The sequence below is a fragment of the Anomaloglossus baeobatrachus genome, chromosome 1 (assembly GCF_048569485.1).
Source record: "Anomaloglossus baeobatrachus isolate aAnoBae1 chromosome 1, aAnoBae1.hap1, whole genome shotgun sequence".
NCBI classification, from domain to species: domain Eukaryota; kingdom Metazoa; phylum Chordata; class Amphibia; order Anura; family Aromobatidae; genus Anomaloglossus; species Anomaloglossus baeobatrachus.
Window position 1 is genome coordinate 925930153 of NC_134353.1, and position 288358 is coordinate 926218510.

A 288358-nucleotide genomic window follows, 5' to 3' on the forward strand; every position below is an offset into this window, starting at 1 on the left:
TTTGCTAGGATTAGGGAAATAAAGGATAAAAACAAAGGTGGGGAGATCCCAACGAGGCGGCGTAGTGAATTAGGGGTATAAATAGGGGAAGCCATTAGCGTAGGGCAGCCATTTAAGGCAGCCTACGATTAAACACCCAGCCACCCTCCCTTTTAGTGCGGTGCCACTACATGGTGAGGAGGTCTGAGCTTGGCTACGTATGGGCTTTCATTTATTCGTAGAGGTATATATGTTTTGGTTACAATCAGAACTGAGATTTAGGTTGGGGTGTACTTTTGACCTATTAGTTTCTTTCATTCCTGTCACAGCGGCGGCAGGTGGAGTGGAGGGTCCTCCAAGTTGGGAATGTGATCTCACGGTGGTTAGATGGGGGGGAGCTCAAAAGGCTCTGGGCTCCCCAGGTGGATTCAATGGAATGGAAGACGGCAGAACGCCACACAGGTGGTGAAGGGGGAGCCCGTGCGTGGGGGTGCGGTAAAAAATCAGACAGCTGGTTTTGCAGCCAGTGCCTCTGAGCAGGAGTATAATCGGCTAGGGGTCATGCCACCTTGTACAGTAAGTCTATGCTGGGCCGTGCCCGCAATAAAAGAATTGTTGGGGGCTTCGAGGACCATTCCCCTCTTATTAGTGGTATCATTTTGGTTATATGTTGTATGTTTAAATAAAAGGCTGCTGTGGCCAATTCATTCCGTCCTGTGGCGTGGTCTCTTTATTTTAGTTTAGTATGTAAGCTATGGGCCTAGAGGGGAGGATGAATAGGACGGGGAAGGCAAGGACTTAAATCGGGGTTAGGAATGACTCGTCAATACCCATTGTCATGTGCGCTCTACTGTTTTCGGAAGTCCAGGAAAAGGAATGGAGAGAGACACGTATTCGTTGCCCCCTCCTCATCTCCGACCCAAACTCCGGCCGTTTGCCGGCTCCAGCGCAGGGAGGGGCCCGCATCTTGGAGACGCTTATGGCACATCTTGTCAGTACGCCTGGTTCTCACCTGGGATCTATTATAGAAGGGGCTGTCAGGGCATATAATTTTGATGACCTAACATCAGTATGGCAATGGTGGGCGTGTCGGACCCCCACTCATGTGATGATATTGATGATCTGTCCTGAGATTAAGGGGTACTTTGCACACTACGACATCGCAAGCCGATGCTGCGATGCCGAGTGCGATAGTCCCCGCCCCCGTCGCAGATGCGATATCATGGTGATAGCTAGCGTAGCGAACATTATCGCTACGGCAGCTTCACATGCACTCACCTGTCCTGCGACGTCGCTCTGGCCGGCGATCCGCCTCCTTATTAAGGGGGCGGGTCGTGCGGCGTCATAGCGACGTCACACGACAGGCGGCCAATAGCAGCGGAGGGGCGGAGATGAGCAGGATGTAAACATCCCGCCCACCTCCTTCCTTCCGCATTGCCGGCCGGGACGCAGGTAGCAGATGTTCCTCGCTCCTGCGACTTCACACACAGCGATGTGTGCTGCCGCAGGAACGAGGAACAACATCGGACCGTCGCAGCAAGGTAATTATGGTTTTCGCCGACGCTACACCGATGATACGATTACGACGCTTTTGCGCTCGTTAATCGTATCTTCTAGGCTTTACACACTACGATGTCGAGAGCGACGCCGGAAGTGCGTCACTTTCGACATGACCCCTCCGACATCGCACCTGCGATGTCGTAGTTTGCAGAGTACCCCTAAGTCGGCAATATCAGACGCCTGGACAATAGTGTTAAAGGGAATCTGTCAGCAGATTTGTGCTATATAATCTGAGCGCGGCACAATGTAGGGGCTGGGACCCCGATTCCGGCGATGAGTCACTTACTGGGCTGTTTGCTGTCATTCTGATACAATCCCTGGTTTCTCTGCTGCAGACTGACCTAGCAGTGCTCAGAATGCTGAGCCATGTATAACCCTGTCCACAATACTGATTGGCAGCTTCTGTGTACACTGCATATTATTAACAGAAAGCCGCTAATCAGTGGCGGGGGTGGAGTTACACAGAACAGCAGGACAAGAAGGTACGAGACACCAAGTCCTGTAATGATGCTTTCAAGCTGATTAAACACTAATTTTATTGAAAAAGAAACACACAGCCCAGTAAGTGACACATCACCGGATCAGGGTCTCAGCCCCTACGCCGTGCTGCTCTCAAATTACATAGCAAAAACATGGTGACCAATTCCCTCTAATATTAGTGGGGGTGGGGTGGGGGGGTCAGAATGTATTTAGGTGGTATCAGGTATAATTTTATTACAGGGGACCTGAATAGATGTAGTCAGTCCTGGTCATATAAGCTACACAAAGGGAAAGCTCACTTCTATCTTTCCGGCGAAGGTCTCCCCTAGATTGACATCTCTGACAACAGTGTGATAGATAGAACTCTGTCGGTGCAAAAGTCACGGCTTCTAGAAGGACGTGGTGCATTTTTACCACTTAAACGTGTACACGCGCAGTCTCTTTTTCCTAGGGTGAGGGCCAAAGATGGTGTGAATTGATTGCCCGGACCCAGATGCGAGTCCTGAGTCCGAGAACTTTGGGTCAATGTAGTAGACGGTGATCCCCAAATGTTCCCTAATTTACAAAACCCTCCGCCGGGCTTCAATCTACCAAGGAAAACATGGGTCACTCTAAATCGTATCAGAACAAACTTTGGCGTCTGTGCGGATTTTATGTAGAAGTGGGGAAAATATCACTCTCCCACCTGTGACTGTGGAGCAGATGGTCAAACTATCCAGCACATTGTTGAGGACTGGAGCGCCCCCTGAGATCCTACCATGGCGACAAGAAGGATTTCTAGATTGGAAATCATGAGAACGCTATTGCATACATAGAAAATCTTCATATTCAACTTTGATTTTTATCCTTTTGATATTTTTCAATCACTGTCTATTGTCTGGTGTTTATTTTTAGATGATGGGAAGGTAGACATTCATACCATTAAATAAATCCTTATCTCTCCTGATGATTAGTTGTTGTTGCAGCGACTCCTACAGTACGAGCCGCCGGAAGATACCCTCACATCAGCTCTCTGCAGCCTGTCTACAGTACCTTCTCTAGCTCGCCTCTGCATTTTCCAGCCAGCCAATCAGAGCTCTCGCTCACCGATATATGCAAATCAGCTGCTGCTGGCAAAAAACAACAGCCAACCGCTTTTTAACCATTTTATCCTAAATATTCAGCAGGGGCGGACCATTCTGGCAGCAGGGGTGGCTTCACTTTCTCACCAGGTTTCATTTTTTTTTTTCATCTCCATAAGGTAAAAGGCTCGGACAATATGGGCACATAAATAGCCATCGCAACATTCTAGTTACTTGGGTGCGGAGCGCAGGCAACGGCACTGGGAGGAGTGGGAGGCACAGGCAGATGTCCCCCACTCCAAGAAACCCACTGAACCGGCGGAACAGAGAGCGAGCACCACATATGCTCCTCTCTACCCATCATAGCCACTGACAGGACACACCAAGTGTGCCCACCGCACCCCCCTTTTTACACATCCTTGATAACTAACCCCTTTTTACACATCCTTGATAACTCACAGCTCACTGACCAGCCCCCGCCGCACCCATGGGGCTGCTCTGGGTTACAATGCTACCACCATTGTGGAGGACACATCCTCAACCATTTCAGGCTTCTTACAAATATTAGCTTACAAATACAAAACTTACAAAATAAATAGCTTTCATTTTCATTTCTTTGGGGGAGTGGGGTCTTTCTATTCAATTCGGGGTCAGCAGATCCCACCTCGGGGTGTTGTTACAGTCTTGTGTCCCGTAATAAAGTGCACATCGGTCGGGGTCCGGCGGGAAGGCTCCCGATGTCCCGGGCACTGCTCACCACTACATTAACACGGAAAAGGGTCAGACATCTCTGTGTCACTAGAGTTCAGTAAGGCCGGACTTCGGCCCCACAGCCTAGGGGGAGGCTGCCCTGGCAGGGTTGGACGGGAATGAAAGTGTTAAATAATGCTGGGCTTGGGGGTTTTTCAAGTATAGGGGAATTTTCAAATAATGTGGGGTTTAGGGGGCTTTGCTAGGATTAGGGAAATAAAGGATAAAAACAAAGGCGGGGAGATCCCAACGAGGCGGCGTAGTGAATTAGGGGTATAAATAGGGGAAGCCATTAGCGTAGGGCAGCCATTTAAGGCAGCCTACGATTAAACACCCAGCCACCCTCCCTTTTAGTGCGGTGCCACTACATGGTGAGGAGGTCTGAGCTTGGCTACGTATGGGCTTTCATTTATTCGTAGAGGTATATATGTTTTGGTTACAATCAGAACTGAGATTTAGGTTGGGGTGTACTTTTGACCTATTAGTTTCTTTAATTCCTGTCACAGCGGCGGCAGGTGGAGTGGAGGGTCCTCCAAGTTGGGAATGTGATCTCACGGTGGTTAGATGGGGGGGAGCTCAAAAGGCTCTGGGCTCCCCAGGTGGATTCAATGGAATGGAAGACGGCAGAACGCCACACAGGTGGTGAAGGGGGAGCCCGTGCGTGGGGGTGCGGTAAAAAATCAGACAGCTGGTTTTGCAGCCAGTGCCTCTGAGCAGGAGTATAATCGGCTAGGGGTCATGCCACCTTGTACAGTAAGTCTATGCTGGGCCGTGCCCGCAATAAAAGAATTGTTGGGGGCTTCGAGGACCATTCCCCTCTTATTAGTGGTATCATTTTGGTTATATGTTGTATGTTTAAATAAAAGGCTGCTGTGGCCAATTCATTCCGTCCTGTGGCGTGGTCTCTTTATTTTAGTTTAGTATGTAAGCTATGGGCCTAGAGGGGAGGATGAATAGGACGGGGAAGGCAAGGACTTAAATCGGGGTTAGGAATGACTCGTCAATACCCATTGTCATGTGCGCTCTACTGTTTTCGGAAGTCCAGGAAAAGGAATGGAGAGAGACACGTATTCGTTGCCCCCTCCTCATCTCCGACCCAAACTCCGGCCGTTTGCCGGCTCCAGCGCAGGGAGGGGCCCGCATCTTGGAGACGCTTATGGCACATCTTGTCAGTACGCCTGGTTCTCACCTGGGATCTATTATAGAAGGGGCTGTCAGGGCATATAATTTTGATGACCTAACATCAGTATGGCAATGGTGGGCGTGTCGGACCCCCACTCATGTGATGATATTGATGATCTGTCCTGAGATTAAGGGGTACTTTGCACACTACGACATCGCAAGCCGATGCTGCGATGCCGAGTGCGATAGTCCCCGCCCCCGTCGCAGATGCGATATCATGGTGATAGCTAGCGTAGCGAACATTATCGCTACGGCAGCTTCACATGCACTCACCTGTCCTGCGACGTCGCTCTGGCCGGCGATCCGCCTCCTTATTAAGGGGGCGGGTCGTGCGGCGTCATAGCGACGTCACACGACAGGCGGCCAATAGCAGCGGAGGGGCGGAGATGAGCAGGATGTAAACATCCCGCCCACCTCCTTCCTTCCGCATTGCCGGCCGGGACGCAGGTAGCAGATGTTCCTCGCTCCTGCGACTTCACACACAGCGATGTGTGCTGCCGCAGGAACGAGGAACAACATCGGACCGTCGCAGCAAGGTAATTATGGTTTTCGCCGACGCTACACCGATGATACGATTACGACGCTTTTGCGCTCGTTAATCGTATCTTCTAGGCTTTACACACTACGATGTCGAGAGCGACGCCGGAAGTGCGTCACTTTCGACATGACCCCTCCGACATCGCACCTGCGATGTCGTAGTTTGCAGAGTACCCCTAAGTCGGCAATATCAGACGCCTGGACAATAGTGTTAAAGGGAATCTGTCAGCAGATTTGTGCTATATAATCTGAGCGCGGCACAATGTAGGGGCTGGGACCCCGATTCCGGCGATGAGTCACTTACTGGGCTGTTTGCTGTCATTCTGATACAATCCCTGGTTTCTCTGCTGCAGACTGACCTAGCAGTGCTCAGAATGCTGAGCCATGTATAACCCTGTCCACAATACTGATTGGCAGCTTCTGTGTACACTGCATATTATTAACAGAAAGCCGCTAATCAGTGGCGGGGGTGGAGTTACACAGAACAGCAGGACAAGAAGGTACGAGACACCAAGTCCTGTAATGATGCTTTCAAGCTGATTAAACACTAATTTTATTGAAAAAGAAACACACAGCCCAGTAAGTGACACATCACCGGATCAGGGTCTCAGCCCCTACGCCGTGCTGCTCTCAAATTACATAGCAAAAACATGGTGACCAATTCCCTCTAATATTAGTGGGGGTGGGGTGGGGGGGTCAGAATGTATTTAGGTGGTATCAGGTATAATTTTATTACAGGGGACCTGAATAGATGTAGTCAGTCCTGGTCATATAAGCTACACAAAGGGAAAGCTCACTTCTATCTTTCCGGCGAAGGTCTCCCCTAGATTGACATCTCTGACAACAGTGTGATAGATAGAACTCTGTCGGTGCAAAAGTCACGGCTTCTAGAAGGACGTGGTGCATTTTTACCACTTAAACGTGTACACGCGCAGTCTCTTTTTCCTAGGGTGAGGGCCAAAGATGGTGTGAATTGATTGCCCGGACCCAGATGCGAGTCCTGAGTCCGAGAACTTTGGGTCAATGTAGTAGACGGTGATCCCCAAATGTTCCCTAATTTACAAAACCCTCCGCCGGGCTTCAATCTACCAAGGAAAACATGGGTCACTCTAAATCGTATCAGAACAAACTTTGGCGTCTGTGCGGATTTTATGTAGAAGTGGGGAAAATATCACTCTCCCACCTGTGACTGTGGAGCAGATGGTCAAACTATCCAGCACATTGTTGAGGACTGGAGCGCCCCCTGAGATCCTACCATGGCGACAAGAAGGATTTCTAGATTGGAAATCATGAGAACGCTATTGCATACATAGAAAATCTTCATATTCAACTTTGATTTTTATCCTTTTGATATTTTTCAATCACTGTCTATTGTCTGGTGTTTATTTTTAGATGATGGGAAGGTAGACATTCATACCATTAAATAAATCCTTATCTCTCCTGATGATTAGTTGTTGTTGCAGCGACTCCTACAGTACGAGCCGCCGGAAGATACCCTCACATCAGCTCTCTGCAGCCTGTCTACAGTACCTTCTCTAGCTCGCCTCTGCATTTTCCAGCCAGCCAATCAGAGCTCTCGCTCACCGATATATGCAAATCAGCTGCTGCTGGCAAAAAACAACAGCCAACCGCTTTTTAACCATTTTATCCTAAATATTCAGCAGGGGCGGACCATTCTGGCAGCAGGGGTGGCTTCACTTTCTCCCCAGGTTTCATTTTTTTTTTTCATCTCCATAAGGTAAAAGGCTCGGACAATATGGGCACATAAATAGCCATCGCAACATTCTAGTTACTTGGGTGCGGAGCGCAGGCAACGGCACTGGGAGGAGTGGGAGGCACAGGCAGATGTCCCCCACTCCAAGAAACCCACTGAACCGGCGGAACAGAGAGCGAGCACCACATATGCTCCTCTCTACCCATCATAGCCACTGACAGGACACACCAAGTGTGCCCACCGCACCCCCCTTTTTACACATCCTTGATAACTAACCCCTTTTTACACATCCTTGATAACTCACAGCTCACTGACCAGCCCCCGCCGCACCCATGGGGCTGCTCTGGGTTACAATGCTACCACCATTGTGGAGGACACATCCTCAACCATTTCAGGCTTCTTACAAATATTAGCTTACAAATACAAAACTTACAAAATAAATAGCTTTCATTTTCATTTCTTTGGGGGAGTGGGGTCTTTCTATTCAATTCGGGGTCAGCAGATCCCACCTCGGGGTGTTGTTACAGTCTTGTGTCCCGTAATAAAGTGCACATCGGTCGGGGTCCGGCGGGAAGGCTCCCGATGTCCCGGGCACTGCTCACCACTACATTAACACGGAAAAGGGTCAGACATCTCTGTGTCACTAGAGTTCAGTAAGGCCGGACTTCGGCCCCACAGCCTAGGGGGAGGCTGCCCTGGCAGGGTTGGACGGGAATGAAAGTGTTAAATAATGCTGGGCTTGGGGGTTTTTCAAGTATAGGGGAATTTTCAAATAATGTGGGGTTTAGGGGGCTTTGCTAGGATTAGGGAAATAAAGGATAAAAACAAAGGCGGGGAGATCCCAACGAGGCGGCGTAGTGAATTAGGGGTATAAATAGGGGAAGCCATTACCGTAGGGCAGCCATTTAAGGCAGCCTACGATTAAACACCCAGCCACCCTCCCTTTTAGTGCGGTTCCACTACATGGTGAGGAGGTCTGAGCTTGGCTACGTATGGGCTTTCATTTATTCGTAGAGGTATATATGTTTTGGTTACAATCAGAACTGAGATTTAGGTTGGGGTGTACTTTTGACCTATTAGTTTCTTTAATTCCTGTCACAGCGGCGGCAGGTGGAGTGGAGGGTCCTCCAAGTTGGGAATGTGATCTCACGGTGGTTAGATGGGGGGGAGCTCAAAAGGCTCTGGGCTCCCCAGGTGGATTCAATGGAATGGAAGACGGCAGAACGCCACACAGGTGGTGAAGGGGGAGCCCGTGCGTGGGGGTGCGGTAAAAAATCAGACAGCTGGTTTTGCAGCCAGTGCCTCTGAGCAGGAGTATAATCGGCTAGGGGTCATGCCACCTTGTACAGTAAGTCTATGCTGGGCCGTGCCCGCAATAAAAGAATTGTTGGGGGCTTCGAGGACCATTCCCCTCTTATTAGTGGTATCATTTTGGTTATATGTTGTATGTTTAAATAAAAGGCTGCTGTGGCCAATTCATTCCGTCCTGTGGCGTGGTCTCTTTATTTTAGTTTAGTATGTAAGCTATGGGCCTAGAGGGGAGGATGAATAGGACGGGGAAGGCAAGGACTTAAATCGGGGTTAGGAATGACTCGTCAATACCCATTGTCATGTGCGCTCTACTGTTTTCGGAAGTCCAGGAAAAGGAATGCAGAGAGACACGTATTCGTTGCCCCCTCCTCATCTCCGACCCAAACTCCGGCCGTTTGCCGGCTCCAGCGCAGGGAGGGCCCCGCATCTTGGAGACGCTTATGGCACATCTTGTCAGTACGCCTGGTTCTCACCTGGGATCTATTATAGAAGGGGCTGTCAGGGCATATAATTTTGATGACCTAACATCAGTATGGCAATGGTGGGCGTGTCGGACCCCCACTCATGTGATGATATTGATGATCTGTCCTGAGATTAAGGGGTACTTTGCACACTACGACATCGCAAGCCGATGCTGCGATGCCGAGTGCGATAGTCCCCGCCCCCGTCGCAGATGCGATATCATGGTGATAGCTAGCGTAGCGAACATTATCGCTACGGCAGCTTCACATGCACTCACCTGTCCTGCGACGTCGCTCTGGCCGGCGATCCGCCTCCTTATTAAGGGGGCGGGTCGTGCGGCGTCATAGCGACGTCACACGACAGGCGGCCAATAGCAGCGGAGGGGCGGAGATGAGCAGGATGTAAACATCCCGCCCACCTCCTTCCTTCCGCATTGCCGGCCGGGACGCAGGTAGCAGATGTTCCTCGCTCCTGCGACTTCACACACAGCGATGTGTGCTGCCGCAGGAACGAGGAACAACATCGGACCGTCGCAGCAAGGTAATTATGGTTTTCGCCGACGCTACACCGATGATACGATTACGACGCTTTTGCGCTCGTTAATCGTATCTTCTAGGCTTTACACACTACGATGTCGAGAGCGACGCCGGAAGTGCGTCACTTTCGACATGACCCCTCCGACATCGCACCTGCGATGTCGTAGTTTGCAGAGTACCCCTAAGTCGGCAATATCAGACGCCTGGACAATAGTGTTAAAGGGAATCTGTCAGCAGATTTGTGCTATATAATCTGAGCGCGGCACAATGTAGGGGCTGGGACCCCGATTCCGGCGATGAGTCACTTACTGGGCTGTTTGCTGTCATTCTGATACAATCCCTGGTTTCTCTGCTGCAGACTGACCTAGCAGTGCTCAGAATGCTGAGCCATGTATAACCCTGTCCACAATACTGATTGGCAGCTTCTGTGTACACTGCATATTATTAACAGAAAGCCGCTAATCAGTGGCGGGGGTGGAGTTACACAGAACAGCAGGACAAGAAGGTACGAGACACCAAGTCCTGTAATGATGCTTTCAAGCTGATTAAACACTAATTTTATTGAAAAAGAAACACACAGCCCAGTAAGTGACACATCACCGGATCAGGGTCTCAGCCCCTACGCCGTGCTGCTCTCAAATTACATAGCAAAAACATGGTGACCAATTCCCTCTAATATTAGTGGGGGTGGGGTGGGGGGGTCAGAATGTATTTAGGTGGTATCAGGTATAATTTTATTACAGGGGACCTGAATAGATGTAGTCAGTCCTGGTCATATAAGCTACACAAAGGGAAAGCTCACTTCTATCTTTCCGGCGAAGGTCTCCCCTAGATTGACATCTCTGACAACAGTGTGATAGATAGAACTCTGTCGGTGCAAAAGTCACGGCTTCTAGAAGGACGTGGTGCGTTTTTACCACTTAAACGTGTACACGCGCAGTCTCTTTTTCCTTGGGTGAGGGCCAAAGATGGTGTGAATTGATTGCCCGGACCCAGATGCGAGTCCTGAGTCCGAGAACTTTGGGTCAATGTAGTAGACGGTGATCCCCAAATGTTCCCTAATTTACAAAACCCTCCGCCGGGCTTCAATCTACCAAGGAAAACATGGGTCACTCTAAATCGTATCAGAACAAACTTTGGCGTCTGTGCGGATTTTATGTAGAAGTGGGGAAAATATCACTCTCCCACCTGTGACTGTGGAGCAGATGGTCAAACTATCCAGCACATTGTTGAGGACTGGAGCGCCCCCTGAGATCCTACCATGGCGACAAGAAGGATTTCTAGATTGGAAATCATGAGAACGCTATTGCATACATAGAAAATCTTCATATTCAACTTTGATTTTTATCCTTTTGATATTTTTCAATCACTGTCTATTGTCTGGTGTTTATTTTTAGATGATGGGAAGGTAGACATTCACACCATTAAATAAATCCTTATCTCTCCTGATGATTAGTTGTTGTTGCAGCGACTCCTACAGTACGAGCCGCCGGAAGATACCCTCACATCAGCTCTCTGCAGCCTGTCTACAGTACCTTCTCTAGCTCGCCTCTGCATTTTCCAGCCAGCCAATCAGAGCTCTCGCTCACCGATATATGCAAATCAGCTGCTGCTGGCAAAAAACAACAGCCAACCGCTTTTTAACCATTTTATCCTAAATATTCAGCAGGGGCGGACCATTCTGGCAGCAGGGGTGGCTTCACTTTCTCACCAGGTTTCATTTTTTTTTTTCATCTCCATAAGGTAAAAGGCTCGGACAATATGGGCACATAAATAGCCATCGCAACATTCTAGTTACTTGGGTGCGGAGCGCAGGCAACGGCACTGGGAGGAGTGGGAGGCACAGGCAGATGTCCCCCACTCCAAGAAACCCACTGAACCGGCGGAACAGAGAGCGAGCACCACATATGCTCCTCTCTACCCATCATAGCCACTGACAGGACACACCAAGTGTGCCCACCGCACCCCCCTTTTTACACATCCTTGATAACTAACCCCTTTTTACACATCCTTGATAACTCACAGCTCACTGACCAGCCCCCGCCGCACCCATGGGGCTGCTCTGGGTTACAATGCTACCACCATTGTGGAGGACACATCCTCAACCATTTCAGGCTTCTTACAAATATTAGCTTACAAATACAAAACTTACAAAATAAATAGCTTTCATTTTCATTTCTTTGGGGGAGTGGGGTCTTTCTATTCAATTCGGGGTCAGCAGATCCCACCTCGGGGTGTTGTTACAGTCTTGTGTCCCGTAATAAAGTGCACATCGGTCGGGGTCCGGCGGGAAGGCTCCCGATGTCCCGGGCACTGCTCACCACTACATTAACACGGAAAAGGGTCAGACATCTCTGTGTCACTAGAGTTCAGTAAGGCCGGACTTCGGCCCCACAGCCTAGGGGGAGGCTGCCCTGGCAGGGTTGGACGGGAATGAAAGTGTTAAATAATGCTGGGCTTGGGGGTTTTTCAAGTATAGGGGAATTTTCAAATAATGTGGGGTTTAGGGGGCTTTGCTAGGATTAGGGAAATAAAGGATAAAAACAAAGGCGGGGAGATCCCAACGAGGCGGCGTAGTGAATTAGGGGTATAAATAGGGGAAGCCATTAGCGTAGGGCAGCCATTTAAGGCAGCCTACGATTAAACACCCAGCCACCCTCCCTTTTAGTGCGGTGCCACTACATGGTGAGGAGGTCTGAGCTTGGCTACGTATGGGCTTTCATTTATTCGTAGAGGTATATATGTTTTGGTTACAATCAGAACTGAGATTTAGGTTGGGGTGTACTTTTGACCTATTAGTTTCTTTCATTCTTGTCACAGCGGCGGCAGGTGGAGTGGAGGGTCCTCCAAGTTGGGAATGTGATCTCACGGTGGTTAGATGGGGGGGAGCTCAAAAGGCTCTGGGCTCCCCAGGTGGATTCAATGGAATGGAAGACGGCAGAACGCCACACAGGTGGTGAAGGGGGAGCCCGTGCGTGGGGGTGCGGTAAAAAATCAGACAGCTGGTTTTGCAGCCAGTGCCTCTGAGCAGGAGTATAATCGGCTAGGGGTCATGCCACCTTGTACAGTAAGTCTATGCTGGGCCGTGCCCGCAATAAAAGAATTGTTGGGGGCTTCGAGGACCATTCCCCTCTTATTAGTGGTATCATTTTGGTTATATGTTGTATGTTTAAATAAAAGGCTGCTGTGGCCAATTCATTCCGTCCTGTGGCGTGGTCTCTTTATTTTAGTTTAGTATGTAAGCTATGGGCCTAGAGGGGAGGATGAATAGGACGGGGAAGGCAAGGACTTAAATCGGGGTTAGGAATGACTCGTCAATACCCATTGTCATGTGCGCTCTACTGTTTTCGGAAGTCCAGGAAAAGGAATGGAGAGAGACACGTATTCGTTGCCCCCTCCTCATCTCCGACCCAAACTCCGGCCGTTTGCCGGCTCCAGCGCAGGGAGGGGCCCGCATCTTGGAGACGCTTATGGCACATCTTGTCAGTACGCCTGGTTCTCACCTGGGATCTATTATAGAAGGGGCTGTCAGGGCATATAATTTTGATGACCTAACATCAGTATGGCAATGGTGGGCGTGTCGGACCCCCACTCATGTGATGATATTGATGATCTGTCCTGAGATTAAGGGGTACTTTGCACACTACGACATCGCAAGCCGATGCTGCGATGCCGAGTGCGATAGTCCCCGCCCCCGTCGCAGATGCGATATCATGGTGATAGCTAGCGTAGCGAACATTATCGCTACGGCAGCTTCACATGCACTCACCTGTCCTGCGACGTCGCTCTGGCCGGCGATCCGCCTCCTTATTAAGGGGGCGGGTCGTGCGGCGTCATAGCGACGTCACACGACAGGCGGCCAATAGCAGCGGAGGGGCGGAGATGAGCAGGATGTAAACATCCCGCCCACCTCCTTCCTTCCGCATTGCCGGCCGGGACGCAGGTAGCAGATGTTCCTCGCTCCTGCGACTTCACACACAGCGATGTGTGCTGCCGCAGGAACGAGGAACAACATCGGACCGTCGCAGCAAGGTAATTATGGTTTTCGCCGACGCTACACCGATGATACGATTACGACGCTTTTGCGCTCGTTAATCGTATCTTCTAGGCTTTACACACTACGATGTCGAGAGCGACGCCGGAAGTGCGTCACTTTCGACATGACCCCTCCGACATCGCACCTGCGATGTCGTAGTTTGCAGAGTACCCCTAAGTCGGCAATATCAGACGCCTGGACAATAGTGTTAAAGGGAATCTGTCAGCAGATTTGTGCTATATAATCTGAGCGCGGCACAATGTAGGGGCTGGGACCCCGATTCCGGCGATGAGTCACTTACTGGGCTGTTTGCTGTCATTCTGATACAATCCCTGGTTTCTCTGCTGCAGACTGACCTAGCAGTGCTCAGAATGCTGAGCCATGTATAACCCTGTCCACAATACTGATTGGCAGCTTCTGTGTACACTGCATATTATTAACAGAAAGCCGCTAATCAGTGGCGGGGGTGGAGTTACACAGAACAGCAGGACAAGAAGGTACGAGACACCAAGTCCTGTAATGATGCTTTCAAGCTGATTAAACACTAATTTTATTGAAAAAGAAACACACAGCCCAGTAAGTGACACATCACCGGATCAGGGTCTCAGCCCCTACGCCGTGCTGCTCTCAAATTACATAGCAAAAACATGGTGACCAATTCCCTCTAATATTAGTGGGGGTGGGGGGGGTGGGGGGTCAGAATGTATTTAGGTGGTATCAGGTATAATTTTATTACAGGGGACCTGAATAGATGTAGTCAGTCCTGGTCATATAAGCTACACAAAGGGAAAGCTCACTTCTATCTTTCCGGCGAAGGTCTCCCCTAGATTGACATCTCTGACAACAGTGTGATAGATAGAACTCTGTCGGTGCAAAAGTCACGGCTTCTAGAAGGACGTGGTGCGTTTTTACCACTTAAACGTGTACACGCGCAGTCTCTTTTTCCTAGGGTGAGGGCCAAAGATGGTGTGAATTGATTGCCCGGACCCAGATGCGAGTCCTGAGTCCGAGAACTTTGGGTCAATGTAGTAGACGGTGATCCCCAAATGTTCCCTAATTTACAAAACCCTCCGCCGGGCTTCAATCTACCAAGGAAAACATGGGTCACTCTAAATCGTATCAGAACAAACTTTGGCGTCTGTGCGGATTTTATGTAGAAGTGGGGAAAATATCACTCTCCCACCTGTGACTGTGGAGCAGATGGTCAAACTATCCAGCACATTGTTGAGGACTGGAGCGCCCCCTGAGATCCTACCATGGCGACAAGAAGGATTTCTAGATTGGAAATCATGAGAACGCTATTGCATACATAGAAAATCTTCATATTCAACTTTGATTTTTATCCTTTTGATATTTTTCAATCACTGTCTATTGTCTGGTGTTTATTTTTAGATGATGGGAAGGTAGACATTCATACCATTAAATAAATCCTTATCTCTCCTGATGATTAGTTGTTGTTGCAGCGACTCCTACAGTACGAGCCGCCGGAAGATACCCTCACATCAGCTCTCTGCAGCCTGTCTACAGTACCTTCTCTAGCTCGCCTCTGCATTTTCCAGCCAGCCAATCAGAGCTCTCGCTCACCGATATATGCAAATCAGCTGCTGCTGGCAAAAAACAACAGCCAACCGCTTTTTAACCATTTTATCCTAAATATTCAGCAGGGGCGGACCATTCTGGCAGCAGGGGTGGCTTCACTTTCTCACCAGGTTTCATTTTTTTTTTTCATCTCCATAAGGTAAAAGGCTCGGACAATATGGGCACATAAATAGCCATCGCAACATTCTAGTTACTTGGGTGCGGAGCGCAGGCAACGGCACTGGGAGGAGTGGGAGGCACAGGCAGATGTCCCCCACTCCAAGAAACCCACTGAACCGGCGGAACAGAGAGCGAGCACCACATATGCTCCTCTCTACCCATCATAGCCACTGACAGGACACACCAAGTGTGCCCACCGCACCCCCCTTTTTACACATCCTTGATAACTAACCCCTTTTTACACATCCTTGATAACTCACAGCTCACTGACCAGCCCCCGCCGCACCCATGGGGCTGCTCTGGGTTACAATGCTACCACCATTGTGGAGGACACATCCTCAACCATTTCAGGCTTCTTACAAATATTAGCTTACAAATACAAAACTTACAAAATAAATAGCTTTCATTTTCATTTCTTTGGGGGAGTGGGGTCTTTCTATTCAATTCGGGGTCAGCAGATCCCACCTCGGGGTGTTGTTACAGTCTTGTGTCCCGTAATAAAGTGCACATCGGTCGGGGTCCGGCGGGAAGGCTCCCGATGTCCCGGGCACTGCTCACCACTACATTAACACGGAAAAGGGTCAGACATCTCTGTGTCACTAGAGTTCAGTAAGGCCGGACTTCGGCCCCACAGCCTAGGGGGAGGCTGCCCTGGCAGGGTTGGACGGGAATGAAAGTGTTAAATAATGCTGGGCTTGGGGGTTTTTCAAGTATAGGGGAATTTTCAAATAATGTGGGGTTTAGGGGGCTTTGCTAGGATTAGGGAAATAAAGGATAAAAACAAAGGCGGGGAGATCCCAACGAGGCGGCGTAGTGAATTAGGGGTATAAATAGGGGAAGCCATTAGCGTAGGGCAGCCATTTAAGGCAGCCTACGATTAAACACCCAGCCACCCTCCCTTTTAGTGCGGTGCCACTACATGGTGAGGAGGTCTGAGCTTGGCTACGTATGGGCTTTCATTTATTCGTAGAGGTATATATGTTTTGGTTACAATCAGAACTGAGATTTAGGTTGGGGTGTACTTTTGACCTATTAGTTTCTTTCATTCTTGTCACAGCGGCGGCAGGTGGAGTGGAGGGTCCTCCAAGTTGGGAATGTGATCTCACGGTGGTTAGATGGGGGGGAGCTCAAAAGGCTCTGGGCTCCCCAGGTGGATTCAATGGAATGGAAGACGGCAGAACGCCACACAGGTGGTGAAGGGGGAGCCCGTGCGTGGGGGTGCGGTAAAAAATCAGACAGCTGGTTTTGCAGCCAGTGCCTCTGAGCAGGAGTATAATCGGCTAGGGGTCATGCCACCTTGTACAGTAAGTCTATGCTGGGCCGTGCCCGCAATAAAAGAATTGTTGGGGGCTTCGAGGACCATTCCCCTCTTATTAGTGGTATCATTTTGGTTATATGTTGTATGTTTAAATAAAAGGCTGCTGTGGCCAATTCATTCCGTCCTGTGGCGTGGTCTCTTTATTTTAGTTTAGTATGTAAGCTATGGGCCTAGAGGGGAGGATGAATAGGACGGGGAAGGCAAGGACTTAAATCGGGGTTAGGAATGACTCGTCAATACCCATTGTCATGTGCGCTCTACTGTTTTCGGAAGTCCAGGAAAAGGAATGGAGAGAGACACGTATTCGTTGCCCCCTCCTCATCTCCGACCCAAACTCCGGCCGTTTGCCGGCTCCAGCGCAGGGAGGGGCCCGCATCTTGGAGACGCTTATGGCACATCTTGTCAGTACGCCTGGTTCTCACCTGGGATCTATTATAGAAGGGGCTGTCAGGGCATATAATTTTGATGACCTAACATCAGTATGGCAATGGTGGGCGTGTCGGACCCCCACTCATGTGATGATATTGATGATCTGTCCTGAGATTAAGGGGTACTTTGCACACTACGACATCGCAAGCCGATGCTGCGATGCCGAGTGCGATAGTCCCCGCCCCCGTCGCAGATGCGATATCATGGTGATAGCTAGCGTAGCGAACATTATCGCTACGGCAGCTTCACATGCACTCACCTGTCCTGCGACGTCGCTCTGGCCGGCGATCCGCCTCCTTATTAAGGGGGCGGGTCGTGCGGCGTCATAGCGACGTCACACGACAGGCGGCCAATAGCAGCGGAGGGGCGGAGATGAGCAGGATGTAAACATCCCGCCCACCTCCTTCCTTCCGCATTGCCGGCCGGGACGCAGGTAGCAGATGTTCCTCGCTCCTGCGACTTCACACACAGCGATGTGTGCTGCCGCAGGAACGAGGAACAACATCGGACCGTCGCAGCAAGGTAATTATGGTTTTCGCCGACGCTACACCGATGATACGATTACGACGCTTTTGCGCTCGTTAATCGTATCTTCTAGGCTTTACACACTACGATGTCGAGAGCGACGCCGGAAGTGCGTCACTTTCGACATGACCCCTCCGACATCGCACCTGCGATGTCGTAGTTTGCAGAGTACCCCTAAGTCGGCAATATCAGACGCCTGGACAATAGTGTTAAAGGGAATCTGTCAGCAGATTTGTGCTATATAATCTGAGCGCGGCACAATGTAGGGGCTGGGACCCCGATTCCGGCGATGAGTCACTTACTGGGCTGTTTGCTGTCATTCTGATACAATCCCTGGTTTCTCTGCTGCAGACTGACCTAGCAGTGCTCAGAATGCTGAGCCATGTATAACCCTGTCCACAATACTGATTGGCAGCTTCTGTGTACACTGCATATTATTAACAGAAAGCCGCTAATCAGTGGCGGGGGTGGAGTTACACAGAACAGCAGGACAAGAAGGTACGAGACACCAAGTCCTGTAATGATGCTTTCAAGCTGATTAAACACTAATTTTATTGAAAAAGAAACACACAGCCCAGTAAGTGACACATCACCGGATCAGGGTCTCAGCCCCTACGCCGTGCTGCTCTCAAATTACATAGCAAAAACATGGTGACCAATTCCCTCTAATATTAGTGGGGGTGGGGGGGGTGGGGGGTCAGAATGTATTTAGGTGGTATCAGGTATAATTTTATTACAGGGGACCTGAATAGATGTAGTCAGTCCTGGTCATATAAGCTACACAAAGGGAAAGCTCACTTCTATCTTTCCGGCGAAGGTCTCCCCTAGATTGACATCTCTGACAACAGTGTGATAGATAGAACTCTGTCGGTGCAAAAGTCACGGCTTCTAGAAGGACGTGGTGCGTTTTTACCACTTAAACGTGTACACGCGCAGTCTCTTTTTCCTAGGGTGAGGGCCAAAGATGGTGTGAATTGATTGCCCGGACCCAGATGCGAGTCCTGAGTCCGAGAACTTTGGGTCAATGTAGTAGACGGTGATCCCCAAATGTTCCCTAATTTACAAAACCCTCCGCCGGGCTTCAATCTACCAAGGAAAACATGGGTCACTCTAAATCGTATCAGAACAAACTTTGGCGTCTGTGCGGATTTTATGTAGAAGTGGGGAAAATATCACTCTCCCACCTGTGACTGTGGAGCAGATGGTCAAACTATCCAGCACATTGTGGAGGACTGGAGCGCCCCCTGAGATCCTACCATGGCGACAAGAAGGATTTCTAGATTGGAAATCATGAGAACGCTATTGCATACATAGAAAATCTTCATATTCAACTTTGATTTTTATCCTTTTGATATTTTTCAATCACTGTCTATTGTCTGGTGTTTATTTTTAGATGATGGGAAGGTAGACATTCATACCATTAAATAAATCCTTATCTCTCCTGATGATTAGTTGTTGTTGCAGCGACTCCTACAGTACGAGCCGCCGGAAGATACCCTCACATCAGCTCTCTGCAGCCTGTCTACAGTACCTTCTCTAGCTCGCCTCTGCATTTTCCAGCCAGCCAATCAGAGCTCTCGCTCACCGATATATGCAAATCAGCTGCTGCTGGCAAAAAACAACAGCCAACCGCTTTATAACCATTTTATCCTAAATATTCAGCAGGGGCGGACCATTCTGGCAGCAGGGGTGGCTTCACTTTCTCACCAGGTTTCATTTTTTTTTTTCATCTCCATAAGGTAAAAGGCTCGGACAATATGGGCACATAAATAGCCATCGCAACATTCTAGTTACTTGGGTGCGGAGCGCAGGCAACGGCACTGGGAGGAGTGGGAGGCACAGGCAGATGTCCCCCACTCCAAGAAACCCACTGAACCGGCGGAACAGAGAGCGAGCACCACATATGCTCCTCTCTACCCATCATAGCCACTGACAGGACACACCAAGTGTGCCCACCGCACCCCCCTTTTTACACATCCTTGATAACTAACCCCTTTTTACACATCCTTGATAACTCACAGCTCACTGACCAGCCCCCGCCGCACCCATGGGGCTGCTCTGGGTTACAATGCTACCACCATTGTGGAGGACACATCCTCAACCATTTCAGGCTTCTTACAAATATTAGCTTACAAATACAAAACTTACAAAATAAATAGCTTTCATTTTCATTTCTTTGGGGGAGTGGGGTCTTTCTATTCAATTCGGGGTCAGCAGATCCCACCTCGGGGTGTTGTTACAGTCTTGTGTCCCATAATAAAGTGCACATCAGTCGGGGTCCCGATGTCCCGGGCACTGCTCACCACTACATTAACACGGAAAAGGGTCAGACATCTCTGTGTCACTAGAGTTCAGTAAGGCCGGACTTCGGCCCCACAGCCTAGGGGGAGGCTGCCCTGGCAGGGTTGGACGGGAATGAAAGTGTTAAATAATGCTGGGCTTGGGGGTTTTTCAAGTATAGGGGAATTTTCAAATAATGTGGGGTTTAGGGGGCTTTGCTAGGATTAGGGAAATAAAGGATAAAAACAAAGGCGGGGAGATCCCAACGAGGCGGCGTAGTGAATTAGGGGTATAAATAGGGGAAGCCATTAGCGTAGGGCAGCCATTTAAGGCAGCCTACGATTAAACACCCAGCCACCCTCCCTTTTAGTGCGGTGCCACTACATGGTGAGGAGGTCTGAGCTTGGCTACGTATGGGCTTTCATTTATTCGTAGAGGTATATATGTTTTGGTTACAATCAGAACTGAGATTTAGGTTGGGGTGTACTTTTGACCTATTAGTTTCTTTCATTCTTGTCACAGCGGCGGCAGGTGGAGTGGAGGGTCCTCCAAGTTGGGAATGTGATCTCACGGTGGTTAGATGGGGGGGAGCTCAAAAGGCTCTGGGCTCCCCAGGTGGATTCAATGGAATGGAAGACGGCAGAACGCCACACAGGTGGTGAAGGGGGAGCCCGTGCGTGGGGGTGCGGTAAAAAATCAGACAGCTGGTTTTGCAGCCAGTGCCTCTGAGCAGGAGTATAATCGGCTAGGGGTCATGCCACCTTGTACAGTAAGTCTATGCTGGGCCGTGCCCGCAATAAAAGAATTGTTGGGGGCTTCGAGGACCATTCCCCTCTTATTAGTGGTATCATTTTGGTTATATGTTGTATGTTTAAATAAAAGGCTGCTGTGGCCAATTCATTCCGTCCTGTGGCGTGGTCTCTTTATTTTAGTTTAGTATGTAAGCTATGGGCCTAGAGGGGAGGATGAATAGGACGGGGAAGGCAAGGACTTAAATCGGGGTTAGGAATGACTCGTCAATACCCATTGTCATGTGCGCTCTACTGTTTTCGGAAGTCCAGGAAAAGGAATGGAGAGAGACACGTATTCGTTGCCCCCTCCTCATCTCCGACCCAAACTCCGGCCGTTTGCCGGCTCCAGCGCAGGGAGGGGCCCGCATCTTGGAGACGCTTATGGCACATCTTGTCAGTACGCCTGGTTCTCACCTGGGATCTATTATAGAAGGGGCTGTCAGGGCATATAATTTTGATGACCTAACATCAGTATGGCAATGGTGGGCGTGTCGGACCCCCACTCATGTGATGATATTGATGATCTGTCCTGAGATTAAGGGGTACTTTGCACACTACGACATCGCAAGCCGATGCTGCGATGCCGAGTGCGATAGTCCCCGCCCCCGTCGCAGATGCGATATCATGGTGATAGCTAGCGTAGCGAACATTATCGCTACGGCAGCTTCACATGCACTCACCTGTCCTGCGACGTCGCTCTGGCCGGCGATCCGCCTCCTTATTAAGGGGGCGGGTCGTGCGGCGTCATAGCGACGTCACACGACAGGCGGCCAATAGCAGCGGAGGGGCGGAGATGAGCAGGATGTAAACATCCCGCCCACCTCCTTCCTTCCGCATTGCCGGCCGGGACGCAGGTAGCAGATGTTCCTCGCTCCTGCGACTTCACACACAGCGATGTGTGCTGCCGCAGGAACGAGGAACAACATCGGACCGTCGCAGCAAGGTAATTATGGTTTTCGCCGACGCTACACCGATGATACGATTACGACGCTTTTGCGCTCGTTAATCGTATCTTCTAGGCTTTACACACTACGATGTCGAGAGCGACGCCGGAAGTGCGTCACTTTCGACATGACCCCTCCGACATCGCACCTGCGATGTCGTAGTTTGCAGAGTACCCCTAAGTCGGCAATATCAGACGCCTGGACAATAGTGTTAAAGGGAATCTGTCAGCAGATTTGTGCTATATAATCTGAGCGCGGCACAATGTAGGGGCTGGGACCCCGATTCCGGCGATGAGTCACTTACTGGGCTGTTTGCTGTCATTCTGATACAATCCCTGGTTTCTCTGCTGCAGACTGACCTAGCAGTGCTCAGAATGCTGAGCCATGTATAACCCTGTCCACAATACTGATTGGCAGCTTCTGTGTACACTGCATATTATTAACAGAAAGCCGCTAATCAGTGGCGGGGGTGGAGTTACACAGAACAGCAGGACAAGAAGGTACGAGACACCAAGTCCTGTAATGATGCTTTCAAGCTGATTAAACACTAATTTTATTGAAAAAGAAACACACAGCCCAGTAAGTGACACATCACCGGATCAGGGTCTCAGCCCCTACGCCGTGCTGCTCTCAAATTACATAGCAAAAACATGGTGACCAATTCCCTCTAATATTAGTGGGGGTGGGGGGGGTGGGGGGTCAGAATGTATTTAGGTGGTATCAGGTATAATTTTATTACAGGGGACCTGAATAGATGTAGTCAGTCCTGGTCATATAAGCTACACAAAGGGAAAGCTCACTTCTATCTTTCCGGCGAAGGTCTCCCCTAGATTGACATCTCTGACAACAGTGTGATAGATAGAACTCTGTCGGTGCAAAAGTCACGGCTTCTAGAAGGACGTGGTGCGTTTTTACCACTTAAACGTGTACACGCGCAGTCTCTTTTTCCTAGGGTGAGGGCCAAAGATGGTGTGAATTGATTGCCCGGACCCAGATGCGAGTCCTGAGTCCGAGAACTTTGGGTCAATGTAGTAGACGGTGATCCCCAAATGTTCCCTAATTTACAAAACCCTCCGCCGGGCTTCAATCTACCAAGGAAAACATGGGTCACTCTAAATCGTATCAGAACAAACTTTGGCGTCTGTGCGGATTTTATGTAGAAGTGGGGAAAATATCACTCTCCCACCTGTGACTGTGGAGCAGATGGTCAAACTATCCAGCACATTGTGGAGGACTGGAGCGCCCCCTGAGATCCTACCATGGCGACAAGAAGGATTTCTAGATTGGAAATCATGAGAACGCTATTGCATACATAGAAAATCTTCATATTCAACTTTGATTTTTATCCTTTTGATATTTTTCAATCACTGTCTATTGTCTGGTGTTTATTTTTAGATGATGGGAAGGTAGACATTCACACCATTAAATAAATCCTTATCTCTCCTGATGATTAGTTGTTGTTGCAGCGACTCCTACAGTACGAGCCGCCGGAAGATACCCTCACATCAGCTCTCTGCAGCCTGTCTACAGTACCTTCTCTAGCTCGCCTCTGCATTTTCCAGCCAGCCAATCAGAGCTCTCGCTCACCGATATATGCAAATCAGCTGCTGCTGGCAAAAAACAACAGCCAACCGCTTTTTAACCATTTTATCCTAAATATTCAGCAGGGGCGGACCATTCTGGCAGCAGGGGTGGCTTCACTTTCTCACCAGGTTTCATTTTTTTTTTTCATCTCCATAAGGTAAAAGGCTCGGACAATATGGGCACATAAATAGCCATCGCAACATTCTAGTTACTTGGGTGCGGAGCGCAGGCAACGGCACTGGGAGGAGTGGGAGGCACAGGCAGATGTCCCCCACTCCAAGAAACCCACTGAACCGGCGGAACAGAGAGCGAGCACCACATATGCTCCTCTCTACCCATCATAGCCACTGACAGGACACACCAAGTGTGCCCACCGCACCCCCCTTTTTACACATCCTTGATAACTAACCCCTTTTTACACATCCTTGATAACTCACAGCTCACTGACCAGCCCCCGCCGCACCCATGGGGCTGCTCTGGGTTACAATGCTACCACCATTGTGGAGGACACATCCTCAACCATTTCAGGCTTCTTACAAATATTAGCTTACAAATACAAAACTTACAAAATAAATAGCTTTCATTTTCATTTCTTTGGGGGAGTGGGGTCTTTCTATTCAATTCGGGGTCAGCAGATCCCACCTCGGGGTGTTGTTACAGTCTTGTGTCCCGTAATAAAGTGCACATCGGTCGGGGTCCGGCGGGAAGGCTCCCGATGTCCCGGGCACTGCTCACCACTACATTAACACGGAAAAGGGTCAGACATCTCTGTGTCACTAGAGTTCAGTAAGGCCGGACTTCGGCCCCACAGCCTAGGGGGAGGCTGCCCTGGCAGGGTTGGACGGGAATGAAAGTGTTAAATAATGCTGGGCTTGGGGGTTTTTCAAGTATAGGGGAATTTTCAAATAATGTGGGGTTTAGGGGGCTTTGCTAGGATTAGGGAAATAAAGGATAAAAACAAAGGCGGGGAGATCCCAACGAGGCGGCGTAGTGAATTAGGGGTATAAATAGGGGAAGCCATTACCGTAGGGCAGCCATTTAAGGCAGCCTACGATTAAACACCCAGCCACCCTCCCTTTTAGTGCGGTTCCACTACATGGTGAGGAGGTCTGAGCTTGGCTACGTATGGGCTTTCATTTATTCGTAGAGGTATATATGTTTTGGTTACAATCAGAACTGAGATTTAGGTTGGGGTGTACTTTTGACCTATTAGTTTCTTTAATTCCTGTCACAGCGGCGGCAGGTGGAGTGGAGGGTCCTCCAAGTTGGGAATGTGATCTCACGGTGGTTAGATGGGGGGGAGCTCAAAAGGCTCTGGGCTCCCCAGGTGGATTCAATGGAATGGAAGACGGCAGAACGCCACACAGGTGGTGAAGGGGGAGCCCGTGCGTGGGGGTGCGGTAAAAAATCAGACAGCTGGTTTTGCAGCCAGTGCCTCTGAGCAGGAGTATAATCGGCTAGGGGTCATGCCACCTTGTACAGTAAGTCTATGCTGGGCCGTGCCCGCAATAAAAGAATTGTTGGGGGCTTCGAGGACCATTCCCCTCTTATTAGTGGTATCATTTTGGTTATATGTTGTATGTTTAAATAAAAGGCTGCTGTGGCCAATTCATTCCGTCCTGTGGCGTGGTCTCTTTATTTTAGTTTAGTATGTAAGCTATGGGCCTAGAGGGGAGGATGAATAGGACGGGGAAGGCAAGGACTTAAATCGGGGTTAGGAATGACTCGTCAATACCCATTGTCATGTGCGCTCTACTGTTTTCGGAAGTCCAGGAAAAGGAATGCAGAGAGACACGTATTCGTTGCCCCCTCCTCATCTCCGACCCAAACTCCGGCCGTTTGCCGGCTCCAGCGCAGGGAGGGCCCCGCATCTTGGAGACGCTTATGGCACATCTTGTCAGTACGCCTGGTTCTCACCTGGGATCTATTATAGAAGGGGCTGTCAGGGCATATAATTTTGATGACCTAACATCAGTATGGCAATGGTGGGCGTGTCGGACCCCCACTCATGTGATGATATTGATGATCTGTCCTGAGATTAAGGGGTACTTTGCACACTACGACATCGCAAGCCGATGCTGCGATGCCGAGTGCGATAGTCCCCGCCCCCGTCGCAGATGCGATATCATGGTGATAGCTAGCGTAGCGAACATTATCGCTACGGCAGCTTCACATGCACTCACCTGTCCTGCGACGTCGCTCTGGCCGGCGATCCGCCTCCTTATTAAGGGGGCGGGTCGTGCGGCGTCATAGCGACGTCACACGACAGGCGGCCAATAGCAGCGGAGGGGCGGAGATGAGCAGGATGTAAACATCCCGCCCACCTCCTTCCTTCCGCATTGCCGGCCGGGACGCAGGTAGCAGATGTTCCTCGCTCCTGCGACTTCACACACAGCGATGTGTGCTGCCGCAGGAACGAGGAACAACATCGGACCGTCGCAGCAAGGTAATTATGGTTTTCGCCGACGCTACACCGATGATACGATTACGACGCTTTTGCGCTCGTTAATCGTATCTTCTAGGCTTTACACACTACGATGTCGAGAGCGACGCCGGAAGTGCGTCACTTTCGACATGACCCCTCCGACATCGCACCTGCGATGTCGTAGTTTGCAGAGTACCCCTAAGTCGGCAATATCAGACGCCTGGACAATAGTGTTAAAGGGAATCTGTCAGCAGATTTGTGCTATATAATCTGAGCGCGGCACAATGTAGGGGCTGGGACCCCGATTCCGGCGATGAGTCACTTACTGGGCTGTTTGCTGTCATTCTGATACAATCCCTGGTTTCTCTGCTGCAGACTGACCTAGCAGTGCTCAGAATGCTGAGCCATGTATAACCCTGTCCACAATACTGATTGGCAGCTTCTGTGTACACTGCATATTATTAACAGAAAGCCGCTAATCAGTGGCGGGGGTGGAGTTACACAGAACAGCAGGACAAGAAGGTACGAGACACCAAGTCCTGTAATGATGCTTTCAAGCTGATTAAACACTAATTTTATTGAAAAAGAAACACACAGCCCAGTAAGTGACACATCACCGGATCAGGGTCTCAGCCCCTACGCCGTGCTGCTCTCAAATTACATAGCAAAAACATGGTGACCAATTCCCTCTAATATTAGTGGGGGTGGGGTGGGGGGGTCAGAATGTATTTAGGTGGTATCAGGTATAATTTTATTACAGGGGACCTGAATAGATGTAGTCAGTCCTGGTCATATAAGCTACACAAAGGGAAAGCTCACTTCTATCTTTCCGGCGAAGGTCTCCCCTAGATTGACATCTCTGACAACAGTGTGATAGATAGAACTCTGTCGGTGCAAAAGTCACGGCTTCTAGAAGGACGTGGTGCATTTTTACCACTTAAACGTGTACACGCGCAGTCTCTTTTTCCTAGGGTGAGGGCCAAAGATGGTGTGAATTGATTGCCCGGACCCAGATGCGAGTCCTGAGTCCGAGAACTTTGGGTCAATGTAGTAGACGGTGATCCCCAAATGTTCCCTAATTTACAAAACCCTCCGCCGGGCTTCAATCTACCAAGGAAAACATGGGTCACTCTAAATCGTATCAGAACAAACTTTGGCGTCTGTGCGGATTTTATGTAGAAGTGGGGAAAATATCACTCTCCCACCTGTGACTGTGGAGCAGATGGTCAAACTATCCAGCACATTGTTGAGGACTGGAGCGCCCCCTGAGATCCTACCATGGCGACAAGATGGATTTCTAGATTGGAAATCATGAGAACGCTATTGCATACATAGAAAATCTTCATATTCAACTTTGATTTTTATCCTTTTGATATTTTTCAATCACTGTCTATTGTCTGGTGTTTATTTTTAGATGATGGGAAGGTAGACATTCATACCATTAAATAAATCCTTATCTCTCCTGATGATTAGTTGTTGTTGCAGCGACTCCTACAGTACGAGCCGCCGGAAGATACCCTCACATCAGCTCTCTGCAGCCTGTCTACAGTACCTTCTCTAGCTCGCCTCTGCATTTTCCAGCCAGCCAATCAGAGCTCTCGCTCACCGATATATGCAAATCAGCTGCTGCTGGCAAAAAACAACAGCCAACCGCTTTTTAACCATTTTATCCTAAATATTCAGCAGGGGCGGACCATTCTGGCAGCAGGGGTGGCTTCACTTTCTCCCCAGGTTTCATTTTTTTTTTTCATCTCCATAAGGTAAAAGGCTCGGACAATATGGGCACATAAATAGCCATCGCAACATTCTAGTTACTTGGGTGCGGAGCGCAGGCAACGGCACTGGGAGGAGTGGGAGGCACAGGCAGATGTCCCCCACTCCAAGAAACCCACTGAACCGGCGGAACAGAGAGCGAGCACCACATATGCTCCTCTCTACCCATCATAGCCACTGACAGGACACACCAAGTGTGCCCACCGCACCCCCCTTTTTACACATCCTTGATAACTAACCCCTTTTTACACATCCTTGATAACTCACAGCTCACTGACCAGCCCCCGCCGCACCCATGGGGCTGCTCTGGGTTACAATGCTACCACCATTGTGGAGGACACATCCTCAACCATTTCAGGCTTCTTACAAATATTAGCTTACAAATACAAAACTTACAAAATAAATAGCTTTCATTTTCATTTCTTTGGGGGAGTGGGGTCTTTCTATTCAATTCGGGGTCAGCAGATCCCACCTCGGGGTGTTGTTACAGTCTTGTGTCCCGTAATAAAGTGCACATCGGTCGGGGTCCGGCGGGAAGGCTCCCGATGTCCCGGGCACTGCTCACCACTACATTAACACGGAAAAGGGTCAGACATCTCTGTGTCACTAGAGTTCAGTAAGGCCGGACTTCGGCCCCACAGCCTAGGGGGAGGCTGCCCTGGCAGGGTTGGACGGGAATGAAAGTGTTAAATAATGCTGGGCTTGGGGGTTTTTCAAGTATAGGGGAATTTTCAAATAATGTGGGGTTTAGGGGGCTTTGCTAGGATTAGGGAAATAAAGGATAAAAACAAAGGCGGGGAGATCCCAACGAGGCGGCGTAGTGAATTAGGGGTATAAATAGGGGAAGCCATTAGCGTAGGGCAGCCATTTAAGGCAGCCTACGATTAAACACCCAGCCACCCTCCCTTTTAGTGCGGTGCCACTACATGGTGAGGAGGTCTGAGCTTGGCTACGTATGGGCTTTCATTTATTCGTAGAGGTATATATGTTTTGGTTACAATCAGAACTGAGATTTAGGTTGGGGTGTACTTTTGACCTATTAGTTTCTTTCATTCTTGTCACAGCGGCGGCAGGTGGAGTGGAGGGTCCTCCAAGTTGGGAATGTGATCTCACGGTGGTTAGATGGGGGGGAGCTCAAAAGGCTCTGGGCTCCCCAGGTGGATTCAATGGAATGGAAGACGGCAGAACGCCACACAGGTGGTGAAGGGGGAGCCCGTGCGTGGGGGTGCGGTAAAAAATCAGACAGCTGGTTTTGCAGCCAGTGCCTCTGAGCAGGAGTATAATCGGCTAGGGGTCATGCCACCTTGTACAGTAAGTCTATGCTGGGCCGTGCCCGCAATAAAAGAATTGTTGGGGGCTTCGAGGACCATTCCCCTCTTATTAGTGGTATCATTTTGGTTATATGTTGTATGTTTAAATAAAAGGCTGCTGTGGCCAATTCATTCCGTCCTGTGGCGTGGTCTCTTTATTTTAGTTTAGTATGTAAGCTATGGGCCTAGAGGGGAGGATGAATAGGACGGGGAAGGCAAGGACTTAAATCGGGGTTAGGAATGACTCGTCAATACCCATTGTCATGTGCGCTCTACTGTTTTCGGAAGTCCAGGAAAAGGAATGCAGAGAGACACGTATTCGTTGCCCCCTCCTCATCTCCGACCCAAACTCCGGCCGTTTGCCGGCTCCAGCGCAGGGAGGGCCCCGCATCTTGGAGACGCTTATGGCACATCTTGTCAGTACGCCTGGTTCTCACCTGGGATCTATTATAGAAGGGGCTGTCAGGGCATATAATTTTGATGACCTAACATCAGTATGGCAATGGTGGGCGTGTCGGACCCCCACTCATGTGATGATATTGATGATCTGTCCTGAGATTAAGGGGTACTTTGCACACTACGACATCGCAAGCCGATGCTGCGATGCCGAGTGCGATAGTCCCCGCCCCCGTCGCAGATGCGATATCATGGTGATAGCTAGCGTAGCGAACATTATCGCTACGGCAGCTTCACATGCACTCACCTGTCCTGCGACGTCGCTCTGGCCGGCGATCCGCCTCCTTATTAAGGGGGCGGGTCGTGCGGCGTCATAGCGACGTCACACGACAGGCGGCCAATAGCAGCGGAGGGGCGGAGATGAGCAGGATGTAAACATCCCGCCCACCTCCTTCCTTCCGCATTGCCGGCCGGGACGCAGGTAGCAGATGTTCCTCGCTCCTGCGACTTCACACACAGCGATGTGTGCTGCCGCAGGAACGAGGAACAACATCGGACCGTCGCAGCAAGGTAATTATGGTTTTCGCCGACGCTACACCGATGATACGATTACGACGCTTTTGCGCTCGTTAATCGTATCTTCTAGGCTTTACACACTACGATGTCGAGAGCGACGCCGGAAGTGCGTCACTTTCGACATGACCCCTCCGACATCGCACCTGCGATGTCGTAGTTTGCAGAGTACCCCTAAGTCGGCAATATCAGACGCCTGGACAATAGTGTTAAAGGGAATCTGTCAGCAGATTTGTGCTATATAATCTGAGCGCGGCACAATGTAGGGGCTGGGACCCCGATTCCGGCGATGAGTCACTTACTGGGCTGTTTGCTGTCATTCTGATACAATCCCTGGTTTCTCTGCTGCAGACTGACCTAGCAGTGCTCAGAATGCTGAGCCATGTATAACCCTGTCCACAATACTGATTGGCAGCTTCTGTGTACACTGCATATTATTAACAGAAAGCCGCTAATCAGTGGCGGGGGTGGAGTTACACAGAACAGCAGGACAAGAAGGTACGAGACACCAAGTCCTGTAATGATGCTTTCAAGCTGATTAAACACTAATTTTATTGAAAAAGAAACACACAGCCCAGTAAGTGACACATCACCGGATCAGGGTCTCAGCCCCTACGCCGTGCTGCTCTCAAATTACATAGCAAAAACATGGTGACCAATTCCCTCTAATATTAGTGGGGGTGGGGTGGGGGGGTCAGAATGTATTTAGGTGGTATCAGGTATAATTTTATTACAGGGGACCTGAATAGATGTAGTCAGTCCTGGTCATATAAGCTACACAAAGGGAAAGCTCACTTCTATCTTTCCGGCGAAGGTCTCCCCTAGATTGACATCTCTGACAACAGTGTGATAGATAGAACTCTGTCGGTGCAAAAGTCACGGCTTCTAGAAGGACGTGGTGCGTTTTTACCACTTAAACGTGTACACGCGCAGTCTCTTTTTCCTTGGGTGAGGGCTAAAGATGGTGTGAATTGATTGCCCGGACCCAGATGCGAGTCCTGAGTCCGAGAACTTTGGGTCAATGTAGTAGACGGTGATCCCCAAATGTTCCCTAATTTACAAAACCCTCCGCCGGGCTTCAATCTACCAAGGAAAACATGGGTCACTCTAAATCGTATCAGAACAAACTTTGGCGTCTGTGCGGATTTTATGTAGAAGTGGGGAAAATATCACTCTCCCACCTGTGACTGTGGAGCAGATGGTCAAACTATCCAGCACATTGTTGAGGACTGGAGCGCCCCCTGAGATCCTACCATGGCGACAAGAAGGATTTCTAGATTGGAAATCATGAGAACGCTATTGCATACATAGAAAATCTTCATATTCAACTTTGATTTTTATCCTTTTGATATTTTTCAATCACTGTCTATTGTCTGGTGTTTATTTTTAGATGATGGGAAGGTAGACATTCACACCATTAAATAAATCCTTATCTCTCCTGATGATTAGTTGTTGTTGCAGCGACTCCTACAGTACGAGCCGCCGGAAGATACCCTCACATCAGCTCTCTGCAGCCTGTCTACAGTACCTTCTCTAGCTCGCCTCTGCATTTTCCAGCCAGCCAATCAGAGCTCTCGCTCACCGATATATGCAAATCAGCTGCTGCTGGCAAAAAACAACAGCCAACCGCTTTTTAACCATTTTATCCTAAATATTCAGCAGGGGCGGACCATTCTGGCAGCAGGGGTGGCTTCACTTTCTCACCAGGTTTCATTTTTTTTTTTCATCTCCATAAGGTAAAAGGCTCGGACAATATGGGCACATAAATAGCCATCGCAACATTCTAGTTACTTGGGTGCGGAGCGCAGGCAACGGCACTGGGAGGAGTGGGAGGCACAGGCAGATGTCCCCCACTCCAAGAAACCCACTGAACCGGCGGAACAGAGAGCGAGCACCACATATGCTCCTCTCTACCCATCATAGCCACTGACAGGACACACCAAGTGTGCCCACCGCACCCCCCTTTTTACACATCCTTGATAACTAACCCCTTTTTACACATCCTTGATAACTCACAGCTCACTGACCAGCCCCCGCCGCACCCATGGGGCTGCTCTGGGTTACAATGCTACCACCATTGTGGAGGACACATCCTCAACCATTTCAGGCTTCTTACAAATATTAGCTTACAAATACAAAACTTACAAAATAAATAGCTTTCATTTTCATTTCTTTGGGGGAGTGGGGTCTTTCTATTCAATTCGGGGTCAGCAGATCCCACCTCGGGGTGTTGTTACAGTCTTGTGTCCCGTAATAAAGTGCACATCGGTCGGGGTCCGGCGGGAAGGCTCCCGATGTCCCGGGCACTGCTCACCACTACATTAACACGGAAAAGGGTCAGACATCTCTGTGTCACTAGAGTTCAGTAAGGCCGGACTTCGGCCCCACAGCCTAGGGGGAGGCTGCCCTGGCAGGGTTGGACGGGAATGAAAGTGTTAAATAATGCTGGGCTTGGGGGTTTTTCAAGTATAGGGGAATTTTCAAATAATGTGGGGTTTAGGGGGCTTTGCTAGGATTAGGGAAATAAAGGATAAAAACAAAGGCGGGGAGATCCCAACGAGGCGGCGTAGTGAATTAGGGGTATAAATAGGGGAAGCCATTAGCGTAGGGCAGCCATTTAAGGCAGCCTACGATTAAACACCCAGCCACCCTCCCTTTTAGTGCGGTGCCACTACATGGTGAGGAGGTCTGAGCTTGGCTACGTATGGGCTTTCATTTATTCGTAGAGGTATATATGTTTTGGTTACAATCAGAACTGAGATTTAGGTTGGGGTGTACTTTTGACCTATTAGTTTCTTTCATTCTTGTCACAGCGGCGGCAGGTGGAGTGGAGGGTCCTCCAAGTTGGGAATGTGATCTCACGGTGGTTAGATGGGGGGGAGCTCAAAAGGCTCTGGGCTCCCCAGGTGGATTCAATGGAATGGAAGACGGCAGAACGCCACACAGGTGGTGAAGGGGGAGCCCGTGCGTGGGGGTGCGGTAAAAAATCAGACAGCTGGTTTTGCAGCCAGTGCCTCTGAGCAGGAGTATAATCGGCTAGGGGTCATGCCACCTTGTACAGTAAGTCTATGCTGGGCCGTGCCCGCAATAAAAGAATTGTTGGGGGCTTCGAGGACCATTCCCCTCTTATTAGTGGTATCATTTTGGTTATATGTTGTATGTTTAAATAAAAGGCTGCTGTGGCCAATTCATTCCGTCCTGTGGCGTGGTCTCTTTATTTTAGTTTAGTATGTAAGCTATGGGCCTAGAGGGGAGGATGAATAGGACGGGGAAGGCAAGGACTTAAATCGGGGTTAGGAATGACTCGTCAATACCCATTGTCATGTGCGCTCTACTGTTTTCGGAAGTCCAGGAAAAGGAATGGAGAGAGACACGTATTCGTTGCCCCCTCCTCATCTCCGACCCAAACTCCGGCCGTTTGCCGGCTCCAGCGCAGGGAGGGGCCCGCATCTTGGAGACGCTTATGGCACATCTTGTCAGTACGCCTGGTTCTCACCTGGGATCTATTATAGAAGGGGCTGTCAGGGCATATAATTTTGATGACCTAACATCAGTATGGCAATGGTGGGCGTGTCGGACCCCCACTCATGTGATGATATTGATGATCTGTCCTGAGATTAAGGGGTACTTTGCACACTACGACATCGCAAGCCGATGCTGCGATGCCGAGTGCGATAGTCCCCGCCCCCGTCGCAGATGCGATATCATGGTGATAGCTAGCGTAGCGAACATTATCGCTACGGCAGCTTCACATGCACTCACCTGTCCTGCGACGTCGCTCTGGCCGGCGATCCGCCTCCTTATTAAGGGGGCGGGTCGTGCGGCGTCATAGCGACGTCACACGACAGGCGGCCAATAGCAGCGGAGGGGCGGAGATGAGCAGGATGTAAACATCCCGCCCACCTCCTTCCTTCCGCATTGCCGGCCGGGACGCAGGTAGCAGATGTTCCTCGCTCCTGCGACTTCACACACAGCGATGTGTGCTGCCGCAGGAACGAGGAACAACATCGGACCGTCGCAGCAAGGTAATTATGGTTTTCGCCGACGCTACACCGATGATACGATTACGACGCTTTTGCGCTCGTTAATCGTATCTTCTAGGCTTTACACACTACGATGTCGAGAGCGACGCCGGAAGTGCGTCACTTTCGACATGACCCCTCCGACATCGCACCTGCGATGTCGTAGTTTGCAGAGTACCCCTAAGTCGGCAATATCAGACGCCTGGACAATAGTGTTAAAGGGAATCTGTCAGCAGATTTGTGCTATATAATCTGAGCGCGGCACAATGTAGGGGCTGGGACCCCGATTCCGGCGATGAGTCACTTACTGGGCTGTTTGCTGTCATTCTGATACAATCCCTGGTTTCTCTGCTGCAGACTGACCTAGCAGTGCTCAGAATGCTGAGCCATGTATAACCCTGTCCACAATACTGATTGGCAGCTTCTGTGTACACTGCATATTATTAACAGAAAGCCGCTAATCAGTGGCGGGGGTGGAGTTACACAGAACAGCAGGACAAGAAGGTACGAGACACCAAGTCCTGTAATGATGCTTTCAAGCTGATTAAACACTAATTTTATTGAAAAAGAAACACACAGCCCAGTAAGTGACACATCACCGGATCAGGGTCTCAGCCCCTACGCCGTGCTGCTCTCAAATTACATAGCAAAAACATGGTGACCAATTCCCTCTAATATTAGTGGGGGTGGGGGGGGTGGGGGGTCAGAATGTATTTAGGTGGTATCAGGTATAATTTTATTACAGGGGACCTGAATAGATGTAGTCAGTCCTGGTCATATAAGCTACACAAAGGGAAAGCTCACTTCTATCTTTCCGGCGAAGGTCTCCCCTAGATTGACATCTCTGACAACAGTGTGATAGATAGAACTCTGTCGGTGCAAAAGTCACGGCTTCTAGAAGGACGTGGTGCGTTTTTACCACTTAAACGTGTACACGCGCAGTCTCTTTTTCCTAGGGTGAGGGCCAAAGATGGTGTGAATTGATTGCCCGGACCCAGATGCGAGTCCTGAGTCCGAGAACTTTGGGTCAATGTAGTAGACGGTGATCCCCAAATGTTCCCTAATTTACAAAACCCTCCGCCGGGCTTCAATCTACCAAGGAAAACATGGGTCACTCTAAATCGTATCAGAACAAACTTTGGCGTCTGTGCGGATTTTATGTAGAAGTGGGGAAAATATCACTCTCCCACCTGTGACTGTGGAGCAGATGGTCAAACTATCCAGCACATTGTTGAGGACTGGAGCGCCCCCTGAGATCCTACCATGGCGACAAGAAGGATTTCTAGATTGGAAATCATGAGAACGCTATTGCATACATAGAAAATCTTCATATTCAACTTTGATTTTTATCCTTTTGATATTTTTCAATCACTGTCTATTGTCTGGTGTTTATTTTTAGATGATGGGAAGGTAGACATTCATACCATTAAATAAATCCTTATCTCTCCTGATGATTAGTTGTTGTTGCAGCGACTCCTACAGTACGAGCCGCCGGAAGATACCCTCACATCAGCTCTCTGCAGCCTGTCTACAGTACCTTCTCTAGCTCGCCTCTGCATTTTCCAGCCAGCCAATCAGAGCTCTCGCTCACCGATATATGCAAATCAGCTGCTGCTGGCAAAAAACAACAGCCAACCGCTTTTTAACCATTTTATCCTAAATATTCAGCAGGGGCGGACCATTCTGGCAGCAGGGGTGGCTTCACTTTCTCACCAGGTTTCATTTTTTTTTTTCATCTCCATAAGGTAAAAGGCTCGGACAATATGGGCACATAAATAGCCATCGCAACATTCTAGTTACTTGGGTGCGGAGCGCAGGCAACGGCACTGGGAGGAGTGGGAGGCACAGGCAGATGTCCCCCACTCCAAGAAACCCACTGAACCGGCGGAACAGAGAGCGAGCACCACATATGCTCCTCTCTACCCATCATAGCCACTGACAGGACACACCAAGTGTGCCCACCGCACCCCCCTTTTTACACATCCTTGATAACTAACCCCTTTTTACACATCCTTGATAACTCACAGCTCACTGACCAGCCCCCGCCGCACCCATGGGGCTGCTCTGGGTTACAATGCTACCACCATTGTGGAGGACACATCCTCAACCATTTCAGGCTTCTTACAAATATTAGCTTACAAATACAAAACTTACAAAATAAATAGCTTTCATTTTCATTTCTTTGGGGGAGTGGGGTCTTTCTATTCAATTCGGGGTCAGCAGATCCCACCTCGGGGTGTTGTTACAGTCTTGTGTCCCGTAATAAAGTGCACATCGGTCGGGGTCCGGCGGGAAGGCTCCCGATGTCCCGGGCACTGCTCACCACTACATTAACACGGAAAAGGGTCAGACATCTCTGTGTCACTAGAGTTCAGTAAGGCCGGACTTCGGCCCCACAGCCTAGGGGGAGGCTGCCCTGGCAGGGTTGGACGGGAATGAAAGTGTTAAATAATGCTGGGCTTGGGGGTTTTTCAAGTATAGGGGAATTTTCAAATAATGTGGGGTTTAGGGGGCTTTGCTAGGATTAGGGAAATAAAGGATAAAAACAAAGGCGGGGAGATCCCAACGAGGCGGCGTAGTGAATTAGGGGTATAAATAGGGGAAGCCATTAGCGTAGGGCAGCCATTTAAGGCAGCCTACGATTAAACACCCAGCCACCCTCCCTTTTAGTGCGGTGCCACTACATGGTGAGGAGGTCTGAGCTTGGCTACGTATGGGCTTTCATTTATTCGTAGAGGTATATATGTTTTGGTTACAATCAGAACTGAGATTTAGGTTGGGGTGTACTTTTGACCTATTAGTTTCTTTCATTCTTGTCACAGCGGCGGCAGGTGGAGTGGAGGGTCCTCCAAGTTGGGAATGTGATCTCACGGTGGTTAGATGGGGGGGAGCTCAAAAGGCTCTGGGCTCCCCAGGTGGATTCAATGGAATGGAAGACGGCAGAACGCCACACAGGTGGTGAAGGGGGAGCCCGTGCGTGGGGGTGCGGTAAAAAATCAGACAGCTGGTTTTGCAGCCAGTGCCTCTGAGCAGGAGTATAATCGGCTAGGGGTCATGCCACCTTGTACAGTAAGTCTATGCTGGGCCGTGCCCGCAATAAAAGAATTGTTGGGGGCTTCGAGGACCATTCCCCTCTTATTAGTGGTATCATTTTGGTTATATGTTGTATGTTTAAATAAAAGGCTGCTGTGGCCAATTCATTCCGTCCTGTGGCGTGGTCTCTTTATTTTAGTTTAGTATGTAAGCTATGGGCCTAGAGGGGAGGATGAATAGGACGGGGAAGGCAAGGACTTAAATCGGGGTTAGGAATGACTCGTCAATACCCATTGTCATGTGCGCTCTACTGTTTTCGGAAGTCCAGGAAAAGGAATGGAGAGAGACACGTATTCGTTGCCCCCTCCTCATCTCCGACCCAAACTCCGGCCGTTTGCCGGCTCCAGCGCAGGGAGGGGCCCGCATCTTGGAGACGCTTATGGCACATCTTGTCAGTACGCCTGGTTCTCACCTGGGATCTATTATAGAAGGGGCTGTCAGGGCATATAATTTTGATGACCTAACATCAGTATGGCAATGGTGGGCGTGTCGGACCCCCACTCATGTGATGATATTGATGATCTGTCCTGAGATTAAGGGGTACTTTGCACACTACGACATCGCAAGCCGATGCTGCGATGCCGAGTGCGATAGTCCCCGCCCCCGTCGCAGATGCGATATCATGGTGATAGCTAGCGTAGCGAACATTATCGCTACGGCAGCTTCACATGCACTCACCTGTCCTGCGACGTCGCTCTGGCCGGCGATCCGCCTCCTTATTAAGGGGGCGGGTCGTGCGGCGTCATAGCGACGTCACACGACAGGCGGCCAATAGCAGCGGAGGGGCGGAGATGAGCAGGATGTAAACATCCCGCCCACCTCCTTCCTTCCGCATTGCCGGCCGGGACGCAGGTAGCAGATGTTCCTCGCTCCTGCGACTTCACACACAGCGATGTGTGCTGCCGCAGGAACGAGGAACAACATCGGACCGTCGCAGCAAGGTAATTATGGTTTTCGCCGACGCTACACCGATGATACGATTACGACGCTTTTGCGCTCGTTAATCGTATCTTCTAGGCTTTACACACTACGATGTCGAGAGCGACGCCGGAAGTGCGTCACTTTCGACATGACCCCTCCGACATCGCACCTGCGATGTCGTAGTTTGCAGAGTACCCCTAAGTCGGCAATATCAGACGCCTGGACAATAGTGTTAAAGGGAATCTGTCAGCAGATTTGTGCTATATAATCTGAGCGCGGCACAATGTAGGGGCTGGGACCCCGATTCCGGCGATGAGTCACTTACTGGGCTGTTTGCTGTCATTCTGATACAATCCCTGGTTTCTCTGCTGCAGACTGACCTAGCAGTGCTCAGAATGCTGAGCCATGTATAACCCTGTCCACAATACTGATTGGCAGCTTCTGTGTACACTGCATATTATTAACAGAAAGCCGCTAATCAGTGGCGGGGGTGGAGTTACACAGAACAGCAGGACAAGAAGGTACGAGACACCAAGTCCTGTAATGATGCTTTCAAGCTGATTAAACACTAATTTTATTGAAAAAGAAACACACAGCCCAGTAAGTGACACATCACCGGATCAGGGTCTCAGCCCCTACGCCGTGCTGCTCTCAAATTACATAGCAAAAACATGGTGACCAATTCCCTCTAATATTAGTGGGGGTGGGGGGGGTGGGGGGTCAGAATGTATTTAGGTGGTATCAGGTATAATTTTATTACAGGGGACCTGAATAGATGTAGTCAGTCCTGGTCATATAAGCTACACAAAGGGAAAGCTCACTTCTATCTTTCCGGCGAAGGTCTCCCCTAGATTGACATCTCTGACAACAGTGTGATAGATAGAACTCTGTCGGTGCAAAAGTCACGGCTTCTAGAAGGACGTGGTGCGTTTTTACCACTTAAACGTGTACACGCGCAGTCTCTTTTTCCTAGGGTGAGGGCCAAAGATGGTGTGAATTGATTGCCCGGACCCAGATGCGAGTCCTGAGTCCGAGAACTTTGGGTCAATGTAGTAGACGGTGATCCCCAAATGTTCCCTAATTTACAAAACCCTCCGCCGGGCTTCAATCTACCAAGGAAAACATGGGTCACTCTAAATCGTATCAGAACAAACTTTGGCGTCTGTGCGGATTTTATGTAGAAGTGGGGAAAATATCACTCTCCCACCTGTGACTGTGGAGCAGATGGTCAAACTATCCAGCACATTGTGGAGGACTGGAGCGCCCCCTGAGATCCTACCATGGCGACAAGAAGGATTTCTAGATTGGAAATCATGAGAACGCTATTGCATACATAGAAAATCTTCATATTCAACTTTGATTTTTATCCTTTTGATATTTTTCAATCACTGTCTATTGTCTGGTGTTTATTTTTAGATGATGGGAAGGTAGACATTCATACCATTAAATAAATCCTTATCTCTCCTGATGATTAGTTGTTGTTGCAGCGACTCCTACAGTACGAGCCGCCGGAAGATACCCTCACATCAGCTCTCTGCAGCCTGTCTACAGTACCTTCTCTAGCTCGCCTCTGCATTTTCCAGCCAGCCAATCAGAGCTCTCGCTCACCGATATATGCAAATCAGCTGCTGCTGGCAAAAAACAACAGCCAACCGCTTTTTAACCATTTTATCCTAAATATTCAGCAGGGGCGGACCATTCTGGCAGCAGGGGTGGCTTCACTTTCTCACCAGGTTTCATTTTTTTTTTTCATCTCCATAAGGTAAAAGGCTCGGACAATATGGGCACATAAATAGCCATCGCAACATTCTAGTTACTTGGGTGCGGAGCGCAGGCAACGGCACTGGGAGGAGTGGGAGGCACAGGCAGATGTCCCCCACTCCAAGAAACCCACTGAACCGGCGGAACAGAGAGCGAGCACCACATATGCTCCTCTCTACCCATCATAGCCACTGACAGGACACACCAAGTGTGCCCACCGCACCCCCCTTTTTACACATCCTTGATAACTAACCCCTTTTTACACATCCTTGATAACTCACAGCTCACTGACCAGCCCCCGCCGCACCCATGGGGCTGCTCTGGGTTACAATGCTACCACCATTGTGGAGGACACATCCTCAACCATTTCAGGCTTCTTACAAATATTAGCTTACAAATACAAAACTTACAAAATAAATAGCTTTCATTTTCATTTCTTTGGGGGAGTGGGGTCTTTCTATTCAATTCGGGGTCAGCAGATCCCACCTCGGGGTGTTGTTACAGTCTTGTGTCCCATAATAAAGTGCACATCAGTCGGGGTCCCGATGTCCCGGGCACTGCTCACCACTACATTAACACGGAAAAGGGTCAGACATCTCTGTGTCACTAGAGTTCAGTAAGGCCGGACTTCGGCCCCACAGCCTAGGGGGAGGCTGCCCTGGCAGGGTTGGACGGGAATGAAAGTGTTAAATAATGCTGGGCTTGGGGGTTTTTCAAGTATAGGGGAATTTTCAAATAATGTGGGGTTTAGGGGGCTTTGCTAGGATTAGGGAAATAAAGGATAAAAACAAAGGCGGGGAGATCCCAACGAGGCGGCGTAGTGAATTAGGGGTATAAATAGGGGAAGCCATTAGCGTAGGGCAGCCATTTAAGGCAGCCTACGATTAAACACCCAGCCACCCTCCCTTTTAGTGCGGTGCCACTACATGGTGAGGAGGTCTGAGCTTGGCTACGTATGGGCTTTCATTTATTCGTAGAGGTATATATGTTTTGGTTACAATCAGAACTGAGATTTAGGTTGGGGTGTACTTTTGACCTATTAGTTTCTTTCATTCTTGTCACAGCGGCGGCAGGTGGAGTGGAGGGTCCTCCAAGTTGGGAATGTGATCTCACGGTGGTTAGATGGGGGGGAGCTCAAAAGGCTCTGGGCTCCCCAGGTGGATTCAATGGAATGGAAGACGGCAGAACGCCACACAGGTGGTGAAGGGGGAGCCCGTGCGTGGGGGTGCGGTAAAAAATCAGACAGCTGGTTTTGCAGCCAGTGCCTCTGAGCAGGAGTATAATCGGCTAGGGGTCATGCCACCTTGTACAGTAAGTCTATGCTGGGCCGTGCCCGCAATAAAAGAATTGTTGGGGGCTTCGAGGACCATTCCCCTCTTATTAGTGGTATCATTTTGGTTATATGTTGTATGTTTAAATAAAAGGCTGCTGTGGCCAATTCATTCCGTCCTGTGGCGTGGTCTCTTTATTTTAGTTTAGTATGTAAGCTATGGGCCTAGAGGGGAGGATGAATAGGACGGGGAAGGCAAGGACTTAAATCGGGGTTAGGAATGACTCGTCAATACCCATTGTCATGTGCGCTCTACTGTTTTCGGAAGTCCAGGAAAAGGAATGGAGAGAGACACGTATTCGTTGCCCCCTCCTCATCTCCGACCCAAACTCCGGCCGTTTGCCGGCTCCAGCGCAGGGAGGGGCCCGCATCTTGGAGACGCTTATGGCACATCTTGTCAGTACGCCTGGTTCTCACCTGGGATCTATTATAGAAGGGGCTGTCAGGGCATATAATTTTGATGACCTAACATCAGTATGGCAATGGTGGGCGTGTCGGACCCCCACTCATGTGATGATATTGATGATCTGTCCTGAGATTAAGGGGTACTTTGCACACTACGACATCGCAAGCCGATGCTGCGATGCCGAGTGCGATAGTCCCCGCCCCCGTCGCAGATGCGATATCATGGTGATAGCTAGCGTAGCGAACATTATCGCTACGGCAGCTTCACATGCACTCACCTGTCCTGCGACGTCGCTCTGGCCGGCGATCCGCCTCCTTATTAAGGGGGCGGGTCGTGCGGCGTCATAGCGACGTCACACGACAGGCGGCCAATAGCAGCGGAGGGGCGGAGATGAGCAGGATGTAAACATCCCGCCCACCTCCTTCCTTCCGCATTGCCGGCCGGGACGCAGGTAGCAGATGTTCCTCGCTCCTGCGACTTCACACACAGCGATGTGTGCTGCCGCAGGAACGAGGAACAACATCGGACCGTCGCAGCAAGGTAATTATGGTTTTCGCCGACGCTACACCGATGATACGATTACGACGCTTTTGCGCTCGTTAATCGTATCTTCTAGGCTTTACACACTACGATGTCGAGAGCGACGCCGGAAGTGCGTCACTTTCGACATGACCCCTCCGACATCGCACCTGCGATGTCGTAGTTTGCAGAGTACCCCTAAGTCGGCAATATCAGACGCCTGGACAATAGTGTTAAAGGGAATCTGTCAGCAGATTTGTGCTATATAATCTGAGCGCGGCACAATGTAGGGGCTGGGACCCCGATTCCGGCGATGAGTCACTTACTGGGCTGTTTGCTGTCATTCTGATACAATCCCTGGTTTCTCTGCTGCAGACTGACCTAGCAGTGCTCAGAATGCTGAGCCATGTATAACCCTGTCCACAATACTGATTGGCAGCTTCTGTGTACACTGCATATTATTAACAGAAAGCCGCTAATCAGTGGCGGGGGTGGAGTTACACAGAACAGCAGGACAAGAAGGTACGAGACACCAAGTCCTGTAATGATGCTTTCAAGCTGATTAAACACTAATTTTATTGAAAAAGAAACACACAGCCCAGTAAGTGACACATCACCGGATCAGGGTCTCAGCCCCTACGCCGTGCTGCTCTCAAATTACATAGCAAAAACATGGTGACCAATTCCCTCTAATATTAGTGGGGGTGGGGGGGGTGGGGGGTCAGAATGTATTTAGGTGGTATCAGGTATAATTTTATTACAGGGGACCTGAATAGATGTAGTCAGTCCTGGTCATATAAGCTACACAAAGGGAAAGCTCACTTCTATCTTTCCGGCGAAGGTCTCCCCTAGATTGACATCTCTGACAACAGTGTGATAGATAGAACTCTGTCGGTGCAAAAGTCACGGCTTCTAGAAGGACGTGGTGCGTTTTTACCACTTAAACGTGTACACGCGCAGTCTCTTTTTCCTAGGGTGAGGGCCAAAGATGGTGTGAATTGATTGCCCGGACCCAGATGCGAGTCCTGAGTCCGAGAACTTTGGGTCAATGTAGTAGACGGTGATCCCCAAATGTTCCCTAATTTACAAAACCCTCCGCCGGGCTTCAATCTACCAAGGAAAACATGGGTCACTCTAAATCGTATCAGAACAAACTTTGGCGTCTGTGCGGATTTTATGTAGAAGTGGGGAAAATATCACTCTCCCACCTGTGACTGTGGAGCAGATGGTCAAACTATCCAGCACATTGTGGAGGACTGGAGCGCCCCCTGAGATCCTACCATGGCGACAAGAAGGATTTCTAGATTGGAAATCATGAGAACGCTATTGCATACATAGAAAATCTTCATATTCAACTTTGATTTTTATCCTTTTGATATTTTTCAATCACTGTCTATTGTCTGGTGTTTATTTTTAGATGATGGGAAGGTAGACATTCACACCATTAAATAAATCCTTATCTCTCCTGATGATTAGTTGTTGTTGCAGCGACTCCTACAGTACGAGCCGCCGGAAGATACCCTCACATCAGCTCTCTGCAGCCTGTCTACAGTACCTTCTCTAGCTCGCCTCTGCATTTTCCAGCCAGCCAATCAGAGCTCTCGCTCACCGATATATGCAAATCAGCTGCTGCTGGCAAAAAACAACAGCCAACCGCTTTTTAACCATTTTATCCTAAATATTCAGCAGGGGCGGACCATTCTGGCAGCAGGGGTGGCTTCACTTTCTCACCAGGTTTCATTTTTTTTTTTCATCTCCATAAGGTAAAAGGCTCGGACAATATGGGCACATAAATAGCCATCGCAACATTCTAGTTACTTGGGTGCGGAGCGCAGGCAACGGCACTGGGAGGAGTGGGAGGCACAGGCAGATGTCCCCCACTCCAAGAAACCCACTGAACCGGCGGAACAGAGAGCGAGCACCACATATGCTCCTCTCTACCCATCATAGCCACTGACAGGACACACCAAGTGTGCCCACCGCACCCCCCTTTTTACACATCCTTGATAACTAACCCCTTTTTACACATCCTTGATAACTCACAGCTCACTGACCAGCCCCCGCCGCACCCATGGGGCTGCTCTGGGTTACAATGCTACCACCATTGTGGAGGACACATCCTCAACCATTTCAGGCTTCTTACAAATATTAGCTTACAAATACAAAACTTACAAAATAAATAGCTTTCATTTTCATTTCTTTGGGGGAGTGGGGTCTTTCTATTCAATTCGGGGTCAGCAGATCCCACCTCGGGGTGTTGTTACAGTCTTGTGTCCCGTAATAAAGTGCACATCGGTCGGGGTCCGGCGGGAAGGCTCCCGATGTCCCGGGCACTGCTCACCACTACATTAACACGGAAAAGGGTCAGACATCTCTGTGTCACTAGAGTTCAGTAAGGCCGGACTTCGGCCCCACAGCCTAGGGGGAGGCTGCCCTGGCAGGGTTGGACGGGAATGAAAGTGTTAAATAATGCTGGGCTTGGGGGTTTTTCAAGTATAGGGGAATTTTCAAATAATGTGGGGTTTAGGGGGCTTTGCTAGGATTAGGGAAATAAAGGATAAAAACAAAGGCGGGGAGATCCCAACGAGGCGGCGTAGTGAATTAGGGGTATAAATAGGGGAAGCCATTAGCGTAGGGCAGCCATTTAAGGCAGCCTACGATTAAACACCCAGCCACCCTCCCTTTTAGTGCGGTGCCACTACATGGTGAGGAGGTCTGAGCTTGGCTACGTATGGGCTTTCATTTATTCGTAGAGGTATATATGTTTTGGTTACAATCAGAACTGAGATTTAGGTTGGGGTGTACTTTTGACCTATTAGTTTCTTTAATTCCTGTCACAGCGGCGGCAGGTGGAGTGGAGGGTCCTCCAAGTTGGGAATGTGATCTCACGGTGGTTAGATGGGGGGGAGCTCAAAAGGCTCTGGGCTCCCCAGGTGGATTCAATGGAATGGAAGACGGCAGAACGCCACACAGGTGGTGAAGGGGGAGCCCGTGCGTGGGGGTGCGGTAAAAAATCAGACAGCTGGTTTTGCAGCCAGTGCCTCTGAGCAGGAGTATAATCGGCTAGGGGTCATGCCACCTTGTACAGTAAGTCTATGCTGGGCCGTGCCCGCAATAAAAGAATTGTTGGGGGCTTCGAGGACCATTCCCCTCTTATTAGTGGTATCATTTTGGTTATATGTTGTATGTTTAAATAAAAGGCTGCTGTGGCCAATTCATTCCGTCCTGTGGCGTGGTCTCTTTATTTTAGTTTAGTATGTAAGCTATGGGCCTAGAGGGGAGGATGAATAGGACGGGGAAGGCAAGGACTTAAATCGGGGTTAGGAATGACTCGTCAATACCCATTGTCATGTGCGCTCTACTGTTTTCGGAAGTCCAGGAAAAGGAATGGAGAGAGACACGTATTCGTTGCCCCCTCCTCATCTCCGACCCAAACTCCGGCCGTTTGCCGGCTCCAGCGCAGGGAGGGCCCCGCATCTTGGAGACGCTTATGGCACATCTTGTCAGTACGCCTGGTTCTCACCTGGGATCTATTATAGAAGGGGCTGTCAGGGCATATAATTTTGATGACCTAACATCAGTATGGCAATGGTGGGCGTGTCGGACCCCCACTCATGTGATGATATTGATGATCTGTCCTGAGATTAAGGGGTACTTTGCACACTACGACATCGCAAGCCGATGCTGCGATGCCGAGTGCGATAGTCCCCGCCCCCGTCGCAGATGCGATATCATGGTGATAGCTAGCGTAGCGAACATTATCGCTACGGCAGCTTCACATGCACTCACCTGTCCTGCGACGTCGCTCTGGCCGGCGATCCGCCTCCTTATTAAGGGGGCGGGTCGTGCGGCGTCATAGCGACGTCACACGACAGGCGGCCAATAGCAGCGGAGGGGCGGAGATGAGCAGGATGTAAACATCCCGCCCACCTCCTTCCTTCCGCATTGCCGGCCGGGACGCAGGTAGCAGATGTTCCTCGCTCCTGCGACTTCACACACAGCGATGTGTGCTGCCGCAGGAACGAGGAACAACATCGGACCGTCGCAGCAAGGTAATTATGGTTTTCGCCGACGCTACACCGATGATACGATTACGACGCTTTTGCGCTCGTTAATCGTATCTTCTAGGCTTTACACACTACGATGTCGAGAGCGACGCCGGAAGTGCGTCACTTTCGACATGACCCCTCCGACATCGCACCTGCGATGTCGTAGTTTGCAGAGTACCCCTAAGTCGGCAATATCAGACGCCTGGACAATAGTGTTAAAGGGAATCTGTCAGCAGATTTGTGCTATATAATCTGAGCGCGGCACAATGTAGGGGCTGGGACCCCGATTCCGGCGATGAGTCACTTACTGGGCTGTTTGCTGTCATTCTGATACAATCCCTGGTTTCTCTGCTGCAGACTGACCTAGCAGTGCTCAGAATGCTGAGCCATGTATAACCCTGTCCACAATACTGATTGGCAGCTTCTGTGTACACTGCATATTATTAACAGAAAGCCGCTAATCAGTGGCGGGGGTGGAGTTACACAGAACAGCAGGACAAGAAGGTACGAGACACCAAGTCCTGTAATGATGCTTTCAAGCTGATTAAACACTAATTTTATTGAAAAAGAAACACACAGCCCAGTAAGTGACACATCACCGGATCAGGGTCTCAGCCCCTACGCCGTGCTGCTCTCAAATTACATAGCAAAAACATGGTGACCAATTCCCTCTAATATTAGTGGGGGTGGGGGGGGGTGGGGGGTCAGAATGTATTTAGGTGGTATCAGGTATAATTTTATTACAGGGGACCTGAATAGATGTAGTCAGTCCTGGTCATATAAGCTACACAAAGGGAAAGCTCACTTCTATCTTTCCGGCGAAGGTCTCCCCTAGATTGACATCTCTGACAACAGTGTGATAGATAGAACTCTGTCGGTGCAAAAGTCACGGCTTCTAGAAGGACGTGGTGCGTTTTTACCACTTAAACGTGTACACGCGCAGTCTCTTTTTCCTAGGGTGAGGGCCAAAGATGGTGTGAATTGATTGCCCGGACCCAGATGCCAGTCCTGAGTCCGAGAACTTTGGGTCAATGTAGTAGACGGTGATCCCCAAATGTTCCCTAATTTACAAAACCCTCCGCCGGGCTTCAATCTACCAAGGAAAACATGGGTCACTCTAAATCGTATCAGAACAAACTTTGGCGTCTGTGCGGATTTTATGTAGAAGTGGGGAAAATATCACTCTCCCACCTGTGACTGTGGAGCAGATGGTCAAACTATCCAGCACATTGTGGAGGACTGGAGCGCCCCCTGAGATCCTACCATGGCGACAAGAAGGATTTCTAGATTGGAAATCATGAGAACGCTATTGCATACATAGAAAATCTTCATATTCAACTTTGATTTTTATCCTTTTGATATTTTTCAATCACTGTCTATTGTCTGGTGTTTATTTTTAGATGATGGGAAGGTAGACATTCATACCATTAAATAAATCCTTATCTCTCCTGATGATTAGTTGTTGTTGCAGCGACTCCTACAGTACGAGCCGCCGGAAGATACCCTCACATCAGCTCTCTGCAGCCTGTCTACAGTACCTTCTCTAGCTCGCCTCTGCATTTTCCAGCCAGCCAATCAGAGCTCTCGCTCACCGATATATGCAAATCAGCTGCTGCTGGCAAAAAACAACAGCCAACCGCTTTTTAACCATTTTATCCTAAATATTCAGCAGGGGCGGACCATTCTGGCAGCAGGGGTGGCTTCACTTTCTCACCAGGTTTCATTTTTTTTTTTCATCTCCATAAGGTAAAAGGCTCGGACAATATGGGCACATAAATAGCCATCGCAACATTCTAGTTACTTGGGTGCGGAGCGCAGGCAACGGCACTGGGAGGAGTGGGAGGCACAGGCAGATGTCCCCCACTCCAAGAAACCCACTGAACCGGCGGAACAGAGAGCGAGCACCACATATGCTCCTCTCTACCCATCATAGCCACTGACAGGACACACCAAGTGTGCCCACCGCACCCCCCTTTTTACACATCCTTGATAACTAACCCCTTTTTACACATCCTTGATAACTCACAGCTCACTGACCAGCCCCCGCCGCACCCATGGGGCTGCTCTGGGTTACAATGCTACCACCATTGTGGAGGACACATCCTCAACCATTTCAGGCTTCTTACAAATATTAGCTTACAAATACAAAACTTACAAAATAAATAGCTTTCATTTTCATTTCTTTGGGGGAGTGGGGTCTTTCTATTCAATTCGGGGTCAGCAGATCCCACCTCGGGGTGTTGTTACAGTCTTGTGTCCCGTAATAAAGTGCACATCGGTCGGGGTCCGGCGGGAAGGCTCCCGATGTCCCGGGCACTGCTCACCACTACATTAACACGGAAAAGGGTCAGACATCTCTGTGTCACTAGAGTTCAGTAAGGCCGGACTTCGGCCCCACAGCCTAGGGGGAGGCTGCCCTGGCAGGGTTGGACGGGAATGAAAGTGTTAAATAATGCTGGGCTTGGGGGTTTTTCAAGTATAGGGGAATTTTCAAATAATGTGGGGTTTAGGGGGCTTTGCTAGGATTAGGGAAATAAAGGATAAAAACAAAGGCGGGGAGATCCCAACGAGGCGGCGTAGTGAATTAGGGGTATAAATAGGGGAAGCCATTAGCGTAGGGCAGCCATTTAAGGCAGCCTACGATTAAACACCCAGCCACCCTCCCTTTTAGTGCGGTGCCACTACATGGTGAGGAGGTCTGAGCTTGGCTACGTATGGGCTTTCATTTATTCGTAGAGGTATATATGTTTTGGTTACAATCAGAACTGAGATTTAGGTTGGGGTGTACTTTTGACCTATTAGTTTCTTTCATTCTTGTCACAGCGGCGGCAGGTGGAGTGGAGGGTCCTCCAAGTTGGGAATGTGATCTCACGGTGGTTAGATGGGGGGGAGCTCAAAAGGCTCTGGGCTCCCCAGGTGGATTCAATGGAATGGAAGACGGCAGAACGCCACACAGGTGGTGAAGGGGGAGCCCGTGCGTGGGGGTGCGGTAAAAAATCAGACAGCTGGTTTTGCAGCCAGTGCCTCTGAGCAGGAGTATAATCGGCTAGGGGTCATGCCACCTTGTACAGTAAGTCTATGCTGGGCCGTGCCCGCAATAAAAGAATTGTTGGGGGCTTCGAGGACCATTCCCCTCTTATTAGTGGTATCATTTTGGTTATATGTTGTATGTTTAAATAAAAGGCTGCTGTGGCCAATTCATTCCGTCCTGTGGCGTGGTCTCTTTATTTTAGTTTAGTATGTAAGCTATGGGCCTAGAGGGGAGGATGAATAGGACGGGGAAGGCAAGGACTTAAATCGGGGTTAGGAATGACTCGTCAATACCCATTGTCATGTGCGCTCTACTGTTTTCGGAAGTCCAGGAAAAGGAATGGAGAGAGACACGTATTCGTTGCCCCCTCCTCATCTCCGACCCAAACTCCGGCCGTTTGCCGGCTCCAGCGCAGGGAGGGGCCCGCATCTTGGAGACGCTTATGGCACATCTTGTCAGTACGCCTGGTTCTCACCTGGGATCTATTATAGAAGGGGCTGTCAGGGCATATAATTTTGATGACCTAACATCAGTATGGCAATGGTGGGCGTGTCGGACCCCCACTCATGTGATGATATTGATGATCTGTCCTGAGATTAAGGGGTACTTTGCACACTACGACATCGCAAGCCGATGCTGCGATGCCGAGTGCGATAGTCCCCGCCCCCGTCGCAGATGCGATATCATGGTGATAGCTAGCGTAGCGAACATTATCGCTACGGCAGCTTCACATGCACTCACCTGTCCTGCGACGTCGCTCTGGCCGGCGATCCGCCTCCTTATTAAGGGGGCGGGTCGTGCGGCGTCATAGCGACGTCACACGACAGGCGGCCAATAGCAGCGGAGGGGCGGAGATGAGCAGGATGTAAACATCCCGCCCACCTCCTTCCTTCCGCATTGCCGGCCGGGACGCAGGTAGCAGATGTTCCTCGCTCCTGCGACTTCACACACAGCGATGTGTGCTGCCGCAGGAACGAGGAACAACATCGGACCGTCGCAGCAAGGTAATTATGGTTTTCGCCGACGCTACACCGATGATACGATTACGACGCTTTTGCGCTCGTTAATCGTATCTTCTAGGCTTTACACACTACGATGTCGAGAGCGACGCCGGAAGTGCGTCACTTTCGACATGACCCCTCCGACATCGCACCTGCGATGTCGTAGTTTGCAGAGTACCCCTAAGTCGGCAATATCAGACGCCTGGACAATAGTGTTAAAGGGAATCTGTCAGCAGATTTGTGCTATATAATCTGAGCGCGGCACAATGTAGGGGCTGGGACCCCGATTCCGGCGATGAGTCACTTACTGGGCTGTTTGCTGTCATTCTGATACAATCCCTGGTTTCTCTGCTGCAGACTGACCTAGCAGTGCTCAGAATGCTGAGCCATGTATAACCCTGTCCACAATACTGATTGGCAGCTTCTGTGTACACTGCATATTATTAACAGAAAGCCGCTAATCAGTGGCGGGGGTGGAGTTACACAGAACAGCAGGACAAGAAGGTACGAGACACCAAGTCCTGTAATGATGCTTTCAAGCTGATTAAACACTAATTTTGTTGAAAAAGAAACACACAGCCCAGTAAGTGACACATCACCGGATCAGGGTCTCAGCCCCTACGCCGTGCTGCTCTCAAATTACATAGCAAAAACATGGTGACCAATTCCCTCTAATATTAGTGGGGGTGGGGGGGGTGGGGGGTCAGAATGTATTTAGGTGGTATCAGGTATAATTTTATTACAGGGGACCTGAATAGATGTAGTCAGTCCTGGTCATATAAGCTACACAAAGGGAAAGCTCACTTCTATCTTTCCGGCGAAGGTCTCCCCTAGATTGACATCTCTGACAACAGTGTGATAGATAGAACTCTGTCGGTGCAAAAGTCACGGCTTCTAGAAGGACGTGGTGCGTTTTTACCACTTAAACGTGTACACGCGCAGTCTCTTTTTCCTAGGGTGAGGGCCAAAGATGGTGTGAATTGATTGCCCGGACCCAGATGCGAGTCCTGAGTCCGAGAACTTTGGGTCAATGTAGTAGACGGTGATCCCCAAATGTTCCCTAATTTACAAAACCCTCCGCCGGGCTTCAATCTACCAAGGAAAACATGGGTCACTCTAAATCGTATCAGAACAAACTTTGGCGTCTGTGCGGATTTTATGTAGAAGTGGGGAAAATATCACTCTCCCACCTGTGACTGTGGAGCAGATGGTCAAACTATCCAGCACATTGTGGAGGACTGGAGCGCCCCCTGAGATCCTACCATGGCGACAAGAAGGATTTCTAGATTGGAAATCATGAGAACGCTATTGCATACATAGAAAATCTTCATATTCAACTTTGATTTTTATCCTTTTGATATTTTTCAATCACTGTCTATTGTCTGGTGTTTATTTTTAGATGATGGGAAGGTAGACATTCATACCATTAAATAAATCCTTATCTCTCCTGATGATTAGTTGTTGTTGCAGCGACTCCTACAGTACGAGCCGCCGGAAGATACCCTCACATCAGCTCTCTGCAGCCTGTCTACAGTACCTTCTCTAGCTCGCCTCTGCATTTTCCAGCCAGCCAATCAGAGCTCTCGCTCACCGATATATGCAAATCAGCTGCTGCTGGCAAAAAACAACAGCCAACCGCTTTTTAACCATTTTATCCTAAATATTCAGCAGGGGCGGACCATTCTGGCAGCAGGGGTGGCTTCACTTTCTCACCAGGTTTCATTTTTTTTTTTCATCTCCATAAGGTAAAAGGCTCGGACAATATGGGCACATAAATAGCCATCGCAACATTCTAGTTACTTGGGTGCGGAGCGCAGGCAACGGCACTGGGAGGAGTGGGAGGCACAGGCAGATGTCCCCCACTCCAAGAAACCCACTGAACCGGCGGAACAGAGAGCGAGCACCACATATGCTCCTCTCTACCCATCATAGCCACTGACAGGACACACCAAGTGTGCCCACCGCACCCCCCTTTTTACACATCCTTGATAACTAACCCCTTTTTACACATCCTTGATAACTCACAGCTCACTGACCAGCCCCCGCCGCACCCATGGGGCTGCTCTGGGTTACAATGCTACCACCATTGTGGAGGACACATCCTCAACCATTTCAGGCTTCTTACAAATATTAGCTTACAAATACAAAACTTACAAAATAAATAGCTTTCATTTTCATTTCTTTGGGGGAGTGGGGTCTTTCTATTCAATTCGGGGTCAGCAGATCCCACCTCGGGGTGTTGTTACAGTCTTGTGTCCCGTAATAAAGTGCACATCGGTCGGGGTCCGGCGGGAAGGCTCCCGATGTCCCGGGCACTGCTCACCGCTACATTAACACGGAAAAGGGTCAGACATCTCTGTGTCACTAGAGTTCAGTAAGGCCGGACTTCGGCCCCACAGCCTAGGGGGAGGCTGCCCTGGCAGGGTTGGACGGGAATGAAAGTGTTAAATAATGCTGGGCTTGGGGGTTTTTCAAGTATAGGGGAATTTTCAAATAATGTGGGGTTTAGGGGGCTTTGCTAGGATTAGGGAAATAAAGGATAAAAACAAAGGCGGGGAGATCCCAACGAGGCGGCGTAGTGAATTAGGGGTATAAATAGGGGAAGCCATTAGCGTAGGGCAGCCATTTAAGGCAGCCTACGATTAAACACCCAGCCACCCTCCCTTTTAGTGCGGTGCCACTACATGGTGAGGAGGTCTGAGCTTGGCTACGTATGGGCTTTCATTTATTCGTAGAGGTATATATGTTTTGGTTACAATCAGAACTGAGATTTAGGTTGGGGTGTACTTTTGACCTATTAGTTTCTTTCATTCTTGTCACAGCGGCGGCAGGTGGAGTGGAGGGTCCTCCAAGTTGGGAATGTGATCTCACGGTGGTTAGATGGGGGGGAGCTCAAAAGGCTCTGGGCTCCCCAGGTGGATTCAATGGAATGGAAGACGGCAGAACGCCACACAGGTGGTGAAGGGGGAGCCCGTGCGTGGGGGTGCGGTAAAAAATCAGACAGCTGGTTTTGCAGCCAGTGCCTCTGAGCAGGAGTATAATCGGCTAGGGGTCATGCCACCTTGTACAGTAAGTCTATGCTGGGCCGTGCCCGCAATAAAAGAATTGTTGGGGGCTTCGAGGACCATTCCCCTCTTATTAGTGGTATCATTTTGGTTATATGTTGTATGTTTAAATAAAAGGCTGCTGTGGCCAATTCATTCCGTCCTGTGGCGTGGTCTCTTTATTTTAGTTTAGTATGTAAGCTATGGGCCTAGAGGGGAGGATGAATAGGACGGGGAAGGCAAGGACTTAAATCGGGGTTAGGAATGACTCGTCAATACCCATTGTCATGTGCGCTCTACTGTTTTCGGAAGTCCAGGAAAAGGAATGGAGAGAGACACGTATTCGTTGCCCCCTCCTCATCTCCGACCCAAACTCCGGCCGTTTGCCGGCTCCAGCGCAGGGAGGGGCCCGCATCTTGGAGACGCTTATGGCACATCTTGTCAGTACGCCTGGTTCTCACCTGGGATCTATTATAGAAGGGGCTGTCAGGGCATATAATTTTGATGACCTAACATCAGTATGGCAATGGTGGGCGTGTCGGACCCCCACTCATGTGATGATATTGATGATCTGTCCTGAGATTAAGGGGTACTTTGCACACTACGACATCGCAAGCCGATGCTGCGATGCCGAGTGCGATAGTCCCCGCCCCCGTCGCAGATGCGATATCATGGTGATAGCTAGCGTAGCGAACATTATCGCTACGGCAGCTTCACATGCACTCACCTGTCCTGCGACGTCGCTCTGGCCGGCGATCCGCCTCCTTATTAAGGGGGCGGGTCGTGCGGCGTCATAGCGACGTCACACGACAGGCGGCCAATAGCAGCGGAGGGGCGGAGATGAGCAGGATGTAAACATCCCGCCCACCTCCTTCCTTCCGCATTGCCGGCCGGGACGCAGGTAGCAGATGTTCCTCGCTCCTGCGACTTCACACACAGCGATGTGTGCTGCCGCAGGAACGAGGAACAACATCGGACCGTCGCAGCAAGGTAATTATGGTTTTCGCCGACGCTACACCGATGATACGATTACGACGCTTTTGCGCTCGTTAATCGTATCTTCTAGGCTTTACACACTACGATGTCGAGAGCGACGCCGGAAGTGCGTCACTTTCGACATGACCCCTCCGACATCGCACCTGCGATGTCGTAGTTTGCAGAGTACCCCTAAGTCGGCAATATCAGACGCCTGGACAATAGTGTTAAAGGGAATCTGTCAGCAGATTTGTGCTATATAATCTGAGCGCGGCACAATGTAGGGGCTGGGACCCCGATTCCGGCGATGAGTCACTTACTGGGCTGTTTGCTGTCATTCTGATACAATCCCTGGTTTCTCTGCTGCAGACTGACCTAGCAGTGCTCAGAATGCTGAGCCATGTATAACCCTGTCCACAATACTGATTGGCAGCTTCTGTGTACACTGCATATTATTAACAGAAAGCCGCTAATCAGTGGCGGGGGTGGAGTTACACAGAACAGCAGGACAAGAAGGTACGAGACACCAAGTCCTGTAATGATGCTTTCAAGCTGATTAAACACTAATTTTGTTGAAAAAGAAACACACAGCCCAGTAAGTGACACATCACCGGATCAGGGTCTCAGCCCCTACGCCGTGCTGCTCTCAAATTACATAGCAAAAACATGGTGACCAATTCCCTCTAATATTAGTGGGGGTGGGGGGGGTGGGGGGTCAGAATGTATTTAGGTGGTATCAGGTATAATTTTATTACAGGGGACCTGAATAGATGTAGTCAGTCCTGGTCATATAAGCTACACAAAGGGAAAGCTCACTTCTATCTTTCCGGCGAAGGTCTCCCCTAGATTGACATCTCTGACAACAGTGTGATAGATAGAACTCTGTCGGTGCAAAAGTCACGGCTTCTAGAAGGACGTGGTGCGTTTTTACCACTTAAACGTGTACACGCGCAGTCTCTTTTTCCTAGGGTGAGGGCCAAAGATGGTGTGAATTGATTGCCCGGACCCAGATGCGAGTCCTGAGTCCGAGAACTTTGGGTCAATGTAGTAGACGGTGATCCCCAAATGTTCCCTAATTTACAAAACCCTCCGCCGGGCTTCAATCTACCAAGGAAAACATGGGTCACTCTAAATCGTATCAGAACAAACTTTGGCGTCTGTGCGGATTTTATGTAGAAGTGGGGAAAATATCACTCTCCCACCTGTGACTGTGGAGCAGATGGTCAAACTATCCAGCACATTGTGGAGGACTGGAGCGCCCCCTGAGATCCTACCATGGCGACAAGAAGGATTTCTAGATTGGAAATCATGAGAACGCTATTGCATACATAGAAAATCTTCATATTCAACTTTGATTTTTATCCTTTTGATATTTTTCAATCACTGTCTATTGTCTGGTGTTTATTTTTAGATGATGGGAAGGTAGACATTCATACCATTAAATAAATCCTTATCTCTCCTGATGATTAGTTGTTGTTGCAGCGACTCCTACAGTACGAGCCGCCGGAAGATACCCTCACATCAGCTCTCTGCAGCCTGTCTACAGTACCTTCTCTAGCTCGCCTCTGCATTTTCCAGCCAGCCAATCAGAGCTCTCGCTCACCGATATATGCAAATCAGCTGCTGCTGGCAAAAAACAACAGCCAACCGCTTTTTAACCATTTTATCCTAAATATTCAGCAGGGGCGGACCATTCTGGCAGCAGGGGTGGCTTCACTTTCTCACCAGGTTTCATTTTTTTTTTTCATCTCCATAAGGTAAAAGGCTCGGACAATATGGGCACATAAATAGCCATCGCAACATTCTAGTTACTTGGGTGCGGAGCGCAGGCAACGGCACTGGGAGGAGTGGGAGGCACAGGCAGATGTCCCCCACTCCAAGAAACCCACTGAACCGGCGGAACAGAGAGCGAGCACCACATATGCTCCTCTCTACCCATCATAGCCACTGACAGGACACACCAAGTGTGCCCACCGCACCCCCCTTTTTACACATCCTTGATAACTAACCCCTTTTTACACATCCTTGATAACTCACAGCTCACTGACCAGCCCCCGCCGCACCCATGGGGCTGCTCTGGGTTACAATGCTACCACCATTGTGGAGGACACATCCTCAACCATTTCAGGCTTCTTACAAATATTAGCTTACAAATACAAAACTTACAAAATAAATAGCTTTCATTTTCATTTCTTTGGGGGAGTGGGGTCTTTCTATTCAATTCGGGGTCAGCAGATCCCACCTCGGGGTGTTGTTACAGTCTTGTGTCCCGTAATAAAGTGCACATCGGTCGGGGTCCGGCGGGAAGGCTCCCGATGTCCCGGGCACTGCTCACCGCTACATTAACACGGAAAAGGGTCAGACATCTCTGTGTCACTAGAGTTCAGTAAGGCCGGACTTCGGCCCCACAGCCTAGGGGGAGGCTGCCCTGGCAGGGTTGGACGGGAATGAAAGTGTTAAATAATGCTGGGCTTGGGGGTTTTTCAAGTATAGGGGAATTTTCAAATAATGTGGGGTTTAGGGGGCTTTGCTAGGATTAGGGAAATAAAGGATAAAAACAAAGGCGGGGAGATCCCAACGAGGCGGCGTAGTGAATTAGGGGTATAAATAGGGGAAGCCATTAGCGTAGGGCAGCCATTTAAGGCAGCCTACGATTAAACACCCAGCCACCCTCCCTTTTAGTGCGGTGCCACTACATGGTGAGGAGGTCTGAGCTTGGCTACGTATGGGCTTTCATTTATTCGTAGAGGTATATATGTTTTGGTTACAATCAGAACTGAGATTTAGGTTGGGGTGTACTTTTGACCTATTAGTTTCTTTCATTCTTGTCACAGCGGCGGCAGGTGGAGTGGAGGGTCCTCCAAGTTGGGAATGTGATCTCACGGTGGTTAGATGGGGGGGAGCTCAAAAGGCTCTGGGCTCCCCAGGTGGATTCAATGGAATGGAAGACGGCAGAACGCCACACAGGTGGTGAAGGGGGAGCCCGTGCGTGGGGGTGCGGTAAAAAATCAGACAGCTGGTTTTGCAGCCAGTGCCTCTGAGCAGGAGTATAATCGGCTAGGGGTCATGCCACCTTGTACAGTAAGTCTATGCTGGGCCGTGCCCGCAATAAAAGAATTGTTGGGGGCTTCGAGGACCATTCCCCTCTTATTAGTGGTATCATTTTGGTTATATGTTGTATGTTTAAATAAAAGGCTGCTGTGGCCAATTCATTCCGTCCTGTGGCGTGGTCTCTTTATTTTAGTTTAGTATGTAAGCTATGGGCCTAGAGGGGAGGATGAATAGGACGGGGAAGGCAAGGACTTAAATCGGGGTTAGGAATGACTCGTCAATACCCATTGTCATGTGCGCTCTACTGTTTTCGGAAGTCCAGGAAAAGGAATGGAGAGAGACACGTATTCGTTGCCCCCTCCTCATCTCCGACCCAAACTCCGGCCGTTTGCCGGCTCCAGCGCAGGGAGGGGCCCGCATCTTGGAGACGCTTATGGCACATCTTGTCAGTACGCCTGGTTCTCACCTGGGATCTATTATAGAAGGGGCTGTCAGGGCATATAATTTTGATGACCTAACATCAGTATGGCAATGGTGGGCGTGTCGGACCCCCACTCATGTGATGATATTGATGATCTGTCCTGAGATTAAGGGGTACTTTGCACACTACGACATCGCAAGCCGATGCTGCGATGCCGAGTGCGATAGTCCCCGCCCCCGTCGCAGATGCGATATCATGGTGATAGCTAGCGTAGCGAACATTATCGCTACGGCAGCTTCACATGCACTCACCTGTCCTGCGACGTCGCTCTGGCCGGCGATCCGCCTCCTTATTAAGGGGGCGGGTCGTGCGGCGTCATAGCGACGTCACACGACAGGCGGCCAATAGCAGCGGAGGGGCGGAGATGAGCAGGATGTAAACATCCCGCCCACCTCCTTCCTTCCGCATTGCCGGCCGGGACGCAGGTAGCAGATGTTCCTCGCTCCTGCGACTTCACACACAGCGATGTGTGCTGCCGCAGGAACGAGGAACAACATCGGACCGTCGCAGCAAGGTAATTATGGTTTTCGCCGACGCTACACCGATGATACGATTACGACGCTTTTGCGCTCGTTAATCGTATCTTCTAGGCTTTACACACTACGATGTCGAGAGCGACGCCGGAAGTGCGTCACTTTCGACATGACCCCTCCGACATCGCACCTGCGATGTCGTAGTTTGCAGAGTACCCCTAAGTCGGCAATATCAGACGCCTGGACAATAGTGTTAAAGGGAATCTGTCAGCAGATTTGTGCTATATAATCTGAGCGCGGCACAATGTAGGGGCTGGGACCCCGATTCCGGCGATGAGTCACTTACTGGGCTGTTTGCTGTCATTCTGATACAATCCCTGGTTTCTCTGCTGCAGACTGACCTAGCAGTGCTCAGAATGCTGAGCCATGTATAACCCTGTCCACAATACTGATTGGCAGCTTCTGTGTACACTGCATATTATTAACAGAAAGCCGCTAATCAGTGGCGGGGGTGGAGTTACACAGAACAGCAGGACAAGAAGGTACGAGACACCAAGTCCTGTAATGATGCTTTCAAGCTGATTAAACACTAATTTTATTGAAAAAGAAACACACAGCCCAGTAAGTGACACATCACCGGATCAGGGTCTCAGCCCCTACGCCGTGCTGCTCTCAAATTACATAGCAAAAACATGGTGACCAATTCCCTCTAATATTAGTGGGGGTGGGGGGGGTGGGGGGTCAGAATGTATTTAGGTGGTATCAGGTATAATTTTATTACAGGGGACCTGAATAGATGTAGTCAGTCCTGGTCATATAAGCTACACAAAGGGAAAGCTCACTTCTATCTTTCCGGCGAAGGTCTCCCCTAGATTGACATCTCTGACAACAGTGTGATAGATAGAACTCTGTCGGTGCAAAAGTCACGGCTTCTAGAAGGACGTGGTGCGTTTTTACCACTTAAACGTGTACACGCGCAGTCTCTTTTTCCTAGGGTGAGGGCCAAAGATGGTGTGAATTGATTGCCCGGACCCAGATGCGAGTCCTGAGTCCGAGAACTTTGGGTCAATGTAGTAGACGGTGATCCCCAAATGTTCCCTAATTTACAAAACCCTCCGCCGGGCTTCAATCTACCAAGGAAAACATGGGTCACTCTAAATCGTATCAGAACAAACTTTGGCGTCTGTGCGGATTTTATGTAGAAGTGGGGAAAATATCACTCTCCCACCTGTGACTGTGGAGCAGATGGTCAAACTATCCAGCACATTGTGGAGGACTGGAGCGCCCCCTGAGATCCTACCATGGCGACAAGAAGGATTTCTAGATTGGAAATCATGAGAACGCTATTGCATACATAGAAAATCTTCATATTCAACTTTGATTTTTATCCTTTTGATATTTTTCAATCACTGTCTATTGTCTGGTGTTTATTTTTAGATGATGGGAAGGTAGACATTCATACCATTAAATAAATCCTTATCTCTCCTGATGATTAGTTGTTGTTGCAGCGACTCCTACAGTACGAGCCGCCGGAAGATACCCTCACATCAGCTCTCTGCAGCCTGTCTACAGTACCTTCTCTAGCTCGCCTCTGCATTTTCCAGCCAGCCAATCAGAGCTCTCGCTCACCGATATATGCAAATCAGCTGCTGCTGGCAAAAAACAACAGCCAACCGCTTTTTAACCATTTTATCCTAAATATTCAGCAGGGGCGGACCATTCTGGCAGCAGGGGTGGCTTCACTTTCTCACCAGGTTTCATTTTTTTTTTTCATCTCCATAAGGTAAAAGGCTCGGACAATATGGGCACATAAATAGCCATCGCAACATTCTAGTTACTTGGGTGCGGAGCGCAGGCAACGGCACTGGGAGGAGTGGGAGGCACAGGCAGATGTCCCCCACTCCAAGAAACCCACTGAACCGGCGGAACAGAGAGCGAGCACCACATATGCTCCTCTCTACCCATCATAGCCACTGACAGGACACACCAAGTGTGCCCACCGCACCCCCCTTTTTACACATCCTTGATAACTAACCCCTTTTTACACATCCTTGATAACTCACAGCTCACTGACCAGCCCCCGCCGCACCCATGGGGCTGCTCTGGGTTACAATGCTACCACCATTGTGGAGGACACATCCTCAACCATTTCAGGCTTCTTACAAATATTAGCTTACAAATACAAAACTTACAAAATAAATAGCTTTCATTTTCATTTCTTTGGGGGAGTGGGGTCTTTCTATTCAATTCGGGGTCAGCAGATCCCACCTCGGGGTGTTGTTACAGTCTTGTGTCCCGTAATAAAGTGCACATCGGTCGGGGTCCGGCGGGAAGGCTCCCGATGTCCCGGGCACTGCTCACCGCTACATTAACACGGAAAAGGGTCAGACATCTCTGTGTCACTAGAGTTCAGTAAGGCCGGACTTCGGCCCCACAGCCTAGGGGGAGGCTGCCCTGGCAGGGTTGGACGGGAATGAAAGTGTTAAATAATGCTGGGCTTGGGGGTTTTTCAAGTATAGGGGAATTTTCAAATAATGTGGGGTTTAGGGGGCTTTGCTAGGATTAGGGAAATAAAGGATAAAAACAAAGGCGGGGAGATCCCAACGAGGCGGCGTAGTGAATTAGGGGTATAAATAGGGGAAGCCATTAGCGTAGGGCAGCCATTTAAGGCAGCCTACGATTAAACACCCAGCCACCCTCCCTTTTAGTGCGGTGCCACTACATGGTGAGGAGGTCTGAGCTTGGCTACGTATGGGCTTTCATTTATTCGTAGAGGTATATATGTTTTGGTTACAATCAGAACTGAGATTTAGGTTGGGGTGTACTTTTGACCTATTAGTTTCTTTCATTCTTGTCACAGCGGCGGCAGGTGGAGTGGAGGGTCCTCCAAGTTGGGAATGTGATCTCACGGTGGTTAGATGGGGGGGAGCTCAAAAGGCTCTGGGCTCCCCAGGTGGATTCAATGGAATGGAAGACGGCAGAACGCCACACAGGTGGTGAAGGGGGAGCCCGTGCGTGGGGGTGCGGTAAAAAATCAGACAGCTGGTTTTGCAGCCAGTGCCTCTGAGCAGGAGTATAATTGGCTAGGGGTCATGCCACCTTGTACAGTAAGTCTATGCTGGGCCGTGCCCGCAATAAAAGAATTGTTGGGGGCTTCGAGGACCATTCCCCTCTTATTAGTGGTATCATTTTGGTTATATGTTGTATGTTTAAATAAAAGGCTGCTGTGGCCAATTCATTCCGTCCTGTGGCGTGGTCTCTTTATTTTAGTTTAGTATGTAAGCTATGGGCCTAGAGGGGAGGATGAATAGGACGGGGAAGGCAAGGACTTAAATCGGGGTTAGGAATGACTCGTCAATACCCATTGTCATGTGCGCTCTACTGTTTTCGGAAGTCCAGGAAAAGGAATGGAGAGAGACACGTATTCGTTGCCCCCTCCTCATCTCCGACCCAAACTCCGGCCGTTTGCCGGCTCCAGCGCAGGGAGGGGCCCGCATCTTGGAGACGCTTATGGCACATCTTGTCAGTACGCCTGGTTCTCACCTGGGATCTATTATAGAAGGGGCTGTCAGGGCATATAATTTTGATGACCTAACATCAGTATGGCAATGGTGGGCGTGTCGGACCCCCACTCATGTGATGATATTGATGATCTGTCCTGAGATTAAGGGGTACTTTGCACACTACGACATCGCAAGCCGATGCTGCGATGCCGAGTGCGATAGTCCCCGCCCCCGTCGCAGATGCGATATCATGGTGATAGCTAGCGTAGCGAACATTATCGCTACGGCAGCTTCACATGCACTCACCTGTCCTGCGACGTCGCTCTGGCCGGCGATCCGCCTCCTTATTAAGGGGGCGGGTCGTGCGGCGTCATAGCGACGTCACACGACAGGCGGCCAATAGCAGCGGAGGGGCGGAGATGAGCAGGATGTAAACATCCCGCCCACCTCCTTCCTTCCGCATTGCCGGCCGGGACGCAGGTAGCAGATGTTCCTCGCTCCTGCGACTTCACACACAGCGATGTGTGCTGCCGCAGGAACGAGGAACAACATCGGACCGTCGCAGCAAGGTAATTATGGTTTTCGCCGACGCTACACCGATGATACGATTACGACGCTTTTGCGCTCGTTAATCGTATCTTCTAGGCTTTACACACTACGATGTCGAGAGCGACGCCGGAAGTGCGTCACTTTCGACATGACCCCTCCGACATCGCACCTGCGATGTCGTAGTTTGCAGAGTACCCCTAAGTCGGCAATATCAGACGCCTGGACAATAGTGTTAAAGGGAATCTGTCAGCAGATTTGTGCTATATAATCTGAGCGCGGCACAATGTAGGGGCTGGGACCCCGATTCCGGCGATGAGTCACTTACTGGGCTGTTTGCTGTCATTCTGATACAATCCCTGGTTTCTCTGCTGCAGACTGACCTAGCAGTGCTCAGAATGCTGAGCCATGTATAACCCTGTCCACAATACTGATTGGCAGCTTCTGTGTACACTGCATATTATTAACAGAAAGCCGCTAATCAGTGGCGGGGGTGGAGTTACACAGAACAGCAGGACAAGAAGGTACGAGACACCAAGTCCTGTAATGATGCTTTCAAGCTGATTAAACACTAATTTTATTGAAAAAGAAACACACAGCCCAGTAAGTGACACATCACCGGATCAGGGTCTCAGCCCCTACGCCGTGCTGCTCTCAAATTACATAGCAAAAACATGGTGACCAATTCCCTCTAATATTAGTGGGGGTGGGGGGGGTGGGGGGTCAGAATGTATTTAGGTGGTATCAGGTATAATTTTATTACAGGGGACCTGAATAGATGTAGTCAGTCCTGGTCATATAAGCTACACAAAGGGAAAGCTCACTTCTATCTTTCCGGCGAAGGTCTCCCCTAGATTGACATCTCTGACAACAGTGTGATAGATAGAACTCTGTCGGTGCAAAAGTCACGGCTTCTAGAAGGACGTGGTGCGTTTTTACCACTTAAACGTGTACACGCGCAGTCTCTTTTTCCTAGGGTGAGGGCCAAAGATGGTGTGAATTGATTGCCCGGACCCAGATGCGAGTCCTGAGTCCGAGAACTTTGGGTCAATGTAGTAGACGGTGATCCCCAAATGTTCCCTAATTTACAAAACCCTCCGCCGGGCTTCAATCTACCAAGGAAAACATGGGTCACTCTAAATCGTATCAGAACAAACTTTGGCGTCTGTGCGGATTTTATGTAGAAGTGGGGAAAATATCACTCTCCCACCTGTGACTGTGGAGCAGATGGTCAAACTATCCAGCACATTGTGGAGGACTGGAGCGCCCCCTGAGATCCTACCATGGCGACAAGAAGGATTTCTAGATTGGAAATCATGAGAACGCTATTGCATACATAGAAAATCTTCATATTCAACTTTGATTTTTATCCTTTTGATATTTTTCAATCACTGTCTATTGTCTGGTGTTTATTTTTAGATGATGGGAAGGTAGACATTCATACCATTAAATAAATCCTTATCTCTCCTGATGATTAGTTGTTGTTGCAGCGACTCCTACAGTACGAGCCGCCGGAAGATACCCTCACATCAGCTCTCTGCAGCCTGTCTACAGTACCTTCTCTAGCTCGCCTCTGCATTTTCCAGCCAGCCAATCAGAGCTCTCGCTCACCGATATATGCAAATCAGCTGCTGCTGGCAAAAAACAACAGCCAACCGCTTTTTAACCATTTTATCCTAAATATTCAGCAGGGGCGGACCATTCTGGCAGCAGGGGTGGCTTCACTTTCTCACCAGGTTTCATTTTTTTTTTTCATCTCCATAAGGTAAAAGGCTCGGACAATATGGGCACATAAATAGCCATCGCAACATTCTAGTTACTTGGGTGCGGAGCGCAGGCAACGGCACTGGGAGGAGTGGGAGGCACAGGCAGATGTCCCCCACTCCAAGAAACCCACTGAACCGGCGGAACAGAGAGCGAGCACCACATATGCTCCTCTCTACCCATCATAGCCACTGACAGGACACACCAAGTGTGCCCACCGCACCCCCCTTTTTACACATCCTTGATAACTAACCCCTTTTTACACATCCTTGATAACTCACAGCTCACTGACCAGCCCCCGCCGCACCCATGGGGCTGCTCTGGGTTACAATGCTACCACCATTGTGGAGGACACATCCTCAACCATTTCAGGCTTCTTACAAATATTAGCTTACAAATACAAAACTTACAAAATAAATAGCTTTCATTTTCATTTCTTTGGGGGAGTGGGGTCTTTCTATTCAATTCGGGGTCAGCAGATCCCACCTCGGGGTGTTGTTACAGTCTTGTGTCCCGTAATAAAGTGCACATCGGTCGGGGTCCGGCGGGAAGGCTCCCGATGTCCCGGGCACTGCTCACCGCTACATTAACACGGAAAAGGGTCAGACATCTCTGTGTCACTAGAGTTCAGTAAGGCCGGACTTCGGCCCCACAGCCTAGGGGGAGGCTGCCCTGGCAGGGTTGGACGGGAATGAAAGTGTTAAATAATGCTGGGCTTGGGGGTTTTTCAAGTATAGGGGAATTTTCAAATAATGTGGGGTTTAGGGGGCTTTGCTAGGATTAGGGAAATAAAGGATAAAAACAAAGGCGGGGAGATCCCAACGAGGCGGCGTAGTGAATTAGGGGTATAAATAGGGGAAGCCATTAGCGTAGGGCAGCCATTTAAGGCAGCCTACGATTAAACACCCAGCCACCCTCCCTTTTAGTGCGGTGCCACTACATGGTGAGGAGGTCTGAGCTTGGCTACGTATGGGCTTTCATTTATTCGTAGAGGTATATATGTTTTGGTTACAATCAGAACTGAGATTTAGGTTGGGGTGTACTTTTGACCTATTAGTTTCTTTCATTCTTGTCACAGCGGCGGCAGGTGGAGTGGAGGGTCCTCCAAGTTGGGAATGTGATCTCACGGTGGTTAGATGGGGGGGAGCTCAAAAGGCTCTGGGCTCCCCAGGTGGATTCAATGGAATGGAAGACGGCAGAACGCCACACAGGTGGTGAAGGGGGAGCCCGTGCGTGGGGGTGCGGTAAAAAATCAGACAGCTGGTTTTGCAGCCAGTGCCTCTGAGCAGGAGTATAATTGGCTAGGGGTCATGCCACCTTGTACAGTAAGTCTATGCTGGGCCGTGCCCGCAATAAAAGAATTGTTGGGGGCTTCGAGGACCATTCCCCTCTTATTAGTGGTATCATTTTGGTTATATGTTGTATGTTTAAATAAAAGGCTGCTGTGGCCAATTCATTCCGTCCTGTGGCGTGGTCTCTTTATTTTAGTTTAGTATGTAAGCTATGGGCCTAGAGGGGAGGATGAATAGGACGGGGAAGGCAAGGACTTAAATCGGGGTTAGGAATGACTCGTCAATACCCATTGTCATGTGCGCTCTACTGTTTTCGGAAGTCCAGGAAAAGGAATGGAGAGAGACACGTATTCGTTGCCCCCTCCTCATCTCCGACCCAAACTCCGGCCGTTTGCCGGCTCCAGCGCAGGGAGGGGCCCGCATCTTGGAGACGCTTATGGCACATCTTGTCAGTACGCCTGGTTCTCACCTGGGATCTATTATAGAAGGGGCTGTCAGGGCATATAATTTTGATGACCTAACATCAGTATGGCAATGGTGGGCGTGTCGGACCCCCACTCATGTGATGATATTGATGATCTGTCCTGAGATTAAGGGGTACTTTGCACACTACGACATCGCAAGCCGATGCTGCGATGCCGAGTGCGATAGTCCCCGCCCCCGTCGCAGATGCGATATCATGGTGATAGCTAGCGTAGCGAACATTATCGCTACGGCAGCTTCACATGCACTCACCTGTCCTGCGACGTCGCTCTGGCCGGCGATCCGCCTCCTTATTAAGGGGGCGGGTCGTGCGGCGTCATAGCGACGTCACACGACAGGCGGCCAATAGCAGCGGAGGGGCGGAGATGAGCAGGATGTAAACATCCCGCCCACCTCCTTCCTTCCGCATTGCCGGCCGGGACGCAGGTAGCAGATGTTCCTCGCTCCTGCGACTTCACACACAGCGATGTGTGCTGCCGCAGGAACGAGGAACAACATCGGACCGTCGCAGCAAGGTAATTATGGTTTTCGCCGACGCTACACCGATGATACGATTACGACGCTTTTGCGCTCGTTAATCGTATCTTCTAGGCTTTACACACTACGATGTCGAGAGCGACGCCGGAAGTGCGTCACTTTCGACATGACCCCTCCGACATCGCACCTGCGATGTCGTAGTTTGCAGAGTACCCCTAAGTCGGCAATATCAGACGCCTGGACAATAGTGTTAAAGGGAATCTGTCAGCAGATTTGTGCTATATAATCTGAGCGCGGCACAATGTAGGGGCTGGGACCCCGATTCCGGCGATGAGTCACTTACTGGGCTGTTTGCTGTCATTCTGATACAATCCCTGGTTTCTCTGCTGCAGACTGACCTAGCAGTGCTCAGAATGCTGAGCCATGTATAACCCTGTCCACAATACTGATTGGCAGCTTCTGTGTACACTGCATATTATTAACAGAAAGCCGCTAATCAGTGGCGGGGGTGGAGTTACACAGAACAGCAGGACAAGAAGGTACGAGACACCAAGTCCTGTAATGATGCTTTCAAGCTGATTAAACACTAATTTTATTGAAAAAGAAACACACAGCCCAGTAAGTGACACATCACCGGATCAGGGTCTCAGCCCCTACGCCGTGCTGCTCTCAAATTACATAGCAAAAACATGGTGACCAATTCCCTCTAATATTAGTGGGGGTGGGGGGGGTGGGGGGTCAGAATGTATTTAGGTGGTATCAGGTATAATTTTATTACAGGGGACCTGAATAGATGTAGTCAGTCCTGGTCATATAAGCTACACAAAGGGAAAGCTCACTTCTATCTTTCCGGCGAAGGTCTCCCCTAGATTGACATCTCTGACAACAGTGTGATAGATAGAACTCTGTCGGTGCAAAAGTCACGGCTTCTAGAAGGACGTGGTGCGTTTTTACCACTTAAACGTGTACACGCGCAGTCTCTTTTTCCTAGGGTGAGGGCCAAAGATGGTGTGAATTGATTGCCCGGACCCAGATGCGAGTCCTGAGTCCGAGAACTTTGGGTCAATGTAGTAGACGGTGATCCCCAAATGTTCCCTAATTTACAAAACCCTCCGCCGGGCTTCAATCTACCAAGGAAAACATGGGTCACTCTAAATCGTATCAGAACAAACTTTGGCGTCTGTGCGGATTTTATGTAGAAGTGGGGAAAATATCACTCTCCCACCTGTGACTGTGGAGCAGATGGTCAAACTATCCAGCACATTGTGGAGGACTGGAGCGCCCCCTGAGATCCTACCATGGCGACAAGAAGGATTTCTAGATTGGAAATCATGAGAACGCTATTGCATACATAGAAAATCTTCATATTCAACTTTGATTTTTATCCTTTTGATATTTTTCAATCACTGTCTATTGTCTGGTGTTTATTTTTAGATGATGGGAAGGTAGACATTCATACCATTAAATAAATCCTTATCTCTCCTGATGATTAGTTGTTGTTGCAGCGACTCCTACAGTACGAGCCGCCGGAAGATACCCTCACATCAGCTCTCTGCAGCCTGTCTACAGTACCTTCTCTAGCTCGCCTCTGCATTTTCCAGCCAGCCAATCAGAGCTCTCGCTCACCGATATATGCAAATCAGCTGCTGCTGGCAAAAAACAACAGCCAACCGCTTTTTAACCATTTTATCCTAAATATTCAGCAGGGGCGGACCATTCTGGCAGCAGGGGTGGCTTCACTTTCTCACCAGGTTTCATTTTTTTTTTTCATCTCCATAAGGTAAAAGGCTCGGACAATATGGGCACATAAATAGCCATCGCAACATTCTAGTTACTTGGGTGCGGAGCGCAGGCAACGGCACTGGGAGGAGTGGGAGGCACAGGCAGATGTCCCCCACTCCAAGAAACCCACTGAACCGGCGGAACAGAGAGCGAGCACCACATATGCTCCTCTCTACCCATCATAGCCACTGACAGGACACACCAAGTGTGCCCACCGCACCCCCCTTTTTACACATCCTTGATAACTAACCCCTTTTTACACATCCTTGATAACTCACAGCTCACTGACCAGCCCCCGCCGCACCCATGGGGCTGCTCTGGGTTACAATGCTACCACCATTGTGGAGGACACATCCTCAACCATTTCAGGCTTCTTACAAATATTAGCTTACAAATACAAAACTTACAAAATAAATAGCTTTCATTTTCATTTCTTTGGGGGAGTGGGGTCTTTCTATTCAATTCGGGGTCAGCAGATCCCACCTCGGGGTGTTGTTACAGTCTTGTGTCCCGTAATAAAGTGCACATCGGTCGGGGTCCGGCGGGAAGGCTCCCGATGTCCCGGGCACTGCTCACCGCTACATTAACACGGAAAAGGGTCAGACATCTCTGTGTCACTAGAGTTCAGTAAGGCCGGACTTCGGCCCCACAGCCTAGGGGGAGGCTGCCCTGGCAGGGTTGGACGGGAATGAAAGTGTTAAATAATGCTGGGCTTGGGGGTTTTTCAAGTATAGGGGAATTTTCAAATAATGTGGGGTTTAGGGGGCTTTGCTAGGATTAGGGAAATAAAGGATAAAAACAAAGGCGGGGAGATCCCAACGAGGCGGCGTAGTGAATTAGGGGTATAAATAGGGGAAGCCATTAGCGTAGGGCAGCCATTTAAGGCAGCCTACGATTAAACACCCAGCCACCCTCCCTTTTAGTGCGGTGCCACTACATGGTGAGGAGGTCTGAGCTTGGCTACGTATGGGCTTTCATTTATTCGTAGAGGTATATATGTTTTGGTTACAATCAGAACTGAGATTTAGGTTGGGGTGTACTTTTGACCTATTAGTTTCTTTCATTCTTGTCACAGCGGCGGCAGGTGGAGTGGAGGGTCCTCCAAGTTGGGAATGTGATCTCACGGTGGTTAGATGGGGGGGAGCTCAAAAGGCTCTGGGCTCCCCAGGTGGATTCAATGGAATGGAAGACGGCAGAACGCCACACAGGTGGTGAAGGGGGAGCCCGTGCGTGGGGGTGCGGTAAAAAATCAGACAGCTGGTTTTGCAGCCAGTGCCTCTGAGCAGGAGTATAATTGGCTAGGGGTCATGCCACCTTGTACAGTAAGTCTATGCTGGGCCGTGCCCGCAATAAAAGAATTGTTGGGGGCTTCGAGGACCATTCCCCTCTTATTAGTGGTATCATTTTGGTTATATGTTGTATGTTTAAATAAAAGGCTGCTGTGGCCAATTCATTCCGTCCTGTGGCGTGGTCTCTTTATTTTAGTTTAGTATGTAAGCTATGGGCCTAGAGGGGAGGATGAATAGGACGGGGAAGGCAAGGACTTAAATCGGGGTTAGGAATGACTCGTCAATACCCATTGTCATGTGCGCTCTACTGTTTTCGGAAGTCCAGGAAAAGGAATGGAGAGAGACACGTATTCGTTGCCCCCTCCTCATCTCCGACCCAAACTCCGGCCGTTTGCCGGCTCCAGCGCAGGGAGGGGCCCGCATCTTGGAGACGCTTATGGCACATCTTGTCAGTACGCCTGGTTCTCACCTGGGATCTATTATAGAAGGGGCTGTCAGGGCATATAATTTTGATGACCTAACATCAGTATGGCAATGGTGGGCGTGTCGGACCCCCACTCATGTGATGATATTGATGATCTGTCCTGAGATTAAGGGGTACTTTGCACACTACGACATCGCAAGCCGATGCTGCGATGCCGAGTGCGATAGTCCCCGCCCCCGTCGCAGATGCGATATCATGGTGATAGCTAGCGTAGCGAACATTATCGCTACGGCAGCTTCACATGCACTCACCTGTCCTGCGACGTCGCTCTGGCCGGCGATCCGCCTCCTTATTAAGGGGGCGGGTCGTGCGGCGTCATAGCGACGTCACACGACAGGCGGCCAATAGCAGCGGAGGGGCGGAGATGAGCAGGATGTAAACATCCCGCCCACCTCCTTCCTTCCGCATTGCCGGCCGGGACGCAGGTAGCAGATGTTCCTCGCTCCTGCGACTTCACACACAGCGATGTGTGCTGCCGCAGGAACGAGGAACAACATCGGACCGTCGCAGCAAGGTAATTATGGTTTTCGCCGACGCTACACCGATGATACGATTACGACGCTTTTGCGCTCGTTAATCGTATCTTCTAGGCTTTACACACTACGATGTCGAGAGCGACGCCGGAAGTGCGTCACTTTCGACATGACCCCTCCGACATCGCACCTGCGATGTCGTAGTTTGCAGAGTACCCCTAAGTCGGCAATATCAGACGCCTGGACAATAGTGTTAAAGGGAATCTGTCAGCAGATTTGTGCTATATAATCTGAGCGCGGCACAATGTAGGGGCTGGGACCCCGATTCCGGCGATGAGTCACTTACTGGGCTGTTTGCTGTCATTCTGATACAATCCCTGGTTTCTCTGCTGCAGACTGACCTAGCAGTGCTCAGAATGCTGAGCCATGTATAACCCTGTCCACAATACTGATTGGCAGCTTCTGTGTACACTGCATATTATTAACAGAAAGCCGCTAATCAGTGGCGGGGGTGGAGTTACACAGAACAGCAGGACAAGAAGGTACGAGACACCAAGTCCTGTAATGATGCTTTCAAGCTGATTAAACACTAATTTTATTGAAAAAGAAACACACAGCCCAGTAAGTGACACATCACCGGATCAGGGTCTCAGCCCCTACGCCGTGCTGCTCTCAAATTACATAGCAAAAACATGGTGACCAATTCCCTCTAATATTAGTGGGGGTGGGGTGGGGGGGTCAGAATGTATTTAGGTGGTATCAGGTATAATTTTATTACAGGGGACCTGAATAGATGTAGTCAGTCCTGGTCATATAAGCTACACAAAGGGAAAGCTCACTTCTATCTTTCCGGCGAAGGTCTCCCCTAGATTGACATCTCTGACAACAGTGTGATAGATAGAACTCTGTCGGTGCAAAAGTCACGGCTTCTAGAAGGACGTGGTGCGTTTTTACCACTTAAACGTGTACACGCGCAGTCTCTTTTTCCTTGGGTGAGGGCCAAAGATGGTGTGAATTGATTGCCCGGACCCAGATGCGAGTCCTGAGTCCGAGAACTTTGGGTCAATGTAGTAGACGGTGATCCCCAAATGTTCCCTAATTTACAAAACCCTCCGCCGGGCTTCAATCTACCAAGGAAAACATGGGTCACTCTAAATCGTATCAGAACAAACTTTGGCGTCTGTGCGGATTTTATGTAGAAGTGGGGAAAATATCACTCTCCCACCTGTGACTGTGGAGCAGATGGTCAAACTATCCAGCACATTGTTGAGGACTGGAGCGCCCCCTGAGATCCTACCATGGCGACAAGAAGGATTTCTAGATTGGAAATCATGAGAACGCTATTGCATACATAGAAAATCTTCATATTCAACTTTGATTTTTATCCTTTTGATATTTTTCAATCACTGTCTATTGTCTGGTGTTTATTTTTAGATGATGGGAAGGTAGACATTCATACCATTAAATAAATCCTTATCTCTCCTGATGATTAGTTGTTGTTGCAGCGACTCCTACAGTACGAGCCGCCGGAAGATACCCTCACATCAGCTCTCTGCAGCCTGTCTACAGTACCTTCTCTAGCTCGCCTCTGCATTTTCCAGCCAGCCAATCAGAGCTCTCGCTCACCGATATATGCAAATCAGCTGCTGCTGGCAAAAAACAACAGCCAACCGCTTTTTAACCATTTTATCCTAAATATTCAGCAGGGGCGGACCATTCTGGCAGCAGGGGTGGCTTCACTTTCTCACCAGGTTTCATTTTTTTTTTTCATCTCCATAAGGTAAAAGGCTCGGACAATATGGGCACATAAATAGCCATCGCAACATTCTAGTTACTTGGGTGCGGAGCGCAGGCAACGGCACTGGGAGGAGTGGGAGGCACAGGCAGATGTCCCCCACTCCAAGAAACCCACTGAACCGGCGGAACAGAGAGCGAGCACCACATATGCTCCTCTCTACCCATCATAGCCACTGACAGGACACACCAAGTGTGCCCACCGCACCCCCCTTTTTACACATCCTTGATAACTAACCCCTTTTTACACATCCTTGATAACTCACAGCTCACTGACCAGCCCCCGCCGCACCCATGGGGCTGCTCTGGGTTACAATGCTACCACCATTGTGGAGGACACATCCTCAACCATTTCAGGCTTCTTACAAATATTAGCTTACAAATACAAAACTTACAAAATAAATAGCTTTCATTTTCATTTCTTTGGGGGAGTGGGGTCTTTCTATTCAATTCGGGGTCAGCAGATCCCACCTCGGGGTGTTGTTACAGTCTTGTGTCCCGTAATAAAGTGCACATCGGTCGGGGTCCGGCGGGAAGGCTCCCGATGTCCCGGGCACTGCTCACCACTACATTAACACGGAAAAGGGTCAGACATCTCTGTGTCACTAGAGTTCAGTAAGGCCGGACTTCGGCCCCACAGCCTAGGGGGAGGCTGCCCTGGCAGGGTTGGACGGGAATGAAAGTGTTAAATAATGCTGGGCTTGGGGGTTTTTCAAGTATAGGGGAATTTTCAAATAATGTGGGGTTTAGGGGGCTTTGCTAGGATTAGGGAAATAAAGGATAAAAACAAAGGCGGGGAGATCCCAACGAGGCGGCGTAGTGAATTAGGGGTATAAATAGGGGAAGCCATTAGCGTAGGGCAGCCATTTAAGGCAGCCTACGATTAAACACCCAGCCACCCTCCCTTTTAGTGCGGTGCCACTACATGGTGAGGAGGTCTGAGCTTGGCTACGTATGGGCTTTCATTTATTCGTAGAGGTATATATGTTTTGGTTACAATCAGAACTGAGATTTAGGTTGGGGTGTACTTTTGACCTATTAGTTTCTTTCATTCTTGTCACAGCGGCGGCAGGTGGAGTGGAGGGTCCTCCAAGTTGGGAATGTGATCTCACGGTGGTTAGATGGGGGGGAGCTCAAAAGGCTCTGGGCTCCCCAGGTGGATTCAATGGAATGGAAGACGGCAGAACGCCACACAGGTGGTGAAGGGGGAGCCCGTGCGTGGGGGTGCGGTAAAAAATCAGACAGCTGGTTTTGCAGCCAGTGCCTCTGAGCAGGAGTATAATCGGCTAGGGGTCATGCCACCTTGTACAGTAAGTCTATGCTGGGCCGTGCCCGCAATAAAAGAATTGTTGGGGGCTTCGAGGACCATTCCCCTCTTATTAGTGGTATCATTTTGGTTATATGTTGTATGTTTAAATAAAAGGCTGCTGTGGCCAATTCATTCCGTCCTGTGGCGTGGTCTCTTTATTTTAGTTTAGTATGTAAGCTATGGGCCTAGAGGGGAGGATGAATAGGACGGGGAAGGCAAGGACTTAAATCGGGGTTAGGAATGACTCGTCAATACCCATTGTCATGTGCGCTCTACTGTTTTCGGAAGTCCAGGAAAAGGAATGGAGAGAGACACGTATTCGTTGCCCCCTCCTCATCTCCGACCCAAACTCCGGCCGTTTGCCGGCTCCAGCGCAGGGAGGGGCCCGCATCTTGGAGACGCTTATGGCACATCTTGTCAGTACGCCTGGTTCTCACCTGGGATCTATTATAGAAGGGGCTGTCAGGGCATATAATTTTGATGACCTAACATCAGTATGGCAATGGTGGGCGTGTCGGACCCCCACTCATGTGATGATATTGATGATCTGTCCTGAGATTAAGGGGTACTTTGCACACTACGACATCGCAAGCCGATGCTGCGATGCCGAGTGCGATAGTCCCCGCCCCCGTCGCAGATGCGATATCATGGTGATAGCTAGCGTAGCGAACATTATCGCTACGGCAGCTTCACATGCACTCACCTGTCCTGCGACGTCGCTCTGGCCGGCGATCCGCCTCCTTATTAAGGGGGCGGGTCGTGCGGCGTCATAGCGACGTCACACGACAGGCGGCCAATAGCAGCGGAGGGGCGGAGATGAGCAGGATGTAAACATCCCGCCCACCTCCTTCCTTCCGCATTGCCGGCCGGGACGCAGGTAGCAGATGTTCCTCGCTCCTGCGACTTCACACACAGCGATGTGTGCTGCCGCAGGAACGAGGAACAACATCGGACCGTCGCAGCAAGGTAATTATGGTTTTCGCCGACGCTACACCGATGATACGATTACGACGCTTTTGCGCTCGTTAATCGTATCTTCTAGGCTTTACACACTACGATGTCGAGAGCGACGCCGGAAGTGCGTCACTTTCGACATGACCCCTCCGACATCGCACCTGCGATGTCGTAGTTTGCAGAGTACCCCTAAGTCGGCAATATCAGACGCCTGGACAATAGTGTTAAAGGGAATCTGTCAGCAGATTTGTGCTATATAATCTGAGCGCGGCACAATGTAGGGGCTGGGACCCCGATTCCGGCGATGAGTCACTTACTGGGCTGTTTGCTGTCATTCTGATACAATCCCTGGTTTCTCTGCTGCAGACTGACCTAGCAGTGCTCAGAATGCTGAGCCATGTATAACCCTGTCCACAATACTGATTGGCAGCTTCTGTGTACACTGCATATTATTAACAGAAAGCCGCTAATCAGTGGCGGGGGTGGAGTTACACAGAACAGCAGGACAAGAAGGTACGAGACACCAAGTCCTGTAATGATGCTTTCAAGCTGATTAAACACTAATTTTATTGAAAAAGAAACACACAGCCCAGTAAGTGACACATCACCGGATCAGGGTCTCAGCCCCTACGCCGTGCTGCTCTCAAATTACATAGCAAAAACATGGTGACCAATTCCCTCTAATATTAGTGGGGGTGGGGTGGGGGGGTCAGAATGTATTTAGGTGGTATCAGGTATAATTTTATTACAGGGGACCTGAATAGATGTAGTCAGTCCTGGTCATATAAGCTACACAAAGGGAAAGCTCACTTCTATCTTTCCGGCGAAGGTCTCCCCTAGATTGACATCTCTGACAACAGTGTGATAGATAGAACTCTGTCGGTGCAAAAGTCACGGCTTCTAGAAGGACGTGGTGCGTTTTTACCACTTAAACGTGTACACGCGCAGTCTCTTTTTCCTAGGGTGAGGGCCAAAGATGGTGTGAATTGATTGCCCGGACCCAGATGCGAGTCCTGAGTCCGAGAACTTTGGGTCAATGTAGTAGACGGTGATCCCCAAATGTTCCCTAATTTACAAAACCCTCCGCCGGGCTTCAATCTACCGAGGAAAACATGGGTCACTCTAAATCGTATCAGAACAAACTTTGGCGTCTGTGCGGATTTTATGTAGAAGTGGGGAAAATATCACTCTCCCACCTGTGACTGTGGAGCAGATGGTCAAACTATCCAGCACATTGTTGAGGACTGGAGCGCCCCCTGAGATCCTACCATGGCGACAAGAAGGATTTCTAGATTGGAAATCATGAGAACGCTATTGCATACATAGAAAATCTTCATATTCAACTTTGATTTTTATCCTTTTGATATTTTTCAATCACTGTCTATTGTCTGGTGTTTATTTTTAGATGATGGGAAGGTAGACATTCATACCATTAAATAAATCCTTATCTCTCCTGATGATTAGTTGTTGTTGCAGCGACTCCTACAGTACGAGCCGCCGGAAGATACCCTCACATCAGCTCTCTGCAGCCTGTCTACAGTACCTTCTCTAGCTCGCCTCTGCATTTTCCAGCCAGCCAATCAGAGCTCTCGCTCACCGATATATGCAAATCAGCTGCTGCTGGCAAAAAACAACAGCCAACCGCTTTTTAACCATTTTATCCTAAATATTCAGCAGGGGCGGACCATTCTGGCAGCAGGGGTGGCTTCACTTTCTCACCAGGTTTCATTTTTTTTTTTCATCTCCATAAGGTAAAAGGCTCGGACAATATGGGCACATAAATAGCCATCGCAACATTCTAGTTACTTGGGTGCGGAGCGCAGGCAACGGCACTGGGAGGAGTGGGAGGCACAGGCAGATGTCCCCCACTCCAAGAAACCCACTGAACCGGCGGAACAGAGAGCGAGCACCACATATGCTCCTCTCTACCCATCATAGCCACTGACAGGACACACCAAGTGTGCCCACCGCACCCCCCTTTTTACACATCCTTGATAACTAACCCCTTTTTACACATCCTTGATAACTCACAGCTCACTGACCAGCCCCCGCCGCACCCATGGGGCTGCTCTGGGTTACAATGCTACCACCATTGTGGAGGACACATCCTCAACCATTTCAGGCTTCTTACAAATATTAGCTTACAAATACAAAACTTACAAAATAAATAGCTTTCATTTTCATTTCTTTGGGGGAGTGGGGTCTTTCTATTCAATTCGGGGTCAGCAGATCCCACCTCGGGGTGTTGTTACAGTCTTGTGTCCCGTAATAAAGTGCACATCGGTCGGGGTCCGGCGGGAAGGCTCCCGATGTCCCGGGCACTGCTCACCACTACATTAACACGGAAAAGGGTCAGACATCTCTGTGTCACTAGAGTTCAGTAAGGCCGGACTTCGGCCCCACAGCCTAGGGGGAGGCTGCCCTGGCAGGGTTGGACGGGAATGAAAGTGTTAAATAATGCTGGGCTTGGGGGTTTTTCAAGTATAGGGGAATTTTCAAATAATGTGGGGTTTAGGGGGCTTTGCTAGGATTAGGGAAATAAAGGATAAAAACAAAGGCGGGGAGATCCCAACGAGGCGGCGTAGTGAATTAGGGGTATAAATAGGGGAAGCCATTAGCGTAGGGCAGCCATTTAAGGCAGCCTACGATTAAACACCCAGCCACCCTCCCTTTTAGTGCGGTGCCACTACATGGTGAGGAGGTCTGAGCTTGGCTACGTATGGGCTTTCATTTATTCGTAGAGGTATATATGTTTTGGTTACAATCAGAACTGAGATTTAGGTTGGGGTGTACTTTTGACCTATTAGTTTCTTTAATTCCTGTCACAGCGGCGGCAGGTGGAGTGGAGGGTCCTCCAAGTTGGGAATGTGATCTCACGGTGGTTAGATGGGGGGGAGCTCAAAAGGCTCTGGGCTCCCCAGGTGGATTCAATGGAATGGAAGACGGCAGAACGCCACACAGGTGGTGAAGGGGGAGCCCGTGCGTGGGGGTGCGGTAAAAAATCAGACAGCTGGTTTTGCAGCCAGTGCCTCTGAGCAGGAGTATAATCGGCTAGGGGTCATGCCACCTTGTACAGTAAGTCTATGCTGGGCCGTGCCCGCAATAAAAGAATTGTTGGGGGCTTCGAGGACCATTCCCCTCTTATTAGTGGTATCATTTTGGTTATATGTTGTATGTTTAAATAAAAGGCTGCTGTGGCCAATTCATTCCGTCCTGTGGCGTGGTCTCTTTATTTTAGTTTAGTATGTAAGCTATGGGCCTAGAGGGGAGGATGAATAGGACGGGGAAGGCAAGGACTTAAATCGGGGTTAGGAATGACTCGTCAATACCCATTGTCATGTGCGCTCTACTGTTTTCGGAAGTCCAGGAAAAGGAATGGAGAGAGACACGTATTCGTTGCCCCCTCCTCATCTCCGACCCAAACTCCGGCCGTTTGCCGGCTCCAGCGCAGGGAGGGGCCCGCATCTTGGAGACGCTTATGGCACATCTTGTCAGTACGCCTGGTTCTCACCTGGGATCTATTATAGAAGGGGCTGTCAGGGCATATAATTTTGATGACCTAACATCAGTATGGCAATGGTGGGCGTGTCGGACCCCCACTCATGTGATGATATTGATGATCTGTCCTGAGATTAAGGGGTACTTTGCACACTACGACATCGCAAGCCGATGCTGCGATGCCGAGTGCGATAGTCCCCGCCCCCGTCGCAGATGCGATATCATGGTGATAGCTAGCGTAGCGAACATTATCGCTACGGCAGCTTCACATGCACTCACCTGTCCTGCGACGTCGCTCTGGCCGGCGATCCGCCTCCTTATTAAGGGGGCGGGTCGTGCGGCGTCATAGCGACGTCACACGACAGGCGGCCAATAGCAGCGGAGGGGCGGAGATGAGCAGGATGTAAACATCCCGCCCACCTCCTTCCTTCCGCATTGCCGGCCGGGACGCAGGTAGCAGATGTTCCTCGCTCCTGCGACTTCACACACAGCGATGTGTGCTGCCGCAGGAACGAGGAACAACATCGGACCGTCGCAGCAAGGTAATTATGGTTTTCGCCGACGCTACACCGATGATACGATTACGACGCTTTTGCGCTCGTTAATCGTATCTTCTAGGCTTTACACACTACGATGTCGAGAGCGACGCCGGAAGTGCGTCACTTTCGACATGACCCCTCCGACATCGCACCTGCGATGTCGTAGTTTGCAGAGTACCCCTAAGTCGGCAATATCAGACGCCTGGACAATAGTGTTAAAGGGAATCTGTCAGCAGATTTGTGCTATATAATCTGAGCGCGGCACAATGTAGGGGCTGGGACCCCGATTCCGGCGATGAGTCACTTACTGGGCTGTTTGCTGTCATTCTGATACAATCCCTGGTTTCTCTGCTGCAGACTGACCTAGCAGTGCTCAGAATGCTGAGCCATGTATAACCCTGTCCACAATACTGATTGGCAGCTTCTGTGTACACTGCATATTATTAACAGAAAGCCGCTAATCAGTGGCGGGGGTGGAGTTACACAGAACAGCAGGACAAGAAGGTACGAGACACCAAGTCCTGTAATGATGCTTTCAAGCTGATTAAACACTAATTTTATTGAAAAAGAAACACACAGCCCAGTAAGTGACACATCACCGGATCAGGGTCTCAGCCCCTACGCCGTGCTGCTCTCAAATTACATAGCAAAAACATGGTGACCAATTCCCTCTAATATTAGTGGGGGTGGGGGGGGTGGGGGGTCAGAATGTATTTAGGTGGTATCAGGTATAATTTTATTACAGGGGACCTGAATAGATGTAGTCAGTCCTGGTCATATAAGCTACACAAAGGGAAAGCTCACTTCTATCTTTCCGGCGAAGGTCTCCCCTAGATTGACATCTCTGACAACAGTGTGATAGATAGAACTCTGTCGGTGCAAAAGTCACGGCTTCTAGAAGGACGTGGTGCGTTTTTACCACTTAAACGTGTACACGCGCAGTCTCTTTTTCCTAGGGTGAGGGCCAAAGATGGTGTGAATTGATTGCCCGGACCCAGATGCGAGTCCTGAGTCCGAGAACTTTGGGTCAATGTAGTAGACGGTGATCCCCAAATGTTCCCTAATTTACAAAACCCTCCGCCGGGCTTCAATCTACCGAGGAAAACATGGGTCACTCTAAATCGTATCAGAACAAACTTTGGCGTCTGTGCGGATTTTATGTAGAAGTGGGGAAAATATCACTCTCCCACCTGTGACTGTGGAGCAGATGGTCAAACTATCCAGCACATTGTGGAGGACTGGAGCGCCCCCTGAGATCCTACCATGGCGACAAGAAGGATTTCTAGATTGGAAATCATGAGAACGCTATTGCATACATAGAAAATCTTCATATTCAACTTTGATTTTTATCCTTTTGATATTTTTCAATCACTGTCTATTGTCTGGTGTTTATTTTTAGATGATGGGAAGGTAGACATTCATACCATTAAATAAATCCTTATCTCTCCTGATGATTAGTTGTTGTTGCAGCGACTCCTACAGTACGAGCCGCCGGAAGATACCCTCACATCAGCTCTCTGCAGCCTGTCTACAGTACCTTCTCTAGCTCGCCTCTGCATTTTCCAGCCAGCCAATCAGAGCTTTCGCTCACCGATATATGCAAATCAGCTGCTGCTGGCAAAAAACAACAGCCAACCGCTTTTTAACCATTTTATCCTAAATATTCAGCAGGGGCGGACCATTCTGGCAGCAGGGGTGGCTTCACTTTCTCACCAGGTTTCATTTTTTTTTTTCATCTCCATAAGGTAAAAGGCTCGGACAATATGGGCACATAAATAGCCATCGCAACATTCTAGTTACTTGGGTGCGGAGCGCAGGCAACGGCACTGGGAGGAGTGGGAGGCACAGGCAGATGTCCCCCACTCCAAGAAACCCACTGAACCGGCGGAACAGAGAGCGAGCACCACATATGCTCCTCTCTACCCATCATAGCCACTGACAGGACACACCAAGTGTGCCCACCGCACCCCCCTTTTTACACATCCTTGATAACTAACCCCTTTTTACACATCCTTGATAACTCACAGCTCACTGACCAGCCCCCGCCGCACCCATGGGGCTGCTCTGGGTTACAATGCTACCACCATTGTGGAGGACACATCCTCAACCATTTCAGGCTTCTTACAAATATTAGCTTACAAATACAAAACTTACAAAATAAATAGCTTTCATTTTCATTTCTTTGGGGGAGTGGGGTCTTTCTATTCAATTCGGGGTCAGCAGATCCCACCTCGGGGTGTTGTTACAGTCTTGTGTCCCGTAATAAAGTGCACATCGGTCGGGGTCCGGCGGGAAGGCTCCCGATGTCCCGGGCACTGCTCACCACTACATTAACACGGAAAAGGGTCAGACATCTCTGTGTCACTAGAGTTCAGTAAGGCCGGACTTCGGCCCCACAGCCTAGGGGGAGGCTGCCCTGGCAGGGTTGGACGGGAATGAAAGTGTTAAATAATGCTGGGCTTGGGGGTTTTTCAAGTATAGGGGAATTTTCAAATAATGTGGGGTTTAGGGGGCTTTGCTAGGATTAGGGAAATAAAGGATAAAAACAAAGGCGGGGAGATCCCAACGAGGCGGCGTAGTGAATTAGGGGTATAAATAGGGGAAGCCATTAGCGTAGGGCAGCCATTTAAGGCAGCCTACGATTAAACACCCAGCCACCCTCCCTTTTAGTGCGGTGCCACTACATGGTGAGGAGGTCTGAGCTTGGCTACGTATGGGCTTTCATTTATTCGTAGAGGTATATATGTTTTGGTTACAATCAGAACTGAGATTTAGGTTGGGGTGTACTTTTGACCTATTAGTTTCTTTAATTCCTGTCACAGCGGCGGCAGGTGGAGTGGAGGGTCCTCCAAGTTGGGAATGTGATCTCACGGTGGTTAGATGGGGGGGAGCTCAAAAGGCTCTGGGCTCCCCAGGTGGATTCAATGGAATGGAAGACGGCAGAACGCCACACAGGTGGTGAAGGGGGAGCCCGTGCGTGGGGGTGCGGTAAAAAATCAGACAGCTGGTTTTGCAGCCAGTGCCTCTGAGCAGGAGTATAATCGGCTAGGGGTCATGCCACCTTGTACAGTAAGTCTATGCTGGGCCGTGCCCGCAATAAAAGAATTGTTGGGGGCTTCGAGGACCATTCCCCTCTTATTAGTGGTATCATTTTGGTTATATGTTGTATGTTTAAATAAAAGGCTGCTGTGGCCAATTCATTCCGTCCTGTGGCGTGGTCTCTTTATTTTAGTTTAGTATGTAAGCTATGGGCCTAGAGGGGAGGATGAATAGGACGGGGAAGGCAAGGACTTAAATCGGGGTTAGGAATGACTCGTCAATACCCATTGTCATGTGCGCTCTACTGTTTTCGGAAGTCCAGGAAAAGGAATGGAGAGAGACACGTATTCGTTGCCCCCTCCTCATCTCCGACCCAAACTCCGGCCGTTTGCCGGCTCCAGCGCAGGGAGGGGCCCGCATCTTGGAGACGCTTATGGCACATCTTGTCAGTACGCCTGGTTCTCACCTGGGATCTATTATAGAAGGGGCTGTCAGGGCATATAATTTTGATGACCTAACATCAGTATGGCAATGGTGGGCGTGTCGGACCCCCACTCATGTGATGATATTGATGATCTGTCCTGAGATTAAGGGGTACTTTGCACACTACGACATCGCAAGCCGATGCTGCGATGCCGAGTGCGATAGTCCCCGCCCCCGTCGCAGATGCGATATCATGGTGATAGCTAGCGTAGCGAACATTATCGCTACGGCAGCTTCACATGCACTCACCTGTCCTGCGACGTCGCTCTGGCCGGCGATCCGCCTCCTTATTAAGGGGGCGGGTCGTGCGGCGTCATAGCGACGTCACACGACAGGCGGCCAATAGCAGCGGAGGGGCGGAGATGAGCAGGATGTAAACATCCCGCCCACCTCCTTCCTTCCGCATTGCCGGCCGGGACGCAGGTAGCAGATGTTCCTCGCTCCTGCGACTTCACACACAGCGATGTGTGCTGCCGCAGGAACGAGGAACAACATCGGACCGTCGCAGCAAGGTAATTATGGTTTTCGCCGACGCTACACCGATGATACGATTACGACGCTTTTGCGCTCGTTAATCGTATCTTCTAGGCTTTACACACTACGATGTCGAGAGCGACGCCGGAAGTGCGTCACTTTCGACATGACCCCTCCGACATCGCACCTGCGATGTCGTAGTTTGCAGAGTACCCCTAAGTCGGCAATATCAGACGCCTGGACAATAGTGTTAAAGGGAATCTGTCAGCAGATTTGTGCTATATAATCTGAGCGCGGCACAATGTAGGGGCTGGGACCCCGATTCCGGCGATGAGTCACTTACTGGGCTGTTTGCTGTCATTCTGATACAATCCCTGGTTTCTCTGCTGCAGACTGACCTAGCAGTGCTCAGAATGCTGAGCCATGTATAACCCTGTCCACAATACTGATTGGCAGCTTCTGTGTACACTGCATATTATTAACAGAAAGCCGCTAATCAGTGGCGGGGGTGGAGTTACACAGAACAGCAGGACAAGAAGGTACGAGACACCAAGTCCTGTAATGATGCTTTCAAGCTGATTAAACACTAATTTTATTGAAAAAGAAACACACAGCCCAGTAAGTGACACATCACCGGATCAGGGTCTCAGCCCCTACGCCGTGCTGCTCTCAAATTACATAGCAAAAACATGGTGACCAATTCCCTCTAATATTAGTGGGGGTGGGGGGGGTGGGGGGTCAGAATGTATTTAGGTGGTATCAGGTATAATTTTATTACAGGGGACCTGAATAGATGTAGTCAGTCCTGGTCATATAAGCTACACAAAGGGAAAGCTCACTTCTATCTTTCCGGCGAAGGTCTCCCCTAGATTGACATCTCTGACAACAGTGTGATAGATAGAACTCTGTCGGTGCAAAAGTCACGGCTTCTAGAAGGACGTGGTGCGTTTTTACCACTTAAACGTGTACACGCGCAGTCTCTTTTTCCTAGGGTGAGGGCCAAAGATGGTGTGAATTGATTGCCCGGACCCAGATGCGAGTCCTGAGTCCGAGAACTTTGGGTCAATGTAGTAGACGGTGATCCCCAAATGTTCCCTAATTTACAAAACCCTCCGCCGGGCTTCAATCTACCAAGGAAAACATGGGTCACTCTAAATCGTATCAGAACAAACTTTGGCGTCTGTGCGGATTTTATGTAGAAGTGGGGAAAATATCACTCTCCCACCTGTGACTGTGGAGCAGATGGTCAAACTATCCAGCACATTGTGGAGGACTGGAGCGCCCCCTGAGATCCTACCATGGCGACAAGAAGGATTTCTAGATTGGAAATCATGAGAACGCTATTGCATACATAGAAAATCTTCATATTCAACTTTGATTTTTATCCTTTTGATATTTTTCAATCACTGTCTATTGTCTGGTGTTTATTTTTAGATGATGGGAAGGTAGACATTCATACCATTAAATAAATCCTTATCTCTCCTGATGATTAGTTGTTGTTGCAGCGACTCCTACAGTACGAGCCGCCGGAAGATACCCTCACATCAGCTCTCTGCAGCCTGTCTACAGTACCTTCTCTAGCTCGCCTCTGCATTTTCCAGCCAGCCAATCAGAGCTCTCGCTCACCGATATATGCAAATCAGCTGCTGCTGGCAAAAAACAACAGCCAACCGCTTTTTAACCATTTTATCCTAAATATTCAGCAGGGGCGGACCATTCTGGCAGCAGGGGTGGCTTCACTTTCTCACCAGGTTTCATTTTTTTTTTTCATCTCCATAAGGTAAAAGGCTCGGACAATATGGGCACATAAATAGCCATCGCAACATTCTAGTTACTTGGGTGCGGAGCGCAGGCAACGGCACTGGGAGGAGTGGGAGGCACAGGCAGATGTCCCCCACTCCAAGAAACCCACTGAACCGGCGGAACAGAGAGCGAGCACCACATATGCTCCTCTCTACCCATCATAGCCACTGACAGGACACACCAAGTGTGCCCACCGCACCCCCCTTTTTACACATCCTTGATAACTAACCCCTTTTTACACATCCTTGATAACTCACAGCTCACTGACCAGCCCCCGCCGCACCCATGGGGCTGCTCTGGGTTACAATGCTACCACCATTGTGGAGGACACATCCTCAACCATTTCAGGCTTCTTACAAATATTAGCTTACAAATACAAAACTTACAAAATAAATAGCTTTCATTTTCATTTCTTTGGGGGAGTGGGGTCTTTCTATTCAATTCGGGGTCAGCAGATCCCACCTCGGGGTGTTGTTACAGTCTTGTGTCCCGTAATAAAGTGCACATCGGTCGGGGTCCGGCGGGAAGGCTCCCGATGTCCCGGGCACTGCTCACCACTACATTAACACGGAAAAGGGTCAGACATCTCTGTGTCACTAGAGTTCAGTAAGGCCGGACTTCGGCCCCACAGCCTAGGGGGAGGCTGCCCTGGCAGGGTTGGACGGGAATGAAAGTGTTAAATAATGCTGGGCTTGGGGGTTTTTCAAGTATAGGGGAATTTTCAAATAATGTGGGGTTTAGGGGGCTTTGCTAGGATTAGGGAAATAAAGGATAAAAACAAAGGCGGGGAGATCCCAACGAGGCGGCGTAGTGAATTAGGGGTATAAATAGGGGAAGCCATTAGCGTAGGGCAGCCATTTAAGGCAGCCTACGATTAAACACCCAGCCACCCTCCCTTTTAGTGCGGTGCCACTACATGGTGAGGAGGTCTGAGCTTGGCTACGTATGGGCTTTCATTTATTCGTAGAGGTATATATGTTTTGGTTACAATCAGAACTGAGATTTAGGTTGGGGTGTACTTTTGACCTATTAGTTTCTTTCATTCTTGTCACAGCGGCGGCAGGTGGAGTGGAGGGTCCTCCAAGTTGGGAATGTGATCTCACGGTGGTTAGATGGGGGGGAGCTCAAAAGGCTCTGGGCTCCCCAGGTGGATTCAATGGAATGGAAGACGGCAGAACGCCACACAGGTGGTGAAGGGGGAGCCCGTGCGTGGGGGTGCGGTAAAAAATCAGACAGCTGGTTTTGCAGCCAGTGCCTCTGAGCAGGAGTATAATCGGCTAGGGGTCATGCCACCTTGTACAGTAAGTCTATGCTGGGCCGTGCCCGCAATAAAAGAATTGTTGGGGGCTTCGAGGACCATTCCCCTCTTATTAGTGGTATCATTTTGGTTATATGTTGTATGTTTAAATAAAAGGCTGCTGTGGCCAATTCATTCCGTCCTGTGGCGTGGTCTCTTTATTTTAGTTTAGTATGTAAGCTATGGGCCTAGAGGGGAGGATGAATAGGACGGGGAAGGCAAGGACTTAAATCGGGGTTAGGAATGACTCGTCAATACCCATTGTCATGTGCGCTCTACTGTTTTCGGAAGTCCAGGAAAAGGAATGGAGAGAGACACGTATTCGTTGCCCCCTCCTCATCTCCGACCCAAACTCCGGCCGTTTGCCGGCTCCAGCGCAGGGAGGGGCCCGCATCTTGGAGACGCTTATGGCACATCTTGTCAGTACGCCTGGTTCTCACCTGGGATCTATTATAGAAGGGGCTGTCAGGGCATATAATTTTGATGACCTAACATCAGTATGGCAATGGTGGGCGTGTCGGACCCCCACTCATGTGATGATATTGATGATCTGTCCTGAGATTAAGGGGTACTTTGCACACTACGACATCGCAAGCCGATGCTGCGATGCCGAGTGCGATAGTCCCCGCCCCCGTCGCAGATGCGATATCATGGTGATAGCTAGCGTAGCGAACATTATCGCTACGGCAGCTTCACATGCACTCACCTGTCCTGCGACGTCGCTCTGGCCGGCGATCCGCCTCCTTATTAAGGGGGCGGGTCGTGCGGCGTCATAGCGACGTCACACGACAGGCGGCCAATAGCAGCGGAGGGGCGGAGATGAGCAGGATGTAAACATCCCGCCCACCTCCTTCCTTCCGCATTGCCGGCCGGGACGCAGGTAGCAGATGTTCCTCGCTCCTGCGACTTCACACACAGCGATGTGTGCTGCCGCAGGAACGAGGAACAACATCGGACCGTCGCAGCAAGGTAATTATGGTTTTCGCCGACGCTACACCGATGATACGATTACGACGCTTTTGCGCTCGTTAATCGTATCTTCTAGGCTTTACACACTACGATGTCGAGAGCGACGCCGGAAGTGCGTCACTTTCGACATGACCCCTCCGACATCGCACCTGCGATGTCGTAGTTTGCAGAGTACCCCTAAGTCGGCAATATCAGACGCCTGGACAATAGTGTTAAAGGGAATCTGTCAGCAGATTTGTGCTATATAATCTGAGCGCGGCACAATGTAGGGGCTGGGACCCCGATTCCGGCGATGAGTCACTTACTGGGCTGTTTGCTGTCATTCTGATACAATCCCTGGTTTCTCTGCTGCAGACTGACCTAGCAGTGCTCAGAATGCTGAGCCATGTATAACCCTGTCCACAATACTGATTGGCAGCTTCTGTGTACACTGCATATTATTAACAGAAAGCCGCTAATCAGTGGCGGGGGTGGAGTTACACAGAACAGCAGGACAAGAAGGTACGAGACACCAAGTCCTGTAATGATGCTTTCAAGCTGATTAAACACTAATTTTATTGAAAAAGAAACACACAGCCCAGTAAGTGACACATCACCGGATCAGGGTCTCAGCCCCTACGCCGTGCTGCTCTCAAATTACATAGCAAAAACATGGTGACCAATTCCCTCTAATATTAGTGGGGGTGGGGGGGGTGGGGGGTCAGAATGTATTTAGGTGGTATCAGGTATAATTTTATTACAGGGGACCTGAATAGATGTAGTCAGTCCTGGTCATATAAGCTACACAAAGGGAAAGCTCACTTCTATCTTTCCGGCGAAGGTCTCCCCTAGATTGACATCTCTGACAACAGTGTGATAGATAGAACTCTGTCGGTGCAAAAGTCACGGCTTCTAGAAGGACGTGGTGCGTTTTTACCACTTAAACGTGTACACGCGCAGTCTCTTTTTCCTAGGGTGAGGGCCAAAGATGGTGTGAATTGATTGCCCGGACCCAGATGCGAGTCCTGAGTCCGAGAACTTTGGGTCAATGTAGTAGACGGTGATCCCCAAATGTTCCCTAATTTACAAAACCCTCCGCCGGGCTTCAATCTACCAAGGAAAACATGGGTCACTCTAAATCGTATCAGAACAAACTTTGGCGTCTGTGCGGATTTTATGTAGAAGTGGGGAAAATATCACTCTCCCACCTGTGACTGTGGAGCAGATGGTCAAACTATCCAGCACATTGTGGAGGACTGGAGCGCCCCCTGAGATCCTACCATGGCGACAAGAAGGATTTCTAGATTGGAAATCATGAGAACGCTATTGCATACATAGAAAATCTTCATATTCAACTTTGATTTTTATCCTTTTGATATTTTTCAATCACTGTCTATTGTCTGGTGTTTATTTTTAGATGATGGGAAGGTAGACATTCATACCATTAAATAAATCCTTATCTCTCCTGATGATTAGTTGTTGTTGCAGCGACTCCTACAGTACGAGCCGCCGGAAGATACCCTCACATCAGCTCTCTGCAGCCTGTCTACAGTACCTTCTCTAGCTCGCCTCTGCATTTTCCAGCCAGCCAATCAGAGCTCTCGCTCACCGATATATGCAAATCAGCTGCTGCTGGCAAAAAACAACAGCCAACCGCTTTTTAACCATTTTATCCTAAATATTCAGCAGGGGCGGACCATTCTGGCAGCAGGGGTGGCTTCACTTTCTCACCAGGTTTCATTTTTTTTTTTCATCTCCATAAGGTAAAAGGCTCGGACAATATGGGCACATAAATAGCCATCGCAACATTCTAGTTACTTGGGTGCGGAGCGCAGGCAACGGCACTGGGAGGAGTGGGAGGCACAGGCAGATGTCCCCCACTCCAAGAAACCCACTGAACCGGCGGAACAGAGAGCGAGCACCACATATGCTCCTCTCTACCCATCATAGCTACTGACAGGACACACCAAGTGTGCCCACCGCACCCCCCTTTTTACACATCCTTGATAACTAACCCCTTTTTACACATCCTTGATAACTCACAGCTCACTGACCAGCCCCCGCCGCACCCATGGGGCTGCTCTGGGTTACAATGCTACCACCATTGTGGAGGACACATCCTCAACCATTTCAGGCTTCTTACAAATATTAGCTTACAAATACAAAACTTACAAAATAAATAGCTTTCATTTTCATTTCTTTGGGGGAGTGGGGTCTTTCTATTCAATTCGGGGTCAGCAGATCCCACCTCGGGGTGTTGTTACAGTCTTGTGTCCCGTAATAAAGTGCACATCGGTCGGGGTCCGGCGGGAAGGCTCCCGATGTCCCGGGCACTGCTCACCACTACATTAACACGGAAAAGGGTCAGACATCTCTGTGTCACTAGAGTTCAGTAAGGCCGGACTTCGGCCCCACAGCCTAGGGGGAGGCTGCCCTGGCAGGGTTGGACGGGAATGAAAGTGTTAAATAATGCTGGGCTTGGGGGTTTTTCAAGTATAGGGGAATTTTCAAATAATGTGGGGTTTAGGGGGCTTTGCTAGGATTAGGGAAATAAAGGATAAAAACAAAGGCGGGGAGATCCCAACGAGGCGGCGTAGTGAATTAGGGGTATAAATAGGGGAAGCCATTAGCGTAGGGCAGCCATTTAAGGCAGCCTACGATTAAACACCCAGCCACCCTCCCTTTTAGTGCGGTGCCACTACATGGTGAGGAGGTCTGAGCTTGGCTACGTATGGGCTTTCATTTATTCGTAGAGGTATATATGTTTTGGTTACAATCAGAACTGAGATTTAGGTTGGGGTGTACTTTTGACCTATTAGTTTCTTTCATTCTTGTCACAGCGGCGGCAGGTGGAGTGGAGGGTCCTCCAAGTTGGGAATGTGATCTCACGGTGGTTAGATGGGGGGGAGCTCAAAAGGCTCTGGGCTCCCCAGGTGGATTCAATGGAATGGAAGACGGCAGAACGCCACACAGGTGGTGAAGGGGGAGCCCGTGCGTGGGGGTGCGGTAAAAAATCAGACAGCTGGTTTTGCAGCCAGTGCCTCTGAGCAGGAGTATAATCGGCTAGGGGTCATGCCACCTTGTACAGTAAGTCTATGCTGGGCCGTGCCCGCAATAAAAGAATTGTTGGGGGCTTCGAGGACCATTCCCCTCTTATTAGTGGTATCATTTTGGTTATATGTTGTATGTTTAAATAAAAGGCTGCTGTGGCCAATTCATTCCGTCCTGTGGCGTGGTCTCTTTATTTTAGTTTAGTATGTAAGCTATGGGCCTAGAGGGGAGGATGAATAGGACGGGGAAGGCAAGGACTTAAATCGGGGTTAGGAATGACTCGTCAATACCCATTGTCATGTGCGCTCTACTGTTTTCGGAAGTCCAGGAAAAGGAATGGAGAGAGACACGTATTCGTTGCCCCCTCCTCATCTCCGACCCAAACTCCGGCCGTTTGCCGGCTCCAGCGCAGGGAGGGGCCCGCATCTTGGAGACGCTTATGGCACATCTTGTCAGTACGCCTGGTTCTCACCTGGGATCTATTATAGAAGGGGCTGTCAGGGCATATAATTTTGATGACCTAACATCAGTATGGCAATGGTGGGCGTGTCGGACCCCCACTCATGTGATGATATTGATGATCTGTCCTGAGATTAAGGGGTACTTTGCACACTACGACATCGCAAGCCGATGCTGCGATGCCGAGTGCGATAGTCCCCGCCCCCGTCGCAGATGCGATATCATGGTGATAGCTAGCGTAGCGAACATTATCGCTACGGCAGCTTCACATGCACTCACCTGTCCTGCGACGTCGCTCTGGCCGGCGATCCGCCTCCTTATTAAGGGGGCGGGTCGTGCGGCGTCATAGCGACGTCACACGACAGGCGGCCAATAGCAGCGGAGGGGCGGAGATGAGCAGGATGTAAACATCCCGCCCACCTCCTTCCTTCCGCATTGCCGGCCGGGACGCAGGTAGCAGATGTTCCTCGCTCCTGCGACTTCACACACAGCGATGTGTGCTGCCGCAGGAACGAGGAACAACATCGGACCGTCGCAGCAAGGTAATTATGGTTTTCGCCGACGCTACACCGATGATACGATTACGACGCTTTTGCGCTCGTTAATCGTATCTTCTAGGCTTTACACACTACGATGTCGAGAGCGACGCCGGAAGTGCGTCACTTTCGACATGACCCCTCCGACATCGCACCTGCGATGTCGTAGTTTGCAGAGTACCCCTAAGTCGGCAATATCAGACGCCTGGACAATAGTGTTAAAGGGAATCTGTCAGCAGATTTGTGCTATATAATCTGAGCGCGGCACAATGTAGGGGCTGGGACCCCGATTCCGGCGATGAGTCACTTACTGGGCTGTTTGCTGTCATTCTGATACAATCCCTGGTTTCTCTGCTGCAGACTGACCTAGCAGTGCTCAGAATGCTGAGCCATGTATAACCCTGTCCACAATACTGATTGGCAGCTTCTGTGTACACTGCATATTATTAACAGAAAGCCGCTAATCAGTGGCGGGGGTGGAGTTACACAGAACAGCAGGACAAGAAGGTACGAGACACCAAGTCCTGTAATGATGCTTTCAAGCTGATTAAACACTAATTTTATTGAAAAAGAAACACACAGCCCAGTAAGTGACACATCACCGGATCAGGGTCTCAGCCCCTACGCCGTGCTGCTCTCAAATTACATAGCAAAAACATGGTGACCAATTCCCTCTAATATTAGTGGGGGTGGGGGGGGTGGGGGGTCAGAATGTATTTAGGTGGTATCAGGTATAATTTTATTACAGGGGACCTGAATAGATGTAGTCAGTCCTGGTCATATAAGCTACACAAAGGGAAAGCTCACTTCTATCTTTCCGGCGAAGGTCTCCCCTAGATTGACATCTCTGACAACAGTGTGATAGATAGAACTCTGTCGGTGCAAAAGTCACGGCTTCTAGAAGGACGTGGTGCGTTTTTACCACTTAAACGTGTACACGCGCAGTCTCTTTTTCCTAGGGTGAGGGCCAAAGATGGTGTGAATTGATTGCCCGGACCCAGATGCGAGTCCTGAGTCCGAGAACTTTGGGTCAATGTAGTAGACGGTGATCCCCAAATGTTCCCTAATTTACAAAACCCTCCGCCGGGCTTCAATCTACCAAGGAAAACATGGGTCACTCTAAATCGTATCAGAACAAACTTTGGCGTCTGTGCGGATTTTATGTAGAAGTGGGGAAAATATCACTCTCCCACCTGTGACTGTGGAGCAGATGGTCAAACTATCCAGCACATTGTGGAGGACTGGAGCGCCCCCTGAGATCCTACCATGGCGACAAGAAGGATTTCTAGATTGGAAATCATGAGAACGCTATTGCATACATAGAAAATCTTCATATTCAACTTTGATTTTTATCCTTTTGATATTTTTCAATCACTGTCTATTGTCTGGTGTTTATTTTTAGATGATGGGAAGGTAGACATTCATACCATTAAATAAATCCTTATCTCTCCTGATGATTAGTTGTTGTTGCAGCGACTCCTACAGTACGAGCCGCCGGAAGATACCCTCACATCAGCTCTCTGCAGCCTGTCTACAGTACCTTCTCTAGCTCGCCTCTGCATTTTCCAGCCAGCCAATCAGAGCTCTCGCTCACCGATATATGCAAATCAGCTGCTGCTGGCAAAAAACAACAGCCAACCGCTTTTTAACCATTTTATCCTAAATATTCAGCAGGGGCGGACCATTCTGGCAGCAGGGGTGGCTTCACTTTCTCACCAGGTTTCATTTTTTTTTTTCATCTCCATAAGGTAAAAGGCTCGGACAATATGGGCACATAAATAGCCATCGCAACATTCTAGTTACTTGGGTGCGGAGCGCAGGCAACGGCACTGGGAGGAGTGGGAGGCACAGGCAGATGTCCCCCACTCCAAGAAACCCACTGAACCGGCGGAACAGAGAGCGAGCACCACATATGCTCCTCTCTACCCATCATAGCCACTGACAGGACACACCAAGTGTGCCCACCGCACCCCCCTTTTTACACATCCTTGATAACTAACCCCTTTTTACACATCCTTGATAACTCACAGCTCACTGACCAGCCCCCGCCGCACCCATGGGGCTGCTCTGGGTTACAATGCTACCACCATTGTGGAGGACACATCCTCAACCATTTCAGGCTTCTTACAAATATTAGCTTACAAATACAAAACTTACAAAATAAATAGCTTTCATTTTCATTTCTTTGGGGGAGTGGGGTCTTTCTATTCAATTCGGGGTCAGCAGATCCCACCTCGGGGTGTTGTTACAGTCTTGTGTCCCGTAATAAAGTGCACATCGGTCGGGGTCCGGCGGGAAGGCTCCCGATGTCCCGGGCACTGCTCACCACTACATTAACACGGAAAAGGGTCAGACATCTCTGTGTCACTAGAGTTCAGTAAGGCCGGACTTCGGCCCCACAGCCTAGGGGGAGGCTGCCCTGGCAGGGTTGGACGGGAATGAAAGTGTTAAATAATGCTGGGCTTGGGGGTTTTTCAAGTATAGGGGAATTTTCAAATAATGTGGGGTTTAGGGGGCTTTGCTAGGATTAGGGAAATAAAGGATAAAAACAAAGGCGGGGAGATCCCAACGAGGCGGCGTAGTGAATTAGGGGTATAAATAGGGGAAGCCATTAGCGTAGGGCAGCCATTTAAGGCAGCCTACGATTAAACACCCAGCCACCCTCCCTTTTAGTGCGGTGCCACTACATGGTGAGGAGGTCTGAGCTTGGCTACGTATGGGCTTTCATTTATTCGTAGAGGTATATATGTTTTGGTTACAATCAGAACTGAGATTTAGGTTGGGGTGTACTTTTGACCTATTAGTTTCTTTCATTCTTGTCACAGCGGCGGCAGGTGGAGTGGAGGGTCCTCCAAGTTGGGAATGTGATCTCACGGTGGTTAGATGGGGGGGAGCTCAAAAGGCTCTGGGCTCCCCAGGTGGATTCAATGGAATGGAAGACGGCAGAACGCCACACAGGTGGTGAAGGGGGAGCCCGTGCGTGGGGGTGCGGTAAAAAATCAGACAGCTGGTTTTGCAGCCAGTGCCTCTGAGCAGGAGTATAATCGGCTAGGGGTCATGCCACCTTGTACAGTAAGTCTATGCTGGGCCGTGCCCGCAATAAAAGAATTGTTGGGGGCTTCGAGGACCATTCCCCTCTTATTAGTGGTATCATTTTGGTTATATGTTGTATGTTTAAATAAAAGGCTGCTGTGGCCAATTCATTCCGTCCTGTGGCGTGGTCTCTTTATTTTAGTTTAGTATGTAAGCTATGGGCCTAGAGGGGAGGATGAATAGGACGGGGAAGGCAAGGACTTAAATCGGGGTTAGGAATGACTCGTCAATACCCATTGTCATGTGCGCTCTACTGTTTTCGGAAGTCCAGGAAAAGGAATGGAGAGAGACACGTATTCGTTGCCCCCTCCTCATCTCCGACCCAAACTCCGGCCGTTTGCCGGCTCCAGCGCAGGGAGGGGCCCGCATCTTGGAGACGCTTATGGCACATCTTGTCAGTACGCCTGGTTCTCACCTGGGATCTATTATAGAAGGGGCTGTCAGGGCATATAATTTTGATGACCTAACATCAGTATGGCAATGGTGGGCGTGTCGGACCCCCACTCATGTGATGATATTGATGATCTGTCCTGAGATTAAGGGGTACTTTGCACACTACGACATCGCAAGCCGATGCTGCGATGCCGAGTGCGATAGTCCCCGCCCCCGTCGCAGATGCGATATCATGGTGATAGCTAGCGTAGCGAACATTATCGCTACGGCAGCTTCACATGCACTCACCTGTCCTGCGACGTCGCTCTGGCCGGCGATCCGCCTCCTTATTAAGGGGGCGGGTCGTGCGGCGTCATAGCGACGTCACACGACAGGCGGCCAATAGCAGCGGAGGGGCGGAGATGAGCAGGATGTAAACATCCCGCCCACCTCCTTCCTTCCGCATTGCCGGCCGGGACGCAGGTAGCAGATGTTCCTCGCTCCTGCGACTTCACACACAGCGATGTGTGCTGCCGCAGGAACGAGGAACAACATCGGACCGTCGCAGCAAGGTAATTATGGTTTTCGCCGACGCTACACCGATGATACGATTACGACGCTTTTGCGCTCGTTAATCGTATCTTCTAGGCTTTACACACTACGATGTCGAGAGCGACGCCGGAAGTGCGTCACTTTCGACATGACCCCTCCGACATCGCACCTGCGATGTCGTAGTTTGCAGAGTACCCCTAAGTCGGCAATATCAGACGCCTGGACAATAGTGTTAAAGGGAATCTGTCAGCAGATTTGTGCTATATAATCTGAGCGCGGCACAATGTAGGGGCTGGGACCCCGATTCCGGCGATGAGTCACTTACTGGGCTGTTTGCTGTCATTCTGATACAATCCCTGGTTTCTCTGCTGCAGACTGACCTAGCAGTGCTCAGAATGCTGAGCCATGTATAACCCTGTCCACAATACTGATTGGCAGCTTCTGTGTACACTGCATATTATTAACAGAAAGCCGCTAATCAGTGGCGGGGGTGGAGTTACACAGAACAGCAGGACAAGAAGGTACGAGACACCAAGTCCTGTAATGATGCTTTCAAGCTGATTAAACACTAATTTTATTGAAAAAGAAACACACAGCCCAGTAAGTGACACATCACCGGATCAGGGTCTCAGCCCCTACGCCGTGCTGCTCTCAAATTACATAGCAAAAACATGGTGACCAATTCCCTCTAATATTAGTGGGGGTGGGGGGGGTGGGGGGTCAGAATGTATTTAGGTGGTATCAGGTATAATTTTATTACAGGGGACCTGAATAGATGTAGTCAGTCCTGGTCATATAAGCTACACAAAGGGAAAGCTCACTTCTATCTTTCCGGCGAAGGTCTCCCCTAGATTGACATCTCTGACAACAGTGTGATAGATAGAACTCTGTCGGTGCAAAAGTCACGGCTTCTAGAAGGACGTGGTGCGTTTTTACCACTTAAACGTGTACACGCGCAGTCTCTTTTTCCTAGGGTGAGGGCCAAAGATGGTGTGAATTGATTGCCCGGACCCAGATGCGAGTCCTGAGTCCGAGAACTTTGGGTCAATGTAGTAGACGGTGATCCCCAAATGTTCCCTAATTTACAAAACCCTCCGCCGGGCTTCAATCTACCAAGGAAAACATGGGTCACTCTAAATCGTATCAGAACAAACTTTGGCGTCTGTGCGGATTTTATGTAGAAGTGGGGAAAATATCACTCTCCCACCTGTGACTGTGGAGCAGATGGTCAAACTATCCAGCACATTGTTGAGGACTGGAGCGCCCCCTGAGATCCTACCATGGCGACAAGAAGGATTTCTAGATTGGAAATCATGAGAACGCTATTGCATACATAGAAAATCTTCATATTCAACTTTGATTTTTATCCTTTTGATATTTTTCAATCACTGTCTATTGTCTGGTGTTTATTTTTAGATGATGGGAAGGTAGACATTCATACCATTAAATAAATCCTTATCTCTCCTGATGATTAGTTGTTGTTGCAGCGACTCCTACAGTACGAGCCGCCGGAAGATACCCTCACATCAGCTCTCTGCAGCCTGTCTACAGTACCTTCTCTAGCTCGCCTCTGCATTTTCCAGCCAGCCAATCAGAGCTCTCGCTCACCGATATATGCAAATCAGCTGCTGCTGGCAAAAAACAACAGCCAACCGCTTTTTAACCATTTTATCCTAAATATTCAGCAGGGGCGGACCATTCTGGCAGCAGGGGTGGCTTCACTTTCTCACCAGGTTTCATTTTTTTTTTTCATCTCCATAAGGTAAAAGGCTCGGACAATATGGGCACATAAATAGCCATCGCAACATTCTAGTTACTTGGGTGCGGAGCGCAGGCAACGGCACTGGGAGGAGTGGGAGGCACAGGCAGATGTCCCCCACTCCAAGAAACCCACTGAACCGGCGGAACAGAGAGCGAGCACCACATATGCTCCTCTCTACCCATCATAGCCACTGACAGGACACACCAAGTGTGCCCACCGCACCCCCCTTTTTACACATCCTTGATAACTAACCCCTTTTTACACATCCTTGATAACTCACAGCTCACTGACCAGCCCCCGCCGCACCCATGGGGCTGCTCTGGGTTACAATGCTACCACCATTGTGGAGGACACATCCTCAACCATTTCAGGCTTCTTACAAATATTAGCTTACAAATACAAAACTTACAAAATAAATAGCTTTCATTTTCATTTCTTTGGGGGAGTGGGGTCTTTCTATTCAATTCGGGGTCAGCAGATCCCACCTCGGGGTGTTGTTACAGTCTTGTGTCCCGTAATAAAGTGCACATCGGTCGGGGTCCGGCGGGAAGGCTCCCGATGTCCCGGGCACTGCTCACCACTACATTAACACGGAAAAGGGTCAGACATCTCTGTGTCACTAGAGTTCAGTAAGGCCGGACTTCGGCCCCACAGCCTAGGGGGAGGCTGCCCTGGCAGGGTTGGACGGGAATGAAAGTGTTAAATAATGCTGGGCTTGGGGGTTTTTCAAGTATAGGGGAATTTTCAAATAATGTGGGGTTTAGGGGGCTTTGCTAGGATTAGGGAAATAAAGGATAAAAACAAAGGCGGGGAGATCCCAACGAGGCGGCGTAGTGAATTAGGGGTATAAATAGGGGAAGCCATTAGCGTAGGGCAGCCATTTAAGGCAGCCTACGATTAAACACCCAGCCACCCTCCCTTTTAGTGCGGTGCCACTACATGGTGAGGAGGTCTGAGCTTGGCTACGTATGGGCTTTCATTTATTCGTAGAGGTATATATGTTTTGGTTACAATCAGAACTGAGATTTAGGTTGGGGTGTACTTTTGACCTATTAGTTTCTTTCATTCTTGTCACAGCGGCGGCAGGTGGAGTGGAGGGTCCTCCAAGTTGGGAATGTGATCTCACGGTGGTTAGATGGGGGGGAGCTCAAAAGGCTCTGGGCTCCCCAGGTGGATTCAATGGAATGGAAGACGGCAGAACGCCACACAGGTGGTGAAGGGGGAGCCCGTGCGTGGGGGTGCGGTAAAAAATCAGACAGCTGGTTTTGCAGCCAGTGCCTCTGAGCAGGAGTATAATCGGCTAGGGGTCATGCCACCTTGTACAGTAAGTCTATGCTGGGCCGTGCCCGCAATAAAAGAATTGTTGGGGGCTTCGAGGACCATTCCCCTCTTATTAGTGGTATCATTTTGGTTATATGTTGTATGTTTAAATAAAAGGCTGCTGTGGCCAATTCATTCCGTCCTGTGGCGTGGTCTCTTTATTTTAGTTTAGTATGTAAGCTATGGGCCTAGAGGGGAGGATGAATAGGACGGGGAAGGCAAGGACTTAAATCGGGGTTAGGAATGACTCGTCAATACCCATTGTCATGTGCGCTCTACTGTTTTCGGAAGTCCAGGAAAAGGAATGGAGAGAGACACGTATTCGTTGCCCCCTCCTCATCTCCGACCCAAACTCCGGCCGTTTGCCGGCTCCAGCGCAGGGAGGGGCCCGCATCTTGGAGACGCTTATGGCACATCTTGTCAGTACGCCTGGTTCTCACCTGGGATCTATTATAGAAGGGGCTGTCAGGGCATATAATTTTGATGACCTAACATCAGTATGGCAATGGTGGGCGTGTCGGACCCCCACTCATGTGATGATATTGATGATCTGTCCTGAGATTAAGGGGTACTTTGCACACTACGACATCGCAAGCCGATGCTGCGATGCCGAGTGCGATAGTCCCCGCCCCCGTCGCAGATGCGATATCATGGTGATAGCTAGCGTAGCGAACATTATCGCTACGGCAGCTTCACATGCACTCACCTGTCCTGCGACGTCGCTCTGGCCGGCGATCCGCCTCCTTATTAAGGGGGCGGGTCGTGCGGCGTCATAGCGACGTCACACGACAGGCGGCCAATAGCAGCGGAGGGGCGGAGATGAGCAGGATGTAAACATCCCGCCCACCTCCTTCCTTCCGCATTGCCGGCCGGGACGCAGGTAGCAGATGTTCCTCGCTCCTGCGACTTCACACACAGCGATGTGTGCTGCCGCAGGAACGAGGAACAACATCGGACCGTCGCAGCAAGGTAATTATGGTTTTCGCCGACGCTACACCGATGATACGATTACGACGCTTTTGCGCTCGTTAATCGTATCTTCTAGGCTTTACACACTACGATGTCGAGAGCGACGCCGGAAGTGCGTCACTTTCGACATGACCCCTCCGACATCGCACCTGCGATGTCGTAGTTTGCAGAGTACCCCTAAGTCGGCAATATCAGACGCCTGGACAATAGTGTTAAAGGGAATCTGTCAGCAGATTTGTGCTATATAATCTGAGCGCGGCACAATGTAGGGGCTGGGACCCCGATTCCGGCGATGAGTCACTTACTGGGCTGTTTGCTGTCATTCTGATACAATCCCTGGTTTCTCTGCTGCAGACTGACCTAGCAGTGCTCAGAATGCTGAGCCATGTATAACCCTGTCCACAATACTGATTGGCAGCTTCTGTGTACACTGCATATTATTAACAGAAAGCCGCTAATCAGTGGCGGGGGTGGAGTTACACAGAACAGCAGGACAAGAAGGTACGAGACACCAAGTCCTGTAATGATGCTTTCAAGCTGATTAAACACTAATTTTATTGAAAAAGAAACACACAGCCCAGTAAGTGACACATCACCGGATCAGGGTCTCAGCCCCTACGCCGTGCTGCTCTCAAATTACATAGCAAAAACATGGTGACCAATTCCCTCTAATATTAGTGGGGGTGGGGGGGGTGGGGGGTCAGAATGTATTTAGGTGGTATCAGGTATAATTTTATTACAGGGGACCTGAATAGATGTAGTCAGTCCTGGTCATATAAGCTACACAAAGGGAAAGCTCACTTCTATCTTTCCGGCGAAGGTCTCCCCTAGATTGACATCTCTGACAACAGTGTGATAGATAGAACTCTGTCGGTGCAAAAGTCACGGCTTCTAGAAGGACGTGGTGCGTTTTTACCACTTAAACGTGTACACGCGCAGTCTCTTTTTCCTAGGGTGAGGGCCAAAGATGGTGTGAATTGATTGCCCGGACCCAGATGCGAGTCCTGAGTCCGAGAACTTTGGGTCAATGTAGTAGACGGTGATCCCCAAATGTTCCCTAATTTACAAAACCCTCCGCCGGGCTTCAATCTACCAAGGAAAACATGGGTCACTCTAAATCGTATCAGAACAAACTTTGGCGTCTGTGCGGATTTTATGTAGAAGTGGGGAAAATATCACTCTCCCACCTGTGACTGTGGAGCAGATGGTCAAACTATCCAGCACATTGTGGAGGACTGGAGCGCCCCCTGAGATCCTACCATGGCGACAAGAAGGATTTCTAGATTGGAAATCATGAGAACGCTATTGCATACATAGAAAATCTTCATATTCAACTTTGATTTTTATCCTTTTGATATTTTTCAATCACTGTCTATTGTCTGGTGTTTATTTTTAGATGATGGGAAGGTAGACATTCATACCATTAAATAAATCCTTATCTCTCCTGATGATTAGTTGTTGTTGCAGCGACTCCTACAGTACGAGCCGCCGGAAGATACCCTCACATCAGCTCTCTGCAGCCTGTCTACAGTACCTTCTCTAGCTCGCCTCTGCATTTTCCAGCCAGCCAATCAGAGCTCTCGCTCACCGATATATGCAAATCAGCTGCTGCTGGCAAAAAACAACAGCCAACCGCTTTTTAACCATTTTATCCTAAATATTCAGCAGGGGCGGACCATTCTGGCAGCAGGGGTGGCTTCACTTTCTCACCAGGTTTCATTTTTTTTTTTCATCTCCATAAGGTAAAAGGCTCGGACAATATGGGCACATAAATAGCCATCGCAACATTCTAGTTACTTGGGTGCGGAGCGCAGGCAACGGCACTGGGAGGAGTGGGAGGCACAGGCAGATGTCCCCCACTCCAAGAAACCCACTGAACCGGCGGAACAGAGAGCGAGCACCACATATGCTCCTCTCTACCCATCATAGCCACTGACAGGACACACCAAGTGTGCCCACCGCACCCCCCTTTTTACACATCCTTGATAACTAACCCCTTTTTACACATCCTTGATAACTCACAGCTCACTGACCAGCCCCCGCCGCACCCATGGGGCTGCTCTGGGTTACAATGCTACCACCATTGTGGAGGACACATCCTCAACCATTTCAGGCTTCTTACAAATATTAGCTTACAAATACAAAACTTACAAAATAAATAGCTTTCATTTTCATTTCTTTGGGGGAGTGGGGTCTTTCTATTCAATTCGGGGTCAGCAGATCCCACCTCGGGGTGTTGTTACAGTCTTGTGTCCCATAATAAAGTGCACATCAGTCGGGGTCCCGATGTCCCGGGCACTGCTCACCACTACATTAACACGGAAAAGGGTCAGACATCTCTGTGTCACTAGAGTTCAGTAAGGCCGGACTTCGGCCCCACAGCCTAGGGGGAGGCTGCCCTGGCAGGGTTGGACGGGAATGAAAGTGTTAAATAATGCTGGGCTTGGGGGTTTTTCAAGTATAGGGGAATTTTCAAATAATGTGGGGTTTAGGGGGCTTTGCTAGGATTAGGGAAATAAAGGATAAAAACAAAGGCGGGGAGATCCCAACGAGGCGGCGTAGTGAATTAGGGGTATAAATAGGGGAAGCCATTAGCGTAGGGCAGCCATTTAAGGCAGCCTACGATTAAACACCCAGCCACCCTCCCTTTTAGTGCGGTGCCACTACATGGTGAGGAGGTCTGAGCTTGGCTACGTATGGGCTTTCATTTATTCGTAGAGGTATATATGTTTTGGTTACAATCAGAACTGAGATTTAGGTTGGGGTGTACTTTTGACCTATTAGTTTCTTTCATTCTTGTCACAGCGGCGGCAGGTGGAGTGGAGGGTCCTCCAAGTTGGGAATGTGATCTCACGGTGGTTAGATGGGGGGGAGCTCAAAAGGCTCTGGGCTCCCCAGGTGGATTCAATGGAATGGAAGACGGCAGAACGCCACACAGGTGGTGAAGGGGGAGCCCGTGCGTGGGGGTGCGGTAAAAAATCAGACAGCTGGTTTTGCAGCCAGTGCCTCTGAGCAGGAGTATAATCGGCTAGGGGTCATGCCACCTTGTACAGTAAGTCTATGCTGGGCCGTGCCCGCAATAAAAGAATTGTTGGGGGCTTCGAGGACCATTCCCCTCTTATTAGTGGTATCATTTTGGTTATATGTTGTATGTTTAAATAAAAGGCTGCTGTGGCCAATTCATTCCGTCCTGTGGCGTGGTCTCTTTATTTTAGTTTAGTATGTAAGCTATGGGCCTAGAGGGGAGGATGAATAGGACGGGGAAGGCAAGGACTTAAATCGGGGTTAGGAATGACTCGTCAATACCCATTGTCATGTGCGCTCTACTGTTTTCGGAAGTCCAGGAAAAGGAATGGAGAGAGACACGTATTCGTTGCCCCCTCCTCATCTCCGACCCAAACTCCGGCCGTTTGCCGGCTCCAGCGCAGGGAGGGGCCCGCATCTTGGAGACGCTTATGGCACATCTTGTCAGTACGCCTGGTTCTCACCTGGGATCTATTATAGAAGGGGCTGTCAGGGCATATAATTTTGATGACCTAACATCAGTATGGCAATGGTGGGCGTGTCGGACCCCCACTCATGTGATGATATTGATGATCTGTCCTGAGATTAAGGGGTACTTTGCACACTACGACATCGCAAGCCGATGCTGCGATGCCGAGTGCGATAGTCCCCGCCCCCGTCGCAGATGCGATATCATGGTGATAGCTAGCGTAGCGAACATTATCGCTACGGCAGCTTCACATGCACTCACCTGTCCTGCGACGTCGCTCTGGCCGGCGATCCGCCTCCTTATTAAGGGGGCGGGTCGTGCGGCGTCATAGCGACGTCACACGACAGGCGGCCAATAGCAGCGGAGGGGCGGAGATGAGCAGGATGTAAACATCCCGCCCACCTCCTTCCTTCCGCATTGCCGGCCGGGACGCAGGTAGCAGATGTTCCTCGCTCCTGCGACTTCACACACAGCGATGTGTGCTGCCGCAGGAACGAGGAACAACATCGGACCGTCGCAGCAAGGTAATTATGGTTTTCGCCGACGCTACACCGATGATACGATTACGACGCTTTTGCGCTCGTTAATCGTATCTTCTAGGCTTTACACACTACGATGTCGAGAGCGACGCCGGAAGTGCGTCACTTTCGACATGACCCCTCCGACATCGCACCTGCGATGTCGTAGTTTGCAGAGTACCCCTAAGTCGGCAATATCAGACGCCTGGACAATAGTGTTAAAGGGAATCTGTCAGCAGATTTGTGCTATATAATCTGAGCGCGGCACAATGTAGGGGCTGGGACCCCGATTCCGGCGATGAGTCACTTACTGGGCTGTTTGCTGTCATTCTGATACAATCCCTGGTTTCTCTGCTGCAGACTGACCTAGCAGTGCTCAGAATGCTGAGCCATGTATAACCCTGTCCACAATACTGATTGGCAGCTTCTGTGTACACTGCATATTATTAACAGAAAGCCGCTAATCAGTGGCGGGGGTGGAGTTACACAGAACAGCAGGACAAGAAGGTACGAGACACCAAGTCCTGTAATGATGCTTTCAAGCTGATTAAACACTAATTTTATTGAAAAAGAAACACACAGCCCAGTAAGTGACACATCACCGGATCAGGGTCTCAGCCCCTACGCCGTGCTGCTCTCAAATTACATAGCAAAAACATGGTGACCAATTCCCTCTAATATTAGTGGGGGTGGGGGGGGTGGGGGGTCAGAATGTATTTAGGTGGTATCAGGTATAATTTTATTACAGGGGACCTGAATAGATGTAGTCAGTCCTGGTCATATAAGCTACACAAAGGGAAAGCTCACTTCTATCTTTCCGGCGAAGGTCTCCCCTAGATTGACATCTCTGACAACAGTGTGATAGATAGAACTCTGTCGGTGCAAAAGTCACGGCTTCTAGAAGGACGTGGTGCGTTTTTACCACTTAAACGTGTACACGCGCAGTCTCTTTTTCCTAGGGTGAGGGCCAAAGATGGTGTGAATTGATTGCCCGGACCCAGATGCGAGTCCTGAGTCCGAGAACTTTGGGTCAATGTAGTAGACGGTGATCCCCAAATGTTCCCTAATTTACAAAACCCTCCGCCGGGCTTCAATCTACCAAGGAAAACATGGGTCACTCTAAATCGTATCAGAACAAACTTTGGCGTCTGTGCGGATTTTATGTAGAAGTGGGGAAAATATCACTCTCCCACCTGTGACTGTGGAGCAGATGGTCAAACTATCCAGCACATTGTGGAGGACTGGAGCGCCCCCTGAGATCCTACCATGGCGACAAGAAGGATTTCTAGATTGGAAATCATGAGAACGCTATTGCATACATAGAAAATCTTCATATTCAACTTTGATTTTTATCCTTTTGATATTTTTCAATCACTGTCTATTGTCTGGTGTTTATTTTTAGATGATGGGAAGGTAGACATTCACACCATTAAATAAATCCTTATCTCTCCTGATGATTAGTTGTTGTTGCAGCGACTCCTACAGTACGAGCCGCCGGAAGATACCCTCACATCAGCTCTCTGCAGCCTGTCTACAGTACCTTCTCTAGCTCGCCTCTGCATTTTCCAGCCAGCCAATCAGAGCTCTCGCTCACCGATATATGCAAATCAGCTGCTGCTGGCAAAAAACAACAGCCAACCGCTTTTTAACCATTTTATCCTAAATATTCAGCAGGGGCGGACCATTCTGGCAGCAGGGGTGGCTTCACTTTCTCACCAGGTTTCATTTTTTTTTTTCATCTCCATAAGGTAAAAGGCTCGGACAATATGGGCACATAAATAGCCATCGCAACATTCTAGTTACTTGGGTGCGGAGCGCAGGCAACGGCACTGGGAGGAGTGGGAGGCACAGGCAGATGTCCCCCACTCCAAGAAACCCACTGAACCGGCGGAACAGAGAGCGAGCACCACATATGCTCCTCTCTACCCATCATAGCCACTGACAGGACACACCAAGTGTGCCCACCGCACCCCCCTTTTTACACATCCTTGATAACTAACCCCTTTTTACACATCCTTGATAACTCACAGCTCACTGACCAGCCCCCGCCGCACCCATGGGGCTGCTCTGGGTTACAATGCTACCACCATTGTGGAGGACACATCCTCAACCATTTCAGGCTTCTTACAAATATTAGCTTACAAATACAAAACTTACAAAATAAATAGCTTTCATTTTCATTTCTTTGGGGGAGTGGGGTCTTTCTATTCAATTCGGGGTCAGCAGATCCCACCTCGGGGTGTTGTTACAGTCTTGTGTCCCGTAATAAAGTGCACATCGGTCGGGGTCCGGCGGGAAGGCTCCCGATGTCCCGGGCACTGCTCACCACTACATTAACACGGAAAAGGGTCAGACATCTCTGTGTCACTAGAGTTCAGTAAGGCCGGACTTCGGCCCCACAGCCTAGGGGGAGGCTGCCCTGGCAGGGTTGGACGGGAATGAAAGTGTTAAATAATGCTGGGCTTGGGGGTTTTTCAAGTATAGGGGAATTTTCAAATAATGTGGGGTTTAGGGGGCTTTGCTAGGATTAGGGAAATAAAGGATAAAAACAAAGGCGGGGAGATCCCAACGAGGCGGCGTAGTGAATTAGGGGTATAAATAGGGGAAGCCATTAGCGTAGGGCAGCCATTTAAGGCAGCCTACGATTAAACACCCAGCCACCCTCCCTTTTAGTGCGGTGCCACTACATGGTGAGGAGGTCTGAGCTTGGCTACGTATGGGCTTTCATTTATTCGTAGAGGTATATATGTTTTGGTTACAATCAGAACTGAGATTTAGGTTGGGGTGTACTTTTGACCTATTAGTTTCTTTAATTCCTGTCACAGCGGCGGCAGGTGGAGTGGAGGGTCCTCCAAGTTGGGAATGTGATCTCACGGTGGTTAGATGGGGGGGAGCTCAAAAGGCTCTGGGCTCCCCAGGTGGATTCAATGGAATGGAAGACGGCAGAACGCCACACAGGTGGTGAAGGGGGAGCCCGTGCGTGGGGGTGCGGTAAAAAATCAGACAGCTGGTTTTGCAGCCAGTGCCTCTGAGCAGGAGTATAATCGGCTAGGGGTCATGCCACCTTGTACAGTAAGTCTATGCTGGGCCGTGCCCGCAATAAAAGAATTGTTGGGGGCTTCGAGGACCATTCCCCTCTTATTAGTGGTATCATTTTGGTTATATGTTGTATGTTTAAATAAAAGGCTGCTGTGGCCAATTCATTCCGTCCTGTGGCGTGGTCTCTTTATTTTAGTTTAGTATGTAAGCTATGGGCCTAGAGGGGAGGATGAATAGGACGGGGAAGGCAAGGACTTAAATCGGGGTTAGGAATGACTCGTCAATACCCATTGTCATGTGCGCTCTACTGTTTTCGGAAGTCCAGGAAAAGGAATGGAGAGAGACACGTATTCGTTGCCCCCTCCTCATCTCCGACCCAAACTCCGGCCGTTTGCCGGCTCCAGCGCAGGGAGGGCCCCGCATCTTGGAGACGCTTATGGCACATCTTGTCAGTACGCCTGGTTCTCACCTGGGATCTATTATAGAAGGGGCTGTCAGGGCATATAATTTTGATGACCTAACATCAGTATGGCAATGGTGGGCGTGTCGGACCCCCACTCATGTGATGATATTGATGATCTGTCCTGAGATTAAGGGGTACTTTGCACACTACGACATCGCAAGCCGATGCTGCGATGCCGAGTGCGATAGTCCCCGCCCCCGTCGCAGATGCGATATCATGGTGATAGCTAGCGTAGCGAACATTATCGCTACGGCAGCTTCACATGCACTCACCTGTCCTGCGACGTCGCTCTGGCCGGCGATCCGCCTCCTTATTAAGGGGGCGGGTCGTGCGGCGTCATAGCGACGTCACACGACAGGCGGCCAATAGCAGCGGAGGGGCGGAGATGAGCAGGATGTAAACATCCCGCCCACCTCCTTCCTTCCGCATTGCCGGCCGGGACGCAGGTAGCAGATGTTCCTCGCTCCTGCGACTTCACACACAGCGATGTGTGCTGCCGCAGGAACGAGGAACAACATCGGACCGTCGCAGCAAGGTAATTATGGTTTTCGCCGACGCTACACCGATGATACGATTACGACGCTTTTGCGCTCGTTAATCGTATCTTCTAGGCTTTACACACTACGATGTCGAGAGCGACGCCGGAAGTGCGTCACTTTCGACATGACCCCTCCGACATCGCACCTGCGATGTCGTAGTTTGCAGAGTACCCCTAAGTCGGCAATATCAGACGCCTGGACAATAGTGTTAAAGGGAATCTGTCAGCAGATTTGTGCTATATAATCTGAGCGCGGCACAATGTAGGGGCTGGGACCCCGATTCCGGCGATGAGTCACTTACTGGGCTGTTTGCTGTCATTCTGATACAATCCCTGGTTTCTCTGCTGCAGACTGACCTAGCAGTGCTCAGAATGCTGAGCCATGTATAACCCTGTCCACAATACTGATTGGCAGCTTCTGTGTACACTGCATATTATTAACAGAAAGCCGCTAATCAGTGGCGGGGGTGGAGTTACACAGAACAGCAGGACAAGAAGGTACGAGACACCAAGTCCTGTAATGATGCTTTCAAGCTGATTAAACACTAATTTTATTGAAAAAGAAACACACAGCCCAGTAAGTGACACATCACCGGATCAGGGTCTCAGCCCCTACGCCGTGCTGCTCTCAAATTACATAGCAAAAACATGGTGACCAATTCCCTCTAATATTAGTGGGGGTGGGGGGGGGTGGGGGGTCAGAATGTATTTAGGTGGTATCAGGTATAATTTTATTACAGGGGACCTGAATAGATGTAGTCAGTCCTGGTCATATAAGCTACACAAAGGGAAAGCTCACTTCTATCTTTCCGGCGAAGGTCTCCCCTAGATTGACATCTCTGACAACAGTGTGATAGATAGAACTCTGTCGGTGCAAAAGTCACGGCTTCTAGAAGGACGTGGTGCGTTTTTACCACTTAAACGTGTACACGCGCAGTCTCTTTTTCCTAGGGTGAGGGCCAAAGATGGTGTGAATTGATTGCCCGGACCCAGATGCCAGTCCTGAGTCCGAGAACTTTGGGTCAATGTAGTAGACGGTGATCCCCAAATGTTCCCTAATTTACAAAACCCTCCGCCGGGCTTCAATCTACCAAGGAAAACATGGGTCACTCTAAATCGTATCAGAACAAACTTTGGCGTCTGTGCGGATTTTATGTAGAAGTGGGGAAAATATCACTCTCCCACCTGTGACTGTGGAGCAGATGGTCAAACTATCCAGCACATTGTGGAGGACTGGAGCGCCCCCTGAGATCCTACCATGGCGACAAGAAGGATTTCTAGATTGGAAATCATGAGAACGCTATTGCATACATAGAAAATCTTCATATTCAACTTTGATTTTTATCCTTTTGATATTTTTCAATCACTGTCTATTGTCTGGTGTTTATTTTTAGATGATGGGAAGGTAGACATTCATACCATTAAATAAATCCTTATCTCTCCTGATGATTAGTTGTTGTTGCAGCGACTCCTACAGTACGAGCCGCCGGAAGATACCCTCACATCAGCTCTCTGCAGCCTGTCTACAGTACCTTCTCTAGCTCGCCTCTGCATTTTCCAGCCAGCCAATCAGAGCTCTCGCTCACCGATATATGCAAATCAGCTGCTGCTGGCAAAAAACAACAGCCAACCGCTTTTTAACCATTTTATCCTAAATATTCAGCAGGGGCGGACCATTCTGGCAGCAGGGGTGGCTTCACTTTCTCACCAGGTTTCATTTTTTTTTTTCATCTCCATAAGGTAAAAGGCTCGGACAATATGGGCACATAAATAGCCATCGCAACATTCTAGTTACTTGGGTGCGGAGCGCAGGCAACGGCACTGGGAGGAGTGGGAGGCACAGGCAGATGTCCCCCACTCCAAGAAACCCACTGAACCGGCGGAACAGAGAGCGAGCACCACATATGCTCCTCTCTACCCATCATAGCCACTGACAGGACACACCAAGTGTGCCCACCGCACCCCCCTTTTTACACATCCTTGATAACTAACCCCTTTTTACACATCCTTGATAACTCACAGCTCACTGACCAGCCCCCGCCGCACCCATGGGGCTGCTCTGGGTTACAATGCTACCACCATTGTGGAGGACACATCCTCAACCATTTCAGGCTTCTTACAAATATTAGCTTACAAATACAAAACTTACAAAATAAATAGCTTTCATTTTCATTTCTTTGGGGGAGTGGGGTCTTTCTATTCAATTCGGGGTCAGCAGATCCCACCTCGGGGTGTTGTTACAGTCTTGTGTCCCGTAATAAAGTGCACATCGGTCGGGGTCCGGCGGGAAGGCTCCCGATGTCCCGGGCACTGCTCACCACTACATTAACACGGAAAAGGGTCAGACATCTCTGTGTCACTAGAGTTCAGTAAGGCCGGACTTCGGCCCCACAGCCTAGGGGGAGGCTGCCCTGGCAGGGTTGGACGGGAATGAAAGTGTTAAATAATGCTGGGCTTGGGGGTTTTTCAAGTATAGGGGAATTTTCAAATAATGTGGGGTTTAGGGGGCTTTGCTAGGATTAGGGAAATAAAGGATAAAAACAAAGGCGGGGAGATCCCAACGAGGCGGCGTAGTGAATTAGGGGTATAAATAGGGGAAGCCATTAGCGTAGGGCAGCCATTTAAGGCAGCCTACGATTAAACACCCAGCCACCCTCCCTTTTAGTGCGGTGCCACTACATGGTGAGGAGGTCTGAGCTTGGCTACGTATGGGCTTTCATTTATTCGTAGAGGTATATATGTTTTGGTTACAATCAGAACTGAGATTTAGGTTGGGGTGTACTTTTGACCTATTAGTTTCTTTCATTCTTGTCACAGCGGCGGCAGGTGGAGTGGAGGGTCCTCCAAGTTGGGAATGTGATCTCACGGTGGTTAGATGGGGGGGAGCTCAAAAGGCTCTGGGCTCCCCAGGTGGATTCAATGGAATGGAAGACGGCAGAACGCCACACAGGTGGTGAAGGGGGAGCCCGTGCGTGGGGGTGCGGTAAAAAATCAGACAGCTGGTTTTGCAGCCAGTGCCTCTGAGCAGGAGTATAATCGGCTAGGGGTCATGCCACCTTGTACAGTAAGTCTATGCTGGGCCGTGCCCGCAATAAAAGAATTGTTGGGGGCTTCGAGGACCATTCCCCTCTTATTAGTGGTATCATTTTGGTTATATGTTGTATGTTTAAATAAAAGGCTGCTGTGGCCAATTCATTCCGTCCTGTGGCGTGGTCTCTTTATTTTAGTTTAGTATGTAAGCTATGGGCCTAGAGGGGAGGATGAATAGGACGGGGAAGGCAAGGACTTAAATCGGGGTTAGGAATGACTCGTCAATACCCATTGTCATGTGCGCTCTACTGTTTTCGGAAGTCCAGGAAAAGGAATGGAGAGAGACACGTATTCGTTGCCCCCTCCTCATCTCCGACCCAAACTCCGGCCGTTTGCCGGCTCCAGCGCAGGGAGGGGCCCGCATCTTGGAGACGCTTATGGCACATCTTGTCAGTACGCCTGGTTCTCACCTGGGATCTATTATAGAAGGGGCTGTCAGGGCATATAATTTTGATGACCTAACATCAGTATGGCAATGGTGGGCGTGTCGGACCCCCACTCATGTGATGATATTGATGATCTGTCCTGAGATTAAGGGGTACTTTGCACACTACGACATCGCAAGCCGATGCTGCGATGCCGAGTGCGATAGTCCCCGCCCCCGTCGCAGATGCGATATCATGGTGATAGCTAGCGTAGCGAACATTATCGCTACGGCAGCTTCACATGCACTCACCTGTCCTGCGACGTCGCTCTGGCCGGCGATCCGCCTCCTTATTAAGGGGGCGGGTCGTGCGGCGTCATAGCGACGTCACACGACAGGCGGCCAATAGCAGCGGAGGGGCGGAGATGAGCAGGATGTAAACATCCCGCCCACCTCCTTCCTTCCGCATTGCCGGCCGGGACGCAGGTAGCAGATGTTCCTCGCTCCTGCGACTTCACACACAGCGATGTGTGCTGCCGCAGGAACGAGGAACAACATCGGACCGTCGCAGCAAGGTAATTATGGTTTTCGCCGACGCTACACCGATGATACGATTACGACGCTTTTGCGCTCGTTAATCGTATCTTCTAGGCTTTACACACTACGATGTCGAGAGCGACGCCGGAAGTGCGTCACTTTCGACATGACCCCTCCGACATCGCACCTGCGATGTCGTAGTTTGCAGAGTACCCCTAAGTCGGCAATATCAGACGCCTGGACAATAGTGTTAAAGGGAATCTGTCAGCAGATTTGTGCTATATAATCTGAGCGCGGCACAATGTAGGGGCTGGGACCCCGATTCCGGCGATGAGTCACTTACTGGGCTGTTTGCTGTCATTCTGATACAATCCCTGGTTTCTCTGCTGCAGACTGACCTAGCAGTGCTCAGAATGCTGAGCCATGTATAACCCTGTCCACAATACTGATTGGCAGCTTCTGTGTACACTGCATATTATTAACAGAAAGCCGCTAATCAGTGGCGGGGGTGGAGTTACACAGAACAGCAGGACAAGAAGGTACGAGACACCAAGTCCTGTAATGATGCTTTCAAGCTGATTAAACACTAATTTTGTTGAAAAAGAAACACACAGCCCAGTAAGTGACACATCACCGGATCAGGGTCTCAGCCCCTACGCCGTGCTGCTCTCAAATTACATAGCAAAAACATGGTGACCAATTCCCTCTAATATTAGTGGGGGTGGGGGGGGTGGGGGGTCAGAATGTATTTAGGTGGTATCAGGTATAATTTTATTACAGGGGACCTGAATAGATGTAGTCAGTCCTGGTCATATAAGCTACACAAAGGGAAAGCTCACTTCTATCTTTCCGGCGAAGGTCTCCCCTAGATTGACATCTCTGACAACAGTGTGATAGATAGAACTCTGTCGGTGCAAAAGTCACGGCTTCTAGAAGGACGTGGTGCGTTTTTACCACTTAAACGTGTACACGCGCAGTCTCTTTTTCCTAGGGTGAGGGCCAAAGATGGTGTGAATTGATTGCCCGGACCCAGATGCGAGTCCTGAGTCCGAGAACTTTGGGTCAATGTAGTAGACGGTGATCCCCAAATGTTCCCTAATTTACAAAACCCTCCGCCGGGCTTCAATCTACCAAGGAAAACATGGGTCACTCTAAATCGTATCAGAACAAACTTTGGCGTCTGTGCGGATTTTATGTAGAAGTGGGGAAAATATCACTCTCCCACCTGTGACTGTGGAGCAGATGGTCAAACTATCCAGCACATTGTGGAGGACTGGAGCGCCCCCTGAGATCCTACCATGGCGACAAGAAGGATTTCTAGATTGGAAATCATGAGAACGCTATTGCATACATAGAAAATCTTCATATTCAACTTTGATTTTTATCCTTTTGATATTTTTCAATCACTGTCTATTGTCTGGTGTTTATTTTTAGATGATGGGAAGGTAGACATTCATACCATTAAATAAATCCTTATCTCTCCTGATGATTAGTTGTTGTTGCAGCGACTCCTACAGTACGAGCCGCCGGAAGATACCCTCACATCAGCTCTCTGCAGCCTGTCTACAGTACCTTCTCTAGCTCGCCTCTGCATTTTCCAGCCAGCCAATCAGAGCTCTCGCTCACCGATATATGCAAATCAGCTGCTGCTGGCAAAAAACAACAGCCAACCGCTTTTTAACCATTTTATCCTAAATATTCAGCAGGGGCGGACCATTCTGGCAGCAGGGGTGGCTTCACTTTCTCACCAGGTTTCATTTTTTTTTTTCATCTCCATAAGGTAAAAGGCTCGGACAATATGGGCACATAAATAGCCATCGCAACATTCTAGTTACTTGGGTGCGGAGCGCAGGCAACGGCACTGGGAGGAGTGGGAGGCACAGGCAGATGTCCCCCACTCCAAGAAACCCACTGAACCGGCGGAACAGAGAGCGAGCACCACATATGCTCCTCTCTACCCATCATAGCCACTGACAGGACACACCAAGTGTGCCCACCGCACCCCCCTTTTTACACATCCTTGATAACTAACCCCTTTTTACACATCCTTGATAACTCACAGCTCACTGACCAGCCCCCGCCGCACCCATGGGGCTGCTCTGGGTTACAATGCTACCACCATTGTGGAGGACACATCCTCAACCATTTCAGGCTTCTTACAAATATTAGCTTACAAATACAAAACTTACAAAATAAATAGCTTTCATTTTCATTTCTTTGGGGGAGTGGGGTCTTTCTATTCAATTCGGGGTCAGCAGATCCCACCTCGGGGTGTTGTTACAGTCTTGTGTCCCGTAATAAAGTGCACATCGGTCGGGGTCCGGCGGGAAGGCTCCCGATGTCCCGGGCACTGCTCACCGCTACATTAACACGGAAAAGGGTCAGACATCTCTGTGTCACTAGAGTTCAGTAAGGCCGGACTTCGGCCCCACAGCCTAGGGGGAGGCTGCCCTGGCAGGGTTGGACGGGAATGAAAGTGTTAAATAATGCTGGGCTTGGGGGTTTTTCAAGTATAGGGGAATTTTCAAATAATGTGGGGTTTAGGGGGCTTTGCTAGGATTAGGGAAATAAAGGATAAAAACAAAGGCGGGGAGATCCCAACGAGGCGGCGTAGTGAATTAGGGGTATAAATAGGGGAAGCCATTAGCGTAGGGCAGCCATTTAAGGCAGCCTACGATTAAACACCCAGCCACCCTCCCTTTTAGTGCGGTGCCACTACATGGTGAGGAGGTCTGAGCTTGGCTACGTATGGGCTTTCATTTATTCGTAGAGGTATATATGTTTTGGTTACAATCAGAACTGAGATTTAGGTTGGGGTGTACTTTTGACCTATTAGTTTCTTTCATTCTTGTCACAGCGGCGGCAGGTGGAGTGGAGGGTCCTCCAAGTTGGGAATGTGATCTCACGGTGGTTAGATGGGGGGGAGCTCAAAAGGCTCTGGGCTCCCCAGGTGGATTCAATGGAATGGAAGACGGCAGAACGCCACACAGGTGGTGAAGGGGGAGCCCGTGCGTGGGGGTGCGGTAAAAAATCAGACAGCTGGTTTTGCAGCCAGTGCCTCTGAGCAGGAGTATAATCGGCTAGGGGTCATGCCACCTTGTACAGTAAGTCTATGCTGGGCCGTGCCCGCAATAAAAGAATTGTTGGGGGCTTCGAGGACCATTCCCCTCTTATTAGTGGTATCATTTTGGTTATATGTTGTATGTTTAAATAAAAGGCTGCTGTGGCCAATTCATTCCGTCCTGTGGCGTGGTCTCTTTATTTTAGTTTAGTATGTAAGCTATGGGCCTAGAGGGGAGGATGAATAGGACGGGGAAGGCAAGGACTTAAATCGGGGTTAGGAATGACTCGTCAATACCCATTGTCATGTGCGCTCTACTGTTTTCGGAAGTCCAGGAAAAGGAATGGAGAGAGACACGTATTCGTTGCCCCCTCCTCATCTCCGACCCAAACTCCGGCCGTTTGCCGGCTCCAGCGCAGGGAGGGGCCCGCATCTTGGAGACGCTTATGGCACATCTTGTCAGTACGCCTGGTTCTCACCTGGGATCTATTATAGAAGGGGCTGTCAGGGCATATAATTTTGATGACCTAACATCAGTATGGCAATGGTGGGCGTGTCGGACCCCCACTCATGTGATGATATTGATGATCTGTCCTGAGATTAAGGGGTACTTTGCACACTACGACATCGCAAGCCGATGCTGCGATGCCGAGTGCGATAGTCCCCGCCCCCGTCGCAGATGCGATATCATGGTGATAGCTAGCGTAGCGAACATTATCGCTACGGCAGCTTCACATGCACTCACCTGTCCTGCGACGTCGCTCTGGCCGGCGATCCGCCTCCTTATTAAGGGGGCGGGTCGTGCGGCGTCATAGCGACGTCACACGACAGGCGGCCAATAGCAGCGGAGGGGCGGAGATGAGCAGGATGTAAACATCCCGCCCACCTCCTTCCTTCCGCATTGCCGGCCGGGACGCAGGTAGCAGATGTTCCTCGCTCCTGCGACTTCACACACAGCGATGTGTGCTGCCGCAGGAACGAGGAACAACATCGGACCGTCGCAGCAAGGTAATTATGGTTTTCGCCGACGCTACACCGATGATACGATTACGACGCTTTTGCGCTCGTTAATCGTATCTTCTAGGCTTTACACACTACGATGTCGAGAGCGACGCCGGAAGTGCGTCACTTTCGACATGACCCCTCCGACATCGCACCTGCGATGTCGTAGTTTGCAGAGTACCCCTAAGTCGGCAATATCAGACGCCTGGACAATAGTGTTAAAGGGAATCTGTCAGCAGATTTGTGCTATATAATCTGAGCGCGGCACAATGTAGGGGCTGGGACCCCGATTCCGGCGATGAGTCACTTACTGGGCTGTTTGCTGTCATTCTGATACAATCCCTGGTTTCTCTGCTGCAGACTGACCTAGCAGTGCTCAGAATGCTGAGCCATGTATAACCCTGTCCACAATACTGATTGGCAGCTTCTGTGTACACTGCATATTATTAACAGAAAGCCGCTAATCAGTGGCGGGGGTGGAGTTACACAGAACAGCAGGACAAGAAGGTACGAGACACCAAGTCCTGTAATGATGCTTTCAAGCTGATTAAACACTAATTTTGTTGAAAAAGAAACACACAGCCCAGTAAGTGACACATCACCGGATCAGGGTCTCAGCCCCTACGCCGTGCTGCTCTCAAATTACATAGCAAAAACATGGTGACCAATTCCCTCTAATATTAGTGGGGGTGGGGGGGGTGGGGGGTCAGAATGTATTTAGGTGGTATCAGGTATAATTTTATTACAGGGGACCTGAATAGATGTAGTCAGTCCTGGTCATATAAGCTACACAAAGGGAAAGCTCACTTCTATCTTTCCGGCGAAGGTCTCCCCTAGATTGACATCTCTGACAACAGTGTGATAGATAGAACTCTGTCGGTGCAAAAGTCACGGCTTCTAGAAGGACGTGGTGCGTTTTTACCACTTAAACGTGTACACGCGCAGTCTCTTTTTCCTAGGGTGAGGGCCAAAGATGGTGTGAATTGATTGCCCGGACCCAGATGCGAGTCCTGAGTCCGAGAACTTTGGGTCAATGTAGTAGACGGTGATCCCCAAATGTTCCCTAATTTACAAAACCCTCCGCCGGGCTTCAATCTACCAAGGAAAACATGGGTCACTCTAAATCGTATCAGAACAAACTTTGGCGTCTGTGCGGATTTTATGTAGAAGTGGGGAAAATATCACTCTCCCACCTGTGACTGTGGAGCAGATGGTCAAACTATCCAGCACATTGTGGAGGACTGGAGCGCCCCCTGAGATCCTACCATGGCGACAAGAAGGATTTCTAGATTGGAAATCATGAGAACGCTATTGCATACATAGAAAATCTTCATATTCAACTTTGATTTTTATCCTTTTGATATTTTTCAATCACTGTCTATTGTCTGGTGTTTATTTTTAGATGATGGGAAGGTAGACATTCATACCATTAAATAAATCCTTATCTCTCCTGATGATTAGTTGTTGTTGCAGCGACTCCTACAGTACGAGCCGCCGGAAGATACCCTCACATCAGCTCTCTGCAGCCTGTCTACAGTACCTTCTCTAGCTCGCCTCTGCATTTTCCAGCCAGCCAATCAGAGCTCTCGCTCACCGATATATGCAAATCAGCTGCTGCTGGCAAAAAACAACAGCCAACCGCTTTTTAACCATTTTATCCTAAATATTCAGCAGGGGCGGACCATTCTGGCAGCAGGGGTGGCTTCACTTTCTCACCAGGTTTCATTTTTTTTTTTCATCTCCATAAGGTAAAAGGCTCGGACAATATGGGCACATAAATAGCCATCGCAACATTCTAGTTACTTGGGTGCGGAGCGCAGGCAACGGCACTGGGAGGAGTGGGAGGCACAGGCAGATGTCCCCCACTCCAAGAAACCCACTGAACCGGCGGAACAGAGAGCGAGCACCACATATGCTCCTCTCTACCCATCATAGCCACTGACAGGACACACCAAGTGTGCCCACCGCACCCCCCTTTTTACACATCCTTGATAACTAACCCCTTTTTACACATCCTTGATAACTCACAGCTCACTGACCAGCCCCCGCCGCACCCATGGGGCTGCTCTGGGTTACAATGCTACCACCATTGTGGAGGACACATCCTCAACCATTTCAGGCTTCTTACAAATATTAGCTTACAAATACAAAACTTACAAAATAAATAGCTTTCATTTTCATTTCTTTGGGGGAGTGGGGTCTTTCTATTCAATTCGGGGTCAGCAGATCCCACCTCGGGGTGTTGTTACAGTCTTGTGTCCCGTAATAAAGTGCACATCGGTCGGGGTCCGGCGGGAAGGCTCCCGATGTCCCGGGCACTGCTCACCGCTACATTAACACGGAAAAGGGTCAGACATCTCTGTGTCACTAGAGTTCAGTAAGGCCGGACTTCGGCCCCACAGCCTAGGGGGAGGCTGCCCTGGCAGGGTTGGACGGGAATGAAAGTGTTAAATAATGCTGGGCTTGGGGGTTTTTCAAGTATAGGGGAATTTTCAAATAATGTGGGGTTTAGGGGGCTTTGCTAGGATTAGGGAAATAAAGGATAAAAACAAAGGCGGGGAGATCCCAACGAGGCGGCGTAGTGAATTAGGGGTATAAATAGGGGAAGCCATTAGCGTAGGGCAGCCATTTAAGGCAGCCTACGATTAAACACCCAGCCACCCTCCCTTTTAGTGCGGTGCCACTACATGGTGAGGAGGTCTGAGCTTGGCTACGTATGGGCTTTCATTTATTCGTAGAGGTATATATGTTTTGGTTACAATCAGAACTGAGATTTAGGTTGGGGTGTACTTTTGACCTATTAGTTTCTTTCATTCTTGTCACAGCGGCGGCAGGTGGAGTGGAGGGTCCTCCAAGTTGGGAATGTGATCTCACGGTGGTTAGATGGGGGGGAGCTCAAAAGGCTCTGGGCTCCCCAGGTGGATTCAATGGAATGGAAGACGGCAGAACGCCACACAGGTGGTGAAGGGGGAGCCCGTGCGTGGGGGTGCGGTAAAAAATCAGACAGCTGGTTTTGCAGCCAGTGCCTCTGAGCAGGAGTATAATCGGCTAGGGGTCATGCCACCTTGTACAGTAAGTCTATGCTGGGCCGTGCCCGCAATAAAAGAATTGTTGGGGGCTTCGAGGACCATTCCCCTCTTATTAGTGGTATCATTTTGGTTATATGTTGTATGTTTAAATAAAAGGCTGCTGTGGCCAATTCATTCCGTCCTGTGGCGTGGTCTCTTTATTTTAGTTTAGTATGTAAGCTATGGGCCTAGAGGGGAGGATGAATAGGACGGGGAAGGCAAGGACTTAAATCGGGGTTAGGAATGACTCGTCAATACCCATTGTCATGTGCGCTCTACTGTTTTCGGAAGTCCAGGAAAAGGAATGGAGAGAGACACGTATTCGTTGCCCCCTCCTCATCTCCGACCCAAACTCCGGCCGTTTGCCGGCTCCAGCGCAGGGAGGGGCCCGCATCTTGGAGACGCTTATGGCACATCTTGTCAGTACGCCTGGTTCTCACCTGGGATCTATTATAGAAGGGGCTGTCAGGGCATATAATTTTGATGACCTAACATCAGTATGGCAATGGTGGGCGTGTCGGACCCCCACTCATGTGATGATATTGATGATCTGTCCTGAGATTAAGGGGTACTTTGCACACTACGACATCGCAAGCCGATGCTGCGATGCCGAGTGCGATAGTCCCCGCCCCCGTCGCAGATGCGATATCATGGTGATAGCTAGCGTAGCGAACATTATCGCTACGGCAGCTTCACATGCACTCACCTGTCCTGCGACGTCGCTCTGGCCGGCGATCCGCCTCCTTATTAAGGGGGCGGGTCGTGCGGCGTCATAGCGACGTCACACGACAGGCGGCCAATAGCAGCGGAGGGGCGGAGATGAGCAGGATGTAAACATCCCGCCCACCTCCTTCCTTCCGCATTGCCGGCCGGGACGCAGGTAGCAGATGTTCCTCGCTCCTGCGACTTCACACACAGCGATGTGTGCTGCCGCAGGAACGAGGAACAACATCGGACCGTCGCAGCAAGGTAATTATGGTTTTCGCCGACGCTACACCGATGATACGATTACGACGCTTTTGCGCTCGTTAATCGTATCTTCTAGGCTTTACACACTACGATGTCGAGAGCGACGCCGGAAGTGCGTCACTTTCGACATGACCCCTCCGACATCGCACCTGCGATGTCGTAGTTTGCAGAGTACCCCTAAGTCGGCAATATCAGACGCCTGGACAATAGTGTTAAAGGGAATCTGTCAGCAGATTTGTGCTATATAATCTGAGCGCGGCACAATGTAGGGGCTGGGACCCCGATTCCGGCGATGAGTCACTTACTGGGCTGTTTGCTGTCATTCTGATACAATCCCTGGTTTCTCTGCTGCAGACTGACCTAGCAGTGCTCAGAATGCTGAGCCATGTATAACCCTGTCCACAATACTGATTGGCAGCTTCTGTGTACACTGCATATTATTAACAGAAAGCCGCTAATCAGTGGCGGGGGTGGAGTTACACAGAACAGCAGGACAAGAAGGTACGAGACACCAAGTCCTGTAATGATGCTTTCAAGCTGATTAAACACTAATTTTATTGAAAAAGAAACACACAGCCCAGTAAGTGACACATCACCGGATCAGGGTCTCAGCCCCTACGCCGTGCTGCTCTCAAATTACATAGCAAAAACATGGTGACCAATTCCCTCTAATATTAGTGGGGGTGGGGGGGGTGGGGGGTCAGAATGTATTTAGGTGGTATCAGGTATAATTTTATTACAGGGGACCTGAATAGATGTAGTCAGTCCTGGTCATATAAGCTACACAAAGGGAAAGCTCACTTCTATCTTTCCGGCGAAGGTCTCCCCTAGATTGACATCTCTGACAACAGTGTGATAGATAGAACTCTGTCGGTGCAAAAGTCACGGCTTCTAGAAGGACGTGGTGCGTTTTTACCACTTAAACGTGTACACGCGCAGTCTCTTTTTCCTAGGGTGAGGGCCAAAGATGGTGTGAATTGATTGCCCGGACCCAGATGCGAGTCCTGAGTCCGAGAACTTTGGGTCAATGTAGTAGACGGTGATCCCCAAATGTTCCCTAATTTACAAAACCCTCCGCCGGGCTTCAATCTACCAAGGAAAACATGGGTCACTCTAAATCGTATCAGAACAAACTTTGGCGTCTGTGCGGATTTTATGTAGAAGTGGGGAAAATATCACTCTCCCACCTGTGACTGTGGAGCAGATGGTCAAACTATCCAGCACATTGTGGAGGACTGGAGCGCCCCCTGAGATCCTACCATGGCGACAAGAAGGATTTCTAGATTGGAAATCATGAGAACGCTATTGCATACATAGAAAATCTTCATATTCAACTTTGATTTTTATCCTTTTGATATTTTTCAATCACTGTCTATTGTCTGGTGTTTATTTTTAGATGATGGGAAGGTAGACATTCATACCATTAAATAAATCCTTATCTCTCCTGATGATTAGTTGTTGTTGCAGCGACTCCTACAGTACGAGCCGCCGGAAGATACCCTCACATCAGCTCTCTGCAGCCTGTCTACAGTACCTTCTCTAGCTCGCCTCTGCATTTTCCAGCCAGCCAATCAGAGCTCTCGCTCACCGATATATGCAAATCAGCTGCTGCTGGCAAAAAACAACAGCCAACCGCTTTTTAACCATTTTATCCTAAATATTCAGCAGGGGCGGACCATTCTGGCAGCAGGGGTGGCTTCACTTTCTCACCAGGTTTCATTTTTTTTTTTCATCTCCATAAGGTAAAAGGCTCGGACAATATGGGCACATAAATAGCCATCGCAACATTCTAGTTACTTGGGTGCGGAGCGCAGGCAACGGCACTGGGAGGAGTGGGAGGCACAGGCAGATGTCCCCCACTCCAAGAAACCCACTGAACCGGCGGAACAGAGAGCGAGCACCACATATGCTCCTCTCTACCCATCATAGCCACTGACAGGACACACCAAGTGTGCCCACCGCACCCCCCTTTTTACACATCCTTGATAACTAACCCCTTTTTACACATCCTTGATAACTCACAGCTCACTGACCAGCCCCCGCCGCACCCATGGGGCTGCTCTGGGTTACAATGCTACCACCATTGTGGAGGACACATCCTCAACCATTTCAGGCTTCTTACAAATATTAGCTTACAAATACAAAACTTACAAAATAAATAGCTTTCATTTTCATTTCTTTGGGGGAGTGGGGTCTTTCTATTCAATTCGGGGTCAGCAGATCCCACCTCGGGGTGTTGTTACAGTCTTGTGTCCCGTAATAAAGTGCACATCGGTCGGGGTCCGGCGGGAAGGCTCCCGATGTCCCGGGCACTGCTCACCGCTACATTAACACGGAAAAGGGTCAGACATCTCTGTGTCACTAGAGTTCAGTAAGGCCGGACTTCGGCCCCACAGCCTAGGGGGAGGCTGCCCTGGCAGGGTTGGACGGGAATGAAAGTGTTAAATAATGCTGGGCTTGGGGGTTTTTCAAGTATAGGGGAATTTTCAAATAATGTGGGGTTTAGGGGGCTTTGCTAGGATTAGGGAAATAAAGGATAAAAACAAAGGCGGGGAGATCCCAACGAGGCGGCGTAGTGAATTAGGGGTATAAATAGGGGAAGCCATTAGCGTAGGGCAGCCATTTAAGGCAGCCTACGATTAAACACCCAGCCACCCTCCCTTTTAGTGCGGTGCCACTACATGGTGAGGAGGTCTGAGCTTGGCTACGTATGGGCTTTCATTTATTCGTAGAGGTATATATGTTTTGGTTACAATCAGAACTGAGATTTAGGTTGGGGTGTACTTTTGACCTATTAGTTTCTTTCATTCTTGTCACAGCGGCGGCAGGTGGAGTGGAGGGTCCTCCAAGTTGGGAATGTGATCTCACGGTGGTTAGATGGGGGGGAGCTCAAAAGGCTCTGGGCTCCCCAGGTGGATTCAATGGAATGGAAGACGGCAGAACGCCACACAGGTGGTGAAGGGGGAGCCCGTGCGTGGGGGTGCGGTAAAAAATCAGACAGCTGGTTTTGCAGCCAGTGCCTCTGAGCAGGAGTATAATCGGCTAGGGGTCATGCCACCTTGTACAGTAAGTCTATGCTGGGCCGTGCCCGCAATAAAAGAATTGTTGGGGGCTTCGAGGACCATTCCCCTCTTATTAGTGGTATCATTTTGGTTATATGTTGTATGTTTAAATAAAAGGCTGCTGTGGCCAATTCATTCCGTCCTGTGGCGTGGTCTCTTTATTTTAGTTTAGTATGTAAGCTATGGGCCTAGAGGGGAGGATGAATAGGACGGGGAAGGCAAGGACTTAAATCGGGGTTAGGAATGACTCGTCAATACCCATTGTCATGTGCGCTCTACTGTTTTCGGAAGTCCAGGAAAAGGAATGGAGAGAGACACGTATTCGTTGCCCCCTCCTCATCTCCGACCCAAACTCCGGCCGTTTGCCGGCTCCAGCGCAGGGAGGGGCCCGCATCTTGGAGACGCTTATGGCACATCTTGTCAGTACGCCTGGTTCTCACCTGGGATCTATTATAGAAGGGGCTGTCAGGGCATATAATTTTGATGACCTAACATCAGTATGGCAATGGTGGGCGTGTCGGACCCCCACTCATGTGATGATATTGATGATCTGTCCTGAGATTAAGGGGTACTTTGCACACTACGACATCGCAAGCCGATGCTGCGATGCCGAGTGCGATAGTCCCCGCCCCCGTCGCAGATGCGATATCATGGTGATAGCTAGCGTAGCGAACATTATCGCTACGGCAGCTTCACATGCACTCACCTGTCCTGCGACGTCGCTCTGGCCGGCGATCCGCCTCCTTATTAAGGGGGCGGGTCGTGCGGCGTCATAGCGACGTCACACGACAGGCGGCCAATAGCAGCGGAGGGGCGGAGATGAGCAGGATGTAAACATCCCGCCCACCTCCTTCCTTCCGCATTGCCGGCCGGGACGCAGGTAGCAGATGTTCCTCGCTCCTGCGACTTCACACACAGCGATGTGTGCTGCCGCAGGAACGAGGAACAACATCGGACCGTCGCAGCAAGGTAATTATGGTTTTCGCCGACGCTACACCGATGATACGATTACGACGCTTTTGCGCTCGTTAATCGTATCTTCTAGGCTTTACACACTACGATGTCGAGAGCGACGCCGGAAGTGCGTCACTTTCGACATGACCCCTCCGACATCGCACCTGCGATGTCGTAGTTTGCAGAGTACCCCTAAGTCGGCAATATCAGACGCCTGGACAATAGTGTTAAAGGGAATCTGTCAGCAGATTTGTGCTATATAATCTGAGCGCGGCACAATGTAGGGGCTGGGACCCCGATTCCGGCGATGAGTCACTTACTGGGCTGTTTGCTGTCATTCTGATACAATCCCTGGTTTCTCTGCTGCAGACTGACCTAGCAGTGCTCAGAATGCTGAGCCATGTATAACCCTGTCCACAATACTGATTGGCAGCTTCTGTGTACACTGCATATTATTAACAGAAAGCCGCTAATCAGTGGCGGGGGTGGAGTTACACAGAACAGCAGGACAAGAAGGTACGAGACACCAAGTCCTGTAATGATGCTTTCAAGCTGATTAAACACTAATTTTATTGAAAAAGAAACACACAGCCCAGTAAGTGACACATCACCGGATCAGGGTCTCAGCCCCTACGCCGTGCTGCTCTCAAATTACATAGCAAAAACATGGTGACCAATTCCCTCTAATATTAGTGGGGGTGGGGTGGGGGGGTCAGAATGTATTTAGGTGGTATCAGGTATAATTTTATTACAGGGGACCTGAATAGATGTAGTCAGTCCTGGTCATATAAGCTACACAAAGGGAAAGCTCACTTCTATCTTTCCGGCGAAGGTCTCCCCTAGATTGACATCTCTGACAACAGTGTGATAGATAGAACTCTGTCGGTGCAAAAGTCACGGCTTCTAGAAGGACGTGGTGCGTTTTTACCACTTAAACGTGTACACGCGCAGTCTCTTTTTCCTAGGGTGAGGGCCAAAGATGGTGTGAATTGATTGCCCGGACCCAGATGCGAGTCCTGAGTCCGAGAACTTTGGGTCAATGTAGTAGACGGTGATCCCCAAATGTTCCCTAATTTACAAAACCCTCCGCCGGGCTTCAATCTACCGAGGAAAACATGGGTCACTCTAAATCGTATCAGAACAAACTTTGGCGTCTGTGCGGATTTTATGTAGAAGTGGGGAAAATATCACTCTCCCACCTGTGACTGTGGAGCAGATGGTCAAACTATCCAGCACATTGTTGAGGACTGGAGCGCCCCCTGAGATCCTACCATGGCGACAAGAAGGATTTCTAGATTGGAAATCATGAGAACGCTATTGCATACATAGAAAATCTTCATATTCAACTTTGATTTTTATCCTTTTGATATTTTTCAATCACTGTCTATTGTCTGGTGTTTATTTTTAGATGATGGGAAGGTAGACATTCATACCATTAAATAAATCCTTATCTCTCCTGATGATTAGTTGTTGTTGCAGCGACTCCTACAGTACGAGCCGCCGGAAGATACCCTCACATCAGCTCTCTGCAGCCTGTCTACAGTACCTTCTCTAGCTCGCCTCTGCATTTTCCAGCCAGCCAATCAGAGCTCTCGCTCACCGATATATGCAAATCAGCTGCTGCTGGCAAAAAACAACAGCCAACCGCTTTTTAACCATTTTATCCTAAATATTCAGCAGGGGCGGACCATTCTGGCAGCAGGGGTGGCTTCACTTTCTCACCAGGTTTCATTTTTTTTTTTCATCTCCATAAGGTAAAAGGCTCGGACAATATGGGCACATAAATAGCCATCGCAACATTCTAGTTACTTGGGTGCGGAGCGCAGGCAACGGCACTGGGAGGAGTGGGAGGCACAGGCAGATGTCCCCCACTCCAAGAAACCCACTGAACCGGCGGAACAGAGAGCGAGCACCACATATGCTCCTCTCTACCCATCATAGCCACTGACAGGACACACCAAGTGTGCCCACCGCACCCCCCTTTTTACACATCCTTGATAACTAACCCCTTTTTACACATCCTTGATAACTCACAGCTCACTGACCAGCCCCCGCCGCACCCATGGGGCTGCTCTGGGTTACAATGCTACCACCATTGTGGAGGACACATCCTCAACCATTTCAGGCTTCTTACAAATATTAGCTTACAAATACAAAACTTACAAAATAAATAGCTTTCATTTTCATTTCTTTGGGGGAGTGGGGTCTTTCTATTCAATTCGGGGTCAGCAGATCCCACCTCGGGGTGTTGTTACAGTCTTGTGTCCCGTAATAAAGTGCACATCGGTCGGGGTCCGGCGGGAAGGCTCCCGATGTCCCGGGCACTGCTCACCACTACATTAACACGGAAAAGGGTCAGACATCTCTGTGTCACTAGAGTTCAGTAAGGCCGGACTTCGGCCCCACAGCCTAGGGGGAGGCTGCCCTGGCAGGGTTGGACGGGAATGAAAGTGTTAAATAATGCTGGGCTTGGGGGTTTTTCAAGTATAGGGGAATTTTCAAATAATGTGGGGTTTAGGGGGCTTTGCTAGGATTAGGGAAATAAAGGATAAAAACAAAGGCGGGGAGATCCCAACGAGGCGGCGTAGTGAATTAGGGGTATAAATAGGGGAAGCCATTAGCGTAGGGCAGCCATTTAAGGCAGCCTACGATTAAACACCCAGCCACCCTCCCTTTTAGTGCGGTGCCACTACATGGTGAGGAGGTCTGAGCTTGGCTACGTATGGGCTTTCATTTATTCGTAGAGGTATATATGTTTTGGTTACAATCAGAACTGAGATTTAGGTTGGGGTGTACTTTTGACCTATTAGTTTCTTTAATTCCTGTCACAGCGGCGGCAGGTGGAGTGGAGGGTCCTCCAAGTTGGGAATGTGATCTCACGGTGGTTAGATGGGGGGGAGCTCAAAAGGCTCTGGGCTCCCCAGGTGGATTCAATGGAATGGAAGACGGCAGAACGCCACACAGGTGGTGAAGGGGGAGCCCGTGCGTGGGGGTGCGGTAAAAAATCAGACAGCTGGTTTTGCAGCCAGTGCCTCTGAGCAGGAGTATAATCGGCTAGGGGTCATGCCACCTTGTACAGTAAGTCTATGCTGGGCCGTGCCCGCAATAAAAGAATTGTTGGGGGCTTCGAGGACCATTCCCCTCTTATTAGTGGTATCATTTTGGTTATATGTTGTATGTTTAAATAAAAGGCTGCTGTGGCCAATTCATTCCGTCCTGTGGCGTGGTCTCTTTATTTTAGTTTAGTATGTAAGCTATGGGCCTAGAGGGGAGGATGAATAGGACGGGGAAGGCAAGGACTTAAATCGGGGTTAGGAATGACTCGTCAATACCCATTGTCATGTGCGCTCTACTGTTTTCGGAAGTCCAGGAAAAGGAATGGAGAGAGACACGTATTCGTTGCCCCCTCCTCATCTCCGACCCAAACTCCGGCCGTTTGCCGGCTCCAGCGCAGGGAGGGGCCCGCATCTTGGAGACGCTTATGGCACATCTTGTCAGTACGCCTGGTTCTCACCTGGGATCTATTATAGAAGGGGCTGTCAGGGCATATAATTTTGATGACCTAACATCAGTATGGCAATGGTGGGCGTGTCGGACCCCCACTCATGTGATGATATTGATGATCTGTCCTGAGATTAAGGGGTACTTTGCACACTACGACATCGCAAGCCGATGCTGCGATGCCGAGTGCGATAGTCCCCGCCCCCGTCGCAGATGCGATATCATGGTGATAGCTAGCGTAGCGAACATTATCGCTACGGCAGCTTCACATGCACTCACCTGTCCTGCGACGTCGCTCTGGCCGGCGATCCGCCTCCTTATTAAGGGGGCGGGTCGTGCGGCGTCATAGCGACGTCACACGACAGGCGGCCAATAGCAGCGGAGGGGCGGAGATGAGCAGGATGTAAACATCCCGCCCACCTCCTTCCTTCCGCATTGCCGGCCGGGACGCAGGTAGCAGATGTTCCTCGCTCCTGCGACTTCACACACAGCGATGTGTGCTGCCGCAGGAACGAGGAACAACATCGGACCGTCGCAGCAAGGTAATTATGGTTTTCGCCGACGCTACACCGATGATACGATTACGACGCTTTTGCGCTCGTTAATCGTATCTTCTAGGCTTTACACACTACGATGTCGAGAGCGACGCCGGAAGTGCGTCACTTTCGACATGACCCCTCCGACATCGCACCTGCGATGTCGTAGTTTGCAGAGTACCCCTAAGTCGGCAATATCAGACGCCTGGACAATAGTGTTAAAGGGAATCTGTCAGCAGATTTGTGCTATATAATCTGAGCGCGGCACAATGTAGGGGCTGGGACCCCGATTCCGGCGATGAGTCACTTACTGGGCTGTTTGCTGTCATTCTGATACAATCCCTGGTTTCTCTGCTGCAGACTGACCTAGCAGTGCTCAGAATGCTGAGCCATGTATAACCCTGTCCACAATACTGATTGGCAGCTTCTGTGTACACTGCATATTATTAACAGAAAGCCGCTAATCAGTGGCGGGGGTGGAGTTACACAGAACAGCAGGACAAGAAGGTACGAGACACCAAGTCCTGTAATGATGCTTTCAAGCTGATTAAACACTAATTTTATTGAAAAAGAAACACACAGCCCAGTAAGTGACACATCACCGGATCAGGGTCTCAGCCCCTACGCCGTGCTGCTCTCAAATTACATAGCAAAAACATGGTGACCAATTCCCTCTAATATTAGTGGGGGTGGGGGGGGTGGGGGGTCAGAATGTATTTAGGTGGTATCAGGTATAATTTTATTACAGGGGACCTGAATAGATGTAGTCAGTCCTGGTCATATAAGCTACACAAAGGGAAAGCTCACTTCTATCTTTCCGGCGAAGGTCTCCCCTAGATTGACATCTCTGACAACAGTGTGATAGATAGAACTCTGTCGGTGCAAAAGTCACGGCTTCTAGAAGGACGTGGTGCGTTTTTACCACTTAAACGTGTACACGCGCAGTCTCTTTTTCCTAGGGTGAGGGCCAAAGATGGTGTGAATTGATTGCCCGGACCCAGATGCGAGTCCTGAGTCCGAGAACTTTGGGTCAATGTAGTAGACGGTGATCCCCAAATGTTCCCTAATTTACAAAACCCTCCGCCGGGCTTCAATCTACCGAGGAAAACATGGGTCACTCTAAATCGTATCAGAACAAACTTTGGCGTCTGTGCGGATTTTATGTAGAAGTGGGGAAAATATCACTCTCCCACCTGTGACTGTGGAGCAGATGGTCAAACTATCCAGCACATTGTTGAGGACTGGAGCGCCCCCTGAGATCCTACCATGGCGACAAGAAGGATTTCTAGATTGGAAATCATGAGAACGCTATTGCATACATAGAAAATCTTCATATTCAACTTTGATTTTTATCCTTTTGATATTTTTCAATCACTGTCTATTGTCTGGTGTTTATTTTTAGATGATGGGAAGGTAGACATTCATACCATTAAATAAATCCTTATCTCTCCTGATGATTAGTTGTTGTTGCAGCGACTCCTACAGTACGAGCCGCCGGAAGATACCCTCACATCAGCTCTCTGCAGCCTGTCTACAGTACCTTCTCTAGCTCGCCTCTGCATTTTCCAGCCAGCCAATCAGAGCTTTCGCTCACCGATATATGCAAATCAGCTGCTGCTGGCAAAAAACAACAGCCAACCGCTTTTTAACCATTTTATCCTAAATATTCAGCAGGGGCGGACCATTCTGGCAGCAGGGGTGGCTTCACTTTCTCACCAGGTTTCATTTTTTTTTTTCATCTCCATAAGGTAAAAGGCTCGGACAATATGGGCACATAAATAGCCATCGCAACATTCTAGTTACTTGGGTGCGGAGCGCAGGCAACGGCACTGGGAGGAGTGGGAGGCACAGGCAGATGTCCCCCACTCCAAGAAACCCACTGAACCGGCGGAACAGAGAGCGAGCACCACATATGCTCCTCTCTACCCATCATAGCCACTGACAGGACACACCAAGTGTGCCCACCGCACCCCCCTTTTTACACATCCTTGATAACTAACCCCTTTTTACACATCCTTGATAACTCACAGCTCACTGACCAGCCCCCGCCGCACCCATGGGGCTGCTCTGGGTTACAATGCTACCACCATTGTGGAGGACACATCCTCAACCATTTCAGGCTTCTTACAAATATTAGCTTACAAATACAAAACTTACAAAATAAATAGCTTTCATTTTCATTTCTTTGGGGGAGTGGGGTCTTTCTATTCAATTCGGGGTCAGCAGATCCCACCTCGGGGTGTTGTTACAGTCTTGTGTCCCGTAATAAAGTGCACATCGGTCGGGGTCCGGCGGGAAGGCTCCCGATGTCCCGGGCACTGCTCACCACTACATTAACACGGAAAAGGGTCAGACATCTCTGTGTCACTAGAGTTCAGTAAGGCCGGACTTCGGCCCCACAGCCTAGGGGGAGGCTGCCCTGGCAGGGTTGGACGGGAATGAAAGTGTTAAATAATGCTGGGCTTGGGGGTTTTTCAAGTATAGGGGAATTTTCAAATAATGTGGGGTTTAGGGGGCTTTGCTAGGATTAGGGAAATAAAGGATAAAAACAAAGGCGGGGAGATCCCAACGAGGCGGCGTAGTGAATTAGGGGTATAAATAGGGGAAGCCATTAGCGTAGGGCAGCCATTTAAGGCAGCCTACGATTAAACACCCAGCCACCCTCCCTTTTAGTGCGGTGCCACTACATGGTGAGGAGGTCTGAGCTTGGCTACGTATGGGCTTTCATTTATTCGTAGAGGTATATATGTTTTGGTTACAATCAGAACTGAGATTTAGGTTGGGGTGTACTTTTGACCTATTAGTTTCTTTAATTCCTGTCACAGCGGCGGCAGGTGGAGTGGAGGGTCCTCCAAGTTGGGAATGTGATCTCACGGTGGTTAGATGGGGGGGAGCTCAAAAGGCTCTGGGCTCCCCAGGTGGATTCAATGGAATGGAAGACGGCAGAACGCCACACAGGTGGTGAAGGGGGAGCCCGTGCGTGGGGGTGCGGTAAAAAATCAGACAGCTGGTTTTGCAGCCAGTGCCTCTGAGCAGGAGTATAATCGGCTAGGGGTCATGCCACCTTGTACAGTAAGTCTATGCTGGGCCGTGCCCGCAATAAAAGAATTGTTGGGGGCTTCGAGGACCATTCCCCTCTTATTAGTGGTATCATTTTGGTTATATGTTGTATGTTTAAATAAAAGGCTGCTGTGGCCAATTCATTCCGTCCTGTGGCGTGGTCTCTTTATTTTAGTTTAGTATGTAAGCTATGGGCCTAGAGGGGAGGATGAATAGGACGGGGAAGGCAAGGACTTAAATCGGGGTTAGGAATGACTCGTCAATACCCATTGTCATGTGCGCTCTACTGTTTTCGGAAGTCCAGGAAAAGGAATGGAGAGAGACACGTATTCGTTGCCCCCTCCTCATCTCCGACCCAAACTCCGGCCGTTTGCCGGCTCCAGCGCAGGGAGGGGCCCGCATCTTGGAGACGCTTATGGCACATCTTGTCAGTACGCCTGGTTCTCACCTGGGATCTATTATAGAAGGGGCTGTCAGGGCATATAATTTTGATGACCTAACATCAGTATGGCAATGGTGGGCGTGTCGGACCCCCACTCATGTGATGATATTGATGATCTGTCCTGAGATTAAGGGGTACTTTGCACACTACGACATCGCAAGCCGATGCTGCGATGCCGAGTGCGATAGTCCCCGCCCCCGTCGCAGATGCGATATCATGGTGATAGCTAGCGTAGCGAACATTATCGCTACGGCAGCTTCACATGCACTCACCTGTCCTGCGACGTCGCTCTGGCCGGCGATCCGCCTCCTTATTAAGGGGGCGGGTCGTGCGGCGTCATAGCGACGTCACACGACAGGCGGCCAATAGCAGCGGAGGGGCGGAGATGAGCAGGATGTAAACATCCCGCCCACCTCCTTCCTTCCGCATTGCCGGCCGGGACGCAGGTAGCAGATGTTCCTCGCTCCTGCGACTTCACACACAGCGATGTGTGCTGCCGCAGGAACGAGGAACAACATCGGACCGTCGCAGCAAGGTAATTATGGTTTTCGCCGACGCTACACCGATGATACGATTACGACGCTTTTGCGCTCGTTAATCGTATCTTCTAGGCTTTACACACTACGATGTCGAGAGCGACGCCGGAAGTGCGTCACTTTCGACATGACCCCTCCGACATCGCACCTGCGATGTCGTAGTTTGCAGAGTACCCCTAAGTCGGCAATATCAGACGCCTGGACAATAGTGTTAAAGGGAATCTGTCAGCAGATTTGTGCTATATAATCTGAGCGCGGCACAATGTAGGGGCTGGGACCCCGATTCCGGCGATGAGTCACTTACTGGGCTGTTTGCTGTCATTCTGATACAATCCCTGGTTTCTCTGCTGCAGACTGACCTAGCAGTGCTCAGAATGCTGAGCCATGTATAACCCTGTCCACAATACTGATTGGCAGCTTCTGTGTACACTGCATATTATTAACAGAAAGCCGCTAATCAGTGGCGGGGGTGGAGTTACACAGAACAGCAGGACAAGAAGGTACGAGACACCAAGTCCTGTAATGATGCTTTCAAGCTGATTAAACACTAATTTTATTGAAAAAGAAACACACAGCCCAGTAAGTGACACATCACCGGATCAGGGTCTCAGCCCCTACGCCGTGCTGCTCTCAAATTACATAGCAAAAACATGGTGACCAATTCCCTCTAATATTAGTGGGGGTGGGGGGGGTGGGGGGTCAGAATGTATTTAGGTGGTATCAGGTATAATTTTATTACAGGGGACCTGAATAGATGTAGTCAGTCCTGGTCATATAAGCTACACAAAGGGAAAGCTCACTTCTATCTTTCCGGCGAAGGTCTCCCCTAGATTGACATCTCTGACAACAGTGTGATAGATAGAACTCTGTCGGTGCAAAAGTCACGGCTTCTAGAAGGACGTGGTGCGTTTTTACCACTTAAACGTGTACACGCGCAGTCTCTTTTTCCTAGGGTGAGGGCCAAAGATGGTGTGAATTGATTGCCCGGACCCAGATGCGAGTCCTGAGTCCGAGAACTTTGGGTCAATGTAGTAGACGGTGATCCCCAAATGTTCCCTAATTTACAAAACCCTCCGCCGGGCTTCAATCTACCAAGGAAAACATGGGTCACTCTAAATCGTATCAGAACAAACTTTGGCGTCTGTGCGGATTTTATGTAGAAGTGGGGAAAATATCACTCTCCCACCTGTGACTGTGGAGCAGATGGTCAAACTATCCAGCACATTGTGGAGGACTGGAGCGCCCCCTGAGATCCTACCATGGCGACAAGAAGGATTTCTAGATTGGAAATCATGAGAACGCTATTGCATACATAGAAAATCTTCATATTCAACTTTGATTTTTATCCTTTTGATATTTTTCAATCACTGTCTATTGTCTGGTGTTTATTTTTAGATGATGGGAAGGTAGACATTCATACCATTAAATAAATCCTTATCTCTCCTGATGATTAGTTGTTGTTGCAGCGACTCCTACAGTACGAGCCGCCGGAAGATACCCTCACATCAGCTCTCTGCAGCCTGTCTACAGTACCTTCTCTAGCTCGCCTCTGCATTTTCCAGCCAGCCAATCAGAGCTCTCGCTCACCGATATATGCAAATCAGCTGCTGCTGGCAAAAAACAACAGCCAACCGCTTTTTAACCATTTTATCCTAAATATTCAGCAGGGGCGGACCATTCTGGCAGCAGGGGTGGCTTCACTTTCTCACCAGGTTTCATTTTTTTTTTTCATCTCCATAAGGTAAAAGGCTCGGACAATATGGGCACATAAATAGCCATCGCAACATTCTAGTTACTTGGGTGCGGAGCGCAGGCAACGGCACTGGGAGGAGTGGGAGGCACAGGCAGATGTCCCCCACTCCAAGAAACCCACTGAACCGGCGGAACAGAGAGCGAGCACCACATATGCTCCTCTCTACCCATCATAGCCACTGACAGGACACACCAAGTGTGCCCACCGCACCCCCCTTTTTACACATCCTTGATAACTAACCCCTTTTTACACATCCTTGATAACTCACAGCTCACTGACCAGCCCCCGCCGCACCCATGGGGCTGCTCTGGGTTACAATGCTACCACCATTGTGGAGGACACATCCTCAACCATTTCAGGCTTCTTACAAATATTAGCTTACAAATACAAAACTTACAAAATAAATAGCTTTCATTTTCATTTCTTTGGGGGAGTGGGGTCTTTCTATTCAATTCGGGGTCAGCAGATCCCACCTCGGGGTGTTGTTACAGTCTTGTGTCCCGTAATAAAGTGCACATCGGTCGGGGTCCGGCGGGAAGGCTCCCGATGTCCCGGGCACTGCTCACCACTACATTAACACGGAAAAGGGTCAGACATCTCTGTGTCACTAGAGTTCAGTAAGGCCGGACTTCGGCCCCACAGCCTAGGGGGAGGCTGCCCTGGCAGGGTTGGACGGGAATGAAAGTGTTAAATAATGCTGGGCTTGGGGGTTTTTCAAGTATAGGGGAATTTTCAAATAATGTGGGGTTTAGGGGGCTTTGCTAGGATTAGGGAAATAAAGGATAAAAACAAAGGCGGGGAGATCCCAACGAGGCGGCGTAGTGAATTAGGGGTATAAATAGGGGAAGCCATTAGCGTAGGGCAGCCATTTAAGGCAGCCTACGATTAAACACCCAGCCACCCTCCCTTTTAGTGCGGTGCCACTACATGGTGAGGAGGTCTGAGCTTGGCTACGTATGGGCTTTCATTTATTCGTAGAGGTATATATGTTTTGGTTACAATCAGAACTGAGATTTAGGTTGGGGTGTACTTTTGACCTATTAGTTTCTTTCATTCTTGTCACAGCGGCGGCAGGTGGAGTGGAGGGTCCTCCAAGTTGGGAATGTGATCTCACGGTGGTTAGATGGGGGGGAGCTCAAAAGGCTCTGGGCTCCCCAGGTGGATTCAATGGAATGGAAGACGGCAGAACGCCACACAGGTGGTGAAGGGGGAGCCCGTGCGTGGGGGTGCGGTAAAAAATCAGACAGCTGGTTTTGCAGCCAGTGCCTCTGAGCAGGAGTATAATCGGCTAGGGGTCATGCCACCTTGTACAGTAAGTCTATGCTGGGCCGTGCCCGCAATAAAAGAATTGTTGGGGGCTTCGAGGACCATTCCCCTCTTATTAGTGGTATCATTTTGGTTATATGTTGTATGTTTAAATAAAAGGCTGCTGTGGCCAATTCATTCCGTCCTGTGGCGTGGTCTCTTTATTTTAGTTTAGTATGTAAGCTATGGGCCTAGAGGGGAGGATGAATAGGACGGGGAAGGCAAGGACTTAAATCGGGGTTAGGAATGACTCGTCAATACCCATTGTCATGTGCGCTCTACTGTTTTCGGAAGTCCAGGAAAAGGAATGGAGAGAGACACGTATTCGTTGCCCCCTCCTCATCTCCGACCCAAACTCCGGCCGTTTGCCGGCTCCAGCGCAGGGAGGGGCCCGCATCTTGGAGACGCTTATGGCACATCTTGTCAGTACGCCTGGTTCTCACCTGGGATCTATTATAGAAGGGGCTGTCAGGGCATATAATTTTGATGACCTAACATCAGTATGGCAATGGTGGGCGTGTCGGACCCCCACTCATGTGATGATATTGATGATCTGTCCTGAGATTAAGGGGTACTTTGCACACTACGACATCGCAAGCCGATGCTGCGATGCCGAGTGCGATAGTCCCCGCCCCCGTCGCAGATGCGATATCATGGTGATAGCTAGCGTAGCGAACATTATCGCTACGGCAGCTTCACATGCACTCACCTGTCCTGCGACGTCGCTCTGGCCGGCGATCCGCCTCCTTATTAAGGGGGCGGGTCGTGCGGCGTCATAGCGACGTCACACGACAGGCGGCCAATAGCAGCGGAGGGGCGGAGATGAGCAGGATGTAAACATCCCGCCCACCTCCTTCCTTCCGCATTGCCGGCCGGGACGCAGGTAGCAGATGTTCCTCGCTCCTGCGACTTCACACACAGCGATGTGTGCTGCCGCAGGAACGAGGAACAACATCGGACCGTCGCAGCAAGGTAATTATGGTTTTCGCCGACGCTACACCGATGATACGATTACGACGCTTTTGCGCTCGTTAATCGTATCTTCTAGGCTTTACACACTACGATGTCGAGAGCGACGCCGGAAGTGCGTCACTTTCGACATGACCCCTCCGACATCGCACCTGCGATGTCGTAGTTTGCAGAGTACCCCTAAGTCGGCAATATCAGACGCCTGGACAATAGTGTTAAAGGGAATCTGTCAGCAGATTTGTGCTATATAATCTGAGCGCGGCACAATGTAGGGGCTGGGACCCCGATTCCGGCGATGAGTCACTTACTGGGCTGTTTGCTGTCATTCTGATACAATCCCTGGTTTCTCTGCTGCAGACTGACCTAGCAGTGCTCAGAATGCTGAGCCATGTATAACCCTGTCCACAATACTGATTGGCAGCTTCTGTGTACACTGCATATTATTAACAGAAAGCCGCTAATCAGTGGCGGGGGTGGAGTTACACAGAACAGCAGGACAAGAAGGTACGAGACACCAAGTCCTGTAATGATGCTTTCAAGCTGATTAAACACTAATTTTATTGAAAAAGAAACACACAGCCCAGTAAGTGACACATCACCGGATCAGGGTCTCAGCCCCTACGCCGTGCTGCTCTCAAATTACATAGCAAAAACATGGTGACCAATTCCCTCTAATATTAGTGGGGGTGGGGGGGGTGGGGGGTCAGAATGTATTTAGGTGGTATCAGGTATAATTTTATTACAGGGGACCTGAATAGATGTAGTCAGTCCTGGTCATATAAGCTACACAAAGGGAAAGCTCACTTCTATCTTTCCGGCGAAGGTCTCCCCTAGATTGACATCTCTGACAACAGTGTGATAGATAGAACTCTGTCGGTGCAAAAGTCACGGCTTCTAGAAGGACGTGGTGCGTTTTTACCACTTAAACGTGTACACGCGCAGTCTCTTTTTCCTAGGGTGAGGGCCAAAGATGGTGTGAATTGATTGCCCGGACCCAGATGCGAGTCCTGAGTCCGAGAACTTTGGGTCAATGTAGTAGACGGTGATCCCCAAATGTTCCCTAATTTACAAAACCCTCCGCCGGGCTTCAATCTACCAAGGAAAACATGGGTCACTCTAAATCGTATCAGAACAAACTTTGGCGTCTGTGCGGATTTTATGTAGAAGTGGGGAAAATATCACTCTCCCACCTGTGACTGTGGAGCAGATGGTCAAACTATCCAGCACATTGTGGAGGACTGGAGCGCCCCCTGAGATCCTACCATGGCGACAAGAAGGATTTCTAGATTGGAAATCATGAGAACGCTATTGCATACATAGAAAATCTTCATATTCAACTTTGATTTTTATCCTTTTGATATTTTTCAATCACTGTCTATTGTCTGGTGTTTATTTTTAGATGATGGGAAGGTAGACATTCATACCATTAAATAAATCCTTATCTCTCCTGATGATTAGTTGTTGTTGCAGCGACTCCTACAGTACGAGCCGCCGGAAGATACCCTCACATCAGCTCTCTGCAGCCTGTCTACAGTACCTTCTCTAGCTCGCCTCTGCATTTTCCAGCCAGCCAATCAGAGCTCTCGCTCACCGATATATGCAAATCAGCTGCTGCTGGCAAAAAACAACAGCCAACCGCTTTTTAACCATTTTATCCTAAATATTCAGCAGGGGCGGACCATTCTGGCAGCAGGGGTGGCTTCACTTTCTCACCAGGTTTCATTTTTTTTTTTCATCTCCATAAGGTAAAAGGCTCGGACAATATGGGCACATAAATAGCCATCGCAACATTCTAGTTACTTGGGTGCGGAGCGCAGGCAACGGCACTGGGAGGAGTGGGAGGCACAGGCAGATGTCCCCCACTCCAAGAAACCCACTGAACCGGCGGAACAGAGAGCGAGCACCACATATGCTCCTCTCTACCCATCATAGCTACTGACAGGACACACCAAGTGTGCCCACCGCACCCCCCTTTTTACACATCCTTGATAACTAACCCCTTTTTACACATCCTTGATAACTCACAGCTCACTGACCAGCCCCCGCCGCACCCATGGGGCTGCTCTGGGTTACAATGCTACCACCATTGTGGAGGACACATCCTCAACCATTTCAGGCTTCTTACAAATATTAGCTTACAAATACAAAACTTACAAAATAAATAGCTTTCATTTTCATTTCTTTGGGGGAGTGGGGTCTTTCTATTCAATTCGGGGTCAGCAGATCCCACCTCGGGGTGTTGTTACAGTCTTGTGTCCCGTAATAAAGTGCACATCGGTCGGGGTCCGGCGGGAAGGCTCCCGATGTCCCGGGCACTGCTCACCACTACATTAACACGGAAAAGGGTCAGACATCTCTGTGTCACTAGAGTTCAGTAAGGCCGGACTTCGGCCCCACAGCCTAGGGGGAGGCTGCCCTGGCAGGGTTGGACGGGAATGAAAGTGTTAAATAATGCTGGGCTTGGGGGTTTTTCAAGTATAGGGGAATTTTCAAATAATGTGGGGTTTAGGGGGCTTTGCTAGGATTAGGGAAATAAAGGATAAAAACAAAGGCGGGGAGATCCCAACGAGGCGGCGTAGTGAATTAGGGGTATAAATAGGGGAAGCCATTAGCGTAGGGCAGCCATTTAAGGCAGCCTACGATTAAACACCCAGCCACCCTCCCTTTTAGTGCGGTGCCACTACATGGTGAGGAGGTCTGAGCTTGGCTACGTATGGGCTTTCATTTATTCGTAGAGGTATATATGTTTTGGTTACAATCAGAACTGAGATTTAGGTTGGGGTGTACTTTTGACCTATTAGTTTCTTTCATTCTTGTCACAGCGGCGGCAGGTGGAGTGGAGGGTCCTCCAAGTTGGGAATGTGATCTCACGGTGGTTAGATGGGGGGGAGCTCAAAAGGCTCTGGGCTCCCCAGGTGGATTCAATGGAATGGAAGACGGCAGAACGCCACACAGGTGGTGAAGGGGGAGCCCGTGCGTGGGGGTGCGGTAAAAAATCAGACAGCTGGTTTTGCAGCCAGTGCCTCTGAGCAGGAGTATAATCGGCTAGGGGTCATGCCACCTTGTACAGTAAGTCTATGCTGGGCCGTGCCCGCAATAAAAGAATTGTTGGGGGCTTCGAGGACCATTCCCCTCTTATTAGTGGTATCATTTTGGTTATATGTTGTATGTTTAAATAAAAGGCTGCTGTGGCCAATTCATTCCGTCCTGTGGCGTGGTCTCTTTATTTTAGTTTAGTATGTAAGCTATGGGCCTAGAGGGGAGGATGAATAGGACGGGGAAGGCAAGGACTTAAATCGGGGTTAGGAATGACTCGTCAATACCCATTGTCATGTGCGCTCTACTGTTTTCGGAAGTCCAGGAAAAGGAATGGAGAGAGACACGTATTCGTTGCCTCCTCCTCATCTCCGACCCAAACTCCGGCCGTTTGCCGGCTCCAGCGCAGGGAGGGGCCCGCATCTTGGAGACGCTTATGGCACATCTTGTCAGTACGCCTGGTTCTCACCTGGGATCTATTATAGAAGGGGCTGTCAGGGCATATAATTTTGATGACCTAACATCAGTATGGCAATGGTGGGCGTGTCGGACCCCCACTCATGTGATGATATTGATGATCTGTCCTGAGATTAAGGGGTACTTTGCACACTACGACATCGCAAGCCGATGCTGCGATGCCGAGTGCGATAGTCCCCGCCCCCGTCGCAGATGCGATATCATGGTGATAGCTAGCGTAGCGAACATTATCGCTACGGCAGCTTCACATGCACTCACCTGTCCTGCGACGTCGCTCTGGCCGGCGATCCGCCTCCTTATTAAGGGGGCGGGTCGTGCGGCGTCATAGCGACGTCACACGACAGGCGGCCAATAGCAGCGGAGGGGCGGAGATGAGCAGGATGTAAACATCCCGCCCACCTCCTTCCTTCCGCATTGCCGGCCGGGACGCAGGTAGCAGATGTTCCTCGCTCCTGCGACTTCACACACAGCGATGTGTGCTGCCGCAGGAACGAGGAACAACATCGGACCGTCGCAGCAAGGTAATTATGGTTTTCGCCGACGCTACACCGATGATACGATTACGACGCTTTTGCGCTCGTTAATCGTATCTTCTAGGCTTTACACACTACGATGTCGAGAGCGACGCCGGAAGTGCGTCACTTTCGACATGACCCCTCCGACATCGCACCTGCGATGTCGTAGTTTGCAGAGTACCCCTAAGTCGGCAATATCAGACGCCTGGACAATAGTGTTAAAGGGAATCTGTCAGCAGATTTGTGCTATATAATCTGAGCGCGGCACAATGTAGGGGCTGGGACCCCGATTCCGGCGATGAGTCACTTACTGGGCTGTTTGCTGTCATTCTGATACAATCCCTGGTTTCTCTGCTGCAGACTGACCTAGCAGTGCTCAGAATGCTGAGCCATGTATAACCCTGTCCACAATACTGATTGGCAGCTTCTGTGTACACTGCATATTATTAACAGAAAGCCGCTAATCAGTGGCGGGGGTGGAGTTACACAGAACAGCAGGACAAGAAGGTACGAGACACCAAGTCCTGTAATGATGCTTTCAAGCTGATTAAACACTAATTTTATTGAAAAAGAAACACACAGCCCAGTAAGTGACACATCACCGGATCAGGGTCTCAGCCCCTACGCCGTGCTGCTCTCAAATTACATAGCAAAAACATGGTGACCAATTCCCTCTAATATTAGTGGGGGTGGGGGGGGTGGGGGGTCAGAATGTATTTAGGTGGTATCAGGTATAATTTTATTACAGGGGACCTGAATAGATGTAGTCAGTCCTGGTCATATAAGCTACACAAAGGGAAAGCTCACTTCTATCTTTCCGGCGAAGGTCTCCCCTAGATTGACATCTCTGACAACAGTGTGATAGATAGAACTCTGTCGGTGCAAAAGTCACGGCTTCTAGAAGGACGTGGTGCGTTTTTACCACTTAAACGTGTACACGCGCAGTCTCTTTTTCCTAGGGTGAGGGCCAAAGATGGTGTGAATTGATTGCCCGGACCCAGATGCGAGTCCTGAGTCCGAGAACTTTGGGTCAATGTAGTAGACGGTGATCCCCAAATGTTCCCTAATTTACAAAACCCTCCGCCGGGCTTCAATCTACCAAGGAAAACATGGGTCACTCTAAATCGTATCAGAACAAACTTTGGCGTCTGTGCGGATTTTATGTAGAAGTGGGGAAAATATCACTCTCCCACCTGTGACTGTGGAGCAGATGGTCAAACTATCCAGCACATTGTGGAGGACTGGAGCGCCCCCTGAGATCCTACCATGGCGACAAGAAGGATTTCTAGATTGGAAATCATGAGAACGCTATTGCATACATAGAAAATCTTCATATTCAACTTTGATTTTTATCCTTTTGATATTTTTCAATCACTGTCTATTGTCTGGTGTTTATTTTTAGATGATGGGAAGGTAGACATTCATACCATTAAATAAATCCTTATCTCTCCTGATGATTAGTTGTTGTTGCAGCGACTCCTACAGTACGAGCCGCCGGAAGATACCCTCACATCAGCTCTCTGCAGCCTGTCTACAGTACCTTCTCTAGCTCGCCTCTGCATTTTCCAGCCAGCCAATCAGAGCTCTCGCTCACCGATATATGCAAATCAGCTGCTGCTGGCAAAAAACAACAGCCAACCGCTTTTTAACCATTTTATCCTAAATATTCAGCAGGGGCGGACCATTCTGGCAGCAGGGGTGGCTTCACTTTCTCACCAGGTTTCATTTTTTTTTTTCATCTCCATAAGGTAAAAGGCTCGGACAATATGGGCACATAAATAGCCATCGCAACATTCTAGTTACTTGGGTGCGGAGCGCAGGCAACGGCACTGGGAGGAGTGGGAGGCACAGGCAGATGTCCCCCACTCCAAGAAACCCACTGAACCGGCGGAACAGAGAGCGAGCACCACATATGCTCCTCTCTACCCATCATAGCCACTGACAGGACACACCAAGTGTGCCCACCGCACCCCCCTTTTTACACATCCTTGATAACTAACCCCTTTTTACACATCCTTGATAACTCACAGCTCACTGACCAGCCCCCGCCGCACCCATGGGGCTGCTCTGGGTTACAATGCTACCACCATTGTGGAGGACACATCCTCAACCATTTCAGGCTTCTTACAAATATTAGCTTACAAATACAAAACTTACAAAATAAATAGCTTTCATTTTCATTTCTTTGGGGGAGTGGGGTCTTTCTATTCAATTCGGGGTCAGCAGATCCCACCTCGGGGTGTTGTTACAGTCTTGTGTCCCGTAATAAAGTGCACATCGGTCGGGGTCCGGCGGGAAGGCTCCCGATGTCCCGGGCACTGCTCACCGCTACATTAACACGGAAAAGGGTCAGACATCTCTGTGTCACTAGAGTTCAGTAAGGCCGGACTTCGGCCCCACAGCCTAGGGGGAGGCTGCCCTGGCAGGGTTGGACGGGAATGAAAGTGTTAAATAATGCTGGGCTTGGGGGTTTTTCAAGTATAGGGGAATTTTCAAATAATGTGGGGTTTAGGGGGCTTTGCTAGGATTAGGGAAATAAAGGATAAAAACAAAGGCGGGGAGATCCCAACGAGGCGGCGTAGTGAATTAGGGGTATAAATAGGGGAAGCCATTAGCGTAGGGCAGCCATTTAAGGCAGCCTACGATTAAACACCCAGCCACCCTCCCTTTTAGTGCGGTGCCACTACATGGTGAGGAGGTCTGAGCTTGGCTACGTATGGGCTTTCATTTATTCGTAGAGGTATATATGTTTTGGTTACAATCAGAACTGAGATTTAGGTTGGGGTGTACTTTTGACCTATTAGTTTCTTTCATTCTTGTCACAGCGGCGGCAGGTGGAGTGGAGGGTCCTCCAAGTTGGGAATGTGATCTCACGGTGGTTAGATGGGGGGGAGCTCAAAAGGCTCTGGGCTCCCCAGGTGGATTCAATGGAATGGAAGACGGCAGAACGCCACACAGGTGGTGAAGGGGGAGCCCGTGCGTGGGGGTGCGGTAAAAAATCAGACAGCTGGTTTTGCAGCCAGTGCCTCTGAGCAGGAGTATAATTGGCTAGGGGTCATGCCACCTTGTACAGTAAGTCTATGCTGGGCCGTGCCCGCAATAAAAGAATTGTTGGGGGCTTCGAGGACCATTCCCCTCTTATTAGTGGTATCATTTTGGTTATATGTTGTATGTTTAAATAAAAGGCTGCTGTGGCCAATTCATTCCGTCCTGTGGCGTGGTCTCTTTATTTTAGTTTAGTATGTAAGCTATGGGCCTAGAGGGGAGGATGAATAGGACGGGGAAGGCAAGGACTTAAATCGGGGTTAGGAATGACTCGTCAATACCCATTGTCATGTGCGCTCTACTGTTTTCGGAAGTCCAGGAAAAGGAATGGAGAGAGACACGTATTCGTTGCCCCCTCCTCATCTCCGACCCAAACTCCGGCCGTTTGCCGGCTCCAGCGCAGGGAGGGGCCCGCATCTTGGAGACGCTTATGGCACATCTTGTCAGTACGCCTGGTTCTCACCTGGGATCTATTATAGAAGGGGCTGTCAGGGCATATAATTTTGATGACCTAACATCAGTATGGCAATGGTGGGCGTGTCGGACCCCCACTCATGTGATGATATTGATGATCTGTCCTGAGATTAAGGGGTACTTTGCACACTACGACATCGCAAGCCGATGCTGCGATGCCGAGTGCGATAGTCCCCGCCCCCGTCGCAGATGCGATATCATGGTGATAGCTAGCGTAGCGAACATTATCGCTACGGCAGCTTCACATGCACTCACCTGTCCTGCGACGTCGCTCTGGCCGGCGATCCGCCTCCTTATTAAGGGGGCGGGTCGTGCGGCGTCATAGCGACGTCACACGACAGGCGGCCAATAGCAGCGGAGGGGCGGAGATGAGCAGGATGTAAACATCCCGCCCACCTCCTTCCTTCCGCATTGCCGGCCGGGACGCAGGTAGCAGATGTTCCTCGCTCCTGCGACTTCACACACAGCGATGTGTGCTGCCGCAGGAACGAGGAACAACATCGGACCGTCGCAGCAAGGTAATTATGGTTTTCGCCGACGCTACACCGATGATACGATTACGACGCTTTTGCGCTCGTTAATCGTATCTTCTAGGCTTTACACACTACGATGTCGAGAGCGACGCCGGAAGTGCGTCACTTTCGACATGACCCCTCCGACATCGCACCTGCGATGTCGTAGTTTGCAGAGTACCCCTAAGTCGGCAATATCAGACGCCTGGACAATAGTGTTAAAGGGAATCTGTCAGCAGATTTGTGCTATATAATCTGAGCGCGGCACAATGTAGGGGCTGGGACCCCGATTCCGGCGATGAGTCACTTACTGGGCTGTTTGCTGTCATTCTGATACAATCCCTGGTTTCTCTGCTGCAGACTGACCTAGCAGTGCTCAGAATGCTGAGCCATGTATAACCCTGTCCACAATACTGATTGGCAGCTTCTGTGTACACTGCATATTATTAACAGAAAGCCGCTAATCAGTGGCGGGGGTGGAGTTACACAGAACAGCAGGACAAGAAGGTACGAGACACCAAGTCCTGTAATGATGCTTTCAAGCTGATTAAACACTAATTTTATTGAAAAAGAAACACACAGCCCAGTAAGTGACACATCACCGGATCAGGGTCTCAGCCCCTACGCCGTGCTGCTCTCAAATTACATAGCAAAAACATGGTGACCAATTCCCTCTAATATTAGTGGGGGTGGGGGGGGTGGGGGGTCAGAATGTATTTAGGTGGTATCAGGTATAATTTTATTACAGGGGACCTGAATAGATGTAGTCAGTCCTGGTCATATAAGCTACACAAAGGGAAAGCTCACTTCTATCTTTCCGGCGAAGGTCTCCCCTAGATTGACATCTCTGACAACAGTGTGATAGATAGAACTCTGTCGGTGCAAAAGTCACGGCTTCTAGAAGGACGTGGTGCGTTTTTACCACTTAAACGTGTACACGCGCAGTCTCTTTTTCCTAGGGTGAGGGCCAAAGATGGTGTGAATTGATTGCCCGGACCCAGATGCGAGTCCTGAGTCCGAGAACTTTGGGTCAATGTAGTAGACGGTGATCCCCAAATGTTCCCTAATTTACAAAACCCTCCGCCGGGCTTCAATCTACCAAGGAAAACATGGGTCACTCTAAATCGTATCAGAACAAACTTTGGCGTCTGTGCGGATTTTATGTAGAAGTGGGGAAAATATCACTCTCCCACCTGTGACTGTGGAGCAGATGGTCAAACTATCCAGCACATTGTGGAGGACTGGAGCGCCCCCTGAGATCCTACCATGGCGACAAGAAGGATTTCTAGATTGGAAATCATGAGAACGCTATTGCATACATAGAAAATCTTCATATTCAACTTTGATTTTTATCCTTTTGATATTTTTCAATCACTGTCTATTGTCTGGTGTTTATTTTTAGATGATGGGAAGGTAGACATTCATACCATTAAATAAATCCTTATCTCTCCTGATGATTAGTTGTTGTTGCAGCGACTCCTACAGTACGAGCCGCCGGAAGATACCCTCACATCAGCTCTCTGCAGCCTGTCTACAGTACCTTCTCTAGCTCGCCTCTGCATTTTCCAGCCAGCCAATCAGAGCTCTCGCTCACCGATATATGCAAATCAGCTGCTGCTGGCAAAAAACAACAGCCAACCGCTTTTTAACCATTTTATCCTAAATATTCAGCAGGGGCGGACCATTCTGGCAGCAGGGGTGGCTTCACTTTCTCACCAGGTTTCATTTTTTTTTTTCATCTCCATAAGGTAAAAGGCTCGGACAATATGGGCACATAAATAGCCATCGCAACATTCTAGTTACTTGGGTGCGGAGCGCAGGCAACGGCACTGGGAGGAGTGGGAGGCACAGGCAGATGTCCCCCACTCCAAGAAACCCACTGAACCGGCGGAACAGAGAGCGAGCACCACATATGCTCCTCTCTACCCATCATAGCCACTGACAGGACACACCAAGTGTGCCCACCGCACCCCCCTTTTTACACATCCTTGATAACTAACCCCTTTTTACACATCCTTGATAACTCACAGCTCACTGACCAGCCCCCGCCGCACCCATGGGGCTGCTCTGGGTTACAATGCTACCACCATTGTGGAGGACACATCCTCAACCATTTCAGGCTTCTTACAAATATTAGCTTACAAATACAAAACTTACAAAATAAATAGCTTTCATTTTCATTTCTTTGGGGGAGTGGGGTCTTTCTATTCAATTCGGGGTCAGCAGATCCCACCTCGGGGTGTTGTTACAGTCTTGTGTCCCGTAATAAAGTGCACATCGGTCGGGGTCCGGCGGGAAGGCTCCCGATGTCCCGGGCACTGCTCACCGCTACATTAACACGGAAAAGGGTCAGACATCTCTGTGTCACTAGAGTTCAGTAAGGCCGGACTTCGGCCCCACAGCCTAGGGGGAGGCTGCCCTGGCAGGGTTGGACGGGAATGAAAGTGTTAAATAATGCTGGGCTTGGGGGTTTTTCAAGTATAGGGGAATTTTCAAATAATGTGGGGTTTAGGGGGCTTTGCTAGGATTAGGGAAATAAAGGATAAAAACAAAGGCGGGGAGATCCCAACGAGGCGGCGTAGTGAATTAGGGGTATAAATAGGGGAAGCCATTAGCGTAGGGCAGCCATTTAAGGCAGCCTACGATTAAACACCCAGCCACCCTCCCTTTTAGTGCGGTGCCACTACATGGTGAGGAGGTCTGAGCTTGGCTACGTATGGGCTTTCATTTATTCGTAGAGGTATATATGTTTTGGTTACAATCAGAACTGAGATTTAGGTTGGGGTGTACTTTTGACCTATTAGTTTCTTTCATTCTTGTCACAGCGGCGGCAGGTGGAGTGGAGGGTCCTCCAAGTTGGGAATGTGATCTCACGGTGGTTAGATGGGGGGGAGCTCAAAAGGCTCTGGGCTCCCCAGGTGGATTCAATGGAATGGAAGACGGCAGAACGCCACACAGGTGGTGAAGGGGGAGCCCGTGCGTGGGGGTGCGGTAAAAAATCAGACAGCTGGTTTTGCAGCCAGTGCCTCTGAGCAGGAGTATAATTGGCTAGGGGTCATGCCACCTTGTACAGTAAGTCTATGCTGGGCCGTGCCCGCAATAAAAGAATTGTTGGGGGCTTCGAGGACCATTCCCCTCTTATTAGTGGTATCATTTTGGTTATATGTTGTATGTTTAAATAAAAGGCTGCTGTGGCCAATTCATTCCGTCCTGTGGCGTGGTCTCTTTATTTTAGTTTAGTATGTAAGCTATGGGCCTAGAGGGGAGGATGAATAGGACGGGGAAGGCAAGGACTTAAATCGGGGTTAGGAATGACTCGTCAATACCCATTGTCATGTGCGCTCTACTGTTTTCGGAAGTCCAGGAAAAGGAATGGAGAGAGACACGTATTCGTTGCCCCCTCCTCATCTCCGACCCAAACTCCGGCCGTTTGCCGGCTCCAGCGCAGGGAGGGGCCCGCATCTTGGAGACGCTTATGGCACATCTTGTCAGTACGCCTGGTTCTCACCTGGGATCTATTATAGAAGGGGCTGTCAGGGCATATAATTTTGATGACCTAACATCAGTATGGCAATGGTGGGCGTGTCGGACCCCCACTCATGTGATGATATTGATGATCTGTCCTGAGATTAAGGGGTACTTTGCACACTACGACATCGCAAGCCGATGCTGCGATGCCGAGTGCGATAGTCCCCGCCCCCGTCGCAGATGCGATATCATGGTGATAGCTAGCGTAGCGAACATTATCGCTACGGCAGCTTCACATGCACTCACCTGTCCTGCGACGTCGCTCTGGCCGGCGATCCGCCTCCTTATTAAGGGGGCGGGTCGTGCGGCGTCATAGCGACGTCACACGACAGGCGGCCAATAGCAGCGGAGGGGCGGAGATGAGCAGGATGTAAACATCCCGCCCACCTCCTTCCTTCCGCATTGCCGGCCGGGACGCAGGTAGCAGATGTTCCTCGCTCCTGCGACTTCACACACAGCGATGTGTGCTGCCGCAGGAACGAGGAACAACATCGGACCGTCGCAGCAAGGTAATTATGGTTTTCGCCGACGCTACACCGATGATACGATTACGACGCTTTTGCGCTCGTTAATCGTATCTTCTAGGCTTTACACACTACGATGTCGAGAGCGACGCCGGAAGTGCGTCACTTTCGACATGACCCCTCCGACATCGCACCTGCGATGTCGTAGTTTGCAGAGTACCCCTAAGTCGGCAATATCAGACGCCTGGACAATAGTGTTAAAGGGAATCTGTCAGCAGATTTGTGCTATATAATCTGAGCGCGGCACAATGTAGGGGCTGGGACCCCGATTCCGGCGATGAGTCACTTACTGGGCTGTTTGCTGTCATTCTGATACAATCCCTGGTTTCTCTGCTGCAGACTGACCTAGCAGTGCTCAGAATGCTGAGCCATGTATAACCCTGTCCACAATACTGATTGGCAGCTTCTGTGTACACTGCATATTATTAACAGAAAGCCGCTAATCAGTGGCGGGGGTGGAGTTACACAGAACAGCAGGACAAGAAGGTACGAGACACCAAGTCCTGTAATGATGCTTTCAAGCTGATTAAACACTAATTTTATTGAAAAAGAAACACACAGCCCAGTAAGTGACACATCACCGGATCAGGGTCTCAGCCCCTACGCCGTGCTGCTCTCAAATTACATAGCAAAAACATGGTGACCAATTCCCTCTAATATTAGTGGGGGTGGGGTGGGGGGGTCAGAATGTATTTAGGTGGTATCAGGTATAATTTTATTACAGGGGACCTGAATAGATGTAGTCAGTCCTGGTCATATAAGCTACACAAAGGGAAAGCTCACTTCTATCTTTCCGGCGAAGGTCTCCCCTAGATTGACATCTCTGACAACAGTGTGATAGATAGAACTCTGTCGGTGCAAAAGTCACGGCTTCTAGAAGGACGTGGTGCGTTTTTACCACTTAAACGTGTACACGCGCAGTCTCTTTTTCCTTGGGTGAGGGCCAAAGATGGTGTGAATTGATTGCCCGGACCCAGATGCGAGTCCTGAGTCCGAGAACTTTGGGTCAATGTAGTAGACGGTGATCCCCAAATGTTCCCTAATTTACAAAACCCTCCGCCGGGCTTCAATCTACCAAGGAAAACATGGGTCACTCTAAATCGTATCAGAACAAACTTTGGCGTCTGTGCGGATTTTATGTAGAAGTGGGGAAAATATCACTCTCCCACCTGTGACTGTGGAGCAGATGGTCAAACTATCCAGCACATTGTGGAGGACTGGAGCGCCCCCTGAGATCCTACCATGGCGACAAGAAGGATTTCTAGATTGGAAATCATGAGAACGCTATTGCATACATAGAAAATCTTCATATTCAACTTTGATTTTTATCCTTTTGATATTTTTCAATCACTGTCTATTGTCTGGTGTTTATTTTTAGATGATGGGAAGGTAGACATTCATACCATTAAATAAATCCTTATCTCTCCTGATGATTAGTTGTTGTTGCAGCGACTCCTACAGTACGAGCCGCCGGAAGATACCCTCACATCAGCTCTCTGCAGCCTGTCTACAGTACCTTCTCTAGCTCGCCTCTGCATTTTCCAGCCAGCCAATCAGAGCTCTCGCTCACCGATATATGCAAATCAGCTGCTGCTGGCAAAAAACAACAGCCAACCGCTTTTTAACCATTTTATCCTAAATATTCAGCAGGGGCGGACCATTCTGGCAGCAGGGGTGGCTTCACTTTCTCACCAGGTTTCATTTTTTTTTTTCATCTCCATAAGGTAAAAGGCTCGGACAATATGGGCACATAAATAGCCATCGCAACATTCTAGTTACTTGGGTGCGGAGCGCAGGCAACGGCACTGGGAGGAGTGGGAGGCACAGGCAGATGTCCCCCACTCCAAGAAACCCACTGAACCGGCGGAACAGAGAGCGAGCACCACATATGCTCCTCTCTACCCATCATAGCCACTGACAGGACACACCAAGTGTGCCCACCGCACCCCCCTTTTTACACATCCTTGATAACTAACCCCTTTTTACACATCCTTGATAACTCACAGCTCACTGACCAGCCCCCGCCGCACCCATGGGGCTGCTCTGGGTTACAATGCTACCACCATTGTGGAGGACACATCCTCAACCATTTCAGGCTTCTTACAAATATTAGCTTACAAATACAAAACTTACAAAATAAATAGCTTTCATTTTCATTTCTTTGGGGGAGTGGGGTCTTTCTATTCAATTCGGGGTCAGCAGATCCCACCTCGGGGTGTTGTTACAGTCTTGTGTCCCGTAATAAAGTGCACATCGGTCGGGGTCCGGCGGGAAGGCTCCCGATGTCCCGGGCACTGCTCACCACTACATTAACACGGAAAAGGGTCAGACATCTCTGTGTCACTAGAGTTCAGTAAGGCCGGACTTCGGCCCCACAGCCTAGGGGGAGGCTGCCCTGGCAGGGTTGGACGGGAATGAAAGTGTTAAATAATGCTGGGCTTGGGGGTTTTTCAAGTATAGGGGAATTTTCAAATAATGTGGGGTTTAGGGGGCTTTGCTAGGATTAGGGAAATAAAGGATAAAAACAAAGGCGGGGAGATCCCAACGAGGCGGCGTAGTGAATTAGGGGTATAAATAGGGGAAGCCATTAGCGTAGGGCAGCCATTTAAGGCAGCCTACGATTAAACACCCAGCCACCCTCCCTTTTAGTGCGGTGCCACTACATGGTGAGGAGGTCTGAGCTTGGCTACGTATGGGCTTTCATTTATTCGTAGAGGTATATATGTTTTGGTTACAATCAGAACTGAGATTTAGGTTGGGGTGTACTTTTGACCTATTAGTTTCTTTCATTCTTGTCACAGCGGCGGCAGGTGGAGTGGAGGGTCCTCCAAGTTGGGAATGTGATCTCACGGTGGTTAGATGGGGGGGAGCTCAAAAGGCTCTGGGCTCCCCAGGTGGATTCAATGGAATGGAAGACGGCAGAACGCCACACAGGTGGTGAAGGGGGAGCCCGTGCGTGGGGGTGCGGTAAAAAATCAGACAGCTGGTTTTGCAGCCAGTGCCTCTGAGCAGGAGTATAATCGGCTAGGGGTCATGCCACCTTGTACAGTAAGTCTATGCTGGGCCGTGCCCGCAATAAAAGAATTGTTGGGGGCTTCGAGGACCATTCCCCTCTTATTAGTGGTATCATTTTGGTTATATGTTGTATGTTTAAATAAAAGGCTGCTGTGGCCAATTCATTCCGTCCTGTGGCGTGGTCTCTTTATTTTAGTTTAGTATGTAAGCTATGGGCCTAGAGGGGAGGATGAATAGGACGGGGAAGGCAAGGACTTAAATCGGGGTTAGGAATGACTCGTCAATACCCATTGTCATGTGCGCTCTACTGTTTTCGGAAGTCCAGGAAAAGGAATGGAGAGAGACACGTATTCGTTGCCCCCTCCTCATCTCCGACCCAAACTCCGGCCGTTTGCCGGCTCCAGCGCAGGGAGGGGCCCGCATCTTGGAGACGCTTATGGCACATCTTGTCAGTACGCCTGGTTCTCACCTGGGATCTATTATAGAAGGGGCTGTCAGGGCATATAATTTTGATGACCTAACATCAGTATGGCAATGGTGGGCGTGTCGGACCCCCACTCATGTGATGATATTGATGATCTGTCCTGAGATTAAGGGGTACTTTGCACACTACGACATCGCAAGCCGATGCTGCGATGCCGAGTGCGATAGTCCCCGCCCCCGTCGCAGATGCGATATCATGGTGATAGCTAGCGTAGCGAACATTATCGCTACGGCAGCTTCACATGCACTCACCTGTCCTGCGACGTCGCTCTGGCCGGCGATCCGCCTCCTTATTAAGGGGGCGGGTCGTGCGGCGTCATAGCGACGTCACACGACAGGCGGCCAATAGCAGCGGAGGGGCGGAGATGAGCAGGATGTAAACATCCCGCCCACCTCCTTCCTTCCGCATTGCCGGCCGGGACGCAGGTAGCAGATGTTCCTCGCTCCTGCGACTTCACACACAGCGATGTGTGCTGCCGCAGGAACGAGGAACAACATCGGACCGTCGCAGCAAGGTAATTATGGTTTTCGCCGACGCTACACCGATGATACGATTACGACGCTTTTGCGCTCGTTAATCGTATCTTCTAGGCTTTACACACTACGATGTCGAGAGCGACGCCGGAAGTGCGTCACTTTCGACATGACCCCTCCGACATCGCACCTGCGATGTCGTAGTTTGCAGAGTACCCCTAAGTCGGCAATATCAGACGCCTGGACAATAGTGTTAAAGGGAATCTGTCAGCAGATTTGTGCTATATAATCTGAGCGCGGCACAATGTAGGGGCTGGGACCCCGATTCCGGCGATGAGTCACTTACTGGGCTGTTTGCTGTCATTCTGATACAATCCCTGGTTTCTCTGCTGCAGACTGACCTAGCAGTGCTCAGAATGCTGAGCCATGTATAACCCTGTCCACAATACTGATTGGCAGCTTCTGTGTACACTGCATATTATTAACAGAAAGCCGCTAATCAGTGGCGGGGGTGGAGTTACACAGAACAGCAGGACAAGAAGGTACGAGACACCAAGTCCTGTAATGATGCTTTCAAGCTGATTAAACACTAATTTTATTGAAAAAGAAACACACAGCCCAGTAAGTGACACATCACCGGATCAGGGTCTCAGCCCCTACGCCGTGCTGCTCTCAAATTACATAGCAAAAACATGGTGACCAATTCCCTCTAATATTAGTGGGGGTGGGGGGGGTGGGGGGTCAGAATGTATTTAGGTGGTATCAGGTATAATTTTATTACAGGGGACCTGAATAGATGTAGTCAGTCCTGGTCATATAAGCTACACAAAGGGAAAGCTCACTTCTATCTTTCCGGCGAAGGTCTCCCCTAGATTGACATCTCTGACAACAGTGTGATAGATAGAACTCTGTCGGTGCAAAAGTCACGGCTTCTAGAAGGACGTGGTGCGTTTTTACCACTTAAACGTGTACACGCGCAGTCTCTTTTTCCTAGGGTGAGGGCCAAAGATGGTGTGAATTGATTGCCCGGACCCAGATGCGAGTCCTGAGTCCGAGAACTTTGGGTCAATGTAGTAGACGGTGATCCCCAAATGTTCCCTAATTTACAAAACCCTCCGCCGGGCTTCAATCTACCAAGGAAAACATGGGTCACTCTAAATCGTATCAGAACAAACTTTGGCGTCTGTGCGGATTTTATGTAGAAGTGGGGAAAATATCACTCTCCCACCTGTGACTGTGGAGCAGATGGTCAAACTATCCAGCACATTGTGGAGGACTGGAGCGCCCCCTGAGATCCTACCATGGCGACAAGAAGGATTTCTAGATTGGAAATCATGAGAACGCTATTGCATACATAGAAAATCTTCATATTCAACTTTGATTTTTATCCTTTTGATATTTTTCAATCACTGTCTATTGTCTGGTGTTTATTTTTAGATGATGGGAAGGTAGACATTCATACCATTAAATAAATCCTTATCTCTCCTGATGATTAGTTGTTGTTGCAGCGACTCCTACAGTACGAGCCGCCGGAAGATACCCTCACATCAGCTCTCTGCAGCCTGTCTACAGTACCTTCTCTAGCTCGCCTCTGCATTTTCCAGCCAGCCAATCAGAGCTCTCGCTCACCGATATATGCAAATCAGCTGCTGCTGGCAAAAAACAACAGCCAACCGCTTTTTAACCATTTTATCCTAAATATTCAGCAGGGGCGGACCATTCTGGCAGCAGGGGTGGCTTCACTTTCTCACCAGGTTTCATTTTTTTTTTTCATCTCCATAAGGTAAAAGGCTCGGACAATATGGGCACATAAATAGCCATCGCAACATTCTAGTTACTTGGGTGCGGAGCGCAGGCAACGGCACTGGGAGGAGTGGGAGGCACAGGCAGATGTCCCCCACTCCAAGAAACCCACTGAACCGGCGGAACAGAGAGCGAGCACCACATATGCTCCTCTCTACCCATCATAGCTACTGACAGGACACACCAAGTGTGCCCACCGCACCCCCCTTTTTACACATCCTTGATAACTAACCCCTTTTTACACATCCTTGATAACTCACAGCTCACTGACCAGCCCCCGCCGCACCCATGGGGCTGCTCTGGGTTACAATGCTACCACCATTGTGGAGGACACATCCTCAACCATTTCAGGCTTCTTACAAATATTAGCTTACAAATACAAAACTTACAAAATAAATAGCTTTCATTTTCATTTCTTTGGGGGAGTGGGGTCTTTCTATTCAATTCGGGGTCAGCAGATCCCACCTCGGGGTGTTGTTACAGTCTTGTGTCCCGTAATAAAGTGCACATCGGTCGGGGTCCGGCGGGAAGGCTCCCGATGTCCCGGGCACTGCTCACCACTACATTAACACGGAAAAGGGTCAGACATCTCTGTGTCACTAGAGTTCAGTAAGGCCGGACTTCGGCCCCACAGCCTAGGGGGAGGCTGCCCTGGCAGGGTTGGACGGGAATGAAAGTGTTAAATAATGCTGGGCTTGGGGGTTTTTCAAGTATAGGGGAATTTTCAAATAATGTGGGGTTTAGGGGGCTTTGCTAGGATTAGGGAAATAAAGGATAAAAACAAAGGCGGGGAGATCCCAACGAGGCGGCGTAGTGAATTAGGGGTATAAATAGGGGAAGCCATTAGCGTAGGGCAGCCATTTAAGGCAGCCTACGATTAAACACCCAGCCACCCTCCCTTTTAGTGCGGTGCCACTACATGGTGAGGAGGTCTGAGCTTGGCTACGTATGGGCTTTCATTTATTCGTAGAGGTATATATGTTTTGGTTACAATCAGAACTGAGATTTAGGTTGGGGTGTACTTTTGACCTATTAGTTTCTTTCATTCTTGTCACAGCGGCGGCAGGTGGAGTGGAGGGTCCTCCAAGTTGGGAATGTGATCTCACGGTGGTTAGATGGGGGGGAGCTCAAAAGGCTCTGGGCTCCCCAGGTGGATTCAATGGAATGGAAGACGGCAGAACGCCACACAGGTGGTGAAGGGGGAGCCCGTGCGTGGGGGTGCGGTAAAAAATCAGACAGCTGGTTTTGCAGCCAGTGCCTCTGAGCAGGAGTATAATCGGCTAGGGGTCATGCCACCTTGTACAGTAAGTCTATGCTGGGCCGTGCCCGCAATAAAAGAATTGTTGGGGGCTTCGAGGACCATTCCCCTCTTATTAGTGGTATCATTTTGGTTATATGTTGTATGTTTAAATAAAAGGCTGCTGTGGCCAATTCATTCCGTCCTGTGGCGTGGTCTCTTTATTTTAGTTTAGTATGTAAGCTATGGGCCTAGAGGGGAGGATGAATAGGACGGGGAAGGCAAGGACTTAAATCGGGGTTAGGAATGACTCGTCAATACCCATTGTCATGTGCGCTCTACTGTTTTCGGAAGTCCAGGAAAAGGAATGGAGAGAGACACGTATTCGTTGCCCCCTCCTCATCTCCGACCCAAACTCCGGCCGTTTGCCGGCTCCAGCGCAGGGAGGGGCCCGCATCTTGGAGACGCTTATGGCACATCTTGTCAGTACGCCTGGTTCTCACCTGGGATCTATTATAGAAGGGGCTGTCAGGGCATATAATTTTGATGACCTAACATCAGTATGGCAATGGTGGGCGTGTCGGACCCCCACTCATGTGATGATATTGATGATCTGTCCTGAGATTAAGGGGTACTTTGCACACTACGACATCGCAAGCCGATGCTGCGATGCCGAGTGCGATAGTCCCCGCCCCCGTCGCAGATGCGATATCATGGTGATAGCTAGCGTAGCGAACATTATCGCTACGGCAGCTTCACATGCACTCACCTGTCCTGCGACGTCGCTCTGGCCGGCGATCCGCCTCCTTATTAAGGGGGCGGGTCGTGCGGCGTCATAGCGACGTCACACGACAGGCGGCCAATAGCAGCGGAGGGGCGGAGATGAGCAGGATGTAAACATCCCGCCCACCTCCTTCCTTCCGCATTGCCGGCCGGGACGCAGGTAGCAGATGTTCCTCGCTCCTGCGACTTCACACACAGCGATGTGTGCTGCCGCAGGAACGAGGAACAACATCGGACCGTCGCAGCAAGGTAATTATGGTTTTCGCCGACGCTACACCGATGATACGATTACGACGCTTTTGCGCTCGTTAATCGTATCTTCTAGGCTTTACACACTACGATGTCGAGAGCGACGCCGGAAGTGCGTCACTTTCGACATGACCCCTCCGACATCGCACCTGCGATGTCGTAGTTTGCAGAGTACCCCTAAGTCGGCAATATCAGACGCCTGGACAATAGTGTTAAAGGGAATCTGTCAGCAGATTTGTGCTATATAATCTGAGCGCGGCACAATGTAGGGGCTGGGACCCCGATTCCGGCGATGAGTCACTTACTGGGCTGTTTGCTGTCATTCTGATACAATCCCTGGTTTCTCTGCTGCAGACTGACCTAGCAGTGCTCAGAATGCTGAGCCATGTATAACCCTGTCCACAATACTGATTGGCAGCTTCTGTGTACACTGCATATTATTAACAGAAAGCCGCTAATCAGTGGCGGGGGTGGAGTTACACAGAACAGCAGGACAAGAAGGTACGAGACACCAAGTCCTGTAATGATGCTTTCAAGCTGATTAAACACTAATTTTATTGAAAAAGAAACACACAGCCCAGTAAGTGACACATCACCGGATCAGGGTCTCAGCCCCTACGCCGTGCTGCTCTCAAATTACATAGCAAAAACATGGTGACCAATTCCCTCTAATATTAGTGGGGGTGGGGGGGGTGGGGGGTCAGAATGTATTTAGGTGGTATCAGGTATAATTTTATTACAGGGGACCTGAATAGATGTAGTCAGTCCTGGTCATATAAGCTACACAAAGGGAAAGCTCACTTCTATCTTTCCGGCGAAGGTCTCCCCTAGATTGACATCTCTGACAACAGTGTGATAGATAGAACTCTGTCGGTGCAAAAGTCACGGCTTCTAGAAGGACGTGGTGCGTTTTTACCACTTAAACGTGTACACGCGCAGTCTCTTTTTCCTAGGGTGAGGGCCAAAGATGGTGTGAATTGATTGCCCGGACCCAGATGCGAGTCCTGAGTCCGAGAACTTTGGGTCAATGTAGTAGACGGTGATCCCCAAATGTTCCCTAATTTACAAAACCCTCCGCCGGGCTTCAATCTACCAAGGAAAACATGGGTCACTCTAAATCGTATCAGAACAAACTTTGGCGTCTGTGCGGATTTTATGTAGAAGTGGGGAAAATATCACTCTCCCACCTGTGACTGTGGAGCAGATGGTCAAACTATCCAGCACATTGTGGAGGACTGGAGCGCCCCCTGAGATCCTACCATGGCGACAAGAAGGATTTCTAGATTGGAAATCATGAGAACGCTATTGCATACATAGAAAATCTTCATATTCAACTTTGATTTTTATCCTTTTGATATTTTTCAATCACTGTCTATTGTCTGGTGTTTATTTTTAGATGATGGGAAGGTAGACATTCATACCATTAAATAAATCCTTATCTCTCCTGATGATTAGTTGTTGTTGCAGCGACTCCTACAGTACGAGCCGCCGGAAGATACCCTCACATCAGCTCTCTGCAGCCTGTCTACAGTACCTTCTCTAGCTCGCCTCTGCATTTTCCAGCCAGCCAATCAGAGCTCTCGCTCACCGATATATGCAAATCAGCTGCTGCTGGCAAAAAACAACAGCCAACCGCTTTTTAACCATTTTATCCTAAATATTCAGCAGGGGCGGACCATTCTGGCAGCAGGGGTGGCTTCACTTTCTCACCAGGTTTCATTTTTTTTTTTCATCTCCATAAGGTAAAAGGCTCGGACAATATGGGCACATAAATAGCCATCGCAACATTCTAGTTACTTGGGTGCGGAGCGCAGGCAACGGCACTGGGAGGAGTGGGAGGCACAGGCAGATGTCCCCCACTCCAAGAAACCCACTGAACCGGCGGAACAGAGAGCGAGCACCACATATGCTCCTCTCTACCCATCATAGCCACTGACAGGACACACCAAGTGTGCCCACCGCACCCCCCTTTTTACACATCCTTGATAACTAACCCCTTTTTACACATCCTTGATAACTCACAGCTCACTGACCAGCCCCCGCCGCACCCATGGGGCTGCTCTGGGTTACAATGCTACCACCATTGTGGAGGACACATCCTCAACCATTTCAGGCTTCTTACAAATATTAGCTTACAAATACAAAACTTACAAAATAAATAGCTTTCATTTTCATTTCTTTGGGGGAGTGGGGTCTTTCTATTCAATTCGGGGTCAGCAGATCCCACCTCGGGGTGTTGTTACAGTCTTGTGTCCCGTAATAAAGTGCACATCGGTCGGGGTCCGGCGGGAAGGCTCCCGATGTCCCGGGCACTGCTCACCACTACATTAACACGGAAAAGGGTCAGACATCTCTGTGTCACTAGAGTTCAGTAAGGCCGGACTTCGGCCCCACAGCCTAGGGGGAGGCTGCCCTGGCAGGGTTGGACGGGAATGAAAGTGTTAAATAATGCTGGGCTTGGGGGTTTTTCAAGTATAGGGGAATTTTCAAATAATGTGGGGTTTAGGGGGCTTTGCTAGGATTAGGGAAATAAAGGATAAAAACAAAGGCGGGGAGATCCCAACGAGGCGGCGTAGTGAATTAGGGGTATAAATAGGGGAAGCCATTAGCGTAGGGCAGCCATTTAAGGCAGCCTACGATTAAACACCCAGCCACCCTCCCTTTTAGTGCGGTGCCACTACATGGTGAGGAGGTCTGAGCTTGGCTACGTATGGGCTTTCATTTATTCGTAGAGGTATATATGTTTTGGTTACAATCAGAACTGAGATTTAGGTTGGGGTGTACTTTTGACCTATTAGTTTCTTTCATTCTTGTCACAGCGGCGGCAGGTGGAGTGGAGGGTCCTCCAAGTTGGGAATGTGATCTCACGGTGGTTAGATGGGGGGGAGCTCAAAAGGCTCTGGGCTCCCCAGGTGGATTCAATGGAATGGAAGACGGCAGAACGCCACACAGGTGGTGAAGGGGGAGCCCGTGCGTGGGGGTGCGGTAAAAAATCAGACAGCTGGTTTTGCAGCCAGTGCCTCTGAGCAGGAGTATAATCGGCTAGGGGTCATGCCACCTTGTACAGTAAGTCTATGCTGGGCCGTGCCCGCAATAAAAGAATTGTTGGGGGCTTCGAGGACCATTCCCCTCTTATTAGTGGTATCATTTTGGTTATATGTTGTATGTTTAAATAAAAGGCTGCTGTGGCCAATTCATTCCGTCCTGTGGCGTGGTCTCTTTATTTTAGTTTAGTATGTAAGCTATGGGCCTAGAGGGGAGGATGAATAGGACGGGGAAGGCAAGGACTTAAATCGGGGTTAGGAATGACTCGTCAATACCCATTGTCATGTGCGCTCTACTGTTTTCGGAAGTCCAGGAAAAGGAATGGAGAGAGACACGTATTCGTTGCCCCCTCCTCATCTCCGACCCAAACTCCGGCCGTTTGCCGGCTCCAGCGCAGGGAGGGGCCCGCATCTTGGAGACGCTTATGGCACATCTTGTCAGTACGCCTGGTTCTCACCTGGGATCTATTATAGAAGGGGCTGTCAGGGCATATAATTTTGATGACCTAACATCAGTATGGCAATGGTGGGCGTGTCGGACCCCCACTCATGTGATGATATTGATGATCTGTCCTGAGATTAAGGGGTACTTTGCACACTACGACATCGCAAGCCGATGCTGCGATGCCGAGTGCGATAGTCCCCGCCCCCGTCGCAGATGCGATATCATGGTGATAGCTAGCGTAGCGAACATTATCGCTACGGCAGCTTCACATGCACTCACCTGTCCTGCGACGTCGCTCTGGCCGGCGATCCGCCTCCTTATTAAGGGGGCGGGTCGTGCGGCGTCATAGCGACGTCACACGACAGGCGGCCAATAGCAGCGGAGGGGCGGAGATGAGCAGGATGTAAACATCCCGCCCACCTCCTTCCTTCCGCATTGCCGGCCGGGACGCAGGTAGCAGATGTTCCTCGCTCCTGCGACTTCACACACAGCGATGTGTGCTGCCGCAGGAACGAGGAACAACATCGGACCGTCGCAGCAAGGTAATTATGGTTTTCGCCGACGCTACACCGATGATACGATTACGACGCTTTTGCGCTCGTTAATCGTATCTTCTAGGCTTTACACACTACGATGTCGAGAGCGACGCCGGAAGTGCGTCACTTTCGACATGACCCCTCCGACATCGCACCTGCGATGTCGTAGTTTGCAGAGTACCCCTAAGTCGGCAATATCAGACGCCTGGACAATAGTGTTAAAGGGAATCTGTCAGCAGATTTGTGCTATATAATCTGAGCGCGGCACAATGTAGGGGCTGGGACCCCGATTCCGGCGATGAGTCACTTACTGGGCTGTTTGCTGTCATTCTGATACAATCCCTGGTTTCTCTGCTGCAGACTGACCTAGCAGTGCTCAGAATGCTGAGCCATGTATAACCCTGTCCACAATACTGATTGGCAGCTTCTGTGTACACTGCATATTATTAACAGAAAGCCGCTAATCAGTGGCGGGGGTGGAGTTACACAGAACAGCAGGACAAGAAGGTACGAGACACCAAGTCCTGTAATGATGCTTTCAAGCTGATTAAACACTAATTTTATTGAAAAAGAAACACACAGCCCAGTAAGTGACACATCACCGGATCAGGGTCTCAGCCCCTACGCCGTGCTGCTCTCAAATTACATAGCAAAAACATGGTGACCAATTCCCTCTAATATTAGTGGGGGTGGGGGGGGTGGGGGGTCAGAATGTATTTAGGTGGTATCAGGTATAATTTTATTACAGGGGACCTGAATAGATGTAGTCAGTCCTGGTCATATAAGCTACACAAAGGGAAAGCTCACTTCTATCTTTCCGGCGAAGGTCTCCCCTAGATTGACATCTCTGACAACAGTGTGATAGATAGAACTCTGTCGGTGCAAAAGTCACGGCTTCTAGAAGGACGTGGTGCGTTTTTACCACTTAAACGTGTACACGCGCAGTCTCTTTTTCCTAGGGTGAGGGCCAAAGATGGTGTGAATTGATTGCCCGGACCCAGATGCGAGTCCTGAGTCCGAGAACTTTGGGTCAATGTAGTAGACGGTGATCCCCAAATGTTCCCTAATTTACAAAACCCTCCGCCGGGCTTCAATCTACCAAGGAAAACATGGGTCACTCTAAATCGTATCAGAACAAACTTTGGCGTCTGTGCGGATTTTATGTAGAAGTGGGGAAAATATCACTCTCCCACCTGTGACTGTGGAGCAGATGGTCAAACTATCCAGCACATTGTGGAGGACTGGAGCGCCCCCTGAGATCCTACCATGGCGACAAGAAGGATTTCTAGATTGGAAATCATGAGAACGCTATTGCATACATAGAAAATCTTCATATTCAACTTTGATTTTTATCCTTTTGATATTTTTCAATCACTGTCTATTGTCTGGTGTTTATTTTTAGATGATGGGAAGGTAGACATTCATACCATTAAATAAATCCTTATCTCTCCTGATGATTAGTTGTTGTTGCAGCGACTCCTACAGTACGAGCCGCCGGAAGATACCCTCACATCAGCTCTCTGCAGCCTGTCTACAGTACCTTCTCTAGCTCGCCTCTGCATTTTCCAGCCAGCCAATCAGAGCTCTCGCTCACCGATATATGCAAATCAGCTGCTGCTGGCAAAAAACAACAGCCAACCGCTTTTTAACCATTTTATCCTAAATATTCAGCAGGGGCGGACCATTCTGGCAGCAGGGGTGGCTTCACTTTCTCACCAGGTTTCATTTTTTTTTTTCATCTCCATAAGGTAAAAGGCTCGGACAATATGGGCACATAAATAGCCATCGCAACATTCTAGTTACTTGGGTGCGGAGCGCAGGCAACGGCACTGGGAGGAGTGGGAGGCACAGGCAGATGTCCCCCACTCCAAGAAACCCACTGAACCGGCGGAACAGAGAGCGAGCACCACATATGCTCCTCTCTACCCATCATAGCCACTGACAGGACACACCAAGTGTGCCCACCGCACCCCCCTTTTTACACATCCTTGATAACTAACCCCTTTTTACACATCCTTGATAACTCACAGCTCACTGACCAGCCCCCGCCGCACCCATGGGGCTGCTCTGGGTTACAATGCTACCACCATTGTGGAGGACACATCCTCAACCATTTCAGGCTTCTTACAAATATTAGCTTACAAATACAAAACTTACAAAATAAATAGCTTTCATTTTCATTTCTTTGGGGGAGTGGGGTCTTTCTATTCAATTCGGGGTCAGCAGATCCCACCTCGGGGTGTTGTTACAGTCTTGTGTCCCGTAATAAAGTGCACATCGGTCGGGGTCCGGCGGGAAGGCTCCCGATGTCCCGGGCACTGCTCACCACTACATTAACACGGAAAAGGGTCAGACATCTCTGTGTCACTAGAGTTCAGTAAGGCCGGACTTCGGCCCCACAGCCTAGGGGGAGGCTGCCCTGGCAGGGTTGGACGGGAATGAAAGTGTTAAATAATGCTGGGCTTGGGGGTTTTTCAAGTATAGGGGAATTTTCAAATAATGTGGGGTTTAGGGGGCTTTGCTAGGATTAGGGAAATAAAGGATAAAAACAAAGGCGGGGAGATCCCAACGAGGCGGCGTAGTGAATTAGGGGTATAAATAGGGGAAGCCATTAGCGTAGGGCAGCCATTTAAGGCAGCCTACGATTAAACACCCAGCCACCCTCCCTTTTAGTGCGGTGCCACTACATGGTGAGGAGGTCTGAGCTTGGCTACGTATGGGCTTTCATTTATTCGTAGAGGTATATATGTTTTGGTTACAATCAGAACTGAGATTTAGGTTGGGGTGTACTTTTGACCTATTAGTTTCTTTCATTCTTGTCACAGCGGCGGCAGGTGGAGTGGAGGGTCCTCCAAGTTGGGAATGTGATCTCACGGTGGTTAGATGGGGGGGAGCTCAAAAGGCTCTGGGCTCCCCAGGTGGATTCAATGGAATGGAAGACGGCAGAACGCCACACAGGTGGTGAAGGGGGAGCCCGTGCGTGGGGGTGCGGTAAAAAATCAGACAGCTGGTTTTGCAGCCAGTGCCTCTGAGCAGGAGTATAATCGGCTAGGGGTCATGCCACCTTGTACAGTAAGTCTATGCTGGGCCGTGCCCGCAATAAAAGAATTGTTGGGGGCTTCGAGGACCATTCCCCTCTTATTAGTGGTATCATTTTGGTTATATGTTGTATGTTTAAATAAAAGGCTGCTGTGGCCAATTCATTCCGTCCTGTGGCGTGGTCTCTTTATTTTAGTTTAGTATGTAAGCTATGGGCCTAGAGGGGAGGATGAATAGGACGGGGAAGGCAAGGACTTAAATCGGGGTTAGGAATGACTCGTCAATACCCATTGTCATGTGCGCTCTACTGTTTTCGGAAGTCCAGGAAAAGGAATGGAGAGAGACACGTATTCGTTGCCCCCTCCTCATCTCCGACCCAAACTCCGGCCGTTTGCCGGCTCCAGCGCAGGGAGGGGCCCGCATCTTGGAGACGCTTATGGCACATCTTGTCAGTACGCCTGGTTCTCACCTGGGATCTATTATAGAAGGGGCTGTCAGGGCATATAATTTTGATGACCTAACATCAGTATGGCAATGGTGGGCGTGTCGGACCCCCACTCATGTGATGATATTGATGATCTGTCCTGAGATTAAGGGGTACTTTGCACACTACGACATCGCAAGCCGATGCTGCGATGCCGAGTGCGATAGTCCCCGCCCCCGTCGCAGATGCGATATCATGGTGATAGCTAGCGTAGCGAACATTATCGCTACGGCAGCTTCACATGCACTCACCTGTCCTGCGACGTCGCTCTGGCCGGCGATCCGCCTCCTTATTAAGGGGGCGGGTCGTGCGGCGTCATAGCGACGTCACACGACAGGCGGCCAATAGCAGCGGAGGGGCGGAGATGAGCAGGATGTAAACATCCCGCCCACCTCCTTCCTTCCGCATTGCCGGCCGGGACGCAGGTAGCAGATGTTCCTCGCTCCTGCGACTTCACACACAGCGATGTGTGCTGCCGCAGGAACGAGGAACAACATCGGACCGTCGCAGCAAGGTAATTATGGTTTTCGCCGACGCTACACCGATGATACGATTACGACGCTTTTGCGCTCGTTAATCGTATCTTCTAGGCTTTACACACTACGATGTCGAGAGCGACGCCGGAAGTGCGTCACTTTCGACATGACCCCTCCGACATCGCACCTGCGATGTCGTAGTTTGCAGAGTACCCCTAAGTCGGCAATATCAGACGCCTGGACAATAGTGTTAAAGGGAATCTGTCAGCAGATTTGTGCTATATAATCTGAGCGCGGCACAATGTAGGGGCTGGGACCCCGATTCCGGCGATGAGTCACTTACTGGGCTGTTTGCTGTCATTCTGATACAATCCCTGGTTTCTCTGCTGCAGACTGACCTAGCAGTGCTCAGAATGCTGAGCCATGTATAACCCTGTCCACAATACTGATTGGCAGCTTCTGTGTACACTGCATATTATTAACAGAAAGCCGCTAATCAGTGGCGGGGGTGGAGTTACACAGAACAGCAGGACAAGAAGGTACGAGACACCAAGTCCTGTAATGATGCTTTCAAGCTGATTAAACACTAATTTTATTGAAAAAGAAACACACAGCCCAGTAAGTGACACATCACCGGATCAGGGTCTCAGCCCCTACGCCGTGCTGCTCTCAAATTACATAGCAAAAACATGGTGACCAATTCCCTCTAATATTAGTGGGGGTGGGGGGGGTGGGGGGTCAGAATGTATTTAGGTGGTATCAGGTATAATTTTATTACAGGGGACCTGAATAGATGTAGTCAGTCCTGGTCATATAAGCTACACAAAGGGAAAGCTCACTTCTATCTTTCCGGCGAAGGTCTCCCCTAGATTGACATCTCTGACAACAGTGTGATAGATAGAACTCTGTCGGTGCAAAAGTCACGGCTTCTAGAAGGACGTGGTGCGTTTTTACCACTTAAACGTGTACACGCGCAGTCTCTTTTTCCTAGGGTGAGGGCCAAAGATGGTGTGAATTGATTGCCCGGACCCAGATGCGAGTCCTGAGTCCGAGAACTTTGGGTCAATGTAGTAGACGGTGATCCCCAAATGTTCCCTAATTTACAAAACCCTCCGCCGGGCTTCAATCTACCAAGGAAAACATGGGTCACTCTAAATCGTATCAGAACAAACTTTGGCGTCTGTGCGGATTTTATGTAGAAGTGGGGAAAATATCACTCTCCCACCTGTGACTGTGGAGCAGATGGTCAAACTATCCAGCACATTGTGGAGGACTGGAGCGCCCCCTGAGATCCTACCATGGCGACAAGAAGGATTTCTAGATTGGAAATCATGAGAACGCTATTGCATACATAGAAAATCTTCATATTCAACTTTGATTTTTATCCTTTTGATATTTTTCAATCACTGTCTATTGTCTGGTGTTTATTTTTAGATGATGGGAAGGTAGACATTCATACCATTAAATAAATCCTTATCTCTCCTGATGATTAGTTGTTGTTGCAGCGACTCCTACAGTACGAGCCGCCGGAAGATACCCTCACATCAGCTCTCTGCAGCCTGTCTACAGTACCTTCTCTAGCTCGCCTCTGCATTTTCCAGCCAGCCAATCAGAGCTCTCGCTCACCGATATATGCAAATCAGCTGCTGCTGGCAAAAAACAACAGCCAACCGCTTTTTAACCATTTTATCCTAAATATTCAGCAGGGGCGGACCATTCTGGCAGCAGGGGTGGCTTCACTTTCTCACCAGGTTTCATTTTTTTTTTTCATCTCCATAAGGTAAAAGGCTCGGACAATATGGGCACATAAATAGCCATCGCAACATTCTAGTTACTTGGGTGCGGAGCGCAGGCAACGGCACTGGGAGGAGTGGGAGGCACAGGCAGATGTCCCCCACTCCAAGAAACCCACTGAACCGGCGGAACAGAGAGCGAGCACCACATATGCTCCTCTCTACCCATCATAGCCACTGACAGGACACACCAAGTGTGCCCACCGCACCCCCCTTTTTACACATCCTTGATAACTAACCCCTTTTTACACATCCTTGATAACTCACAGCTCACTGACCAGCCCCCGCCGCACCCATGGGGCTGCTCTGGGTTACAATGCTACCACCATTGTGGAGGACACATCCTCAACCATTTCAGGCTTCTTACAAATATTAGCTTACAAATACAAAACTTACAAAATAAATAGCTTTCATTTTCATTTCTTTGGGGGAGTGGGGTCTTTCTATTCAATTCGGGGTCAGCAGATCCCACCTCGGGGTGTTGTTACAGTCTTGTGTCCCATAATAAAGTGCACATCAGTCGGGGTCCCGATGTCCCGGGCACTGCTCACCACTACATTAACACGGAAAAGGGTCAGACATCTCTGTGTCACTAGAGTTCAGTAAGGCCGGACTTCGGCCCCACAGCCTAGGGGGAGGCTGCCCTGGCAGGGTTGGACGGGAATGAAAGTGTTAAATAATGCTGGGCTTGGGGGTTTTTCAAGTATAGGGGAATTTTCAAATAATGTGGGGTTTAGGGGGCTTTGCTAGGATTAGGGAAATAAAGGATAAAAACAAAGGCGGGGAGATCCCAACGAGGCGGCGTAGTGAATTAGGGGTATAAATAGGGGAAGCCATTAGCGTAGGGCAGCCATTTAAGGCAGCCTACGATTAAACACCCAGCCACCCTCCCTTTTAGTGCGGTGCCACTACATGGTGAGGAGGTCTGAGCTTGGCTACGTATGGGCTTTCATTTATTCGTAGAGGTATATATGTTTTGGTTACAATCAGAACTGAGATTTAGGTTGGGGTGTACTTTTGACCTATTAGTTTCTTTCATTCTTGTCACAGCGGCGGCAGGTGGAGTGGAGGGTCCTCCAAGTTGGGAATGTGATCTCACGGTGGTTAGATGGGGGGGAGCTCAAAAGGCTCTGGGCTCCCCAGGTGGATTCAATGGAATGGAAGACGGCAGAACGCCACACAGGTGGTGAAGGGGGAGCCCGTGCGTGGGGGTGCGGTAAAAAATCAGACAGCTGGTTTTGCAGCCAGTGCCTCTGAGCAGGAGTATAATCGGCTAGGGGTCATGCCACCTTGTACAGTAAGTCTATGCTGGGCCGTGCCCGCAATAAAAGAATTGTTGGGGGCTTCGAGGACCATTCCCCTCTTATTAGTGGTATCATTTTGGTTATATGTTGTATGTTTAAATAAAAGGCTGCTGTGGCCAATTCATTCCGTCCTGTGGCGTGGTCTCTTTATTTTAGTTTAGTATGTAAGCTATGGGCCTAGAGGGGAGGATGAATAGGACGGGGAAGGCAAGGACTTAAATCGGGGTTAGGAATGACTCGTCAATACCCATTGTCATGTGCGCTCTACTGTTTTCGGAAGTCCAGGAAAAGGAATGGAGAGAGACACGTATTCGTTGCCCCCTCCTCATCTCCGACCCAAACTCCGGCCGTTTGCCGGCTCCAGCGCAGGGAGGGGCCCGCATCTTGGAGACGCTTATGGCACATCTTGTCAGTACGCCTGGTTCTCACCTGGGATCTATTATAGAAGGGGCTGTCAGGGCATATAATTTTGATGACCTAACATCAGTATGGCAATGGTGGGCGTGTCGGACCCCCACTCATGTGATGATATTGATGATCTGTCCTGAGATTAAGGGGTACTTTGCACACTACGACATCGCAAGCCGATGCTGCGATGCCGAGTGCGATAGTCCCCGCCCCCGTCGCAGATGCGATATCATGGTGATAGCTAGCGTAGCGAACATTATCGCTACGGCAGCTTCACATGCACTCACCTGTCCTGCGACGTCGCTCTGGCCGGCGATCCGCCTCCTTATTAAGGGGGCGGGTCGTGCGGCGTCATAGCGACGTCACACGACAGGCGGCCAATAGCAGCGGAGGGGCGGAGATGAGCAGGATGTAAACATCCCGCCCACCTCCTTCCTTCCGCATTGCCGGCCGGGACGCAGGTAGCAGATGTTCCTCGCTCCTGCGACTTCACACACAGCGATGTGTGCTGCCGCAGGAACGAGGAACAACATCGGACCGTCGCAGCAAGGTAATTATGGTTTTCGCCGACGCTACACCGATGATACGATTACGACGCTTTTGCGCTCGTTAATCGTATCTTCTAGGCTTTACACACTACGATGTCGAGAGCGACGCCGGAAGTGCGTCACTTTCGACATGACCCCTCCGACATCGCACCTGCGATGTCGTAGTTTGCAGAGTACCCCTAAGTCGGCAATATCAGACGCCTGGACAATAGTGTTAAAGGGAATCTGTCAGCAGATTTGTGCTATATAATCTGAGCGCGGCACAATGTAGGGGCTGGGACCCCGATTCCGGCGATGAGTCACTTACTGGGCTGTTTGCTGTCATTCTGATACAATCCCTGGTTTCTCTGCTGCAGACTGACCTAGCAGTGCTCAGAATGCTGAGCCATGTATAACCCTGTCCACAATACTGATTGGCAGCTTCTGTGTACACTGCATATTATTAACAGAAAGCCGCTAATCAGTGGCGGGGGTGGAGTTACACAGAACAGCAGGACAAGAAGGTACGAGACACCAAGTCCTGTAATGATGCTTTCAAGCTGATTAAACACTAATTTTATTGAAAAAGAAACACACAGCCCAGTAAGTGACACATCACCGGATCAGGGTCTCAGCCCCTACGCCGTGCTGCTCTCAAATTACATAGCAAAAACATGGTGACCAATTCCCTCTAATATTAGTGGGGGTGGGGGGGGTGGGGGGTCAGAATGTATTTAGGTGGTATCAGGTATAATTTTATTACAGGGGACCTGAATAGATGTAGTCAGTCCTGGTCATATAAGCTACACAAAGGGAAAGCTCACTTCTATCTTTCCGGCGAAGGTCTCCCCTAGATTGACATCTCTGACAACAGTGTGATAGATAGAACTCTGTCGGTGCAAAAGTCACGGCTTCTAGAAGGACGTGGTGCGTTTTTACCACTTAAACGTGTACACGCGCAGTCTCTTTTTCCTAGGGTGAGGGCCAAAGATGGTGTGAATTGATTGCCCGGACCCAGATGCGAGTCCTGAGTCCGAGAACTTTGGGTCAATGTAGTAGACGGTGATCCCCAAATGTTCCCTAATTTACAAAACCCTCCGCCGGGCTTCAATCTACCAAGGAAAACATGGGTCACTCTAAATCGTATCAGAACAAACTTTGGCGTCTGTGCGGATTTTATGTAGAAGTGGGGAAAATATCACTCTCCCACCTGTGACTGTGGAGCAGATGGTCAAACTATCCAGCACATTGTGGAGGACTGGAGCGCCCCCTGAGATCCTACCATGGCGACAAGAAGGATTTCTAGATTGGAAATCATGAGAACGCTATTGCATACATAGAAAATCTTCATATTCAACTTTGATTTTTATCCTTTTGATATTTTTCAATCACTGTCTATTGTCTGGTGTTTATTTTTAGATGATGGGAAGGTAGACATTCACACCATTAAATAAATCCTTATCTCTCCTGATGATTAGTTGTTGTTGCAGCGACTCCTACAGTACGAGCCGCCGGAAGATACCCTCACATCAGCTCTCTGCAGCCTGTCTACAGTACCTTCTCTAGCTCGCCTCTGCATTTTCCAGCCAGCCAATCAGAGCTCTCGCTCACCGATATATGCAAATCAGCTGCTGCTGGCAAAAAACAACAGCCAACCGCTTTTTAACCATTTTATCCTAAATATTCAGCAGGGGCGGACCATTCTGGCAGCAGGGGTGGCTTCACTTTCTCACCAGGTTTCATTTTTTTTTTTCATCTCCATAAGGTAAAAGGCTCGGACAATATGGGCACATAAATAGCCATCGCAACATTCTAGTTACTTGGGTGCGGAGCGCAGGCAACGGCACTGGGAGGAGTGGGAGGCACAGGCAGATGTCCCCCACTCCAAGAAACCCACTGAACCGGCGGAACAGAGAGCGAGCACCACATATGCTCCTCTCTACCCATCATAGCCACTGACAGGACACACCAAGTGTGCCCACCGCACCCCCCTTTTTACACATCCTTGATAACTAACCCCTTTTTACACATCCTTGATAACTCACAGCTCACTGACCAGCCCCCGCCGCACCCATGGGGCTGCTCTGGGTTACAATGCTACCACCATTGTGGAGGACACATCCTCAACCATTTCAGGCTTCTTACAAATATTAGCTTACAAATACAAAACTTACAAAATAAATAGCTTTCATTTTCATTTCTTTGGGGGAGTGGGGTCTTTCTATTCAATTCGGGGTCAGCAGATCCCACCTCGGGGTGTTGTTACAGTCTTGTGTCCCGTAATAAAGTGCACATCGGTCGGGGTCCGGCGGGAAGGCTCCCGATGTCCCGGGCACTGCTCACCACTACATTAACACGGAAAAGGGTCAGACATCTCTGTGTCACTAGAGTTCAGTAAGGCCGGACTTCGGCCCCACAGCCTAGGGGGAGGCTGCCCTGGCAGGGTTGGACGGGAATGAAAGTGTTAAATAATGCTGGGCTTGGGGGTTTTTCAAGTATAGGGGAATTTTCAAATAATGTGGGGTTTAGGGGGCTTTGCTAGGATTAGGGAAATAAAGGATAAAAACAAAGGCGGGGAGATCCCAACGAGGCGGCGTAGTGAATTAGGGGTATAAATAGGGGAAGCCATTAGCGTAGGGCAGCCATTTAAGGCAGCCTACGATTAAACACCCAGCCACCCTCCCTTTTAGTGCGGTGCCACTACATGGTGAGGAGGTCTGAGCTTGGCTACGTATGGGCTTTCATTTATTCGTAGAGGTATATATGTTTTGGTTACAATCAGAACTGAGATTTAGGTTGGGGTGTACTTTTGACCTATTAGTTTCTTTAATTCCTGTCACAGCGGCGGCAGGTGGAGTGGAGGGTCCTCCAAGTTGGGAATGTGATCTCACGGTGGTTAGATGGGGGGGAGCTCAAAAGGCTCTGGGCTCCCCAGGTGGATTCAATGGAATGGAAGACGGCAGAACGCCACACAGGTGGTGAAGGGGGAGCCCGTGCGTGGGGGTGCGGTAAAAAATCAGACAGCTGGTTTTGCAGCCAGTGCCTCTGAGCAGGAGTATAATCGGCTAGGGGTCATGCCACCTTGTACAGTAAGTCTATGCTGGGCCGTGCCCGCAATAAAAGAATTGTTGGGGGCTTCGAGGACCATTCCCCTCTTATTAGTGGTATCATTTTGGTTATATGTTGTATGTTTAAATAAAAGGCTGCTGTGGCCAATTCATTCCGTCCTGTGGCGTGGTCTCTTTATTTTAGTTTAGTATGTAAGCTATGGGCCTAGAGGGGAGGATGAATAGGACGGGGAAGGCAAGGACTTAAATCGGGGTTAGGAATGACTCGTCAATACCCATTGTCATGTGCGCTCTACTGTTTTCGGAAGTCCAGGAAAAGGAATGGAGAGAGACACGTATTCGTTGCCCCCTCCTCATCTCCGACCCAAACTCCGGCCGTTTGCCGGCTCCAGCGCAGGGAGGGGCCCGCATCTTGGAGACGCTTATGGCACATCTTGTCAGTACGCCTGGTTCTCACCTGGGATCTATTATAGAAGGGGCTGTCAGGGCATATAATTTTGATGACCTAACATCAGTATGGCAATGGTGGGCGTGTCGGACCCCCACTCATGTGATGATATTGATGATCTGTCCTGAGATTAAGGGGTACTTTGCACACTACGACATCGCAAGCCGATGCTGCGATGCCGAGTGCGATAGTCCCCGCCCCCGTCGCAGATGCGATATCATGGTGATAGCTAGCGTAGCGAACATTATCGCTACGGCAGCTTCACATGCACTCACCTGTCCTGCGACGTCGCTCTGGCCGGCGATCCGCCTCCTTATTAAGGGGGCGGGTCGTGCGGCGTCATAGCGACGTCACACGACAGGCGGCCAATAGCAGCGGAGGGGCGGAGATGAGCAGGATGTAAACATCCCGCCCACCTCCTTCCTTCCGCATTGCCGGCCGGGACGCAGGTAGCAGATGTTCCTCGCTCCTGCGACTTCACACACAGCGATGTGTGCTGCCGCAGGAACGAGGAACAACATCGGACCGTCGCAGCAAGGTAATTATGGTTTTCGCCGACGCTACACCGATGATACGATTACGACGCTTTTGCGCTCGTTAATCGTATCTTCTAGGCTTTACACACTACGATGTCGAGAGCGACGCCGGAAGTGCGTCACTTTCGACATGACCCCTCCGACATCGCACCTGCGATGTCGTAGTTTGCAGAGTACCCCTAAGTCGGCAATATCAGACGCCTGGACAATAGTGTTAAAGGGAATCTGTCAGCAGATTTGTGCTATATAATCTGAGCGCGGCACAATGTAGGGGCTGGGACCCCGATTCCGGCGATGAGTCACTTACTGGGCTGTTTGCTGTCATTCTGATACAATCCCTGGTTTCTCTGCTGCAGACTGACCTAGCAGTGCTCAGAATGCTGAGCCATGTATAACCCTGTCCACAATACTGATTGGCAGCTTCTGTGTACACTGCATATTATTAACAGAAAGCCGCTAATCAGTGGCGGGGGTGGAGTTACACAGAACAGCAGGACAAGAAGGTACGAGACACCAAGTCCTGTAATGATGCTTTCAAGCTGATTAAACACTAATTTTATTGAAAAAGAAACACACAGCCCAGTAAGTGACACATCACCGGATCAGGGTCTCAGCCCCTACGCCGTGCTGCTCTCAAATTACATAGCAAAAACATGGTGACCAATTCCCTCTAATATTAGTGGGGGTGGGGGGGGTGGGGGGTCAGAATGTATTTAGGTGGTATCAGGTATAATTTTATTACAGGGGACCTGAATAGATGTAGTCAGTCCTGGTCATATAAGCTACACAAAGGGAAAGCTCACTTCTATCTTTCCGGCGAAGGTCTCCCCTAGATTGACATCTCTGACAACAGTGTGATAGATAGAACTCTGTCGGTGCAAAAGTCACGGCTTCTAGAAGGACGTGGTGCGTTTTTACCACTTAAACGTGTACACGCGCAGTCTCTTTTTCCTAGGGTGAGGGCCAAAGATGGTGTGAATTGATTGCCCGGACCCAGATGCCAGTCCTGAGTCCGAGAACTTTGGGTCAATGTAGTAGACGGTGATCCCCAAATGTTCCCTAATTTACAAAACCCTCCGCCGGGCTTCAATCTACCAAGGAAAACATGGGTCACTCTAAATCGTATCAGAACAAACTTTGGCGTCTGTGCGGATTTTATGTAGAAGTGGGGAAAATATCACTCTCCCACCTGTGACTGTGGAGCAGATGGTCAAACTATCCAGCACATTGTGGAGGACTGGAGCGCCCCCTGAGATCCTACCATGGCGACAAGAAGGATTTCTAGATTGGAAATCATGAGAACGCTATTGCATACATAGAAAATCTTCATATTCAACTTTGATTTTTATCCTTTTGATATTTTTCAATCACTGTCTATTGTCTGGTGTTTATTTTTAGATGATGGGAAGGTAGACATTCATACCATTAAATAAATCCTTATCTCTCCTGATGATTAGTTGTTGTTGCAGCGACTCCTACAGTACGAGCCGCCGGAAGATACCCTCACATCAGCTCTCTGCAGCCTGTCTACAGTACCTTCTCTAGCTCGCCTCTGCATTTTCCAGCCAGCCAATCAGAGCTCTCGCTCACCGATATATGCAAATCAGCTGCTGCTGGCAAAAAACAACAGCCAACCGCTTTTTAACCATTTTATCCTAAATATTCAGCAGGGGCGGACCATTCTGGCAGCAGGGGTGGCTTCACTTTCTCACCAGGTTTCATTTTTTTTTTTCATCTCCATAAGGTAAAAGGCTCGGACAATATGGGCACATAAATAGCCATCGCAACATTCTAGTTACTTGGGTGCGGAGCGCAGGCAACGGCACTGGGAGGAGTGGGAGGCACAGGCAGATGTCCCCCACTCCAAGAAACCCACTGAACCGGCGGAACAGAGAGCGAGCACCACATATGCTCCTCTCTACCCATCATAGCCACTGACAGGACACACCAAGTGTGCCCACCGCACCCCCCTTTTTACACATCCTTGATAACTAACCCCTTTTTACACATCCTTGATAACTCACAGCTCACTGACCAGCCCCCGCCGCACCCATGGGGCTGCTCTGGGTTACAATGCTACCACCATTGTGGAGGACACATCCTCAACCATTTCAGGCTTCTTACAAATATTAGCTTACAAATACAAAACTTACAAAATAAATAGCTTTCATTTTCATTTCTTTGGGGGAGTGGGGTCTTTCTATTCAATTCGGGGTCAGCAGATCCCACCTCGGGGTGTTGTTACAGTCTTGTGTCCCGTAATAAAGTGCACATCGGTCGGGGTCCGGCGGGAAGGCTCCCGATGTCCCGGGCACTGCTCACCACTACATTAACACGGAAAAGGGTCAGACATCTCTGTGTCACTAGAGTTCAGTAAGGCCGGACTTCGGCCCCACAGCCTAGGGGGAGGCTGCCCTGGCAGGGTTGGACGGGAATGAAAGTGTTAAATAATGCTGGGCTTGGGGGTTTTTCAAGTATAGGGGAATTTTCAAATAATGTGGGGTTTAGGGGGCTTTGCTAGGATTAGGGAAATAAAGGATAAAAACAAAGGCGGGGAGATCCCAACGAGGCGGCGTAGTGAATTAGGGGTATAAATAGGGGAAGCCATTAGCGTAGGGCAGCCATTTAAGGCAGCCTACGATTAAACACCCAGCCACCCTCCCTTTTAGTGCGGTGCCACTACATGGTGAGGAGGTCTGAGCTTGGCTACGTATGGGCTTTCATTTATTCGTAGAGGTATATATGTTTTGGTTACAATCAGAACTGAGATTTAGGTTGGGGTGTACTTTTGACCTATTAGTTTCTTTCATTCTTGTCACAGCGGCGGCAGGTGGAGTGGAGGGTCCTCCAAGTTGGGAATGTGATCTCACGGTGGTTAGATGGGGGGGAGCTCAAAAGGCTCTGGGCTCCCCAGGTGGATTCAATGGAATGGAAGACGGCAGAACGCCACACAGGTGGTGAAGGGGGAGCCCGTGCGTGGGGGTGCGGTAAAAAATCAGACAGCTGGTTTTGCAGCCAGTGCCTCTGAGCAGGAGTATAATCGGCTAGGGGTCATGCCACCTTGTACAGTAAGTCTATGCTGGGCCGTGCCCGCAATAAAAGAATTGTTGGGGGCTTCGAGGACCATTCCCCTCTTATTAGTGGTATCATTTTGGTTATATGTTGTATGTTTAAATAAAAGGCTGCTGTGGCCAATTCATTCCGTCCTGTGGCGTGGTCTCTTTATTTTAGTTTAGTATGTAAGCTATGGGCCTAGAGGGGAGGATGAATAGGACGGGGAAGGCAAGGACTTAAATCGGGGTTAGGAATGACTCGTCAATACCCATTGTCATGTGCGCTCTACTGTTTTCGGAAGTCCAGGAAAAGGAATGGAGAGAGACACGTATTCGTTGCCCCCTCCTCATCTCCGACCCAAACTCCGGCCGTTTGCCGGCTCCAGCGCAGGGAGGGGCCCGCATCTTGGAGACGCTTATGGCACATCTTGTCAGTACGCCTGGTTCTCACCTGGGATCTATTATAGAAGGGGCTGTCAGGGCATATAATTTTGATGACCTAACATCAGTATGGCAATGGTGGGCGTGTCGGACCCCCACTCATGTGATGATATTGATGATCTGTCCTGAGATTAAGGGGTACTTTGCACACTACGACATCGCAAGCCGATGCTGCGATGCCGAGTGCGATAGTCCCCGCCCCCGTCGCAGATGCGATATCATGGTGATAGCTAGCGTAGCGAACATTATCGCTACGGCAGCTTCACATGCACTCACCTGTCCTGCGACGTCGCTCTGGCCGGCGATCCGCCTCCTTATTAAGGGGGCGGGTCGTGCGGCGTCATAGCGACGTCACACGACAGGCGGCCAATAGCAGCGGAGGGGCGGAGATGAGCAGGATGTAAACATCCCGCCCACCTCCTTCCTTCCGCATTGCCGGCCGGGACGCAGGTAGCAGATGTTCCTCGCTCCTGCGACTTCACACACAGCGATGTGTGCTGCCGCAGGAACGAGGAACAACATCGGACCGTCGCAGCAAGGTAATTATGGTTTTCGCCGACGCTACACCGATGATACGATTACGACGCTTTTGCGCTCGTTAATCGTATCTTCTAGGCTTTACACACTACGATGTCGAGAGCGACGCCGGAAGTGCGTCACTTTCGACATGACCCCTCCGACATCGCACCTGCGATGTCGTAGTTTGCAGAGTACCCCTAAGTCGGCAATATCAGACGCCTGGACAATAGTGTTAAAGGGAATCTGTCAGCAGATTTGTGCTATATAATCTGAGCGCGGCACAATGTAGGGGCTGGGACCCCGATTCCGGCGATGAGTCACTTACTGGGCTGTTTGCTGTCATTCTGATACAATCCCTGGTTTCTCTGCTGCAGACTGACCTAGCAGTGCTCAGAATGCTGAGCCATGTATAACCCTGTCCACAATACTGATTGGCAGCTTCTGTGTACACTGCATATTATTAACAGAAAGCCGCTAATCAGTGGCGGGGGTGGAGTTACACAGAACAGCAGGACAAGAAGGTACGAGACACCAAGTCCTGTAATGATGCTTTCAAGCTGATTAAACACTAATTTTATTGAAAAAGAAACACACAGCCCAGTAAGTGACACATCACCGGATCAGGGTCTCAGCCCCTACGCCGTGCTGCTCTCAAATTACATAGCAAAAACATGGTGACCAATTCCCTCTAATATTAGTGGGGGTGGGGGGGGTGGGGGGTCAGAATGTATTTAGGTGGTATCAGGTATAATTTTATTACAGGGGACCTGAATAGATGTAGTCAGTCCTGGTCATATAAGCTACACAAAGGGAAAGCTCACTTCTATCTTTCCGGCGAAGGTCTCCCCTAGATTGACATCTCTGACAACAGTGTGATAGATAGAACTCTGTCGGTGCAAAAGTCACGGCTTCTAGAAGGACGTGGTGCGTTTTTACCACTTAAACGTGTACACGCGCAGTCTCTTTTTCCTAGGGTGAGGGCCAAAGATGGTGTGAATTGATTGCCCGGACCCAGATGCGAGTCCTGAGTCCGAGAACTTTGGGTCAATGTAGTAGACGGTGATCCCCAAATGTTCCCTAATTTACAAAACCCTCCGCCGGGCTTCAATCTACCAAGGAAAACATGGGTCACTCTAAATCGTATCAGAACAAACTTTGGCGTCTGTGCGGATTTTATGTAGAAGTGGGGAAAATATCACTCTCCCACCTGTGACTGTGGAGCAGATGGTCAAACTATCCAGCACATTGTGGAGGACTGGAGCGCCCCCTGAGATCCTACCATGGCGACAAGAAGGATTTCTAGATTGGAAATCATGAGAACGCTATTGCATACATAGAAAATCTTCATATTCAACTTTGATTTTTATCCTTTTGATATTTTTCAATCACTGTCTATTGTCTGGTGTTTATTTTTAGATGATGGGAAGGTAGACATTCACACCATTAAATAAATCCTTATCTCTCCTGATGATTAGTTGTTGTTGCAGCGACTCCTACAGTACGAGCCGCCGGAAGATACCCTCACATCAGCTCTCTGCAGCCTGTCTACAGTACCTTCTCTAGCTCGCCTCTGCATTTTCCAGCCAGCCAATCAGAGCTCTCGCTCACCGATATATGCAAATCAGCTGCTGCTGGCAAAAAACAACAGCCAACCGCTTTTTAACCATTTTATCCTAAATATTCAGCAGGGGCGGACCATTCTGGCAGCAGGGGTGGCTTCACTTTCTCACCAGGTTTCATTTTTTTTTTTCATCTCCATAAGGTAAAAGGCTCGGACAATATGGGCACATAAATAGCCATCGCAACATTCTAGTTACTTGGGTGCGGAGCGCAGGCAACGGCACTGGGAGGAGTGGGAGGCACAGGCAGATGTCCCCCACTCCAAGAAACCCACTGAACCGGCGGAACAGAGAGCGAGCACCACATATGCTCCTCTCTACCCATCATAGCCACTGACAGGACACACCAAGTGTGCCCACCGCACCCCCCTTTTTACACATCCTTGATAACTAACCCCTTTTTACACATCCTTGATAACTCACAGCTCACTGACCAGCCCCCGCCGCACCCATGGGGCTGCTCTGGGTTACAATGCTACCACCATTGTGGAGGACACATCCTCAACCATTTCAGGCTTCTTACAAATATTAGCTTACAAATACAAAACTTACAAAATAAATAGCTTTCATTTTCATTTCTTTGGGGGAGTGGGGTCTTTCTATTCAATTCGGGGTCAGCAGATCCCACCTCGGGGTGTTGTTACAGTCTTGTGTCCCGTAATAAAGTGCACATCGGTCGGGGTCCGGCGGGAAGGCTCCCGATGTCCCGGGCACTGCTCACCACTACATTAACACGGAAAAGGGTCAGACATCTCTGTGTCACTAGAGTTCAGTAAGGCCGGACTTCGGCCCCACAGCCTAGGGGGAGGCTGCCCTGGCAGGGTTGGACGGGAATGAAAGTGTTAAATAATGCTGGGCTTGGGGGTTTTTCAAGTATAGGGGAATTTTCAAATAATGTGGGGTTTAGGGGGCTTTGCTAGGATTAGGGAAATAAAGGATAAAAACAAAGGCGGGGAGATCCCAACGAGGCGGCGTAGTGAATTAGGGGTATAAATAGGGGAAGCCATTAGCGTAGGGCAGCCATTTAAGGCAGCCTACGATTAAACACCCAGCCACCCTCCCTTTTAGTGCGGTGCCACTACATGGTGAGGAGGTCTGAGCTTGGCTACGTATGGGCTTTCATTTATTCGTAGAGGTATATATGTTTTGGTTACAATCAGAACTGAGATTTAGGTTGGGGTGTACTTTTGACCTATTAGTTTCTTTCATTCTTGTCACAGCGGCGGCAGGTGGAGTGGAGGGTCCTCCAAGTTGGGAATGTGATCTCACGGTGGTTAGATGGGGGGGAGCTCAAAAGGCTCTGGGCTCCCCAGGTGGATTCAATGGAATGGAAGACGGCAGAACGCCACACAGGTGGTGAAGGGGGAGCCCGTGCGTGGGGGTGCGGTAAAAAATCAGACAGCTGGTTTTGCAGCCAGTGCCTCTGAGCAGGAGTATAATCGGCTAGGGGTCATGCCACCTTGTACAGTAAGTCTATGCTGGGCCGTGCCCGCAATAAAAGAATTGTTGGGGGCTTCGAGGACCATTCCCCTCTTATTAGTGGTATCATTTTGGTTATATGTTGTATGTTTAAATAAAAGGCTGCTGTGGCCAATTCATTCCGTCCTGTGGCGTGGTCTCTTTATTTTAGTTTAGTATGTAAGCTATGGGCCTAGAGGGGAGGATGAATAGGACGGGGAAGGCAAGGACTTAAATCGGGGTTAGGAATGACTCGTCAATACCCATTGTCATGTGCGCTCTACTGTTTTCGGAAGTCCAGGAAAAGGAATGGAGAGAGACACGTATTCGTTGCCCCCTCCTCATCTCCGACCCAAACTCCGGCCGTTTGCCGGCTCCAGCGCAGGGAGGGGCCCGCATCTTGGAGACGCTTATGGCACATCTTGTCAGTACGCCTGGTTCTCACCTGGGATCTATTATAGAAGGGGCTGTCAGGGCATATAATTTTGATGACCTAACATCAGTATGGCAATGGTGGGCGTGTCGGACCCCCACTCATGTGATGATATTGATGATCTGTCCTGAGATTAAGGGGTACTTTGCACACTACGACATCGCAAGCCGATGCTGCGATGCCGAGTGCGATAGTCCCCGCCCCCGTCGCAGATGCGATATCATGGTGATAGCTAGCGTAGCGAACATTATCGCTACGGCAGCTTCACATGCACTCACCTGTCCTGCGACGTCGCTCTGGCCGGCGATCCGCCTCCTTATTAAGGGGGCGGGTCGTGCGGCGTCATAGCGACGTCACACGACAGGCGGCCAATAGCAGCGGAGGGGCGGAGATGAGCAGGATGTAAACATCCCGCCCACCTCCTTCCTTCCGCATTGCCGGCCGGGACGCAGGTAGCAGATGTTCCTCGCTCCTGCGACTTCACACACAGCGATGTGTGCTGCCGCAGGAACGAGGAACAACATCGGACCGTCGCAGCAAGGTAATTATGGTTTTCGCCGACGCTACACCGATGATACGATTACGACGCTTTTGCGCTCGTTAATCGTATCTTCTAGGCTTTACACACTACGATGTCGAGAGCGACGCCGGAAGTGCGTCACTTTCGACATGACCCCTCCGACATCGCACCTGCGATGTCGTAGTTTGCAGAGTACCCCTAAGTCGGCAATATCAGACGCCTGGACAATAGTGTTAAAGGGAATCTGTCAGCAGATTTGTGCTATATAATCTGAGCGCGGCACAATGTAGGGGCTGGGACCCCGATTCCGGCGATGAGTCACTTACTGGGCTGTTTGCTGTCATTCTGATACAATCCCTGGTTTCTCTGCTGCAGACTGACCTAGCAGTGCTCAGAATGCTGAGCCATGTATAACCCTGTCCACAATACTGATTGGCAGCTTCTGTGTACACTGCATATTATTAACAGAAAGCCGCTAATCAGTGGCGGGGGTGGAGTTACACAGAACAGCAGGACAAGAAGGTACGAGACACCAAGTCCTGTAATGATGCTTTCAAGCTGATTAAACACTAATTTTATTGAAAAAGAAACACACAGCCCAGTAAGTGACACATCACCGGATCAGGGTCTCAGCCCCTACGCCGTGCTGCTCTCAAATTACATAGCAAAAACATGGTGACCAATTCCCTCTAATATTAGTGGGGGTGGGGGGGGTGGGGGGTCAGAATGTATTTAGGTGGTATCAGGTATAATTTTATTACAGGGGACCTGAATAGATGTAGTCAGTCCTGGTCATATAAGCTACACAAAGGGAAAGCTCACTTCTATCTTTCCGGCGAAGGTCTCCCCTAGATTGACATCTCTGACAACAGTGTGATAGATAGAACTCTGTCGGTGCAAAAGTCACGGCTTCTAGAAGGACGTGGTGCGTTTTTACCACTTAAACGTGTACACGCGCAGTCTCTTTTTCCTAGGGTGAGGGCCAAAGATGGTGTGAATTGATTGCCCGGACCCAGATGCGAGTCCTGAGTCCGAGAACTTTGGGTCAATGTAGTAGACGGTGATCCCCAAATGTTCCCTAATTTACAAAACCCTCCGCCGGGCTTCAATCTACCAAGGAAAACATGGGTCACTCTAAATCGTATCAGAACAAACTTTGGCGTCTGTGCGGATTTTATGTAGAAGTGGGGAAAATATCACTCTCCCACCTGTGACTGTGGAGCAGATGGTCAAACTATCCAGCACATTGTGGAGGACTGGAGCGCCCCCTGAGATCCTACCATGGCGACAAGAAGGATTTCTAGATTGGAAATCATGAGAACGCTATTGCATACATAGAAAATCTTCATATTCAACTTTGATTTTTATCCTTTTGATATTTTTCAATCACTGTCTATTGTCTGGTGTTTATTTTTAGATGATGGGAAGGTAGACATTCACACCATTAAATAAATCCTTATCTCTCCTGATGATTAGTTGTTGTTGCAGCGACTCCTACAGTACGAGCCGCCGGAAGATACCCTCACATCAGCTCTCTGCAGCCTGTCTACAGTACCTTCTCTAGCTCGCCTCTGCATTTTCCAGCCAGCCAATCAGAGCTCTCGCTCACCGATATATGCAAATCAGCTGCTGCTGGCAAAAAACAACAGCCAACCGCTTTTTAACCATTTTATCCTAAATATTCAGCAGGGGCGGACCATTCTGGCAGCAGGGGTGGCTTCACTTTCTCACCAGGTTTCATTTTTTTTTTTCATCTCCATAAGGTAAAAGGCTCGGACAATATGGGCACATAAATAGCCATCGCAACATTCTAGTTACTTGGGTGCGGAGCGCAGGCAACGGCACTGGGAGGAGTGGGAGGCACAGGCAGATGTCCCCCACTCCAAGAAACCCACTGAACCGGCGGAACAGAGAGCGAGCACCACATATGCTCCTCTCTACCCATCATAGCCACTGACAGGACACACCAAGTGTGCCCACCGCACCCCCCTTTTTACACATCCTTGATAACTAACCCCTTTTTACACATCCTTGATAACTCACAGCTCACTGACCAGCCCCCGCCGCACCCATGGGGCTGCTCTGGGTTACAATGCTACCACCATTGTGGAGGACACATCCTCAACCATTTCAGGCTTCTTACAAATATTAGCTTACAAATACAAAACTTACAAAATAAATAGCTTTCATTTTCATTTCTTTGGGGGAGTGGGGTCTTTCTATTCAATTCGGGGTCAGCAGATCCCACCTCGGGGTGTTGTTACAGTCTTGTGTCCCGTAATAAAGTGCACATCGGTCGGGGTCCGGCGGGAAGGCTCCCGATGTCCCGGGCACTGCTCACCACTACATTAACACGGAAAAGGGTCAGACATCTCTGTGTCACTAGAGTTCAGTAAGGCCGGACTTCGGCCCCACAGCCTAGGGGGAGGCTGCCCTGGCAGGGTTGGACGGGAATGAAAGTGTTAAATAATGCTGGGCTTGGGGGTTTTTCAAGTATAGGGGAATTTTCAAATAATGTGGGGTTTAGGGGGCTTTGCTAGGATTAGGGAAATAAAGGATAAAAACAAAGGCGGGGAGATCCCAACGAGGCGGCGTAGTGAATTAGGGGTATAAATAGGGGAAGCCATTAGCGTAGGGCAGCCATTTAAGGCAGCCTACGATTAAACACCCAGCCACCCTCCCTTTTAGTGCGGTGCCACTACATGGTGAGGAGGTCTGAGCTTGGCTACGTATGGGCTTTCATTTATTCGTAGAGGTATATATGTTTTGGTTACAATCAGAACTGAGATTTAGGTTGGGGTGTACTTTTGACCTATTAGTTTCTTTCATTCTTGTCACAGCGGCGGCAGGTGGAGTGGAGGGTCCTCCAAGTTGGGAATGTGATCTCACGGTGGTTAGATGGGGGGGAGCTCAAAAGGCTCTGGGCTCCCCAGGTGGATTCAATGGAATGGAAGACGGCAGAACGCCACACAGGTGGTGAAGGGGGAGCCCGTGCGTGGGGGTGCGGTAAAAAATCAGACAGCTGGTTTTGCAGCCAGTGCCTCTGAGCAGGAGTATAATCGGCTAGGGGTCATGCCACCTTGTACAGTAAGTCTATGCTGGGCCGTGCCCGCAATAAAAGAATTGTTGGGGGCTTCGAGGACCATTCCCCTCTTATTAGTGGTATCATTTTGGTTATATGTTGTATGTTTAAATAAAAGGCTGCTGTGGCCAATTCATTCCGTCCTGTGGCGTGGTCTCTTTATTTTAGTTTAGTATGTAAGCTATGGGCCTAGAGGGGAGGATGAATAGGACGGGGAAGGCAAGGACTTAAATCGGGGTTAGGAATGACTCGTCAATACCCATTGTCATGTGCGCTCTACTGTTTTCGGAAGTCCAGGAAAAGGAATGGAGAGAGACACGTATTCGTTGCCCCCTCCTCATCTCCGACCCAAACTCCGGCCGTTTGCCGGCTCCAGCGCAGGGAGGGGCCCGCATCTTGGAGACGCTTATGGCACATCTTGTCAGTACGCCTGGTTCTCACCTGGGATCTATTATAGAAGGGGCTGTCAGGGCATATAATTTTGATGACCTAACATCAGTATGGCAATGGTGGGCGTGTCGGACCCCCACTCATGTGATGATATTGATGATCTGTCCTGAGATTAAGGGGTACTTTGCACACTACGACATCGCAAGCCGATGCTGCGATGCCGAGTGCGATAGTCCCCGCCCCCGTCGCAGATGCGATATCATGGTGATAGCTAGCGTAGCGAACATTATCGCTACGGCAGCTTCACATGCACTCACCTGTCCTGCGACGTCGCTCTGGCCGGCGATCCGCCTCCTTATTAAGGGGGCGGGTCGTGCGGCGTCATAGCGACGTCACACGACAGGCGGCCAATAGCAGCGGAGGGGCGGAGATGAGCAGGATGTAAACATCCCGCCCACCTCCTTCCTTCCGCATTGCCGGCCGGGACGCAGGTAGCAGATGTTCCTCGCTCCTGCGACTTCACACACAGCGATGTGTGCTGCCGCAGGAACGAGGAACAACATCGGACCGTCGCAGCAAGGTAATTATGGTTTTCGCCGACGCTACACCGATGATACGATTACGACGCTTTTGCGCTCGTTAATCGTATCTTCTAGGCTTTACACACTACGATGTCGAGAGCGACGCCGGAAGTGCGTCACTTTCGACATGACCCCTCCGACATCGCACCTGCGATGTCGTAGTTTGCAGAGTACCCCTAAGTCGGCAATATCAGACGCCTGGACAATAGTGTTAAAGGGAATCTGTCAGCAGATTTGTGCTATATAATCTGAGCGCGGCACAATGTAGGGGCTGGGACCCCGATTCCGGCGATGAGTCACTTACTGGGCTGTTTGCTGTCATTCTGATACAATCCCTGGTTTCTCTGCTGCAGACTGACCTAGCAGTGCTCAGAATGCTGAGCCATGTATAACCCTGTCCACAATACTGATTGGCAGCTTCTGTGTACACTGCATATTATTAACAGAAAGCCGCTAATCAGTGGCGGGGGTGGAGTTACACAGAACAGCAGGACAAGAAGGTACGAGACACCAAGTCCTGTAATGATGCTTTCAAGCTGATTAAACACTAATTTTATTGAAAAAGAAACACACAGCCCAGTAAGTGACACATCACCGGATCAGGGTCTCAGCCCCTACGCCGTGCTGCTCTCAAATTACATAGCAAAAACATGGTGACCAATTCCCTCTAATATTAGTGGGGGTGGGGGGGGTGGGGGGTCAGAATGTATTTAGGTGGTATCAGGTATAATTTTATTACAGGGGACCTGAATAGATGTAGTCAGTCCTGGTCATATAAGCTACACAAAGGGAAAGCTCACTTCTATCTTTCCGGCGAAGGTCTCCCCTAGATTGACATCTCTGACAACAGTGTGATAGATAGAACTCTGTCGGTGCAAAAGTCACGGCTTCTAGAAGGACGTGGTGCGTTTTTACCACTTAAACGTGTACACGCGCAGTCTCTTTTTCCTAGGGTGAGGGCCAAAGATGGTGTGAATTGATTGCCCGGACCCAGATGCGAGTCCTGAGTCCGAGAACTTTGGGTCAATGTAGTAGACGGTGATCCCCAAATGTTCCCTAATTTACAAAACCCTCCACCGGGCTTCAATCTACCAAGGAAAACATGGGTCACTCTAAATCGTATCAGAACAAACTTTGGCGTCTGTGCGGATTTTATGTAGAAGTGGGGAAAATATCACTCTCCCACCTGTGACTGTGGAGCAGATGGTCAAACTATCCAGCACATTGTTGAGGACTGGAGCGCCCCCTGAGATCCTACCATGGCGACAAGAAGGATTTCTAGATTGGAAATCATGAGAACGCTATTGCATACATAGAAAATCTTCATATTCAACTTTGATTTTTATCCTTTTGATATTTTTCAATCACTGTCTATTGTCTGGTGTTTATTTTTAGATGATGGGAAGGTAGACATTCATACCATTAAATAAATCCTTATCTCTCCTGATGATTAGTTGTTGTTGCAGCGACTCCTACAGTACGAGCCGCCGGAAGATACCCTCACATCAGCTCTCTGCAGCCTGTCTACAGTACCTTCTCTAGCTCGCCTCTGCATTTTCCAGCCAGCCAATCAGAGCTCTCGCTCACCGATATATGCAAATCAGCTGCTGCTGGCAAAAAACAACAGCCAACCGCTTTTTAACCATTTTATCCTAAATATTCAGCAGGGGCGGACCATTCTGGCAGCAGGGGTGGCTTCACTTTCTCACCAGGTTTCATTTTTTTTTTTCATCTCCATAAGGTAAAAGGCTCGGACAATATGGGCACATAAATAGCCATCGCAACATTCTAGTTACTTGGGTGCGGAGCGCAGGCAACGGCACTGGGAGGAGTGGGAGGCACAGGCAGATGTCCCCCACTCCAAGAAACCCACTGAACCGGCGGAACAGAGAGCGAGCACCACATATGCTCCTCTCTACCCATCATAGCCACTGACAGGACACACCAAGTGTGCCCACCGCACCCCCCTTTTTACACATCCTTGATAACTAACCCCTTTTTACACATCCTTGATAACTCACAGCTCACTGACCAGCCCCCGCCGCACCCATGGGGCTGCTCTGGGTTACAATGCTACCACCATTGTGGAGGACACATCCTCAACCATTTCAGGCTTCTTACAAATATTAGCTTACAAATACAAAACTTACAAAATAAATAGCTTTCATTTTCATTTCTTTGGGGGAGTGGGGTCTTTCTATTCAATTCGGGGTCAGCAGATCCCACCTCGGGGTGTTGTTACAGTCTTGTGTCCCGTAATAAAGTGCACATCGGTCGGGGTCCGGCGGGAAGGCTCCCGATGTCCCGGGCACTGCTCACCACTACATTAACACGGAAAAGGGTCAGACATCTCTGTGTCACTAGAGTTCAGTAAGGCCGGACTTCGGCCCCACAGCCTAGGGGGAGGCTGCCCTGACAGGGTTGGACGGGAATGAAAGTGTTAAATAATGCTGGGCTTGGGGGTTTTTCAAGTATAGGGGAATTTTCAAATAATGTGGGGTTTAGGGGGCTTTGCTAGGATTAGGGAAATAAAGGATAAAAACAAAGGCGGGGAGATCCCAACGAGGCGGCGTAGTGAATTAGGGGTATAAATAGGGGAAGCCATTACCGTAGGGCAGCCATTTAAGGCAGCCTACGATTAAACACCCAGCCACCCTCCCTTTTAGTGCGGTGCCACTACATGGTGAGGAGGTCTGAGCTTGGCTACGTATGGGCTTTCATTTATTCGTAGAGGTATATATGTTTTGGTTACAATCAGAACTGAGATTTAGGTTGGGGTGTACTTTTGACCTATTAGTTTCTTTAATTCCTGTCACAGCGGCGGCAGGTGGAGTGGAGGGTCCTCCAAGTTGGGAATGTGATCTCACGGTGGTTAGATGGGGGGGAGCTCAAAAGGCTCTGGGCTCCCCAGGTGGATTCAATGGAATGGAAGACGGCAGAACGCCACACAGGTGGTGAAGGGGGAGCCCGTGCGTGGGGGTGCGGTAAAAAATCAGACAGCTGGTTTTGCAGCCAGTGCCTCTGAGCAGGAGTATAATCGGCTAGGGGTCATGCCACCTTGTACAGTAAGTCTATGCTGGGCCGTGCCCGCAATAAAAGAATTGTTGGGGGCTTCGAGGACCATTCCCCTCTTATTAGTGGTATCATTTTGGTTATATGTTGTATGTTTAAATAAAAGGCTGCTGTGGCCAATTCATTCCGTCCTGTGGCGTGGTCTCTTTATTTTAGTTTAGTATGTAAGCTATGGGCCTAGAGGGGAGGATGAATAGGACGGGGAAGGCAAGGACTTAAATCGGGGTTAGGAATGACTCGTCAATACCCATTGTCATGTGCGCTCTACTGTTTTCGGAAGTCCAGGAAAAGGAATGCAGAGAGACACGTATTCGTTGCCCCCTCCTCATCTCCGACCCAAACTCCGGCCGTTTGCCGGCTCCAGCGCAGGGAGGGCCCCGCATCTTGGAGACGCTTATGGCACATCTTGTCAGTACGCCTGGTTCTCACCTGGGATCTATTATAGAAGGGGCTGTCAGGGCATATAATTTTGATGACCTAACATCAGTATGGCAATGGTGGGCGTGTCGGACCCCCACTCATGTGATGATATTGATGATCTGTCCTGAGATTAAGGGGTACTTTGCACACTACGACATCGCAAGCCGATGCTGCGATGCCGAGTGCGATAGTCCCCGCCCCCGTCGCAGATGCGATATCATGGTGATAGCTAGCGTAGCGAACATTATCGCTACGGCAGCTTCACATGCACTCACCTGTCCTGCGACGTCGCTCTGGCCGGCGATCCGCCTCCTTATTAAGGGGGCGGGTCGTGCGGCGTCATAGCGACGTCACACGACAGGCGGCCAATAGCAGCGGAGGGGCGGAGATGAGCAGGATGTAAACATCCCGCCCACCTCCTTCCTTCCGCATTGCCGGCCGGGACGCAGGTAGCAGATGTTCCTCGCTCCTGCGACTTCCCACACAGCGATGTGTGCTGCCGCAGGAACGAGGAACAACATCGGACCGTCGCAGCAAGGTAATTATGGTTTTCGCCGACGCTACACCGATGATACGATTACGACGCTTTTGCGCTCGTTAATCGTATCTTCTAGGCTTTACACACTACGATGTCGAGAGCGACGCCGGAAGTGCGTCACTTTCGACATGACCCCTCCGACATCGCACCTGCGATGTCGTAGTTTGCAGAGTACCCCTAAGTCGGCAATATCAGACGCCTGGACAATAGTGTTAAAGGGAATCTGTCAGCAGATTTGTGCTATATAATCTGAGCGCGGCACAATGTAGGGGCTGGGACCCCGATTCCGGCGATGAGTCACTTACTGGGCTGTTTGCTGTCATTCTGATACAATCCCTGGTTTCTCTGCTGCAGACTGACCTAGCAGTGCTCAGAATGCTGAGCCATGTATAACCCTGTCCACAATACTGATTGGCAGCTTCTGTGTACACTGCATATTATTAACAGAAAGCCGCTAATCAGTGGCGGGGGTGGAGTTACACAGAACAGCAGGACAAGAAGGTACGAGACACCAAGTCCTGTAATGATGCTTTCAAGCTGATTAAACACTAATTTTATTGAAAAAGAAACACACAGCCCAGTAAGTGACACATCACCGGATCAGGGTCTCAGCCCCTACGCCGTGCTGCTCTCAAATTACATAGCAAAAACATGGTGACCAATTCCCTCTAATATTAGTGGGGGTGGGGGGGGGTGGGGGGTCAGAATGTATTTAGGTGGTATCAGGTATAATTTTATTACAGGGGACCTGAATAGATGTAGTCAGTCCTGGTCATATAAGCTACACAAAGGGAAAGCTCACTTCTATCTTTCCGGCGAAGGTCTCCCCTAGATTGACATCTCTGACAACAGTGTGATAGATAGAACTCTGTCGGTGCAAAAGTCACGGCTTCTAGAAGGACGTGGTGCGTTTTTACCACTTAAACGTGTACACGCGCAGTCTCTTTTTCCTAGGGTGAGGGCCAAAGATGGTGTGAATTGATTGCCCGGACCCAGATGCGAGTCCTGAGTCCGAGAACTTTGGGTCAATGTAGTAGACGGTGATCCCCAAATGTTCCCTAATTTACAAAACCCTCCGCCGGGCTTCAATCTACCAAGGAAAACATGGGTCACTCTAAATCGTATCAGAACAAACTTTGGCGTCTGTGCGGATTTTATGTAGAAGTGGGGAAAATATCACTCTCCCACCTGTGACTGTGGAGCAGATGGTCAAACTATCCAGCACATTGTTGAGGACTGGAGCGCCCCCTGAGATCCTACCATGGCGACAAGAAGGATTTCTAGATTGGAAATCATGAGAACGCTATTGCATACATAGAAAATCTTCATATTCAACTTTGATTTTTATCCTTTTGATATTTTTCAATCACTGTCTATTGTCTGGTGTTTATTTTTAGATGATGGGAAGGTAGACATTCATACCATTAAATAAATCCTTATCTCTCCTGATGATTAGTTGTTGTTGCAGCGACTCCTACAGTACGAGCCGCCGGAAGATACCCTCACATCAGCTCTCTGCAGCCTGTCTACAGTACCTTCTCTAGCTCGCCTCTGCATTTTCCAGCCAGCCAATCAGAGCTCTCGCTCACCGATATATGCAAATCAGCTGCTGCTGGCAAAAAACAACAGCCAACCGCTTTTTAACCATTTTATCCTAAATATTCAGCAGGGGCGGACCATTCTGGCAGCAGGGGTGGCTTCACTTTCTCACCAGGTTTCATTTTTTTTTTTCATCTCCATAAGGTAAAAGGCTCGGACAATATGGGCACATAAATAGCCATCGCAACATTCTAGTTACTTGGGTGCGGAGCGCAGGCAACGGCACTGGGAGGAGTGGGAGGCACAGGCAGATGTCCCCCACTCCAAGAAACCCACTGAACCGGCGGAACAGAGAGCGAGCACCACATATGCTCCTCTCTACCCATCATAGCCACTGACAGGACACACCAAGTGTGCCCACCGCACCCCCCTTTTTACACATCCTTGATAACTAACCCCTTTTTACACATCCTTGATAACTCACAGCTCACTGACCAGCCCCCGCCGCACCCATGGGGCTGCTCTGGGTTACAATGCTACCACCATTGTGGAGGACACATCCTCAACCATTTCAGGCTTCTTACAAATATTAGCTTACAAATACAAAACTTACAAAATAAATAGCTTTCATTTTCATTTCTTTGGGGGAGTGGGGTCTTTCTATTCAATTCGGGGTCAGCAGATCCCACCTCGGGGTGTTGTTACAGTCTTGTGTCCCGTAATAAAGTGCACATCGGTCGGGGTCCGGCGGGAAGGCTCCCGATGTCCCGGGCACTGCTCACCACTACATTAACACGGAAAAGGGTCAGACATCTCTGTGTCACTAGAGTTCAGTAAGGCCGGACTTCGGCCCCACAGCCTAGGGGGAGGCTGCCCTGACAGGGTTGGACGGGAATGAAAGTGTTAAATAATGCTGGGCTTGGGGGTTTTTCAAGTATAGGGGAATTTTCAAATAATGTGGGGTTTAGGGGGCTTTGCTAGGATTAGGGAAATAAAGGATAAAAACAAAGGCGGGGAGATCCCAACGAGGCGGCGTAGTGAATTAGGGGTATAAATAGGGGAAGCCATTAGCGTAGGGCAGCCATTTAAGGCAGCCTACGATTAAACACCCAGCCACCCTCCCTTTTAGTGCGGTGCCACTACATGGTGAGGAGGTCTGAGCTTGGCTACGTATGGGCTTTCATTTATTCGTAGAGGTATATATGTTTTGGTTACAATCAGAACTGAGATTTAGGTTGGGGTGTACTTTTGACCTATTAGTTTCTTTCATTCTTGTCACAGCGGCGGCAGGTGGAGTGGAGGGTCCTCCAAGTTGGGAATGTGATCTCACGGTGGTTAGATGGGGGGGAGCTCAAAAGGCTCTGGGCTCCCCAGGTGGATTCAATGGAATGGAAGACGGCAGAACGCCACACAGGTGGTGAAGGGGGAGCCCGTGCGTGGGGGTGCGGTAAAAAATCAGACAGCTGGTTTTGCAGCCAGTGCCTCTGAGCAGGAGTATAATCGGCTAGGGGTCATGCCACCTTGTACAGTAAGTCTATGCTGGGCCGTGCCCGCAATAAAAGAATTGTTGGGGGCTTCGAGGACCATTCCCCTCTTATTAGTGGTATCATTTTGGTTATATGTTGTATGTTTAAATAAAAGGCTGCTGTGGCCAATTCATTCCGTCCTGTGGCGTGGTCTCTTTATTTTAGTTTAGTATGTAAGCTATGGGCCTAGAGGGGAGGATGAATAGGACGGGGAAGGCAAGGACTTAAATCGGGGTTAGGAATGACTCGTCAATACCCATTGTCATGTGCGCTCTACTGTTTTCGGAAGTCCAGGAAAAGGAATGGAGAGAGACACGTATTCGTTGCCCCCTCCTCATCTCCGACCCAAACTCCGGCCGTTTGCCGGCTCCAGCGCAGGGAGGGGCCCGCATCTTGGAGACGCTTATGGCACATCTTGTCAGTACGCCTGGTTCTCACCTGGGATCTATTATAGAAGGGGCTGTCAGGGCATATAATTTTGATGACCTAACATCAGTATGGCAATGGTGGGCGTGTCGGACCCCCACTCATGTGATGATATTGATGATCTGTCCTGAGATTAAGGGGTACTTTGCACACTACGACATCGCAAGCCGATGCTGCGATGCCGAGTGCGATAGTCCCCGCCCCCGTCGCAGATGCGATATCATGGTGATAGCTAGCGTAGCGAACATTATCGCTACGGCAGCTTCACATGCACTCACCTGTCCTGCGACGTCGCTCTGGCCGGCGATCCGCCTCCTTATTAAGGGGGCGGGTCGTGCGGCGTCATAGCGACGTCACACGACAGGCGGCCAATAGCAGCGGAGGGGCGGAGATGAGCAGGATGTAAACATCCCGCCCACCTCCTTCCTTCCGCATTGCCGGCCGGGACGCAGGTAGCAGATGTTCCTCGCTCCTGCGACTTCACACACAGCGATGTGTGCTGCCGCAGGAACGAGGAACAACATCGGACCGTCGCAGCAAGGTAATTATGGTTTTCGCCGACGCTACACCGATGATACGATTACGACGCTTTTGCGCTCGTTAATCGTATCTTCTAGGCTTTACACACTACGATGTCGAGAGCGACGCCGGAAGTGCGTCACTTTCGACATGACCCCTCCGACATCGCACCTGCGATGTCGTAGTTTGCAGAGTACCCCTAAGTCGGCAATATCAGACGCCTGGACAATAGTGTTAAAGGGAATCTGTCAGCAGATTTGTGCTATATAATCTGAGCGCGGCACAATGTAGGGGCTGGGACCCCGATTCCGGCGATGAGTCACTTACTGGGCTGTTTGCTGTCATTCTGATACAATCCCTGGTTTCTCTGCTGCAGACTGACCTAGCAGTGCTCAGAATGCTGAGCCATGTATAACCCTGTCCACAATACTGATTGGCAGCTTCTGTGTACACTGCATATTATTAACAGAAAGCCGCTAATCAGTGGCGGGGGTGGAGTTACACAGAACAGCAGGACAAGAAGGTACGAGACACCAAGTCCTGTAATGATGCTTTCAAGCTGATTAAACACTAATTTTATTGAAAAAGAAACACACAGCCCAGTAAGTGACACATCACCGGATCAGGGTCTCAGCCCCTACGCCGTGCTGCTCTCAAATTACATAGCAAAAACATGGTGACCAATTCCCTCTAATATTAGTGGGGGTGGGGGGGGTGGGGGGTCAGAATGTATTTAGGTGGTATCAGGTATAATTTTATTACAGGGGACCTGAATAGATGTAGTCAGTCCTGGTCATATAAGCTACACAAAGGGAAAGCTCACTTCTATCTTTCCGGCGAAGGTCTCCCCTAGATTGACATCTCTGACAACAGTGTGATAGATAGAACTCTGTCGGTGCAAAAGTCACGGCTTCTAGAAGGACGTGGTGCGTTTTTACCACTTAAACGTGTACACGCGCAGTCTCTTTTTCCTAGGGTGAGGGCCAAAGATGGTGTGAATTGATTGCCCGGACCCAGATGCGAGTCCTGAGTCCGAGAACTTTGGGTCAATGTAGTAGACGGTGATCCCCAAATGTTCCCTAATTTACAAAACCCTCCGCCGGGCTTCAATCTACCAAGGAAAACATGGGTCACTCTAAATCGTATCAGAACAAACTTTGGCGTCTGTGCGGATTTTATGTAGAAGTGGGGAAAATATCACTCTCCCACCTGTGACTGTGGAGCAGATGGTCAAACTATCCAGCACATTGTTGAGGACTGGAGCGCCCCCTGAGATCCTACCATGGCGACAAGAAGGATTTCTAGATTGGAAATCATGAGAACGCTATTGCATACATAGAAAATCTTCATATTCAACTTTGATTTTTATCCTTTTGATATTTTTCAATCACTGTCTATTGTCTGGTGTTTATTTTTAGATGATGGGAAGGTAGACATTCATACCATTAAATAAATCCTTATCTCTCCTGATGATTAGTTGTTGTTGCAGCGACTCCTACAGTACGAGCCGCCGGAAGATACCCTCACATCAGCTCTCTGCAGCCTGTCTACAGTACCTTCTCTAGCTCGCCTCTGCATTTTCCAGCCAGCCAATCAGAGCTCTCGCTCACCGATATATGCAAATCAGCTGCTGCTGGCAAAAAACAACAGCCAACCGCTTTTTAACCATTTTATCCTAAATATTCAGCAGGGGCGGACCATTCTGGCAGCAGGGGTGGCTTCACTTTCTCACCAGGTTTCATTTTTTTTTTTCATCTCCATAAGGTAAAAGGCTCGGACAATATGGGCACATAAATAGCCATCGCAACATTCTAGTTACTTGGGTGCGGAGCGCAGGCAACGGCACTGGGAGGAGTGGGAGGCACAGGCAGATGTCCCCCACTCCAAGAAACCCACTGAACCGGCGGAACAGAGAGCGAGCACCACATATGCTCCTCTCTACCCATCATAGCCACTGACAGGACACACCAAGTGTGCCCACCGCACCCCCCTTTTTACACATCCTTGATAACTAACCCCTTTTTACACATCCTTGATAACTCACAGCTCACTGACCAGCCCCCGCCGCACCCATGGGGCTGCTCTGGGTTACAATGCTACCACCATTGTGGAGGACACATCCTCAACCATTTCAGGCTTCTTACAAATATTAGCTTACAAATACAAAACTTACAAAATAAATAGCTTTCATTTTCATTTCTTTGGGGGAGTGGGGTCTTTCTATTCAATTCGGGGTCAGCAGATCCCACCTCGGGGTGTTGTTACAGTCTTGTGTCCCGTAATAAAGTGCACATCGGTCGGGGTCCGGCGGGAAGGCTCCCGATGTCCCGGGCACTGCTCACCACTACATTAACACGGAAAAGGGTCAGACATCTCTGTGTCACTAGAGTTCAGTAAGGCCGGACTTCGGCCCCACAGCCTAGGGGGAGGCTGCCCTGACAGGGTTGGACGGGAATGAAAGTGTTAAATAATGCTGGGCTTGGGGGTTTTTCAAGTATAGGGGAATTTTCAAATAATGTGGGGTTTAGGGGGCTTTGCTAGGATTAGGGAAATAAAGGATAAAAACAAAGGCGGGGAGATCCCAACGAGGCGGCGTAGTGAATTAGGGGTATAAATAGGGGAAGCCATTAGCGTAGGGCAGCCATTTAAGGCAGCCTACGATTAAACACCCAGCCACCCTCCCTTTTAGTGCGGTGCCACTACATGGTGAGGAGGTCTGAGCTTGGCTACGTATGGGCTTTCATTTATTCGTAGAGGTATATATGTTTTGGTTACAATCAGAACTGAGATTTAGGTTGGGGTGTACTTTTGACCTATTAGTTTCTTTCATTCTTGTCACAGCGGCGGCAGGTGGAGTGGAGGGTCCTCCAAGTTGGGAATGTGATCTCACGGTGGTTAGATGGGGGGGAGCTCAAAAGGCTCTGGGCTCCCCAGGTGGATTCAATGGAATGGAAGACGGCAGAACGCCACACAGGTGGTGAAGGGGGAGCCCGTGCGTGGGGGTGCGGTAAAAAATCAGACAGCTGGTTTTGCAGCCAGTGCCTCTGAGCAGGAGTATAATCGGCTAGGGGTCATGCCACCTTGTACAGTAAGTCTATGCTGGGCCGTGCCCGCAATAAAAGAATTGTTGGGGGCTTCGAGGACCATTCCCCTCTTATTAGTGGTATCATTTTGGTTATATGTTGTATGTTTAAATAAAAGGCTGCTGTGGCCAATTCATTCCGTCCTGTGGCGTGGTCTCTTTATTTTAGTTTAGTATGTAAGCTATGGGCCTAGAGGGGAGGATGAATAGGACGGGGAAGGCAAGGACTTAAATCGGGGTTAGGAATGACTCGTCAATACCCATTGTCATGTGCGCTCTACTGTTTTCGGAAGTCCAGGAAAAGGAATGGAGAGAGACACGTATTCGTTGCCCCCTCCTCATCTCCGACCCAAACTCCGGCCGTTTGCCGGCTCCAGCGCAGGGAGGGGCCCGCATCTTGGAGACGCTTATGGCACATCTTGTCAGTACGCCTGGTTCTCACCTGGGATCTATTATAGAAGGGGCTGTCAGGGCATATAATTTTGATGACCTAACATCAGTATGGCAATGGTGGGCGTGTCGGACCCCCACTCATGTGATGATATTGATGATCTGTCCTGAGATTAAGGGGTACTTTGCACACTACGACATCGCAAGCCGATGCTGCGATGCCGAGTGCGATAGTCCCCGCCCCCGTCGCAGATGCGATATCATGGTGATAGCTAGCGTAGCGAACATTATCGCTACGGCAGCTTCACATGCACTCACCTGTCCTGCGACGTCGCTCTGGCCGGCGATCCGCCTCCTTATTAAGGGGGCGGGTCGTGCGGCGTCATAGCGACGTCACACGACAGGCGGCCAATAGCAGCGGAGGGGCGGAGATGAGCAGGATGTAAACATCCCGCCCACCTCCTTCCTTCCGCATTGCCGGCCGGGACGCAGGTAGCAGATGTTCCTCGCTCCTGCGACTTCACACACAGCGATGTGTGCTGCCGCAGGAACGAGGAACAACATCGGACCGTCGCAGCAAGGTAATTATGGTTTTCGCCGACGCTACACCGATGATACGATTACGACGCTTTTGCGCTCGTTAATCGTATCTTCTAGGCTTTACACACTACGATGTCGAGAGCGACGCCGGAAGTGCGTCACTTTCGACATGACCCCTCCGACATCGCACCTGCGATGTCGTAGTTTGCAGAGTACCCCTAAGTCGGCAATATCAGACGCCTGGACAATAGTGTTAAAGGGAATCTGTCAGCAGATTTGTGCTATATAATCTGAGCGCGGCACAATGTAGGGGCTGGGACCCCGATTCCGGCGATGAGTCACTTACTGGGCTGTTTGCTGTCATTCTGATACAATCCCTGGTTTCTCTGCTGCAGACTGACCTAGCAGTGCTCAGAATGCTGAGCCATGTATAACCCTGTCCACAATACTGATTGGCAGCTTCTGTGTACACTGCATATTATTAACAGAAAGCCGCTAATCAGTGGCGGGGGTGGAGTTACACAGAACAGCAGGACAAGAAGGTACGAGACACCAAGTCCTGTAATGATGCTTTCAAGCTGATTAAACACTAATTTTATTGAAAAAGAAACACACAGCCCAGTAAGTGACACATCACCGGATCAGGGTCTCAGCCCCTACGCCGTGCTGCTCTCAAATTACATAGCAAAAACATGGTGACCAATTCCCTCTAATATTAGTGGGGGTGGGGGGGGTGGGGGGTCAGAATGTATTTAGGTGGTATCAGGTATAATTTTATTACAGGGGACCTGAATAGATGTAGTCAGTCCTGGTCATATAAGCTACACAAAGGGAAAGCTCACTTCTATCTTTCCGGCGAAGGTCTCCCCTAGATTGACATCTCTGACAACAGTGTGATAGATAGAACTCTGTCGGTGCAAAAGTCACGGCTTCTAGAAGGACGTGGTGCGTTTTTACCACTTAAACGTGTACACGCGCAGTCTCTTTTTCCTAGGGTGAGGGCCAAAGATGGTGTGAATTGATTGCCCGGACCCAGATGCGAGTCCTGAGTCCGAGAACTTTGGGTCAATGTAGTAGACGGTGATCCCCAAATGTTCCCTAATTTACAAAACCCTCCGCCGGGCTTCAATCTACCAAGGAAAACATGGGTCACTCTAAATCGTATCAGAACAAACTTTGGCGTCTGTGCGGATTTTATGTAGAAGTGGGGAAAATATCACTCTCCCACCTGTGACTGTGGAGCAGATGGTCAAACTATCCAGCACATTGTTGAGGACTGGAGCGCCCCCTGAGATCCTACCATGGCGACAAGAAGGATTTCTAGATTGGAAATCATGAGAACGCTATTGCATACATAGAAAATCTTCATATTCAACTTTGATTTTTATCCTTTTGATATTTTTCAATCACTGTCTATTGTCTGGTGTTTATTTTTAGATGATGGGAAGGTAGACATTCATACCATTAAATAAATCCTTATCTCTCCTGATGATTAGTTGTTGTTGCAGCGACTCCTACAGTACGAGCCGCCGGAAGATACCCTCACATCAGCTCTCTGCAGCCTGTCTACAGTACCTTCTCTAGCTCGCCTCTGCATTTTCCAGCCAGCCAATCAGAGCTCTCGCTCACCGATATATGCAAATCAGCTGCTGCTGGCAAAAAACAACAGCCAACCGCTTTTTAACCATTTTATCCTAAATATTCAGCAGGGGCGGACCATTCTGGCAGCAGGGGTGGCTTCACTTTCTCACCAGGTTTCATTTTTTTTTTTCATCTCCATAAGGTAAAAGGCTCGGACAATATGGGCACATAAATAGCCATCGCAACATTCTAGTTACTTGGGTGCGGAGCGCAGGCAACGGCACTGGGAGGAGTGGGAGGCACAGGCAGATGTCCCCCACTCCAAGAAACCCACTGAACCGGCGGAACAGAGAGCGAGCACCACATATGCTCCTCTCTACCCATCATAGCCACTGACAGGACACACCAAGTGTGCCCACCGCACCCCCCTTTTTACACATCCTTGATAACTAACCCCTTTTTACACATCCTTGATAACTCACAGCTCACTGACCAGCCCCCGCCGCACCCATGGGGCTGCTCTGGGTTACAATGCTACCACCATTGTGGAGGACACATCCTCAACCATTTCAGGCTTCTTACAAATATTAGCTTACAAATACAAAACTTACAAAATAAATAGCTTTCATTTTCATTTCTTTGGGGGAGTGGGGTCTTTCTATTCAATTCGGGGTCAGCAGATCCCACCTCGGGGTGTTGTTACAGTCTTGTGTCCCGTAATAAAGTGCACATCGGTCGGGGTCCGGCGGGAAGGCTCCCGATGTCCCGGGCACTGCTCACCACTACATTAACACGGAAAAGGGTCAGACATCTCTGTGTCACTAGAGTTCAGTAAGGCCGGACTTCGGCCCCACAGCCTAGGGGGAGGCTGCCCTGGCAGGGTTGGACGGGAATGAAAGTGTTAAATAATGCTGGGCTTGGGGGTTTTTCAAGTATAGGGGAATTTTCAAATAATGTGGGGTTTAGGGGGCTTTGCTAGGATTAGGGAAATAAAGGATAAAAACAAAGGCGGGGAGATCCCAACGAGGCGGCGTAGTGAATTAGGGGTATAAATAGGGGAAGCCATTAGCGTAGGGCAGCCATTTAAGGCAGCCTACGATTAAACACCCAGCCACCCTCCCTTTTAGTGCGGTGCCACTACATGGTGAGGAGGTCTGAGCTTGGCTACGTATGGGCTTTCATTTATTCGTAGAGGTATATATGTTTTGGTTACAATCAGAACTGAGATTTAGGTTGGGGTGTACTTTTGACCTATTAGTTTCTTTCATTCTTGTCACAGCGGCGGCAGGTGGAGTGGAGGGTCCTCCAAGTTGGGAATGTGATCTCACGGTGGTTAGATGGGGGGGAGCTCAAAAGGCTCTGGGCTCCCCAGGTGGATTCAATGGAATGGAAGACGGCAGAACGCCACACAGGTGGTGAAGGGGGAGCCCGTGCGTGGGGGTGCGGTAAAAAATCAGACAGCTGGTTTTGCAGCCAGTGCCTCTGAGCAGGAGTATAATCGGCTAGGGGTCATGCCACCTTGTACAGTAAGTCTATGCTGGGCCGTGCCCGCAATAAAAGAATTGTTGGGGGCTTCGAGGACCATTCCCCTCTTATTAGTGGTATCATTTTGGTTATATGTTGTATGTTTAAATAAAAGGCTGCTGTGGCCAATTCATTCCGTCCTGTGGCGTGGTCTCTTTATTTTAGTTTAGTATGTAAGCTATGGGCCTAGAGGGGAGGATGAATAGGACGGGGAAGGCAAGGACTTAAATCGGGGTTAGGAATGACTCGTCAATACCCATTGTCATGTGCGCTCTACTGTTTTCGGAAGTCCAGGAAAAGGAATGGAGAGAGACACGTATTCGTTGCCCCCTCCTCATCTCCGACCCAAACTCCGGCCGTTTGCCGGCTCCAGCGCAGGGAGGGGCCCGCATCTTGGAGACGCTTATGGCACATCTTGTCAGTACGCCTGGTTCTCACCTGGGATCTATTATAGAAGGGGCTGTCAGGGCATATAATTTTGATGACCTAACATCAGTATGGCAATGGTGGGCGTGTCGGACCCCCACTCATGTGATGATATTGATGATCTGTCCTGAGATTAAGGGGTACTTTGCACACTACGACATCGCAAGCCGATGCTGCGATGCCGAGTGCGATAGTCCCCGCCCCCGTCGCAGATGCGATATCATGGTGATAGCTAGCGTAGCGAACATTATCGCTACGGCAGCTTCACATGCACTCACCTGTCCTGCGACGTCGCTCTGGCCGGCGATCCGCCTCCTTATTAAGGGGGCGGGTCGTGCGGCGTCATAGCGACGTCACACGACAGGCGGCCAATAGCAGCGGAGGGGCGGAGATGAGCAGGATGTAAACATCCCGCCCACCTCCTTCCTTCCGCATTGCCGGCCGGGACGCAGGTAGCAGATGTTCCTCGCTCCTGCGACTTCACACACAGCGATGTGTGCTGCCGCAGGAACGAGGAACAACATCGGACCGTCGCAGCAAGGTAATTATGGTTTTCGCCGACGCTACACCGATGATACGATTACGACGCTTTTGCGCTCGTTAATCGTATCTTCTAGGCTTTACACACTACGATGTCGAGAGCGACGCCGGAAGTGCGTCACTTTCGACATGACCCCTCCGACATCGCACCTGCGATGTCGTAGTTTGCAGAGTACCCCTAAGTCGGCAATATCAGACGCCTGGACAATAGTGTTAAAGGGAATCTGTCAGCAGATTTGTGCTATATAATCTGAGCGCGGCACAATGTAGGGGCTGGGACCCCGATTCCGGCGATGAGTCACTTACTGGGCTGTTTGCTGTCATTCTGATACAATCCCTGGTTTCTCTGCTGCAGACTGACCTAGCAGTGCTCAGAATGCTGAGCCATGTATAACCCTGTCCACAATACTGATTGGCAGCTTCTGTGTACACTGCATATTATTAACAGAAAGCCGCTAATCAGTGGCGGGGGTGGAGTTACACAGAACAGCAGGACAAGAAGGTACGAGACACCAAGTCCTGTAATGATGCTTTCAAGCTGATTAAACACTAATTTTATTGAAAAAGAAACACACAGCCCAGTAAGTGACACATCACCGGATCAGGGTCTCAGCCCCTACGCCGTGCTGCTCTCAAATTACATAGCAAAAACATGGTGACCAATTCCCTCTAATATTAGTGGGGGTGGGGGGGGTGGGGGGTCAGAATGTATTTAGGTGGTATCAGGTATAATTTTATTACAGGGGACCTGAATAGATGTAGTCAGTCCTGGTCATATAAGCTACACAAAGGGAAAGCTCACTTGTATCTTTCCGGCGAAGGTCTCCCCTAGATTGACATCTCTGACAACAGTGTGATAGATAGAACTCTGTCGGTGCAAAAGTCACGGCTTCTAGAAGGACGTGGTGCGTTTTTACCACTTAAACGTGTACACGCGCAGTCTCTTTTTCCTAGGGTGAGGGCCAAAGATGGTGTGAATTGATTGCCCGGACCCAGATGCGAGTCCTGAGTCCGAGAACTTTGGGTCAATGTAGTAGACGGTGATCCCCAAATGTTCCCTAATTTACAAAACCCTCCGCCGGGCTTCAATCTACCAAGGAAAACATGGGTCACTCTAAATCGTATCAGAACAAACTTTGGCGTCTGTGCGGATTTTATGTAGAAGTGGGGAAAATATCACTCTCCCACCTGTGACTGTGGAGCAGATGGTCAAACTATCCAGCACATTGTGGAGGACTGGAGCGCCCCCTGAGATCCTACCATGGCGACAAGAAGGATTTCTAGATTGGAAATCATGAGAACGCTATTGCATACATAGAAAATCTTCATATTCAACTTTGATTTTTATCCTTTTGATATTTTTCAATCACTGTCTATTGTCTGGTGTTTATTTTTAGATGATGGGAAGGTAGACATTCATACCATTAAATAAATCCTTATCTCTCCTGATGATTAGTTGTTGTTGCAGCGACTCCTACAGTACGAGCCGCCGGAAGATACCCTCACATCAGCTCTCTGCAGCCTGTCTACAGTACCTTCTCTAGCTCGCCTCTGCATTTTCCAGCCAGCCAATCAGAGCTCTCGCTCACCGATATATGCAAATCAGCTGCTGCTGGCAAAAAACAACAGCCAACCGCTTTTTAACCATTTTATCCTAAATATTCAGCAGGGGCGGACCATTCTGGCAGCAGGGGTGGCTTCACTTTCTCACCAGGTTTCATTTTTTTTTTTCATCTCCATAAGGTAAAAGGCTCGGACAATATGGGCACATAAATAGCCATCGCAACATTCTAGTTACTTGGGTGCGGAGCGCAGGCAACGGCACTGGGAGGAGTGGGAGGCACAGGCAGATGTCCCCCACTCCAAGAAACCCACTGAACCGGCGGAACAGAGAGCGAGCACCACATATGCTCCTCTCTACCCATCATAGCCACTGACAGGACACACCAAGTGTGCCCACCGCACCCCCCTTTTTACACATCCTTGATAACTAACCCCTTTTTACACATCCTTGATAACTCACAGCTCACTGACCAGCCCCCGCCGCACCCATGGGGCTGCTCTGGGTTACAATGCTACCACCATTGTGGAGGACACATCCTCAACCATTTCAGGCTTCTTACAAATATTAGCTTACAAATACAAAACTTACAAAATAAATAGCTTTCATTTTCATTTCTTTGGGGGAGTGGGGTCTTTCTATTCAATTCGGGGTCAGCAGATCCCACCTCGGGGTGTTGTTACAGTCTTGTGTCCCGTAATAAAGTGCACATCGGTCGGGGTCCGGCGGGAAGGCTCCCGATGTCCCGGGCACTGCTCACCACTACATTAACACGGAAAAGGGTCAGACATCTCTGTGTCACTAGAGTTCAGTAAGGCCGGACTTCGGCCCCACAGCCTAGGGGGAGGCTGCCCTGGCAGGGTTGGACGGGAATGAAAGTGTTAAATAATGCTGGGCTTGGGGGTTTTTCAAGTATAGGGGAATTTTCAAATAATGTGGGGTTTAGGGGGCTTTGCTAGGATTAGGGAAATAAAGGATAAAAACAAAGGCGGGGAGATCCCAACGAGGCGGCGTAGTGAATTAGGGGTATAAATAGGGGAAGCCATTACCGTAGGGCAGCCATTTAAGGCAGCCTACGATTAAACACCCAGCCACCCTCCCTTTTAGTGCGGTGCCACTACATGGTGAGGAGGTCTGAGCTTGGCTACGTATGGGCTTTCATTTATTCGTAGAGGTATATATGTTTTGGTTACAATCAGAACTGAGATTTAGGTTGGGGTGTACTTTTGACCTATTAGTTTCTTTAATTCCTGTCACAGCGGCGGCAGGTGGAGTGGAGGGTCCTCCAAGTTGGGAATGTGATCTCACGGTGGTTAGATGGGGGGGAGCTCAAAAGGCTCTGGGCTCCCCAGGTGGATTCAATGGAATGGAAGACGGCAGAACGCCACACAGGTGGTGAAGGGGGAGCCCGTGCGTGGGGGTGCGGTAAAAAATCAGACAGCTGGTTTTGCAGCCAGTGCCTCTGAGCAGGAGTATAATCGGCTAGGGGTCATGCCACCTTGTACAGTAAGTCTATGCTGGGCCGTGCCCGCAATAAAAGAATTGTTGGGGGCTTCGAGGACCATTCCCCTCTTATTAGTGGTATCATTTTGGTTATATGTTGTATGTTTAAATAAAAGGCTGCTGTGGCCAATTCATTCCGTCCTGTGGCGTGGTCTCTTTATTTTAGTTTAGTATGTAAGCTATGGGCCTAGAGGGGAGGATGAATAGGACGGGGAAGGCAAGGACTTAAATCGGGGTTAGGAATGACTCGTCAATACCCATTGTCATGTGCGCTCTACTGTTTTCGGAAGTCCAGGAAAAGGAATGCAGAGAGACACGTATTCGTTGCCCCCTCCTCATCTCCGACCCAAACTCCGGCCGTTTGCCGGCTCCAGCGCAGGGAGGGCCCCGCATCTTGGAGACGCTTATGGCACATCTTGTCAGTACGCCTGGTTCTCACCTGGGATCTATTATAGAAGGGGCTGTCAGGGCATATAATTTTGATGACCTAACATCAGTATGGCAATGGTGGGCGTGTCGGACCCCCACTCATGTGATGATATTGATGATCTGTCCTGAGATTAAGGGGTACTTTGCACACTACGACATCGCAAGCCGATGCTGCGATGCCGAGTGCGATAGTCCCCGCCCCCGTCGCAGATGCGATATCATGGTGATAGCTAGCGTAGCGAACATTATCGCTACGGCAGCTTCACATGCACTCACCTGTCCTGCGACGTCGCTCTGGCCGGCGATCCGCCTCCTTATTAAGGGGGCGGGTCGTGCGGCGTCATAGCGACGTCACACGACAGGCGGCCAATAGCAGCGGAGGGGCGGAGATGAGCAGGATGTAAACATCCCGCCCACCTCCTTCCTTCCGCATTGCCGGCCGGGACGCAGGTAGCAGATGTTCCTCGCTCCTGCGACTTCACACACAGCGATGTGTGCTGCCGCAGGAACGAGGAACAACATCGGACCGTCGCAGCAAGGTAATTATGGTTTTCGCCGACGCTACACCGATGATACGATTACGACGCTTTTGCGCTCGTTAATCGTATCTTCTAGGCTTTACACACTACGATGTCGAGAGCGACGCCGGAAGTGCGTCACTTTCGACATGACCCCTCCGACATCGCACCTGCGATGTCGTAGTTTGCAGAGTACCCCTAAGTCGGCAATATCAGACGCCTGGACAATAGTGTTAAAGGGAATCTGTCAGCAGATTTGTGCTATATAATCTGAGCGCGGCACAATGTAGGGGCTGGGACCCCGATTCCGGCGATGAGTCACTTACTGGGCTGTTTGCTGTCATTCTGATACAATCCCTGGTTTCTCTGCTGCAGACTGACCTAGCAGTGCTCAGAATGCTGAGCCATGTATAACCCTGTCCACAATACTGATTGGCAGCTTCTGTGTACACTGCATATTATTAACAGAAAGCCGCTAATCAGTGGCGGGGGTGGAGTTACACAGAACAGCAGGACAAGAAGGTACGAGACACCAAGTCCTGTAATGATGCTTTCAAGCTGATTAAACACTAATTTTATTGAAAAAGAAACACACAGCCCAGTAAGTGACACATCACCGGATCAGGGTCTCAGCCCCTACGCCGTGCTGCTCTCAAATTACATAGCAAAAACATGGTGACCAATTCCCTCTAATATTAGTGGGGGTGGGGGGGGTGGGGGGGTCAGAATGTATTTAGGTGGTATCAGGTATAATTTTATTACAGGGGACCTGAATAGATGTAGTCAGTCCTGGTCATATAAGCTACACAAAGGGAAAGCTCACTTCTATCTTTCCGGCGAAGGTCTCCCCTAGATTGACATCTCTGACAACAGTGTGATAGATAGAACTCTGTCGGTGCAAAAGTCACGGCTTCTAGAAGGACGTGGTGCGTTTTTACCACTTAAACGTGTACACGCGCAGTCTCTTTTTCCTAGGGTGAGGGCCAAAGATGGTGTGAATTGATTGCCCGGACCCAGATGCGAGTCCTGAGTCCGAGAACTTTGGGTCAATGTAGTAGACGGTGATCCCCAAATGTTCCCTAATTTACAAAACCCTCCGCCGGGCTTCAATCTACCAAGGAAAACATGGGTCACTCTAAATCGTATCAGAACAAACTTTGGCGTCTGTGCGGATTTTATGTAGAAGTGGGGAAAATATCACTCTCCCACCTGTGACTGTGGAGCAGATGGTCAAACTATCCAGCACATTGTGGAGGACTGGAGCGCCCCCTGAGATCCTACCATGGCGACAAGAAGGATTTCTAGATTGGAAATCATGAGAACGCTATTGCATACATAGAAAATCTTCATATTCAACTTTGATTTTTATCCTTTTGATATTTTTCAATCACTGTCTATTGTCTGGTGTTTATTTTTAGATGATGGGAAGGTAGACATTCACACCATTAAATAAATCCTTATCTCTCCTGATGATTAGTTGTTGTTGCAGCGACTCCTACAGTACGAGCCGCCGGAAGATACCCTCACATCAGCTCTCTGCAGCCTGTCTACAGTACCTTCTCTAGCTCGCCTCTGCATTTTCCAGCCAGCCAATCAGAGCTCTCGCTCACCGATATATGCAAATCAGCTGCTGCTGGCAAAAAACAACAGCCAACCGCTTTTTAACCATTTTATCCTAAATATTCAGCAGGGGCGGACCATTCTGGCAGCAGGGGTGGCTTCACTTTCTCACCAGGTTTCATTTTTTTTTTTCATCTCCATAAGGTAAAAGGCTCGGACAATATGGGCACATAAATAGCCATCGCAACATTCTAGTTACTTGGGTGCGGAGCGCAGGCAACGGCACTGGGAGGAGTGGGAGGCACAGGCAGATGTCCCCCACTCCAAGAAACCCACTGAACCGGCGGAACAGAGAGCGAGCACCACATATGCTCCTCTCTACCCATCATAGCCACTGACAGGACACACCAAGTGTGCCCACCGCACCCCCCTTTTTACACATCCTTGATAACTAACCCCTTTTTACACATCCTTGATAACTCACAGCTCACTGACCAGCCCCCGCCGCACCCATGGGGCTGCTCTGGGTTACAATGCTACCACCATTGTGGAGGACACATCCTCAACCATTTCAGGCTTCTTACAAATATTAGCTTACAAATACAAAACTTACAAAATAAATAGCTTTCATTTTCATTTCTTTGGGGGAGTGGGGTCTTTCTATTCAATTCGGGGTCAGCAGATCCCACCTCGGGGTGTTGTTACAGTCTTGTGTCCCGTAATAAAGTGCACATCGGTCGGGGTCCGGCGGGAAGGCTCCCGATGTCCCGGGCACTGCTCACCACTACATTAACACGGAAAAGGGTCAGACATCTCTGTGTCACTAGAGTTCAGTAAGGCCGGACTTCGGCCCCACAGCCTAGGGGGAGGCTGCCCTGGCAGGGTTGGACGGGAATGAAAGTGTTAAATAATGCTGGGCTTGGGGGTTTTTCAAGTATAGGGGAATTTTCAAATAATGTGGGGTTTAGGGGGCTTTGCTAGGATTAGGGAAATAAAGGATAAAAACAAAGGCGGGGAGATCCCAACGAGGCGGCGTAGTGAATTAGGGGTATAAATAGGGGAAGCCATTACCGTAGGGCAGCCATTTAAGGCAGCCTACGATTAAACACCCAGCCACCCTCCCTTTTAGTGCGGTTCCACTACATGGTGAGGAGGTCTGAGCTTGGCTACGTATGGGCTTTCATTTATTCGTAGAGGTATATATGTTTTGGTTACAATCAGAACTGAGATTTAGGTTGGGGTGTACTTTTGACCTATTAGTTTCTTTAATTCCTGTCACAGCGGCGGCAGGTGGAGTGGAGGGTCCTCCAAGTTGGGAATGTGATCTCACGGTGGTTAGATGGGGGGGAGCTCAAAAGGCTCTGGGCTCCCCAGGTGGATTCAATGGAATGGAAGACGGCAGAACGCCACACAGGTGGTGAAGGGGGAGCCCGTGCGTGGGGGTGCGGTAAAAAATCAGACAGCTGGTTTTGCAGCCAGTGCCTCTGAGCAGGAGTATAATCGGCTAGGGGTCATGCCACCTTGTACAGTAAGTCTATGCTGGGCCGTGCCCGCAATAAAAGAATTGTTGGGGGCTTCGAGGACCATTCCCCTCTTATTAGTGGTATCATTTTGGTTATATGTTGTATGTTTAAATAAAAGGCTGCTGTGGCCAATTCATTCCGTCCTGTGGCGTGGTCTCTTTATTTTAGTTTAGTATGTAAGCTATGGGCCTAGAGGGGAGGATGAATAGGACGGGGAAGGCAAGGACTTAAATCGGGGTTAGGAATGACTCGTCAATACCCATTGTCATGTGCGCTCTACTGTTTTCGGAAGTCCAGGAAAAGGAATGGAGAGAGACACGTATTCGTTGCCCCCTCCTCATCTCCGACCCAAACTCCGGCCGTTTGCCGGCTCCAGCGCAGGGAGGGGCCCGCATCTTGGAGACACTTATGGCACATCTTGTCAGTACGCCTGGTTCTCACCTGGGATCTATTATAGAAGGGGCTGTCAGGGCATATAATTTTGATGACCTAACATCAGTATGGCAATGGTGGGCGTGTCGGACCCCCACTCATGTGATGATATTGATGATCTGTCCTGAGATTAAGGGGTACTTTGCACACTACGACATCGCAAGCCGATGCTGCGATGCCGAGTGCGATAGTCCCCGCCCCCGTCGCAGATGCGATATCATGGTGATAGCTAGCGTAGCGAACATTATCGCTACGGCAGCTTCACATGCACTCACCTGTCCTGCGACGTCGCTCTGGCCGGCGATCCGCCTCCTTATTAAGGGGGCGGGTCGTGCGGCGTCATAGCGACGTCACACGACAGGCGGCCAATAGCAGCGGAGGGGCAGAGATGAGCAGGATGTAAACATCCCGCCCACCTCCTTCCTTCCGCATTGCCGGCCGGGACGCAGGTAGCAGATGTTCCTCGCTCCTGCGACTTCACACACAGCGATGTGTGCTGCCGCAGGAACGAGGAACAACATCGGACCGTCGCAGCAAGGTAATTATGGTTTTCGCCGACGCTACACCGATGATACGATTACGACGCTTTTGCGCTCGTTAATCGTATCTTCTAGGCTTTACACACTACGATGTCGAGAGCGACGCCGGAAGTGCGTCACTTTCGACATGACCCCTCCGACATCGCACCTGCGATGTCGTAGTTTGCAGAGTACCCCTAAGTCGGCAATATCAGACGCCTGGACAATAGTGTTAAAGGGAATCTGTCAGCAGATTTGTGCTATATAATCTGAGCGCGGCACAATGTAGGGGCTGGGACCCCGATTCCGGCGATGAGTCACTTACTGGGCTGTTTGCTGTCATTCTGATACAATCCCTGGTTTCTCTGCTGCAGACTGACCTAGCAGTGCTCAGAATGCTGAGCCATGTATAACCCTGTCCACAATACTGATTGGCAGCTTCTGTGTACACTGCATATTATTAACAGAAAGCCGCTAATCAGTGGCGGGGGTGGAGTTACACAGAACAGCAGGACAAGAAGGTACGAGACACCAAGTCCTGTAATGATGCTTTCAAGCTGATTAAACACTAATTTTATTGAAAAAGAAACACACAGCCCAGTAAGTGACACATCACCGGATCAGGGTCTCAGCCCCTACGCCGTGCTGCTCTCAAATTACATAGCAAAAACATGGTGACCAATTCCCTCTAATATTAGTGGGGGTGGGGTGGGGGGGTCAGAATGTATTTAGGTGGTATCAGGTATAATTTTATTACAGGGGACCTGAATAGATGTAGTCAGTCCTGGTCATATAAGCTACACAAAGGGAAAGCTCACTTCTATCTTTCCGGCGAAGGTCTCCCCTAGATTGACATCTCTGACAACAGTGTGATAGATAGAACTCTGTCGGTGCAAAAGTCACGGCTTCTAGAAGGACGTGGTGCATTTTTACCACTTAAACGTGTACACGCGCAGTCTCTTTTTCCTAGGGTGAGGGCCAAAGATGGTGTGAATTGATTGCCCGGACCCAGATGCGAGTCCTGAGTCCGAGAACTTTGGGTCAATGTAGTAGACGGTGATCCCCAAATGTTCCCTAATTTACAAAACCCTCCGCCGGGCTTCAATCTACCGAGGAAAACATGGGTCACTCTAAATCGTATCAGAACAAACTTTGGCGTCTGTGCGGATTTTATGTAGAAGTGGGGAAAATATCACTCTCCCACCTGTGACTGTGGAGCAGATGGTCAAACTATCCAGCACATTGTGGAGGACTGGAGCGCCCCCTGAGATCCTACCATGGCGACAAGAAGGATTTCTAGATTGGAAATCATGAGAACGCTATTGCATACATAGAAAATCTTCATATTCAACTTTGATTTTTATCCTTTTGATATTTTTCAATCACTGTCTATTGTCTGGTGTTTATTTTTAGATGATGGGAAGGTAGACATTCATACCATTAAATAAATCCTTATCTCTCCTGATGATTAGTTGTTGTTGCAGCGACTCCTACAGTACGAGCCGCCGGAAGATACCCTCACATCAGCTCTCTGCAGCCTGTCTACAGTACCTTCTCTAGCTCGCCTCTGCATTTTCCAGCCAGCCAATCAGAGCTCTCGCTCACCGATATATGCAAATCAGCTGCTGCTGGCAAAAAACAACAGCCAACCGCTTTTTAACCATTTTATCCTAAATATTCAGCAGGGGCGGACCATTCTGGCAGCAGGGGTGGCTTCACTTTCTCACCAGGTTTCATTTTTTTTTTTCATCTCCATAAGGTAAAAGGCTCGGACAATATGGGCACATAAATAGCCATCGCAACATTCTAGTTACTTGGGTGCGGAGCGCAGGCAACGGCACTGGGAGGAGTGGGAGGCACAGGCAGATGTCCCCCACTCCAAGAAACCCACTGAACCGGCGGAACAGAGAGCGAGCACCACATATGCTCCTCTCTACCCATCATAGCCACTGACAGGACACACCAAGTGTGCCCACCGCACCCCCCTTTTTACACATCCTTGATAACTAACCCCTTTTTACACATCCTTGATAACTCACAGCTCACTGACCAGCCCCCGCCGCACCCATGGGGCTGCTCTGGGTTACAATGCTACCACCATTGTGGAGGACACATCCTCAACCATTTCAGGCTTCTTACAAATATTAGCTTACAAATACAAAACTTACAAAATAAATAGCTTTCATTTTCATTTCTTTGGGGGAGTGGGGTCTTTCTATTCAATTCGGGGTCAGCAGATCCCACCTCGGGGTGTTGTTACAGTCTTGTGTCCCGTAATAAAGTGCACATCGGTCGGGGTCCGGCGGGAAGGCTCCCGATGTCCCGGGCACTGCTCACCACTACATTAACACGGAAAAGGGTCAGACATCTCTGTGTCACTAGAGTTCAGTAAGGCCGGACTTCGGCCCCACAGCCTAGGGGGAGGCTGCCCTGGCAGGGTTGGACGGGAATGAAAGTGTTAAATAATGCTGGGCTTGGGGGTTTTTCAAGTATAGGGGAATTTTCAAATAATGTGGGGTTTAGGGGGCTTTGCTAGGATTAGGGAAATAAAGGATAAAAACAAAGGCGGGGAGATCCCAACGAGGCGGCGTAGTGAATTAGGGGTATAAATAGGGGAAGCCATTACCGTAGGGCAGCCATTTAAGGCAGCCTACGATTAAACACCCAGCCACCCTCCCTTTTAGTGCGGTTCCACTACATGGTGAGGAGGTCTGAGCTTGGCTACGTATGGGCTTTCATTTATTCGTAGAGGTATATATGTTTTGGTTACAATCAGAACTGAGATTTAGGTTGGGGTGTACTTTTGACCTATTAGTTTCTTTAATTCCTGTCACAGCGGCGGCAGGTGGAGTGGAGGGTCCTCCAAGTTGGGAATGTGATCTCACGGTGGTTAGATGGGGGGGAGCTCAAAAGGCTCTGGGCTCCCCAGGTGGATTCAATGGAATGGAAGACGGCAGAACGCCACACAGGTGGTGAAGGGGGAGCCCGTGCGTGGGGGTGCGGTAAAAAATCAGACAGCTGGTTTTGCAGCCAGTGCCTCTGAGCAGGAGTATAATCGGCTAGGGGTCATGCCACCTTGTACAGTAAGTCTATGCTGGGCCGTGCCCGCAATAAAAGAATTGTTGGGGGCTTCGAGGACCATTCCCCTCTTATTAGTGGTATCATTTTGGTTATATGTTGTATGTTTAAATAAAAGGCTGCTGTGGCCAATTCATTCCGTCCTGTGGCGTGGTCTCTTTATTTTAGTTTAGTATGTAAGCTATGGGCCTAGAGGGGAGGATGAATAGGACGGGGAAGGCAAGGACTTAAATCGGGGTTAGGAATGACTCGTCAATACCCATTGTCATGTGCGCTCTACTGTTTTCGGAAGTCCAGGAAAAGGAATGGAGAGAGACACGTATTCGTTGCCCCCTCCTCATCTCCGACCCAAACTCCGGCCGTTTGCCGGCTCCAGCGCAGGGAGGGGCCCGCATCTTGGAGACACTTATGGCACATCTTGTCAGTACGCCTGGTTCTCACCTGGGATCTATTATAGAAGGGGCTGTCAGGGCATATAATTTTGATGACCTAACATCAGTATGGCAATGGTGGGCGTGTCGGACCCCCACTCATGTGATGATATTGATGATCTGTCCTGAGATTAAGGGGTACTTTGCACACTACGACATCGCAAGCCGATGCTGCGATGCCGAGTGCGATAGTCCCCGCCCCCGTCGCAGATGCGATATCATGGTGATAGCTAGCGTAGCGAACATTATCGCTACGGCAGCTTCACATGCACTCACCTGTCCTGCGACGTCGCTCTGGCCGGCGATCCGCCTCCTTATTAAGGGGGCGGGTCGTGCGGCGTCATAGCGACGTCACACGACAGGCGGCCAATAGCAGCGGAGGGGCAGAGATGAGCAGGATGTAAACATCCCGCCCACCTCCTTCCTTCCGCATTGCCGGCCGGGACGCAGGTAGCAGATGTTCCTCGCTCCTGCGACTTCACACACAGCGATGTGTGCTGCCGCAGGAACGAGGAACAACATCGGACCGTCGCAGCAAGGTAATTATGGTTTTCGCCGACGCTACACCGATGATACGATTACGACGCTTTTGCGCTCGTTAATCGTATCTTCTAGGCTTTACACACTACGATGTCGAGAGCGACGCCGGAAGTGCGTCACTTTCGACATGACCCCTCCGACATCGCACCTGCGATGTCGTAGTTTGCAGAGTACCCCTAAGTCGGCAATATCAGACGCCTGGACAATAGTGTTAAAGGGAATCTGTCAGCAGATTTGTGCTATATAATCTGAGCGCGGCACAATGTAGGGGCTGGGACCCCGATTCCGGCGATGAGTCACTTACTGGGCTGTTTGCTGTCATTCTGATACAATCCCTGGTTTCTCTGCTGCAGACTGACCTAGCAGTGCTCAGAATGCTGAGCCATGTATAACCCTGTCCACAATACTGATTGGCAGCTTCTGTGTACACTGCATATTATTAACAGAAAGCCGCTAATCAGTGGCGGGGGTGGAGTTACACAGAACAGCAGGACAAGAAGGTACGAGACACCAAGTCCTGTAATGATGCTTTCAAGCTGATTAAACACTAATTTTATTGAAAAAGAAACACACAGCCCAGTAAGTGACACATCACCGGATCAGGGTCTCAGCCCCTACGCCGTGCTGCTCTCAAATTACATAGCAAAAACATGGTGACCAATTCCCTCTAATATTAGTGGGGGTGGGGTGGGGGGGTCAGAATGTATTTAGGTGGTATCAGGTATAATTTTATTACAGGGGACCTGAATAGATGTAGTCAGTCCTGGTCATATAAGCTACACAAAGGGAAAGCTCACTTCTATCTTTCCGGCGAAGGTCTCCCCTAGATTGACATCTCTGACAACAGTGTGATAGATAGAACTCTGTCGGTGCAAAAGTCACGGCTTCTAGAAGGACGTGGTGCGTTTTTACCACTTAAACGTGTACACGCGCAGTCTCTTTTTCCTAGGGTGAGGGCCAAAGATGGTGTGAATTGATTGCCCGGACCCAGATGCGAGTCCTGAGTCCGAGAACTTTGGGTCAATGTAGTAGACGGTGATCCCCAAATGTTCCCTAATTTACAAAACCCTCCGCCGGGCTTCAATCTACCGAGGAAAACATGGGTCACTCTAAATCGTATCAGAACAAACTTTGGCGTCTGTGCGGATTTTATGTAGAAGTGGGGAAAATATCACTCTCCCACCTGTGACTGTGGAGCAGATGGTCAAACTATCCAGCACATTGTGGAGGACTGGAGCGCCCCCTGAGATCCTACCATGGCGACAAGAAGGATTTCTAGATTGGAAATCATGAGAACGCTATTGCATACATAGAAAATCTTCATATTCAACTTTGATTTTTATCCTTTTGATATTTTTCAATCACTGTCTATTGTCTGGTGTTTATTTTTAGATGATGGGAAGGTAGACATTCATACCATTAAATAAATCCTTATCTCTCCTGATGATTAGTTGTTGTTGCAGCGACTCCTACAGTACGAGCCGCCGGAAGATACCCTCACATCAGCTCTCTGCAGCCTGTCTACAGTACCTTCTCTAGCTCGCCTCTGCATTTTCCAGCCAGCCAATCAGAGCTCTCGCTCACCGATATATGCAAATCAGCTGCTGCTGGCAAAAAACAACAGCCAACCGCTTTTTAACCATTTTATCCTAAATATTCAGCAGGGGCGGACCATTCTGGCAGCAGGGGTGGCTTCACTTTCTCACCAGGTTTCATTTTTTTTTTTCATCTCCATAAGGTAAAAGGCTCGGACAATATGGGCACATAAATAGCCATCGCAACATTCTAGTTACTTGGGTGCGGAGCGCAGGCAACGGCACTGGGAGGAGTGGGAGGCACAGGCAGATGTCCCCCACTCCAAGAAACCCACTGAACCGGCGGAACAGAGAGCGAGCACCACATATGCTCCTCTCTACCCATCATAGCCACTGACAGGACACACCAAGTGTGCCCACCGCACCCCCCTTTTTACACATCCTTGATAACTAACCCCTTTTTACACATCCTTGATAACTCACAGCTCACTGACCAGCCCCCGCCGCACCCATGGGGCTGCCTCTGGGTTACAATGCACCACCATTGTGGAGGACACACATCTCAACCATTTCAGGCTTCTTACAAATATTAGCTTACAAATACAAAACTTACAAAATAAATAGCTTTCATTTCTTGGGGAGTGGGTTTCATTCGGGAGTGGTCTTCTATCAAATCGATCCCACCTCGAGATGTGTTGTTACAGTCTTGTGTCCCGTAATAAAGTGCACATCGGTCGGGGTCCGGCGGGAAGGCTCCCGATGTCCCGGGCACTGCTCACCACTACATTAACACGGAAAAGGGTCAGACATCTCTGTGTCACTAGAGTTCAGTAAGGCCGGACTTCGGCCCCACAGCCTAGGGGGAGGCTGCCCTGGCAGGGTTGGACGGGAATGAAAGTGTTAAATAATGCTGGGCTTGGGGGTTTTTCAAGTATAGGGGAATTTTCAAATAATGTGGGGTTTAGGGGGCTTTGCTAGGATTAGGGAAATAAAGGATAAAAACAAAGGCGGGGAGATCCCAACGAGGCGGCGTAGTGAATTAGGGGTATAAATAGGGGAAGCCATTACCGTAGGGCAGCCATTTAAGGCAGCCTACGATTAAACACCCAGCCACCCTCCCTTTTAGTGCGGTGCCACTACATGGTGAGGAGGTCTGAGCTTGGCTACGTATGGGCTTTCATTTATTCGTAGAGGTATATATGTTTTGGTTACAATCAGAACTGAGATTTAGGTTGGGGTGTACTTTTGACCTATTAGTTTCTTTAATTCCTGTCACAGCGGCGGCAGGTGGAGTGGAGGGTCCTCCAAGTTGGGAATGTGATCTCACGGTGGTTAGATGGGGGGGAGCTCAAAAGGCTCTGGGCTCCCCAGGTGGATTCAATGGAATGGAAGACGGCAGAACGCCACACAGGTGGTGAAGGGGGAGCCCGTGCGTGGGGGTGCGGTAAAAAATCAGACAGCTGGTTTTGCAGCCAGTGCCTCTGAGCAGGAGTATAATCGGCTAGGGGTCATGCCACCTTGTACAGTAAGTCTATGCTGGGCCGTGCCCGCAATAAAAGAATTGTTGGGGGCTTCGAGGACCATTCCCCTCTTATTAGTGGTATCATTTTGGTTATATGTTGTATGTTTAAATAAAAGGCTGCTGTGGCCAATTCATTCCGTCCTGTGGCGTGGTCTCTTTATTTTAGTTTAGTATGTAAGCTATGGGCCTAGAGGGGAGGATGAATAGGACGGGGAAGGCAAGGACTTAAATCGGGGTTAGGAATGACTCGTCAATACCCATTGTCATGTGCGCTCTACTGTTTTCGGAAGTCCAGGAAAAGGAATGCAGAGAGACACGTATTCGTTGCCCCCTCCTCATCTCCGACCCAAACTCCGGCCGTTTGCCGGCTCCAGCGCAGGGAGGGCCCCGCATCTTGGAGACGCTTATGGCACATCTTGTCAGTACGCCTGGTTCTCACCTGGGATCTATTATAGAAGGGGCTGTCAGGGCATATAATTTTGATGACCTAACATCAGTATGGCAATGGTGGGCGTGTCGGACCCCCACTCATGTGATGATATTGATGATCTGTCCTGAGATTAAGGGGTACTTTGCACACTACGACATCGCAAGCCGATGCTGCGATGCCGAGTGCGATAGTCCCCGCCCCCGTCGCAGATGCGATATCATGGTGATAGCTAGCGTAGCGAACATTATCGCTACGGCAGCTTCACATGCACTCACCTGTCCTGCGACGTCGCTCTGGCCGGCGATCCGCCTCCTTATTAAGGGGGCGGGTCGTGCGGCGTCATAGCGACGTCACACGACAGGCGGCCAATAGCAGCGGAGGGGCGGAGATGAGCAGGATGTAAACATCCCGCCCACCTCCTTCCTTCCGCATTGCCGGCCGGGACGCAGGTAGCAGATGTTCCTCGCTCCTGCGACTTCACACACAGCGATGTGTGCTGCCGCAGGAACGAGGAACAACATCGGACCGTCGCAGCAAGGTAATTATGGTTTTCGCCGACGCTACACCGATGATACGATTACGACGCTTTTGCGCTCGTTAATCGTATCTTCTAGGCTTTACACACTACGATGTCGAGAGCGACGCCGGAAGTGCGTCACTTTCGACATGACCCCTCCGACATCGCACCTGCGATGTCGTAGTTTGCAGAGTACCCCTAAGTCGGCAATATCAGACGCCTGGACAATAGTGTTAAAGGGAATCTGTCAGCAGATTTGTGCTATATAATCTGAGCGCGGCACAATGTAGGGGCTGGGACCCCGATTCCGGCGATGAGTCACTTACTGGGCTGTTTGCTGTCATTCTGATACAATCCCTGGTTTCTCTGCTGCAGACTGACCTAGCAGTGCTCAGAATGCTGAGCCATGTATAACCCTGTCCACAATACTGATTGGCAGCTTCTGTGTACACTGCATATTATTAACAGAAAGCCGCTAATCAGTGGCGGGGGTGGAGTTACACAGAACAGCAGGACAAGAAGGTACGAGACACCAAGTCCTGTAATGATGCTTTCAAGCTGATTAAACACTAATTTTATTGAAAAAGAAACACACAGCCCAGTAAGTGACACATCACCGGATCAGGGTCTCAGCCCCTACGCCGTGCTGCTCTCAAATTACATAGCAAAAACATGGTGACCAATTCCCTCTAATATTAGTGGGGGTGGGGGGGGTGGGGGGGTCAGAATGTATTTAGGTGGTATCAGGTATAATTTTATTACAGGGGACCTGAATAGATGTAGTCAGTCCTGGTCATATAAGCTACACAAAGGGAAAGCTCACTTCTATCTTTCCGGCGAAGGTCTCCCCTAGATTGACATCTCTGACAACAGTGTGATAGATAGAACTCTGTCGGTGCAAAAGTCACGGCTTCTAGAAGGACGTGGTGCGTTTTTACCACTTAAACGTGTACACGCGCAGTCTCTTTTTCCTAGGGTGAGGGCCAAAGATGGTGTGAATTGATTGCCCGGACCCAGATGCGAGTCCTGAGTCCGAGAACTTTGGGTCAATGTAGTAGACGGTGATCCCCAAATGTTCCCTAATTTACAAAACCCTCCGCCGGGCTTCAATCTACCAAGGAAAACATGGGTCACTCTAAATCGTATCAGAACAAACTTTGGCGTCTGTGCGGATTTTATGTAGAAGTGGGGAAAATATCACTCTCCCACCTGTGACTGTGGAGCAGATGGTCAAACTATCCAGCACATTGTGGAGGACTGGAGCGCCCCCTGAGATCCTACCATGGCGACAAGAAGGATTTCTAGATTGGAAATCATGAGAACGCTATTGCATACATAGAAAATCTTCATATTCAACTTTGATTTTTATCCTTTTGATATTTTTCAATCACTGTCTATTGTCTGGTGTTTATTTTTAGATGATGGGAAGGTAGACATTCACACCATTAAATAAATCCTTATCTCTCCTGATGATTAGTTGTTGTTGCAGCGACTCCTACAGTACGAGCCGCCGGAAGATACCCTCACATCAGCTCTCTGCAGCCTGTCTACAGTACCTTCTCTAGCTCGCCTCTGCATTTTCCAGCCAGCCAATCAGAGCTCTCGCTCACCGATATATGCAAATCAGCTGCTGCTGGCAAAAAACAACAGCCAACCGCTTTTTAACCATTTTATCCTAAATATTCAGCAGGGGCGGACCATTCTGGCAGCAGGGGTGGCTTCACTTTCTCACCAGGTTTCATTTTTTTTTTTCATCTCCATAAGGTAAAAGGCTCGGACAATATGGGCACATAAATAGCCATCGCAACATTCTAGTTACTTGGGTGCGGAGCGCAGGCAACGGCACTGGGATGAGTGGGAGGCACAGGCAGATGTCCCCCACTCCAAGAAACCCACTGAACCGGCGGAACAGAGAGCGAGCACCACATATGCTCCTCTCTACCCATCATAGCCACTGACAGGACACACCAAGTGTGCCCACCGCACCCCCCTTTTTACACATCCTTGATAACTAACCCCTTTTTACACATCCTTGATAACTCACAGCTCACTGACCAGCCCCCGCCGCACCCATGGGGCTGCTCTGGGTTACAATGCTACCACCATTGTGGAGGACACATCCTCAACCATTTCAGGCTTCTTACAAATATTAGCTTACAAATACAAAACTTACAAAATAAATAGCTTTCATTTTCATTTCTTTGGGGGAGTGGGGTCTTTCTATTCAATTCGGGGTCAGCAGATCCCACCTCGGGGTGTTGTTACAGTCTTGTGTCCCGTAATAAAGTGCACATCGGTCGGGGTCCGGCGGGAAGGCTCCCGATGTCCCGGGCACTGCTCACCACTACATTAACACGGAAAAGGGTCAGACATCTCTGTGTCACTAGAGTTCAGTAAGGCCGGACTTCGGCCCCACAGCCTAGGGGGAGGCTGCCCTGGCAGGGTTGGACGGGAATGAAAGTGTTAAATAATGCTGGGCTTGGGGGTTTTTCAAGTATAGGGGAATTTTCAAATAATGTGGGGTTTAGGGGGCTTTGCTAGGATTAGGGAAATAAAGGATAAAAACAAAGGCGGGGAGATCCCAACGAGGCGGCGTAGTGAATTAGGGGTATAAATAGGGGAAGCCATTACCGTAGGGCAGCCATTTAAGGCAGCCTACGATTAAACACCCAGCCACCCTCCCTTTTAGTGCGGTTCCACTACATGGTGAGGAGGTCTGAGCTTGGCTACGTATGGGCTTTCATTTATTCGTAGAGGTATATATGTTTTGGTTACAATCAGAACTGAGATTTAGGTTGGGGTGTACTTTTGACCTATTAGTTTCTTTAATTCCTGTCACAGCGGCGGCAGGTGGAGTGGAGGGTCCTCCAAGTTGGGAATGTGATCTCACGGTGGTTAGATGGGGGGGAGCTCAAAAGGCTCTGGGCTCCCCAGGTGGATTCAATGGAATGGAAGACGGCAGAACGCCACACAGGTGGTGAAGGGGGAGCCCGTGCGTGGGGGTGCGGTAAAAAATCAGACAGCTGGTTTTGCAGCCAGTGCCTCTGAGCAGGAGTATAATCGGCTAGGGGTCATGCCACCTTGTACAGTAAGTCTATGCTGGGCCGTGCCCGCAATAAAAGAATTGTTGGGGGCTTCGAGGACCATTCCCCTCTTATTAGTGGTATCATTTTGGTTATATGTTGTATGTTTAAATAAAAGGCTGCTGTGGCCAATTCATTCCGTCCTGTGGCGTGGTCTCTTTATTTTAGTTTAGTATGTAAGCTATGGGCCTAGAGGGGAGGATGAATAGGACGGGGAAGGCAAGGACTTAAATCGGGGTTAGGAATGACTCGTCAATACCCATTGTCATGTGCGCTCTACTGTTTTCGGAAGTCCAGGAAAAGGAATGGAGAGAGACACGTATTCGTTGCCCCCTCCTCATCTCCGACCCAAACTCCGGCCGTTTGCCGGCTCCAGCGCAGGGAGGGGCCCGCATCTTGGAGACACTTATGGCACATCTTGTCAGTACGCCTGGTTCTCACCTGGGATCTATTATAGAAGGGGCTGTCAGGGCATATAATTTTGATGACCTAACATCAGTATGGCAATGGTGGGCGTGTCGGACCCCCACTCATGTGATGATATTGATGATCTGTCCTGAGATTAAGGGGTACTTTGCACACTACGACATCGCAAGCCGATGCTGCGATGCCGAGTGCGATAGTCCCCGCCCCCGTCGCAGATGCGATATCATGGTGATAGCTAGCGTAGCGAACATTATCGCTACGGCAGCTTCACATGCACTCACCTGTCCTGCGACGTCGCTCTGGCCGGCGATCCGCCTCCTTATTAAGGGGGCGGGTCGTGCGGCGTCATAGCGACGTCACACGACAGGCGGCCAATAGCAGCGGAGGGGCAGAGATGAGCAGGATGTAAACATCCCGCCCACCTCCTTCCTTCCGCATTGCCGGCCGGGACGCAGGTAGCAGATGTTCCTCGCTCCTGCGACTTCACACACAGCGATGTGTGCTGCCGCAGGAACGAGGAACAACATCGGACCGTCGCAGCAAGGTAATTATGGTTTTCGCCGACGCTACACCGATGATACGATTACGACGCTTTTGCGCTCGTTAATCGTATCTTCTAGGCTTTACACACTACGATGTCGAGAGCGACGCCGGAAGTGCGTCACTTTCGACATGACCCCTCCGACATCGCACCTGCGATGTCGTAGTTTGCAGAGTACCCCTAAGTCGGCAATATCAGACGCCTGGACAATAGTGTTAAAGGGAATCTGTCAGCAGATTTGTGCTATATAATCTGAGCGCGGCACAATGTAGGGGCTGGGACCCCGATTCCGGCGATGAGTCACTTACTGGGCTGTTTGCTGTCATTCTGATACAATCCCTGGTTTCTCTGCTGCAGACTGACCTAGCAGTGCTCAGAATGCTGAGCCATGTATAACCCTGTCCACAATACTGATTGGCAGCTTCTGTGTACACTGCATATTATTAACAGAAAGCCGCTAATCAGTGGCGGGGGTGGAGTTACACAGAACAGCAGGACAAGAAGGTACGAGACACCAAGTCCTGTAATGATGCTTTCAAGCTGATTAAACACTAATTTTATTGAAAAAGAAACACACAGCCCAGTAAGTGACACATCACCGGATCAGGGTCTCAGCCCCTACGCCGTGCTGCTCTCAAATTACATAGCAAAAACATGGTGACCAATTCCCTCTAATATTAGTGGGGGTGGGGTGGGGGGGTCAGAATGTATTTAGGTGGTATCAGGTATAATTTTATTACAGGGGACCTGAATAGATGTAGTCAGTCCTGGTCATATAAGCTACACAAAGGGAAAGCTCACTTCTATCTTTCCGGCGAAGGTCTCCCCTAGATTGACATCTCTGACAACAGTGTGATAGATAGAACTCTGTCGGTGCAAAAGTCACGGCTTCTAGAAGGACGTGGTGCGTTTTTACCACTTAAACGTGTACACGCGCAGTCTCTTTTTCCTAGGGTGAGGGCCAAAGATGGTGTGAATTGATTGCCCGGACCCAGATGCGAGTCCTGAGTCCGAGAACTTTGGGTCAATGTAGTAGACGGTGATCCCCAAATGTTCCCTAATTTACAAAACCCTCCGCCGGGCTTCAATCTACCGAGGAAAACATGGGTCACTCTAAATCGTATCAGAACAAACTTTGGCGTCTGTGCGGATTTTATGTAGAAGTGGGGAAAATATCACTCTCCCACCTGTGACTGTGGAGCAGATGGTCAAACTATCCAGCACATTGTGGAGGACTGGAGCGCCCCCTGAGATCCTACCATGGCGACAAGAAGGATTTCTAGATTGGAAATCATGAGAACGCTATTGCATACATAGAAAATCTTCATATTCAACTTTGATTTTTATCCTTTTGATATTTTTCAATCACTGTCTATTGTCTGGTGTTTATTTTTAGATGATGGGAAGGTAGACATTCATACCATTAAATAAATCCTTATCTCTCCTGATGATTAGTTGTTGTTGCAGCGACTCCTACAGTACGAGCCGCCGGAAGATACCCTCACATCAGCTCTCTGCAGCCTGTCTACAGTACCTTCTCTAGCTCGCCTCTGCATTTTCCAGCCAGCCAATCAGAGCTCTCGCTCACCGATATATGCAAATCAGCTGCTGCTGGCAAAAAACAACAGCCAACCGCTTTTTAACCATTTTATCCTAAATATTCAGCAGGGGCGGACCATTCTGGCAGCAGGGGTGGCTTCACTTTCTCACCAGGTTTCATTTTTTTTTTTCATCTCCATAAGGTAAAAGGCTCGGACAATATGGGCACATAAATAGCCATCGCAACATTCTAGTTACTTGGGTGCGGAGCGCAGGCAACGGCACTGGGAGGAGTGGGAGGCACAGGCAGATGTCCCCCACTCCAAGAAACCCACTGAACCGGCGGAACAGAGAGCGAGCACCACATATGCTCCTCTCTACCCATCATAGCCACTGACAGGACACACCAAGTGTGCCCACCGCACCCCCCTTTTTACACATCCTTGATAACTAACCCCTTTTTACACATCCTTGATAACTCACAGCTCACTGACCAGCCCCCGCCGCACCCATGGGGCTGCTCTGGGTTACAATGCTACCACCATTGTGGAGGACACATCCTCAACCATTTCAGGCTTCTTACAAATATTAGCTTACAAATACAAAACTTACAAAATAAATAGCTTTCATTTTCATTTCTTTGGGGGAGTGGGGTCTTTCTATTCAATTCGGGGTCAGCAGATCCCACCTCGGGGTGTTGTTACAGTCTTGTGTCCCGTAATAAAGTGCACATCGGTCGGGGTCCGGCGGGAAGGCTCCCGATGTCCCGGGCACTGCTCACCACTACATTAACACGGAAAAGGGTCAGACATCTCTGTGTCACTAGAGTTCAGTAAGGCCGGACTTCGGCCCCACAGCCTAGGGGGAGGCTGCCCTGGCAGGGTTGGACGGGAATGAAAGTGTTAAATAATGCTGGGCTTGGGGGTTTTTCAAGTATAGGGGAATTTTCAAATAATGTGGGGTTTAGGGGGCTTTGCTAGGATTAGGGAAATAAAGGATAAAAACAAAGGCGGGGAGATCCCAACGAGGCGGCGTAGTGAATTAGGGGTATAAATAGGGGAAGCCATTACCGTAGGGCAGCCATTTAAGGCAGCCTACGATTAAACACCCAGCCACCCTCCCTTTTAGTGCGGTTCCACTACATGGTGAGGAGGTCTGAGCTTGGCTACGTATGGGCTTTCATTTATTCGTAGAGGTATATATGTTTTGGTTACAATCAGAACTGAGATTTAGGTTGGGGTGTACTTTTGACCTATTAGTTTCTTTAATTCCTGTCACAGCGGCGGCAGGTGGAGTGGAGGGTCCTCCAAGTTGGGAATGTGATCTCACGGTGGTTAGATGGGGGGGAGCTCAAAAGGCTCTGGGCTCCCCAGGTGGATTCAATGGAATGGAAGACGGCAGAACGCCACACAGGTGGTGAAGGGGGAGCCCGTGCGTGGGGGTGCGGTAAAAAATCAGACAGCTGGTTTTGCAGCCAGTGCCTCTGAGCAGGAGTATAATCGGCTAGGGGTCATGCCACCTTGTACAGTAAGTCTATGCTGGGCCGTGCCCGCAATAAAAGAATTGTTGGGGGCTTCGAGGACCATTCCCCTCTTATTAGTGGTATCATTTTGGTTATATGTTGTATGTTTAAATAAAAGGCTGCTGTGGCCAATTCATTCCGTCCTGTGGCGTGGTCTCTTTATTTTAGTTTAGTATGTAAGCTATGGGCCTAGAGGGGAGGATGAATAGGACGGGGAAGGCAAGGACTTAAATCGGGGTTAGGAATGACTCGTCAATACCCATTGTCATGTGCGCTCTACTGTTTTCGGAAGTCCAGGAAAAGGAATGCAGAGAGACACGTATTCGTTGCCCCCTCCTCATCTCCGACCCAAACTCCGGCCGTTTGCCGGCTCCAGCGCAGGGAGGGCCCCGCATCTTGGAGACGCTTATGGCACATCTTGTCAGTACGCCTGGTTCTCACCTGGGATCTATTATAGAAGGGGCTGTCAGGGCATATAATTTTGATGACCTAACATCAGTATGGCAATGGTGGGCGTGTCGGACCCCCACTCATGTGATGATATTGATGATCTGTCCTGAGATTAAGGGGTACTTTGCACACTACGACATCGCAAGCCGATGCTGCGATGCCGAGTGCGATAGTCCCCGCCCCCGTCGCAGATGCGATATCATGGTGATAGCTAGCGTAGCGAACATTATCGCTACGGCAGCTTCACATGCACTCACCTGTCCTGCGACGTCGCTCTGGCCGGCGATCCGCCTCCTTATTAAGGGGGCGGGTCGTGCGGCGTCATAGCGACGTCACACGACAGGCGGCCAATAGCAGCGGAGGGGCGGAGATGAGCAGGATGTAAACATCCCGCCCACCTCCTTCCTTCCGCATTGCCGGCCGGGACGCAGGTAGCAGATGTTCCTCGCTCCTGCGACTTCACACACAGCGATGTGTGCTGCCGCAGGAACGAGGAACAACATCGGACCGTCGCAGCAAGGTAATTATGGTTTTCGCCGACGCTACACCGATGATACGATTACGACGCTTTTGCGCTCGTTAATCGTATCTTCTAGGCTTTACACACTACGATGTCGAGAGCGACGCCGGAAGTGCGTCACTTTCGACATGACCCCTCCGACATCGCACCTGCGATGTCGTAGTTTGCAGAGTACCCCTAAGTCGGCAATATCAGACGCCTGGACAATAGTGTTAAAGGGAATCTGTCAGCAGATTTGTGCTATATAATCTGAGCGCGGCACAATGTAGGGGCTGGGACCCCGATTCCGGCGATGAGTCACTTACTGGGCTGTTTGCTGTCATTCTGATACAATCCCTGGTTTCTCTGCTGCAGACTGACCTAGCAGTGCTCAGAATGCTGAGCCATGTATAACCCTGTCCACAATACTGATTGGCAGCTTCTGTGTACACTGCATATTATTAACAGAAAGCCGCTAATCAGTGGCGGGGGTGGAGTTACACAGAACAGCAGGACAAGAAGGTACGAGACACCAAGTCCTGTAATGATGCTTTCAAGCTGATTAAACACTAATTTTATTGAAAAAGAAACACACAGCCCAGTAAGTGACACATCACCGGATCAGGGTCTCAGCCCCTACGCCGTGCTGCTCTCAAATTACATAGCAAAAACATGGTGACCAATTCCCTCTAATATTAGTGGGGGTGGGGTGGGGGGGTCAGAATGTATTTAGGTGGTATCAGGTATAATTTTATTACAGGGGACCTGAATAGATGTAGTCAGTCCTGGTCATATAAGCTACACAAAGGGAAAGCTCACTTCTATCTTTCCGGCGAAGGTCTCCCCTAGATTGACATCTCTGACAACAGTGTGATAGATAGAACTCTGTCGGTGCAAAAGTCACGGCTTCTAGAAGGACGTGGTGCATTTTTACCACTTAAACGTGTACACGCGCAGTCTCTTTTTCCTAGGGTGAGGGCCAAAGATGGTGTGAATTGATTGCCCGGACCCAGATGCGAGTCCTGAGTCCGAGAACTTTGGGTCAATGTAGTAGACGGTGATCCCCAAATGTTCCCTAATTTACAAAACCCTCCGCCGGGCTTCAATCTACCAAGGAAAACATGGGTCACTCTAAATCGTATCAGAACAAACTTTGGCGTCTGTGCGGATTTTATGTAGAAGTGGGGAAAATATCACTCTCCCACCTGTGACTGTGGAGCAGATGGTCAAACTATCCAGCACATTGTGGAGGACTGGAGCGCCCCCTGAGATCCTACCATGGCGACAAGAAGGATTTCTAGATTGGAAATCATGAGAACGCTATTGCATACATAGAAAATCTTCATATTCAACTTTGATTTTTATCCTTTTGATATTTTTCAATCACTGTCTATTGTCTGGTGTTTATTTTTAGATGATGGGAAGGTAGACATTCATACCATTAAATAAATCCTTATCTCTCCTGATGATTAGTTGTTGTTGCAGCGACTCCTACAGTACGAGCCGCCGGAAGATACCCTCACATCAGCTCTCTGCAGCCTGTCTACAGTACCTTCTCTAGCTCGCCTCTGCATTTTCCAGCCAGCCAATCAGAGCTCTCGCTCACCGATATATGCAAATCAGCTGCTGCTGGCAAAAAACAACAGCCAACCGCTTTTTAACCATTTTATCCTAAATATTCAGCAGGGGCGGACCATTCTGGCAGCAGGGGTGGCTTCACTTTCTCACCAGGTTTCATTTTTTTTTTTCATCTCCATAAGGTAAAAGGCTCGGACAATATGGGCACATAAATAGCCATCGCAACATTCTAGTTACTTGGGTGCGGAGCGCAGGCAACGGCACTGGGAGGAGTGGGAGGCACAGGCAGATGTCCCCCACTCCAAGAAACCCACTGAACCGGCGGAACAGAGAGCGAGCACCACATATGCTCCTCTCTACCCATCATAGCCACTGACAGGACACACCAAGTGTGCCCACCGCACCCCCCTTTTTACACATCCTTGATAACTAACCCCTTTTTACACATCCTTGATAACTCACAGCTCACTGACCAGCCCCCGCCGCACCCATGGGGCTGCTCTGGGTTACAATGCTACCACCATTGTGGAGGACACATCCTCAACCATTTCAGGCTTCTTACAAATATTAGCTTACAAATACAAAACTTACAAAATAAATAGCTTTCATTTTCATTTCTTTGGGGGAGTGGGGTCTTTCTATTCAATTCGGGGTCAGCAGATCCCACCTCGGGGTGTTGTTACAGTCTTGTGTCCCGTAATAAAGTGCACATCGGTCGGGGTCCGGCGGGAAGGCTCCCGATGTCCCGGGCACTGCTCACCACTACATTAACACGGAAAAGGGTCAGACATCTCTGTGTCACTAGAGTTCAGTAAGGCCGGACTTCGGCCCCACAGCCTAGGGGGAGGCTGCCCTGGCAGGGTTGGACGGGAATGAAAGTGTTAAATAATGCTGGGCTTGGGGGTTTTTCAAGTATAGGGGAATTTTCAAATAATGTGGGGTTTAGGGGGCTTTGCTAGGATTAGGGAAATAAAGGATAAAAACAAAGGCGGGGAGATCCCAACGAGGCGGCGTAGTGAATTAGGGGTATAAATAGGGGAAGCCATTACCGTAGGGCAGCCATTTAAGGCAGCCTACGATTAAACACCCAGCCACCCTCCCTTTTAGTGCGGTTCCACTACATGGTGAGGAGGTCTGAGCTTGGCTACGTATGGGCTTTCATTTATTCGTAGAGGTATATATGTTTTGGTTACAATCAGAACTGAGATTTAGGTTGGGGTGTACTTTTGACCTATTAGTTTCTTTAATTCCTGTCACAGCGGCGGCAGGTGGAGTGGAGGGTCCTCCAAGTTGGGAATGTGATCTCACGGTGGTTAGATGGGGGGGAGCTCAAAAGGCTCTGGGCTCCCCAGGTGGATTCAATGGAATGGAAGACGGCAGAACGCCACACAGGTGGTGAAGGGGGAGCCCGTGCGTGGGGGTGCGGTAAAAAATCAGACAGCTGGTTTTGCAGCCAGTGCCTCTGAGCAGGAGTATAATCGGCTAGGGGTCATGCCACCTTGTACAGTAAGTCTATGCTGGGCCGTGCCCGCAATAAAAGAATTGTTGGGGGCTTCGAGGACCATTCCCCTCTTATTAGTGGTATCATTTTGGTTATATGTTGTATGTTTAAATAAAAGGCTGCTGTGGCCAATTCATTCCGTCCTGTGGCGTGGTCTCTTTATTTTAGTTTAGTATGTAAGCTATGGGCCTAGAGGGGAGGATGAATAGGACGGGGAAGGCAAGGACTTAAATCGGGGTTAGGAATGACTCGTCAATACCCATTGTCATGTGCGCTCTACTGTTTTCGGAAGTCCAGGAAAAGGAATGCAGAGAGACACGTATTCGTTGCCCCCTCCTCATCTCCGACCCAAACTCCGGCCGTTTGCCGGCTCCAGCGCAGGGAGGGCCCCGCATCTTGGAGACGCTTATGGCACATCTTGTCAGTACGCCTGGTTCTCACCTGGGATCTATTATAGAAGGGGCTGTCAGGGCATATAATTTTGATGACCTAACATCAGTATGGCAATGGTGGGCGTGTCGGACCCCCACTCATGTGATGATATTGATGATCTGTCCTGAGATTAAGGGGTACTTTGCACACTACGACATCGCAAGCCGATGCTGCGATGCCGAGTGCGATAGTCCCCGCCCCCGTCGCAGATGCGATATCATGGTGATAGCTAGCGTAGCGAACATTATCGCTACGGCAGCTTCACATGCACTCACCTGTCCTGCGACGTCGCTCTGGCCGGCGATCCGCCTCCTTATTAAGGGGGCGGGTCGTGCGGCGTCATAGCGACGTCACACGACAGGCGGCCAATAGCAGCGGAGGGGCGGAGATGAGCAGGATGTAAACATCCCGCCCACCTCCTTCCTTCCGCATTGCCGGCCGGGACGCAGGTAGCAGATGTTCCTCGCTCCTGCGACTTCACACACAGCGATGTGTGCTGCCGCAGGAACGAGGAACAACATCGGACCGTCGCAGCAAGGTAATTATGGTTTTCGCCGACGCTACACCGATGATACGATTACGACGCTTTTGCGCTCGTTAATCGTATCTTCTAGGCTTTACACACTACGATGTCGAGAGCGACGCCGGAAGTGCGTCACTTTCGACATGACCCCTCCGACATCGCACCTGCGATGTCGTAGTTTGCAGAGTACCCCTAAGTCGGCAATATCAGACGCCTGGACAATAGTGTTAAAGGGAATCTGTCAGCAGATTTGTGCTATATAATCTGAGCGCGGCACAATGTAGGGGCTGGGACCCCGATTCCGGCGATGAGTCACTTACTGGGCTGTTTGCTGTCATTCTGATACAATCCCTGGTTTCTCTGCTGCAGACTGACCTAGCAGTGCTCAGAATGCTGAGCCATGTATAACCCTGTCCACAATACTGATTGGCAGCTTCTGTGTACACTGCATATTATTAACAGAAAGCCGCTAATCAGTGGCGGGGGTGGAGTTACACAGAACAGCAGGACAAGAAGGTACGAGACACCAAGTCCTGTAATGATGCTTTCAAGCTGATTAAACACTAATTTTATTGAAAAAGAAACACACAGCCCAGTAAGTGACACATCACCGGATCAGGGTCTCAGCCCCTACGCCGTGCTGCTCTCAAATTACATAGCAAAAACATGGTGACCAATTCCCTCTAATATTAGTGGGGGTGGGGTGGGGGGGTCAGAATGTATTTAGGTGGTATCAGGTATAATTTTATTACAGGGGACCTGAATAGATGTAGTCAGTCCTGGTCATATAAGCTACACAAAGGGAAAGCTCACTTCTATCTTTCCGGCGAAGGTCTCCCCTAGATTGACATCTCTGACAACAGTGTGATAGATAGAACTCTGTCGGTGCAAAAGTCACGGCTTCTAGAAGGACGTGGTGCATTTTTACCACTTAAACGTGTACACGCGCAGTCTCTTTTTCCTAGGGTGAGGGCCAAAGATGGTGTGAATTGATTGCCCGGACCCAGATGCGAGTCCTGAGTCCGAGAACTTTGGGTCAATGTAGTAGACGGTGATCCCCAAATGTTCCCTAATTTACAAAACCCTCCGCCGGGCTTCAATCTACCAAGGAAAACATGGGTCACTCTAAATCGTATCAGAACAAACTTTGGCGTCTGTGCGGATTTTATGTAGAAGTGGGGAAAATATCACTCTCCCACCTGTGACTGTGGAGCAGATGGTCAAACTATCCAGCACATTGTGGAGGACTGGAGCGCCCCCTGAGATCCTACCATGGCGACAAGAAGGATTTCTAGATTGGAAATCATGAGAACGCTATTGCATACATAGAAAATCTTCATATTCAACTTTGATTTTTATCCTTTTGATATTTTTCAATCACTGTCTATTGTCTGGTGTTTATTTTTAGATGATGGGAAGGTAGACATTCATACCATTAAATAAATCCTTATCTCTCCTGATGATTAGTTGTTGTTGCAGCGACTCCTACAGTACGAGCCGCCGGAAGATACCCTCACATCAGCTCTCTGCAGCCTGTCTACAGTACCTTCTCTAGCTCGCCTCTGCATTTTCCAGCCAGCCAATCAGAGCTCTCGCTCACCGATATATGCAAATCAGCTGCTGCTGGCAAAAAACAACAGCCAACCGCTTTTTAACCATTTTATCCTAAATATTCAGCAGGGGCGGACCATTCTGGCAGCAGGGGTGGCTTCACTTTCTCACCAGGTTTCATTTTTTTTTTTCATCTCCATAAGGTAAAAGGCTCGGACAATATGGGCACATAAATAGCCATCGCAACATTCTAGTTACTTGGGTGCGGAGCGCAGGCAACGGCACTGGGAGGAGTGGGAGGCACAGGCAGATGTCCCCCACTCCAAGAAACCCACTGAACCGGCGGAACAGAGAGCGAGCACCACATATGCTCCTCTCTACCCATCATAGCCACTGACAGGACACACCAAGTGTGCCCACCGCACCCCCCTTTTTACACATCCTTGATAACTAACCCCTTTTTACACATCCTTGATAACTCACAGCTCACTGACCAGCCCCCGCCGCACCCATGGGGCTGCTCTGGGTTACAATGCTACCACCATTGTGGAGGACACATCCTCAACCATTTCAGGCTTCTTACAAATATTAGCTTACAAATACAAAACTTACAAAATAAATAGCTTTCATTTTCATTTCTTTGGGGGAGTGGGGTCTTTCTATTCAATTCGGGGTCAGCAGATCCCACCTCGGGGTGTTGTTACAGTCTTGTGTCCCGTAATAAAGTGCACATCGGTCGGGGTCCGGCGGGAAGGCTCCCGATGTCCCGGGCACTGCTCACCACTACATTAACACGGAAAAGGGTCAGACATCTCTGTGTCACTAGAGTTCAGTAAGGCCGGACTTCGGCCCCACAGCCTAGGGGGAGGCTGCCCTGGCAGGGTTGGACGGGAATGAAAGTGTTAAATAATGCTGGGCTTGGGGGTTTTTCAAGTATAGGGGAATTTTCAAATAATGTGGGGTTTAGGGGGCTTTGCTAGGATTAGGGAAATAAAGGATAAAAACAAAGGCGGGGAGATCCCAACGAGGCGGCGTAGTGAATTAGGGGTATAAATAGGGGAAGCCATTAGCGTAGGGCAGCCATTTAAGGCAGCCTACGATTAAACACCCAGCCACCCTCCCTTTTAGTGCGGTGCCACTACATGGTGAGGAGGTCTGAGCTTGGCTACGTATGGGCTTTCATTTATTCGTAGAGGTATATATGTTTTGGTTACAATCAGAACTGAGATTTAGGTTGGGGTGTACTTTTGACCTATTAGTTTCTTTCATTCTTGTCACAGCGGCGGCAGGTGGAGTGGAGGGTCCTCCAAGTTGGGAATGTGATCTCACGGTGGTTAGATGGGGGGGAGCTCAAAAGGCTCTGGGCTCCCCAGGTGGATTCAATGGAATGGAAGACGGCAGAACGCCACACAGGTGGTGAAGGGGGAGCCCGTGCGTGGGGGTGCGGTAAAAAATCAGACAGCTGGTTTTGCAGCCAGTGCCTCTGAGCAGGAGTATAATCGGCTAGGGGTCATGCCACCTTGTACAGTAAGTCTATGCTGGGCCGTGCCCGCAATAAAAGAATTGTTGGGGGCTTCGAGGACCATTCCCCTCTTATTAGTGGTATCATTTTGGTTATATGTTGTATGTTTAAATAAAAGGCTGCTGTGGCCAATTCATTCCGTCCTGTGGCGTGGTCTCTTTATTTTAGTTTAGTATGTAAGCTATGGGCCTAGAGGGGAGGATGAATAGGACGGGGAAGGCAAGGACTTAAATCGGGGTTAGGAATGACTCGTCAATACCCATTGTCATGTGCGCTCTACTGTTTTCGGAAGTCCAGGAAAAGGAATGGAGAGAGACACGTATTCGTTGCCCCCTCCTCATCTCCGACCCAAACTCCGGCCGTTTGCCGGCTCCAGCGCAGGGAGGGGCCCGCATCTTGGAGACGCTTATGGCACATCTTGTCAGTACGCCTGGTTCTCACCTGGGATCTATTATAGAAGGGGCTGTCAGGGCATATAATTTTGATGACCTAACATCAGTATGGCAATGGTGGGCGTGTCGGACCCCCACTCATGTGATGATATTGATGATCTGTCCTGAGATTAAGGGGTACTTTGCACACTACGACATCGCAAGCCGATGCTGCGATGCCGAGTGCGATAGTCCCCGCCCCCGTCGCAGATGCGATATCATGGTGATAGCTAGCGTAGCGAACATTATCGCTACGGCAGCTTCACATGCACTCACCTGTCCTGCGACGTCGCTCTGGCCGGCGATCCGCCTCCTTATTAAGGGGGCGGGTCGTGCGGCGTCATAGCGACGTCACACGACAGGCGGCCAATAGCAGCGGAGGGGCGGAGATGAGCAGGATGTAAACATCCCGCCCACCTCCTTCCTTCCGCATTGCCGGCCGGGACGCAGGTAGCAGATGTTCCTCGCTCCTGCGACTTCACACACAGCGATGTGTGCTGCCGCAGGAACGAGGAACAACATCGGACCGTCGCAGCAAGGTAATTATGGTTTTCGCCGACGCTACACCGATGATACGATTACGACGCTTTTGCGCTCGTTAATCGTATCTTCTAGGCTTTACACACTACGATGTCGAGAGCGACGCCGGAAGTGCGTCACTTTCGACATGACCCCTCCGACATCGCACCTGCGATGTCGTAGTTTGCAGAGTACCCCTAAGTCGGCAATATCAGACGCCTGGACAATAGTGTTAAAGGGAATCTGTCAGCAGATTTGTGCTATATAATCTGAGCGCGGCACAATGTAGGGGCTGGGACCCCGATTCCGGCGATGAGTCACTTACTGGGCTGTTTGCTGTCATTCTGATACAATCCCTGGTTTCTCTGCTGCAGACTGACCTAGCAGTGCTCAGAATGCTGAGCCATGTATAACCCTGTCCACAATACTGATTGGCAGCTTCTGTGTACACTGCATATTATTAACAGAAAGCCGCTAATCAGTGGCGGGGGTGGAGTTACACAGAACAGCAGGACAAGAAGGTACGAGACACCAAGTCCTGTAATGATGCTTTCAAGCTGATTAAACACTAATTTTATTGAAAAAGAAACACACAGCCCAGTAAGTGACACATCACCGGATCAGGGTCTCAGCCCCTACGCCGTGCTGCTCTCAAATTACATAGCAAAAACATGGTGACCAATTCCCTCTAATATTAGTGGGGGTGGGGGGGGTGGGGGGTCAGAATGTATTTAGGTGGTATCAGGTATAATTTTATTACAGGGGACCTGAATAGATGTAGTCAGTCCTGGTCATATAAGCTACACAAAGGGAAAGCTCACTTCTATCTTTCCGGCGAAGGTCTCCCCTAGATTGACATCTCTGACAACAGTGTGATAGATAGAACTCTGTCGGTGCAAAAGTCACGGCTTCTAGAAGGACGTGGTGCGTTTTTACCACTTAAACGTGTACACGCGCAGTCTCTTTTTCCTAGGGTGAGGGCCAAAGATGGTGTGAATTGATTGCCCGGACCCAGATGCGAGTCCTGAGTCCGAGAACTTTGGGTCAATGTAGTAGACGGTGATCCCCAAATGTTCCCTAATTTACAAAACCCTCCGCCGGGCTTCAATCTACCAAGGAAAACATGGGTCACTCTAAATCGTATCAGAACAAACTTTGGCGTCTGTGCGGATTTTATGTAGAAGTGGGGAAAATATCACTCTCCCACCTGTGACTGTGGAGCAGATGGTCAAACTATCCAGCACATTGTTGAGGACTGGAGCGCCCCCTGAGATCCTACCATGGCGACAAGAAGGATTTCTAGATTGGAAATCATGAGAACGCTATTGCATACATAGAAAATCTTCATATTCAACTTTGATTTTTATCCTTTTGATATTTTTCAATCACTGTCTATTGTCTGGTGTTTATTTTTAGATGATGGGAAGGTAGACATTCATACCATTAAATAAATCCTTATCTCTCCTGATGATTAGTTGTTGTTGCAGCGACTCCTACAGTACGAGCCGCCGGAAGATACCCTCACATCAGCTCTCTGCAGCCTGTCTACAGTACCTTCTCTAGCTCGCCTCTGCATTTTCCAGCCAGCCAATCAGAGCTCTCGCTCACCGATATATGCAAATCAGCTGCTGCTGGCAAAAAACAACAGCCAACCGCTTTTTAACCATTTTATCCTAAATATTCAGCAGGGGCGGACCATTCTGGCAGCAGGGGTGGCTTCACTTTCTCACCAGGTTTCATTTTTTTTTTTCATCTCCATAAGGTAAAAGGCTCGGACAATATGGGCACATAAATAGCCATCGCAACATTCTAGTTACTTGGGTGCGGAGCGCAGGCAACGGCACTGGGAGGAGTGGGAGGCACAGGCAGATGTCCCCCACTCCAAGAAACCCACTGAACCGGCGGAACAGAGAGCGAGCACCACATATGCTCCTCTCTACCCATCATAGCCACTGACAGGACACACCAAGTGTGCCCACCGCACCCCCCTTTTTACACATCCTTGATAACTAACCCCTTTTTACACATCCTTGATAACTCACAGCTCACTGACCAGCCCCCGCCGCACCCATGGGGCTGCTCTGGGTTACAATGCTACCACCATTGTGGAGGACACATCCTCAACCATTTCAGGCTTCTTACAAATATTAGCTTACAAATACAAAACTTACAAAATAAATAGCTTTCATTTTCATTTCTTTGGGGGAGTGGGGTCTTTCTATTCAATTCGGGGTCAGCAGATCCCACCTCGGGGTGTTGTTACAGTCTTGTGTCCCGTAATAAAGTGCACATCGGTCGGGGTCCGGCGGGAAGGCTCCCGATGTCCCGGGCACTGCTCACCACTACATTAACACGGAAAAGGGTCAGACATCTCTGTGTCACTAGAGTTCAGTAAGGCCGGACTTCGGCCCCACAGCCTAGGGGGAGGCTGCCCTGACAGGGTTGGACGGGAATGAAAGTGTTAAATAATGCTGGGCTTGGGGGTTTTTCAAGTATAGGGGAATTTTCAAATAATGTGGGGTTTAGGGGGCTTTGCTAGGATTAGGGAAATAAAGGATAAAAACAAAGGCGGGGAGATCCCAACGAGGCGGCGTAGTGAATTAGGGGTATAAATAGGGGAAGCCATTAGCGTAGGGCAGCCATTTAAGGCAGCCTACGATTAAACACCCAGCCACCCTCCCTTTTAGTGCGGTGCCACTACATGGTGAGGAGGTCTGAGCTTGGCTACGTATGGGCTTTCATTTATTCGTAGAGGTATATATGTTTTGGTTACAATCAGAACTGAGATTTAGGTTGGGGTGTACTTTTGACCTATTAGTTTCTTTCATTCTTGTCACAGCGGCGGCAGGTGGAGTGGAGGGTCCTCCAAGTTGGGAATGTGATCTCACGGTGGTTAGATGGGGGGGAGCTCAAAAGGCTCTGGGCTCCCCAGGTGGATTCAATGGAATGGAAGACGGCAGAACGCCACACAGGTGGTGAAGGGGGAGCCCGTGCGTGGGGGTGCGGTAAAAAATCAGACAGCTGGTTTTGCAGCCAGTGCCTCTGAGCAGGAGTATAATCGGCTAGGGGTCATGCCACCTTGTACAGTAAGTCTATGCTGGGCCGTGCCCGCAATAAAAGAATTGTTGGGGGCTTCGAGGACCATTCCCCTCTTATTAGTGGTATCATTTTGGTTATATGTTGTATGTTTAAATAAAAGGCTGCTGTGGCCAATTCATTCCGTCCTGTGGCGTGGTCTCTTTATTTTAGTTTAGTATGTAAGCTATGGGCCTAGAGGGGAGGATGAATAGGACGGGGAAGGCAAGGACTTAAATCGGGGTTAGGAATGACTCGTCAATACCCATTGTCATGTGCGCTCTACTGTTTTCGGAAGTCCAGGAAAAGGAATGGAGAGAGACACGTATTCGTTGCCCCCTCCTCATCTCCGACCCAAACTCCGGCCGTTTGCCGGCTCCAGCGCAGGGAGGGGCCCGCATCTTGGAGACGCTTATGGCACATCTTGTCAGTACGCCTGGTTCTCACCTGGGATCTATTATAGAAGGGGCTGTCAGGGCATATAATTTTGATGACCTAACATCAGTATGGCAATGGTGGGCGTGTCGGACCCCCACTCATGTGATGATATTGATGATCTGTCCTGAGATTAAGGGGTACTTTGCACACTACGACATCGCAAGCCGATGCTGCGATGCCGAGTGCGATAGTCCCCGCCCCCGTCGCAGATGCGATATCATGGTGATAGCTAGCGTAGCGAACATTATCGCTACGGCAGCTTCACATGCACTCACCTGTCCTGCGACGTCGCTCTGGCCGGCGATCCGCCTCCTTATTAAGGGGGCGGGTCGTGCGGCGTCATAGCGACGTCACACGACAGGCGGCCAATAGCAGCGGAGGGGCGGAGATGAGCAGGATGTAAACATCCCGCCCACCTCCTTCCTTCCGCATTGCCGGCCGGGACGCAGGTAGCAGATGTTCCTCGCTCCTGCGACTTCACACACAGCGATGTGTGCTGCCGCAGGAACGAGGAACAACATCGGACCGTCGCAGCAAGGTAATTATGGTTTTCGCCGACGCTACACCGATGATACGATTACGACGCTTTTGCGCTCGTTAATCGTATCTTCTAGGCTTTACACACTACGATGTCGAGAGCGACGCCGGAAGTGCGTCACTTTCGACATGACCCCTCCGACATCGCACCTGCGATGTCGTAGTTTGCAGAGTACCCCTAAGTCGGCAATATCAGACGCCTGGACAATAGTGTTAAAGGGAATCTGTCAGCAGATTTGTGCTATATAATCTGAGCGCGGCACAATGTAGGGGCTGGGACCCCGATTCCGGCGATGAGTCACTTACTGGGCTGTTTGCTGTCATTCTGATACAATCCCTGGTTTCTCTGCTGCAGACTGACCTAGCAGTGCTCAGAATGCTGAGCCATGTATAACCCTGTCCACAATACTGATTGGCAGCTTCTGTGTACACTGCATATTATTAACAGAAAGCCGCTAATCAGTGGCGGGGGTGGAGTTACACAGAACAGCAGGACAAGAAGGTACGAGACACCAAGTCCTGTAATGATGCTTTCAAGCTGATTAAACACTAATTTTATTGAAAAAGAAACACACAGCCCAGTAAGTGACACATCACCGGATCAGGGTCTCAGCCCCTACGCCGTGCTGCTCTCAAATTACATAGCAAAAACATGGTGACCAATTCCCTCTAATATTAGTGGGGGTGGGGGGGGTGGGGGGTCAGAATGTATTTAGGTGGTATCAGGTATAATTTTATTACAGGGGACCTGAATAGATGTAGTCAGTCCTGGTCATATAAGCTACACAAAGGGAAAGCTCACTTCTATCTTTCCGGCGAAGGTCTCCCCTAGATTGACATCTCTGACAACAGTGTGATAGATAGAACTCTGTCGGTGCAAAAGTCACGGCTTCTAGAAGGACGTGGTGCATTTTTACCACTTAAACGTGTACACGCGCAGTCTCTTTTTCCTAGGGTGAGGGCCAAAGATGGTGTGAATTGATTGCCCGGACCCAGATGCGAGTCCTGAGTCCGAGAACTTTGGGTCAATGTAGTAGACGGTGATCCCCAAATGTTCCCTAATTTACAAAACCCTCCGCCGGGCTTCAATCTACCAAGGAAAACATGGGTCACTCTAAATCGTATCAGAACAAACTTTGGCGTCTGTGCGGATTTTATGTAGAAGTGGGGAAAATATGACTCTCCCACCTGTGACTGTGGAGCAGATGGTCAAACTATCCAGCACATTGTTGAGGACTGGAGCGCCCCCTGAGATCCTACCATGGCGACAAGAAGGATTTCTAGATTGGAAATCATGAGAACGCTATTGCATACATAGAAAATCTTCATATTCAACTTTGATTTTTATCCTTTTGATATTTTTCAATCACTGTCTATTGTCTGGTGTTTATTTTTAGATGATGGGAAGGTAGACATTCATACCATTAAATAAATCCTTATCTCTCCTGATGATTAGTTGTTGTTGCAGCGACTCCTACAGTACGAGCCGCCGGAAGATACCCTCACATCAGCTCTCTGCAGCCTGTCTACAGTACCTTCTCTAGCTCGCCTCTGCATTTTCCAGCCAGCCAATCAGAGCTCTCGCTCACCGATATATGCAAATCAGCTGCTGCTGGCAAAAAACAACAGCCAACCGCTTTTTAACCATTTTATCCTAAATATTCAGCAGGGGCGGACCATTCTGGCAGCAGGGGTGGCTTCACTTTCTCACCAGGTTTCATTTTTTTTTTTCATCTCCATAAGGTAAAAGGCTCGGACAATATGGGCACATAAATAGCCATCGCAACATTCTAGTTACTTGGGTGCGGAGCGCAGGCAACGGCACTGGGAGGAGTGGGAGGCACAGGCAGATGTCCCCCACTCCAAGAAACCCACTGAACCGGCGGAACAGAGAGCGAGCACCACATATGCTCCTCTCTACCCATCATAGCCACTGACAGGACACACCAAGTGTGCCCACCGCACCCCCCTTTTTACACATCCTTGATAACTAACCCCTTTTTACACATCCTTGATAACTCACAGCTCACTGACCAGCCCCCGCCGCACCCATGGGGCTGCTCTGGGTTACAATGCTACCACCATTGTGGAGGACACATCCTCAACCATTTCAGGCTTCTTACAAATATTAGCTTACAAATACAAAACTTACAAAATAAATAGCTTTCATTTTCATTTCTTTGGGGGAGTGGGGTCTTTCTATTCAATTCGGGGTCAGCAGATCCCACCTCGGGGTGTTGTTACAGTCTTGTGTCCCGTAATAAAGTGCACATCGGTCGGGGTCCGGCGGGAAGGCTCCCGATGTCCCGGGCACTGCTCACCACTACATTAACACGGAAAAGGGTCAGACATCTCTGTGTCACTAGAGTTCAGTAAGGCCGGACTTCGGCCCCACAGCCTAGGGGGAGGCTGCCCTGACAGGGTTGGACGGGAATGAAAGTGTTAAATAATGCTGGGCTTGGGGGTTTTTCAAGTATAGGGGAATTTTCAAATAATGTGGGGTTTAGGGGGCTTTGCTAGGATTAGGGAAATAAAGGATAAAAACAAAGGCGGGGAGATCCCAACGAGGCGGCGTAGTGAATTAGGGGTATAAATAGGGGAAGCCATTAGCGTAGGGCAGCCATTTAAGGCAGCCTACGATTAAACACCCAGCCACCCTCCCTTTTAGTGCGGTGCCACTACATGGTGAGGAGGTCTGAGCTTGGCTACGTATGGGCTTTCATTTATTCGTAGAGGTATATATGTTTTGGTTACAATCAGAACTGAGATTTAGGTTGGGGTGTACTTTTGACCTATTAGTTTCTTTCATTCTTGTCACAGCGGCGGCAGGTGGAGTGGAGGGTCCTCCAAGTTGGGAATGTGATCTCACGGTGGTTAGATGGGGGGGAGCTCAAAAGGCTCTGGGCTCCCCAGGTGGATTCAATGGAATGGAAGACGGCAGAACGCCACACAGGTGGTGAAGGGGGAGCCCGTGCGTGGGGGTGCGGTAAAAAATCAGACAGCTGGTTTTGCAGCCAGTGCCTCTGAGCAGGAGTATAATCGGCTAGGGGTCATGCCACCTTGTACAGTAAGTCTATGCTGGGCCGTGCCCGCAATAAAAGAATTGTTGGGGGCTTCGAGGACCATTCCCCTCTTATTAGTGGTATCATTTTGGTTATATGTTGTATGTTTAAATAAAAGGCTGCTGTGGCCAATTCATTCCGTCCTGTGGCGTGGTCTCTTTATTTTAGTTTAGTATGTAAGCTATGGGCCTAGAGGGGAGGATGAATAGGACGGGGAAGGCAAGGACTTAAATCGGGGTTAGGAATGACTCGTCAATACCCATTGTCATGTGCGCTCTACTGTTTTCGGAAGTCCAGGAAAAGGAATGGAGAGAGACACGTATTCGTTGCCCCCTCCTCATCTCCGACCCAAACTCCGGCCGTTTGCCGGCTCCAGCGCAGGGAGGGGCCCGCATCTTGGAGACGCTTATGGCACATCTTGTCAGTACGCCTGGTTCTCACCTGGGATCTATTATAGAAGGGGCTGTCAGGGCATATAATTTTGATGACCTAACATCAGTATGGCAATGGTGGGCGTGTCGGACCCCCACTCATGTGATGATATTGATGATCTGTCCTGAGATTAAGGGGTACTTTGCACACTACGACATCGCAAGCCGATGCTGCGATGCCGAGTGCGATAGTCCCCGCCCCCGTCGCAGATGCGATATCATGGTGATAGCTAGCGTAGCGAACATTATCGCTACGGCAGCTTCACATGCACTCACCTGTCCTGCGACGTCGCTCTGGCCGGCGATCCGCCTCCTTATTAAGGGGGCGGGTCGTGCGGCGTCATAGCGACGTCACACGACAGGCGGCCAATAGCAGCGGAGGGGCGGAGATGAGCAGGATGTAAACATCCCGCCCACCTCCTTCCTTCCGCATTGCCGGCCGGGACGCAGGTAGCAGATGTTCCTCGCTCCTGCGACTTCACACACAGCGATGTGTGCTGCCGCAGGAACGAGGAACAACATCGGACCGTCGCAGCAAGGTAATTATGGTTTTCGCCGACGCTACACCGATGATACGATTACGACGCTTTTGCGCTCGTTAATCGTATCTTCTAGGCTTTACACACTACGATGTCGAGAGCGACGCCGGAAGTGCGTCACTTTCGACATGACCCCTCCGACATCGCACCTGCGATGTCGTAGTTTGCAGAGTACCCCTAAGTCGGCAATATCAGACGCCTGGACAATAGTGTTAAAGGGAATCTGTCAGCAGATTTGTGCTATATAATCTGAGCGCGGCACAATGTAGGGGCTGGGACCCCGATTCCGGCGATGAGTCACTTACTGGGCTGTTTGCTGTCATTCTGATACAATCCCTGGTTTCTCTGCTGCAGACTGACCTAGCAGTGCTCAGAATGCTGAGCCATGTATAACCCTGTCCACAATACTGATTGGCAGCTTCTGTGTACACTGCATATTATTAACAGAAAGCCGCTAATCAGTGGCGGGGGTGGAGTTACACAGAACAGCAGGACAAGAAGGTACGAGACACCAAGTCCTGTAATGATGCTTTCAAGCTGATTAAACACTAATTTTATTGAAAAAGAAACACACAGCCCAGTAAGTGACACATCACCGGATCAGGGTCTCAGCCCCTACGCCGTGCTGCTCTCAAATTACATAGCAAAAACATGGTGACCAATTCCCTCTAATATTAGTGGGGGTGGGGGGGGTGGGGGGTCAGAATGTATTTAGGTGGTATCAGGTATAATTTTATTACAGGGGACCTGAATAGATGTAGTCAGTCCTGGTCATATAAGCTACACAAAGGGAAAGCTCACTTCTATCTTTCCGGCGAAGGTCTCCCCTAGATTGACATCTCTGACAACAGTGTGATAGATAGAACTCTGTCGGTGCAAAAGTCACGGCTTCTAGAAGGACGTGGTGCGTTTTTACCACTTAAACGTGTACACGCGCAGTCTCTTTTTCCTAGGGTGAGGGCCAAAGATGGTGTGAATTGATTGCCCGGACCCAGATGCGAGTCCTGAGTCCGAGAACTTTGGGTCAATGTAGTAGACGGTGATCCCCAAATGTTCCCTAATTTACAAAACCCTCCGCCGGGCTTCAATCTACCAAGGAAAACATGGGTCACTCTAAATCGTATCAGAACAAACTTTGGCGTCTGTGCGGATTTTATGTAGAAGTGGGGAAAATATCACTCTCCCACCTGTGACTGTGGAGCAGATGGTCAAACTATCCAGCACATTGTTGAGGACTGGAGCGCCCCCTGAGATCCTACCATGGCGACAAGAAGGATTTCTAGATTGGAAATCATGAGAACGCTATTGCATACATAGAAAATCTTCATATTCAACTTTGATTTTTATCCTTTTGATATTTTTCAATCACTGTCTATTGTCTGGTGTTTATTTTTAGATGATGGGAAGGTAGACATTCATACCATTAAATAAATCCTTATCTCTCCTGATGATTAGTTGTTGTTGCAGCGACTCCTACAGTACGAGCCGCCGGAAGATACCCTCACATCAGCTCTCTGCAGCCTGTCTACAGTACCTTCTCTAGCTCGCCTCTGCATTTTCCAGCCAGCCAATCAGAGCTCTCGCTCACCGATATATGCAAATCAGCTGCTGCTGGCAAAAAACAACAGCCAACCGCTTTTTAACCATTTTATCCTAAATATTCAGCAGGGGCGGACCATTCTGGCAGCAGGGGTGGCTTCACTTTCTCACCAGGTTTCATTTTTTTTTTTCATCTCCATAAGGTAAAAGGCTCGGACAATATGGGCACATAAATAGCCATCGCAACATTCTAGTTACTTGGGTGCGGAGCGCAGGCAACGGCACTGGGAGGAGTGGGAGGCACAGGCAGATGTCCCCCACTCCAAGAAACCCACTGAACCGGCGGAACAGAGAGCGAGCACCACATATGCTCCTCTCTACCCATCATAGCCACTGACAGGACACACCAAGTGTGCCCACCGCACCCCCCTTTTTACACATCCTTGATAACTAACCCCTTTTTACACATCCTTGATAACTCACAGCTCACTGACCAGCCCCCGCCGCACCCATGGGGCTGCTCTGGGTTACAATGCTACCACCATTGTGGAGGACACATCCTCAACCATTTCAGGCTTCTTACAAATATTAGCTTACAAATACAAAACTTACAAAATAAATAGCTTTCATTTTCATTTCTTTGGGGGAGTGGGGTCTTTCTATTCAATTCGGGGTCAGCAGATCCCACCTCGGGGTGTTGTTACAGTCTTGTGTCCCGTAATAAAGTGCACATCGGTCGGGGTCCGGCGGGAAGGCTCCCGATGTCCCGGGCACTGCTCACCACTACATTAACACGGAAAAGGGTCAGACATCTCTGTGTCACTAGAGTTCAGTAAGGCCGGACTTCGGCCCCACAGCCTAGGGGGAGGCTGCCCTGACAGGGTTGGACGGGAATGAAAGTGTTAAATAATGCTGGGCTTGGGGGTTTTTCAAGTATAGGGGAATTTTCAAATAATGTGGGGTTTAGGGGGCTTTGCTAGGATTAGGGAAATAAAGGATAAAAACAAAGGCGGGGAGATCCCAACGAGGCGGCGTAGTGAATTAGGGGTATAAATAGGGGAAGCCATTAGCGTAGGGCAGCCATTTAAGGCAGCCTACGATTAAACACCCAGCCACCCTCCCTTTTAGTGCGGTGCCACTACATGGTGAGGAGGTCTGAGCTTGGCTACGTATGGGCTTTCATTTATTCGTAGAGGTATATATGTTTTGGTTACAATCAGAACTGAGATTTAGGTTGGGGTGTACTTTTGACCTATTAGTTTCTTTCATTCTTGTCACAGCGGCGGCAGGTGGAGTGGAGGGTCCTCCAAGTTGGGAATGTGATCTCACGGTGGTTAGATGGGGGGGAGCTCAAAAGGCTCTGGGCTCCCCAGGTGGATTCAATGGAATGGAAGACGGCAGAACGCCACACAGGTGGTGAAGGGGGAGCCCGTGCGTGGGGGTGCGGTAAAAAATCAGACAGCTGGTTTTGCAGCCAGTGCCTCTGAGCAGGAGTATAATCGGCTAGGGGTCATGCCACCTTGTACAGTAAGTCTATGCTGGGCCGTGCCCGCAATAAAAGAATTGTTGGGGGCTTCGAGGACCATTCCCCTCTTATTAGTGGTATCATTTTGGTTATATGTTGTATGTTTAAATAAAAGGCTGCTGTGGCCAATTCATTCCGTCCTGTGGCGTGGTCTCTTTATTTTAGTTTAGTATGTAAGCTATGGGCCTAGAGGGGAGGATGAATAGGACGGGGAAGGCAAGGACTTAAATCGGGGTTAGGAATGACTCGTCAATACCCATTGTCATGTGCGCTCTACTGTTTTCGGAAGTCCAGGAAAAGGAATGGAGAGAGACACGTATTCGTTGCCCCCTCCTCATCTCCGACCCAAACTCCGGCCGTTTGCCGGCTCCAGCGCAGGGAGGGGCCCGCATCTTGGAGACGCTTATGGCACATCTTGTCAGTACGCCTGGTTCTCACCTGGGATCTATTATAGAAGGGGCTGTCAGGGCATATAATTTTGATGACCTAACATCAGTATGGCAATGGTGGGCGTGTCGGACCCCCACTCATGTGATGATATTGATGATCTGTCCTGAGATTAAGGGGTACTTTGCACACTACGACATCGCAAGCCGATGCTGCGATGCCGAGTGCGATAGTCCCCGCCCCCGTCGCAGATGCGATATCATGGTGATAGCTAGCGTAGCGAACATTATCGCTACGGCAGCTTCACATGCACTCACCTGTCCTGCGACGTCGCTCTGGCCGGCGATCCGCCTCCTTATTAAGGGGGCGGGTCGTGCGGCGTCATAGCGACGTCACACGACAGGCGGCCAATAGCAGCGGAGGGGCGGAGATGAGCAGGATGTAAACATCCCGCCCACCTCCTTCCTTCCGCATTGCCGGCCGGGACGCAGGTAGCAGATGTTCCTCGCTCCTGCGACTTCACACACAGCGATGTGTGCTGCCGCAGGAACGAGGAACAACATCGGACCGTCGCAGCAAGGTAATTATGGTTTTCGCCGACGCTACACCGATGATACGATTACGACGCTTTTGCGCTCGTTAATCGTATCTTCTAGGCTTTACACACTACGATGTCGAGAGCGACGCCGGAAGTGCGTCACTTTCGACATGACCCCTCCGACATCGCACCTGCGATGTCGTAGTTTGCAGAGTACCCCTAAGTCGGCAATATCAGACGCCTGGACAATAGTGTTAAAGGGAATCTGTCAGCAGATTTGTGCTATATAATCTGAGCGCGGCACAATGTAGGGGCTGGGACCCCGATTCCGGCGATGAGTCACTTACTGGGCTGTTTGCTGTCATTCTGATACAATCCCTGGTTTCTCTGCTGCAGACTGACCTAGCAGTGCTCAGAATGCTGAGCCATGTATAACCCTGTCCACAATACTGATTGGCAGCTTCTGTGTACACTGCATATTATTAACAGAAAGCCGCTAATCAGTGGCGGGGGTGGAGTTACACAGAACAGCAGGACAAGAAGGTACGAGACACCAAGTCCTGTAATGATGCTTTCAAGCTGATTAAACACTAATTTTATTGAAAAAGAAACACACAGCCCAGTAAGTGACACATCACCGGATCAGGGTCTCAGCCCCTACGCCGTGCTGCTCTCAAATTACATAGCAAAAACATGGTGACCAATTCCCTCTAATATTAGTGGGGGTGGGGGGGGTGGGGGGTCAGAATGTATTTAGGTGGTATCAGGTATAATTTTATTACAGGGGACCTGAATAGATGTAGTCAGTCCTGGTCATATAAGCTACACAAAGGGAAAGCTCACTTCTATCTTTCCGGCGAAGGTCTCCCCTAGATTGACATCTCTGACAACAGTGTGATAGATAGAACTCTGTCGGTGCAAAAGTCACGGCTTCTAGAAGGACGTGGTGCGTTTTTACCACTTAAACGTGTACACGCGCAGTCTCTTTTTCCTAGGGTGAGGGCCAAAGATGGTGTGAATTGATTGCCCGGACCCAGATGCGAGTCCTGAGTCCGAGAACTTTGGGTCAATGTAGTAGACGGTGATCCCCAAATGTTCCCTAATTTACAAAACCCTCCGCCGGGCTTCAATCTACCAAGGAAAACATGGGTCACTCTAAATCGTATCAGAACAAACTTTGGCGTCTGTGCGGATTTTATGTAGAAGTGGGGAAAATATCACTCTCCCACCTGTGACTGTGGAGCAGATGGTCAAACTATCCAGCACATTGTTGAGGACTGGAGCGCCCCCTGAGATCCTACCATGGCGACAAGAAGGATTTCTAGATTGGAAATCATGAGAACGCTATTGCATACATAGAAAATCTTCATATTCAACTTTGATTTTTATCCTTTTGATATTTTTCAATCACTGTCTATTGTCTGGTGTTTATTTTTAGATGATGGGAAGGTAGACATTCATACCATTAAATAAATCCTTATCTCTCCTGATGATTAGTTGTTGTTGCAGCGACTCCTACAGTACGAGCCGCCGGAAGATACCCTCACATCAGCTCTCTGCAGCCTGTCTACAGTACCTTCTCTAGCTCGCCTCTGCATTTTCCAGCCAGCCAATCAGAGCTCTCGCTCACCGATATATGCAAATCAGCTGCTGCTGGCAAAAAACAACAGCCAACCGCTTTTTAACCATTTTATCCTAAATATTCAGCAGGGGCGGACCATTCTGGCAGCAGGGGTGGCTTCACTTTCTCACCAGGTTTCATTTTTTTTTTTCATCTCCATAAGGTAAAAGGCTCGGACAATATGGGCACATAAATAGCCATCGCAACATTCTAGTTACTTGGGTGCGGAGCGCAGGCAACGGCACTGGGAGGAGTGGGAGGCACAGGCAGATGTCCCCCACTCCAAGAAACCCACTGAACCGGCGGAACAGAGAGCGAGCACCACATATGCTCCTCTCTACCCATCATAGCCACTGACAGGACACACCAAGTGTGCCCACCGCACCCCCCTTTTTACACATCCTTGATAACTAACCCCTTTTTACACATCCTTGATAACTCACAGCTCACTGACCAGCCCCCGCCGCACCCATGGGGCTGCTCTGGGTTACAATGCTACCACCATTGTGGAGGACACATCCTCAACCATTTCAGGCTTCTTACAAATATTAGCTTACAAATACAAAACTTACAAAATAAATAGCTTTCATTTTCATTTCTTTGGGGGAGTGGGGTCTTTCTATTCAATTCGGGGTCAGCAGATCCCACCTCGGGGTGTTGTTACAGTCTTGTGTCCCGTAATAAAGTGCACATCGGTCGGGGTCCGGCGGGAAGGCTCCCGATGTCCCGGGCACTGCTCACCACTACATTAACACGGAAAAGGGTCAGACATCTCTGTGTCACTAGAGTTCAGTAAGGCCGGACTTCGGCCCCACAGCCTAGGGGGAGGCTGCCCTGACAGGGTTGGACGGGAATGAAAGTGTTAAATAATGCTGGGCTTGGGGGTTTTTCAAGTATAGGGGAATTTTCAAATAATGTGGGGTTTAGGGGGCTTTGCTAGGATTAGGGAAATAAAGGATAAAAACAAAGGCGGGGAGATCCCAACGAGGCGGCGTAGTGAATTAGGGGTATAAATAGGGGAAGCCATTAGCGTAGGGCAGCCATTTAAGGCAGCCTACGATTAAACACCCAGCCACCCTCCCTTTTAGTGCGGTGCCACTACATGGTGAGGAGGTCTGAGCTTGGCTACGTATGGGCTTTCATTTATTCGTAGAGGTATATATGTTTTGGTTACAATCAGAACTGAGATTTAGGTTGGGGTGTACTTTTGACCTATTAGTTTCTTTCATTCTTGTCACAGCGGCGGCAGGTGGAGTGGAGGGTCCTCCAAGTTGGGAATGTGATCTCACGGTGGTTAGATGGGGGGGAGCTCAAAAGGCTCTGGGCTCCCCAGGTGGATTCAATGGAATGGAAGACGGCAGAACGCCACACAGGTGGTGAAGGGGGAGCCCGTGCGTGGGGGTGCGGTAAAAAATCAGACAGCTGGTTTTGCAGCCAGTGCCTCTGAGCAGGAGTATAATCGGCTAGGGGTCATGCCACCTTGTACAGTAAGTCTATGCTGGGCCGTGCCCGCAATAAAAGAATTGTTGGGGGCTTCGAGGACCATTCCCCTCTTATTAGTGGTATCATTTTGGTTATATGTTGTATGTTTAAATAAAAGGCTGCTGTGGCCAATTCATTCCGTCCTGTGGCGTGGTCTCTTTATTTTAGTTTAGTATGTAAGCTATGGGCCTAGAGGGGAGGATGAATAGGACGGGGAAGGCAAGGACTTAAATCGGGGTTAGGAATGACTCGTCAATACCCATTGTCATGTGCGCTCTACTGTTTTCGGAAGTCCAGGAAAAGGAATGGAGAGAGACACGTATTCGTTGCCCCCTCCTCATCTCCGACCCAAACTCCGGCCGTTTGCCGGCTCCAGCGCAGGGAGGGGCCCGCATCTTGGAGACGCTTATGGCACATCTTGTCAGTACGCCTGGTTCTCACCTGGGATCTATTATAGAAGGGGCTGTCAGGGCATATAATTTTGATGACCTAACATCAGTATGGCAATGGTGGGCGTGTCGGACCCCCACTCATGTGATGATATTGATGATCTGTCCTGAGATTAAGGGGTACTTTGCACACTACGACATCGCAAGCCGATGCTGCGATGCCGAGTGCGATAGTCCCCGCCCCCGTCGCAGATGCGATATCATGGTGATAGCTAGCGTAGCGAACATTATCGCTACGGCAGCTTCACATGCACTCACCTGTCCTGCGACGTCGCTCTGGCCGGCGATCCGCCTCCTTATTAAGGGGGCGGGTCGTGCGGCGTCATAGCGACGTCACACGACAGGCGGCCAATAGCAGCGGAGGGGCGGAGATGAGCAGGATGTAAACATCCCGCCCACCTCCTTCCTTCCGCATTGCCGGCCGGGACGCAGGTAGCAGATGTTCCTCGCTCCTGCGACTTCACACACAGCGATGTGTGCTGCCGCAGGAACGAGGAACAACATCGGACCGTCGCAGCAAGGTAATTATGGTTTTCGCCGACGCTACACCGATGATACGATTACGACGCTTTTGCGCTCGTTAATCGTATCTTCTAGGCTTTACACACTACGATGTCGAGAGCGACGCCGGAAGTGCGTCACTTTCGACATGACCCCTCCGACATCGCACCTGCGATGTCGTAGTTTGCAGAGTACCCCTAAGTCGGCAATATCAGACGCCTGGACAATAGTGTTAAAGGGAATCTGTCAGCAGATTTGTGCTATATAATCTGAGCGCGGCACAATGTAGGGGCTGGGACCCCGATTCCGGCGATGAGTCACTTACTGGGCTGTTTGCTGTCATTCTGATACAATCCCTGGTTTCTCTGCTGCAGACTGACCTAGCAGTGCTCAGAATGCTGAGCCATGTATAACCCTGTCCACAATACTGATTGGCAGCTTCTGTGTACACTGCATATTATTAACAGAAAGCCGCTAATCAGTGGCGGGGGTGGAGTTACACAGAACAGCAGGACAAGAAGGTACGAGACACCAAGTCCTGTAATGATGCTTTCAAGCTGATTAAACACTAATTTTATTGAAAAAGAAACACACAGCCCAGTAAGTGACACATCACCGGATCAGGGTCTCAGCCCCTACGCCGTGCTGCTCTCAAATTACATAGCAAAAACATGGTGACCAATTCCCTCTAATATTAGTGGGGGTGGGGGGGGTGGGGGGTCAGAATGTATTTAGGTGGTATCAGGTATAATTTTATTACAGGGGACCTGAATAGATGTAGTCAGTCCTGGTCATATAAGCTACACAAAGGGAAAGCTCACTTCTATCTTTCCGGCGAAGGTCTCCCCTAGATTGACATCTCTGACAACAGTGTGATAGATAGAACTCTGTCGGTGCAAAAGTCACGGCTTCTAGAAGGACGTGGTGCATTTTTACCACTTAAACGTGTACACGCGCAGTCTCTTTTTCCTAGGGTGAGGGCCAAAGATGGTGTGAATTGATTGCCCGGACCCAGATGCGAGTCCTGAGTCCGAGAACTTTGGGTCAATGTAGTAGACGGTGATCCCCAAATGTTCCCTAATTTACAAAACCCTCCGCCGGGCTTCAATCTACCAAGGAAAACATGGGTCACTCTAAATCGTATCAGAACAAACTTTGGCGTCTGTGCGGATTTTATGTAGAAGTGGGGAAAATATCACTCTCCCACCTGTGACTGTGGAGCAGATGGTCAAACTATCCAGCACATTGTTGAGGACTGGAGCGCCCCCTGAGATCCTACCATGGCGACAAGAAGGATTTCTAGATTGGAAATCATGAGAACGCTATTGCATACATAGAAAATCTTCATATTCAACTTTGATTTTTATCCTTTTGATATTTTTCAATCACTGTCTATTGTCTGGTGTTTATTTTTAGATGATGGGAAGGTAGACATTCATACCATTAAATAAATCCTTATCTCTCCTGATGATTAGTTGTTGTTGCAGCGACTCCTACAGTACGAGCCGCCGGAAGATACCCTCACATCAGCTCTCTGCAGCCTGTCTACAGTACCTTCTCTAGCTCGCCTCTGCATTTTCCAGCCAGCCAATCAGAGCTCTCGCTCACCGATATATGCAAATCAGCTGCTGCTGGCAAAAAACAACAGCCAACCGCTTTTTAACCATTTTATCCTAAATATTCAGCAGGGGCGGACCATTCTGGCAGCAGGGGTGGCTTCACTTTCTCACCAGGTTTCATTTTTTTTTTTCATCTCCATAAGGTAAAAGGCTCGGACAATATGGGCACATAAATAGCCATCGCAACATTCTAGTTACTTGGGTGCGGAGCGCAGGCAACGGCACTGGGAGGAGTGGGAGGCACAGGCAGATGTCCCCCACTCCAAGAAACCCACTGAACCGGCGGAACAGAGAGCGAGCACCACATATGCTCCTCTCTACCCATCATAGCCACTGACAGGACACACCAAGTGTGCCCACCGCACCCCCCTTTTTACACATCCTTGATAACTAACCCCTTTTTACACATCCTTGATAACTCACAGCTCACTGACCAGCCCCCGCCGCACCCATGGGGCTGCTCTGGGTTACAATGCTACCACCATTGTGGAGGACACATCCTCAACCATTTCAGGCTTCTTACAAATATTAGCTTACAAATACAAAACTTACAAAATAAATAGCTTTCATTTTCATTTCTTTGGGGGAGTGGGGTCTTTCTATTCAATTCGGGGTCAGCAGATCCCACCTCGGGGTGTTGTTACAGTCTTGTGTCCCGTAATAAAGTGCACATCGGTCGGGGTCCGGCGGGAAGGCTCCCGATGTCCCGGGCACTGCTCACCACTACATTAACACGGAAAAGGGTCAGACATCTCTGTGTCACTAGAGTTCAGTAAGGCCGGACTTCGGCCCCACAGCCTAGGGGGAGGCTGCCCTGACAGGGTTGGACGGGAATGAAAGTGTTAAATAATGCTGGGCTTGGGGGTTTTTCAAGTATAGGGGAATTTTCAAATAATGTGGGGTTTAGGGGGCTTTGCTAGGATTAGGGAAATAAAGGATAAAAACAAAGGCGGGGAGATCCCAACGAGGCGGCGTAGTGAATTAGGGGTATAAATAGGGGAAGCCATTAGCGTAGGGCAGCCATTTAAGGCAGCCTACGATTAAACACCCAGCCACCCTCCCTTTTAGTGCGGTGCCACTACATGGTGAGGAGGTCTGAGCTTGGCTACGTATGGGCTTTCATTTATTCGTAGAGGTATATATGTTTTGGTTACAATCAGAACTGAGATTTAGGTTGGGGTGTACTTTTGACCTATTAGTTTCTTTCATTCTTGTCACAGCGGCGGCAGGTGGAGTGGAGGGTCCTCCAAGTTGGGAATGTGATCTCACGGTGGTTAGATGGGGGGGAGCTCAAAAGGCTCTGGGCTCCCCAGGTGGATTCAATGGAATGGAAGACGGCAGAACGCCACACAGGTGGTGAAGGGGGAGCCCGTGCGTGGGGGTGCGGTAAAAAATCAGACAGCTGGTTTTGCAGCCAGTGCCTCTGAGCAGGAGTATAATCGGCTAGGGGTCATGCCACCTTGTACAGTAAGTCTATGCTGGGCCGTGCCCGCAATAAAAGAATTGTTGGGGGCTTCGAGGACCATTCCCCTCTTATTAGTGGTATCATTTTGGTTATATGTTGTATGTTTAAATAAAAGGCTGCTGTGGCCAATTCATTCCGTCCTGTGGCGTGGTCTCTTTATTTTAGTTTAGTATGTAAGCTATGGGCCTAGAGGGGAGGATGAATAGGACGGGGAAGGCAAGGACTTAAATCGGGGTTAGGAATGACTCGTCAATACCCATTGTCATGTGCGCTCTACTGTTTTCGGAAGTCCAGGAAAAGGAATGGAGAGAGACACGTATTCGTTGCCCCCTCCTCATCTCCGACCCAAACTCCGGCCGTTTGCCGGCTCCAGCGCAGGGAGGGGCCCGCATCTTGGAGACGCTTATGGCACATCTTGTCAGTACGCCTGGTTCTCACCTGGGATCTATTATAGAAGGGGCTGTCAGGGCATATAATTTTGATGACCTAACATCAGTATGGCAATGGTGGGCGTGTCGGACCCCCACTCATGTGATGATATTGATGATCTGTCCTGAGATTAAGGGGTACTTTGCACACTACGACATCGCAAGCCGATGCTGCGATGCCGAGTGCGATAGTCCCCGCCCCCGTCGCAGATGCGATATCATGGTGATAGCTAGCGTAGCGAACATTATCGCTACGGCAGCTTCACATGCACTCACCTGTCCTGCGACGTCGCTCTGGCCGGCGATCCGCCTCCTTATTAAGGGGGCGGGTCGTGCGGCGTCATAGCGACGTCACACGACAGGCGGCCAATAGCAGCGGAGGGGCGGAGATGAGCAGGATGTAAACATCCCGCCCACCTCCTTCCTTCCGCATTGCCGGCCGGGACGCAGGTAGCAGATGTTCCTCGCTCCTGCGACTTCACACACAGCGATGTGTGCTGCCGCAGGAACGAGGAACAACATCGGACCGTCGCAGCAAGGTAATTATGGTTTTCGCCGACGCTACACCGATGATACGATTACGACGCTTTTGCGCTCGTTAATCGTATCTTCTAGGCTTTACACACTACGATGTCGAGAGCGACGCCGGAAGTGCGTCACTTTCGACATGACCCCTCCGACATCGCACCTGCGATGTCGTAGTTTGCAGAGTACCCCTAAGTCGGCAATATCAGACGCCTGGACAATAGTGTTAAAGGGAATCTGTCAGCAGATTTGTGCTATATAATCTGAGCGCGGCACAATGTAGGGGCTGGGACCCCGATTCCGGCGATGAGTCACTTACTGGGCTGTTTGCTGTCATTCTGATACAATCCCTGGTTTCTCTGCTGCAGACTGACCTAGCAGTGCTCAGAATGCTGAGCCATGTATAACCCTGTCCACAATACTGATTGGCAGCTTCTGTGTACACTGCATATTATTAACAGAAAGCCGCTAATCAGTGGCGGGGGTGGAGTTACACAGAACAGCAGGACAAGAAGGTACGAGACACCAAGTCCTGTAATGATGCTTTCAAGCTGATTAAACACTAATTTTATTGAAAAAGAAACACACAGCCCAGTAAGTGACACATCACCGGATCAGGGTCTCAGCCCCTACGCCGTGCTGCTCTCAAATTACATAGCAAAAACATGGTGACCAATTCCCTCTAATATTAGTGGGGGTGGGGGGGGTGGGGGGTCAGAATGTATTTAGGTGGTATCAGGTATAATTTTATTACAGGGGACCTGAATAGATGTAGTCAGTCCTGGTCATATAAGCTACACAAAGGGAAAGCTCACTTCTATCTTTCCGGCGAAGGTCTCCCCTAGATTGACATCTCTGACAACAGTGTGATAGATAGAACTCTGTCGGTGCAAAAGTCACGGCTTCTAGAAGGACGTGGTGCGTTTTTACCACTTAAACGTGTACACGCGCAGTCTCTTTTTCCTAGGGTGAGGGCCAAAGATGGTGTGAATTGATTGCCCGGACCCAGATGCGAGTCCTGAGTCCGAGAACTTTGGGTCAATGTAGTAGACGGTGATCCCCAAATGTTCCCTAATTTACAAAACCCTCCGCCGGGCTTCAATCTACCAAGGAAAACATGGGTCACTCTAAATCGTATCAGAACAAACTTTGGCGTCTGTGCGGATTTTATGTAGAAGTGGGGAAAATATCACTCTCCCACCTGTGACTGTGGAGCAGATGGTCAAACTATCCAGCACATTGTTGAGGACTGGAGCGCCCCCTGAGATCCTACCATGGCGACAAGAAGGATTTCTAGATTGGAAATCATGAGAACGCTATTGCATACATAGAAAATCTTCATATTCAACTTTGATTTTTATCCTTTTGATATTTTTCAATCACTGTCTATTGTCTGGTGTTTATTTTTAGATGATGGGAAGGTAGACATTCATACCATTAAATAAATCCTTATCTCTCCTGATGATTAGTTGTTGTTGCAGCGACTCCTACAGTACGAGCCGCCGGAAGATACCCTCACATCAGCTCTCTGCAGCCTGTCTACAGTACCTTCTCTAGCTCGCCTCTGCATTTTCCAGCCAGCCAATCAGAGCTCTCGCTCACCGATATATGCAAATCAGCTGCTGCTGGCAAAAAACAACAGCCAACCGCTTTTTAACCATTTTATCCTAAATATTCAGCAGGGGCGGACCATTCTGGCAGCAGGGGTGGCTTCACTTTCTCACCAGGTTTCATTTTTTTTTTTCATCTCCATAAGGTAAAAGGCTCGGACAATATGGGCACATAAATAGCCATCGCAACATTCTAGTTACTTGGGTGCGGAGCGCAGGCAACGGCACTGGGAGGAGTGGGAGGCACAGGCAGATGTCCCCCACTCCAAGAAACCCACCGAACCGGCGGAACAGAGAGCGAGCACCACATATGCTCCTCTCTACCCATCATAGCCACTGACAGGACACACCAAGTGTGCCCACCGCACCCCCCTTTTTACACATCCTTGATAACTAACCCCTTTTTACACATCCTTGATAACTCACAGCTCACTGACCAGCCCCCGCCGCACCCATGGGGCTGCTCTGGGTTACAATGCTACCACCATTGTGGAGGACACATCCTCAACCATTTCAGGCTTCTTACAAATATTAGCTTACAAATACAAAACTTACAAAATAAATAGCTTTCATTTTCATTTCTTTGGGGGAGTGGGGTCTTTCTATTCAATTCGGGGTCAGCAGATCCCACCTCGGGGTGTTGTTACAGTCTTGTGTCCCGTAATAAAGTGCACATCGGTCGGGGTCCGGCGGGAAGGCTCCCGATGTCCCGGGCACTGCTCACCACTACATTAACACGGAAAAGGGTCAGACATCTCTGTGTCACTAGAGTTCAGTAAGGCCGGACTTCGGCCCCACAGCCTAGGGGGAGGCTGCCCTGGCAGGGTTGGACGGGAATGAAAGTGTTAAATAATGCTGGGCTTGGGGGTTTTTCAAGTATAGGGGAATTTTCAAATAATGTGGGGTTTAGGGGGCTTTGCTAGGATTAGGGAAATAAAGGATAAAAACAAAGGCGGGGAGATCCCAACGAGGCGGCGTAGTGAATTAGGGGTATAAATAGGGGAAGCCATTACCGTAGGGCAGCCATTTAAGGCAGCCTACGATTAAACACCCAGCCACCCTCCCTTTTAGTGCGGTGCCACTACATGGTGAGGAGGTCTGAGCTTGGCTACGTATGGGCTTTCATTTATTCGTAGAGGTATATATGTTTTGGTTACAATCAGAACTGAGATTTAGGTTGGGGTGTACTTTTGACCTATTAGTTTCTTTAATTCCTGTCACAGCGGCGGCAGGTGGAGTGGAGGGTCCTCCAAGTTGGGAATGTGATCTCACGGTGGTTAGATGGGGGGGAGCTCAAAAGGCTCTGGGCTCCCCAGGTGGATTCAATGGAATGGAAGACGGCAGAACGCCACACAGGTGGTGAAGGGGGAGCCCGTGCGTGGGGGTGCGGTAAAAAATCAGACAGCTGGTTTTGCAGCCAGTGCCTCTGAGCAGGAGTATAATCGGCTAGGGGTCATGCCACCTTGTACAGTAAGTCTATGCTGGGCCGTGCCCGCAATAAAAGAATTGTTGGGGGCTTCGAGGACCATTCCCCTCTTATTAGTGGTATCATTTTGGTTATATGTTGTATGTTTAAATAAAAGGCTGCTGTGGCCAATTCATTCCGTCCTGTGGCGTGGTCTCTTTATTTTAGTTTAGTATGTAAGCTATGGGCCTAGAGGGGAGGATGAATAGGACGGGGAAGGCAAGGACTTAAATCGGGGTTAGGAATGACTCGTCAATACCCATTGTCATGTGCGCTCTACTGTTTTCGGAAGTCCAGGAAAAGGAATGGAGAGAGACACGTATTCGTTGCCCCCTCCTCATCTCCGACCCAAACTCCGGCCGTTTGCCGGCTCCAGCGCAGGGAGGGCCCCGCATCTTGGAGACGCTTATGGCACATCTTGTCAGTACGCCTGGTTCTCACCTGGGATCTATTATAGAAGGGGCTGTCAGGGCATATAATTTTGATGACCTAACATCAGTATGGCAATGGTGGGCGTGTCGGACCCCCACTCATGTGATGATATTGATGATCTGTCCTGAGATTAAGGGGTACTTTGCACACTACGACATCGCAAGCCGATGCTGCGATGCCGAGTGCGATAGTCCCCGCCCCCGTCGCAGATGCGATATCATGGTGATAGCTAGCGTAGCGAACATTATCGCTACGGCAGCTTCACATGCACTCACCTGTCCTGCGACGTCGCTCTGGCCGGCGATCCGCCTCCTTATTAAGGGGGCGGGTCGTGCGGCGTCATAGCGACGTCACACGACAGGCGGCCAATAGCAGCGGAGGGGCGGAGATGAGCAGGATGTAAACATCCCGCCCACCTCCTTCCTTCCGCATTGCCGGCCGGGACGCAGGTAGCAGATGTTCCTCGCTCCTGCGACTTCACACACAGCGATGTGTGCTGCCGCAGGAACGAGGAACAACATCGGACCGTCGCAGCAAGGTAATTATGGTTTTCGCCGACGCTACACCGATGATACGATTACGACGCTTTTGCGCTCGTTAATCGTATCTTCTAGGCTTTACACACTACGATGTCGAGAGCGACGCCGGAAGTGCGTCACTTTCGACATGACCCCTCCGACATCGCACCTGCGATGTCGTAGTTTGCAGAGTACCCCTAAGTCGGCAATATCAGACGCCTGGACAATAGTGTTAAAGGGAATCTGTCAGCAGATTTGTGCTATATAATCTGAGCGCGGCACAATGTAGGGGCTGGGACCCCGATTCCGGCGATGAGTCACTTACTGGGCTGTTTGCTGTCATTCTGATACAATCCCTGGTTTCTCTGCTGCAGACTGACCTAGCAGTGCTCAGAATGCTGAGCCATGTATAACCCTGTCCACAATACTGATTGGCAGCTTCTGTGTACACTGCATATTATTAACAGAAAGCCGCTAATCAGTGGCGGGGGTGGAGTTACACAGAACAGCAGGACAAGAAGGTACGAGACACCAAGTCCTGTAATGATGCTTTCAAGCTGATTAAACACTAATTTTATTGAAAAAGAAACACACAGCCCAGTAAGTGACACATCACCGGATCAGGGTCTCAGCCCCTACGCCGTGCTGCTCTCAAATTACATAGCAAAAACATGGTGACCAATTCCCTCTAATATTAGTGGGGGTGGGGGGGGTGGGGGGGTCAGAATGTATTTAGGTGGTATCAGGTATAATTTTATTACAGGGGACCTGAATAGATGTAGTCAGTCCTGGTCATATAAGCTACACAAAGGGAAAGCTCACTTCTATCTTTCCGGCGAAGGTCTCCCCTAGATTGACATCTCTGACAACAGTGTGATAGATAGAACTCTGTCGGTGCAAAAGTCACGGCTTCTAGAAGGACGTGGTGCGTTTTTACCACTTAAACGTGTACACGCGCAGTCTCTTTTTCCTTGGGTGAGGGCCAAAGATGGTGTGAATTGATTGCCCGGACCCAGATGCGAGTCCTGAGTCCGAGAACTTTGGGTCAATGTAGTAGACGGTGATCCCCAAATGTTCCCTAATTTACAAAACCCTCCGCCGGGCTTCAATCTACCAAGGAAAACATGGGTCACTCTAAATCGTATCAGAACAAACTTTGGCGTCTGTGCGGATTTTATGTAGAAGTGGGGAAAATATCACTCTCCCACCTGTGACTGTGGAGCAGATGGTCAAACTATCCAGCACATTGTTGAGGACTGGAGCGCCCCCTGAGATCCTACCATGGCGACAAGAAGGATTTCTAGATTGGAAATCATGAGAACGCTATTGCATACATAGAAAATCTTCATATTCAACTTTGATTTTTATCCTTTTGATATTTTTCAATCACTGTCTATTGTCTGGTGTTTATTTTTAGATGATGGGAAGGTAGACATTCATACCATTAAATAAATCCTTATCTCTCCTGATGATTAGTTGTTGTTGCAGCGACTCCTACAGTACGAGCCGCCGGAAGATACCCTCACATCAGCTCTCTGCAGCCTGTCTACAGTACCTTCTCTAGCTCGCCTCTGCATTTTCCAGCCAGCCAATCAGAGCTCTCGCTCACCGATATATGCAAATCAGCTGCTGCTGGCAAAAAACAACAGCCAACCGCTTTTTAACCATTTTATCCTAAATATTCAGCAGGGGCGGACCATTCTGGCAGCAGGGGTGGCTTCACTTTCTCACCAGGTTTCATTTTTTTTTTTCATCTCCATAAGGTAAAAGGCTCGGACAATATGGGCACATAAATAGCCATCGCAACATTCTAGTTACTTGGGTGCGGAGCGCAGGCAACGGCACTGGGAGGAGTGGGAGGCACAGGCAGATGTCCCCCACTCCAAGAAACCCACTGAACCGGCGGAACAGAGAGCGAGCACCACATATGCTCCTCTCTACCCATCATAGCCACTGACAGGACACACCAAGTGTGCCCACCGCACCCCCCTTTTTACACATCCTTGATAACTAACCCCTTTTTACACATCCTTGATAACTCACAGCTCACTGACCAGCCCCCGCCGCACCCATGGGGCTGCTCTGGGTTACAATGCTACCACCATTGTGGAGGACACATCCTCAACCATTTCAGGCTTCTTACAAATATTAGCTTACAAATACAAAACTTACAAAATAAATAGCTTTCATTTTCATTTCTTTGGGGGAGTGGGGTCTTTCTATTCAATTCGGGGTCAGCAGATCCCACCTCGGGGTGTTGTTACAGTCTTGTGTCCCGTAATAAAGTGCACATCGGTCGGGGTCCGGCGGGAAGGCTCCCGATGTCCCGGGCACTGCTCACCACTACATTAACACGGAAAAGGGTCAGACATCTCTGTGTCACTAGAGTTCAGTAAGGCCGGACTTCGGCCCCACAGCCTAGGGGGAGGCTGCCCTGGCAGGGTTGGACGGGAATGAAAGTGTTAAATAATGCTGGGCTTGGGGGTTTTTCAAGTATAGGGGAATTTTCAAATAATGTGGGGTTTAGGGGGCTTTGCTAGGATTAGGGAAATAAAGGATAAAAACAAAGGCGGGGAGATCCCAACGAGGCGGCGTAGTGAATTAGGGGTATAAATAGGGGAAGCCATTAGCGTAGGGCAGCCATTTAAGGCAGCCTACGATTAAACACCCAGCCACCCTCCCTTTTAGTGCGGTGCCACTACATGGTGAGGAGGTCTGAGCTTGGCTACGTATGGGCTTTCATTTATTCGTAGAGGTATATATGTTTTGGTTACAATCAGAACTGAGATTTAGGTTGGGGTGTACTTTTGACCTATTAGTTTCTTTCATTCTTGTCACAGCGGCGGCAGGTGGAGTGGAGGGTCCTCCAAGTTGGGAATGTGATCTCACGGTGGTTAGATGGGGGGGAGCTCAAAAGGCTCTGGGCTCCCCAGGTGGATTCAATGGAATGGAAGACGGCAGAACGCCACACAGGTGGTGAAGGGGGAGCCCGTGCGTGGGGGTGCGGTAAAAAATCAGACAGCTGGTTTTGCAGCCAGTGCCTCTGAGCAGGAGTATAATCGGCTAGGGGTCATGCCACCTTGTACAGTAAGTCTATGCTGGGCCGTGCCCGCAATAAAAGAATTGTTGGGGGCTTCGAGGACCATTCCCCTCTTATTAGTGGTATCATTTTGGTTATATGTTGTATGTTTAAATAAAAGGCTGCTGTGGCCAATTCATTCCGTCCTGTGGCGTGGTCTCTTTATTTTAGTTTAGTATGTAAGCTATGGGCCTAGAGGGGAGGATGAATAGGACGGGGAAGGCAAGGACTTAAATCGGGGTTAGGAATGACTCGTCAATACCCATTGTCATGTGCGCTCTACTGTTTTCGGAAGTCCAGGAAAAGGAATGGAGAGAGACACGTATTCGTTGCCCCCTCCTCATCTCCGACCCAAACTCCGGCCGTTTGCCGGCTCCAGCGCAGGGAGGGGCCCGCATCTTGGAGACGCTTATGGCACATCTTGTCAGTACGCCTGGTTCTCACCTGGGATCTATTATAGAAGGGGCTGTCAGGGCATATAATTTTGATGACCTAACATCAGTATGGCAATGGTGGGCGTGTCGGACCCCCACTCATGTGATGATATTGATGATCTGTCCTGAGATTAAGGGGTACTTTGCACACTACGACATCGCAAGCCGATGCTGCGATGCCGAGTGCGATAGTCCCCGCCCCCGTCGCAGATGCGATATCATGGTGATAGCTAGCGTAGCGAACATTATCGCTACGGCAGCTTCACATGCACTCACCTGTCCTGCGACGTCGCTCTGGCCGGCGATCCGCCTCCTTATTAAGGGGGCGGGTCGTGCGGCGTCATAGCGACGTCACACGACAGGCGGCCAATAGCAGCGGAGGGGCGGAGATGAGCAGGATGTAAACATCCCGCCCACCTCCTTCCTTCCGCATTGCCGGCCGGGACGCAGGTAGCAGATGTTCCTCGCTCCTGCGACTTCACACACAGCGATGTGTGCTGCCGCAGGAACGAGGAACAACATCGGACCGTCGCAGCAAGGTAATTATGGTTTTCGCCGACGCTACACCGATGATACGATTACGACGCTTTTGCGCTCGTTAATCGTATCTTCTAGGCTTTACACACTACGATGTCGAGAGCGACGCCGGAAGTGCGTCACTTTCGACATGACCCCTCCGACATCGCACCTGCGATGTCGTAGTTTGCAGAGTACCCCTAAGTCGGCAATATCAGACGCCTGGACAATAGTGTTAAAGGGAATCTGTCAGCAGATTTGTGCTATATAATCTGAGCGCGGCACAATGTAGGGGCTGGGACCCCGATTCCGGCGATGAGTCACTTACTGGGCTGTTTGCTGTCATTCTGATACAATCCCTGGTTTCTCTGCTGCAGACTGACCTAGCAGTGCTCAGAATGCTGAGCCATGTATAACCCTGTCCACAATACTGATTGGCAGCTTCTGTGTACACTGCATATTATTAACAGAAAGCCGCTAATCAGTGGCGGGGGTGGAGTTACACAGAACAGCAGGACAAGAAGGTACGAGACACCAAGTCCTGTAATGATGCTTTCAAGCTGATTAAACACTAATTTTATTGAAAAAGAAACACACAGCCCAGTAAGTGACACATCACCGGATCAGGGTCTCAGCCCCTACGCCGTGCTGCTCTCAAATTACATAGCAAAAACATGGTGACCAATTCCCTCTAATATTAGTGGGGGTGGGGGGGGTGGGGGGGTCAGAATGTATTTAGGTGGTATCAGGTATAATTTTATTACAGGGGACCTGAATAGATGTAGTCAGTCCTGGTCATATAAGCTACACAAAGGGAAAGCTCACTTCTATCTTTCCGGCGAAGGTCTCCCCTAGATTGACATCTCTGACAACAGTGTGATAGATAGAACTCTGTCGGTGCAAAAGTCACGGCTTCTAGAAGGACGTGGTGCGTTTTTACCACTTAAACGTGTACACGCGCAGTCTCTTTTTCCTTGGGTGAGGGCCAAAGATGGTGTGAATTGATTGCCCGGACCCAGATGCGAGTCCTGAGTCCGAGAACTTTGGGTCAATGTAGTAGACGGTGATCCCCAAATGTTCCCTAATTTACAAAACCCTCCGCCGGGCTTCAATCTACCAAGGAAAACATGGGTCACTCTAAATCGTATCAGAACAAACTTTGGCGTCTGTGCGGATTTTATGTAGAAGTGGGGAAAATATCACTCTCCCACCTGTGACTGTGGAGCAGATGGTCAAACTATCCAGCACATTGTTGAGGACTGGAGCGCCCCCTGAGATCCTACCATGGCGACAAGAAGGATTTCTAGATTGGAAATCATGAGAACGCTATTGCATACATAGAAAATCTTCATATTCAACTTTGATTTTTATCCTTTTGATATTTTTCAATCACTGTCTATTGTCTGGTGTTTATTTTTAGATGATGGGAAGGTAGACATTCATACCATTAAATAAATCCTTATCTCTCCTGATGATTAGTTGTTGTTGCAGCGACTCCTACAGTACGAGCCGCCGGAAGATACCCTCACATCAGCTCTCTGCAGCCTGTCTACAGTACCTTCTCTAGCTCGCCTCTGCATTTTCCAGCCAGCCAATCAGAGCTCTCGCTCACCGATATATGCAAATCAGCTGCTGCTGGCAAAAAACAACAGCCAACCGCTTTTTAACCATTTTATCCTAAATATTCAGCAGGGGCGGACCATTCTGGCAGCAGGGGTGGCTTCACTTTCTCACCAGGTTTCATTTTTTTTTTTCATCTCCATAAGGTAAAAGGCTCGGACAATATGGGCACATAAATAGCCATCGCAACATTCTAGTTACTTGGGTGCGGAGCGCAGGCAACGGCACTGGGAGGAGTGGGAGGCACAGGCAGATGTCCCCCACTCCAAGAAACCCACTGAACCGGCGGAACAGAGAGCGAGCACCACATATGCTCCTCTCTACCCATCATAGCCACTGACAGGACACACCAAGTGTGCCCACCGCACCCCCCTTTTTACACATCCTTGATAACTAACCCCTTTTTACACATCCTTGATAACTCACAGCTCACTGACCAGCCCCCGCCGCACCCATGGGGCTGCTCTGGGTTACAATGCTACCACCATTGTGGAGGACACATCCTCAACCATTTCAGGCTTCTTACAAATATTAGCTTACAAATACAAAACTTACAAAATAAATAGCTTTCATTTTCATTTCTTTGGGGGAGTGGGGTCTTTCTATTCAATTCGGGGTCAGCAGATCCCACCTCGGGGTGTTGTTACAGTCTTGTGTCCCGTAATAAAGTGCACATCGGTCGGGGTCCGGCGGGAAGGCTCCCGATGTCCCGGGCACTGCTCACCACTACATTAACACGGAAAAGGGTCAGACATCTCTGTGTCACTAGAGTTCAGTAAGGCCGGACTTCGGCCCCACAGCCTAGGGGGAGGCTGCCCTGGCAGGGTTGGACGGGAATGAAAGTGTTAAATAATGCTGGGCTTGGGGGTTTTTCAAGTATAGGGGAATTTTCAAATAATGTGGGGTTTAGGGGGCTTTGCTAGGATTAGGGAAATAAAGGATAAAAACAAAGGCGGGGAGATCCCAACGAGGCGGCGTAGTGAATTAGGGGTATAAATAGGGGAAGCCATTAGCGTAGGGCAGCCATTTAAGGCAGCCTACGATTAAACACCCAGCCACCCTCCCTTTTAGTGCGGTGCCACTACATGGTGAGGAGGTCTGAGCTTGGCTACGTATGGGCTTTCATTTATTCGTAGAGGTATATATGTTTTGGTTACAATCAGAACTGAGATTTAGGTTGGGGTGTACTTTTGACCTATTAGTTTCTTTCATTCTTGTCACAGCGGCGGCAGGTGGAGTGGAGGGTCCTCCAAGTTGGGAATGTGATCTCACGGTGGTTAGATGGGGGGGAGCTCAAAAGGCTCTGGGCTCCCCAGGTGGATTCAATGGAATGGAAGACGGCAGAACGCCACACAGGTGGTGAAGGGGGAGCCCGTGCGTGGGGGTGCGGTAAAAAATCAGACAGCTGGTTTTGCAGCCAGTGCCTCTGAGCAGGAGTATAATCGGCTAGGGGTCATGCCACCTTGTACAGTAAGTCTATGCTGGGCCGTGCCCGCAATAAAAGAATTGTTGGGGGCTTCGAGGACCATTCCCCTCTTATTAGTGGTATCATTTTGGTTATATGTTGTATGTTTAAATAAAAGGCTGCTGTGGCCAATTCATTCCGTCCTGTGGCGTGGTCTCTTTATTTTAGTTTAGTATGTAAGCTATGGGCCTAGAGGGGAGGATGAATAGGACGGGGAAGGCAAGGACTTAAATCGGGGTTAGGAATGACTCGTCAATACCCATTGTCATGTGCGCTCTACTGTTTTCGGAAGTCCAGGAAAAGGAATGGAGAGAGACACGTATTCGTTGCCCCCTCCTCATCTCCGACCCAAACTCCGGCCGTTTGCCGGCTCCAGCGCAGGGAGGGGCCCGCATCTTGGAGACGCTTATGGCACATCTTGTCAGTACGCCTGGTTCTCACCTGGGATCTATTATAGAAGGGGCTGTCAGGGCATATAATTTTGATGACCTAACATCAGTATGGCAATGGTGGGCGTGTCGGACCCCCACTCATGTGATGATATTGATGATCTGTCCTGAGATTAAGGGGTACTTTGCACACTACGACATCGCAAGCCGATGCTGCGATGCCGAGTGCGATAGTCCCCGCCCCCGTCGCAGATGCGATATCATGGTGATAGCTAGCGTAGCGAACATTATCGCTACGGCAGCTTCACATGCACTCACCTGTCCTGCGACGTCGCTCTGGCCGGCGATCCGCCTCCTTATTAAGGGGGCGGGTCGTGCGGCGTCATAGCGACGTCACACGACAGGCGGCCAATAGCAGCGGAGGGGCGGAGATGAGCAGGATGTAAACATCCCGCCCACCTCCTTCCTTCCGCATTGCCGGCCGGGACGCAGGTAGCAGATGTTCCTCGCTCCTGCGACTTCACACACAGCGATGTGTGCTGCCGCAGGAACGAGGAACAACATCGGACCGTCGCAGCAAGGTAATTATGGTTTTCGCCGACGCTACACCGATGATACGATTACGACGCTTTTGCGCTCGTTAATCGTATCTTCTAGGCTTTACACACTACGATGTCGAGAGCGACGCCGGAAGTGCGTCACTTTCGACATGACCCCTCCGACATCGCACCTGCGATGTCGTAGTTTGCAGAGTACCCCTAAGTCGGCAATATCAGACGCCTGGACAATAGTGTTAAAGGGAATCTGTCAGCAGATTTGTGCTATATAATCTGAGCGCGGCACAATGTAGGGGCTGGGACCCCGATTCCGGCGATGAGTCACTTACTGGGCTGTTTGCTGTCATTCTGATACAATCCCTGGTTTCTCTGCTGCAGACTGACCTAGCAGTGCTCAGAATGCTGAGCCATGTATAACCCTGTCCACAATACTGATTGGCAGCTTCTGTGTACACTGCATATTATTAACAGAAAGCCGCTAATCAGTGGCGGGGGTGGAGTTACACAGAACAGCAGGACAAGAAGGTACGAGACACCAAGTCCTGTAATGATGCTTTCAAGCTGATTAAACACTAATTTTATTGAAAAAGAAACACACAGCCCAGTAAGTGACACATCACCGGATCAGGGTCTCAGCCCCTACGCCGTGCTGCTCTCAAATTACATAGCAAAAACATGGTGACCAATTCCCTCTAATATTAGTGGGGGTGGGGGGGGGGTGGGGGGTCAGAATGTATTTAGGTGGTATCAGGTATAATTTTATTACAGGGGACCTGAATAGATCAGTCCTGGTCATATAAGCTACACAAAGGGAAAGCTCACTTCTATCTTTCCGGCGAAGGTCTCCCCTAGATTGACATCTCTGACAACAGTGTAATAGATAGAACTCTGTCGGTGCAAAAGTCACGGCTTCTAGAAGGACGTGGTGCGTTTTTACCACTTAAACGTGTACACGCGCAGTCTCTTTTTCCTAGGGTGAGGGCCAAAGATGGTGTGAATTGATTGCCCGGACCCAGATGCGAGTCCTGAGTCCGAGAACTTTGGGTCAATGTAGTAGACGGTGATCCCCAAATGTTCCCTAATTTACAAAACCCTCCGCCGGGCTTCAATCTACCAAGGAAAACATGGGTCACTCTAAATCGTATCAGAACAAACTTTGGCGTCTGTGCAGATTTTATGTAGAAGTGGGGAAAATATCACTCTCCCACCTGTGACTGTGGAGCAGATGGTCAAACTATCCAGCACATTGTTGAGGACTGGAGCGCCCCCTGAGATCCTACCATGGCGACAAGAAGGATTTCTAGATTGGAAATCATGAGAACGCTATTGCATATATAGAAAATCTTCATATTCAACTTTGATTTTTATCCTTTTGATATTTTTCAATCACTGTCTATTGTCTGGTGTTTATTTTTAGATGATGGGAAGGTAGACATTCATACCATTAAATAAACCCTTATCTCTCCTGATGACTAGTTGTTGTTGCAGCGACTCCTACAGTACGAGCCGCCGGAAGATACCCTCACATCAGCTCTCTGCAGCCTGTCTACAGTACCTTCTCTAGCTCGCCTCTGCATTTTCCAGCCAGCCAATCAGAGCTCTCGCTCACCGATAGATGCAAATCAGCTGCCGCTGGCAAAAAACAACAGCCAACCGCTTTTTAACCATTTTATCCTAAATATTCAGCAGGGGCGGACCATTCTGGCAGCAGGGGTGGCTTCACTTTCTCACCAGGTTTCATTTTTTTTTTTCATCTCCATAAGGTAAAAGGCTCGGACAATATGGGCACATAAATAGCCATCGCAACATTCTAGTTACTTGGGTGCGGAGCGCAGGCAACGGCACTGGGAGGAGTGGGAGGCACAGGCAGATGTCCCCCACTCCAAGAAACCCACTGAACCGGCGGAACAGAGAGCGAGCACCACATATGCTCCTCTCTACCCATCATAGCCACTGACAGGACACACCAAGTGTGCCCACCGCACCCCTCTTTTTATTACACATCCTTGATAACTAACCCCTTTTTACACATCCTTGCTAACTCACAGCTCACTGACCAGGGGCTGCTGCTGCTGCTGTGGGTTACAATGCTACCACCATTGTGGAGGACACATCCTCAACCATTTCAGGATTCTTACAAATATTAGCTTACAAATACAAAACTTACAAAATAAATAGCTTTGATTTTCATTTCTTTGGGTGAGTGGGGTCTTTCTATTCAATCCGGGGTCAGCAGATCCCACCTCGGGGTGTTGTTACAGTCTTGTGTCCCATAATAAAGTGCACATCAGTCGGGGTCCCGATGTCCCGGGCACTGCTCACCACTACATTAACACAGAAAAGGGTCAGACATCTCTGTGCCACTAGAGTTCAGTAAGGCCGGACTTCGGCCCCACAGCCTAGGGGGAGGCTGCCCTGACAGGGTTGGACGGGAATGAAAGTGTTAAATAATGCTGGGCTTGGGGGTTTTTCAAGTATAGGGGAATTTTCAAATAATGTGGGGTTTAGGGGGCTTTGCTAGGATTAGGAAAATAAAGGATAAAAACAAAGGCGGGGAGATCCCAACGAGGCGGCGTAGTGAATTAGGGGTATAAATAGGGGAAGCCATTAGCGTAGGGCAGCCATTTCAGGCAGCCTACAATTAAACACCCAGCCACCCTCCGTTTTAGTGCGGTGCCAGTACATGGTGAGGAGGTCTGAGCTTGGCTACGTATGGGCTTTCATTTATTCGTACAGGTATATATGTTTAGGTTACAATCAGAACTGAGATTTAGGTTGGGGTGTACTTTTGACCTATTAGTTTCTTTCATTCTTGTCACAGCGGCGGCAGGTGGAGTGGAGGGTCCTCCAAGTTGGGAATGTGATCTCACGGTGGTTAGATGGGGGGGAGCTCAAAAGGCTCTGGGCTCCCCAGGTGGATTCAATGGAATGGAAGACGGCAGAACGCCACACAGGTGGTGAAGGGGGAGCCCGTGGGGGTGCGGTAAAAAATCAGACAGCTCGTTTTGCAGCAAGTGCCTCTGAGCAGGAGTATAATCGGCTAGGGGTCATGCCACCTTGTAAGTCTATGCTGGGCCGTGCCCGCAATAAAAGAATTGTTGGGGGCTTCGAGGACCATTCCCCTCTTATTAGTGGTATCATTTTGGTTATATGTTGTATGTTTAAATAAAAGGCTGCTGTGGCCAATTCATTCCGTCCTGTGGCGTGGTCTCTGTAGTTTAGTGTAGTATGTAAGCTATGGGCCTAGAGGGGAGGATAAATAGGACAGGACGGGGGAGGCAAGGACTTAAATTGGGGTTAGGAATGACTCGTCAATACCCATTGTCATGTGCGCTCTACTGTTTTCGGAAGTCCAGGAAAAGGAATGGAGAGAGACACGTATTCGTTGCCCCCTCCTCATCTCCGACCCAAACTCCAGCCGTTTGCCGGCTCCAGCGCAGGGAGGGCCCCGCATCTTGGAGACGCTTATGGCACATCTTGTCAGTACGCCTGGTTCTCACCTGGGATCTATTATAGAAGGGGCTGTCAGGGCATATAATTTTGATGACCTAACATCAGTATGGCAATGGTGGGCGTGTCGGACCCCCACTCATGTGATGATATTGATGATCTGTCCTGAGATTAAGGGGTACTTTGCACACTACGACATCGCAAGCCGATGCTGCGATGCCGAGTGCGATAGTCCCCGCCCCCGTCGCAGATGCGATATCATGGTGATAGCTAGCGTAGCGAACATTATCGCTACGGCAGCTTCACATGCACTCACCTGTCCTGCGACGTCGCTCTGGCCGGCGATCCGCCTCCTTATTAAGGGGGCGGGTCGTGCGGCGTCATAGCGACGTCACACGACAGGCGGCCAATAGCAGCGGAGGGGCGGAGATGAGCAGGATGTAAACATCCCGCCCACCTCCTTCCTTCCGCATTGCCGGCCGGGACGCAGGTAGCAGATGTTCCTCGCTCCTGCGACTTCACACACAGCGATGTGTGCTGCCGCAGGAACGAGGAACAACATCGGACCGTCGCAGCAAGGTAATTATGGTTTTCGCCGACGCTACACCGATGATACGATTACGACGCTTTTGCGCTCGTTAATCGTATCTTCTAGGCTTTACACACTACGATGTCGAGAGCGACGCCGGAAGTGCGTCACTTTCGACATGACCCCTCCGACATCGCACCTGCGATGTCGTAGTTTGCAGAGTACCCCTAAGTCGGCAATATCAGACGCCTGGACAATAGTGTTAAAGGGAATCTGTCAGCAGATTTGTGCTATATAATCTGAGCGCGGCACAATGTAGGGGCTGGGACCCCGATTCCGGCGATGAGTCACTTACTGGGCTGTTTGCTGTCATTCTGATACAATCCCTGGTTTCTCTGCTGCAGACTGACCTAGCAGTGCTCAGAATGCTGAGCCATGTATAACCCTGTCCACAATACTGATTGGCAGCTTCTGTGTACACTGCATATTATTAACAGAAAGCCGCTAATCAGTGGCGGGGGTGGAGTTACACAGAACAGCAGGACAAGAAGGTACGAGACACCAAGTCCTGTAATGATGCTTTCAAGCTGATTAAACACTAATTTTATTGAAAAAGAAACACACAGCCCAGTAAGTGACACATCACCGGATCAGGGTCTCAGCCCCTACGCCGTGCTGCTCTCAAATTACATAGCAAAAACATGGTGACCAATTCCCTCTAATATTAGTGGGGGTGGTATTGGTCAGAATCTATTTAGGTGGTATCAGGTATAATTTTATTACAGGGGACCTGAATAGATGTAGTCAGTCCTGGTCATATAAGCTACACAAAGGGGAAGCTCACTTCTATCTTTCCGGCGAAGGTCTCCCCTAGATTGACATCTCTGACAACAGTGTAATAGATAGAACTCTGTCGGTGCAAAAGTCACGGCTTCTAGAAGGACGTGGTGCATTTTTACCACTTAAACGTGTACACGCGCAGTCTCTTTTTCCTAGGGTGAGGGCCAAAGATGGTGTGAATTGATTGCCCGGACCCAGATGCGAGTCCTGAGTCCGAGAACTTTGGGTCAATGTAGTAGACGGTGATCCCCAAATGTTCCCTAATTTACAAAACCCTCCGCCGGGCTTCAATCTACCAAGGAAAACATGGGTCACTCTAAATCGTATCAGAACAAACTTTGGCGTCTGTGCGGATTTTATGTAGAAGTGGGGAAAATATCACTCTCCCACCTGTGACTGTGGAGCAGATGGTCAAACTATCCAGCACATTGTTGAGGACTGGAGCGCCCCCTGAGATCCTACCATGGCGACAAGAAGGATTTCTAGATTGGAAATCATGAGAACGCTATTGCATATATAGAAAATCTTCATATTCAACTTTGATTTTTATCCTTTTGATATTTTTCAATCACTGTCTATTGTCTGGTGTTTATTTTTAGATGATGGGAAGGTAGACATTCATACCATTAAATAAACCCTTATCTCTCCTGATGATTAGTTGTTGTTGCAGCGACTCCTACAGTACGAGCCGCCGGAAGATACCCTCACATCAGCTCTCTGCAGCCTGTCTACAGTACCTTCTCTAGCTCGCCTCTGCATTTTCCAGCCAGCCAATCAGAGCTCTCGCTCACCGATAGATGCAAATCAGCTGCCGCTGGCAAAAAACAACAGCCAACCGCTTTATAACCATTTTATCCTAAATATTCAGCAGGGGCGGACCATTCTGGCAGCAGGGGTGGCTTCACTTTCTCACCAGGTTTCATTTTTTTTTTCCTCTCCATAAGGTAAAAGGCTCGGACAATATGGGCACATAAATAGTGACGCAACATTGTAGTTACTTGGGTGCGGAGCGCAGGCAACGGCACTGGGACGAGTGGGAGGACAGACAGACAGCAGAGGAGATGTGTCCCACTCCAATCAACCCACTGAACCAGGGGACCAGAGAGCGAGCACCACATATGCGAGAGCTCTCTACCCACCATAGCTACTGACAGGACACACCAAGTGTGCCCACCGCACCCCCCCTTTTACACATCCTTGATAACTAACCCCTTTTTACACATCCTTGATAACTCACAGCTCACTGACCAGGGGCTGCTGCTGCTGCTGCTGCTGCTGTGGGTTACAATGCTACCACCATTGTGGAGGACACATCCTCAACCATTTCAGGCTTCTTACAAATATTAGCTTACAAATACAAAACTTACAAAATAAATAGCTTTCATTTTCATTTCTTTGGGGGAGTGGGGTCTTTCTATTCAATCCGGGGTCAGCAGATCCCACCTCGGGGTGTTGTTACAGTCTTGTGTCCCGTAATAAAGTGCACATCGGTCGGGGTCCGGCGGGAAGGCTCCCGATGTCCCGGGCACTGCTCACCACTACATTAACACGGAAAAGGGTCAGACATCTCTGTGCCACTAGAGTTCAGTAAGGCCGGACTTCGGCCCCACAGCCTAGGGGGAGGCTGCCCTGGCAGGGTTGGACGGGAATGAAAGTGTTAAATAATGCTGGGCTTGGGGGTTTTTCAAGTATAGGGGAATTTTCAAATAATGTGGGGTTTAGGGGGCTTTGCTAGGATTAGGGAAATAAAGGATAAAAACAAAGGCGGGGAGATCCCAACGAGGCGGCGTAGTGAATTAGGGGTATAAATAGGGGAAGCCATTAGCGTAGGGCAGCCATTTCAGGCAGCCTACAATTAAACACCCAGCCACCCTCCCTTTTAGTGCGGTGCCACTACATGGTGAGGAGGTCTGAGCTTGGCTACGTATGGGCTTTCATTTATTCGTACAGGTATATAGGTTTAGGTTACAATCAGAACTGAGATTTAGGTTGGGGTGTACTTTTGACCTATTAGTTTCTTCTTTAATTCTTGTCACAGCGGCGGCAGGTGGAGTGGAGGGTCCTCCAAGTTGGGAATGTGATCTCACGGTGGTTAGATGGGGGGGAGATCAAAAGGCTCTGGGCTCCCCAGGTGGATTCAATGGAATGGAAGACGGCAGAACGCCACACAGGTGGTGAAGGGGGAGCCCGTGGGGGTGCGGTAAAAAATCAGACAGCTCGTTTTGCAGCAAGTGCCTCTGAGCAGGAGTATAATCGGCTAGGGGTCATGCCACCTTGTACAGTAAGTCTATGCTGGGCCGTGCCCGCAATAAAAGAATTGTTGGGGGCTTCGAGGACCGTTCCCCTCTTATTAGTGGTATCATTTTGGTTATATGTTGTATGTTTAAATAAAAGGCTGCTGTGGCCAATTCATTCCGTCCTCTGGCGTGGTCTCTTTATTTTAGTTTAGTATTATATATATATATACACATATGTACACACATATACACACACACACACACACACACACTGGTCCAACAGTGGGTGGACAGTATGTGTAATAGGGTTATCAAACATGGTGTAAGGTAAGCGAAACTGACTCAGTTACCCTTAGCAACCAATCAGATTCCACTCTACATTTTCCAGAGTCTGTGAAGAATGAAAAGTGGAATCTGATTGGTTGCTAAGGGCAACTGAACCAGCTTTACACCATGTTTGATAACCCTATTACACATATATATATATACTCTCTCTCTATATATATAAAAAATTATTATTATTCTTTTTTTTTATTCCGATGCCAGTAAGAAAGATGGCGTCTGGCCGTCCTTCATTACTAACGTAATATTCCTGCGACCAATCTCTTACTCAATAGACGCTTTGGCAAACTTGAGCTCCGCCCCTTTAGAATTTCCGGCTTTTTTTTTCCATTTTTTTTTTAACAAAACTTTATTCCTCCGTTAAAACACAAGACAGCAGACTGGCCGGAAGTAAGAGCATGTGACTGCGGATCCATCTGGTGGAGGTTGCGACGTGTGTCGTAAAGCGGAATACTCATCGCCATAGAAACAGTCAGCTGGTGTATTGGGAAAGTGGGGGGGTCACTGAGGTGCAGCCGGAGAGGTGCGAGCTCCGTATTGAGGGGAGAGGAGGGTGGCAGGTGAGTGTGTGTGCCGGCGCCTCATCATACAGGACCGTATTACCTGTAGTATGTGCGGCCGAGGCTGTGGACATAGATATATGATGGATGACTTGTTATAATGTATCATATTACCGTATTTATCTCAGATTTATATAGGCTGCAGAACTACAAGTCCCAGCATCCCCCTAAAAAAGGCTTTATGTCAGGGCATGCTGAAGCTTGTAGTTCCACAGCTAGGAAAAAATGTTTAGATTCAGCAATTAGCTCTGGGGTCTTATTCGGGGGTGGGTGACCTCTGCATGTGGGATGTATGCCCCCTTGCATGCGTTTCCTCTGGATATTTGGGATTGTATCGATGGTAATGGATGTGATAATGACTTTGTACATCGCTATGGAACATGTCGGTGATATATTGAAAAACTATAGCGTCATAGTTGTATGCAGGTTAATAATTGTGCCAGTCTGGGGTTTGTTACAGTGTATCGGTGCAGAGGACACCTGTCTTGCACTTTTGAGGCTCGTTCCCATTCTTGCAGACGTCCGCCCCCCCCCCAAAAAAAAATTGACTCTAAACTTTTGCTGGATGTTTCCTGGTGATCCGTTGCGTGCATTCACCCTTCTGCAGATTGATTAGATTGGAGCGTGTTCACACTGAGTGTTATGATGCTGTTTTTACAACGTGAGTTATTGTGTCACCCAGGGCTATGGGGTACTCGGTCCCGGGCCGTATATGTACGGGGATGCTGTGTCACAGTTGTGTAATGGCCGATGCCCGGTTCCGTAACCCTAATACAGGGGGGATGAGAGAGTTTGTATTGTGACGCCGTTGCGGTTATATTCATGGAACAGCCACTGCACAGTCTGTTACCTCTGGGGCTGATGGTGATGGCAGCCTGGATTTTAGGCCCTCCGTAAGTAGGGCTGGGCCCCAGGGAATGAATGGAGGGGTCCGTCGCAGAAAGAAGGGAGACCACACGATGGGGATGCAGTGCAACTTGTGTTTACTCACTGATTGATGGGACTGTTGCCCTGAGGACGGCTGGTTCAGACCCCTGGCCCCTTTTGTCCCATTGCCGGTGTGGTGACCCGATAGCCTCTTTCCCCGGCACCTCTCACTGGTTGGTGGGTCCCCGGAGCGTTTCTGGGTTCTTTACTGTCTTTTGGCAGTCTCTTGTCCGTATGGCGGGCAGTGCAAACCCTGTAGGGTCGGTGTTCTGTTCCGGTCCCTGGCTCAATGTTTACTGCTGATGCCCCGGATTCTTGGGTCATTGAGGTCCGTGAAGGTCCCCTCACTGTGCAGGTGTTTGTAAGGTTGCCTGAAGCTGTCGCCTGACCTAGGGCCCTGTGCCCCGTTGGTGCTCTGGTTCCAGAGGTACCTGGCTGTACCGTCCCTGGCAACCACTCTCCTTGGCACCTAGGTCACTGTTACACGACCCCATCTGGAAACACATCCATCCCCCTTCAACTGTCCCTACTGGACTCCTCTGTCTGTCTGTCTGTCTGTCTGTTTGTCCCCTCCCACTGGGCTGGCTTCTAGTGGACTGGACTGACTCCACCTCTGGCCGGCCATCCATTGGGTCCCGAATTAGTCAATCATCCCTAATGGGGAGTGGGAACTTGGGATGTTATGTGAGTTGTTGGTACTGGCACCGGGCTCCCAGGTCCCTGGGGGTAGGCCCTACATCTATGTCAGGATGCAGTACCTTGTAGTACCCTGAGCGGTTCAGGGGCGCTACATTATCATTTATAATGTGGTAATAGGGTGTGAGGTTTTTCTTGGCACATTTTTTAATAAAATCCTAGGGCCTAGCTCTCCCCACCCTTCACAAAAAAAAAAAAAAGTTAAAAACTTCAGCCCAGGAAATATTTAACTCCAAACGAGGCCGGAAATGGCAGAAGATGGTGAGCGGCGTTGTGACCTTCGGCCCGGACCCGGCGGATGCACTAAGGCTGCGTGCACACTGTGATTTCTTAGGCTATGTGCCCACGCTGCGGATTTACCGCGGATTTTGCCGCGGATTTGCCGCGGATTTACCGCGGATTTGCCGAAAATCTGCAGCAGCGGCACTTCCAAGCCATTTCAATGGCATTTTGGAAATGCTGTGTCATGCTGCGGATTTTTCCGCTGCGGATTTTGATGCGGAAAAATCTGCAGCATGTCAATTGTTTGTTGCGGATTTTGGTGCGGATTTGGGTATAGAATGGGAAAAAAAAAAATCCGCATCCAAATCCGCGGTAAATCCGCGGCAAATCCGCACCCGCGGATTTTCAGGCAGAAAAGTCCGCAGGTACATTCTACCGTGGACACATAGCCTTAGGCTGCAGATCCATCGAGTTTTCTAAGATGAAGACGCGTCTCCAGATGCTGCTGTTTCTTTTCTTCTTCTTGCTGTTTTTATAAAAAAAATTCTGGTTTCCTGAAAACTTTGTTTGCTTGTTAGCGTATAATTTTTTTTGAGCTTTCTCATTGACTTGTATAGAGCGCCTTGGAGCCGTGAGAAGTCCCGAGCACTCGCGTCTTCTGACTGCTTGGTGTTCTGTCTTTGGAAATCTAAAGAAGTTAAAAAAAACCAAAAAAATGAAAAATATGAAGAGGAGTCACCTCTATAGAGAGATGTTTTGTGTTCATCCACTTGGGAATTTTAGTTTGCACTCAAGGTTTTCTAAAGGACCTGCCCCACCCCCCCCGAAAAAAAAAATAAAACATCATGGACAAAAAATGTTGTGCATGGATCCTAAAGGGATTTTTTTTGCTCCGGGGAAAGCTCTCGCATGGTTGCAATTTGTTAGAGAAAAAAGCAAAACAAAACTGTGCTTTACTCCCCCTCCCCGGGTCCACAGTGGAGTCTTCCCTTCTGCTCCTGGTGTCTGATATTGTCTGGAGAGCAGATGTCGCATCCAAAGCGCTCCAACCAATCAGTGAGTTCAGCGGTTCTCCCAAGCTATTAAGAGCCCAGTGATTGGCAGCAGCGCTGCAGACAGTAACCAGGAGCAGGAGGGTTGGCATCCATAGTATTTCTGTTCAGCGTCATGAGTTAACTGCTTAGGGTTAATACAAACCTGTAGTGTAAATAGACCGGATGCAATTGTAGCAAATATTCAGCTGCGGATGTATTTTAAATGACCTTTATCAGGGCGGAACGACTGCTCAAACCAAGCACAGGCCCTCAGTGCATTAAGGTGGAAGTGAATGTGTAAGTGCACCTTTCCACCTGACTGTTTTCCATCTTTCTCAGCCCTTCTCTGCCTCTATGAAGCCAGATCTGTCAATCAGAGGAGAGGGAAGGATGGCGATTGATGGAAAACAAGCAGGTGGTAAGGTGCACGTATATGTTTGGCCCCGCCTTGGTGCACCGAGCACTTGTGCTTAGTTTGAACAGTTGTTCTGTGCTGATATAGCCCCTTTAAGATGTCATAAGAATAATCACACTGATTGACAGCAAGCAGAGCTTGTAAGTGGGAAGAATCACTATATCAAATGCAGTCACTGGTGTCTTGATAGTGCTAAGAGTTTTCTGGTTGTTGGTGGTTATGGGGGGGGGGGTCATTGAGGCCCCATGGGTCCTAGAGGACGGGGGCTGCAGTTTTAATAGGAAGCATCTACTACCCCTTTTGGATTTTCCCCCGTCTCCTTAGGCTACTTTTCACACTTGCGTTGTTTTAAATCCGTCAGGTCCGTCGTTGCGGCGCAATGATGGATCCGTCATTTTTTAGATGTCAACTGACGCAAAGGATGTGTTATTTCACTGGATTCCGTTACATCCGCTGTGCGTCCGTTTTTTTGACGGATCTGTCATGATCCGTTTGTGTTTGGGTGTGCCAAAACATGCTGGGCATGCTCAGTAGAGCATGTCGGAATCCAGCACTGGATTCCATCATGTGACAGATTACTGCAGCATCCAGAACCATAGACATCCATTATAGCTTGTGACGGATGGCGACGGAATCCTGCGGAGTGCGTTTCTTTGCAGCTCTAAAAAACGTTACATGCAGCGTCAGTCATTCCACTACTGATCCGTCACGTGGCGGATGCAACGCAAGGCCATCCGTCACAATCCGTCACTAATAGAAGTCTATGGGGAAAAAACGGATTCCTGCAAAATATTTTCCAGCTTACCGTAATTCCTCAAGGCGACGGATGCGGCACAACGCAAGTGTGAAAGTAGCCTAAGGCTAGGTTCACACTTCCGTTGTTTTAAATCCGTCAGGTCCGTCAGCAACGGATCAGTCGTTTTTAAGTTGTCAACTGATGCAACGGATGTGTTTTTCACAGGATTCCTTTCACAGGAATCCTGTGAAAAAACTGGTCCGTTGCATCCGCTGTGCGTCCGTTTTTTGACGGATCAGTCATGATCCGTTTGTGTTTGGGACAGCCCAGTGGGTGTGCCAAACCTGCTGGGCATGCTCAGTAGAGGGCACGGCGCCCGCCCCCCAAAAAGCCACAGGCGCACGGCGCCCGCCCACAAAAAGCCACAGATACATTGTATTTGATGCAGACAAGGAATCCGCTTACAGTCAGTGAATGAAGACTCTTCCTTCCATTCAGAGGCAGAAACTGTGTACACAGCTAGTCCTGCGCTCAGCTGAGAAGTAGGCACGCGGCGCCCGCCCCCCAAAAAGCCACAGGCAGGCAGCGCCCGCCCCCCAAAAAGCCACAGGGGCACGGCGCCCGCCCGTCACTGGACCTAATGTCTGTAGGTCCCTACACTAAATATAAACATAGCAACAAAAAGAGGAAGATATCCTCCAAAAATGAAGTATTACTCACAGCAAGATGGGCTGCAGTGCATGATACACAGTGGGGTACAGCTTGGCAGCCCACCTGATCTAATAGTATGGGCATCACCTAATAGGCTGCGGGTTTGTGACTGTGTTATCTGCATATGTGAACAGCGCTCTATGCAAGCCACTAGTGTGCAGTTTTATCCATGGAGGTGTCTGTGTGATTTGCTCCTCCTACGTATCATGCACAGTATATTTAGTGGGGGTTTAGCTGTATCCTGGTAGAGCACTAGTTTTTGGCCAGGGCGATGTACACACTGCAGCCCATCTTGCTGTAAGTAATACTGTATTGTCTTTGAGCAGAAAACCACAGCGGCACTGATCTCTGCCCTAATTGTTTGCTTGTATGTATCTACGTGGAGTCCTCAGAGCATTGTCTGCATCAAATACAATGTATCTGTGGCTTTTTGGGGGGCGGGCGCCGTGCCCCTGTGGCTTTTTGGGGGGCGGGCGCCGTGCCCCTGTGGCTTTTTGGGGGGCGGGCGCCGTGCCCCTGTGGCTTTTTGGGGGGCGGGCGCCGTGCCCCTGTGGCTTTTTGGGGGGCGGGCGCCGTGCCCCTGTGGCTTTTTGGGGGGCGGGCGCTGCCTGCCTGTGGCTTTTTGGGGGGCGGGCGCCGCCTGCCTACTTCTCAACTGAGCGCAGGACTAGCTGTGTACACAGTTTCTGCCTCTGAATGGAAGGAAGAGTCTTCATTCACTGACTGTAAGCGGATTCCTTGCCCTGAATGCGGAGTTGCTATATTCGGGGCATCGGGGGGGTAGATATTGTCATGTACACGTTGATTAGACATTATTGATGGAGACCCCGGAGCCTGTGTACTATTCCCCTGAGGTGTGACATGGCGGGTTGAGGTACCCTCGCTGTACACTTTCACCTCCTCCTTTTCTTCCCATCGTGTTTCTATCCAGGGACTGATTGTGCTTTTTATTTCACAATTAGAGTCAGCACAAAGTGACCGACATATTCTTGTAGGGGCTGAAGGCCTCATACAGCTCTTTTTCTGTTTCATCACAGAGACATAAAATTAAAGGGTTAATCCCATCTCCAAGATCCTAACCCAATATGTAGAGGCAGCTGCAGTCGTAGTCTGACCAATACAAGGTACTAAGGGTGATTGAGTGATTTGCCTGTTACATCGGCTGAGACGCTCTCTGAACACCCCAATATGGATAACATTGGCTGCTGTCACTTCTGGCCCTGACTTTCCGATTGGCACAATATGTAGTTATTGCTGATTGGATGTGTGACATCACAGAGGCCTTATAAGAGGTTTCCCGCCTGTTTAATTCCTTTGAGTCTCACATGTCCCCTGATGAAGCCTGTATAGGTGAAACACTTTGGAGAGGCTTTACCTTTAGGAATTTAATAGCTAGTGCTAGGACAGCCTATACTAATAATGGCTGCTGACAAAGACTATTAAATAATCTCAGTAGGAGAGAGCAGAGAGTGCAGCTCATCTAATCCCTTTATCTAGATACACAAAGTGTTCTTAATTGATTGTACAGTGCTCTTTATGTCATTATTTAACAATTGAATGAATAAAAGTTACGTTTTATTTATAGGTCTTTAGTTAAGGGGTTTAGTTGTCTTTGGCAAATAGAAATACAGGATGTAACTCAGGATAAGTAATGTAATGTATGTAAACAGTGACTGCACCAGCAGAATAGTGAGTGCAGCTCTGGAGTATAATACAGGATGTAACTCAGGATCAGTACAGGATCAGTAATGTAATGTATGTACACAGTGACCGCACCAGCAGAATAGTGAGTGCAGCTGTGGAGTATAATACAGGAGGTAACTCCGGATCAGTACAGGATAAGTAATGTAATGTATGTACACAGTGACTGCACCAGCAGAATAGTGAGTGCAGCTCTGGAGTATAATACAGGAGGTAACTCCGGATCAGTACAGGATAAGTAATGTAATGTATGTACACAGTGACTGCACCAGCAGAATAGTGAGTGCAGCTCTGGAGTATAATACAGGATGTAACTCAGGATCAGTACAGGATCAGTAATGTAATGTATGTACACAGTGACTCCACCAGCAGAATAGTGAGTGCAGCTCTGGAGTATAATACAGGAGGTAACTCAGGATAAGTAATGTATGTACACAGTGACCGCACCAGCAGAATAGTGAGCGCAGCTCTGGAGTATAATACAGGATGTAACTCAGGATCAGTACAGGATAAGTAATGTAATGTATGTACACAGTGACTGCACCAGCAGAATAGGGAGTGCAGCTCTGGAGTATAATACAGGATGTAACTCCTGGAAATGAATGGGCTGGCAGCAGTCCTATCCGAGCCCAGCACTCCTTTTGTATGATGAAGTCCGGAATGATAGTTGTCAGACAAACAATGGTTCTTCCTATGGCTCTGTGGTATATATGGGGGTGAACATGACCTCTCCCATATGTTTCCCAGATCCACACATCTGTGTTGCTGTCTGAGTACAGGCTGCCATGCAGGGAGCGGCCGGGGGTCTGACTGCCTCATTTATGTTGGAGGGCGGTGGCCGGACTATGGCAATCGGATGTATGACTGTGCCTAAAGGTGCTGCTCTGCATTATCTGGTCACTATTAGGCAGCAGCACCATGTGATATTGTGATATATGGAGCTGTTTTACTCCATTGTTCATCATGCTAACAAAAACATTTTTATATATATATATATATATATATATATATATATATATATATATATATATATATATATATATATATATATTAACCCTTTTTTTTATATATATATTAACCCTTTTTTTCCCTCTTAGCTTCTGTATCATCATGTTAGACATTAGACATATTTCCTCCAGGCCGCACGTCTCCCGTCCGTAATCCTGCTATGTTCTTAATGTTTCCTATGTGTAATTGTTTTGATGTTTCATTCTTCTTTATTTATTTATTTTTTCTCTTTCTTGCCAGGTCGTAAAAATGACTGGGAACAGTCTTGTCCTTCCCATTGTGCTATGGGGACGCAAAGCCCCCACACACTGTATATCCACGGTGCTGGTGATGGACGATATGACGACAGTTATCACCGGGTGCCACGACGGCCAGATCTGCCTATGGGACCTATCACCGGAGCTGGAAGTGAGTATAAGTGAATGAGTTTGAGTCTGTCCTATAGTGAACAATTCCTTTAAATCTGCACAGAGCGCTAAAACAAACAAAGTAGGGGAAAAAAAGTGTTTTTTTTAAAGATATTAAAAAAAAAATCTAAAAATTCAGTTCCCCTCTGTAATCCGCAATAATGACATTAAAGAGGTTTTTAAAAAGTGCTGGAGGAGGTACTTCCCCTCTCTTGGGTCAAACGTTCCGGTGTTGGTGGTTTGGCTGAGGTGGTGCCATCACGTCAACCGCTGCAGCCAATCAGTCTTAGATATCACAAGCCGTTGAGCTCAGTGATAGACTGCAGCGGTAAAATAAAGTTTACAATGCACATCACCACTGCAGCCAATCTCTGAGCTCAGCAACTGTGCCAACTTAGACATTACAAGCTGTTGAGCTCAGTGATCGACTGCAGCGGTAATGCAAAGTCTACAATGCACATTAACGCTGCAGCCAATCACTGAGCTCAGCAACTGTGCCAACTTACATATAACAAGCTGTTGAGCTCAGTGATCGACTGCAGCGGTAAAATAAAGTTTACAATGCACATCACCACTGCAGCCAATCTTTGAGCTCAGCTACTGTGCCAACATAGAGATAACAAGCTGTTGAGCTCAGGGATCGACTGCAGCGGTAATGCAAAGTCTACAATGCACATCACCGCTGCAGCAAATCAATGAGCTTAGCGACTGTGCCAGCTTAGACATCACAAGCCGCTAAGCTCAGTGATTGGCTGCAGCAGTGAAGACCGCTGTTGACATGACGTCACCATTGCAGCCAAAACACCGAGACCCCGAGAAGCGGATGAGAGCGAGCCTGGACCTGGGTGGGTGAGTACCTACTTGGTTTGTAATTTAAGGAACTCTAAAGAATCTGGGTTCTACTTTCCTGAAGATGGAATAACCCCTTTAAGTAAAATGTAACATTTTTGATTTTGCATAAAAGTCTAAAAATTAGTTAACACCTATGCTAATACAAAGTCATGAATTACTGACATTTTGTCTCCGCACCGCTGCAAAAAAATTACAATACAAAGTGATGAAAACACCGGTGGCCACATAAACATGCGAGTCTGGCGCCCTTTGGACAAATCGCTTACATGCAGAGGAAGTGAGCCCGTTCCCTCTCTTCCTTCTTATTTCTGGGATACGTCCAACGACGGAAAGAGTGCATTGGCTGCCGTCCTCTCCTTACATTGTCATGCGACCATCGGGAGAGTGAGTGCCGACACCACTGGAACAACGCCGCCACTGAAATGAGTATTAGTGTTTTTATTTTAATAGGTGGAAATGTATGGATTGAAAAGGGGTTGTCTGAGGAGTGGACAACCCCTTTAAGTCCAAGTGGCTGTTTATTAGGTACTTTTCATTAGGGAGGTGTACTTCTTCCTATAGGAGTTGCCCAGTCATAAGCCAGCAGCAACATCCTAGAGAGAGAACACTGCTCCTCCATAGCTCAGGTTTCTCAGATGTAAGGATACACAGCTGACCTCCTGGTCTCACCTCCTGCATGATTAAAAATAAAAATGTTTTAAAGGGAACCTGCCAGATGCAATATGCACCCAGTACCAGCAGTTCTGGGTGCATATTGCTAATCCCTGCCTAACCGTCCCTGTATACACTACCATAAATAAAGAGATCTCTAGAAAAAGTATTTCTAAAGATTTTTTATAATATGCTAATGAGGCTAGCGACTAGTTGCAAGGGCGTTACTTCCCTTGGCTAGTCGGCCCCCCCCCCTTCCTTAGCATGCCGATAGGGGCGTACTAACATGCTAATGAATGCGCAGAGTCAGAGGCATGGTCTGCTGCCACCGCTGGTTTTCGGCTTAAGCGGGCGTTACACGCAACGACATTGCTAGCGATGGCGAGCGTGATGGCACCCACCCCTATTGTTATGCCGATATGTGGAGATCGCTGCCGTAGCGAATATTATCTCTACGGCAGCGTCACACATACTTACCTGCTCGGCAACGTCGCTGTGACCGGCGATCCGCCTCCTTTCTAAGGGGGCGGTTCGCTCGGCGTTACAGCAACGTCACTAAGCGGCCGCCCAATCAAAGCCGAGGGGCGGAGATGAGCGAGACGTAACATCCCGCCCACCTCCTTCCTTCCTCATTGCTGGCGTGTGGCAGGTAAGGAGAGGTTCCTCGTTCCTGCGGCGTCACACGTAGCGATGTGTGCTGCCGCAGGGACGAGGATCAACTTTGCCCCAGCGACGGCAGCGATAATTGAGAATGGACCCCCATGTCAACGAGGAGCGATTTTTGGATGTTTTTGCAACGATTCAAAATCGCTCCTAGGAGTCACACGCAACGACATCGCTACAGCGGCCGGATGTGCGTCACAAAATCCGTGACCCCAACGAGATCGCTGTAGCGATCTCGTAGCATGTAAAGCCACCTTTAGTGTGCATGATCAGAACATCCCCGGACTTCCGGTCATGCGCACTACACCAGTTTGAAGCCGGGACACGTACACCCGGCTTCATATGATGCATAACCAAAAGTCAAGGGATCATGCGCACTGAGCCAAAATTCAGCGCCGACAGGGTGGCAGCAGAGAGATGATATCAAGCATGCCTCAGATGCTGCGCATTAATTAGCAGGGGCGTGTTAACATGCTATGGGGGGCAACTAGCCAAGAGAACTAAGACCCTTGTGACTAGTCCCTGTCCTCTTTAGCATATTATAAAGCATCTTTAGAAATACTTTTTCTAAAGATCTCTTTATCTATGCTAGTGTATACAGGGACGGTTAGACAGAGATTAGCAATATGCACCCAGAACTGCTCGTGGTCCTGGTTGCATACTGCACCTGACAGGTTCCCTTTAATTTGACAGAGCTACACATTGGACACTGTCTGGAATGTGTGAGTCCTCTGCTATAAGCCCGGCACTATCTAATCATGCAGGAGGATAGACCAGGAGGTCAGCTCTGTATCCTTACTTGTCACACACTGGTGGGGGCATGTTCTCTCTACAGTGTGCTGCTGCTGACGGCTTATGATTGGGCAACTCCTACAGGGAGAAAACGTACACGTCCCCAGGGAAAAGGCGCTAATAACACCCACTTTGGTGTAAAAAGTGGGCAGATATGAGAATGTAGACCCATTATGGCACCACTTGGGTATACAGTTAGGTCCAGAAATCTTTGGACAGTGACACAATTTTCGCGAGTTGGGCTCTGCATGCCACCACATTGGATTTGAAATGAAACCTCTACAACAGAATTCAAGTGCAGATTGTAACGTTTAATTTGAAGGTTTGAACAAAAATATCTGATTGAAATTGTAGGAATTGTCACATTTCTTTACAAACACTCCACATTTTAGGAGGTCAAAAGTAATTGGACAAATAAACCAAACCCAAACAAAATAATTTTATTTTCAATATTTTGTTGCGAATCCTTTGGAGGCAATCACTGCCTTAAGTCTGGAACCCATGGACATCACCAAACGCCGGGTTTCCTCCTTCTTAATGCTTTGCCAGGCCTTTACAGCCGCAGCCTTCAGGTCTTGCTTGTTTGTGGGTCTTTCCGTCTTAAGTCTGGATTTGAGCAAGTGAAATGCATGCTCAATTGGGTTAAGATCTGGTGATTGACTTGGCCATTGCAGAATGTTCCACTTTTTTGCACTCATGAACTCCTGGGTAGCTTTGGCTGTATGCTTGGAGTCATTGTCCATCTGTACTATGAAGTGCCGTCCGATCAACTTTGCGGCATTTGGCTGAATCTGGGCTGAAAGTATATCCCGGTACACTTCAGAATTCATCCGGCTACTCTTGTCTGCTGTTATGTCATCAATAAACACAAGTGACCCAGTGCCATTGAAAGCCATGCATGCCCATGCCATCACGTTGCCTCCACCATGTTTTACAGAGGATGTGGTGTGCCTTGGATCATGTGCCGTTCCCTTTCTTCTCCAAACTTTTTTCTTCCCATCATTCTGGTACAGGTTGATCTTTGTCTCATCTGTCCATAGAATACTTTTCCAGAACTGAGCTGGCTTCATGAGGTGTTTTTCAGCAAATTTAACTCTGGCCTGTCTATTTTTGGAATTGATGAATGGTTTGCATCTAGATGTGAACCCTTTGTATTTACTTTCATGGAGTCTTCTCTTTACTGTTGACTTAGAGACAGATACACCTACTTCACTGAGAGTGTTCTGGACTTCAGTTGATGTTGTGAACGGGTTCTTCTTCACCAAAGAAAGTATGCGGCGATCATCCACCACTGTTGTCATCCGTGGACGCCCAGGCCTTTTTGAGTTCCCAAGCTCACCAGTCAATTCCTTTTTTCTCAGAATGTACCCGACTGTTGATTTTGCTACTCCAAGCATGTCTGCTATCTCTCTGATGGATTTTTTTCTTTTTTTTCAGCCTCAGGATGTTCTGCTTCACCTCAATTGAGAGTTCCTTAGACCGCATGTTGTCTGGTCACAGCAACAGCTTCCAAATGCAAAACCACACACCTGTAATCAACCCCAGACCTTTTAACTACTTCATTGATTACAGGTTAACGAGGGAGACGCCTTCAGAGTTAATTGCAGCCCTTAGAGTCCCTTGTCCAATTACTTTTGGTCCCTTGAAAAAGAGGAGGCTATGCATTACAGAGCTATGATTCCTAAACCCTTTCTCCGATTTGGATGTGAAAACTCTCATATTGCAGCTGGGAGTGTGCACTTTCAGCCCATATTATATATATAATTGTATTTCTGAACATGTTTTTGTAAACAGCTAAAATAACAAAACTTGTGTCACTGTCCAAATATTTCTGGACCTAACTCTATAAAAAAGTTTTCTGGTGACCATATTGATTGTCAGCCAGGATTACACATGTCCTATTTTTACCAGTCCACTTAGTTTAGTCCTTTTATGTGATGTATTCTTCACAGGTCCAATATGATAGATACTGCTTTTTTCTTATAAAATTTTATATAATTTTTTTTTATTTTATTTTTTTAGATCAATCCTCGGGCCTTGCTTTTTGGTCACACAGCGTCCATCACCTGCCTGTCTAAAGCCTGTGCATCCACGGAGCGGCAGTACATAGTGAGCGCCTCGGAGAGCGGGTGAGTGTTCACACTTTGCCGATAAAGCTGTCTGCGGCCCCCCCGGCCCTTCCCTGGAGGCTGCACGTATCTATTGATAAGTATGAGGAGTATTTACTAAAACAGACATGTATAGAGGTGGATGAGATTTTTTTTTTTCTTTCTCTCCAAATGCCATTCACAACAGAGGGTCTCAACCCAGGGGCGGCGTGCTAGCTCCGGGTACTGGACACCCGCCCAATGGGGCACAAATTTGTCAAATTAATCCATTGGTAGCATCCCTACATGTGGAGAGCTCTCATAGTTTGCACATTATGGAAGCTACCGTGATCAGAACCAACTCTGATCCTGGCAGATTAACCCATAAATGCTAAAGTCATTAGTGACTGAAGCAGCTGAATAATCAGTCATGGGGCCCCCGATCTTGTGTACACCTCAGCGTCGCTTTATTATGTGTAAATCCTAATTCTTGTATCTATCTATTTTCACAGTGAGATGTGTCTCTGGGATGTTAATGACGGAAGATGCGTAGAATTTACCAAATTAGCGTGCACTCACACCGGTATACAGGTTAGTGCATGCTTTATAATACCTCATTGGTAATAATATAATACACATTAATGGGAATTCATCCTGTATTTCCCACATTGGACATATCAATATATCCCCATGTATGATGCCAAATCACCATACCCACCAGATGCCGACTGTGTTACTTAGCCGGCATCTACCTCCAACGGAAGCAAGCACAGCTATTAACCCTGTACATGTTACTGTCAACTTCTAACAGCGTTTACAGTGCTTTGAAAAAGTATTCATACCCCATAAGCTTTTTTTTTTTTTTGTCAACCTCTAGCAGCGTTTACAGTGCTTTGAAAAAGTATTCATACCCCATAAGCTTTTTTTGTCAACCTCTAGCAGCGTTTATAGTTCTTTGAAAAAGTATTCATACCCCATAAACTTTACCACATGTGTTTATGTTAAACCTAAATATATTTTATTGGGATTTGATGTGATGTACCAACACTAAGCACAAGTATTTATGAAGTGTAACGTAAATGATACCAGGTTTTTGAAATATATTTTTAAAAAAAATATAGATTTGAAAATTGTGATGTGCATTTGTATTCAGCCCCCTGTTGTCTGATACCTCTAAATAAAATCCTGAGGGACCAATTGCCTCAAAGTCACCTAATTAGTAAATTAAGGACAACTGTGTATAATTTATCCTCAGTATAACTACAGCTGTACTGTGAAGGCCTCAGAGGTTTGTGTGAGAACATTAGGGATCAAACAGCATCATGAAAAGCAAGGAACACACCGGACAGGTCAGGGATAAAGGTGTGGAGAAGAGTAAAGAAGGGTTAGGTTATAAAAAATAGCCCAAGCTCTGAACATCTCACAGATCACTGTTCAATGCACCATTCAAAAATAGAAGGCTTATGGCACAACTGCAAACCTACCAAGACACGGCTGTCCACCGAAACTGACATCCCAAGCAGTTATCTAGTAGAAATGGAAATACGGCACTCCTGTGGTTTATAATTGGTGCTCGGATAGGATCCAACTCAGTTTTAGCACAAAATAACAAGAATCCGGCACTCAAAGTGAACAAAATGATCCCTTTATTCGGTCTGAGTTTAGTGTACAATTCCTTATTATGACGTTTCGGTCAAATCGACCTTCCTCATATGTACACTAGATGATAAACAAAAAGACAAAAGAAAATAAAGTATCAAAACCAAGGACGTGAGAGAGGACATTGTGAAACAGTACAAAAAGACAAAGAGGATGTATATGCAGCAGAATATTGTTGTGCAAAGAGTGGACGTGGTCTATAGTAAATGATAAAACCTGTGGACCAGGTAAATAATCCGGGCACTTAGCACAAAGTGGTACGTTGCTACTTTCACATCTTCTTCCAGGCATGCACATCATCATCATCATCATCGCTGGCTCACGGCTGCATGTTCGATCCATTGTCAATTATAGGGACACTTCTGGCAGCGTCACAGACTTGTGACCTACACATCGGCGCACAAGGAAGATCACCGCACCACTTCAACATACTAGGCAGTCTGCACCGCCCACCACGGGGCTATATATTCCTTACCCGGGCCCATTACATCACCGCCACGCCTCACTGCGGTTTAGCCACGATTCCCAGGCAATCTGCATCCCACCTAGGTCCCACTTTGTGGTACGTGCACGGATTGCTCCCATGGATGCTTCTGAGCACTCGCTTGGTTTTCTCACAATCATACTTCTCTTTTAGCCTTTACTTCGGAGCTGTTGCACAAAGCCACCAAAATCTATTTGGCACCACATACCCCATCATGTACCCCATAGCACATGTGACGGGTACCTACAGTTTACAGCCATTATGTATCTCCAGACTTAGAGTACAGTTTTTTTTTTTTTCCCTCTTTACTGAAATTTTCTGCAGCCGGTTATGTATAAATGAGATTTTTTTTTCTATCTGGCACCGTGTACCCCACAACACATGTTTTGCCCTCTGTCATAATGAGGAATTGTACTGTCACGCTGTACAAAGGGTAGTAAGACGCAGTACAGCGTAATCCCCACTAGGTGGCAGCAGAGTAGTGAAGGAGAGACAAAGAAACACTGTAATGGAAAGGCAGCTGAAGTACAGCAGAGTAACTTCAGCCATGTTAACGGGCGAATCACCAGGGAGCAATAGAGTAGTCAAACAGTGAGGGTCGTCACTGCAAAGGGAGGATCAATATCAAAGTCAGAAAGCAGAACCGAGTCAGAAGGGGGAGTTCAGGTATGCAGAGGGAAACACAAACAACAGACAGGAGCGGGAAGTCAGGGACCGGGACAGACGGACGAGCGGGAAGTCAGGGACCGGGACAGACGGACGAGCGGGGAAGGGTCAAAGTCAGGACAGAGTATCAGGGAGGCAGGACAGATCGGGAATACTCACCAGAGCCAGTATACACTTTGCAAGGCAGAAATATCACTGGCACTGAGCCATAGGTAGAGAGGCAATGTATAGCGTCCTGGGATCCAGAACAAGGCAAGGGAAGTTAACCCATGACATGACCAGGCCAGAGCTGGGTGTAACCAGCAGCCGCGAAAAGCCGGCCTGGATCATGACATGCACACTTCACTCCTTTTGACCGAAAAAAGGGAAAAATGTGTTCACTTTGAGTGCCAGATTCTTTTTATTTTATCCCAATGAGTAAAGCCATAATGAAAGAAGCGGCCAATAGGCGCATGGTCACAGGAGGAGCTGCAGAGACCACAGCTAAGGGGGAGAATCTGTCCACGGGAGAACTAGTCATATACTCCACAGATATGGCCTTTATGGAGCCGTGGCAAGAGGAAAGTTATTTTTGAAAGCAAGAGGTCTAGTTTGCAAAAAGCCATGTAGGGGACTCAGTGAACATAAGGGAAGAAGGTGCTCTGGTCAGATGAGACCAAAGTAGAACTTTTTGGGTTAAATGTAAAACACTGTGGCGGAATACACACGTTGCACATCACCCTGAGAACACCATCCCCACAGTCGCACGTGGTGGTGACCGTATCCTGCTGTGGGGAGACTTTTCTTCGGCAGGGGCAAGGAAGCTAGTCAGAGGGGATGAGAAGATGGATGGAGCTAAATACAGGGTAATCCTTGGGGGGCGAACCTGTTAGAGCCTGCCAATTACTAGGACGTAGGTTCACCTTCCAGCCAGACAACGACCCCAAATATCCTGCCAGAGCTACAATGGAAGGTTTGGATCAAAGTGTGAACAGCCCAGTCACAGTCCAGACCGAAATCCCGTTGAGAATTGCTGATCATAGACTCCTCTATCCAACTTCACTGAGCTAGAGCTATTTTTTTTTTTTTTTTTAAGGATAATGGGCAAAACTGTCACCTCCCAGATGTGCAAAGCTGGAGAGACATCCCCCAAAAGACTTGCAGCAGTAACTGCAGCAAAAGGTGGTCCTACAAAGTATTGACTCGGGGGCTGAATACAAATGCACGTCATAATTTGCAGATTTATGTTTTTTAAATATTAAGAAAACTGTGTATTATTTTCTTTACACGTC

General features: G+C 49.5%; 1 protein-coding gene across 2 annotated transcripts in view; it reads left to right on the plus strand.

Annotated features, from left to right (window-relative positions):
• The first annotated feature begins 271231 nt into the window (after positions 1-271231).
• The window catches only part of WDR7 (WD repeat domain 7), a 539004-nt gene continuing 521877 nt past the window's right edge, over positions 271232-288358 (plus strand). The window contains exons 1-4 of one of the 2 annotated variants that reach the window (XM_075328136.1): positions 271232-271376; positions 279067-279234; positions 284214-284320; positions 284791-284869. In XM_075328136.1, coding sequence (XP_075184251.1) covers positions 279076-279234; positions 284214-284320; positions 284791-284869 — 345 coding nt within the window. In that variant the 5' untranslated portion in view covers positions 271232-271376; positions 279067-279075. The remainder of the gene's footprint in view (positions 271377-279066; positions 279235-284213; positions 284321-284790; positions 284870-288358) is intronic. The other variant, XM_075328145.1, reaches the window with a different exon arrangement.